This window comes from Mytilus californianus, unplaced genomic scaffold (assembly GCF_021869535.1).
Source record: "Mytilus californianus isolate M0D057914Y unplaced genomic scaffold, xbMytCali1.0.p SCAF_75, whole genome shotgun sequence".
Classification (NCBI taxonomy): domain Eukaryota; kingdom Metazoa; phylum Mollusca; class Bivalvia; order Mytilida; family Mytilidae; genus Mytilus; species Mytilus californianus.
In genome coordinates this window covers 302896-591253 of record NW_026262729.1, presented here as the reverse complement: position 1 = coordinate 591253, position 288358 = coordinate 302896, and the positions used below count along the sequence as shown (strand labels likewise).

The 288358-nt window shown below is 31.4% G+C and overlaps 5 protein-coding genes across 40 annotated transcripts in view; 2 read left to right on the top strand and 3 right to left on the bottom strand.

The window, feature by feature from the left end:
- Nucleotides 1–12998: 12998 nt before the first annotated feature.
- Nucleotides 12999–58720, bottom strand: LOC127710373 (cellular tumor antigen p53-like). Of its 10 annotated transcripts, none has more exons than XM_052216193.1 (13): nt 58437–58716; nt 33683–33820; nt 33378–33498; nt 31054–31152; nt 30724–30794; nt 29666–29744; nt 29137–29323; nt 28155–28371; nt 27786–27901; nt 27279–27489; nt 21152–21355; nt 17367–17460; nt 12999–16882 (listed from the first exon to the last, which is right to left on the bottom strand). In XM_052216193.1, the coding sequence occupies exons 1-13, from the start codon at nt 58580–58582 to the stop codon at nt 16598–16600; spliced, it is 1968 nt and encodes a 655-aa protein (XP_052072153.1). In that variant the 5' UTR covers nt 58583–58716; the 3' UTR covers nt 12999–16597. The 10 variants fall into 10 exon arrangements, with proteins under 10 accessions (XP_052072153.1, XP_052072156.1, XP_052072159.1 ...); XM_052216196.1 differs by lacking the exon at nt 58437–58716 and adding an exon at nt 51078–51185; XM_052216199.1 differs by lacking the exon at nt 58437–58716 and adding an exon at nt 49314–49332.
- LOC127710376 (WD repeat-containing protein WRAP73-like) lies at nt 34782–92791 on the top strand. The gene is made up of 14 exons (XM_052216203.1): nt 34782–35307; nt 37804–37899; nt 38544–38600; nt 42598–42714; nt 44824–44896; nt 45557–45660; nt 46314–46400; nt 65108–65242; nt 85551–85628; nt 86351–86444; nt 87427–87552; nt 88541–88624; nt 90253–90360; nt 91200–92791. Exons 1-14 carry the CDS (start codon nt 35239–35241, stop codon nt 91316–91318), a joined length of 1347 nt encoding a protein of 448 aa, XP_052072163.1. The 5' UTR covers nt 34782–35238; the 3' UTR covers nt 91319–92791.
- Nucleotides 92792–109961: 17170 nt separating this feature from the next.
- LOC127710370 (activated Cdc42 kinase-like) lies at nt 109962–246560 on the bottom strand. Of its 25 annotated transcripts, none has more exons than XM_052216160.1 (26): nt 246418–246559; nt 225820–225874; nt 198001–198198; nt 185345–185505; nt 175356–175395; nt 158640–158882; nt 140891–141097; nt 139204–139356; nt 136318–136509; nt 135370–135467; nt 134436–134562; nt 132862–133011; nt 131437–131543; nt 130759–130898; nt 129815–129862; nt 129274–129330; nt 128525–128581; nt 128196–128249; nt 127680–127736; nt 126139–126180; nt 124341–124505; nt 123583–123806; nt 121577–121777; nt 119340–120702; nt 111436–111487; nt 109962–110109 (listed from the first exon to the last, which is right to left on the bottom strand). In XM_052216160.1, the coding sequence occupies exons 6-25, from the start codon at nt 158859–158861 to the stop codon at nt 111465–111467; spliced, it is 3687 nt and encodes a 1228-aa protein (XP_052072120.1). In that variant the 5' UTR covers nt 158862–158882; nt 175356–175395; nt 185345–185505; nt 198001–198198; nt 225820–225874; nt 246418–246559; the 3' UTR covers nt 109962–110109; nt 111436–111464. The 25 variants fall into 25 exon arrangements, with proteins under 25 accessions (XP_052072120.1, XP_052072119.1, XP_052072122.1 ...); XM_052216167.1 differs by lacking the exon at nt 198001–198198 and adding an exon at nt 117715–117746 and having other exon boundaries at nt 110091–110109; nt 246418–246560; XM_052216159.1 differs by lacking the exon at nt 198001–198198.
- LOC127710377 (uncharacterized) lies at nt 225344–259722 on the top strand. Of its 2 annotated transcripts, none has more exons than XM_052216204.1 (9): nt 225344–225734; nt 248619–248799; nt 249365–249493; nt 253490–253670; nt 253939–254021; nt 255819–255873; nt 256563–256645; nt 257643–257723; nt 259031–259722. In XM_052216204.1, exons 1-9 carry the CDS (start codon nt 225720–225722, stop codon nt 259426–259428), a joined length of 1206 nt encoding a protein of 401 aa, XP_052072164.1. In that variant the 5' UTR covers nt 225344–225719; the 3' UTR covers nt 259429–259722. The 2 variants fall into 2 exon arrangements, with proteins under 2 accessions (XP_052072164.1, XP_052072165.1); XM_052216205.1 differs by lacking the exon at nt 225344–225734 and adding an exon at nt 246607–246710.
- A 24028-nt stretch (nt 259723–283750) lies between these two features.
- LOC127710391 (uncharacterized) overlaps nt 283751–288358 on the bottom strand; it is an 8625-nt gene continuing 4017 nt past the window's right edge. For both annotated transcript variants that reach the window (XM_052216221.1, XM_052216222.1), the window contains 2 exons: nt 284904–288358; nt 283751–284404 (listed from right to left, as the gene is read on the bottom strand). The exon at nt 284904–288358 is cut by the window's right edge. In XM_052216221.1, the coding sequence (XP_052072181.1) occupies nt 284368–284404; nt 284904–288358 (3492 nt within the window). In that variant the 3' untranslated portion in view covers nt 283751–284367. The remainder of the gene's footprint in view (nt 284405–284903) is intronic.

Below are 288358 nucleotides of genomic sequence, written 5' to 3'. Positions count from 1 at the left end.
GGGGAGTAAATAATTGTGCTTGGAAATTATGCAAAAAAACAGATGTTAGCAGACAATTCTATAAAACTTTTAGTAAATTCATACATCAGACTGGTAACTTCATACATACAAATTTTGCAAATATGGCTTTGTTTAACACTTCTAGATCATTTATTAGCTAAATTATGTTATATCAGAATAGTTTCAAACAGGTTCTAGTCATTTCATGCCAGCAAACATGCACATAGGGTAAGCTGACAATAATTAAAGTATTGTTTTCAAATTCTTTAAAAATTGAAACAGGGGTGGGGGTATAAAATGTACTGTAAAAGAAAAGTTAGAATATATGCATTGATTTCTTTAAGGCTATAATTCTGATAAATAAGTATTGTTGTGAGAAAAAGTGTTTTTCAAGAGTTTTCTATTAAAATAAATGTTAGTGTAGGAAAATTTTAACTTGAATCTTAACCATGAAAATAACTTAAAGTTACTGTTTCAATCAATCATGTACACCATAGTTTATAACAAATCTATGGAACATACCCTAGAACCATTCTATAGACCAAATACAATGGGTAATTTATTCATGAACATTATATCCAACACCATTGAGATGGGCTTGCACAACTGAACAATGATACTTTTCCCTATAACCTATATTAAAACTGTTGACACAGTGCTATATCTCACTGGTATGTTATTTTGAAGGTAGAATGTAAATGTAAAAATTGAAATGGCAATACTTTAACATGTAAACCTTCCAAAACATTCAAAGTCAATAAACGATGACTTACTCTGAAGAATTGATATAATATGCCAATTCTAATACATCTACAAACCAAAATTAACACTGATTCATCATGAGTGGTTTCCCATAAACCATCATAGTACAAACTTTAACATGTAAACTTTGCCAAAATTTCAAAGTCAATAATGTATAATCTCAATGGAAATGTAATGGGCTAATGCTATTATAAGGGCATACCAAATGTACCAAATATCAGTGGTTCCCTTTAAACTGACCTCATCACAAACTAACTGTTGAGATTTCCTCTGACAGAAACAGTACTGCTAAGTCTCACCAAAGCAACTTCGTTCGAGCAGGATAAAAACTGACCTTTTCAATACTGAACTATAAAGGGGTTCAAGATTTCCTCTATCAGACAAGCATGTTTTATGCAAAGCTCACACCAAATCAATATTCCACATTTATGTAGCCTAGTGTTTTTAGAATTAAGGTTAATATTATCAAATCCACTTGACTCTAAAAATTAGTTCTTCCTGTAATAGCTACTTAAATCACAAACTTACAAAGTAACTTCCTATTCTGAATGCATTTTGTTTTGAATAAAAAGAAAAAAAGTACATGTATCTTATTTTTTATTTTTGGAGTACTTGTGTACATAAAAGTATATGTTGAGTATGAGATAAACTCAACATAGATACCAGGATTGAAATTTTGCTATTTGCGCCAGACGTACGTTTCGTCTACAAAAGACTCATCAGTGACACTCGAATAAAAAAAAGTTAAAAAGGCCAAATAAAGTACGAAGTTGAAGAGCATTGAGGACCAAAAATTCCTGAAAGTTTTGCCAAATACAACTAAGGTAATCTATTCCTGAGGTAGAAAAGCCTTAGTATTTCAAAAATTCAAAGATTTTTGTAAACAGATAATTTATAATTATGACCATATCAATGATAATTCATGTCAACACAGAAGTGCTGACTACTGCGCTGGTGATACCCTTGGGGAATAAAACTCCACCAGCAGTGGCATAGAAATTAATCTAATGACACAAATAACCAAAAAAGATGACCTAGGTCAATATAGTCTTCAACAAAAGACAATTGTCTATCAATTTGCTAGAGGTTTTTTTCACTATTAACAGGTATCGCAATAGAAATATATGGTTTCAGCCGTTTTAATGTCTAAAATCTATACATTATGTATAGACAAAAATTCCCATATCAACAGCTTCGTTGAATTTCAAGCATATTTTTTTAAGTTTTCAAAGTTAAAACAAGAGGCATATCAAAGCCAGTTTGCTAATTAGGACTTTTATATGCACATATTATAATTACTATTTGTATTGCTGATCATTTGCAATTTACATGTTTAACCTAGCTTTTAAAGTTTTTTAGATAACAGTCAAAACTGAAAAAAAAAGAGTAAAAATCAATATTTGAATTTCAGGGGCAATATCTCCAAAGCAGGTTGTCAGAAAATATCAGAGTGAATAGATTTTGTAAAGCTGATCACTTTTGCACCATTCAATTTTAATTTTAAATAGTTTTTAAAACAAAACACAAAATAAGATAATAGAAAAATGGGACAAATGGGACAAAAATATACTTCAAGGGAAATAACTCCAAAACTGGTAAATTTTTCTGAAATTATCAGAGTTTATAGATCTTGTGTTGATAATTTTGGCAATTACACACTTTTAACCTAGCTCCTATATTTTTCATGATAACAGCCAAAAATTGCAAAAAAATATTATTTCAGGGGTAGTTACTTCAAAAAAATTTAACAGATTTTTTCTTACTTTGTAGGGTAGATACATCTTATTGTGCTGAACCTTTTTTTTTGCTATTAAGACTTTTAACCTTGCTCCTATAGTTTCAAAATAACAGCCAACAATTGCTAAACATTGGGGGGGGGGGGGGGGGGGGGGTTCAATATTTCAGGGGAACTCCAAAACAAGTGGTTAGATTTTTATCCAATTTTCAGGGTAGATAGAAATTGTTGTGCACAACATTTTTGCCCTGTCAATTTTTCTCTGTTTGCTATTATTTTAGAGATATTAGCCAAACCTGTAGTTTTATTTTTAGACAATGCAGTCATGTAGGTTGATAAGCCTGAACGGAAATCACAAGCTGTATAGTTGACATTCTATAGATGAAGCAGACAAACTTCGGTTTCAATCCATTAAGAAGAGTAGATTTTAAAAGAAAAGTTTAGGGATGGCAGAAGACGAACAGACACAAAGTGATGACAAAAGCTTGCATGGTCATTTAGGCCTGATGATCTAATAAAACAAGGTAACAAGGAAATGTTGTTACTTGGAGAAAGGTGGATCTTGTAGTAGGTTTATATCATGTACATTTCTATTTTACAGTCTCCTACCTGTATTACATTTCTATGTTAGATTTTTTCCTGCAGTATGAACTCTCTTCAGTGTTGACTATAAAGTTGCTATAAACTATTCTTCCATATAAGTCAAAGATCTTTTGTCTTTAAGTGTTTTCCTCTGCCTACTGTTCACTCAACTTGGGTAACATACATACATACTTCTGCAAAAAAAAAGTGTGTTTTAATAAAAAATGTTTACATTTAAGGTCAAGTTTTAGTACGGAATAATGATGGATATCAAAAATCCTAAAATATCTTGTAAACTAATCACCTGAGCTTTCAAAAATCTGGTTGGTAGATATAAACAGGTGCAGATCAAGGATTTTGAAAAAGGGGGCCCCTGGCAAGCGAAAGTATGTAGTGATATTTGTAAAAAGTCTGCATTTATCACATATGAAACGCCATAAGGGGGCATATCCCCTTTCCCCCTCTAAATTCGCCTCTAATAACAATATATGAGATTCAAAATTATTAGCCAGAGAATAGCTAAATTAAAAAAATGATTTTGAAATTAAATCTTTTAACTCATTTCTGATGATGATATATAACCCACTAGTATAAAATAAAAAAAACAAGAGGCTGTCAGAGAGACCGCAAACTGGATTTTCCTGCAGAGGTCGAACCCTGAACAGCTCTGAATTTGGATTGTGAATATTTGATACATCATAGGTTTGTGACACAAAATAAATGTGGTCAAAGAATAGAAAAATTTTAAATTGGACATTTACCTATTATGGTCCAATATCCAAAATCTATGTACATTGCTAGAATCAGCATATCAAAGAACCCCAAGAATTAAATTTTTGATGAAATACTTCTTAGTTAACCATTTCTGTTCAAAGGGAAATAACTCAAACTTTATTTCCATGAACCAATAATGTAAATCTAAAATTAAATATGATTTAACTATAGTTCTCTAAAATTAGATATGATGTAATTAGATATGATGTTATATTTATTTTCAAATTATAATCTAATATAATTAATGGTTTTCAAATAAATCTGTCACAACAATTATAATTGGGAGATTGACAATAACCAGATGGTGTGTTATCTTGATAAAAGGTGAAAATCATTTAAAAACACTTAGCATGCTTAGTGTAATCAAACTTTATATATATAGTTAATAGTTCCTAATAATTTTTTTTTTCATTTGTAACAAACTAATATAGACCTGCAACTTATCTATGAATATTCTACAACTTTATCTACACAATGTAATGTAATGAAATATATCCTTTAATAAAGATAGATTATTATCTAATGAATTTGCAAATCTGGAACCCCAAACAGGATCAAGTAAAAATTAAAATTAACACACACAACAAATATAGCATTCAGAAAATTAGTTTATACAGAATAACAAACGGAAGGTACCAAGACCTTGTTGATAAATATTCCGTATCAACTTCACAAATAATACATGATGGTCTTGAAGTATAGATTCTGCATACTGACGTTGTTTATCATCTTAACAACGTGTAATATTGTTCTTTCATTTGTCTTTGTTCTATTATTAATATTACTTTTACTGTTTGGTTTGTTTTCTGTGATATCCATTTGACGTGGCTGGGTACTTATACATCCCGTCAATGTGTTTGTATTATCTTTCATTTTTACTGGTGTGTTTTGTATATGCGACTTTTTGTATTTCTGTGGTTCTTATAACGTGACTCTGTACTTTAAAAGATCCCGTCATTATGTTATTGTTCTGTTATATGTCATTATGTTATTGTTCTTTTATAAATTTGAAAATACTTTGAACGACAAACGACAAATTTATTTTACTCGCGTAGTGGTATTAACCATATGTGGATTCTTAAAAATTCTTAAGAACTTCTGGACAATTTTAAATCTCGGTCTATTTCTGAAATTAATTCTAACATAACTTTTGATTTTTTAACCCTGTATACCAACATTCCCCATGTGAAATTATAAAATTGTTTTGAATAAACATTGAATGACAAACTTTTTTCTTATGTGACGTTTACATTTTCTGACGTCAGACACGCGAAGCAATGAATGTGGTTTTTAATTTGATAGATGCTTTTGTGCTTTTTTGTAAATAATTGCTTGTTTTGATATTGTAACACAGTGATGACTGCTGTACCCATATTTTGACTATTTTATTTATAATGTCTGTTTTGTTCACGCATCGTTGTAAATATAACGGAATTTGATAATACTGTCGTACAAGTGAGAGGTTTAGCGCTATAAAACCAGGTTCAATCCACCATTTTCTACATTTGAAAATGCCTGTACCAAGTCAGGAATATGACAGTTGTTGTCCATTCGTTTGATGTGTTTTGTCATTTGATTTTGCCATATGATTAGGGACTTTCCGATTGAATTTTCCTCGGAGTTCAGTATTTTTGTGATTTTACTTTCTACCACAAAATTCTTCAACAATTTACCTAAGAAAAGAAAAAAAAAAAAGATCCAAAATGTCATTTATCATTAATACAATGTCTTTTAAAAATCTTTTAAAAAATGAGTTGTTTCCCTTCGTACAGAAATGAATTAATTCATCAAAAATTGAATTCTTGGAAAAGGGCTATAACTGACTAACGAGAAAAGCTATAATCGTGAAAATTGAACTTGGCCTTCATTTGGTCACAGGAAACAACATATCTAAATTTGAAAAAATTTCTTTAAAGCTTTTTCATGTAAATGAACTGACACTGTTTGGCAGCCGCCCGCCCACCCGCCGTACATCGCCAAATCAATAACCGATTTTTAATTCGAAAATCCGTTTAAAAAATTAAACGTCTATTTGCAAGTACCTGCAAAATTAAAAAAAAAAACCAGAAATATATTAAAGATCATTAAAATGAAGCAACATCTTCCAAGGTACTTACTTTGTTGAAAAAATAACCTAGCTGCTTCAAAATGTCAAAACGCACCATCTGAGCACCTCTCTCCAGTATGAAATATCAAATAATTTTGCCTACCTAAATGCAAATAATAAAAACAACTCAACAGTCTTTATTATACGACTGGAAAAAATTTTGCGGTCGTATATTGGTATAACGTTGGCGTCGTCCGGCGTCGGCGTCGGCGTCGTCGTCCGAAGACACGTTGGTTTTCGTACTCTAACTTTAGTTTAAGTGAATGGATCTCTATGAAATTTTACCATACGGTTCAATACTACAAAAGGAAGGTTGGGATTGATTTTGGGGGTTATGTTACCAACAGTTAAGGAATTAGGGGCCAAAAAGGGGCCAAAAACAAGCATTTTTGTAACTTCTAGACATAACTTGTGTGTTAGTGTATGGATCTCTCTGACATTGTACCACAAGGTTCCATATCACAAAGGGAATGCTGGGATTGATTTTTGGGGTAGTTGCCTCAAAATTTTAGGAATAAGGGGCCAAAAAAGGGGCAAAAAACAAGCATTTTTCTAGTTTCATGACAATAACTTGTGTGTAAGTGTATGGATCTTTATGAAATTGTACTACAAGGTTCCATATCACAAAGGAAAAGCTGGAATTGAGTTTGGGGGTAATTGCCCAAAACGTTTAGGAGAAGGGGCCAAAAAGGGGCCTAAAAACAAGTATTTTTCTAGTTTCCAGACAATAACTTGTGTTCAAGTATATGGATCTCTCTGAAATTGAACTGCAAGGTACCATACCACAAAGGGAAGGCTTGGATTGAGTTTGGGGGTGATGAATCATAAGGGGGTTCAAAAAATTTGGGGGAGGGATTTTTTTTTCCTTTTTTTTTTCTTTAAAACTTTCCATTTTAAATTGGTTATTTCTGATTTATATATAAAAGCAAATAATAATGATATGGTTAGAATAGGTAAACTAAAAATTTTTAAGTTCTTAGACCACATTCATTCTGTGTCAGAAACCTATGCTGTGTCAAATATTTAATCACAATCCAAATTCAGTGCTGTATCAAGCTTGAATGTTGTGTCCATACTTGCCCCAACTGTTCAGGGTTCGACCTCTGCGGTCGTATCAAGCTGCGCCCAGCGGAGCATTTTATTATAAAACTTGCAAACCATTACTATATTTGGTAAATCATGAATATTTGAATCATTGATCAAATAAAATAATTATAAAGTTATCTGCATTGTAGAATAGTTTTACATGCAGCATCAAATATAACTAACGGAGCAGAATGAAAGATTTGATTAAAATCAGATTGTACTTTTGAAACTAAAAATAACCCCACTAATATGGCAAGACTGTGATGATCAGTACAATTTTTTTTAAAAAGAGTGATAAACAAGTCATGCAGTCAACTGTCATTTGAAGATGTTTTTAAATTCAAATGTTTCTAGTAAGGTCAAAAGACATCCAAAAATAAAAAAATCGTATCTACTGGTCATCTGTATAACCCATCTAACTTCAAAGCTGCTATTGTAACATGAAATATCATCTTGATTTAGAAAAGTATAACTTTGGATAAAAGAGGGACGAAAGATACCAGAGAGACAGTCAAACTCATAGATCGAAATCAAACTGACAACGCCATGGCCAAAAATAAAAAGACAAACAGACAATTAATAGTACAGATGACACAACATAAAAAACTAAAGACTAAGCAACATGAACCCCACCAAAAACTGGGGGTGATCTCAGGTGCTCGGGAAGGGTAAGCAGATCCTGCTTCACATGTGGCACCCGTCGTGTTTCTTATGTTATTACAAATCCGGTAAATAGTCTAATTCGGTAAGTCACATTCGTGAAAAGGGAAGGGTATTGTAGTTACGATATAAGGAACATATCCGATATCATCTGTGAAACGGTTATTCCATAACGGTCAACCAACAAGTGATGGCGTCCGTAAAATTTACGAAGGGATGATTTCAACTTCACCATTTGGAACTCTTGGTTTAATAGCTTCCTTGTGAGCAGCAATCCTCTATCAAGGAAATCATGATAGGAAATACAAGCCCGGGAATATCGTATCAATTGGGAGATATATACTCCGTAAGCAGGCGCTGCTGGAATGTTGCTACATAGAAATGTAAAGTTCATAATTGGGAAGCTGAAATCATCTCTTTTGTCGTAAAGTTTTGTTTTCAACCGACCCTCATTGTCAATTTCTAGATGTAAGTCAAGATATGAGGCAGACTTAACTGTATCTGTAGTATCCTTTATCCCTAGTTCGATGGGATAGATTCGTTCAAACATAGTCACCACATTTTGTATTATTTAGTGAGAGCACATCATCTATATAGCAGAACGTAAAGTCAAAGGATATTGCTAGCTTCTTATCTTTCTTCCTAAGAAGTTCCGGTATGATTGATTGATTTTTGGTGTTTTAACGCCACTTTTAAGCACCGCTTTTGGGCTTTTTCGTGGCGGCCCCAGTTCCTGTATGAAGTCAGCCTCATAATAATAAAGAAACAAGTCGGCAAGAAGAGGGCACAATTGGTTCCCATTGGAATTCCAACAGTCTGTTGAAAAACACGTCCTCCAAACGTAACAAATATGTTGTCAATCAAGACATCAAGCATCTTGATAATGTCAGTTTCAGAGAATTTTTTGTTTGAATTCTTTACAAGGTAGGATTTATCCCTCCCCAAGACAAGATACTTGTATCTACGTTCGCCATTCTTTTTAATGAAACAAAGCAATACCAACTCGTTCAATTTGTCTTTTGGATAACCCCCCTTTAACAAGACAAAATCAATGAATGAAATATCTATATATATCGTCTAAACATGAGACAACTTTATGACAGACATATTCTCCATCCCATAACACGTGTCTACAGGGCTAACACCATATATATATAATTCGTCTCAAATTTAGCTCAAACATGTTAGATCTTCCCTCAGCGGGATTTTATATGTACACAAAATTTCATATGAAAAATTGTCGTTCTCTGGACATTATTTCATAGAAAGGGACAACATATAATGATAGATAATCATGAAATTCAGTTCTAGGGGACTCTATTTCACAGGACAATATTGTGCTTTACAGACGACAAATGTTATATTATCATCCTAAATCATAATTCTTTTAGGCGATCACAAACCGATTTTTCCCTACTTCAGTAGAATTTGGTCCTTTACAAAAGCAAGAATTGGCCAACTAACTTGGTATATTTATAGAATAAAATGCTCCGCTGGGCGCAGCTTGATACGACCGCAGAGGTCGAACCCTGAACAGTTGGGGCAAGTATGGACACAACATTCAAGCTTGATACAGCACTGAATTTGGATTGTGATTAAATATTTGACACAGCATAGGTTTCTGACACAGAATGAATGTGGTTTAAGGACTTTAAAATTTTTAATTTACCTATTCAAACCATATCATTATTATTTGCTTTTATATATAAATCAGAAATAACCAATTTAAAATGGAAAATTTTTAAGAAAAAAAAAGGAAAAAAAAGGGGGAAAAAAAATCCCCACCCCCAATTTTTTGAACCCCCTTATGATTCATCACCCCAAAACTCAATCCAAGTCTTCCCTTTGTGGTATGGTACCTTGCAGTACAATTTCAGAGAGATCCATACACTTGAACACAATTTATTGTCTGGAAACTAGAAAAATGCTTGTTTTTTGGCCCCTTTTTGGCCCCAAATTCCTAAACGTTTTGGGCAATTACCCCCAAACTCAATTCCAGCTTTCCCTTTGTGATATGGAACCTTGTAGTACAATTTCATAAAGATCCATACACTTACACACAAGTTATTGTCCTGAAACTAGAAAAATGCTTGTTTTTTTGCCCCTTTTTTGCCCCTAATTCCTAAAATTTTGAGGCAATTATCCCCAAAATCAATCCCAGCCTTCCCTTTGTGGTATGGTACCTTGCAGACCAATTTCAGAGAGATCCATACACTTGAACACAAGTTATTGTCTGGAAACTAGAAACATGCTTATTTTTGGCACCTTTATGGCCATTTATTCCTAAACGTTTTGGGCAATTACCCCCAAACTCAATTCCAGCTTTCCCTTTGTGATATGGAACCTTGTAGTACAATTTCATAAAGATCCATACACTTACAAACAAGTTATTGTCATGAAACTAGAAAATGCTTGTTTTTTTGCCCCTTTTTTGGCCCCTAATTCCTAAAATTTTGAGGCAATTACCCCCAAAATCAATCCCAGCATTCCCTTTGTGATATAGAACCTTGTGGTACAATGTCAGAGAGATCCATACACTAACACACAAGTTATGTCTGGAAGTTACAAAAATGCTTATTTTTGGCCCGTTTTGGCCATAAATTCCTTAACTGTTGGTACCATAACCCCCAAAATCAATCCCAACCTTCCTTTTCTGGTTTTGAAACTTATCATAAAATTTCATAGAGATCCATTCACTTAAACTAAAGTTAAAGTGCGAAAACCAATGTGTCTTCGGACGACGACGACGTCGACGCCAACGTCATACCAATATAAGACCGCAAAATTGTTTTGCGGTCGTATAAAAACAAAGAATATGGGGTATCCATCCATGACACAAAATCAGTACATGCACAGCAAATAGCACACAAAAAGCAAAGGAACAGCACTTTTATTGGAGTTCTCCATCTCAAGGTCACCTTGATATTAGTATCTTTAAGCATCCAATTCCTTGACAGAAGCTTTTAAAAGAATTTTGTTGCTGATATCACTCGTATTTTATTTCTGATAAAAACCTTGACCCTTGTCAGTCTGTCTGTCGAGTGGACCACGAAATATAGTTTCGAAGCAGACCCCACCCTCTTAAGGATTAAATAGGCCTAAGTTGGTCCCATCTAACTCATTGGTTTCAAACTGGGACTTATATATCTATTCTTTCCAGTTTCAAATGAGGATTTTTTAAAAAGACACTTAGTGATAGTAATGACTCTCATTAACCGTTTTTGGCAAGGTGAACTAAAAAGTAGAAAAGAAATTTTGTCAACAAAAACAATCGGATTTCAAATGAAGACAGCCTATCCAGAGACATATAATACTGTACTTATTTTTATACGACCGCAAACAAATTTTGCGGTCGTATATTGGTATGACGTTGGCGTCGTCATCGTCCGGCGTCGTCGTCGTCGTCGTCCGAATACACATTGGTTTTCGCACTCTAACTTTAGTTTAAGTGAATGGATCTTGGGGGTTATGGTACCAACAGTTAAGGAATTAGGGGCCAAAAAGGGGCCAAAAATAAGCATTTTTGTAACTTCCATACATAACTTGTGTGTTAGCGTATGGATCTCTCTGACATTGTACCACAAGGTTCCATATCACAAAGGGAATGCTGGGATTGATTTTGGGGGTAGTTGCCTTAAAATTTAAGGAATTAGGGGCCAAAAAAGGGGCAAAAAACAAGCATTTTTCTAGTTTCATGACAATAACTTGTGTGTAAGTGTATGGATCTTTCTGAAATTGTACTACAAGGTTCCATGTCACAAAGGGAAAGCTGGAATTGAGTTTGGGGTTAATTGCCCAAAACGTTTAGGAAAAAATGGCCAAAAAGGGGCCAAAAATAAGCGATTTTCTAGTTTCCAGACAATAACTTGTGTTCAAGTGTATGGATCTCTCTGAAATTGGTCTGCAAGGTACCATACCACAAAGGGAAGGCTGGGATTGATTTTGGGGGTAATTGCCTCAAAATTTTAGGAATTAGGGGCCAAAAATGGGGCAAAAAACAAGCATTTTTTCTAGTTTCATGACAATAACTTGTGTGTAAGTGTATGGATCTTTATGAAATTGTACTACAAGGTTCCATATCACAAAGGTAGCTGGGTTTGAGTTTGGGGGTAATTGCCCCAAAAGTCTAGGAATTTGGGGCCAAAAAGGGGCCTAATAACAAGCATTTTTCTAGTTTCCAGTCGTATGAAGCTGCGCCCAGCGGAGCATTTTATTTTAGTCTCTAGCTTATCCAAGACTTCCGAAGAATATCCAACACTTAATCTAAAACTACTGTTATACAATAATTATGTAATAGTAATCTCAGCCTCTATAAATAGTTTATATTGCTATTATACATAAGGTGTCACAATTTTAGAAAATTGGTAAGAGGCCAATATGCAGAACAGATGCAGATCTTTTGCAACTCAAGAGGTCAATATAAAGTGGAAACCTTGTCAATGTACAATAGCGATTGGAACTTTTCTATGTACAGAAGCAGTTGGATCTTTTTGATGTACAGTAGCAGTTGGATCTTATTTTTTAAGTAAAGAAGCAGTCAGATCAACTTCTTTTAAGTACAGAAGCAATTGGATCTTTTCTTGAAGTACAGTCGCTGTTTGAACCACTTTTTATGTATAGTAGCAGTTGGATGTTTTATTTATGAAGAGTAGCAGCTGGATAATTTTTCTAGTAAAGTAGCAGTTTGAACTTTTTAATGTATACAGTCTAAATTGGATAATTTTTAATGTACAATGACAGTTCATGTTTTTCATGTACAGTAAGTCATATTTATTTATGTACATTGGTAGTTGGATGTTTTTGTTTAATCTACAGTAGCAGTTGGACTTTTCTATGTACATTAGCCGCTAGATCTCTTTTAGGTGCAGTAGCAGTTGGATAATTTGTATGTTCAATAGCCGTTGGATGATTTTTATGTACAGTAGCAGTTTTAAATTCATTTGTTGTTGAGACATATTAATCCATGATCTTTTTTTTAAAGGAAGTAGTAGGAATTAAAGTTTTAAGAATTTTCAATCCTTCACTCATTTAACTTTTCTGAATACCACATCAGAATGGACAACCCCCACTTTGAATCAATGTTGTAGGCCAAAAACCTCAAAATGACACCAAAACCGTCAAATGATTGGACCAGCAAAGTAAGGGTTAAGAAACATCAAGTGGCTCAAAAAACTTTTTATGTAACAGACTTAAATATCAAGCAACTAAAATAACAGAAAAACCATTTTAAAATGTCCTGCAGTCATCTTCACTAGCATGTACAATTGATTGCCCAAATAAAACAGAAATTAATTGTATAAAAGATACTTTATTTGTATAATGCTTTTTCATAGCACAAATAACAAACTGATTTATATGAACATGGATTTCTGTAACAGAATGATATCTTGCACTCACCCTTTATATCAACAAATTAACACTGGTTATTCATACAAGTCACGGTTTAGTTCCTAACAATATAAAGCTTCATTTATTAGGTTTAACTAAAGAATAGAGTTCCTAAGAAAAAATAAGATTTTTTTAGTTACATTGTATTTTGGAATTTAGCAACTAAAATTTTTTTTACAAATATTTGCCAATAAAGATTTAAAAGTTAAAATGGATTTTTGATTAAATTTTCAAAATGTTTAGTGTGAATCTTCTGGAAATCCTAAAAGAAATTGAACCTTATTACCATAAACATAAATTACATGGAACTTTTTTTTTATTGAATGAAAAATCTTCCCCAATTAAAGATATCAAGATGCTATGAATAAGTGAGATCAGGATATAACAATGAGAAACCCTCCTACCCCCCAATAACCATTAAGACATCCAGGTTTACTAATTGTTTATATAAGAAATCACTAAGTTTAAGCAATTGTTGTGTGTTTCTAAAGTGAAAAATATGAATGACCAGTGTGATGAGGTCTAGTGATTTGGTTTCCAATGTTTAAGACATGATCAGTTTCATGAGGTCCCACAAATTCTATCTCCAGGATACCGTTTCATAAAACACATAAAAGAGTTACATGCATGTTAATTTTATGTCTCATGCTGTTCAACAGCCAATAAAACTATTCCAGTAAATTATAAATGTGAATGTTTTTTTCATAATATCATTATGAGAGCTCTTAGTGAAATGGTATACAGTATTGTTGAAACATCTTATAACAAGTATGTAATAAAAAAACCCAGAATTCAAAATAAGGAGAATATTCTCACCTACTCTGCTCTCCACATTGAAAAACGCATTTTTACTTTCTCTTTTGAAATTTCAACCAATTTTCTGTAGATGCCATTTTGAGAAATGCCATCACTTAATTTGGATTATAGATAAGCCATTAAATGATTTTTATAAGGTAACCAATAGAATAAAACCTCATGCTCACAAGAAACACTAGGAAAGTTTCAGTAAACATTTGACCTAACAAAGATAAAAAAAATTGAGCACACACGGTAGTACAACCACAATTATATGAGAATTTGCATGCAGACTTTCTTATTAAAAAAACAAAAAAATACCAACATATTACGGTATGTCAATAAGATATCTTGATTGTTTATACTGCACTCTAAATTCATGTCTTTTCCATAAATCATAGGAAAAACTGTTTAACAGAAATGAACACTGGAATAAAACCAAACAGAAAAATCTCTAATCTGATGTTACTGCCCCTGTAATCAGCATTCCATATATCTGACCAATGTATTATAGTCAATCTTATATTACAACTTATTAAAATGTTTCTTAAATATTGGTTAACACACATAAAATTTACATAGTCTTATACATCAACACTCTTCAAAACAGATATAAAACTGTACAAGGTATTAAAAAATGCATGATACTTATTTGACAAACAAAAAAACAAGTAAAATATTATCAATAACATTAAAAAAAAACAAGAACAAAGCTTTCAATAAATACAATTGCAAACTTAAATATGAACTACAATATTTTGCTTTTCCTTCTTATCTCCCTTGTAGATATAATTTCTAATTATCTCCCTTTGTAGTTATAATTGCTATTTTGTTCCTAGTAGTTTGCTATTTATCTGTTTCTATATGTCAGGAAACATCTGCATTTTTTTTCATAAAGAAATCCAAACTTGATGATGAACTCTTTAAAATAAATGTCCATATGTTTTAAAAAAAAATTAATAAAACTTAAGATACTATATTCATTTTTAAAATTAAAAGAATAAATTGAACATTTGATCTAATTAAACAAATACTGAGATGGGTAAATAAATAATCTGGAAGTGTTTAATTAAACAGATAAATAGCCACTCATTTGTAGTTGCATGAACAAAAGAACAATGTATTTGGACGGAAACAGAATGAATTACAATGGTAGAAAATGGAATGATAATGAAGTAAAATTTCCTTTGAAGAAACAAAATTCATCACTGGAATTTAAATTTTTTTTAAAAACAAATGGATGATTCAAATAAATCCATCTGTTTATGTTGTATTAATTGATTATTATATACAAAAAGTATTGGAGTAATTTCCCTTCTTCTTATAAAAGAATGTGTTTTGACAAATTTTGCCAATTTCGTTAACAGATGAAAAAAAATCTTTTTTGAATCAATTAATAAGCATCTTTAGTGGACAAAAGGTGGACAATACTAATTAATGAAATTATGAGGGAAATAATGAATCCCCATTTTGCAAAATATTTGATTCAATTTATAGCACTGTTGCAAAATCAGCAGTTAAAAACACTAAATGATATACATGAATGCAAATGAATCTAATGTTGAACACTTTTTAAAGTTCGATGTTTAAATGATTATTCTGAACACATAGTTTTATCATAAAATTTGAACACTATTATTGTTATAACTCACACTAGCTCAGAGTAGTTCTTCTGCAAAATGCTACATGGCAGTTATTAATGACAACAATCTTTGCAAATGACATACTGAGCCTCATATGAAATCCCTACTATGGAATTTTTGTGGGAATTTTGAAATGAATAATATGTTCTCAATACAATTGCAGAAATTCTACCCTGAACTTGATCTCAGCAGAACAACAAACAAAATGCATATAAATATATATATATAATCAACAACATTCAGAAAACGGCATTTCCTTTGTTTTCTCTATCAACAATAACAACCAGAATGGACACAAATTTAAAGGCCATTTTAATAACAATCTTAAGTGTTATGTCTAAGCACCTATTGTTAAATTTATTAGAAGCATAATTAGTGTTATAAATAGATTGTTAACAGTAAAAATAGTAAGACATCAAGGCTTTGAATGTTTGATTCAGTGGCCTTCAAAGATTATTTTATAAACATATATGTAGCTGTTTTGCATGAAGTAGTCCCACCATAATACCAGCTGAACAACTAAAGAAAGTCTACTTCATACAACCTGAATAAATTATAAGTTTTACTTAAAAAAGCTACCAGTTTTGAAAATAGCCCCTGTTGATACCTAAATAAAGCTGACCCTTAGTAAGAAAATCTGCGAAACACTTTGAAGATAAAGTGGTCTTGCTTTAACATTTTGTATGAAATTTAATCTTAAACTGTAATAGAAAAATTACAATATTTAAAGAAAAAGAAACATTTACACGCAAGTATCATCATCATCAGTTTAATAAATAACCATTTCAAATCAATAATTGGTCCATACTGGTCACACAACAAAAATCTTGATTTGTCTAAAAACAGTTGAAATCAATAATTGGTCCATACGGGTCACATGACAAAATCTTATATTTGTTCTAAAAACAGGCGGTCTAACAAAATATCAGATTAAAATGTCTACATTCAGACATTGATTAGTGCACCATATTGCATTTGATCTATATATCAGTCCAATACACAGTAATGGACTGACCAATAATCTTAAGCCTAGTTTGGTGATGGCATAAGTCTTCATATTGCATATCAGTCTACTTTAGCCCTTTTTGGACTTCTTTCATCCAATTTCGTATAGGAAACTGTATGTTTGAATGTATATCTGGTAACCTCATAATATCCCGGACAATACGTTGAATTTTGTGAATTCTGTGAGATACTGGCCTGTGATGTCATACTGATGGTGGATGCAGTGCTGACGTCCCTTTGCAGACTTTGTGAATCACTAATAGTAATAGACTCGCTATGAAATTCTACCAGAGCTTTCCAGATTTTATTTCTGTGGCTTGTTCCTATTCTCATCTTTTGCAAATCCTGTGAACAGAATTAAAGAAAATGGTGTATTTACTGCGTCTGGTTTTGGTATCATATAAATGTTCAACATTTGCAATTTGTCAATGAACAAAATGTAAGTGGTTTCTGTCACAAATTTTGATTACAAATGTTATCAGTTACAACAAATGATAGGCTGCAGTAAGGTTTTTGAAGAAATCATCACAAACACTATGGTTGTAGCCATACTATGTGGTTGGTCAGAAAATCATGAACACATGATTCTTGGCCTTATCAATGTTCAAGTCCTTCAATGCATTGCAGCCTTTTTCATCTTTATGTGCCTACCAAAAATCTATTCAAGAGGATCAATATATCCTTTTAAAAGGTAAAATTTCTTGCCGTATTAAACATTGTCCTCATTTTGAAGTGGTTAAAGTGTACTGTATATGCATGAAATACTTGCCACAGGATAATGAACAAACAACAATCAATTTAAGTTACAGTAAAAAGTAGAATTACTTACCTCAACAGTAAAATCATCGAGTTGCTCCATTGTAAATAGATTTTGCTGATGGAAGTTATCTATGTACGCTGATAAACCAAGGGTAGTCAACCAACTAGAAAACATCAAAACATATAAAATATAAAGTATGAATCAATAAATATATATTGGATAGATGGACAAAGTCAGCAGGAATACTTATATATTAATTATGGTTTTGAAAATGAAAGCTATGGCTTCAATCTCATAAAAGATTTCTATTTTTCTTGTGAACATGAATATTAAATATGCAACACTGTGGAGGTAATTTGTTATAAATTTCACAATAAGAAACAACTGCTATAAATAAATCCATATTATCATAAGCATTATCATTATTGTTTTTTTACTTATCATTATATGTAACATGCCTTTTATGGGCCAATAATTGGTTTAATAAAATATTCGTATTTTCGTAGAAGGGCTAGATTGAGATGCCCAAATTAAAAGACCATAGATACTTTTCTACGCAACATCAATGACATTAGCTTATGATAGACAAACAGTTTCAAAATAAAAGAAGAAGTCAAACCAATTTAAAATTTAAGATAGACTGCCCAATGGAAATAAACATTTTCTTAGTCATGCAGTATGATCTTTAGAACTAATTCAATTGTTTGGGTTTCCTTTTTTCTTTAAACAAAAGCAATGTCAGCACATTTCTTTTCCCTTTTCATAAATCCTACTTAAGAAATAATATTTCAGTGTAACAATAAGAGTCATGTTGTTTACTGTAAACCAACTTATTATCGCAAAAGATTTAAGGTGGTACCAAACACCTTGACTAAAATTAATTTGGCTCGTTTAATTTTCATAAAATTTTGACAAAATATTTACTTTGACCCTTTGACAAAAATATAATAAAATGCTTCGCTGGGGCGCAGCTTGATACGACCGCAGAGGTCGAACCCTGAACAGTTGGGGCAAGTATGGACACAACATTCAAGCTTGATACAGCTTTGGATTTGGATTGTGATTAAATATTTGACACAGCATAGGTTTCTAACACAGATTGAATGTGGTCTAAGAACTTAAAAATTTTAAATTGGACATTCACCTATTATGGTCCAATATCCAAAATCTAAATACATGGTTAGATTCAGCATATCAAAGAACCCCAAGAATTCAATTTTTGATGAAATCAAACAAAGTTTAATTTTGGACCCTTTTGACCTCAATGTGGACAAAGTTGATAACGGGGCCCAAAAATCAAAAATCTAAATACATGGTTAGATTCAGCATATCAAAGAACCCCATATATTCAATTTTTGTTGAAATCAAACAAAGTTTAATTTTGGACCCCGATTTGGACCAACTTGAAAACTGGGCCCATAATCAAAAATCTAAATACATGTTTAGATTCAGCATATCAAAGAACCCTAAGAATTCAATTTTTGTTAAAATCAAACTAAGTTTAATTTTGGACCCTTTAAACCTTAATGTAGACCAATTTGAAAACGGAACCAAAAATTAAGAATCTAAATACACTATTAGATTCGGCATATCAAAGAACCCCAATAATTCAATTTTTGATGAAATCAAACAAAGTTTAATTTTGGACCCTTTTGACCTCAATGTGGACAAAGTTGATAACGGGGCCTAAAAATAAAAAATCTAAATACATGGTTAGATTCAGCATATCAAAGAACCCCATATATTCAATTTTTGTTGAAATCAAACAAAGTTTAATTTTGGACCCCGATTTGGACCAACTTGAAAACTGGGCCCATAATCAAAAATCTAAATACATGTTTAGATTCAGCATATCAAAGAACCCTAAGAATTCAATTTTTGTTAAAATCAAACTAAGTTTAATTTTGGACCCTTTGGACCTTAATGTAGACCAATTTGAAAACGGAACCAAAATTTAAGAATCAAAATACACAGTTAGATTCGGCATATCAAAGAACCCCAATAATTCAATTTTTGATGAAATCAAACAAAGTTTAATTTTGGACCCTTTGGACCTCAATGTGGACCAATTTAAAAACGGGGCCCAAAATCCAAAAACTTAATACACGGTTAGATTCAGCATATTAAAGAACCCCATGAAATCAAGAATAAAACCCCATTGAAATTGGTCAAGAAATAAGCAATTTATAGGAAGTATCTTCTTTTGCACAATCCTGTGTTATTAAATATTTCTTGCTATTGCGCAATACTGTACAATTGACAATTTCTTGCTATTGCGCAATATTGTGCTATTGGATATTTCTTGCTATTGCGCAATACTGTGCAATTGAAGATTTCTTGCTATTGCGCAATACTGTGCAATTGAAGATTTCTTGCTATTGTGCAATACTGTGCAATTGAAAATTTCTTGCTATTGCACAATACTTATTATATAATAATTTACACATCCTGTTTGGTGTGTATCTCCTACCATATCATTATTATTTGATTTTAAATATAAATCAGAAATAACCAACTTAAAATGGAAAATTTTAAAAGAAACAAAAAAGGAAAAAAAGAAAAAAAAGGAAAAAAAAATAAAACCCCCCCCAAAATTTTTTGAACCCCCATTATGATTCATCACCCCCAAACTCAATCCCAGCCTTCCCTTTGTGGTATGGTACCTTGCAGTACAATTTCAGAGAGATCCATACATTTGAACACAAGTTATTGTCTGGAAACTAGAAAAAAATGTGTTTTTTGGCCCCTTTTTGGCCCCAAATTCCTAAACGTTTAGGGCAATTACCCCCAAACTCAAACCCAGCTTTCCCTTTGTGATATGGAACCTTGTAGTACAATTTCAGAAAGATCCATACACTTACACACAAGTTATTGTCATGAAACTAGAAAAATGCTTGTTTTTTGCCCCTTTTTTGGCCCCTAATTCCTAAAATTTGGAGGCAATTACCCCCAAAATCAATCCCAGCATTCCTTTAGTGATATGGAACCTTGTGGTACAATGTCAGAGAGATCCATACACTAACACACAAGTTATGTCTGGAAGTTACAAAAATGCTTATTTTTGGCCCCTTTTTGGCCCCTAATTCCTTTACTGTTATTACCATAACCCCCAAAATCAATCCCAACCTTCCTTTTGTGGTATTGAACCTTGTGGTAAAATTTCATAAAGATCCATTCACTTAAACTAAAGTTAGAGTGCGAAAACCAATGTGTCTTCGGACGACGCCGGACGACGACGACGCCAACGTCATACCAATATACGACCACAAAAATTTTTTTGCGGTCGTATAAAAATTTGAAAAAATTTGAACCACAAACTTTATCGAAAAAATTTCATAGGATATATAGCAGTTTGACAAACACTAACTTTGATCATTGAGAAGCTTAATATTTCCTTAACAATAAAACGTGATTAAAACGTTCAGCTGATTTTTACAGAGTTATCTCCCTGTAGTGTTATGTACCACCTTATGAGACTGGAAAAAAATAATGTGAAAAAAATTTGCTATGACCAGCTTGTAGTAAATTTGAATTTTGTTTTACACTTACATTATTGGTTAACCTTTCCCCATGAAATCCACCAAAATAAGTACCACATGGATATAAATAATGAACCCACAGTACTCTAAATTCAGAAATTTTTGCATGCATTTATTATTGCGATTGATGAAAATAGGTCATGGATGAGAGATTAATTATTGCGATGTCAGGAAATGCTGATGTGCAAAAATAATGGTATAAATAATCAAAATGTGAGTCTTTTATTTTTTTGAAACCGATCTCATTGCAATTTTAACAATAATAAAAACATCGCAAAAACTTCTGAATCTACAGTATATCTTTTTTGAACATACTTTGATATTGAATGATCTCCATTAGCCATCAGTTCTTCTTTAATATTTCCATGACTTTCCACTACACCATTTTGTGAACTTGTCACCTGACCATTTAAGTCTGCAGTGAATGGTAGTGTCGTCTGCCGATTGTCACTCTGTATAGTTATTGGGGTGTTGTCGTGAGTAGGAAGAGTAACCACCCTTGCTGTTGTTGGCGATGATCTGCAAAAGAAATTAAAATACTGTAAATGTCAACAGATGCTTAGCTGCTATTTAAAAACCCGCAATAATACTCAGTACTAGACATGGATGAAAAACTCCCATCACTCGGGGGTTCAAAAAAATAAAATTCTAAGGTCCCTGACTTTTTCGTTCCAAAGTAGGACCTTGAACTTTTGATTTGTAAATACATATACATGAAGTCTTTGAAACTTTTACCTCCAAAATCAATTTTGAAGCCCTGCAGACTGCAGATCTGAAAATGGTTTATAACATCGTACATGTACAACTCAACAATATAAGGTTCCAGATTAAACAGGAAATATTTCTGTAATACAGAAGCCGAGTAATATGTATTGAAAGTTATGGACAGACACACAGAGAGACTTACAAGGTCAATGTATATCAATAAAAGGAGATGTGGAGTTTATGTCAATGAGACAGCAACCCAATGACGTCAATAACCAAAAGGCATCATACAGTCAATAGACAGGTGTCTATACAATGTCACAACAGTCCCACCTTTGGCGATTTGTAAATTTAAAAATGATTACTAATCTAAAATTGTATAAACTTTTGTGAAATGCAAGCCAGCTGCAGGACTTTAGTAGAATAGAATATGTCTCAATTAAAACATTATCGATATTTTCTATGAATACAATTAAACGAACAATAATGTACACCATTAAAGATTCATCAATTACTCCTGTTCTAGGAAGCAATCTGATATTACAAAATTTGTGGTATTCATGTTCTGTATAGTTTATGACGGGAACAATGGAATATCGTGGCATACGAACTCCTTACTTATCAATGGTGTAAATATCTATAAATAAATCACCCTCTTCCTGGTCTGTGAATACAGAAGTATCATCCAAAACAAGAGAACCAGGAAGTCATAAGGAGAATAGAATATTTAATACAGTTCCATTTATAGCTCAATCCCCATTAAGATTCATCAATAATTAAATATATGGATTTCTTGGCAATTAGATCAATGTACAAGTAAAAAAAATAATTTACAGAATGTAATTAATTGGTCCTAAGCATACATGATCAATTCTGTCTGTGATCTAAAAAGGGTTCAAATTTTCAATAACTCGTCTAAGGCAGGTGCTTCACACAAGTTAAAGTAATTCACACAAGATGTATCCTGTACGCTTATTTCACTGACCAAAATCTGCACAAGTTTGGACTTATCTTGAAGGTTAATAATATGAAGAAGTAATTTGTTGGATATCTGTAAAATTATAACTAGATTTAAAATTATTTTTCTAGTATCTTTGATTGCAGAGAGAGAGAGAAAGAGAGTTACATGGCCTTGGCCTTGCCAAAGATTCTATCTACAAGTTTTGGGACTGAAGCATAGAAAATGGTTATCTGGAAATCTCGTGTGAACTGTACAAAGGATCTGTCCAGTTGGCTATGCATTTTCTATGAATACACACTCACAGCTAGAACATGGATGTTTATTCAATATACTGTGACAACTTCCTTTGCACAAATTTGTAAACACAAGGCGATTAAGTTGAAAATAACTCTTAATGGTTGTGTTTCACAATGAATGCTGCCGATTTTGGTTTATTTCCTCTGAAATGTGGTAGTATTTCAGTGAATATTGCTGATTGTGGTCGATTTCATCTGAAATGTGGTAGTATTTCAGTGAAAGCTGCCAATTGCTGTTAATTCCCTCTGAAATGTGGTAGTATTTCAGTGAAAGCTGCTGATTGCGGTTAATTCCCTCTGAAATGTGGTAGTATTTCAGTGAAAGCTGCCAATTGTGGTTGATTCTCTTTGAAATGTGGTATTTCACAGTGAATGCTGCCAATTGTGGTTAGTTCCCTCTGAAATGTGGTAGTATTTCACATTGAATGCTGCCAATTGTGGTTAGTTCCCTCTGAAATGTGGTAGTATTTCACATTGAATGTGGTCAATTGTGGTTAATTCCTCTGAAATCTCTATTGGATCAAATGAGTCATAAATGAGTGGGTATTCAACCATTTACTTGAATCACTCAAGGAGTAATTTTTAACAAGTACGTCATAAATCAAGTAAAAACAACTTTTGGTAGTTTTAACTCCCCCAACCTTTATCCTGGTTGACTTATTTTGCATATTTTTCATTACATACTGATATTCAAATAGTACAATTAACTTTGTGTTTGGTGTGATTTAGAACTCTCACATCATACAATAGTGTATCCTAAAAGGTGTTTCTAACCCAACTATGTCCGATGAAAAGTGCCTGTACCTAGTACTGAATATGATGGACTACTTTCATTTCCATTGATTTAAATGTTCATGTTTTAAAAGGTTTTTTTGAACATTTTTGTGCGAGAAGTTTTATTTGTAATTTCCCCCAACATACCATCGCAATTAGCTGTCGGCTAGTACCCTAACTTAACTCGGAAATGTCATTTAGTCAAGTAAAGCAACATTTATGAAATATAGCCATTTGGATCTTTTGACTTATTTCACAATTTTTCATATCGGGGCTTTTTAAAGCTTAATATATGGCATGGGTTTTGTTCATTGTTAAAGGCCATCAGAGACCTATAGCTCCTTACATCCACATCAATTAGACAATTTTCAATTGGCAATCAAAGTACATTTCCTTTTTCTTATATGAACAGGCTGTTCCTTAAACAATGACAAAAACTTGTGATCTAAAAATATTCACCGAGTAAAAGAGGGGAAAGGCACAAGATACCAAGGCAATATTCAAAACTCACAAGTCGAAAGGAAACTGACAAACTATGGACAAAATCAAAAAGACGATGAGAGATAAACAAGTCCATAAAAAACTATAGACTGAGCAACAGGAACACCAACACAAACTGGGGTTGATCTCCAACAAGCCAAATAGGAGTCCACCGGACTTCTGATCTACACTGCCGAACCATTATTAGAGTGAAGACTATTACTTTGTTGGTGTGAATGACCTAGACCATATATTATGAATAATATTAGTATCATTGAAGACCTTATTTTGCTCTCCAGATGTCTTAAGGTCATTTTTGTCATTGGGTTGCTGTCTCATTGACATATACCCTAAATCTTGTTTAACTCATGCTGCTGTATCATTGGTAATATCCCAAACCTCTTTTTTACATGCCCTATTATATTTTTCCCAAAGATTTGTCTCCATGTCTGGGCTAACTTGATGATGTCAAAACAGGTTTATCTATTAAATCTGACCAAATTGAAAGGCGAACCAAATCATCTTTTCATCTAGCAAGTTTTTTTTTTAGTTGTATGACCTCTAAGATATTTTTTGGTTATTTTTGTCATTGGGTTGCTGTCTCATTGATGTATACCCCAAATCTTGTTTAATTCATATTGCTGTCTCAAATCTCTCATTTCATGTTCTACTATATTTTCCCCCCAAGATCTGTCTCAATGGCTAATAAGTGAACTTTCAAATTGTTTTACATTAGCATTTTGCCTTTAATAGATGGCGGTATGGATTTTGCTCATGGCTAAAGGCTGTACAGTGACCTATAGTTGTTAACTTCTATGTCGTTTGGTCTCTGGTGGAGAGTAGTCACATACCACATCTTCTTATTTTTATATTAACTATTAAATCTGACCAATTATCTAGACAATAATGATATTACAAGATAAAGCTCCAAAAGAGAAGAAAAGTAATTGAACCCTCCTTCATATCATCCACTACATGTAAATGTACATGATTGATTGATTGATTGCTACTTGCTTTACATACAGTGGTACAAGAGAAACGGACTTTCCAGAACTTGTAAAACCCAATCTTGTCCAATTTCTTCCAACTTGGTAAACTGGTTCAACATATAGAGAACAATATCTTATTTCATCACTTTATTATTTTCTTGAATGACATTATACAAATGCTGCCATTTATAAGTTAATAAACTGAAACATCTTTTGCAATATTTCACAAATAACCCTTAAAATATTTACATCAATTAAATAAATATATCAAATAATTATTATATATTACACAAATAGCACATATCAAAGACATATCACATGACAGAAATAAAAAAAATTATTATATAGAAAATTATTTACAAATGTAAGCACTATTTAATAACTATGAAGAAAAGAAAATCTTCAAAAATGTCAAAAATTCTTTAAAAGATCTTTTTTTTTGTAAAACCATCTGGTTCTTAATCAACCTTTTGAGATGTAACTCGATAACACCATCATCATTCAATAAATATCAAATAGTTAGGCAAAAGATAAAAAGCTGATAGATTTTGCTTATATTTAGAAAAAAAACAAACAACCAAACAAACATGAGATTCAGAACGCTTGTCTTAAATTTCTTTCACATTGAAACAGATTCAAATACTTTTTACTAAAAGACATTCTATGTCATTCAAAAACAGGTAGCTAATATAAATTTATCCTCTAAAACTCTAAATACCAAATCTCTAAAAACATGCCCTATAAAATAAATATCTATGTCCTCAAAAACTTTTAACTAACAAACAAACAAAACAATATGAGACCTAACAACAACAAACAATGAAACGATAATGAGTTGAACACATTAGTTGCTGCCTTGGTCATCAGTGAAATGGCAGGAGGTGACGTGATAAGTTCAGTTTATGAAATATCAATTATCCTTCCTTTCAGGACCATGGAATCATCTGGATCTCACTGCAGTGTATTATCAAAAGATTTTGATAAATGTCAATTATTGTCCAAAATGAATGCACCACATTAAAGCAAGGTCCTTATATAACCTCAATGTTCCTTGACCAATTGGAAACTTCTCTCTTCAAGTTCTTGATTTTATTCCTGGTCGATGTTGAGGTCGTTTCACCTTCTTCATCAGTTTGTTTTTGTTCTCCCTGGCCAGTATCATCGACAGCCACCTGCAATTAGTCAGGTAGAATGGCTTAGCGATATGACGACTTCCATTAGGCGAAGAAGAATTATAAATCAATTCAAACTTCAGCCATATAGTAATCGTTTGTCGAGTACTGAAACTCGGCCTTAAAATTCAGGTGGCTGTCGGTGAAAAGTGAGGGAAAATTCTTGCCAAGATCCATGCTCGGATAAAAATCTTTCATGTCATACTCATATTTCTGCTCTTCACAAATTTTTGCTTTCTTGGGTGTTGACGTAAATGAAAGCCTGAAAAAAGTTCAATTACACCTTACGACATATTCAAAAGAAAATTCTGTCAAATTTGCTGTGAATCATAGATGCAAAAGATCTAAATTTATGCAATTGATATTCCAGTGTTTCCACTCAATCTTCAGTTACCCTTACATGTGCATGGTTTAAAAGGGAGACAATCCCTTCAGATTTTATCCAGGTTGTCTCCCCTAGCCCATGACTCCCTCAATTCACCCCTGCCACACATACATCATAAGAGTTAGATAAAGCAAACAGTACACAGTTGGGAAACATCTTCCATTTAAAATTAATTTTTTTTTAACATCTTTTTAAAAGACCTTTATGTTTTAATACAAAATTCTTTACAATGTTCATAAATGGAAGTTTTTTCCAGCATAGAAATTAAGTAAGCATTGAAAGGAACAAAGTGTATATATTGTTTTAAGGTTATACTATACTACACTGAGGTAAATGAATAGCCACTGAAAAGAGCAGTTTTCTTTCAAAACTAATACCCTCTTTAATAAAAGAATATTTGTTATGCTTAAATTTATCCAATTTCACATTAAACATGTTGGATCTGAATTCTACGATTAAACTGTCCAACTTTATTTCTTGGATTACAAAAAATGTAAAAATTGATTCTTGATTCCTTCTTATGACTGAAATTTCTTAATCTTAATTGCCAAGCAAAATTATGAAAGGTTGAGTTTCTCAGTAAAATCCTCATAGCTACTTGTTTCAATGGCTAACATATTTACATATTGGTGTGCTTGATTAACTAAGGTATACAGATGAGGGTGTGTTTGATTACTTACTGTCTATTTGTATCAAGTTGTTTCTGTTTATATACGTCTATTTGATTCTGGGGAACCATGGATGACAATTCCAAGGAATCTCTAAGTCGACACAGAATTTCATAGTTTTCTCGTCCTCGTACAGTTAATGTAAATGGTTCATCTTCTGCTTTCCTCTTTTTGCCACCTGGTGTTACTGTAGTGATTTCATTGATTATATTAACTTTGTTGCCTTAAATGAGAAAATAATGCATTTAAGATTTTGTTTCTCAATACACATTACAAAACAGTCAAGAATCTTCACAAAAAAAAAAAACCCTTCTTACTCCCTCTGATTTCAAGTAAAGGTTCCTTATAAACAACTATCATAAATTTAATGAATTTGTGTATAAACTCTTGGATGTAATCATTAATTCAATCAATACTAGAAGTTTTCAATTATAATTTCCTTAATATCAATATCTATTTTCATGCTTCAGGTAATTAAGCTTGATTTTTGTGAATTAAAGTTCAAGAAGTATTGTTTACCTTTTTTTGGGGACTGTTTTGATGGTGGGAGAGCTGCCTTTTCATCAGCCTTGCGATCTCTTCCGGGACAGGCACAAATTCTCACTTCTACTGCACGTCTTCCTAGCACTTGATTACTGCAAAATTCAAATTTGATTGTAAGAATTTGAATTTTTTAAAAGATTACTAATATAAAGACAAAATACACAAAAACTGACCACTATCTATTACATATGCTATTAGAAAAAGTTGAAAATGTTTTTGTTTTTTTTAATTATCTTTGATCAATGTAGTGGATTTCCTAATATTCAATTTATTATATTTCTTATAATAATACACTATCAAATTTTACTGAGTGATGTACAAATGAATGAATGACATTGAACTTACTCTTTTTCTAAAGTCAGCACAATCTGAATAGGCCTCCTGTTTGGTCCTCCTACACATGACCCCAGGCACATAAACTGGAACAAATTAGTGACCCATTCTGAGCCAGCTTGAGGTATCTCATGTGGAATTAGAACACTCTGGCGACTTGTGTATGGATCTTCAACAAATTTAGCAAGCTTGTGTTCACATCTGCATAAATGTGTTGGAGCTGGATGGTCTATAAGAAACGAATGCAAATTAAAATAACTGAAAGATTGGTAAAACTAATTTATCAAATACAAGATTACATTTGTTTGTAAATATTTGCATCTTCTTAATATGCCTCTCAGTATAAAAACAGTTGTGCAAGAGTTACGTCATAATACAGTTATAATTATATCAATTTATCACCTGACATCCAGACAAATCTGTCATTATCAAGAGAGATAACCTAGACACAAGATCAATTATCTCAATGAATACTTCTAATCCTCTTAAAGCAATAATGTAATTAAGTTCTTGCAGACTGCACGGTGATGGAAAGCATGGTTCTGTCTCCTGAACCCTTTGCTCCCTCCCCAGGCAACCAATTTTAATCTGGTTTCCTATAAATCCAGTTAAAGGATTAAGCTAGGTAATCCTTGAACAATATGATATGTCAGAAGTGATTTACCTATACAGGTAAACATTACCTAATTACCTGGGGCTTACTAATTATCTTATTAATCACTTGTTAACAACAAATATCAATATTGATCAAAAAGATTTTAATTTTTTCAAATTGTTTACAGATTAAAATGATGTTTTATTATCTAAGAACAAATCTTTTGTCACACATTTTTTTACAAATCAATTTATCTGTTATTCAGTTAGAGGCATTTTTTCAACTGTCTTCATTTTGTCAATAGTACATAAAAAAAAATTAAACTTAATAGCATCAAAGAGATAATGATAAAATTAGTTTTAAAGATATTTTCCCACAATTTACTATTTAACTACTTACTCTCGTTGTGCTCTTTAGATGTGGCATGATTTGGGCATCGCTTTACAGGTTCTTGGACATGTTCAGGTTTCATGAATATTGGCATAGCACGTATAACACATCCCTGTGGAGGCTGTCTCAAACATTTAAATCGGATTGGACAAGTTGTTGCCATTCTGACATATAATTTTTTAAGTGAGTCTGAGTACTGAAAATAAAGAGAATATAATATTATTACCATTCACTTGCATGTATGCAGGATTTTCATTGTAGTATCTAAAATAATACCCGTAGGAAGTTATATTATCTAAAATAATACCCGTAGGAAGTTATATTATCTAAAATAATACCCGTAGGAAGTTATATTATCTAAAATAATACCCGTAGGAAGTTATATTATCTAAAATAATACCCGTAGGAAGTTATATTAACATTCAAAGATACAGATCAAGATATTGGAAGTTTTTATTCTTATTTTTATGAAATATACTACAATCTAGTTTCACTTTATTGAATGAAATAAAGCTATAAATAGTTTTAAGATACTTACTGTCCATGTGGTAGACTTTGTCTCTTTTGATGGCTGAGAGAATGAAATTGTAAACCCATAATCTCCGGGATAGTCCGTGCTGTAAAATAAAACTTATATTGTACATCCTGTCGTTTGATCTCATCTATTAATTTTTTTTCTTTCTTAAAATATGCAGTTGACATATCTACCAATATATCCTTTCATTTATAGAGAAGAAAAAAAATTGGGTGGGGAATGTTGCCATTAGAAATTGGATAAAAGCAAGAAAAATTACTATGAATTATTTTCCTAAAGTGATCAAAATACTCAAACAGATCGTATTTTCTCTTTCAAAATGTAAATGGTCATTTCAGAAAAGTTTCAATTATCTATTTTTGGACAGTTTACTTTTGGATTATAAGATTGTGTAACAGCACAGATAATTGATTTTCAAATATTATGATAGTGTAATGACCTATTAAATTGGTAAAAGAATATTCTCAACATTGTTTACTTTCATTTGATCTATAGGAAGGGCTTTTGTTAGGTTCACAAAAAAAAAACTGTCCATTGTATGAACTTCCAAATCCTAAATATAACAATTCTATTGAATAGTTTGGCAAACAACCATAAAAATTCAATACTTTAAATATTTATATTATCCATGAGGTACTTTGAGGGCAATTTAATGAAATTTCTCTCACACTTTACTTATGATAAATAAATTTATGTAGTTTTCGTAACTGGTGATCTAAGAAAGTTTATGCCTTGTTCTTGAACAAAAAAATATCTTTTTCTTGGAAAATATTTAAAATTTTCAATGTCCCCTTTACTGACCCTTTCTAGATCTTTGTCACAAACCACTGATCACCTGTATTTACCTATATAAGATTTAAAATGTTTCAGGTTAAAGCTTGTTTCTACGGCTTATTCTTCTACACCAATAAATATAAATAAAAACACATGAATGCCTATTTTATTTTGTTGGTTTCGCACCACTGCGACCAGATGAATAACGGTTTTATGTACTAGAATATCATACACAAATCTACCATTAAAGAATTTCAATATTTTAATTTGTTGACTAAATGACTTACTTTGATGGCACAGAAGGTATAGGTGACTGCATACTAGTGTGTGGTGAATATGGTGGGGGTGATGTGATTGTCTGAAAGAAAAAAATATTCATTAATAAATATAAGATATAAGAAAATATTTCAACAGCTGTGAACTTATTGATATGGTTTACATTTTGTCTCGCTTTTTTTGAAATAGTTTTATGATACTATAATGATGTTGATTGAAACATTTTTGGTTTGATTTCAATTTTCTGATAATCTTTTCACTATGGTTTAGTTCATTTCACGATCATATTCCCTACACTAAGAGTAAGTATTCAGATATATTCAAGGTATGACAATACTTACATCATTGTAAGGACTGGATGCTGAACTACCGATGATATTGGTCTGACTGTCAGGGCTCATAGAGCTTGCTGAAGTTGTTTGAGCAATTATTGGATTCAACTGAAAAGAAAAAAAACCTCATTATTTTTTTTTGTTATTGTAAATACATATTGTTTCATTACAAAGAAACTATTTTTGGTGCTTTACCTCAAATGGACATTCTGTATCATACAGCATGACTAGGTTTGAAGGGTGGACCTCGCCTATCGTGATTCATTAATTAAGTATCAGATTAATTCTAAAGATTGGTCATAAAGTTGGTTTAATCATTTTTACATTATCTGATTGTCATCATGCAAGTGAATATCTATTAATCACACTTCATGCTAATTTACTAACAGTTTCGGCAACTGATCAGCCGAAAGCATTTCTGATCTATAAATAATTTACCATTTTCTTGTTTCCATTTAGGAAATTCACTTAATATGCAAATGGTAAATTGATTATATTGATTAATCTATTATTAGATGGGTTGCTGATACTGATGCTGGCATTAGTTTCCCTGAATTATTTATGTTGACCAATCATTTAACAGCACACCTGGACAGAGATGCATAAAATTTCAATATTTTATCGTTTAATGATTAGGTGATAATGAGAAATCTTTTTACCTTTGTACCTGTCTTATAGATCAGGGTATATAATAGGGTGTCCTTAATCTAGGTTATTTTTAGGAATGATGTTTCAAGAAAATTTCAAAGGGGAATTTAATATTTATTTACTTCAATTGAATCTGTAAACTTAAAAGTTATATATAAATTTGTGATCATTAAAATAAATTTATAAATTACCCTATAAATTAATAAAAATTAGAAAAAAAGCTGGGTACTTTTACAGAGTTATTTTATGTGATCAGCATACTAACTGACCTACCCACAGAGCCATGTGTTTTCATGAAAAATTCCTTCAAAAAAATTAAGACCTGTTAATTTACAAAAAAAAATTTCACTTAGTGCTAAACAGTAATTAGTATAGTTTTCAATCCTCACTATCAAAATAAAAACTGAAAATAATAAAAAAAAATATTTAAGGCTTGAATGCAATTTACTATTGGAATTAAACATGTACAGAAGATCTTACCCGGTAGGTTGTAAATCCAGTTCTCTCAAATTTGATCATATTTGGACGGAATAGAATAATAAATATATCACAGACAAGAAAATAAATACCACACAAAAGTTTCTGTCACTACTGATTCATTTCTCTGATATAAACTGACTTATACTTTAGTAAATGAAGTAAATATAGACAAGTCAAGTCTTGTTTTTCACAATTGTCATTAGCAACTTGTTCAAACCTGTCATACACGTTAATCAGTTGTTATATATATGTGAATACATTAAAGGTTTACCTGAGCTCACCTGTAAAAATTTATTCAGGTGAAGAAAAGAAAATCATTATTATAATTTAGGAATTAATATTAATAAGGGTAAATGAGAATACCAATAATCTATATTTGTTGCAGAGGCATTCTCAATACTTTGATAAAACCAATGGCTTGACATTGTCATGGTTACCAGGTAAAAATGCCTGTGGCTATTTATAGCAAAACAGCATGGCAATGTTGACAGTTTATTTACAATATATGAAGATCAATTTTTAAATTTCTTTTCTACTTTAAAGTCTTTATATCCAAATTTTATCATAAAAGGCTGGTTTTTAAACAATTTTTAGCTTTCATCAATATTCTGTTATAAGATAGGACAAACTGAGATATGCTGATGTCTGACAATGATAAACTGTTCTTCCAATACAAACAAATTTATTAAGTGAGAAACACTAAACATAACTGTAAACAAACAATTACAGAGTTCTGTTGTGTATATCTTCATACAAGCTGAGAATGTCATGTTTTAAATCAAACAAAGGAAAACTTTAAGATGTTTGTACTGTTAATCACTGTGTTGATTTTAATTCTGTCATTTTTTTATTATAAGACATCAAATGACATGTTAAAAATACACTTTTGCTTTTAACCAATTAAGTTTTTAAGACTAAAAAGTGACATCTCAGGTAATCTTTTAACAATTCTGAAATCATTTTTCTATTGCAAAAACTAAGTTCCTAATACAAAATTGACAACATGGGTAATATTCTAAAAATTAAAAGCTCTTATCACAACAAACAGTTGATTTTTGACATATTACCAAAATTCTTTTTTCTATCTTAAACAGAAATTTTGCTTTTAATATGATAACAAAAGATGGGCCATATATTTAAATTTAAGGTCTACAAGTAGAATATTTTAGAGATTGGATTAATTAAAGAAATACAAAATATCTTACCAAATCTGAAATGGAATCATTGGATGTAATCCTGTATTTTTCAACAGATATACTGGTTTCATCTTCAGCTTCACTGAATGCATAGTCAATTGATTCTTTAGATGTTATGTTTGTATATCCCCTATAAATAAAAATCTAAATTATTAATCACTTTCAAAATATATTTTTTAACAATTATTAGTACTATTAACATTGTTTTTTAGAAAAATTCTACATAATTACACATGATGTTTACTGTATTACTGATTCTGTTATCAAACTCTAAGAATAATTCCTGCAAGAAATTTAATGGTCCATTTACTCACCCTTCTTGTGTGACCTCTCCCAGAGTATTCCAAAGGTATTCAAATGTTTCCTGGCTCATTGGAGGGCCTGATGGTGTGCATGTAGTAGAAACTGAAGCTTGTGACATTATGGGGTGATGATGAGTGAACTTTCCAAATCTGCAATGAAAAAAAAAATAATAATATAAACATAAATCTCAACTGTTGACTTTCTAAGAAGTCTTGAACTTAAATATGTGAGTTGTCAAATATAACATTCACCCTTATTGTTATCTTCATTCGCTGTGTTTACCCTCAACTATTCAATTCATTATCATTATGGATCATCTCAGGTAAAACTTTCAAAGAATATTTTTGAATGACTCCACACACTAAATAGTAAATGGCTGAAAGTATGAAAGACCAATGGTACTGCTCTGTATAACCACCCAAGTGTGACAACAATGTCATACAGGTACCGTTATACTGTCTAATATCCATCTTATATTGGCTGACTCCTTCGTGAATGAAGCTTCATAAAAATTCATCAATACACTTTTTAATTTTAAATTAAAAATTAATAAATTTTAAACTACAAACTTTAGCCTACAGAAATTCTAGAGAAAAAATAAACCCAAAAAACCCTCCTCAGCAAAATACAATATCTAATAAATGTAGATATAAGCTTTATGCCGCCTTTGTTTCCTCAAATGGCAGCAACTTAATAAGTTACAGATTTTAAAAACAAAATTATATAGAAGGCTTCCACTTTCTAAAAACTCATATATATAGATATTAAAATTTGATGACAGGCATTTTTGAGAACTATAAAAAATATAATTTGATAAAAACTTCATTAATAAATAGTGGTATTTTTTCAATTTGAAGTTTATATGAATAATAAATTATTACTGTATCGACAACAATTCTTTACTTACGATTATGAACATGAAAAGATAATGATAAAACACTCAAACCATACTAGATATAAACAAACACTCCGAATGAAGGAAGCCTCCATGTAACCACGTGGTATGTAAATAAAATAATGGCCGGTTGCAACCGCGGGAAAACACGTCACAACATATAGCACTCTTCAATACACAAAATAAAATCCATTGATTAAAACTATCCAAGGTAGGATCTGTCTTACCTGTTCTAATTAATGTGTTGAGATGAGAATGACAAATGATAATTTTTCTCGGTGACCGTTCATTTTTTATTCAACTGAAAGGATTAACGGGTTAATTGGTTGACCAATCAAAATTCAGCCGGTGCGATGAAAAAGATTACCTAAGATTACCGTTTTGTGAGTAGAAGTTCCTTGTAAAAACAAATTGATGACCTATTGTGTTTGCTCCACGTGGGTTATGGACTTGCGAAAACAATAACAGTGAGGAATCGCTTGTTTGAAGAAGCTTTTCAGCGCAGGAAAACTCTTTGCATGTGTGCATTGATGCTGTTTTGGTCGGATGAATATTTTTGGCGGTGTATTCAAAATGGCGGAAATCACATGTTGACACTTGTCTGTGTATTGGTTTTACTTCAACATCTTTAAATCTCCAATGACATTTAATAAAAAATAAACTTTTTCAAATATGAACTTTTCTGAACTGTTCCGTCAGACAAGTCAGCTCTGCAAATTCTCTCCTGATGGAAAATATTTGGTAAGATTCACATGTATACAAGCTTGTTTACAATAATATGTGTCAGAATCTAGGACGTTGAAACAAATGAAGGAGGGTATATTTTCTAATAAGTTAACCTCCTTAGTAAGACTAAAATGGCATAGTGTGTGCAATACATGTAAATTTCACAAAAAATTCTTATGGAACCGGCTGTTTGCCAATGTATTAAAAGTTATATTATTTTTCTTGACTTTGAAAAATAAATAATATGGTTCTAGCTGCAGTTATGTGGGTTAACTGAATCACATTTTTACAAAATATGTTTACATATTCCTAGTTTGAATGTGAATAAAAGGAAATGGGATCGACATTGAAACAATATTTGTATTCATATTCTAAGGGTTATTCAATGTTTGTCAATGAGACAGCAATCTAAAACATACTGATAGCATAAAAGTGATAGTGACTTTTTTTTTTTATCTTTTTTCAAAAATATTTTGAATTTTTGTATTCCCTATTAGCTGTGTATTGCAATATATACTTCAAAGAAAGAATATCATTTGCATCCAGCAAGGCTCAGAACTATAACTCACTTCATCAAGCTAATTAAATTGTGTCTTTTATTTTCTAATCATAGTAATTAGTTTGTTTTGCTTTTAAGTAATTGGCTTGTGTTCTAATTAATTCAATGGGCTTGTGTGATCTTAGCAATAAATGGAAAAAGATTTTCTAATCCAATAAAAAAGGAGTGGAAATTATAGTGTAGAATGTATTACCTTTGTATTGTGCATAATTTCAATTTTGTGGTTTAAAATATAGCTTTTATGAAGCAATAGGTTATGAAAATATTTTGAATTTTTTTTTATAAAATTTTCATACACAACTAGCATAGTATTATGAAAACAATGTGTTCAACTGTTTATATTAAGAATTAATATTATAAAGGGTTAAAAATGTCAGTCATTTAAAAAAAAAATTAATGCAAGAAAAACAAAGTAATTTTATTGAGATTAGTCTAAGAAAAACATAAATTAATAGATAATTATAGTCTTAAAGAAATTAAACAAAAAGGTCTTAAAAATTCATATTGTTGACACATATTATTTAAATGTCTACACAACTGGAGAACAAATATTTTGTCTGACACTGTTTTTGTTAAATAAAATGATAATTATGACATTATTATATCTAAATTATTAATTATCGTGCTGCTTGCTGCTTTTTTAAATTGCTGCACTATAGGCATTGAGATTTTTTATGTTTCAAAAATCTCTCAGTACTGGTGTCAGACACATACATTTGGCACAAATATAAATCTTTTTTTCATTAAATGCAGATTTGTTGAAGTTCAGGTGATAAAACATGTATAATTTATTATAAATTAACTTCTGAATAAATACAACAGAAGAAAAGGATATGGGGTATCCATTCATGACACAAAATCAGTACATACACAGCCATAGCATAAAACATATCAAAGGAACAGCCCTTTTATTGCCTTCAACACTGAGCCAAAAAACTCTTGCCTCACTGCAAGTTTTAAGATAGTCCCTCACACTGCTTTGAGCGGAATTCTTTTCAAACTGACTATCATGCCATAAATGTTTTTAAAAACATGAATGTCATGCAGTAACATTATCCCTGTGCAAGGGACAAACATCTTGCTGGAAGGTGTCCAATAATAAACTATAAGAAATACTGACCAATTGCAATGGACTTTTCTGCTTGAGTCTCAGTTTTTATATGCTATTACTCATAACAATATGGATGTTGTGGACAAGTTGTAATTTGAAGTTTTTTGTACAAGTAGTCAGTATTTTGACTAACAGTATATTGATTGTTTGTTTCCTCAACATATGTACCTTTGTATTATTGTATAATGACTATGTTCTTCTGTGTACCTTTGTATCTTCAGCGGTTTATCAGAATAAAGTATACATACTTGCACCTTCCTTTTACAGGTGATTCAAGTTTATTTTCAATACTTTACCAGATTAATTTTTTTTCTGCAAATTTATAAACTTCAGCATCTAACATTAGCACTTTATGTTTTGTCCTTTCTTGCATAACGCTGCAAATGAGGACAACAGATTGGCTAGATTCTATTGATATTTTTTAACTAATACCGCATTTTAAGTCCCTATATTATCTAGAGTCCTTATATAAAGTTTGAATCAGTGTTATGTTTAAGACTGTATCATGTTGTCATTTTATTATAGTAATAAGCTTAATCAAAGGCTGAGTTTGCTTTATCAAATTATGTAAAAGAGGTTTGCAAATTACAGATTAACATGTTAAAAAATTCTGTGCATTATATAATTTGAACTCAACATGCATAAAGTTAAACCTGTTATGAACAAAACTGTAATGACTAAATGACATGGATGTAAGCATACTGCCTTTAATAATGAACAAACCCCATACCATATAATAAGCTATAGAAAGACCCAGCATGAAAAAAAGCAAAATAATTGAAAATGAGAAAACCAATGGCCTATTTTACGCTAAAATAATAATGGTTGCCCTCTTTTTCAGGCTGCAGTTGTAGAATTTCGTCTGATTGTCAGAGATGTAGATACATTCCAAATACAGAATCTTTACAGTTGCCTTGATACCATACAATGCATAGAGGTTTGTTATGAAACAGGGCAGGATTGCAGCAAACTAAAAATAGACTTTTAAAAATAGATCACTTAAACCCAAAAAATATGAATAAATGCTGTACCATATGTTTCTATAGCAGATACTTAATAAAGAGGATATATACAATTTTTTGCAAAATGTACACAGTATGTGATGGATTAACAAGGAAAAAAAAAAACAAAAGTATTTCCTAGGCAATAAAAATTTGGCCAAAAAAAATTGATATGAACTTTGATATAATGTTTTTAAAGTTTCAGCAATTACTCTGAAAATCTTATACACAAACTTATGAAATTATCTTTTTAATCCTAAATTTGACTCTTAAACTATTAAATCCCCCTTTTAAAGAGCTAGTACTAGTTTGCAGCAATGCTGAGCCAAGGTTAGACGTAAAGGATAGATTATAAGTTACCTTATAAACAACTATTTCCAGCTTCATATTCAAGCTGTACTTGAAGTTAGTTATCACATTTACACAATCCAAAATGAACATGCAAATAAAGGGGGAATAATCTAAACATTGTTGGATTCAAGAATGAATTTTTAGAGAATTTATTTTATATAAAAAGAGCATAATGAAGAGAAGTAAAGTTTTGTTATAGATAGAATAATTATATTTTTGATATTTTCAGTGGTCATCAGATTCCCAGTTTATTCTGTGTGGTTTATACAAGAGAGGTGTAGTACAGGTCAGTGTTGGACATCTTCTAATGGTCACAGCCTAACTCATTGTTTGTAAATTTATACTGTAAATTCAGAAATTAATGTGTGGATTTATTATTGAAAATAACTAATTGCTGGTAAAATGCGATTTCAAATATTTTGTGAAGGAAAATCAGTTCTTAAATTATGAATGCATGTTTTTATTATTGCAAACCTGATACTGTTGCATTTTATCGCATTAATATGAACATCATAATAATTTTCTGAATAAACAGTATATATGAGTGTTACTACATCAATGGGGATGTGCCGCCTTGAAATAGCCCAAAAGCGGTGCTTAAAAGTGGCGTTAAAACACCAAAAATCAAATCAAATCCAATCAATGGGGATGTTTAATAATCTTGACTAAACTTGAGGGTCTCCAAGGATCGGTATATGTGTGTTTGATGTAATGTAGAAGTGCATGACTAGTTTATATGCATAATACCTAGAAACTAATTTGAAAAAGATATGGGTACACATGTATTTGATATAATTAAAGGAAATGCAGGGTATGAATCAGTGACGCAACTACCCAACAATACAATAAAACAATAAAAAAAAAAGATATATCCAAACCTTGTAAGCATTGTCGGCCATTTTATCATTTTTCACTTTGGATTTTTACCTATACAAAAGAGGAGCCACAAGACTGCTTTTGCCACCTCTGCTCTAAGTTTCCTTCTTTATTTAAATCAAGATATGCTTGTCCAATATTATATAAAATTGCATAAAACTTCGTTCAGAGCAATGAATAAGATATTAAAATGTCTTATCTTATGGGATTTAAATAGCATTGCATCATTAGCTTTTACAGTTCATAATGAAAAGTGATAGAAAAAAGATTTAGTATACAATTGGTAATTGTAATGTATTCATCTAAACTGTAATCTCAACACTTTGTACCAGTGACATATGCACTGAAAGCCCTTAAATCTTAACATATTAAAAAGATTATTGTTCAGAAGTTTGACATTATTAAATTGTTTTCTGTTATGAATTCTTATATTCTGACCTTCTTTTGTGTCAAACCAAATCGATTTAAATAGACACTTTTATGGTATTTGTTCAAAAGTAGAGCTTATTGTACTTTGTAAAAATAGTACAGCTTATTTGAAGAAAAATGAAAATTGATATGATTGAAAAGCCAAGATTTTTACTTGTTTAAATTGTTAATTAGAGTTATCTCCTCTTATCTGAACTGTGCTTTTTGTTAGTTTTGATAAGAGTCTAAAATGATTTTTAAAAATAAAGGGATATGGTAGATATGGGACATATATACAGTATATGGGACAAAGTTGTACTGTCTAATGTTAAACCAAGGATTTTAATAGTAAGAAAGTACTATAAAAATACTTGGTTAAGAACAAAGCTGATGAATTCAATTGAATTTCGTTTCTAAACTTAGCTTTCCTCTCAATTCAACAAAGGAAAGCTAAGTATACACAGGTTTTAAAAAACGTATTATTAAACTTGTACTTATTTAATCTTTCATATTTAGATTATGATAAGAAAATATGAAATTAATGTTTGTCAATTAGTTCATTTAAGACCAAAATCATTGTTAATATATAGTACTTATAGCTACTTAAGTTTTTTATTTAAATGACAGCATAAGAACTAATTGACATCTTGTATATTTAATTCTGAATTCAATGTAAAAACATGGATTATATATTTGCAATGTAAACAAAATGCAGTGTTTGTTTATTTTTCTAATTTTTTTCAATTTTTGACACCTATTATGATCATTTACAATTTATAAATGTTTATTATTTAAAAATATTTTGCAACTTCAAAAGAAAACTAATATGTTATTTCTTTATATTTTATTCACTGATTAATTTTGATTTTTTTAAGTAAAAATCCTGATAATCTTTGTAATTGTTAATCTTGATAAAAAGATAAAAGAACATATATGTAAAAAATAAATAAGGATCAATATGAAATATTTTTCACCTGAAAAATACAATGCCTCTTTCATGTAAAAAGGAACAACCCTTTGATGTTTTGTAATTTTAATTAGCAACTATGTATTGCTAATCAGATTAGAATCAGATTTGTAAGTAATTTTCCAAAATCTCTTAACCTATCAACAGGGAGGTGGTAGATTTTGATAAACACCTTAACACCAGTTCACCTGATTCCCCTCCTTTGAAGTTTGCTATACAGTAATTACACACCTGAGGAATACCTGTATAACTGTCCCCCCTGTTGTGTGATCAGCATGGTGTGTGTATTTTCACTTTCTCTCTCACGGCAGGTGCTATTTTTATCATATGTAAACAAATGAGAAAACTATTCACTTAATTTTATACCCTAAATAAGAGATGAAAGAGATAAAGACCCACATTGGATTTAACTAATGTTTAATATCTTCACAGCCTAATTTTAATTTTAATATCTTATTTGAAAATCAGCAGGGTACAACAATTTAACTTTGAAATAGATCAAATGCATATTTTTAAGTTTTCTATAGAGGATATTTATATATGATTTTTTGTGCAGTAAATGATTGGTTATATGTGTTTTAAAATGTAACTAAGTTATATTAACTGTAATTTGAAGATTAAAAGCACCCAAAATTGTAATGTTATTAAAAGAAAGATTTATAATGAACACACCAAGCCCTGAAGATAAATAATCTACACTAGGCCAAAAATGATTTCCTGACATTATTCACTCATCAGATTGCTTCACAGACATGGTCTATTTTTAAGTGACAGTCTTGTCTTGTCCATGAACAAAAACTTTCTTTGAATAGAAAAAAAGATATATTGCAAATTTCCAAGTTAACTCCATGTCATTGAGACATTCTCCATTTTTGTGTTAGTTGATGAAATATATTTAGTCTGTTGTTGAATATACACGGTTAAATTCATTATTATTTAAACAATTTAAAGTTACCTTTTCTTGCCTATTATTTAAGAATTTTATTTTATCTCTAGCTGTTATTTGTCTTATTTTTGCTAGGTTGAGTTGTTGTCTCATTGATATACTGTTTTTCTCATATTCAAGAAAATGAAATATCCTTCAGTAAAACTAAAAGTTATTTCATTTTGAACCTTTGAACTAAACAATGAACTCCATCGACCCATTTAATGAGAGACCAAATAACATATGCAATAATTTATATATTTTTTTTATTCCAATGTTGTTATTGATCCCTATTAGAGTTCTAAATTGATGGAATGAACTCCCAATCAAATATTAGGGGAGATAACTCTATCATTACTTAAACAAACTCAGTTAAAGCATGCAAAAATAAGTAGAACTGACAAAAGTTAGACTTTCTTTAAAATTTAGGTCCATCTAAAGTTCCTATGCATGTAGTTTTTTTAAGGGTCTAAAATTTTGAAAAAAAATAATGAAACCAACCTGGATATCTGTGGATGTTCTAACAAAAAATTTTGACACTGTTTTTGAATGGTTGTGCATGAAATATTTTTCAAAGATATATAAGTATGGGAAAATAACATAATATATGAAGGGAAGAGCACTTATATTGCTGTTATTCATCTTGACTGTTACTGAAATGCATTCAATGACAAACTGAAGAACTTGCACTTTACAGCCAGATCAAGATGCATTCTTTTATGTTGTAAAATTGTTAGATTACAATTACATATAATTAAAAAGTATTAAGCCAAAAAATGGAACTCTAAATTAAATTGAAGCAGTTGGTAAATGGTTACTCTCATCCAACTTATTGAAATTTTAATTTCACTTATTCTCTTGCTTGAAGCTCATAAATATACAGTGCTTCATGCAAATTGGAAAGAAAGCAACCTGTAATGTATTTTATTAATTTATTTTTATTGTGAAAATGGCAATTTTATATTCCGTTCGTCCCTGCACAAACCCCCTTTTTAACCTTCATTGGAAAGATTATAGGTTAAGAAAAGGCTTTCTGATACATGTATATGCTTTATACAGTCATAAATGCACTGGTACAAATTGTATATATATATATATCCTATGTAGGTATGGTCAATAGAACAGCCTGACTGGAACTGTAAAATAGATGAAGGTTCTGCTGGATTATGTGGTGTCCATTGGAGTCCAGATGGCAGACATATTTTGACTACAGCTGATTTTAATGTAAGTGTTCATTTATGAAGCTATATTTATTTGAATCAGGATAGGTTTTACTGTTAGTGTTGGTATTATAGAAAAGAAAGTAGCTTTACCATTACTTCATGATATTAATACATTGCTTTAAAAGTGCATGCAATCAGTTTTTTCTTTTCTAACATATATCTCTGGAAGTTAATTACCTTTAACATGAAAGGCAAAAACAAGATGAATGCACATAAATATAAATAAATTTTGCAAACAGTCATAAACATGTCAGGTGAGATGGTTAGGTAATCTTTGCATATAATTCTGCACACATACAGTTTTGTATTATTGAATTTAATCAATCGTTGTTTCCTATTTAAACTAAAGATATAGGGAGATTCACATGCAACAAAGACAGGGTTACTTTTTAATTGAAAATTCTTTTCAAAGCTGAATTTGTGGTTTCTTACCGTAGTTATTTAACTTAATAGTTATAAAAAAAAAATGTAAAATAAGTGATCCATAGTCCAGAGGCTCTTGTAGGAAAATAAAATTCTCTTACCTGACATCCTCTTTAATCACGCTTAGCATTTTTTTTTTAACATTCAACCTGTAAGCTATAGATTCCAATGCAATCAATTGATAGATTTTATAATACTGACTTTTAAATAATTTTACAACTCTGTTGTATACAACCTGAAGGGTCACATTATAGAAAACTGAACCCACAAATTATGTTTGTATGTTGACAATTGGGGACAATTATTTCACTTTTATCATCGGAACATCATGTAATTTTATGACGGGGAGAACAATAACGATATTGATGGTAGATTTTAACACCCATAGAAAATTACAGTCCCACCTTAGAAAATTGGAATTGAAGTTTTTGTTGTCGGTTATTTACTCCATTAGTAGCCCATATTGATTACGATGACATGTCACCGTGATCCAAATTTTAGAATATTTTTTAGACCACAATGTAAATAATTGATAGGTTATTTTTAAAAACATGAAAATAAATATTTTTTGATAAGTTTGATGGGTCAGTAGACACTGAGTGACTGACCAAATTGATCTGTCTGATATAAGAATTATTCAAAATTTACATGACTGACCAAATTGATCTGTCTGATATAAGAATTATTCAAAATTTACGCAAGTTAAAATGATTTGAGTTTACTTCAGAGCTGTTTAAAGGAGATTTTTTTGGATATTAAACTGATTTTATATCATTTTGTCAACTTAGCTGGACAAATTACCCTTCAACATTTTTTTTAAGGGAGGGGGATGGGGGGGGGGGGGGGGGGATGTCCAGCATGAAAATATTGTTTTTGAAGACTTATTGATCATGTTGATATTGTACACAAAAGAACTTTTAGATGGTTTTTTTATTTTTATCAGGACTACAAGAAACTAAAATAATCAGTAAACAAATGAAAACAACACTTTTAAGTTTTGTGCGTCCGAAATGTTTTTCTGAATTTACCGTCATCCAAGAAGGCTCAGACCTAAGCTAGGGATATTTTTTCCTCCTAAATATAAAAGTGTGAAATATTTCCAAACTACTTCCTTGTGACTAGAATAGCTTAAATCATCATACATTTATTATACCTTATGTAAGTCTTGGAGTTTTAATGAATTAGAGTACATATGTGTAAAATTGGAACACTTTATTTAAATTTGTCTCAACACAAGTAAATAGATTTTTGATAATGACATTTAGTAGTAAATGAAGTGAAATGAGTTGACATGTAAATTAAAAAAATCCATGAAAATGAACAATTATTCCACCATAAGTGACCATGATAAGACTATTAAACATTATTTTTAGCAGTTATGGAAAATCAGGAACTTCACTATTTTTTTTTATCCAACTTAAAGGTCTTCCAATCTCTTTACAGTTCACTTTTAATTCCTTTAACTGGAGGATGTATTGATATATGATTCTTCATGCTCTTAACTATCAAATTACTGTACTGAAGAAAAAAAATCTTGAAGCCGCTTTTGTAGTGTGTACCATATTATATATCTTATGTTGTTAAATTGGCATTGACACTTGCTTAATTTATCACATGAATGCACACGTATACTGAAATCAGTGACAACTTGAAGTAAAATTTATTGATAAAAATGTTTATTTTACAGTTAAGAGTGACAGTATGGTCCTTGATAACAAAGTCAGTATCCTACATACGGTACCCAAAACAGTGTCAAAAAGGTAGGCTGCAGTAGCATAGGTTGATCAAAAATGAGAGGATGCATGTGAGGGCTGTTCCATGACAAAATACAAAGGGGCCAAGGGAAGGGACTTTGAAATCACAACTATGGGTGGGTGTCAAGTACAGTGAAAACTCCTTTCAACAAGTTTGACATTTGGTTTTACTGTTCCTTTAAGATTTTTTTTTTTAATATATTTTATCATGTATTTATTCCCCTTTAGCCACCTCATTTTCTTGGGTACTGTTAGAGTTTATTCACTGAAGGTGAGTATTAAAAACCTGTATATTAACCTCAAAACAGTCAAAAGAATCAACTTGAGTGTTCTTATTTTATATTTTCCAATTAATAGTATAAAAATAAGGAGATGTGGTATGATTACCAATGGACAGTTATCTACCAGAGACCAAATGATGTAGGTGTACATAACTGTAGATCACAGTGTGGCCTTCAACAATAAACAAAATCCAGCTGTATTTGCTATGAAATCAACATACACAGAAACACAGAAAATGAGATTACTAAAGATAACACCCATTTGTCAGAGAGATAATGAACAAGCTACAATCATTGAAACAAGCTGGAATATAAAACCCAAAGTTTATCTGTATATTTGTGCATTATGATGCCACATTAATGCCACATTTATTTTTGCCTTTAGCGATAGATTTTAGTAGTGAAGGAAAGTACATGGCTTTGGCAGAGAGACGGGATTGCAAAGATTTTGTCAGCATTTTTGCCTGTAGTAACTGGGAGCTTGTCAAAGTAAGTATGAGCATTTTTGCCTATAGTAATTGGGAGCTTGTCAAAGTAAGTTAGACAGTCTGCATGCAAATCAACAATTCACATTAATATTTTGGTTTAAAACAGTTACAAATAGTGGAGGCATTCATGTAATGATAACGAGATGTGGTATGATTATCTATGAGAGAACTATCCACCAGAGACCACAGGGCGAGGAAGTAAATAACTATTAGGGCACTTTATTGCCTTCAACAATGGGCAGAACTCATACTTTATAGCAAGCTTTAAAAAACCCCAACATGACAAAATGTGGTACAATTCAATAGGGAAAACCAACAGTCTGATTTATGTAGAAATTAAATGAAAACAAAGAAGGCATACAGCACACAAAGACAACCATATTCATTCAATTTTTGTGGATTTTGTTTTTCTCAACTTTAAAAGTTTGTTAGTACTACATTATTTTTAAGTATGAATAAAAGTAGATACATGTACAAGGTCATTGACAGACGACAGCTTTACAACAATTGTTTACCATGAACAGACGTGAGTCCATAAGGCCATCAGATAAAATGAGATGACATATTTCCTAAAAATGAAAGACATAGATTAAAAGTTTGAAAGTTCCAACTAATTAGCTAATAATAGAGTGTGATTTTATGTTTACTTTATAGCATTTTCAGACAGATACAGACGATTTAGCTGGAATTGAATGGTCACCTGATGGACGTGTACTTGGAGTCTGGGAGTCACCCTTGTGTGTAAGTAGTTAGTAGTCTTAGAATATATTGTCTTTCAGCATATTAAAGGCATTACAGAACATTGTACAATCATTTCATTGAACTGAAAAAATTCAAAAGATGGATTTATAAATGTTTCATCAACCAGGATTTACTTGATCAGTGGCCTGCTAACCAATAGATATTTCCATTTTGATTTGGGCCAATTTAATTGACCAATTTGAAAATATTTAGGTGCCATTGTTTTAATTTTTTTTTGGGGGGGGGGGGGGGGGGGGAGTTTACTTAAACCAGCATAAAAATTTGCTTGCCACTGGCAAAGAGAGATTTTTTTCACCTCTGAATATTAAAATGGTTTTCCTCAACCTTTTAACCAACTAAGATTGAGGATGCACTTTTCTAAGTGAAATGACTTTAATAGATTTTAATTTCATATCCTGTAATACTGCCCCCACCCAGGAGGTATGATATACACTTACAATTCAATATGATTTACAGAAATCTATATCTATAGTTATGGCTTCTTCCCTGTATATAAATATACAACATGCAATCTCACAATACAGTGGCATGTTACTAGTAATAATTATACTATTACATCTGGCTTAATACATAGGTGATACATGACATATGCACGAACACCAAAATAAATGAAATATTAGCATATTGAGGCCTTGTCTGATATTTGATTTACGATATCTAAAAATTTTATCTTCTCTTTAGATTATAGATAAACCAATTGAAATGCTTAATTCCAAGAAAATTGACAAGATATAGAATTTAACGAATTTATCTAAGTTTTGGCAGACATTTGGGATTTCCAGATTTCAATTGTTATTTAGGATTATTATTTTTTTTACATTAATCTAAGCCATCTACTGTTTAATAATCTACGGTAATAAAATTTCAGGATATACAATTGTTTGATATAGTTGAAATTCTATACATGGTTTTCATAACTGGAAGATAATTACCAAAATTTGCATTCCTTGCTATTATATACATGTATTAAATTAATGTAAGTTTTGAAAAATTTAACCCATATAGATTTTGATTTGAAATCATTCAAAATTTCCACACAGAGATTTGTGTGTGTGGATAGTTAAAAGTTAATCATTGATAATATCAGAAATCTTTTTGTTACGTTTTCAAACTTGTTTCTTTTAAAGATGTGTGAAATATTCGCAACAGTATGTTAAGCAACAAACCATAATATATAATGTTAACTGAGTATCTCTAATACCAAATTTAAGATTTTTAAATTTAATAGCTGAAAAAAGCAACTATTTTAGATTTGATGTACTCTTAATAATACTATTAATGTTTTTATCATTTACTATAGAAGTTAAATTTTCAACATTTTATTATTTATTTGCACTGTTGTAAAGTCATTCACACCCAGTTAGATGCACCATAAAAGTACATATAGATCTCAATTATAGTTTTATTTAGAGAAAAGGACCCCTTGGAATATATCTTTCTTTTTTTGAAAGCTGTGCAACATTGTTGTACCTAGTTCATCAATGATTCCACAATCTATATCAGGATTCAGGAAACATGTACATAGATACCGAACTACAAATTTGAATGCTCAATAAAGTGTGAATTTTCTATAGACTAGTATGCAAACTTTGGCAAATCCATGAAATTAAATATCCAAAGAAAAAAAAAAATCTCCATCAACCAAAATTAGTACATGCACCCACAAAAAAAATTATTTCAGAGGTGCTGAAATGTTGAATATTACATCTGACAGTGATGTATTTTTCATGACAATTTTCATGCATGGTTCTTTAGTCTCTCTCATGATTTCATAAATATTGTAAATTCTTTTGAATACTTGGTCTGAATGCCCTTGTTTTCTACTAGCCTTCTAAGAATTTGATCTGACAATGCTTTCAATAGCTCTAATACATTTATTCAATGTATGATCAGAGTTGTCAAAAAAAATTTCAAAACATCAGATCAGAGTTCTCCTATCTAGAATAACAACCTTATTTTCACCAATAACCTCTTGATGTTGTTGAAAACTAATCATTAGATTGATAGGTATAAAAAAACATGTTCTAGTTAACACTCTATTGAATTCAAACACTAATGCAGCATAAGTACATATTAGTCTTTTATTACTGTTAGCAGATTATGTTCTAGGTATGGTTTTACAGACCAACTCATTTTTCCCCAGTATGGTAAGAAGGTATATCTTGTTATTCATTGATGAAACCGACGGATGACCCCGGCAATATAAACCATTTTAAACAATGTGAATATATTCAGCAATTCATTTATATTACGTCACATAATACCAGCTTAAGATCCTCTGTCCAAATTTTAAATTCAAATTTCAGAATAAGATGCTGAAAAAGTATATCAGATGTATCAAATTAAGCTTTAAGTTTAGAATATCAACTAACGGTATTTATAAGATATGAAAAATTAACTGTAAAAATTGATATGAAAATTTGATATTTGACATAATAGCATTTAATGGGGATACATTGTAATATAATCAGAAAACTATGACACCACATTTATAATGTGAATTGAGGAATGCTTAGAATTGAATGAAATTTTACCATGATTTATTTTGGCACCACCATCAATTTTTTTTTTAATCATTTAAAAAAACATAGTTGACTTGTTTTAAAAGATGAAAATAAACCAGAATAAGTTCTTCTAGAAAACCCCCATTTCCCAAGTGATGCACATGGATGCAGAATGTATTAGAATAGAACATTCTTACTGGTATCAAATACGTAAATTTTTCATGAAATACCAATAAAACTGTGTTCAAGTATAAGTTTAAAAGGGGAAATATAAATAAATTGTGTCTTTTTCAGTCTTTCTTTAAAATATCCCAAAACAGACTTTCAATTGGAACTAGGAATGTAAGCTCATAAAAAATTCAAAATTAAAAGATTTACAATACTTTACCTTATTTATGACGGAAGATGATGTGTGCGTCTTTTTCAGTATTTACATAAAATATGAATGACTCTTTGTACAAATTTTTTTAACCAAAGGTTGGGTTATATGGTGCAATCATAAATGAAAATCATTTTGTTTACAGAGAAATCAGTATTCAATTAACCGTTATAACTTTACTTGCTTCATTTCACTCCATAATTTTAAGGTGAAAAGTATATTTCAATAACAAATATGAAATCAATCTTTAAAATCATTGATGTGTTTAGGTTTATATGAGTTTTGTATATAGCAATAAGCGCTTTGGTCATTCTGATTGTGTCTCACAGTCATGATTAAGCTTTTTAAAATGTTTTTAGTATCCATTGTACACCCAAGACATAAAATTAGATGGACTAAAGTGCTGAAACTGATACTAGAAAAACTTCATTGTTTATCGTTACACTGCACTTATAAACCCGTCATACAAAAACCAATGTCAGGGTTATCTCAGTTTCCTAGCTTTTGTTTTTTCTTTCATTCACAGATTATATCAGCTAAATTTTACTGTGCACTTTTGTTTCTGTTAATGTAAGTTAGTCCTTTGTGGTATTTATTCAGATCACTGATTTTCAATTTAGTATGTGTAAAGTTAGAGGCTATGGAGGGGTTAACATGATGACCCAGCTTAAAGTTTATTTTTAGTGAAAATTATCACTTTGAAAGTGCAATGAATTGAATTGAAATATAGACTAAATATTGAAGTCATGCACTCATGCTCCTTTTAATCAAAACACTCTCTTCACCCATATGTACTTAAAACTGAAAACAAAAACGTCCTATTGAAAGCAAATATCCATTACAATTTTTCTTTTTTTAATTCAAATGGGCTCCTAGAAGATTAAGGATTGGCCCTGTATTTAACCTCTTTTTTGTGTAACTTTATGGCGTCCATCTAAAATTATTTTCACTGATTATTGGCAGATGCTTTACCCTTCAGAATTGTTCAGTATTTAAAATATGCCAATTATTTTTTGGGGGTAAATGGGAACCTTGAAAAATACATTTGTAGTTGAACCTATTTTTTTCTGGCAGGTACAAGTTGTTTATCAATTTGTGGAACAACAACTTTTCCAATTTGAAGGATCAAGGAAGCGGTTTCATACCTATTGAAATAATTATTTGAATGTTGTTGACATAGGTAGAATTTCACTATCACTCTATAATTTTACTACCCCTGGCAATGTTCCATAAATTGTAGCCGGGTATATTTATTTAGTGGCTTTGTCAACATGGTCTATCAACTTGATCTAATGTTGTAAGAGTATTTGTTTATACTGTTTTCACCCACATAATGAATGTTTACATTAAGGATAAGGCCTATCAAAATTTTGAATTTTCTCTGGTTATGTGTGATTTTGAAAATAGGTCATTTAAAGGGGTTTATTTTTGAACTTTTCATCAGATAAATAGCAATTTGAATACTTTCTACTATTCTTACAAATTTTACCAACAAAATACCTGTAAAAACATTAGTAAATACCCTGCCAAAACATTAGACAACAATATTTTACACCTAAATTTTTGACTGACCTTGATATCAACCTTTTGGATCCAAATTTACCTACGGTTGTTTTTGAAATACTGCCATTAATTTTAGTTCAGAAGACTTAATCTTTATATCTTTTCTGCATTATTTTATTCGTAAACGAAGACCCTTTAACAGTGCAAAGTGAAACCTATTTTAATTTAAATTTAAGTTTTAAAAGTGAAATATCGAGTATACAAACTTACCTCTAAATGCTGCGTCATTCAAAAGACGAAAACTGAAGAAATCAAACACTTGCTGAAAACTTTTTGAGTTGTCTTTGACGGTTAGATAATTTGACCTTTTTGTTGTTCGATAATTACGAAAATCTTGACCCTTATCATGTTCCTCTTGTAAAGAGGTAAACACACAATATATTGATACCCGATCGGGTATAATTCAAGCACATATGACCTTTGACCTTGATCAATCAATAATGTTATGAATGATTATGTTTATTTGATCTTTATGAATGGAATAGTATGATAAAAGTTTAAATATCATCATACCTATTCAGTTATAAAGTTATTAGTAGTTTTGTTATATTTTTAATATATCATTAAGCAAAGAGTATTGACATCAATATTTTATTTTAAGATATGTAATTTAATTTAGACATTTGTAATATTTATGAAGTTGAGGGAAAAGGGAAGCTAATGAGTTCAGAAGAAGTTCATGTCAACCCAGAAATTGAATAGGAACCCTTTTTCCAATGATTTTTTTTACTTAATTGGATTTTTAGCTGTACTTAATATTTTTTTATCTTTATATTTTTTTGGTAAAAATGACTGCAGTACTTTTTTTTCTGTTCTTTATATTGCTGTATGTAGTCAAATTTAATGGTTCAATTTTATTATGTTTAAAGCTTCCATTAAATTGCTTATATAAACTGGAATTCACAAATTTACTAAACTCTAAGCTAATTACTCATATTGAAAGTTATACTTTCACAATTGAAATAAATTGCAGGTTTTTTTTTGGATATGGGACATGGGACATGCCCTAGGAGAACTATGGCACATAAACAAGGAAACTTTGTTTGAACAGTAAAGCACATTTGAACATTCTTTGATCACTGTAAAGATCTGAATATTTAATGGCATCACTGCTAAATGATTTGTAAAATAACATTTCAAGAAAAGGTAGTCCTGAAGATTTTAAAATTAAAAATATAATTGACTTGTACATAAAAAGGATATAAGAACTACCAGAAATATTGAAATGTACAACAGACCACAACATTCTCCAAAATAAAAAAAAATGATGTTCAAATAAAGACACACAACTACTGACTATCTTAATATTTGATCAAATTTAATACAAAACATAGTAATTATAAGAAATAAGCATATAATTGGTTTTAAAATGACTCAAACATTTTCAAAAAGGTACAATAGTATATACCTGTAAGGTGTACTTGTTCAGGTGTTAAATTTTTCACCTGTAATTAGTAAACAACGTAGATCAACAGAGATAGGCTTCTGTTTATAAATATTACATTCATTGTTGGGTTGTTTTGTTTTGATGTAGATAATCATCTAACTTCCTAAGAATCCAGTTAGGTGTCACATTGTCATGTTTGTTGTCATAGTTTTACACGCTGTTTTCTTTTATCTTGGGATATGTTGCCAACATGATATACTCACTTTTGAGGAATTTTAAATTGTTATTTGTGATTTAATTCTGTGCTAGTCCTTTGTAAACCTTTTGTTTTTGTTTTGTTTACATATAAACCGTATAAAATTTTATAGTTCAAACACCTAACATTTCTTGAATATTGTTTTAATTGATACAAATGTTAAAATTTATCTTTTGAAATGCCATTCTTAACTTGATAATTATAATAACCTCAAATTTTGTAATGCATGATAGAGATAACACTGAATTCAGGAAGTATGAGAGTCTTTTGCTATCTTTGATTGCAAAATAGCACTAAAGGATCGGTCTGTATTTTTAATGAAAGAAGCAATTTTTGAGGCAGGAATGCAATTCAATTGTAAGAATCTATAAAAATTCAGAAAAGTGTGTGATTTTCACTGATCATTTTTATATATATTTTTTTATACAATACATTTTTTTATTGATTGAAACTTAGCCTTATAAGGGGAGATAACTCAGATAATTCAATGTTATGGAGGAATGTATAATACATTTTTTCTATTTGTATTTTAGCACATAAAAAAGTTCTTTACCCCATTTTTTCTTTTATTTTTCTAAAAGCATTTTTATAAAAGCTATCTTTTCATAACTTATGTAAAAATTTTGTCATTTATTTTTCTTACTATTGACATGAATTAAGTCTGAACAAGCATTGGTGTATTGTTGCAAGCATTTAGTTGTAGATAGACATAATTTCTATTGACCTTTTTTCTTTACAAATTTTAAAGTCGGTGAAGCAGATTTTGCTAGCATATATCTTAAGTGAATCACAGATTTAATCCTCTATATTTGGCATTAATTCGATAATTTTCTCTTTGATCTGTGCTAAATTTTCAATGTAGTAACATTTTATGAATTCATAAATAAAAACGATTTTGTCGTAAATATTTATTATTGAAACGTGACAAATGCTCTTAATTGTATATGCATGCTTGCTCGTCATGATTCTGATTTCGATCATTAGTTGCTATACTTAATTACCGTGACTTTGACCAATAAAAAAATATTTTCATGAAATTTCATTGATAATATTTATTAATATGAAGAGATAAAGAATGATATTTTGGACTCGATAACATCAGCATGTTTAAGTGTTTTAAAAGCACAACTCACAAGATCGATTGACCAATCAAAACAGTCAAAGAAATTATCCCATAGCATAATACTACAGATTTCATTCTGCGTAAAATGAAATTATTAGATATGAAAGTTGGATTTTTATCCCCTTTTTACTTTTCCATGAATGTTTTTATCCCGGCTTAGATAACGATTGCATTATTGATGAATCATGCTCATAAGAAAGTGCTGATCTAGATGTGTACATGGTATTGCTATACCTAAAGGTTTACAATTAATTTTACTGTTTAATTGACATGAACTTATTAGTTCGAAACAGGAATATTGAACTACATCCAGCTTGCCAAGCAGGCAGTGTCTCTCAGAAAAATAACTTGCCCTAAATGATGTTTGCTTGCTTTTTGATTAAATGTCATTTTGACAAAAACTCAAAATTCACCTAGATTTGGTTGAAAGGATTCTTATCGCAAAAAAGTACTGATAGGTATCACCAAATATTTATCCTTTTGAACTTAAAGTTTTAGATTGCATGCCCAGTTATTAAATGAAGCTTTTTTGGTAAAGGTATGTATTGAAGAAAAACTACTATTTTACTGAATTTAGACACATTGATTCATTGTACTCCTATAAATCCTCTTTCCTCTAACTTGAGATCCAGAACCTCAAAAGAAAGTGTGCTCACCATTACTGTAAATTCAGAAATTATTGTGTGCATTTATTATTGCGATTTTGTCATTTTAGACTAAAATGCGATTTTTATCATTGCGATATTGAGAAAATTCACATAAAAAATTTCAAAATGCGAGTTTAAATTATTGCGATTATAACCCTGTCGCATTTTTCGCAATAATAAAAACATCGCAATAATTTCTGAATTTACAGTATTTAGGTGGAGTCTCTCTCACTTTGTATTTATTATATAGCCATATAGTAAGTACATGTAGTTAGTTTGACTGTTTGGGCTTATGGCCGATCATTCGGCTCTTCAGACAGTAACTACCTTGAAACAAATGTGCTGATCATTCACTCGATAGACAATAACTACTTTTAAACAAACTATTTCATTCTATAGACAATAACTACATTGAAACAAATGTGCGACTAAAAGTGCAAGCATTTATATTAACCATGTGATTGTACGTGTTATTTTGTTTTGAACTTTTGAATATTGTAATTCAATGAAAAAATATGATCAAAAGAACACCTGTGATTAATAAAAGCATTAAATTCGTTAAAAGTATTAAAAGATGACAGTAGTTAATCGTGCAACGTGACATCCTGGTCACCTTTTGACCTTTTTATGAGAGTTTGAATCTAGACATAGATGGTTAATCAAGAGGTTCACCTTATTTCTGTCTAATGTACATATATACATATATTTATAAAATGTGAATTTCACGTAGTTCAGAAATCGGACTGCCTACAGTTTTTTTGTTGATCATGAATATGATAAAACTATTTGGGTTTTTGGACAATACTTTAGTCAGATAACATTTTCAATTACAGAATATTAAGTTAATATGTGTGGGAATAATTTTATTTTAATCATTTATAAGTTGAAATAATGATATTGAATATTAGATACATGTAATAGCAATGATCAAGGGCATTATTTTTCGTATCAGTCATAAAATACATTTGTAGTAATGCAGTGAAGTTTAAATTATACTTGTATTAAATGTAATTTGTGAAATAGATTTTTGTCAGCTTGTTTCCATGAGCAAAAATAATTTTTCGAACGATATCTTCTGCTGTCACAATGTAAAGAAGGGACTTTTAAATTTTTAAGTATTAAGTGTTTTCATTCACTTAAAATTAGATGTAAATGTTGCACATTTTGACAAAATCAAGCAGAAAATATGACTCCTTAGCATGATTTGCACATTAGAAAATAAGATTTTTCGCTACTAATGTTACACACTTAACATCATATTTGGTACTTTGTAATAACTTTGTAACTTCTACCATCTCAGTTGCCTCATATTCCCACAATTTTATACAAACTTAGATAGGAGAAATACAATGGTTTTGAATATTATTCATTTTCAAAAATTTATTACCACTTTAGTTTTATATTAAATAAAATCACTTTCTGCACGCATGAATACCAACGGCTTTCTTTTACAATATAAAAAAAAACCCAGCTATCATAACATTGCATTTTAAAGATTAAACTGTACTGTTGAGACATTTTATTTTCATTGGTATCAATTTTCGTGTTTAGAGAAAAGTCTTCAACTTCGAGGGTACTTTTAATTTTGGGTTTTCATCATTTACTGCTTTCCAAAGAACTTAAAAATCATGTCACATAGTGTATTGAATAATTAGCTTGTTGAGCCCTGTACTCTATGTTTCCTAGGCCTTAATGTGGTTGAATCAAGAATAGATTTTATCAATTTTTACCGTTGGTCTTTTTTGGTTGTAAATGTCAATGTAAATGTCAATATAAGTTGTCCTATTCTACTTTCTGGCATCAAATGGATAAACATTTCATTTTTGAATAATGGACTTGATATTAGTAGGCCACAGGGACCCTTTCTGCACCTACTTGATATTTTTGGTATATGTAGTGTGCATTTGTAACTGGTTTCGTATCTGAACCGACCTTGAATAATTGTCATAAAATTATTTGAAGTACGATCTTATACATTTGTAGTACAAATGTATGTACTTATTTTGACATAAAAAGCAAAGGGATTTTAATTCATTTATAAACTGTATCAAAAGGAATTTAGAATCTATGATGTCTGAAAGATTTATATTGACATAAAATAAGATTTCATGCAAGATTACTGTAAAAGTTGGATGAAATTGCCAAATTAAAAAAAAAGTTTGTTGTTGCATAAGCATAGTATATACAGAATTAAATAGGTTGGAAAATGGTCATGAACTATTAAAATATTATGGGAGTTTGATCATGATTGCATTACTTTTCAGCAGTGTGCTTAATTTCCATTTAAAATGCCTCCGAAAATACGTGGCTATATCTAGGCTAACACTCTAAACTAAACATGTCTTAGCCATTCTGTCACATCAGTACCGTCAGAGCAAATATTTTGGTCTGCAAGACTGTAATTTACAAAGTTGCAAAACCGACTGTCCCTAATGATAGTTGACAAAAAAATGTTTCCAAACAAAATTAATTCGTTGCATCTTCTGGTGACCCTCAGTAAATAATTAAACTTCGAATCCTTATGCCTTATGTGTTTTCTTAAAGATTACCAAATACTATTGTTTGATAAGGTATTTCCTTGTTATAATTGTTAGATAGGTGTTCATTAAATTATATTGATTAGATTACTGTTTTTTTTTTACTAAATTAGTACTTGTAGGTAATGAGCTGTTAATTATGGTGTGTTATTCCTTGTCCCAGATACTTACGTAGATGGTTTTTCGTCCATTGAACAACAAACCACAGATTGTAAAATACATATTTTTGTGTTTCCGTGTTGTAGATATATTCCTGAGCGAGTACTCGAGTATTGCACGATAAAACCAACGAGTACTCGATTAGTAATTGTTCACTAAGTTGACATCCCTACTTTAAAGCTGTAAATAGTCAGTCTTTTGATATAGTAAATGTAGCCCAGGGCTTCGTGATACAATAGCACTAAAACAAGCCTCTATATCATGGGCCAAGCTCTTAAATGGAATATAGATGTAGTCCATGGAATTCAATTTTTTTGTCGAAATTTTTACTACAGTGTAGTTGTACATTTATTTATCGTTTCAATGATTTCAACCTACACATTTGAAATTTCATGAAAATAGAGAAGCAAAAAAAAATCAATGTGTTCATGCTTAAAATTTGTAAATAGTCAGTTTATTGAAATAGTAAAATTAGACCATGGTTCTACAGTCCTCATCACTAGACATGTGTATATATCATATGACAAGCTCTCAAGTGGTCCCATGTCTTCAAAAATCTATAAAGACTGCAGCAAAAGAATTCTATATTTTTAAGTGGACAATTGGTCAAGCATAAGATGAACTCATTCTAGACACCAAAGATTTAGGCCCACTATTGATTTTGCAAAATTTGCTTGACCTCAAGAATTTTTTTCCTAAGTGACTGACATGTGTGTTAGATATGTTAATGCTGAGAGAACAAAATCAATAAGCAGGTCATTTGATATATAGAATGTCCTTGTTGTAATGACCAGTGATTTTGTAAAGAATGATGTCTAAGCACCTTTGTTCTTGCATTGGAATCTTAACAGATTTCTAAATCCCATTCAACCTACATAGATGACTTAAAAGACTTAAATGGTATTAGAGAATTATAACTTTAAAATGAAAGGTTAACTTCTTGTACTCTTCTTAAAATGACAAAGTAACTTAGTATGATTATGTTTAGGAAATCTGGTATTATCTCATATATTATTCATGATGTTGGTATTTAAAGTAGTCAGTACTGTCTTTCCAAAGTCTAAATGTTGGAAATCAAAAATTAGAAATGCAAATTTGAAACATCAGTTAGGAATATAGTTCTTTCTCTTATCTTTTCACATGATTTTTGCAGAGCTTTCTTTTTTGTTAATTTACTTAAGAAAGAAGTCAAATTGACAATTCTTTGGTAAGACTAAATGAAAAAAACCCACTTGAAACATTAAAGAATTATCTTACTCATATATGTTGCAAATAATTGCATCAATTTGAATTAAGTTTTAAATGCAGTAAAAAAAAGTGAAAGTAATTTTAGTTGCAAGAAAAGTTAATTTTGTTTAATTCTGCTTTTGAAATAAAATGCATTGGATGATAAAAAAAGAATGAAAAGCAGCTGAAAGAGAAAAATGAAAGTAGATAGTGAAAGTAAGATGTAAACAAACCTGCATCCTGGATTATAATTATGTGATGGCATGTTGTAATTATTGTATCCTTGCGAACGCAGATAGTTCAGTCTTGGATCTGGACGGGAGTTCCATATTGGCACTTGAGAGGTATTGTGTAAATCCCCATTCATTTGAGACGGCATCGTAGGGTTTATGGACGGACGGTACTTCCTACTTGGACGGAAGAGGGTGATAAATCCACCTAAATGTTGCGGTCTATCCTTTTCTCACTTCATTTAGTTAACTGTGAAAAAAGAGAATAGGTACTCTGGTTAATACAGATCAGTAGGATATTGTCACGGATGAGTGATTCTTTTCTAATCGCAACATCTTTTTAAATTTTGACGGGTGTAATTTTTCCCCTATGGCAAATGAAACGGGAGATTAGAAGCATCGCTTCAACAATTTTTAATACATTTTAAAAGATTTGTGTATTTATTGTTTAGATGGGATATTGTTATCGTCAATGTATATTATTCATTATATTTTTTTGTGAGAATGTTTTTATTTTTACAAAAGAGAACAATAAAAGGCATTTTTTTGTTGTTTAAAGTGATGGAGATTTGGTCTTTTGAAAGGAGGAAGATATAGTATTACTTTGTTGTTGTAGTTCTGTTTCCATGACGATGATGCATTATTGGGTAGATTTAATTGAACAAAAGAATTTAACAACAGATTATTTACTTTTATTTTGGTAGAAAACTTTGCCTGAGTTTTACAAAAAACATTTGATGAGAAAATTTGTTTATTTATCATTTGTATTGTTGTTGAATGAAACTGGTGTTTTGGTTTTATACTATGACGTAGATTGGTTGATTGTTACGTTTACCCCAGACACTATCACTTTTCAGCTGATTCATCCTGCTTACTTTGATTGATTTCAGATCCTCTGGTTGTATAGTGGTCTTCATATAAATTTAAAGACAATTTTGATTAGAGATATCTTAGGCTATTTAAAGTGGGAGGAGAGTTAAAGTTTTGCTTCAAATACCAGTATTAGTGTTACTTACATTCATAATGTTTCATGAGATTATGTGTATGATTTTGATAAGCTGTATATATATATATATATATATTCCTGCAGTAATTTAAACTATAAAAGGCATCTTTCAAAGTCTATCCAAATTACTTTTGCAAACAATTCCGCTCAAGCTGGTGCTAGGGGCCGGCCGTCTTAAACTTGCAGTGCGGTGAGAGTTTTTTTGCTCTGTGTTGAAGGACTCACTGTGACTTAATGATGAAGAACAGCAATAAAAGCACTGTTCCTTTGCTTGTTGTGTGTTTTTTGCTGTGCACATACTAATTTTGTGTCATGGATGGATACCCCATATCCTTTGTTTTTCTATTAAAGGATTAAACACATTTTTTCTAGAGGTAATTGATGTGTAAACCGGGGAGATTAACTCGCAAACTGAATAAAAGTCCAATACACATCAATAACCTCTAGAAAAAATGTGTTTAATCCTTATAATTCTTAAGCCAAATATTCACGATTTTTAATTAACATTTTTTGGTGTAAAGGCTACTATAATTACCATCAAATGCACAATTGGCGATCGTAACTAAGGTGTTGGCCGCCATATTGACTTTCTAAAATCCATAAATGTTCGATAAATGCAGCGGAATCTAAAATGAAATAGCACCTTCCTCCAAAAGTTCATTTTATTTAGATATTATCCGAATTGAAAGCGTACAAGTAACAAATAATCTTTCAAAAGTTTTCATTTGTATGAAGTCGTGTTTTGCCATAACGTAAGTTAGCCAAATCATTCATGAAATTTCGCGGAATTTTATTTAAATTTTAATTTTATACATTTTCAAAGCTTTAGTGCATTTATTTTATTCATTTCTTGTTATAAATACATTAGAATAGAAACAACTGTTATGCATTTGTTTTTTAATCTCAATTTGCTTAAATTCCCGGGATCCCTGCAAGCATGTGTATCGCGCATGAATAGATTACGAAAGTAGTTTTGGAAACATGGTTTATCAAAGTGTAAACCAACAGAAAAATTCTAATTGGCCAATCCAATTCAAGTATTTGTAGATATGCAAATCATATAAGAATTATTTTCTTGTAAACCAATTTTCGAAAAATTTAGAATAGAATAACAGCTTATGTAAGGATCCTCTGCTTCCTTAAACTTTTGGTTTTGAGAGTATCTAATGAAGTTACCCGAATAATTCAGTCCCTCCCCGTGATCGCCTCTCCCACTCGCGAGGGCCTGAATTCTTTATACAATAAAAACACGTCACGAATCCAGGATTTTCATTGGTGCTCTCTGTGAGAGAGAGCCAATCAGCTAATAGCTCAATGTTATCGAGATTGGTAAATCCCGAGCTAATTCCGAATGATTATTTGACGATTTTTTATTGACAAGGCCTTCAGGCGTTAATGTAGCCATCGTAGAGCAGTGGAATAAAACGACTGAATTATTCGGGTTACTGATGAAGGTAATATTTCAAAAATGTATGTTGTGCACCCTGAATTCTGTATTAAATGTTTATATATTGTTAATATTGTCTATGTTATATGGCATCAGTTAGTATGCAAATGATTACATAATATTTACTCGAAAGAAGAGACAGAAGATACTATAATAACAATAAAACATCATAAGTCGTAAAAAAACGAAGATACATGGAAAAAACAAACAGCTGCCTATAAAACACTACATTTAAAACTAAAGACTGAGAAAAAAAACATGAGCCGATCAAAAACCAATGGCAATGTCAGTTGTTCTGGAAGGCTGCTTGTGGCACCTAAAGCTGTTTTAAAACACCCAACTGATTAAGTCCATCAGTTTTTGCCTTGCCTGTAAGGAATGCCTTAAAGCAAGACATAGATGTTACAGATTGCTTTGCATTTTCGTTGATTTAGAGGGTTAAGGTGAAACAACGAAGTTCAAATTTACTATAGGCTTGCGTGCACACTTTGGTGAACCCACGAAATCAAATTTCCAAGAAAATACAATTTTTCCACAATCCACACAAATTGGTACCAAAGAAAATAACTGAATCCACAGTAACTGTTCTTGACAAAAATTGTCTTTTTATTTTATCTTTAACTTGTGTTAAACTTTGTTTTTCTCACTTGAGAAGTTCCATGTGTAAAAATTTAAGAAAAAGAAAAAAAAATTCAAGATCTCATTTGGAACTTTTTAATGCATATTTTTTATTGTGAAGTACATTTTCTATTATTAATAAATTTCTGGAAAATTTTGCCTTATGTTTATATACTTACCTTGTGGCGTCCTGTAAAGTCTTTGAAACTTTTTGTTGCTATCTACAGCTATTTAAAACCCTTTTGATACCAATTTCGCAGAAGTGGACAGAAGATAAAAATAGAAGTAACACATCCTGTTTTCTATGATATGAACCCTATTAAACGTTATTTGGTAATGAAAATTAACTACTTTTCATAGATATTAAATTTTTCTCAATTACGAAAGTTTAAAAGTCAAGCTTACAATGCAAATGAACTTTTATAAGCTATTAAAAGTGGTATAGATATGTATATCTATAAACCAATTAGTTACAGCAGTTAGTATACTTATCATGTGATGTTTATGCATTTTTATAGTTATTTTATAAGGTTGAATAGCCTCACTTGGGGGGCTTTTCTGCATCTCATGGGGCTATTTAACTATCTCTCATATTTCATGCATCTTTTAGTATGAAGTGTTAAATTTTTTTTGAAATACATCCAAATAAAACAAGCTTAGTATTTCCTTATTCCAGAGGCAAAATGCATACGATGGCTTAAGAAAATCATTTTTTATCAATTTGAGACTTACGGACAAACAAGGTGTTAAATAGATATGTTGATTTAAAGTGACACCATGTATTTTAATTATGATAAGATTATTTATTGAGTTGCACCTGATAATGCAATGAAAGTACATTGAATTTAAAAATTAAACAAATGTGTCAAATTTGTAATCGATAAAGGCATGCTATCTTGTGGAAAGGTTTTGAAAATGTCACAGTTTGAAAAGTTTACTGCATAAATCAAACATTTTGTACGTAAATGGGTTTAGTTTGAATTTGAATTTTCAACAGTTGAAATTCTTTTGTAACTTTAATGATAAGTTTGTTTGGTCTTGTGCAGTTCCAAGAAGAAACACTGCCTCCTTTTCAGGTTTTGAAACTATACCATTTGGCAAATAACAATCATAAAAATCCAAAGTTTGTAAAAAAGAAGAAAAAGTTTTTTAAAGTACTTGAAAATTTTTGACTATGAAATTATTTTGTTAAAAGACAAGTGTCAGAGAAGTCTTCTTAATTCAGTAAAGTTGATTTCAACAACATATTGCTGAATTTTTCAAAAATAAAATTTTGAATATCTTTTATGGTAAAACTTACAAAGGTAAACTTTGAGTTCATTCAAACTCATCACAATAAACAATTAAAGCCTCTGAAATAAATTTTCTGATAATTTGATAGAAAACATGGCAATTAAAATTTTTCAGCTTGACTTGATATAAATCAAATTCAATTGAATTTAAATTTACATGATGTAATGTGTCCTAAGGCGTAGGTCAATATTATGATATCAGCCCAGTGTACAATACAGAAATAAATATAGTCCCATGTAGGGTCAAAAAGTGTTGTGATGATTGGTATGATTATAAACAAATAATTAAGAATAATTAATCCTTTGATCCTATTGAAATCAGATATACCAATTTTCTAATGCTGTTTAAAAAAGTGGTCCATTTTAATAATTGATGGGAAAAGATATAGTGTTAAAGTTCATTTTGGACTAGGACATGGGAAAGTTGATTCAAATTAAGTTTATTGCAAAAAATGCAAATTTGTACAAATATTTAGTGGAGTACAACCACATTAATGCTAAAATATTAGGAAAACAAAAAATAGACCAAAGTCTTTTACACTAGGATGATGTATACATTTTACATAACATCCAATTTTCTGCCTTTTTAATGAAGATATATATCAAAGTTATGGGTGTTTCAAATAATTAAACTTGATATTCTGTAAACTTTTAAATTTCTTAAAGTAAATTATTCAGGTTTGATATGCATTTTCTGAAAATTGACTTATGTTGTATCTGAATGTAACACACAGATGGTATTTTAGTCCATATTCATCAGAGAACTACTTCTACTAGGAAAACTTCCAAAGGCATGTTTTCCAAATAGTCTGATTCTGATCTCAAAAGTTCTTTGTGATACTTTAACTGTGTGAGTGTGTATGTTTAGCAATGAAATTGCACATAAAATTTAAATTCCTTTAGCCTGATCAAATACAAGAGCACCATAATTAAAATGTGCACTACTCTCTGTCTTAAGGTGAACATGCAGGGTAAAGCTAACCTCTGGTGATATAATGTCTATGTGCAAATTGCTGCATTTTCACAATAAGATGAAGATATAGTGTGTTTTAGTATTTTTTACATCAGTTGGTTCATTATTTGTTGCGATCAATCTGTAATTTGATTGCTGTAAATTTCATACATCCAGAAGTGTTGCTGAGTATGTTCTTGTTACTAATTTGTATTATAGAAGATTTGTGATATGAAATTTGTTTTATGAGGCATCATTCTTTTTTTCCTCTATTACACGCCTGTTTACGGGACGTATTATGGTATACCGTTGTCTGTCCGTCCGTCATCAACATGTCATACACTAACTCAAAAATGCTTCAACCAATTTGCATGCAACTTTGGTGAATTGTTTATATTTATTGACGTGAGCTCCCTTTTGATTTTTATAAATGTTAGATTTGAAGTTTCCGAAATAAGGGGTTTTATTCATTAAAAAAAATGGATTTTCCAGTTTTCGGACAATAACTCAAAAATTCTTTGAGTGGTTTTTGTGAAACTTTGGTGAATTGTTTATATCTATTGATGTAAGCTCCCTTTCGATTTTTATAAATTTAGGTTTTACGTTTCCGAGTTATGGGATTTTATTCATAAAAAAGGGGGGATTTTCAAGTTTGCGGACAATAACTCAAAAGTGCTTTGAACAGCTTTCATTAAACTTTGGTGGCTGTTTTATAGATATAAGAATATGTGGTATGAGTGCCAATGAGACAACTCTCCATCCAAGTCAAAATTTATAAAAGTAAACCATTATAGGTCAAAGTACGGTCTTCAACACGGAGGCTTGGCTCACATCAATCAGTAAGCTATAAAGGGCCCCAAAAATTACTAGTGTAAAACCATTCAAATGGGAAAACCAACAGTCTAATCTATATACAAAACAAGAAACACTTATGAACCACATCAACAAACGACAACTACTGAACATTAGATTCCTGACTTAGGACAGGTGCAAACAATTGCAGCAGGTTTGAATGTTTTAATGGTACCAAACCTTCACCCTTATATCTATTAAAATAACCTCCCTTTAGTTTTTTTTATAAATTTCTGATATGACATTGAGGAGTTATGAAACTTTATTTTTTGAAAAAAGCAAAGGCGTATCATGGCGTAGCTCTTCATTTATTTAAGTTTTAGGGCAATATTTTTCCTTTGATGGAAGATGTATATCAATTCTTTATATTTTAGCACTCAAATATTCTCTTCTCTTTTTTTCCCATTATTCTCTATTCTTTATTTTTTCAACAATTGTTCTCTATTTTGTAATCCCCATCTGCACCCTCTTTTATTGACATTATATTTTGCTTATTTACATTTACAGTACAAGATACTGGTGTATTCAGTTGATGGCAGATGTATATCAAAGTACAGTGCCTATGAGAATGCTCTTGGTGTGAAAAGTATAGCCTGGTCTCCTACTAGCCAGTTCTTAGCCATAGGGAGCTATGATGAAAAGGTAAATAAGATGGTGTCCTTTCTAGCCAATTCTAAGCCATATTGAGCTATGATGAAAAGGTAAATAAGCTGGTATTCTTACTAGCCAATTCTAAGCAATATTGAGCTATGATGAAAAGGTAAATAAGCTGGTATCCTGACTAGCCAATTCTAAGCCATATTGAGCTGTGATGAAAAGGTAAATAAGCTGGTATCCTTACTAGCCAAGTCTAAGCCACCAGAGAGTTAGATGGTTTTTCTAATACAACTTGCTTTTGACTTGTATAACTAAATATATTTTAACTAATGTGTTTTGAAGTAAAAATTGAAACTTTTTTCTTTATTTTACCCAAGGATTTGTATAGTGTATACAAATCCTTGTTTTACCTTTGACCCCCCTCCCCCCAAAAAGAAAAGAACAACTTACAAAAACACAAAAAACAAACAAAAATGAAACAAAAGAACATATTGTAAACCCTAACCCCAAAAGCATCTTTGTATCTTGAGTGTGTATTAACAAAAAATCCCATTTCTTTGTATTTCAGTTTCATATCTGATGAAAAAATGACCTCTATGTGGATGTACTTAAAAGGAAGTACTTTGATAGAGCAATTAAATTACTTTAAATTAAATGTTCAATGACTGTTAAAATTGTTGAGTATTACCATGGCTTATTGAAATGCCCTAAAGTAGTTAAGAAGATTCATTGTAACAATTGATCAGTCAATATGGTCTTACAATTATAGTGTCTAATCGTTAGTAAAGTCAGGCTGTTTATAGATAAATAGTCTCACTTCGTTTCTCACAAATAAATGATAAAAATTTAATGTTTAAAATGATTAAATCAGTAAAGATGAAAGATATAGGTGATAAAACTTAAGATAAATAGTGGTCAAGAAATAAGGTGACCAAGTTAGATAGATTTCCTGAAATCCATGTTTATTTGTGTTATATTTGGTTGCGATAGTTTTGTTTGTTCAATGATTATTATTGCAGTGTGACCCACCAGAGGTGATACTGGTAATTTGGAAAGATGTAAAGTAATCTGATGAAAATCTATTCAGATATCTTTTGGTCTCTTTCATAGTCTTTAAAATGTTTGAAATAACATAAATTGCCACCTAGGTGTTAAGATTGAATCTGACAGATTCCTATATTCACCTGCTTAAATATTTTGAATACGAATTTAAAAATTGATGGGCGTATTTTGTTTGACACCTAGATAGAATAGCCTGGACATTTGATTTTATATATGTATTGTTTGGTAGATTACAAAAAGATTTTGAGTTGACATGGTTCAGATAACGGTAGAAAGAAGCATCATGGCGTTATTTTGACAAGGTGTCCCCAGGATTGTATGAATAATAAGTAACTCCAGGATCAAGTTCTGTGTTAATGACCTGAATGAATTAATAAAGGGATAAAATTTTACTGTTTTGCTATCATTAAATTTATATTAAATTTTTTCAAAAGAGACATTGAGTCTCTGTTTGTCCTAATGTTCTTAACACACTGAGCCTTTTTGTCATGTATCCAGGAGTCATTTTGACCCTGTCAATAATTGTTGTTGGTGGTTCGGTTTGTTATTTGATCCAGTTTATTGGTACAGTATTGTAATAAGAATGATATTTCTTAAGAAAAATGGTAATGTCTATCAATTAATCCTGCATGTAACTGTCACCAAAGACAATAAGATTAGATATATAACATTCCCCTAGACATAGTTAAGTCTTTACAGGAGGTTGATATCTGAATCTGAGGATGCAAATTTCTATAAATGCTGGTATATGAATATATGAGTTCTAAAATGACACTGGAATTCCTTCTTAAATGGTCTTTTAATTTACATTTGACATCTTAATAATGAGAAACTTGTCTGGCTTTATCAAAATAGGCCTTGATCTAGTCTGACTGTATAGGTTGCAAAATACAATGCTCTTCCTCATAGATGACACAAGTAGTATTTTAAGAGATGCAGACTTTTGAAAGTTAAATATCAGAAACCTGATGAGAAATAAAGAAAATGTATTGCAATAATATTTTAGTCTTAAAATTATGGGAACTCCTTGCTTTTCTTTACACAAGTCTTAGTTATCTCCCTTGCCTATCAATTCTGCACTCACAAATACATGTCTCATCACAATTTAGGTAAGATTTCTTTGAAATCATTTCGGACAAAAATACATATATTAGTTTGATGTCAGTATATGAAAAAGTCCACTAGGTGTCTTGTAATAAATAAATAATATGTTTTCTGGTTCCCATGTTACTCAATGGTTTATTGTAACCTATAGACAGTAGTAAATTTGTGTTTCTGGTTCCCATGTTACTCAATGGTTTATTGTAACCTATAGACAGTAGTAAATTTGTGTTTCTGGTTCCCTGTCAGTCAAGCAAAGAAAGGTATCAACTTGAAGACTGTTTATCAGACAGACATTTTTGCACCTTTCCCAAGTCAGGAACCTCTGGCCTTTGTTAGTCTTGCATGTTTTTTTTTTATTTTGGTTCATTTATATGTTTCCATTCTCAATTTTATTGGACATGCAGGAAAGCATTTATTTTAAATGAATGAAGACCAGTTTTTTTTATCCATTTGACAAATGCTCACTGGCCCAAAATTGCTATTATTTTGTTTATCTAACAAACATTTTTTAATTCCTATTATTTTGTTTATCTAACAAACATTTTATAGGCATCATCAGTATGTTGGCAGAGGAGATGCAAAGTTTGCTATAATTATTCCATTTTCATATGCCTTTACTGAATTTCACTTTTCCTTCATCTTGTCATTTTAAAGACCTTTTTGTTTTGTTTTAGAGGAATACTTAGTCATTTTTGAGGTTTTTATTGTAAGTTAGAAGGGGTCATGCTTATTTTTTTTAAGGTCATGTGGTGATCTTTGGAATTCCTTGCCTTGTTTAGTGAACCATGTGGCGACCTCTTAATAGGGGTGAACACTAATTTTTGGAGACCTTGTGCTGACCTCTAACGGTTCATTTTTATATTCTTCTTGTAGCTAGGTGATTTGCTCGATGACCACATCATGACTTCATGTTGAATTCTTAAAAACAATTTAACATTACATTTAAGAAAAAATGAATAGTAAATAAACTTACCATGCAAAGGTAGAAAATCACCTTATTTTTACAGGTGCAAAGTAACGACATCACATCCAGGTATAACTTTTATCACATCTTCATATAAGTGGCAAGGAAATCAGCAGAAATTGACAGGCCAACCTTAAACTTTGTTGATACTGATAATTGTTACCGTTATATTTGTAATTTTGGTCAAGTAGATTTTATCTTTGATGACTCTGGACTGTGATCTGTAGGAATAGATAAATTAAGATGCTTCAAATCGGGTAATTTGTAATTCATATTTTGTAAGTGCACTAGTACAAAATTTTATAGAGAGAAACAGTTGGAAGCAAACATGAGTGATGAATTGGTTGATAGTGTTAAAATTAAGATAGCTCTGCATGAAATGACTGCGCATATACTGCACTTACATAGAACCTCATTATGATTTAATGATTATTCATTCCAAAAAGAGTCATAGGCCTGAATGATCTTTTACTATCAATTAAAACTAAAATGAAAGCAAACAGCAAACTAATTTATTGCTTATAAAAAAAAACTGAGGACAGTTGTGGTTTTCCACAAATGGAAGATCTAACAAATGTGTAAAAATAAACTAACACTGACGGTTTCATTGGCTGAAATTTCACAAACAGCAAGTTTCTTGATAAAATATTAAATCCTTAAATTAGGAGGAGACTGATACATTGTGATACTAAAACTGATTTCAAGTTTAAATAGCGGTAAATGTCCGATTTTAATACATGTATGACATTTAGTTAACATAAAAATGAGGGTGCAATGAAGTCTGCGGTTTTATTTAAAGTGCCTTTTAATATTAAACAATTATTTTTGCATCTCATTCCGAGAATCATAAATACAAACAAGTACATGATAAAGTACAACAAGGTTATAAAAGTGATATCAACATATACATTGATAACGCTAACTGTTTTGATAGATAAAAGGACTGTGGGAAAAATTATGTTTATGTTAAAATGGTCTAAACTTTATCACTGGAAAGTCCTCACTATCTAACTATATAAAAATAAAACCATATGGTATGATTGCCAATGAGACAACTCTCCACCAGAGACCAAATGACATAGATGTTTACAACTACACGTCACTGTGCAGCTTTCAACAATGAACAAAATCTGTATGGCATTGTATGCTATAAAGGCCTTGAAATGACAAACAAAACATCAAAACAAGAAAACTAACGGCCTGATTTATGTACAAAGCAATAAAAGAAAAACAAATAGGATATATAGCAACCAACAACAACCACTGAATTACAGGCTCCTGACTGGGGACAGGAACATATAGAATGTGGCGGGGTTAAACATGATTGCCGGGGCCAAACCCTCCCCCCAACCCCTAAAAAGTTAACATATTTATGTTTAGGTGAATTCTATTCAAAAGCTTTTAAAATTGAACTTAAAGAGAGTAGTTTCTAATTTTCTAATAATCTGGTCTTAGGGACAAAATTGTTAGTCTTTCTAATTTTTTGCATCGGTTCCCATTTGACCTACTGTTGTATAGTCCTTTCATCAGTCCCCTTCTGGCCTTCTGTTATCTGGTCTATTCAATATGGTTTTTATCAGTCCCCATTTGACCTTCAGTTGTATGGTCCTTTGATTGGTCCCCATCTGACCTTCTGTTATATGGACCTTTCATCAGTCCCCATCTGACCTTCTGTGATATGGTCCTTTCATCAGTCCCCATCTGACCTTCTGTTATATGGACCTTTCATCAGTCCCCATCTGACCTTCTGTTATATGGTCCTTTCATCTGTCCCCATCAGACTTCTGTTATATGTTCCTTTCATCAGTCCCAATCTGACCTTCTTTTGTATGGTCCTTTCATCAGTCCCCATCTGACCTTCTGTTATATGGTCCTTTCATCAGTCCCCATCTGACCTTCTGTTATATGGTCCTTTCATCAGTCCCCATCTGACCATCTGTTATATGGTCCTTTCATCAGTCCCCATCTGACCATCTGTTATATGGTCCTTTCATCAGTCCCAATCTGACCTTCTGTCATATGGTCCTTTCATCAGTCCCAATCTGACCTTCTGTTATATGGTCCTTTCATCAGTCCCAATCTGACCTTCTGTTATATGGTCCTTTCATCAGTCCCCATCTAACCTTCTGTTATATGGTCATTTCATCAGTCCCCATCTGACCATCTGTTATATGGTCCTTTCATCAGTCCCAATCTAGACTTCTGTTATATGGTCCTTTCATCTGTCCCCATCTAACCTTCTGTTATATGGTCATTTCATCAGTCCCAATCTGACCATCTGTTATATGGTCCTTTCATCAGTCCCAATCTAGACTTCTGTTATATGGTCCTTTCATCTGTCCCCATCTAACCTTCTTTTATATGGTCATTTCATCAGTCCCCATTTGACCATCTGTTATATGATCCTTTCATCAGTCCCAATCTGACCTTCTGTCATATGGTCCTTTCATCAGTCCCAATCTGACCTTCTGTCATATGGTCCTTTCATCAGTCCCAATTAGTCCTTCTGTTATATGGTCCTTTTATTGGTCCCCATCAGACCTTCTGTAATGTGGTCCTTTTATTGGTCCCCATAAGACCTTCTGTAATATGGTTCTTTCACCAGTCCCCAACTCCTCATCATACATTCAGTTATATGGTCCTTTCATCAGAGATGACCTCCTCCCCTGAACAGTCTAGGACTGAATTACTTCTATTGCCATAGGTTACCTCTTATATGAAGTGGATAAGTATTACCCTTGAAAAGGAGACTACTGTGTCATAAACATAAAGACTTTTAGACCAGATGACCATGATTTTCATGTGAAAGGAACTGAATGTTAAAAGTTGTAGACATATTGACTCTTGCTTGTTCTGTAGATATTGTTCTTGTAAAAACATCTTGAACATTATACATTCCAAAGATGAAAAGTTTTAGTTGCTTTAGTTTATGAAATGGTCATAAATAATTGCAAAAGGATAGACTGAAGATTTCCTGGTTTATAGGATTGTACCATACAATAGATGGTACATTAGGAAATGTATGATGGGTAGATTATTCTCCATAGATATATGTATAGGTAGGTTCAACTACAGTTATACCTATTTATACAGGTGATAAACATACCTAAATCAACACAAATCAATGTCTGTATCTCAGGGGGTCATTTTTGCGTTGTTGTGTATCACTTGAAAAACCTTTGACTTTTAATTGTCATGTTTTGTCTGCTGAATTGTTTTATTTGTGAAATGACTTCTTATCAATTTGAATATTAGTAAATAATATTGAAAAAAAAACCTTTGATAAGAATAAAAAACAAAAAAATTAAATTTTGTAAAGAAAAATTACACCATGAAAATACAAACAGCTACCTTGAAAGCATAATCAGTCCTTTAGTTATTGGTTTTTGATGGTTTTATTAACATTTTGAATCCCTGAAATTTAACACCAAATGAAATAAATAGATTCTCTTGAATTTTTCTACAACAAATATTTCAGTACAAAGTAAAAACTTGGGTCTACATTTGTTTTATGTCAACTAAAAATACTAATTTTATGGATTAGCATTTGTATGTTTGAAATACAACAAATACTTGTAATAAACAGTGTTCAGCAATAGAAAAAAAAAATTGTTTTCGACATGCATTTGTACTTGGATTCATCATTAAATATACTGGTACTATATTTAAAAAGTCTAGGATATCTCTACAACTAAGACTAAGGGAGATTTGGGGTATAAATCAATGAAACAGCAACCTTACAACAGCAATACCCAAAGATATCTGATGTACAGTACATGTTAACAATGAGACAGGTGTCTGTACTATTTGTTAAGCTCTACTGGTCATAGAGTTTATAAAAGTGTCTTTTACATTTCTTAGCCAAATATGAAATAGTTTAGGCATACAGGCTAGCTGTACCGTATGGTAAATGACATCACATATTTTATTTTGGTGAATACCACAACTAAAAACAGATATTTTTAAAAAATAAATTTTTCATTATATGAAAAATGTGAGTTTTTTGTATGACTTATCTTCAGAAAAGTTTTTTTACAAAATATCAAGAAGCACCAAAGATTGATAGTATATATAAAACAGTATTGCATGATGTAGCAATGGTCAATTCAAGACTTCACTATAAAAGGGTTTATTCATTTTTGATAAAGTTAGTGCTGATATATTACCTTAAAATTCTGTTCCATATATAAACAAAAGTGTAAACACAGCACCTGTGTTTGCCACATGTTGAAATTTGTTAAATCTTGGTTTACATGTTTCACATTTAACATTTAATCAATCTATCAGTAGCAACAACATATTAAGGTAATCATTTGCCATAGGTACTAACTGGAGTCACTCAAATAAGATGGAAAAAAGTTCAAAATTTGATAGAAATAGTCTATTTGGGTATTGGTTTTGCTCATTGTTGAAGGCTGTACGATAACCTATAGTTGCTAACGTTCTACGTCATTTGGGCTCGGGTGGAGAGTTGTCACATCAATTGGCAATCATACCACATCTTATTTTTAAACTTTCCAATTCCTTAATTAACGCTGTAATTAGAGATTTATTTGTATGAGTTGTTTCCCTTTGGAGGAACGCAGAGGAGGGGCGACAGCATTAGGTGCTGTGTGCAAATTTTTGTAGGTCACGTGGTATGATTTTAGCGTCCCTCAACAATTTTGAATCTGGAAAAGATCGATTTGTTCATGTTTTTATATCAAATATACTCTCTCGCACTCGCAGAAAATATAGAAAGTTTTGAAACAAAAAGTTTAATCAATGATAGAAGATCAATTTATATGAAACATTTTCTTTATGTTTTTTATCTTTAAAGTAAATTCTATCAATGAAGAAATTCACTGTAATGGCAGGAAGTTTTATTCGATCTCTGCGAAATCAAGAGGCACAGATTTTTGTAAATTTTACAAATGTCGGCACATGAAAATCATTCAAATTTATGTCAATCAAAGAACACTATTCGAACATTCTAAATCTTCTTAAGTTTCCTTAAGTCTCCAGCCGTTGCTTCGTAATGAGTCGCTAAAATATGATTTCCGGTAAGTAAAATATCCAAAATATTTGTCAAATCCACGAGTAATTATGTTATTTTAGGCATATAAACTCTTATGTATTTTAATTATTTTGAAAACAAAATTAAAATTTTGTCTTAGGAATAACCATCATGAAAAAATATAGTTTTTTCATAATTAAATCGTGCATTATTTGTGTATTGGATTGCTAAATTGCCTTCTCTCTAGGCACGGTTATCTCTATTTTGTTTACTGACAAATGACGAAATAATGAAATATTTAAGATTTAGTATTTTACAAAACTTTGTCCCGATTAAAAACTTAAAACCGACTGAATAAATTGAGAATTCAGTGATTATCGATGTCGAAATTAGCCCTTGGTAATAAACAGTCAGTTTGGATATAAATATGTTTATTGCCAAGAAATAACTAACAAATTTGTTTATTATGTATGTACAAAGTATATGTATATTGCATAATCAGCCCTTCTGTATATTTCTTGTTTTTTTAACTGATTCAACAAATTTCGCTTGTCCAGGTATCATTATCGGTGGTGTCCACACCACGAGTAGTTTGATATAAATGACACAATACCACCGTGACCGATCGATAATATAAGACAAATCTGCGTGCCGTGTGCAGAGTGTCATCCCTCCTCTAGGAGGAACGCAAACGTAGAGCAAGAGGAAAGAGCAAATTTATATCTATGCATAATGTGTGTAATTTTTGAGTTTTTTCTAATTTTTTAAATGCATTTAATCTTTTGTTAAGCTAAAAAGTTGATATTGATAGTTATTTTTTCATTAAAAATTAGTTAAAAAAACATTTTAATCACTTTCAACTTATCTTGCTTTTCATGGGCAGCAGCTCATGTTGTCTGGTTTATAACCAGTCTAAGATTGGCTAAGGGGAAAAAATTTGTGAAATAACAGAATTAAATTGGTAATTTTCAAATAGACTATTAACTGGAGTTTCAAATTTACCATAATAAGGTTAAGTGTACTATTATTGAGCAGATTTTTTCGTAAATCTTGAATCATCATGTATGAGTGAAGTTTTATATTGCAGTCCACCCAGAATGACGATGTGCTTCTGTTGCGGTGAAATATGATTTTGAAAAAGCTTAAATTAATATATTGCATGAATACTTATCATTATCACGTAACAGTTACTTTTGTTACCAGCTGTATTTAATTATTAAATTTCTTGAATCTATAATCAGAAAAAAGTCAAAATATGAGATCGCCAAAAATAAATGATAATGAATTTATGAAGCAGAGGTGTTATGTAATAGGAATTATGGAAAATTTATAAGAAAAACGTAATATTTGAAAAAAAAGGTCTTAAAGAATTTTAGATTGTAGACATGATAACATGGTGGTTCTTTTCCTTTGGTTCATATTTCACTTTCTAAATCTTCCTTGGAGGAATGACTCATTGAGATTTATTCTTTTAATATTTGCCAAAGGACGCATATCATTTTGAAATTTGCTAACTCTTTGTTATATATGACCTCGAATATTGTTACAGAAACTGTCGTCACAAATTCTTGATAGTTCCAACTTATAGAAGTATCCAGCCATATAGTTAATGCAGGGAACTATTTCAGAAAGTAATAAGATACTTGCAGGTGTCTTAGCTTAGCTGTATTTATAAATTGCAAGGAAATTAACAGTATTCAAGTACTGTTCTGTCTTAGAACCTTTGCAAAACTGATGTCAGCAAATACATTGCCTTGAAAGCATTTTGTTAACATTACTTATTTTGCCAACAATTTTAGGCTTTTTATTTTGGTAAAATGGTATTTCTAAAGCCATATAAGTCTTTCAAAATTTGAAATATTTATGCATAGCATTTTGAAAATCTTCATTTAGATTAGTAAGATGGTTTATCGGTCTAGACTCATTAAAACAGGTTACTTTCAAAAGTAGGTATCAGTAATACATATTGTCAAAACCGGTCATGCTTTTCTCAGACTGCTTATTGCATCTTTATACTGAATTCATCGTAGTTGTAATGACTGACATTTTGGTCTGGGAGAACATTGTTTAGCTCAGTCTTTAGTTTTCTATGTTGTGTTATGTGTACTGTTGTTTGTCTGTTTGTCTTTTTCTTTTTTAGCCATGGCGTTGTCAGTTTATTTTTGACTTATGAGTTTGAATGTCCCTTTGGTATCTTTCGCCTCTCTTTTACTTATTAGTTGCTATTTGGCTTTGAAGTAACGTTCAGTAACTACTAGTGCTCTTTGATTGGTAATTTGTGTTGTGTATTTTTGTTATTAGCTATTAGCATTTCTGTTAAGTTTAGATCTGATGAGTCAAGCACTTTGCAACTGATTTTGATGGTTTGTTCTTATGGTGTGTAGTTACACAACATTCCCAGGTTAAAGGGGGTGTGTTGAATGCTTACAAGTATGTTAAACCCGTCACATTCTTTATGTGGGTATCCCAAGTTAGGAACCTGTAATCCAGTGATGGTTGATGCCTGCTGTATTTGTTTATTATTCATTCAATGTTGTATTATAAACCAGGCCTTTTTATGCCCCTGCCGTCACCGGAAGGGCTTTAAGTGTTATCCTTTTCTGTCCGTACATCTGTCCGTCCATATGTATGTCCTGAAACTGGTTTCCGTTCTTTAACTTTAGTTTGCCTCTACCAAATGTTAGGAAACTTATACACAATGCTTATTACCACAAAAAACAGATCAAGTTTTGAATTTTTACTTCACTTTTACTGTTCTGGAGTTATGCTCCTTTATAACGTGATATGCAAGCCGGGGCATCAGGTGTGTCCCATGGACACATTCACCATTTATTTTTCTTCTTTTCTTTGAATAGTTCTCATTTTGTCATACCTGGGCCTTTTATAGCTGACTATACTGTATGGGGTTTTGTCATTGTTGAACCTGCATAAATGTTCACATCTTTGTCCGTCTATGGGTTTACATTCATACCACATTGTCTTATCTTTATATTGAAGCGTCAGCTAAGGAACATAAGTTTACCTTTCTACTCTCAGCTGACTCAGTATTGTGCATATCAGAGCAGGTAGACAAAATATTGTTGACATTTGGATCCACAGCATGCATTTAGAAATCTTATATTACCGATTTTGTTACAATGATACTTTGATGGGGCTTAAAAGATATTTGTGATAAATATTCATGCAATCCATACTCAAAGGTTGGTACCACAATGGAATACAGTGTAATCATCATCAATGTGCATCTCATTTGAAATGTTTTGTTGAAAATATTTTTTCTGAAAATAATTGACTCTTCATTCTACAAATAGAATCCTTTGTTCATACAATCATACAGTTAGAGAAATTTGAATGTGCATCTTTAAATGCACTTGAAGCCATTTCATTATTTTATTTATGTACATGCTATTTTATTTCAAAGACTTAAAGGGAACTGATAAGGTGTCATACATTAATACAGATAATGTAAATGAGGCACTGGAATTAAAAAAAAGATTAGTACTACATAGAGCTTATGTTGCATCATACATGTTTGGCCAATTAGATAGGATCAGAATCGGTGATTTATAGAAATTATAAAAATCAAATTTCTCACTGGGAGGTTTAAGTTGATTGTTTCTTCGTTTGCTAAAATTTCCCTCAACTAAGAAAATATGAATAAATTGCAATTAATTTACATAAAAAGTATTATAATTTCTGTTGTATATTATTTATGATACTGATATGAATAACAAATGAACAATATAATACAGAGAATTCGTTTGAACGGAACATCAGATGGTGAATATGATCAGATGCTCGGCCAAAAGAAAGGCAACTGTATCTATTAATTGTCACCATATATTAATTCTTATTAAAAAGATATGATAATGAATATTATAGGGTACCATTTAAAGGCGTTTAAAGTTCAATACAAAATAAAGTTTTGGCAATAATTTATTAAGGAATGTTGTAAAATTTTAATTTGATGATAAGCGTACAATATGGTATTTAATTCTTCATCAAATTGGTTAGGATTAACATGGTACAATAATGTCTTCGATGCACATTAAAATTCATTAGGCGTTGTGATAAGTGTTTGTAAACTAAGACATTTGCTTCATAAAAGGTCTGATTGATGTCTTCGAATGTGACAGAATGCATTTATTGGATTGTTGATTGCAAATATTTGAATATAAATGTCTTTTTAAAGCTGAAGCATGCTTGATGTTACAGCAAGAGTATTAGAGTCGTTTGTCAAAACTAGGAATGGTACTGTAACACTCACGAGGACCATACAATATGTAGTAATTGGTTTATTTGTAAAATGATGAAATAATACTTTAATGATAGAATTACAAGGTCAAGGTCATGGAGCTGGTACAATAGAATATGAGTTTAGCAAACATGGTACAATCCATGTTAAGAATATAGAACCTTATGTGAAGGACATAGATACAAGGTCAGGGTCATGGTCATGGACTGTGGTTTAAGTTTCAGGTTAAAACAAGATAATTTTTTCAGTTCTGTAGAAGGCTTAGTTTTCTTACTGGTCTAACAACATTATCTACCTGAAAAAATCTGTTGCAAAAACTAAGTGATTTTTTAAATGATATATCTGGTACATTCCAGAATTACTTATAGCCGATGTCACATGAAGTTATCAAAAAAAAATAAAATGTTGGTATGCATTCTAATTATTAGGAATATGATACACTTGACTTTTAAAACTGCCATTGATATGTATAAGAAAAAAATTGCCTAAAAATTTCTTATAGTAATTATTCAATGTTTGATGGACCACACAGAATGAGTAATCACAGAGTTCACTACCCATTTCATAAAGCATAGCAAATTTATTTATAATTTTTATTTAATTTGTAAAGTGTGGAAATTCGATTTAGTTAATCAGTTAATTTGTATTTATGATAAATCCAACGTAATCTTCCATTGGAAGGACATAAACTTTTTTTGACCGATCTTTTTGAATTTTTTATGTGAACAGGTGGGTCAATTTGTATAATTTATGTTTGAGGAAGAAGAAATGTATTGATTTCATGGGAGTAGTCTTAATGGTATCGAAATTCCTTGATATGGAGTTTGATTTTATATGGTACAAATTTTTGAACTGATCATCTTTCCATTCATTAGAAATAATAGTTTGAACAGAAGTACAAATCAGTCAGTCCAACTAGTACAAATAAGTCCATTAGGATAGAAATATGACTATAAGTGGTAAAAGTATTTATTTTTGAGGTGTATTTATTTTCCAGCGACATTTATTCGTGATATAATGTACATAAAATATGTACAAATAAGGGCATGTAAAAGATTAAAAAAATTGTGCTCCTGAAAAGCTGATTTCATAAGCCCTTGTAAGTGGTAACTTGAGAGCATGTTCAGAGCAGGGCTTCCAAAATTATTTTTAGCCAGCCGGACATTTTATATACTATCCCGATTTTAATCTCTAAAGACTAAATAAACAAAAGGCAATTATGGTAATCAGTTGCCGAGTTGGCCATCCCAATGATTGACATTAAAAAAAACCGATATTATTTAATTTAAACTTTCTTTGATTCAAATTCGAAGTTCTGACGTAAACTGTTAAATTGGCAGTGCATCATTCGAAGTGTGCAACATTAGCGTACTTATATCTGCCTTAAACTCTTTATTTGTGCAAAATAACGTTGTCAAACACTTTACTTTCGTTTTTAAAAATACCGGATGTTGTCTTGACAATGGTAAAACACGGACCAGAGACGGATACGTAAATTCCGTGTACGTTTGCAAAGCATGAATGAGTGTAAGTAGCTCATTCTACGTTATTTCTTCAAGAAAATATTCGAAATAAACGTGAGATAAAGGCATCAATGACAATTTAAGTATTGTTTGAAGAAATTAGGATGCATAATTAAATTTCACACCTGCGCACATGCGCACACTTGTACTAGTTCAAACAGAGACATGTCTCTGGTTCAAACAACGTGGTTTTGACGATTTTTCATTTTCACCTTTTTAATTTTTTCATCAAATCATATTTGAAAATGTATTTCTGATAATTTAAATCTGTTTGACTAAATTAATTAGATGCAAACCGGTGAAATATAAGAAAATAACTTTGAATAGACCGATCAATGTCCGGTTCAAAATAGTTTACCTGTCAATTGAACAGGTAAATTGCAGCTGTTCGACAACTAATTAGCCTTGATTAAAATGAAAAGGTATTAAAGTAGGGGTTGTTTTGATAGTACTTTATGATCATGTCACTTTTATGACCGGAAATGTGTGGCTGTTAAAGGCAAAAGGTTGGGTCAAAAAGATCGCTAATTATGTTAAAATGACCGTCTCATAAGAAAGCCTTGAAAACTAAAAAGTAGATGACCGTTTCGTGCTTTGCCCAGCCGGACTTTTACCGGACATTATACAAATGTCCGGAATATATGACCGTTTTGGAAGCCTTGGTTCAGAGAGGACTTTCTATATCAATTCAAGTAATATGCATTCAAAATTATTTTATTTGAAAATGTTTAACAATTCCTTCCTCAACGCAAAATAAAAGATAAACAAAATCTTTAAAAAATGAAGAAAAAAAAAATCTGTTAAAGGTGCATTAGCTACCAGATATGAAAAAAAATTAGAATATGATTTAGTTTGGTTCAATCATTAATTTCCAAATAAGAAATAATTAATTTTCAAAAGTGAAATAATGAAATAATAATCAGCTTTTAGCAGCCAATTTGGTCCAATTTTGTCAAAGTAAGCAAAGAAACATTGCTGATGAATTATTCACTTGCAAGTGAATAATTCGACCTCATTGAATCCGTATTCATGTGACCTTCAATTTAACCCATTAGCTAGAGATTGGTTACACATGTTTTAGTCGTGTTTAGCCATTAAAAGGAAAAGAATGTCAACATTGAAAGTGAAACAAAGGTGAACCATTTCGTTGACTGATTCGAGCCACAAAAAATCATTCTTATACAGGTAAAAATGATGATTAACTTATTTTTTAAACCTATAACATGAAATCAAACAGACATAGAAAAATCTAATTGCACGAGGTCGCTATCTATTTATATTTGTGTTTATGTTTATATCAGGTAATGTGACCGTCGGCAACCTTCGGAGGTAATCTGGATAGTTAATTAGATGGCGTCTAGTCTAAAATACACACGAAATTCTGATAAATATTATCGAGTACATGCAATTTGGAAATAAGTTTTAGTATGTTATAAATCAAATATGAGAATTTGAGTCAAATCAGTGAACATGATTTTGACAGCTTATGCCTCTTTAAGATTTGAACAAAATATTAAGAAATCCAGAAAGAAGCTTAACTGATTTTACTATACTTAAAGTCCTTTTTGGTTTGATAGCTCTTCCAAGTTTGTAAAGGTTTTGGATTTCAAATATTTTTACCTCTAGCATCACTGAAGAGATATTGATTGTCAAAATGCACATCTGGTGCAGTAACATTGATACCATTCATGTTTTTAAATTGCTGGAATAGGGTCCAGGGATTAACTGATTGGAATAAAGAAAAAACAATGTTTTTTGGGAAAAAATGTAAAACTTGTTCCATCATGATCAGTCATTATTGGACCATTTAATGTGCCATTTAGGACAAGGTTTTCTACTGTTATAATCTTTTTGTTGGTCATATCGTGTAACAGCTGATACACACACTACGAGGATTCCATTACACTCGAGTGCATCAGTTTTCACAATTTTCAATGGGTATATAAAATGTCCTGTCTATATAAAATCAGAAGAATTCTTTCAAATTCATTGATGCAAATAAAGCATACACTCGCATTAAGTGTTTCCCTAGTTACTAACTTTTGTTTATTTTTGTTTTGAAGTGTCATCGCTGTCGTGTAGATATTTATGGGTTGTCATTGAATAAAAGATTTAACAGATTTTTGTGAAATGTAAATTTCAACCCAGTAATCAATTTAAAGGGGAATGATTATAAATAATGTTGAAAATTAAAATTATTCATGGATTTTTCTAGGTAACTGAAGAATGTGAATAAAAAGTCCTGTCAGCATAGACATTACTGTCAATATTTATAAAAGCTGACTTGTAAATTAACATAATCTGTATACTTAAACAGAAGTTAAATAGATGCAGCTCAGGCTATAAAAACAACTGTAAAATATAGCTGTAGATGTTGTGTCAAGGTCTGTGCAGACGGAATTTATAATGGGTGTGATATACTAATACAAGATCAAATTAAAGAGGGGGAAAAAAGTGCAGAGAAACTATCGCTAAATTTAAAAGAATGCAAAGATGATACATTCTGAAGTTTTAAAAAACACCATCCTTAACATTCTTAATGTTCTTCTTACAATTTATAAAGATACTCTTGCTCTGAGTGGGACGAGTATACGGCTTTATCTCTGTCCATCCATACATCTGTCTGTCTGCGTTTTCATTGCATTATTCTCAGGAACTACAAATCTAAGCTTTCTGAATTTGGTGTAAAACAACACGTGCACCGAGCATGCTTTACAGTGTGATGCTTTACAGTGTAATGCATTTATACATTCATTGGTCATCAACATCCTGTTTAACGAAAACTTATATATTCTTACACATAATGGCCAAGTATAAATTTTCATCACATTTTTTTCTCAGAAACTACAAATCAGAGCTTCCAGCAATTTGGTATGACACTTCTTGTTAGCATGCTATACTATGTGATGCATTGTCACAACTGTTGCTCATCAACTGTTTACCAAAAACTTATAGCAGGGGTATCATCTTGTTTTACAAGTTGTTTTTGTCATGATGTTCAATTTTTATTGAGATTAGGTCATAGTATTTAAGGTTGTCCTGCAAAATTAAGATTTTTGGCCTGCTGGTAGGATATGATCACAGACAATGCTGCTAACATAATTGAATCATTTTTTTAAAAAAGTAGCTAGGTGAGCAAACATCACCATGGAGCCTCTTGTCTTTTCACCGAGTTAATTGGCTTTCAGATTTTCATTGTTTATCATGTTTAGCTTTCAGTTCACTTCTAGTTGCCATTAAAAATCATTATTTCGACACTTTATCCTGATTTATCGTTATTCATATGCAATCAACTTGGACTAAATGTTGTTGGGGATTTTCCTGGAAAAAGAGTCCAAGGGGTCGGTACTTAAGTTTAAAAACAGGATACCACCTACATCGTTTTCTGTTGGTATTTCTGCAAATAGTATTCTAATATTTGACTTTAGATGAACCTACCTTGATTAAAAAAAAAGAAAAAACATAGAAAACAATTATGTTATGTACCTGTAATCTTGCATATTTTTACAATTTGATCAGAACTGCAATTTTAAAAGTGTTATGATCTACTGATACCATGAAAGGGCAAAGTTGCTTTGATAAACATAAATAAATATTCATCTTGTTTGGATTAATGTTTTTGATTTTATATTTATGGCGCAGTTTAATGCATTAGATTAGAAAGCATGTCTCGTGCCTTCTTTCAGTTTATAATGATAGTTGCTCTAAGATAATAAAATATGTTTGCCTTCCTGGTATTTTTAGTGCTTTGTAGTCTATATGTGTTCCAATGATTAAATATATGATTGATGAAACCCCCTATAGTAGGAATTAAAAGAGATGTGTGGTAATTTTCACTCAGTTGGAACATCATAGAATTACATTATTTGTGTAATATTGCATATTTCTTTGTTTTTTTTGTTTAATTAATGTAGGATCAAAGAAATTGGAAAGTAGTTAAAAAATTCCCTAATGTGATATTGCTTTTTGTTGAATTGCTGTTAGATCAAAAACTAGAAATCAGTAATTAATTTTGTTATGTTATACTATCCACTTGCCAAAAAGAATTATACCATTTCATTCATTCATTCCTCTGTCCATCCCAGTTAAGTTAGATGTTACTGTCCTGATATATCCAACTACAAAACAAATTGGATGATGAATCATGGACTGATGTTAAATGTCCAGTGGCAAATATTACATGCATAAAATGTAAATGTGATATGAATATGAACCCTGCATTGTATACTAGACTCAGTCTGCATGAACACATGTCACCCTACCCTGACACATTATATTACAAATTGATTCAGTCAAAACAGTGTCTTCTCACAAGAACATGTAAACAATTTGTGAAAAACACCTTTGAAAAAAGATGAAATGATATGAACTGGTAAATGTAAATATTATGTAATACAAAATAACAAACTTTTAGTCTTGATAAACAAATATATGACTGGGTCTTTTGATATAGCTAACATGCACAAATAGACTTCTTACAAAAGGGAAACAAAGTATTTGAATAAAGCAACATCAAATAATTGTTGAAGGCCATATTGTGACCTATAGTTGAGAAATTCTACGTCATTAGGTCTCTGGTGGAGGGTTGTCTCATTGACAATCATACCACATCTTCCTTTTTTATATTGAGTAATTATGCGTGCAGATAAAGATTTGACAATGCTAGTATGGTAATTAATACAGTATTGTGGGATATATTCTTTATTACATCGGGCGTCCGTCTGTCCGTCCTGTCTTGTGAGCTCTCTCACGTGTACAATTCTTGCCAGATTTTTATAATACTTATATCATAGGTTTATATCAGCAATGTCTTGGACAAGTTCGAAAATCAGTGCCGATCATTTATTTTTAAAAGAGTTATGCCCTTGGAAACATTAATTATATGGAAAATTGCATCGTTAGCGCTCTCATGTGTTCAATTCTTGCCAGATTTTTATGAAACTTATATCATAGGTTTATATCAGCAATGTCTTGGACGAGTTTGAAAATCAGTGCCGATCAATTATTTTTAAAACAGTTATGTCCCTTGGAAACATTAAATGTATGGAAAATTGCATTGTTAGCGCTCTCATGTGTACAATTCTTGTTCTTAGGTATTTACAGATCACAGAAGCCATTTGATAATTATTGATTCTTTTTTGTGAGAACAATTTTCTCTTGATAGAAATCTGAGACATGAAATAGTTAATTAATGTTAATTTATATTCTTTAGAAATGTGAAATTATCTTTTAAATACTTTTCTTGGAACTTCTAAAACTTAGTTATTCTGTTTTGAAATCAACTCTTTTTTTTGAAGCTTTTATAGTCAATCAGTAGTTTGTGATGCTTTGCAACTAATTCACTCAATTGTTAATTTAGTGAAATGATGTTTATAGAGGGGCAGTAGGAGGAGTGTCATCCTGAATTCCCGAAAAATTAAAGCACTCTTTCCTGGATCGGGAAAATATAATAATTCAATACAAGAGGCAAAAGTCTTAGTCCATGTTAGCAGACATATTTTTTCCAAAGTACATGTACACGAAAGCATACAAAGTTTTTAAACATAATTGGAGTTAGAGTTATTTCCCTTGGCCACCAAGTTGGGGGACATTTTAGCCATGGTTGGTTTTCTTATTTGACTAACAAAATTTAAACATGTTGTAAAAGCAAGTCTGATAAAAGATCCTTACTAGATTATAGTGATGAATTACACAAGGCCTAAACAAATATCAATTGTTCAGACAGAATCTTCTTTTTCCTTTTATTAGTTAAGCAGTCAGTATTTAAAGTTGAATTAAGTTGATTTATGACAGAATTTGTTCCTTGTTTTCAGATTCTGATTATTGTACAGAATACAAATAAAAAGAGATGTGGGTCGTCTGCCATGCAGATAGAAACACAAAAAAGTGTACAAACTCCCCGGGGGGAGTTACTTCCTATATTTTTTGGTGGTACGAGTGTGCCGCAAAAAAGGGTAACTTTTTCATGCCCTGCTGGTTAGAACAGGGTCCCTTTTTCATGTCCTGCTGGTTAGAACAGGGTCGCTTTTTCATGCCCTACTGGTGAGAAAGATTCTTTTTTTAAACAAAGTATTTGTCTACGGGAAATTGACACAAGTATGTTTTTTGCTTACATTAATGAATTGTCTGGTGACAGGGTGTATATTTCTGAACTAGTCTAGAACATATAGGTCTCTGTCTAGAACAAAGTATACATTTTCTGAGCGTGTCTAGAACAGGGTATACATTTTCTGAGCATGTCTAGAACAGGGTATGTTTTTCAATATTTCTGTTTAGAACAGGGTATGTTTTTCAATGTTTTCTGGTTAGAACAGGGTATGATTTGGCAAGTGCTGTCGGCACAGTTATACCCGAAAGGATAGTCAGTAACCCCCCCCCCCCCCCCCCCCCCCCCCGGGACAAACTCACAAGCAATGCCTTCTGTTAAATTATCCATTTTTGTGTTACAGGTGAGAATTTTGAACCACATTACATGGAAGACAGTAGCAGAACATAGTCACCCAGCAATACTGGATTGTAGTAATGTGGTATGTAGATAATGTCTGTTACTAGGCAAGAAATTTAAACAAAACAGTCATTCATCAACACTTAATGGTAGTAAAGTGGAAAAGTTAATATCTGTAACTAGGCAACAGTTTGAAATATAAGTCATCCAGTAGCACTTGTTCAAGTATTGTTGTGATCAGTTAATGTCTGTAACAGTTTAAAAAAAATAGTATCGAGTTATATTAGTCAGTGTTGTCAATTGTTCTAAAAAAAAGGGGGGGGGGGGGGAAGATACCAAAGGGACAATCAAAACTTATATATAAGTCTAAGAGAGACCAACAAAACCATGACAACAAATTGAAAAAACGAGGAAAAAACAAACAACAGTCCACAATGCACCACATAAAAAACTAAAATCTTAACAACATAAACCCCCACAACCACTGGGGGCAATTTCAGTTGCTCTGGAAGTGTAAATTGGTAATGTCTGTTACAAGGTATTTGGTATATGGTAGATTAAATTATTGCTTGCTTTATGTCCAATGAAAAATATTTCATTCATAATCAGGAAACAAATTGTTCCTATGTTGTTCTGTAACACCAATGTTACAGGTTAGGGGGAGGGTGGAGAATTCAGATCAGTTAAATAGGCTTATACATGGGTAGATAATAAGCTTAATCATGGTTCCATGTCATTTTCATTTAGTTTTTATTTCGTTGAGGAGACAGATTTAATTAGATGATTTTTTGAAAAATATTTCAGGTGGTATATAAAGAAGTAGAAACAAGGGCTCCCTTGCCCCCAGGAGACAATATTGATGCCCCTACAGCAACACTTTTCATTCCACAGAGCAAATGTAAGTATTTGTTGTATATGTTTATGTGTTTCTGTGAAACAAGTTCCTTTTTTTTTTGGATAGGAACCACCTAATCTGTTTGTCCATCTGTCTGTTTGTCTGTCTGCCTTGAAAGTGTAACTCCTCCTTAAGAACTAGAGGAATATTGATAAAACTGTACACAGTTGTGTTGAACACTTCCTGTGATGTACATCAAATAATGTATTTCTGGTAACGGTAGATAATCAAATTTACTTACTTCAATATTCTAATAGTATTTTGGGGCAGGTGTTTCCTTTTGTTAGTTCACTCATAGTTTGAGTTTGCATTGGCTTGATGTATTTTTAAATTTTATTTACTTGAATTAGACATTGCCTGAAGGGAGCAGTCTCTATGTTTTCCCATTGCTAAAACTATTGTTCTTTAGATACAACTAAGTATTGTCCAGCATGTCAGGTGTCTGGACACTGTAATGTCATGTATAGTTTTCAGTATTTTTCTTTATACACATGTTGCTATATGTTTACTTTTACAAATTTTGACTTGGTTGGAGAGTTGTCTCATTGGCACTCATACCACATCTTCTTATATCTATATAAACTGATTTTGTTTTCAATGTCTTTGCCATAGCTAGCAGCACTCATCATTATTGGTTTTCTTTAAGAACTCCTTTAATCTTCACTTTTAAAAATCAATTGGCTTAAAATATATAGAAATGTGTAAAAAGATTGTATGAAATTGATCCATATACCGATACATTTCATGAACATCAGTATCAGTCACAATTATTTGCTATATATATACAGTGTATTATATAAAAACATATATTTTTTTCTTTAAAAAAATTTGAAGACATAGATGGTTAGATTTAAACAAATCATGCGTTGAAAGATACAGAATTGTCTAAAGTTATATGTTTATTTTGTCATTATTTTGTCAATAATTTACATACTGCTTATTGTACTTTTATTTATATATCTAAGATTTTTGGTTTTCTTTTCAGTTGAAGTACAGCAAGGTGACATAAAACTACCCATCACCAAACCAGATATAAACAAAGCTAATCCAAAGATAGGAGTTGGGATGGTAGCTTTCAGTTGTGATTGTAAATACATGTATACTAGGAATGGTCAGTATAAAAGATTTTATAGATAAAATAGGAATTCGGACCTTTTTCTGTGACTAAATATAAATATAAGCTTAAATCCAGCCATTAGTCATAGCCCCTGCCAAGTTTTTGGGAGGCGTGTAGGAATTTGTCTGCTTGTCTAGCCATATGCCTTGTAAGCAATACTCTTCCTGAACAGATATTGAGACTTTACACAGTTGTAAAACACAAACAGAGGATGTGCATAAAGGAATATAAACCTGGTCGTATGTGGTAAAGGGAAGATAATAGAATTTACTTACTTCTATACTATACCGCTGGATTGACAACAACACTTTAGTGAACTGCAAGTTTTATTGTGTCGACTAGTTTCGCCGATTAGATCGGCGTCTTCAGGACAAATTATATAGAAATTACAATCCCTGAAGTATAAAAACAGGAACAACAAAGACAATGGAGTAAACACATTATGACGTTAAAATTTAGATACCATTTTTTTTATACTTCAGGGATTGTAATTTCTATATAATTTGTCCTGAAGACGCCGATCTAATCGGCGAAACTAGTCGACACAATAAAACTTGCAGTTCACTAAAGTGTTGTTGTCAATCCAGCGGTATTTTATTTATTTATTTTTATTGACAACCCTGCATATCTTCAGGTATCCTCTTTAGTGACTCTACCTTCACTTCACCACAAAGGCGTTGGTTCAGCAGCTTCTTATTACTTCTATATTGAAAAATGTGACAATATTCTCTTGAATATGCAACTCCTCCTAAACAGCTAGACAAGTATTGATGAATTTTACAAAGTTGCAGAACACTATATACATGTACAAAATTTTGCGAGAATGATCTTAAAATTATTCCCATCACTTTTACATTTAGTTAAAAATAAATGTAGCAATGACAGTAATTAAAATACGATTTTAACACATCTGAAATCATGCCCCCAGGGTAGCATTTTACATGTCGGAATTTTAAAAAGATGTTACATATTTAAATTTCAGATAATATGCCAGGTACATTATGGATATGGGACATCAGAAGATTAGCCCTTTGTACAGTAATGATTCTTAATTCAACAATCAAATGTAAGTTTGTAAGATCATAGGGCCTCTGGTTTATATTTTGACACTTTGTACAGTAATGATTCTTAATTCACCAATCAAATGTAAGTTTTGAAGATCATAGGGCCTCTGGTTTATATTTTGACACTTTGTACAGTAATGATTCTTAATTCACCAATCAAATGTAAGTTTGTAAGATCATAGGGCCTCTGGTTTATCTTCTGACACTTTGTACAGTAATGATTCTTAATTCACCAATCAAATGTAAGTTTGTAAGATCATAGGGCCTCTGGTTTATATTTTGACACTTTGTACAGTAATGATTCTTACTTCAACAATCAAATGTAAGTTTGTAAGATCATAGGGCCTCTGGTTTATATTTTGACACTTTGTACAGTAATGATTCTTAATTCACCAATCAAATGTAAGTTTTGAAGATCATAGGGCCTCTGGTTTATATTTTGACACTTTGTACAGTAATGATTCTTAATTCACCAATCAAATGTAAGTTTGTAAGATCATAGGGCCTCTGGTTTATATTTTGACACTTTGTACAGTAATGATTCTTACTTCAACAATCAAATGTAAGTTTGTAAGATCATAGGGCCTCTGGTTTATATTTTGACACTTTGTACAGTAATGATTCTTAATTCACCAATCAAATGTAAGTTTGTAAGATCATAGGGCCTCTGGTTTATCTTTTGACTCTTTGTACAGTAATGATTCTTAATTCACCAATCAAATGTAAGTTTGTAAGATCATAGGGCCTCTGGTTTATCTTTTGACACTTTGTACAATAATAATTCACCAATCACCAATCAAATGTAAGTTTGTAAGATCAGAGGGCCTCTTGTTTATCTTTTGACACTTTGTACAGTAATGATTCTTAATTCACCAATCAAATGTAAGTTTGTAAGATCATAGGGCCTCTGGTTTATCTTTTGACACTTTGTACAGTAATGATTCTTAATTCAGCAATCAAATGTAAGTTTGTAAGATCATAGGGCCTCTGGTTTATCTTTTGACACTTTGTACAGTAATGATTCTTAATTCAGCAATCAAATGTAAGTTTGTAAGATCATAGGGCCTCTGGTTTGTATTCTGACACTTTGTACAGTAATGATTCTTAATTCACCAATCAAATGTAAGTTTGTAAGATAATATGGTCTATGATTTGTCTTTCAATAATGTACCAGGAGCATTATGGATCTTTATTACAAAAGATAATCTATTAGTGCATAATTGATTATTATTCAACCAATCAAATTATATGCAATAGAACTGAGACTTCATGTGTCTTTGTTCTAATTTAAGATAAAATGGGAGTTCAGGGAAAAATCCCTGCTTTTGTCTTGCCTTGACAGAGTCATTAAGCGAGACTTGGGTATGCTGTTTCTAATGGCGACAGCATCCTGGCTTTAAACTACATCTTTGGTCTCTTGTTTATCAGACAATATTCAAGACTGTGGAAAATGCATCTCAGATAACTTACTATTTGTACAGCACATGATGGTAGTTTTAACAGAACAGAAATGTTTTCAAACTTGTTCATCTAGGCTACATTTTATATGTCAAAATTGTCCTTTTTATTAAGTTATTACTTTATGTGATGTTTAAAATTTTGTTAAATGATCTGTTTCTTATTGTTTTAGCTGTTAAGTGGGATCCTCATCAAGCACGTCTAGCTGTAGCTACTGGTACAAGCAAATTATATATGTGGTCTCCTGCAGGAAGTTTGTCAGTGGAGGTACCAGTTGAAGGTATAAAATTATTACAATTTTTTACGAAAGATTAACAAAAATGGAGAAACAAGTCTCACACTCAAGCACTGCTTTGGGTCCTTTTATTTCTTGGGTATAAATTTTTCTAGATATAAGAAGATTTGAGAAATAATAATGAATCGACAGTATCAGATGAAAAAACTAAAGATTTATTATTTTGTACCTATTCACTACCAGAAATGCCCAAAACAATAGTTTGAAGAAAGAGATGGTCTCAAAAAAAAAAACTGTTATAAGGTAGATAACTCTTATGATCACAAAAGTTATCATAGAAAACCACAAAAAAAAGAAGATGTTAGGCATATGTCAATGAGATATGAACCTAAACACAAAGAAAAAAAGACGTCTCCAGGTCAACATATAGTTCTTCAACATAGACAAAATTTCTTTACAAAATGTGAAGCTCTAAATTGCCTAAGAAATTTGTTTTTCCAGGCAACAAAAAATTTTCAGTTCACCAAATATAAACAGATAATTCTACATGTGAAAATACCTGATTATTTCACCACTCTTTTCTTGGATTTTTTTACTTTATTTCCATTAAAAAGTTCATGGTTTATTGATAAATAGATGAACTAATCCAAAAATTCAAATATAAAAAAAAATCGACTTGTGACCGATCAAAAGTGATAATTATCTTATGTGCTGCACACATTCGTGAATTAATGTATTGTTCAGTCACTAGTTGAATATTTTTCTATATTTATTCTTTAACAAATTATGTACACTAATTACATACTCAAATAGATCAGGTGCAGTATTTGTGAATTTCATTGGATAACCCTAAAATGACAAAATATGATATCTTACAATTGCAGGTTCATTCAATGTTCAGGGTTTATTATGGCATACAGAGGGTAATACCATTCTGCTGATGAGTAAGGATCAGATGTGTGTATGTTATCTTACTGATAACACAGCAGAGACAGCAGCATAAACCAATATAAAGACAGTACTAAAATGTGGATTGAATTGTGATGTCATACCGACGAGAGGTGTATAACCATCAAATGTAGACAGGGATACGTTCTATGTACATGAACGACAGTGTGTTTATAATTTATAAATGTAATATTAGGAGGGAAGTATTATTGTACTTGAAGTTTGAGCCTGTTATATCAAAAAATAAGCTGAGGAATTCTCAAAATGTTGCAGACTGTTTTCAGTAAGTTAGGTATGAGAATTCAACTTTAATATATGGATATGAAGAGAACAAAACAGCAAACTAAAATGGGGTTTTTGAAAAACAAAACCTAAACAGAAAGATATTATTATTGTACATATTTGACCTAAACAATCATAGAACTTTGTGTAAAACTTCTGACAATCTTGCTTTTTGGGGGGATTTTTTTTCAAAAGATTTATCCAAGATAAAAAAAAAACAAGTTAAAGATTTGAATTTGATTTTGTTGTTGGATTGTTTTCCATGTTTTAACTGTGTAAATTAAACTTAAAAAGAAAATAAGGCTTCATGCTGAAAAAATGAAATTGTCTGTAGGAGCTTGAGATTTATTCTTACCAAATTTGTTTAAGAATACTCAGATTTAACCAGTATATTGCTTCATACATATCCAATTTGTTGGTACATTCCATTTTGACAATTTTTCCGTCCAAGAACCAAAACCATTTATTTGTATAGTGCTATTTGATACACTGAAATCTGTTAAATCTAAACATATTTTGAATTAGGCCGATATCTGGTTTTTTGTGTTGTCGGGATGCTGCCTCATTGAAGTATACCCCACATCTTCTTTTATTCATATTTACTTTTACAAATTGAATTCTTGTACATCTTCTGAGTCTTTCCAACTTAAGCTTGTCTTTCTGTATGTACTAATTTTGTTTTCATAACATGTAATTTGAATTGGAATTCAGCCATTAAAAATTCTTAAGACATATTCAAAATCATTAATACATATTCAAAATCCTGAAGACATAGTGTACCTACCTCATGGGTAGTCAAGGTAAACACCCCCTAGCTAGTAGTAGTTAAGCCACAGTCCTTTTTCATAATACATAATTGCATTTTTCTTTTTTGGTGAAAAAAATGCATCGTAAACCAGGTGATATGATAAATTGGACAATGTTTAGACAAAATCTATTTTCTACTCAGATTGGACAAAAAATGTTCACCAAAAATTTAGATCAGAATTTTTGTTCCAAAATCCCATGTCCTGTCCAACTCATATTTTGGAAATATTTTTTTCTTACCAAGAAAGTGAATAGTGAATTAAATGATTAGAACAAATAGATTTTTGGAATTTTGACAGATTTCATTGTATGTAGTAATTTTATTGTGAATGTAATAATGTTATTATATATATTGAAAAATTGAAAGCATTTAGTTTTATTTAATCATTTACATTATATTATTATGTGACAATTACTAAAAATAAACCATTATAAAGATTGCTAGTCTATCTTTAAAGCCATCTTTAGATTTATTCTGTGTTAACATCAGCTAAGAAAGAAAGAAAATAAAAAATTTCTACAACATTTTCACCTTTGCTTGGGTGCTTTAAGCAACTGGTCTGTTTGATTGAAGAAAGCTTGAATTTGAGAAGAATATAATTATACCCCACGCAACGAGTTGCGGAGGGTATAATGTTTTTGACCTGTCCGTCCGTTAGTCCGTCCATCCGTCCATTAGTCCGTCCGTCAGTCCTGTTTCTTGTCATCGCAACTCCTCTCAAACCACACAACAGAATTTCACGAAACCTTTTTAATTAATAAGGACATACTATGTAGTTGTGCATATCGACAGGAAATTACGATTCAATTATTTTTCTAGGAGTTACGCCCCTTTGAACTTATTTACTTTAATGTACTACTGCAACAGTTTGTCATCACAACTCCTCTCAAACCACACAACAGAATTTTATGAAACCTTTTCAGATAATAAGGACATACTACGTAGATGTGCATATCGACAGGAAATTATGATTCAATTTTTTTTCCAGTAGTTACGCCCCTTTGAACTTATTTGCCCAATATACTACTGCAACCTTTTGTCATCGCAACTCCTCTCAAACCACACAACAGAATTCCATGAAACCTTTTCAGATAATAAGGACATACTACTTAGATGTGCATATCGACAGGAAATTACGATTCAATTTTTTTCCCAGGAGTTATGCCCCTTTGAACTTATTTGCCCAATATACTACTGCAACCTTTTGTCATCGCAATTCCTCTCAAACCACACAACAGAATTTCATGAAACCTTTTTCAGATAATAAGGACATACTACTTAGATGTGCATATCGACAGGAAATTAAGATTCAATTTTTTTTCCAGGAGTTACGCCCCTTTGAACTTATTGCCCAATATACCACTGCAACCTTTTGTCATCGCAATTCCTCTCAAACCACACAACAGAATTCCATGAAACCTTTTTCAGATAATAAGGACATACTACTTAGATGTGCATATCAACAGGAAATTAAGATTCAATTTTTTTTCCAGGAGTTATGCCCCTTTGAACTTATTTGCCCAATATACTACTGCAACCTTTTGTCATCGCAACTCCTCTCAAACCACCCAACAGAATTTCATGAAACCTTTTCAGATAATAAGGACATACTACGTAGATGTGCATATCGACAGGAAATTACGATTCAATATTTTTTCCAGGAGTTACGCCCCTTTGAACTTATTTGCCAAATATACTACTGCAACCTTTTGTCATCGCAACTCCTCTCAAACCACACAACAGAATTTCATGAAACCTTTTCAGATAATAAGGACATACTATGTAGATGTGCATATTGACAGGAAATTATGATTCAATTTTTTTTCTGATACAATTTTTTTTTCTTACACTTATATTATTTCTCCAATAACAATGTGGGGACGTGGGGTATGTGAGCGCGCTCACTAAGGTTCTTTAATTATTATTTGATATTTCATTTAACATTAAATTAAGTTTTCTCATTAAAAACCAAATCATATGTCTTGGTGTGAAAACAAATCAGGTGTTTGTCTTTGACTATTCATATATGGTGAACCAACACCTGAAGTAGTGATTTTGCAGTAGGTAAATAAACTATTCCTCAAAAAGGGCAAACCATGTGTGTTTTCTTTGTGCATCTCCTCGACATTAATCACTGAACAGAATTCCAGGTTCCACAAAAGAAGTACTTGGTATAGGCTATAGATATATGGTATTTTCTAGTTATGTTTTTCTCTGTATAGACCATTGTGATGTATTCATATAAGAACCATAAGAAGTACTTGGGATAGGCTATAAACATTTTGTTAACTGCAGTTGTGATAAAATTCTGTTCAAAGTTTTAGCCACACATAAGCTTTGTACAAAAGTTTGGTAAGATTTGGCTTTGTAGTTCCAGATAAGAAATTTAAAAATTGATCGATCAAAATCAATAACTGAATCTGGTGGCCATTTTTTCCCAAATCCAATTAGAATAGAGAAAAGAATTTATAATAAGACCCTACATTCATTATGCCAATGAGACAACTATCCACCATAGTTCAAATGAAGTGGATATAAGCAATTATGGGTCACCATATCACCATACAGCCTTCATCAATGACAACAACCCATACCATATAGTCAGCTATAAAAGGTCCTGTTAGGAAAAATGTGAAACAATTTAACCAAGACAACTAACAGCCACATTTAAAACAACACAACTTAAAATAAACTTATAAATGATATGAACCAACAACAATCCCTGGGTAACAGGTTCTTGACTTAGGACAGACACCTACAGAATGTGAGAGGTTTAACATGTTTGTGAGCGTTTAAACAACCACTAACCTGGAACAGTTGTGTAACAGCATAATATACAGATACAGGACAAATAGTAAAAATCAGTTACAAATGGATTAACTCAATATATCAGTAAGAAGCACAAAAAACAACTAGCACTAAAGCAATAGACACAAAGCACTAATATAAGAGTACAGTTACTGAAAGCTAGTTCAAAGCCAATTACAACTAAAAAATAAAATAAATCATGTTCTGCCAGGTAGTATCATTCAGTACACATCCAATGGATTTTGCTATGACAGTCTTAATAAATGCATGACCTTCTGCAATGCTAAAATATAAGTAAACAGTATCAAAGTATCAACAGGATCTAGGATCATGAGTACTCAGAGCTATACATATTTAGTTATACATTATTAGTTACATTTTAGTTTTTCAACAACAAAGGAAATGTAAGTACCGATAAAAATAATGTTAAATTAATTGATATCCTTTAAGAATTTCTTTTTTTAAAGTATCAATGAATTTACATAGATAGTATCTAAACTTATGGGCTATATAAACAACATCACTGAAAATAAGGATGTGACATTTTTTTTTAATATGAATTCTACAACCAAATCTTTGTATCAATGAAAGAATTTAGTAAAAGTTTTTATTAATTTGTGGTAACAAAATCCCTGACTTAATAGTTTACCAGAGATCTCACAAAAAATGTTAAACCCGGCCTGTCCCAAGTCAGGAGCCTCTGGCCTTTGCTAGTCTTGTTTTGTTTTTTTTAATTTTAGTTCATTTATATGTTTTGGAGTTTAGTATGATGTCCATTTTCACTGAACTAGTACACATTTTTGTTTAGGGGCCAGCTGAAGCCCGCCTCCGGGTGCAGGATTTTCTCGCTGTGTTGAAGACCCATTGGTGGCCTTCAGCTGTTATTTTGCTCTTTGGTGGGGTTGTTGTCTCTTTGACACATTCCCCATTTCCATTCTCAATTTTATACATAAATTACGGTCCTTAAAATCTAAAACTAGACTACAGACAATGGGTATAGCAAACAAGTTGTAAAATATACACATTGTAAGAAGAGGTCATAGAAAATAATCACTGTAAAACAAAGGGAAAATGAACAATATCTGTAACAGTAAGTGTTTTTAAATTCATTAATTAAATGTAATTTAGATTTATCTTTTCTGAGTTTGGCAAGAAACTGTGTTTCATATCAATACAGGATCAAGTCTGGCGCAATTGATGCCCATAAGAATGCCTACAACCTGTCTATAAACTATTGCCAAAACCTACATAGAACTTGTCAAGCAGAAATTTTACAGCTGTGATCATCTCTTTATGATAAATTTGGTTAAAAATTGACAGATGTCAATAGTTGCAATACTTAAGATAATGGAAGAGGCAGGAAATTATTGAGTTATCCCATAAAAAGATATTAAAGTAAAAAATATTCATTAAAAAATAGCAGACATCATACATTTTAACGTGTGCAGTGCTTGTTGTCATGAGAATAAACAGATTAACTCCATATGGCCTACATTGTTATACATGTATGAGAATATCATTCCATACAATCTACACATCCTCTTTTCAGAAATACACTGATCTAAACAAATTAAAGAAATTTCTTGAAATCTTTTCTGTTTATCAGATCATTTGTTTATGTAAATGATGATTTATCAAATTTTATCCTACAAAGGATATATTTTTGGTACCATTTTGGATGGGTTTTGTTGATTACATTTCTTTAATGCTATATACCAAAAATTTGCCACATGTAAAACAAATTGTAGACAGAGCAGATCTGAATAAGTTTGCTCAAAATGTAACTTTTAAAATTTGATTTTGGACATTTGCAATCAAGTTGCTGACCTAGGTTTGCTAAAACAGCATGATTTTTTAAATACACATTGCTTAGTTTACATGTACATAATGTATTAGTTTGTGATTAGATCTGAGTTTAAGATGAACTATAGTGATATATGGTATGCAAATGTATTGGCATTTGCAAGTCTCATTTCCATGGAGATTATAATTTTGGCCCCACCCCCTCATCATGGTTCATTGTCTTTGAAACTCTTACATAGTTTACATGTTAATGTTTGTTTAGGTTTGTTTAAAGGGAACGACTTATGATAAGTCAATGGTATTTGGTATGCAGTTGTATAAGCATTGGCACATCTCATTTCCTTGGAGATTGTTTGGCCCTGTACCTTCAGTCATAGTTCATTGACTTTGAATATTTTGCATAACTTACATGTTAAAGTATTGCTATTTTAATTTCAACATTTGAGTTATTTCGAAAAGGCGAGACATATCTCTGTGTTAACAGATTATTATTAAACTCACTAGGCCAAATAAACCACAAAATGTACTTGTCCTTTTGCATAGTTTACATGTCTTTTTTAAATTTGTCATTTAACCATATATATATATATGCAACCACTTATGGATAAGTCAGTAATATTTGGTATGCAGAACATCCAATTAAACATAGTTTGCCCTCCTCTTTAAGATGTGGTTCATTGATAATGTAATATTTACCTGGTATGACCTCTGGTATGTAGTAAGTACACAAGGAGATGTGGTAAAATTGTCAATGAAACAACCAAGGTCATCATATGACCTAAGCAATGAGAAGATCTGACACTGTACAAATAGAACATAAAATAATGCCCCCTAATGAAATATTGTCCTCTAGATAAAATTTCATACCAAAAAAAACTTTTTGTTTATATTGATATTGAAATATTGTGAAAACTGTCAAGGATGAAATAGTGTGGCTGTGGCATACTAGTACAGGGGAGGATCCAGCCATTTTCAAAAGGAGGGTTCCCAACCCAGGATAAAGGGGGGTTCCAACCATATGTCCCCATTCAAATGCATTGATCGTCAGAAAAAAAGGAGGGGTTCCAACCCCGGGAACCCTCCCCCTGGATCCGCCACTGCTAGTACCAGATTTAACAATTGAACAATTCATGCCACCATGACCTACTTTTCATGATTGACTGATGAATTATAACTGATATACACTACACAAAACTTGGTATATTTTGATATGACAGTAATCTTACCCAACACCACAATAACCCAACACAACAGTAAACAGTAGAAGACATTAAATATATAAAATATAGAAGATGTGGTATGATTGCCAATGAGACAACTATCCACCAGAGACCAAATGGAGTAGATGTAAGCAACTATAGGTCACTGTACGGCCTTCAACAATGATATGTCCTTTTTAAAATCCTTTACCAATCAACTGCAAAATACAGCTAGAAGTTGGAACATTTCTTAACAGAACTTTGATTATGAATGCTTGATTGTAGATTGTTTAACATTTAACATCCAGTTTACATTATATACACTTTCTTTTGTCTTTATTTTACAGCCAATTTGACAATTAAGCAGTTCTTGTGAACAAGAGATATCACGATGGAGACTAAAGATCTTTGCATTATTTGAAATGTAGTATTGGAACTGAAAAGCTGACAAGACACTCATCATAATTGAATTGTTATCTTGAAGGAATCATACTGGATAAACTTCGACTGATAATATTAATTCAATCTTGAACATAATCACTTGAATGACTTAAGGAACTAGACAAATAAAGATTTAATTACATGGATATTATTGTACATTTATGTACAGGAGGAATTCTAGCTGTATTGCTGTAACTAAAGTGATTTATTATGGATATTGAACTACAATTTACTGAATGATGAATTTTATTATGAAACGATTTATGAAATTATTTTCCTCCTAGAAATTAATAAAGCAACCTTAAAGGTGAGATGCATTTCTTTTGTTATGACATTCTGCAGTATTTCAAATATAATTTTTATTGCAAAATATGATCTTTTAAATTCCCAATGTGCCCTTCTCAGTTTTTGGTTTGATATTGCTGTGTTTATTGTTTGGTTGTATCATATTTGATTATGGAGAATAACTTAGCTGCATTATTGGGAAAATAGGCTGACAACTGCAGGTCTCTCATTTTCGTTAACAGCAAACTAATCTGTTGTCTTGGATATGCAGCAAAATAACGTCAACACAATACATGTCTAAGACAAACACACTGCTGTTGTGTCTTTGAAAAACAGATCTCAGCATTTTTGGTGAATAAGCTAGTTGTCTTTGGCTTAACATAAAGTAGACTAAAAGGTTTGGCGCCAAAAAACTAGTTCAACCCGCCACATTCTATATGTGCCTGTCCCAAGTCAGAAGCCTGTAATTCAGTGGTTGTTGTTTGTTGCTGTGTAACATATTTGTTTTTCATTCATTGTTTTGTACATAAATTAGGCCGTTAGTTTTCTCGTTTGAATTGTTTTACATTTGTCATTTCAGGGCCTTTTATAGCTGACTACGCGGTATGAGCTTTGCTCGTTGTTGAAGGCCGTAGGGAGATTATATAGTTGTTAATTTCTGTGTCATTTGGTCTCTTGTGGAGAGTTGTCTCATTGGCAATCATACCACATCTTCTTTTTTTATAAAAAAATGTGAGGTGTATGTCAATGAGACAGCAATGATAATTCCTCTGGAAAATTTCTAAATAAAACTTAAAAAACACTATAAATTTGTCTGTTGTTGAAGACTTTTTGTTAACCCAAACGTTTGTTTCTAATTGTATTGTCTTACCAGTGTCACTGAAGACCAGACATATGTATGCTAAACTGTTGGTAAGATGAACAAATTTTCATAAACGTTTTTTTTTCAGTAGATACAACAGATAAGTAATCATTATACACATTCATAATAATCTGAAGTAGTCCAGTTGTCCTTGACCTTCTTTTCTTGATTCAATTGCTAAATGATCAAATTGTAATACCAAGGTTTAGGTCTACTCTTTTAGTTTAAGGAATAATTCTGCTATATTTGGTTGATAGAAATACATGTATGTTTTACAGGGTTCAACTCATCTCATTTTGATTTTTAATATTGACAATTGACCAATTTAAGGTATACATGTCCGTCTGGCATGATTTACCTGATCCAAGGGGGGGGGCTGGGGAGCCCGGGCCCCCCCTTTTGTGGGAAAAATTTGGCTGATTATAAAAGGAATCACTGAAGCATGACTGGAGTGGGCCCCCCTTATGAAAAGTTCTGGATCCGCCACTGCTTGACCTCATTTTAATGGATCATTTACTTAGTATAGTTTTTAGGGGTGGACAGCTTTTGAGGGAGGTGGGAGGTGGGGGGGGGGGGGGGGGGGGAGTTGGGAGAAGGGGGCGGGAGGTGGGAGACAAAAAATAGATGGGAGAGAAAAAAAGATTCTAAAAGTGGGAGGTGGGAGATAGGTGGGCAGAAGGTGGGAGAAGGGTACCCCCCTGTCCACCCCCTCAGTTTTAGTGACATATGAAATCAGATTTCCATATCAAAGATCATGTGTGATAAATAACTAAGTTAAGGTGTTTTATCTGTTCATGTCACATCTGCTTTTATTGATATTAAAAGCTCAAAGAGAGAAAATAGAAAAAATGGCTACAAGTTTAAACTCTGTTACACAATATGTATACTTTATAGATGTCTAAAATATGACACAAGATGCAGCAGATAACTTGACTAACTGAAAATAAATTACACGAAGTAGTTGGATACTATTTATGATACGTATGGTGAAGTTAAGCCGGTCTCTGTGTTTAGGGTTCACAAGGGAATATTTTACTTTTTATAACAAAATTTTTAAATTGTACAGGAGATGTCTTAATCATTTTTTCAGTGAAATTTAAGCCCCGAAGTCAAATCGGAGACTTTAGAACTGGTACTCCGAAAGGAAAAGATAGGTGTCTAACTGTGGGCATTTGTCTTTGTGAACTAGCACCTTAAAGTCCAGCTAACTTACAGGCCGGCTGGCTAGTACAAGCAGACCATTTCAAGGACCAACACTCCAAATTAGGATAGCTGATTTTTCCAAAATTTTCAGGTAAAAAGATCTTTTTGTGTTGAACATTTTTGCAATGTATACTTTTAATCTACCTCCTCTAATTTTCATGAAAACAGCCAACAAGAGTGCACACGCTGAAATGTCTCGCCTTCTTTACTAATCATTGATATTATGTTGATAGTCCTAAATATAAAGCTTTATTACAACTGTCACATAAACTTAACATTAACCAAGAAAACTAAACATTGACCAATGAACCAGGAAAATGAGGTCAAGGTCAGATGAACCATGCTAGGCAGGCATGTACAGCTAACAATTCTTCCATACAACAAATATAGTTGACCTATTACTTATAGTTTAAGAAAAACAGACCAAAACACAAAACTTAAAACTGAGCAATGAACCTTGAAAATGAGGTCAAGGTAAAAAAAAAACCTGCGTGACTGACAAATAGATCATAAAATATTTCCATACACCAAATATAGTTGAACTATTGCATATAGTATTAGAAAAAAAGACCAAAACTCAAAAACTTAACTTCATCAGAAGGGATTGACAAATATGGCCATTTTTTTTTATTTCCTCTTGAGTACAGACAAACCTGTGCACAAGGAAAAGTTTTAAGGCATTGCAGAAACTGGATAAATATTTGTCAATTCCTTGAGATGAACCTGAAAGACCCCCCCAACCCAAAAAAAAACAAAAAAAAAACTAAAATTATCTTCAATCTTTGATCAAAATATTGTAAAAAGTCGTATTTTCATATTATCTATTTATCTATTTATGTTGCTATGCTAAAATATTTTTACTTAACTCAATACTTATCTTATTTCATATGTATCAAAAATCAGTAAATGTGATTCTGTTGTGCAAACAAAATTTCAAAAGTTCTTGAGTAATCCTGTAATTAGTCTATTGATATGTTTTGGCTGACTAGGTGTAGCTCATGTACGTAGTTTTGTAAATCTACTCACTAGTATCATTGTAAAATATTGAATCCAGAATGAAAAGATGGTAGCTGCTGGTGTAAGTATGTTTATTGACATAAAGCGGTGTTTTACTATTCATGTACTTCTTCACATGGTAAGATGACAAAATAAATTGACCAAAAGCAGGCAGTGGAAGATTTACATTCTTGAAAACATTTTTTTCAATTTCACCTAAAAACTAAAAACTATAATAAATTTTACACATATAGATAGTTTGCACTGGCGGATCCAAAAAGGGGGAGGGGGATGGAAAACGCCCTTTTTGTGATGATCAATGCTTTTGAATGAGGACATACAGTTGGACCCCCCTTTTATCTTGGGTTGGAACCCCTTTTAAAAATGACTGGATCTGCCCTGGTATGTACCCATAGGTAGTCTAGTGGATAGTTTACATGCATGAAATATTTGTCACTGGACATTAAGCAACCAATAATCAATCAATTCATGACGAAATATATCAAATTGCTGTAATTTTCCTTCACAAGGTTTCATGGTTCACTCTTTTTTGTGTACAAAGTAATTGCATGGAAGATAAATGATTACAATTTTCAGATGGCGTTGTACTCTAATCAAGGTATAAAAAAAACATATGTGTTACTCTTTATTTAAATGAAAGAAACTTTTAATCGTCAAAAACATTTTTAGATCCAAAGATTAAATAGTAGGATGTTTATAAATCAATTTGAAAACTAATTACACACTATTTAGTTTAATTTGGAACACAGCATTTATTTCAAAATAGCCAGTAGCAATTTTTGTTTTAATATCTTGATTACGATACAATGAAATCTTACCCTTGTGGTCATTCATGCGTAGTTACTTAGTACACGGAAAAAGTATGTACTATGAAAATTAGAAGGCAAATATAAGCAATTTGATTGGACGAGAAGTTGTAAGTATGTGCTAATTTTAACATTTTCACACCTTCCAATGTTTTTGTTAATCACGGTTTAATAATGATCCCTTAAAAGTTTTTATTATTTATTATCATTATTAATGTTATTTAAAGATTTTTATAAAATAATCTATTTCAATGTAAGTAATCAGCAGTTAAATAATAAAATACATTCCATACACCAAATATAGTTGACCTATTACTTATAGCATCTGAGAAGAAGACCAAACAACAGAAACTTAACATTGACCAATGAACCATGAAAATAAGCTCAAGGTCAGATGAAACCTGTCAGACAGACGTGCACACCTTACAATCATTCCATACACCACATATAGTTGACCTATAACTTATAGTATCTGAGAAGAGGACCAAACAAGAGCAACTTAACATTGACCAATGAACCATGAAAATGAGGTCAAGGACAAATGACACCTGCCAGTCAGACATGTACACCTTACAATCATTCCATACATCAAATATAGTTGACCTATTGCTTATAGTATTAGAAAAACAGACCAAAACACAAAAACTTAACATTGACCAATGAACCATGAAAATAGGTCAAGGACAAATGACACCTGCCAGACAGACATGTACACCTTACAATCATTCCATACACCAAATATAGTTGACCAATGGCTTATAGTATTAGAAAAACAGACCAAAACACAAAAACTTAACATTGACCAATGAACTGTGAAAATGAGGTCAAGGTCAGATGAAACCTTCCAGACTGACATGTATCCCTTATAATCATTCCATACACCACATATAGCTGACCTACTGCTTGTAGTATCTGAGAAACGGACCTAATCACGTAACTTTAACCTTGATCACTGATCCATGAAATGAGGCTGAGGTCAGGTGAACCCTGTCTGATGGACATGTAGACGTTGCAAGGAACCCATATACCAAATATAGTTATCCTATTACTCATAATAAGTGAGAAATTTACATAACAAAAAAACTAAACTTTTTTTTCAAGCAGTCGCTGAACCATGAAAATAAGGTCAAGGACATTGGACATATGACAGACGGAACGTTCGTAACATAAGGTATCTGCATACAAAGTATGAAGCATCCAGGTCTTCTACCTTCTGAAATATAAAGCTTTATACAAATAGTTTACGCCGCCGTCGCCGGATAGTAATACCTATGTCTCACTTTCTGCGACTTTCGTCGCAGGCGAGACAAAAACTGCAAAAAATCAAGGGGCAATAACTCAATAAAATGCCCTGCAAGGCACAGCTTGATAGGACCATAGAGGTCAGACCCGGAACAGTTGGGGCAAGTATGAACACAACATTGCAGCTTGATACAGCTCTGAATTTAGATTGTGATTAATATTTGACACAGCATTGGTTTCTGACACAGAATGAATGTGGTCTATGAACTTAAAATTTTAAAATTGGACATTTACCTAATATGATTCAATACCCAATATCTAAATACATGGTTAGATTCAGCATATAAAAGAACCCCAAAAATTCAATTTTTGATTTTAGACCCTTTGGACCTCAATGTGGACCAATTTGAATATGGGACCAAAATCCAAAATCTAAATCTAAAGATTCTGAATATCAAAAATCTAAATCTAAAGATTCTGAATATCAAAAATCTAAATACAGTTAGATTCAGCATATTAAAGAACTAAAAGACTAATTTAACTAATTAACTCCATTGTTTTTGGCCCCTTTTCTGCCCTTAATTCCCCCCCCCCCCCCCCCCCCAAAAAAAAAAAAATCAATCCCAACCTTCCAGTTTTGGCATGAAACCTTGTAGTAAAATTTCATACAGATCCATAGACTTATACTCTAGTTACTGTCCGGAAACCAGAAAATCCTTGTTTTTTGTCCTCTAATACGGTACCTATAGGGTTTGGGCCATTACCCTCAAAATCAATCATAAACTATTTCATAGAGATCCATAGTCTAAGTTATTGTTCTGAAACCAGAAAATCCTTGTTTTATGGTCCCCAATTCCTAAAGTTAGGACAACAACCCAAACAATCCTTTTCTAACCTCCCTTTTCTGGTATGGAATATTGTGGTACAATTTCATAGAGATCCATACACTTATTCTCAAGTTATTGTCTGGAAACCAAATGACATCGAACGACAACAATGCTGACAACATTGTAACATTAAACAATCGCAAAAATTTTGCAGCCATATAATAAACTGCAAATAATTATTACTTCAGTGTCAAAACAGGTCCACAGATTTTTCTCCAAATTTGAGGTTAGATAAAACTTGTTGTGCTGAACATTTTTAACATTGCCAGTTTTTCTCTTAATTGTTAAAATGTTATAGTTTGTAGTTTGACCCCTACAACTTAAGGTCTTGCAGGCTTGACCTTTAAACTATTGCTTTTCTGTATGTTCTATTTCAAGGCATGGTGGCTATGTTGGTTGATCAACCAGAACTAAAATCACAAACTTTATAGCTGAAATCCTTTATATACTGCAGACAAAATTTAGTTTCAATCCATTCAGTAGTTTCTGAGAAGATTTTTAAAGATGCAAAGTGATGATATTTTTACTAACAGTGACCTAAATCAACCTTTAAACCCAAAATCAATCAGTGTCTTCCCCTTCCTTATATCCTCCATCTGTATAAGTTTTATTCCAATCAAGCAAGGGAAACTCAAGCTACCATCTGGAAACCACTTCTTCAACAACAAAAATCAACTAGTTTTTCTCAGAAGGCTGTATGGTTGCCTATAATTGCTTACATCCACTTCATTTGTTCTTTGGATGGATAGTCGTCTCATTGGCAATCATACCACATCTCCTTATTTTTATAGTAACACTTCAAAGTCACCTTGCCCTATTGACCTCAAAATCAAGTGGATTCTTGTCCTTCTCTTTATCTTCCACCTTTAAAAGTTTCATTCCAATTAAGCAAGGCAAACTCAAGTTACCATCTGGAATCTATTCTCAGATTTCTTCCCCTATTTTAGTAACAGTGACCTTGATCTTTGACATTTTGACCTCAAATTCTTATCCTTGCATCTGTTTAAGTTTCATTCCAATCAAATAAATAAAGCTCATGTTACCATCTGCAAACTATTTTTAATTTTTTAGTAAGTGACCTTGACCTTTGACCTATTGACCATGAAAAGATTTCTTGCCCTTCCCTACATAACTTTTAATCCAATCAAGCAAGGGATTCTAAAGTTATCTGAAAACTATTTGTTTCTGACACCATGGACGGACAGACAAAGCAATTATTTATGCCCATATAATTTTTTTTCTGGGAGCATAATATCAACCAATCAATAAAAGATGTTCACTACTGAAAACATAGTATATCTCATTACAGTTTTTTAATCAATCAGGCCATTTGTTTTTTCTATTGAATTGCTTCACATTTTGACATGCCAGGGTTGTTTATAGCTGACTATATGGTCTGGATTTTAGTAATTGTTGAAGGATGTGCCCTATAGTTGTAAACATCCCTGTCTTTTGGTCTCTGGTGCATAGTTGTCTCTTTGACAAACATACCACATCTCCTTATTTATATATTATTTTAAAAAGCTATATAGAAATGTGCTGCAAGTGATCTTGACCTTTGATTTTGACCTTGAAATGTAAAATATAATTAAATTAACTAGATACATTTTATTTACTTTTTTTGTCTTTTTCCCTATGTCCAATTAAGCACATTCTACATCATTTGTTCTCTGTTAGAGAGTTGTCTCATTGGCAATCATACCACATCTTATTTTTATACATACAACAATGATATTTCACAGTTCCTGCTTGACCTTTTTTTACAGGCCACTTAAATATTGATAAAACACATTATATGTAGTAAATTTTTATCAATTTCAAAGGTTCAAATATTGAATGAATTCATAATAATTCTATCTAACAATATTAACTTTACAAAATAATATGGGCTCTACCTGTGCCCTGTGTTAAACTAAAAAGTTGACCAATATACAGGTATATGGCACAAAGGCTTGCATATATAATGTACAAAGACCAGCCTAAATTTGTTGTCTGCAGTGATACTAATCCTACACCACTAATTGAAGCAGAAGCAGGAAGCATGTCCTGTTTGCCTTGCGTTACATTTTTTACAGTGAAACCGGTGTGTTTGAGGACTTTTTTTCTGCCAAATTGGCAGAGTGTAAAAGAGGAAAGAATTGTCAAAAAATATTTGATATCACATGTAACAGATTTTAAAACTTTTAACAATTTTCATTTAGTGACATGCATATAAATTAAACCATAATAAGACAATGTGTCACCTTATGAGTAGCTTTAAAGGACAATGTGTTATACAAACAAAAACTAATTTGTGATTGTGCAAGAGAATTTCTACAACAAATTATAGCTGGTCTCTGTCACGGAGTCTAGATCTATAGCTGGTCTCTATCATCAAAGCTAGTCTCTGTCACAGAGGCAAGATCTATGCACCAGTCACTAACACGTAGGCTAGATCTGTAGCTGGTCTTTGTGACGGAGGCTAGATCTATGCACCAATGTCGATAATTCAGCATCAAATTTGGAAGCAGTTTAATGACTTAGATATCATAATAATTACATATTGATTTTTATTGCACATTGAAATTATCGGCAAAATGATGTGACATACAAAAGCATTACAATTACCTCCTCAATGATATTTACATGAACTTGGAACAAAAATACATTCTGAAAATATTTTTTCTTGCATTTTATGCTAATTCCATTAAAAGAGAAAGCTTCTTATATTTTAGTTTGCCACTTTAAATCAGTATCTATTTTTTTATATTTTTCTCAAATGATTGAAAAAAAATTTATAATATGCAAACAAATACTCTGACTTATTATATTACTTGAAGTAATACAGATGATCAAGTTTTCTTTAAATTGAAAAAAATGGAACCTTAAGGTGGTACCCAACACCTTGACTAATATTAATTTGGCTCGTTTAATTTTCCTAAAATTTTGACAAAATGTTTACTTTGACCCTTTGACAAAAATATAAAAATTTCGAATAATTTGAACCAACCACTTTATCAGAAAAATTTCGTTGGTTATATAGCAGTTTGACAAACACTAATTTTGATCATTGAGAAGCGTAATATTTCCTTAACAATACAACGTAATTAAAACGTTTAGCTGATTTTTACAGAGTTATCTCCCTGTAGTGTTAGGTACCACCTTAAGTGACAATAAATTTGTGATCAATTTTACAATATAAGTAGTGAAAAGAAGTTGATCAATAGTAAAATTTCATTATTGTCACAATTTTTGGCTCATTTAATTTTGACAATTCTACAGAAAAAAACTAATCTAAAAGTTGCTTAAAAAATTATCTGTTTCCATGCATTTCAAATTGTCACTATGAACCAAAAGAAAGAGGGTAACTTATGTAATCAACAATGTTATTCACAACCTTTTAAGTAAAATGCCCCGACTTATTTTTTACATGAGAGTCTAGATCAAGATCTACATACCTGTATTGTTTCAAATATTTAGGCTTTTTTTCTTTATTTTTCTGCCATTATTCTCTATTTTTGGCCCATTAGTTTCTATATTACTATAGAAACCCCACCCAGACCCTCTTACATGTTGTACATATTTTAATAAATTATGCTCTGTGTATGTATTATGCTGAAAACTCACATCAAAACAATAAATCTGCAAGCTCATATGCTAGATAAACATTGTCATGTCTTTTTTCTTCTTGGTGAAAACTACAAGTGTTTTCTGGAATTTTTCTGGTGACAACATTTTTTTCAAATATCCTAATCAATTAGCAGTCACATAAGGGTCAAATTAAGAAATAGTTAACTTGAATATTTTAGAAAGATTGAATTCCTTGAATAGAAATTAAATTGTAAGCTATGTATAGCTATCAAAAATTGACAGGTTACATCTAAGTTTGCATAGAAATGTTTTATTATTGACTTAAGTAACATGCATTGAGAGGTTAGCAAAAAATTTATGAAAAAATAGAAAAAAATAGACAATATGTTCCTTCATTTCATAAAACACAAGATTTCTTTAAAACTAAGGAAGAACTGACCCATCTTCAATGCAAACTTATTTCAGGTACAGAATAATAAAAAATACTGAGCAATTAAATATAACTAAACATATTGCACGAAAAATTAAGAAATAAAATTTTAAAAAACTTAATACAACTTAAATATTTTTTCCCTCATAAAAGAAAATGCATCTTTTTTCACTGCTTATCTGTACAATACCACACAAAATACAAACTATGATGGAACATAAAAAATTATAAAAAATGGACTGCAGAATATGTAAGTTTTGCATTTATCGGATGTAAAAAAAATATCAAGTTACAACAATGGTCCTGGCAGATGGAGAAAAAATTTCAATGAATCTGAGATCATATTTTTTTGTAAGTTGGACCAAATGATAAGTAAATGCTAGCTGATTTCAAAAGAATGGACCAATCCTGTTTTACAGGTGTAAAACATCATCTATTAACATCACATTACAAACTGGTTGTTAGAGTAATTTTTATCATCACCTTAAGCTACAGAAGCAGAAAATACTTGAACTATAGAGATTAAGCAGTTATAATGGAATCTGTAATACTGAACATTGTGGAGCAGTTTTGTTGATCTCGACTAAATTTAGGGAACATCTGCTGAACATATCATTCAAACTTCCATTAATTCATTTAAAGGTATGCAATTTTAGGAGAATAATCTATTATAACATATATCGGTCTTATTAATGCATAATTACTACATGTACATGGACTAATTTTTAACATTTTGATTGAAATAAATACATTCAACATTCAATATTAATTACATATAAATAATACTAAATGCATCAATATTTCTCCTTCCAAGATCAATCTGATAGTTTATTCCTTTAAAGCACCAATTTGTCAGTATCAAAAATTGCAAATACTTCATCACAAAAATCAATCTTTCTTTTCAAAACCATCTTCACACATATTCATGCCATTTAAAAATATCTTCTCATTCATTCCAATTCAGTCTATTAATAGACTACATCACTATGGCTACACATCAATTATTTCTGGACTAGATAAATTTGACAGAATATGATTGGCTGCTCTCTGGACGTCCCAGTCACATGCCATTAAGGCTTCTTTACAAAGGGTTATGTCCCCAAGTTGAGCACTTAATAATTGTTTGAGTTTGACATATTTTATTGCCATGGGAACATTCCATTTAGTCTCTGTTAGGGCCTGCTGGCAATCTTCAACACTAATCTGTAATATAATAATACTTGTAATTTTATTTTCATTCAAAAAGGGACCAAACATGATGTGTTGCATTTCTATGGGCACTCAGCATATAGGACCAAACATGATGTGCTGCATTTCTATTGGCGCTTAGCATATAGGACCAAACATGATGTGTTACATTTCTATTAGTGCCCAGCAAATAGGACCAAACATGATGTGCTGCATTTCTATGCTGAAGCCTGCAATGTTTTTGCTTTAAATTATAAGGTTATAATTATCTACAATCAAATAAACTCATTATTTTCCAGAATATAATTTAAGATGTCTTGAAAGTGATATTTGTTGCTTAAAGAGACATACAAACAATTACTATTTTGAGGGAGTAAATATGTTTCTAAATTAAAGAACCTTAGTGAGCGAGCCCACATACCCCACGTCCCCACATTGTCATTGGAGAAATAAATTAAGTGTAAGAAAAAAAAAATGAATCAAAATTTCCTGTCAATATGCACATCTACATAGTATGTCCTTATTATCTACAAAGTTTCATGACATTCTGTTGTGTGGTTTCAGAGGAGTTGCGATGACAAACTGTTGCAGAAGTACATTGAAGCAAATAAGTTCAAAGGGGCGTTACTCCTAGAAAAAAAAAATTGAATCGCAATTTCCTGTCGATATGCATATCTACATAGTATGTCCTTATTATCTACAAAGTTTCATGAAATTCTGTGGTGTAGTTTCAGAGGAGTTGCAATGACAAACTGTTGCAGTAGTACATTGAAGCAAATAAGTTCAAAGGGGCGTAACTCCTAGAAAAAAAATTGAATCGTAATTTCCTGTCGATATGCACATCTACATAGTACGTCCTTATTATCTACAAAGTTTTATGAAATTCTGTGGTGTGGTTTGAGAGGAGTTGCGATGACAAGAAACAGGACTGACGGACAGACGGACAGACAGACGGGTCAAAAACATTATACCCTTCGCAAAAAATTTGCGTGGGGTATAATTAATGAATGTTATATTGATAAATGTGTGCCTATTGATTATATATATTGATAAAGAAACCTGGTGTGCAGTGGTTGTTTGTTGATGTGGTTCATAAGTGTTTCTCGTTTCTCGTTTTTTATTTAGATTAGACCATTGGTTTTCCTGTTTGAATGGTTTTATACTAGTCAATTTTGGGGCCCTTTATAGCTTGCTGTTCGGTGTGAGCCAAGGCTCCGTGTTGAAGGCCGTACTTTGACCTATAATAGTTTACTTTTGCAAATTGTGACTTGGATGGAGAGTTGTCTCATTGGCACTCATACCACATCTTCTTATATCTATGAACTACAATACTTTTAGTACCTCATTTTTAAACACAGATCTCATCATCTCTACTTCCTGGCAGTTCTTCTCCCTGTGTAATGTATAAATATTCTGGTTATAAAAGCTTCCTTCACCAACAACATACATGCACAAGTTCACTTAAATTATCTCCCTTTCAGTTGTGTTTACAAATGAACTGTATCAGTCCAATGTCAATACTATTATCGTGACACCGTGCAATCTCTTTTTTTTATAACAGAAAAATTAATGAAAGTTCCTCAGTCAAATCTTTACCTTTACATCTCTACACTGAAATGGTTTAAAGTATTCAGCAAAAAATATAGTGAAACTTGGCACATATGCTTTTTATTTGAATATAGATATATTAATATAAAGATATATGTTTATAAGAGTAAAGCATTGATGATGATGATTCTATAGCCCGCTGATTGATGTAATTTTCTTACATGCAATTTACTGGTATCCTTATTGGGAGGTTTCTATATTACATATTTTGGACAATAATTTTAACCTGAAAACTTTAAAGATTTCAATTAGGATATAGATTTTGCAACAGTAATCTGCAAATACTTGGTATTTTTTTTATATATGTTGTAGTTATTTAATTTCAGCAAAAATTAAAATGTGAGATGTATTTGGTGTACTAGTCATCATTTAACTTTGTTCACATCTCTAAGAAAATTAATATTTAAATTTGCCGTATATGTAAAAATAATTCAGCTAGAGACAACATAGTACCCCCTGTTAAGAACTGATTGATTGTATCTTACTTTGCGTCCAGTAGCAAATTTTTAAGCATATTCAGGCCATGAACAAATTGGTTGACTAATGCTTGCTTAACCGCCAGTCACTTTACTGGCAAATATTTCAGGCATTCAGAAGGAGAACAAACCAACAGTTAATATAATAGGCAAAGTTGGTCGATCAGGATAGAGGGCAGGAAAGAAGAAGGTATAAACAATTAGGCAACATATTTATTAATTTTGTCTTTCATATTTGCATTAGGGCTATAAAATTCTTGCATTAAGTAAAAAATTGCAAAACTGCCATAAAAGCGTCATTTTAAGTTCTTCTTATTAATATTTTGATATGAGCCAAGGCCTTACCAAAAAGATACTTAACTACAAGATGTCTTATCCCAAGATTTTAAAGTGAGTAAAATATCTTTTTGGGTTAGGACTTTGCTTATATTAAATTTGTCCAAAGACTATGTGTAAAATGGATTGTTTAGGTAAAATTCAAGATGTTTATGATGTGGTAATGACATCACGTGACATTTCTGCACTAGAGAGTCAAGATTATATTGGCATATTCAATCATCAATCAAGTTAACAAGATTTTGAAAGGCTTAAAGAATTTTACTATTTCTGCAATTTCAGGGGCCAAATAATGTCTCCTTTCATATCTCCTCTTTGAACTGCAACTTTAAAATAAGGTTCATTGTATTTGATGAGCAGAATTTTGTCTACCAATATGCTGACTTTAGAGTACAGATCCCTAAGGAAGTTTGATGCAAGGTTTCTTTAATATATAGAAAGCATGGCACACTCCCTAAGCCAATCATCAGATTTAATGTCCCCATTCCAACATCTAGACATAGATGTGTATTCATGTCACGCACAGCCAAATGGACACCCAACTTTAGCAAGGCATTCACTTACCAATAGGAGGAGTTTCTATACCAAAGTCGAACCTTACTTTACAAGAACAAATCAACAATGACAAAGAATAGTAAGAAATAAAGGTTCCATCATAGGTTGCATCAAGTGTGTTACAATATTTCTCCACTCGAGACAGTTAAATTGTAAAATTTAAAACTCGAGGCTTGCTGAGCTTTTTAAATATTTTAAAATTTAACTGTTGAGAGTGGTTAAATATCATAATACACAAGATATAGTGGTGGAAACTGTTTCTCTGATGATTTTAAGACGATATCTAAACAAGTTTATCCTTCCTCTTCAAACATTTGCAGAAAGTTGTGTTCTTAATATGTGACTTCATCAGACATGGTCGCCTTTTTTTTTTATGACGTCACATTAGGAAATTCAGAAGAAATTAAGAAAATTTGACGTGATAATTGAAATTTCGACCAATCGTTTTCCAAGTACAAAGTTTTCAACAGAGAGGAGAAATATTTTTCTCACACCCATCGAGACATGAAAATAAGAGAAGGGTTCTTTAACATGCAGAGAGTATGACACTCTCCCTACACAGGTCCTGTTGCTTATGATATTACATGTTAGGGTGGATACAGGAGCTTATTCAAACAAAGAGAAATGGCCAAATTTCTACTGTATTTGTTTCATTCAGTGACAAAACCAAAAAGCTGAAGAATTTGGCTACTAAAAATTCTTAATGCAAAATACTTTGTTTAAAGAATTTTTTTTTACAATTTTATATGTACACTGTATTCAGAAAGTCATAAAATTTATTCAGAACTCTACATTCATGTTGAAAACACCTTTGATACATTGTATAATAAAATCAAATGTGCATTGAAATACATCCAGAACCAAATTTGAATTTTTAAATCCCAAAAGTATGGCCCTGGTGTGAAACTATTTTATTGGGAAATTGGCCATTCCTCTGTAACTCTGTTAAAAATAAATTCTAGAAAAAATTCTTTGCTGGTATGTCAAGGCAATGTTATACAGGTTAAATAAGCATTTCTATTTAATCTGTAAGATCATTCCATTAAAAGGACTGAATATATGATCTATAATATGTAGATTAGTATAAGTTTTACCACAATATTAATATTTAATAACTGTAATTAAATTTGCAAAACATTCATTTTACACATATAGTATTAACTTGTTAATTCAACAGAAAAAAACACATACAAAATTCTCACAATGACATAGAATGAAAATCGATTTCATATACAATACATGTTTCTCAAAATAAAATGACATTTATTCATAACAATCAATAATTTTCACTTGCATACAAAATATGTTGATTGAACCCAGTAACTGAAATATTGCAGGTATTTTAAGTTTTCAGCTTTTTGATGTCCTAAATATGCATGAAATATTGGCCACTGGAGATTAAGCAAGTCTCAATCAATCAATAAAAAAATGATGTAATTTCCAAAAAAATAAATTATTTACTTTGAAAAATCTATATAAAATAATTGTATCAATATTAGACATGTAATTTTTCTTTCCCAAGAGCATCTTTTTCAAAACATTCACCAAAATCTTGATAATGTTGTTTTTTGAAGGTCACTAAAGATGTTTCCCTCTGTACACCAGATACTGCAGTTGACTGGCTCCAAATGGACTGTTAACTGCATTCATAGAATTGTTAAGCAGGAATCCACTTAGCTGTCATATACTGGTTTTGGTGTATAGTTAGTTATTGAACCCTAACTGTGGGGTGAATAATCTATTGGGTGGAAACTGCAATATCTGTGGTACTAGGAAACATCATGACATATGTGCACTTATAACTCTGGTTAATTATTGTATTGTAATATTTATAATTGTATTCCAATATTTTTAATACTGTAAATTCAGATGTGATTGCATGCATTATTGTGATTTTTGAAGAATGAACAAAAATGTGATTTTAATTATTGCGATTTTACGAAAAGCAACATACAGATATATGTGTCAGATATCAGAATGTGACTTCTTAATATTGCGATACAAGGAAACGTATTATTTACATTCATTAAAACCTGGCAATAATTTCTGAATTTACAGTAATCAGTAAAACTTAATGATAATGGTAAATCTTGAGATCTCTATAAATCAACTTTACACAATAATAACAATTGATATCTACAACCTTTCTCGATCTATGCACCCCATGCTGTTAGTTATTGTGCTTAAAACAGTGAATTTCAAATCCTAACGGAAATTATAGAAATTAACTTTCAAGTTATCTGTTCTATTATCTAATGTCAGTGCATCCTCATCAGTCTATCACTCATATAACAAATTTTAAAATCCATCATATTTAAAGAATCTCCCTCCCAGTAGATTTAAAAAAAATCTTTCACAACAGTTTGACACAAAAATTCCAATATTAATGTGAGAGTGCAATTTCACAGCAGTGATTGGAATAAAAATTTACTTTGGACATTTCATTAAGTAACAAAGAGTTCCAAGTTTCAATGGTCCTATTTCTAAATAAATGGGGAATGTGTCCATGGGACACACATGATGCCCCCGCTTGCATATAACATTAAAAAGGGACATAACTCAAGAACTGTAAAAGTGATGCTATCCAAATTTGTACTTGATCTGAGTTTTGTGGTAATAAGCATTGTGTATACGTTTCATAACATTTAATTGAGGCAAACTTAAGTTAGAGAACAGAAACGAAAAATTCAGCATTTTTTCCATTTGTAAAGGGGCATAACTCTAGAACGATAAAAGTGACGCCACCAAAATTCAAACTTGATCTGTGTTTTGTAGTAATAAGCATTGTGTATAAGTTTCATAATATTTGGTTGAGGCAAACGTAAGTTAGAGAACGGAAACCAATTTTGGGACATACGGATGGACGGACGTACCTACTGACGGACAAGGGTAAAACTTAATGCCCCCTCCGCTACAGTGGGGGCATAAAAAATGTGTACTTCAGTTTCCATTTCTTCTAAATTTTTTCAATTCTAAGGGATATGCTTCTGGCCCAATCCCTTTGAAAATACTGATGGTTTATTTGTTTGGTATTCCAGGAATAGTAATTTCTGTGATCTAGTGAAAACATAACTATCTGAGCATGCCTTAGTGTCAAAAAACTTAATTCTTACATTAAGTCCAGAAATGAGTTTAAAGTATACACATTCTGGGACATTTTTTTGATAAGAGCTGATGAACATACTTATTTATAAGTTACCTACCGGTACATAAAAATCTATACAAGAATTGATAAAAAAAAAAAAGATTTCAACAATACAAAAATCATTAGAAAAAGCAAAATAGTTCTATAGTTACATGTCTTTGATTCTGCATATTTTAAAGTTTTGTACATAAAAAATTAACAGTTATGAAAAATTTATTGTATGGCATCATAGAATTAAAAGAGTAGAAAGGAAAAAAGAGAAGCTAGATTAAAATAAATTGAATAAATTAATAAATTATCAAGCTGCCTTAATTGTTAACAAAAAGTGCCAAATTAGTAATAAAGATTTACATTTCAACTAATGGTCTGATTACCTGATCAATGTCATTCTCAGAAAAGTAGAATAAAGACTAGAAACATTCCAATCACCTCTTTTTTTATTTGATTTGAAAAGGTGCATCACCTGAATTCCCCGAATAGGTAATTGTCCATTGACCTAATCTGAGGTCGAGTTATTTCCCTTTGCCACAAAGTTAGAGGGCAACATGCACAAATTCCTTTATAAATCTACCATATTAAACTTGTTATACTGACTGCTAGACTTAAAAAAATGTTTGGTTTCTAAAAAATCTTATTTGTTTAAGCCTTGCATAAATCATCATTATAATCTAGTAAGGATATTTTAATTATCATTTTTGCTTAAACCGTGTTTGAATTTGGCTAGTCAAATAAGAAAATCAACCAGTTTGCTCTCCACCATGACATCCAAGGGAAATAACTCCAACTCAAATTACATCAAAGGAAACTATTTATTGTATTAATTATTTCTGTACAAAAATGTTTTATGATGAGGGGATATAAGATTTCATCTGAAACTGTATACATGTTAGGGTTTAGTTCAGAGATGCAATCTTCTGATAATTAAAGAGTTCTCCTAATTATCATACTTAAACTTCTGATAAACTATCTTACTATTTCCAAAGAGAAACTATGAAATGATTACAATCCTCTGACATAAGGTCTATTCTCCTGATCAAAATTCCAAAATATAACGATTTTATTTTTTAGTATGGCAAATGTTAATATTAGCATCAGTCAGCCATGTTAACTTTTTTACTTACTTTATTTGATTGGCTATTTATTAAAATCATAAATAAGGACTAAATTAGTTAAATGACATAACAATGTAAAATTCATTTAATAAAATTTTAATGAGGGGAAATGTTTTGTCTGTCCATCCAAATGTTTCCAGCAACCCTGCCATGCATCTTTCTTTACACATCACCAGAAGCCTACTCCTTGGCACAGATTCACTATGCCCAACTATTTCCTACATTTGATTTTAAACTTACTGATTATGACTAGCGTCACACCCATCTATGATAAAAATATAACAAAATTATCATTCGTCTAATTTCTACATCTAAATAAATAGTTCTCATATAAAATTCTACATGGGATGAGTAAGAATGACATTGACCTTTAACCCAGATCTAATACCTATGAAGCAGCTTATAACTCCAGATAAAATGCTGAAATAGAATACACAACAATCAAGTGTCAGTGATTAAAAAGCAAAGATGAGGAGTGTGTACTGTTAACAGCAGGTCATTTGTCAACTGATTAAAAATATGTATCCGACTGATCTGCCTGCGACTCCATACATGTTACATGTATGTGACCATGGATAGGATACCAGTGTTTCTTTTAAAATCAGCAATGATACCATTGAATAGAACTACAACAATTGTTGTTCCAGTTTGGTATTTTTATAAGAATTACTCCTGACTCCTTATTTTGTAAAAATATTTAATTTTTAGGGGTAGGGATCAATCGTTATGATGATTTTGTGGAAACTAATACCGATTTATAACAAATCATTAAGTGTTGCTACACTGAACAACCTCATCCATACAGAAATTGAAGTAATTCTTGAATAAAATTTTCTACTGATTTGGTATATTTAATAAATCTCTTAAACAAATCTCCCCAAAATCCATGCCAATATAATCTCTAAAAATTTTCATCATAGTCATTTCTAACATAATCTCTAAAATTATTATAATTCTTGCCAATAAATTATAACAAAGCAATTGCATTGCAATTCTTGCAAAAATAGTCTCAAAAATTATCATTGTAGTCCCTGAATATATAATCTCAAAAAATCATCATTAAAATTATTGCAAATGTAGCCTCAAAAATATTATCATCAGAAACCTTGCCATTAAAAGCATTGATGAAATGATGTAATGAGTGAACCAAGCAAGCAATCAGTCAGATAATTACACGAGAATGCTCAAGCAGACAAAGACTCATGACCCACAGTTACAGTATATTATAATGAAGGCATCAAGACAGATGAAAGCTTCACACAGCAAAGATGCCATACCTATCAAATGCAAAATCAAGCAAGTCTTCATAGCTGACACCTTCCGAAGTTTTGTAGTTAGCTAGCATGAGTGGTGACACCTCCTCCGAGCTACCCCTATCTGAAATATTTCTACCAGCAAGAGTTAGTGTTTTGACCCAGAAAGGGTCTTTTCGGTTGTAAAATCCAAGCTGTTCTAAATTGCACTTGACTTTTTGAAACTGAAATTTGACTCTTGGAAATGTTGAAGATTTAGATGATGTGTCTATTTTTAAAGTAGTTGGCGGTGTTATATCATGTCCTTCAAAAACATCATCATCTTCATCTAAACCACTGTCAAATGGTTTGTCATCAATTTGGTGTTTTTTAAGGGGTGGGGGTGGAGCAGGAGGAAGAGTTCGCTCATGCTGCATCATTTTGGAGCTCTCCGACCATGCATAATTTCTAACCGATGACTGAGTAGTTGAATGCCCATCGATGCCGCTGTCGTCAATCTGAAGCGGAAACTTTCGTTCCCTCTTGGCACCAATGGGAGTTGAATGTCTTAATGGCATCCTGGGTGGTAATGGCAAGCTATTGCCATCTCCACTAATGCTGTTAGACCGGGGTGGTATAGCAGGGGCTCTAGTGGGACTTGGCAAGTTAGTAGCATCTCTTTCTTTAACATGCTGAATGGTCCCTGAATCAACGCTCATTGAGTGATGCAAAGTTGGTATCTTAACATGTAATTTAGAATTATAAGTTTTATGATTCATACCTTGACCAACACGACCTCCACGTATGGGGATAGCACCACCTCTTAACATTCTTAAAGGGTTAGTTTCCACATCTTCATCCCCACCGTTGGATGAGGACATAGCTCCTTTACCAGGAATACCTTGTGGTTCACGAATATTACGAGAAGGTCCTTCCTCACTACTGCCAATTACTCCTCTTTGATGATCAAGGGAGCGTCTAATTCTACTCTCCCTTGCAAGTTTGTTCATGATTTCACGAGGAGAAGGTTCAGAGAAATCCTCCCCAACAAAAAGACTGGTAGATTTATTGTAAGAATCATGACGAGAATCATCCTGACGATTCACTTCAGTAGCACTATTCACTGACTCAGTACCAGAATCAGTATGAACATTGTCTGAATCAGGTTCATCAATCCTTAACACTTCTACATTATTTTTAATGTCTTCAGAGTCACACTCTGATGTTTGTTCACTAGAAGTGTCTAAAATTTTAGGTCTATACTCATCCTCTGGCAGTTTTACTTTCAGATCATATTCCTGTGGAATTTCTGGCGGTGGTTTTTGTGGACGAGGCACAGGTTCTACTCTCTGTATTATTTCTGGTCTGGGTTTTGGTGCAGGAATTGGTATTTCAGATCGTTTGCTGTCAGGTCGTGGCTTTGGAACTGGCTTCTGATGATAACTCATCTCTGTAAATTGATTGAAACTCATTTCAGGTGGTTCTAAATCAAAGTCATCTATCATTGCAAGAGGCACTCCATATGTACTATCTTGATGTACAGGAGTAACCTCCCTTCTTTCTGGTGTAACTTCTCTTTTAATAGGAGTTATATCTCTTTTTGCAGGAGTTATTTCTCTTTTTGCAGGAGTTATTTCTCTTTTTGCAGGAATTATTTCTCTTTTAACTGAAGTTATCTCTCTTCTAACTGGAGTTAACTCCCTTTTAACAGGAGTAACCTCTCTTTTAGGTGGAGTAACTTCCCTTTCTTCAGGTGAGTATGAAGTACCAGATTTTTCCTTAACAGAACCTCTCATAACTAACTGGTTATAAGCTTCCATTGCTCCAGGAGGAACATTTTCTACTTGATCTGCTTTATTTTTTATCTCCTCAGAGAAAGTACGCTGACGATCAAATTTAGGACTACGTTTAAATGAGAATTTAAATCTTGATCCATTCTGTGGTGATCCTGAATCACTTTCTGAATCCGACTGATATTTATCAGGCGATGAAGGTTCTTGTGATGTTGACATATGAGAACGAGAGCTTAATTCATTTGCCATGGCAATGGCATCATCTATCATTTTTTCATCAGATGCTGACATCGGTTTGACCTTGGCTTGTTTCCGTGGTTCTGGTCTAGGAGGCTCCTTACTACGGGGTTCCTGCAAGGCAAAAATTGAACATGCATAGTGATATATAAATAGAAACATGCTGTCTATAATAAAGATATTTTCATATACCCCAGATTTGATTATACTGAGAAAAGCTGAAGATAATTCTATAAGACTATAATAATTACCCTATATCCCTTTTCTCCTAATGAGAATATACAATACTTATATGTGAATGTATGAGTAAATACAGGCCCATAGCCAGGAATTTTCAAGTGGGGTTACATCGACTCGCAAAGTCAATTTCAAAGAAAATCTAGACTTTGATAGTCAAAGTTCAAACAAAATCTCAACTTTAATAGTCACAGTTTCAACAGAACGTTGACTTTCATAGTGCTTATTTGCTATCAAAGGGGGGGTTTGTACGAACCCCTGGAACCCCCTGGCTACGGGCCTGAAACGCTAGGATATCTATTTCAAATTCCTTATTTTTTCAATCTGTCTAGGAAGTGAATAGAAATTATTTCTGTATACCGGTATTTTTACTGTAATTTTGTAGAAACAAATGTGTTTTAATGTCTCTGAAAAAACATTATTTGAAATACTTCAGTGATTAACACATGGTCTCCATTCATTGACTGTTTGTGTAGGTTGATTGTTCCTTCTATTTCATTGAAGGTTGTAATTCCTTAGTGAATGAAAAAGTTGCCCACAATGAATTGAGCAACTGCAACAATGCCATGCAGAGAGATCACAGTTGAATATTTTTTGTGCTTGTCTTTTTTAAAGTGTTTTTTTTTCTTGTATTATAGCAAATTAAAGAGAAATATATGTTTCATTCCATATAGTTCAACGAAACTTAGCAAAGAAGAAAGAATAAACAGTTATAGATAGGAACAGGAAGTAGAATTATAGACAGACATACTAGTCTAGGTGGCTGAACAGGAAGTGGTGGTGGTGGTGATTTTGATCCTCTTCCATTCATCATCAGTTTAGGAGGTGATTCATGTTGAGGTGTTGTAGTTGCAGATGAATCATTCGAAGATGAGTTTGCCAACTTTGCCTCTTTGTCATTTATTGCTTTTAATACTTCATCCATAAATGATGGTCCGAAATCAAAAGAACTCTGAAAAATGTCCAATTTTTTTATTATTACACATGAATATGAATTAAAAGAGATATGAGGTAAACATCAGTCAGACAGCAATCTAACAAAAAATTAAACCAAAAAACAAAAAGATGTGAAGGTCAGTGAAACTTCTTTAATGATAGACCATACCATAACTCTGCTTTAGCTGAACAAAGATAAATTTTGAGGGAATGTCTATTTATTTCATATTAAGCATTTTCTATAATCAAAATAGCGGTATTTTTCACAGCATCAAATATGTTGGTTTTTTTGTGTGTTTAAATTTATGATAGACAAATGGAAAGGTTTGTGCATATAACACTGGTTTAACCCCAGCATTTTTTGCCTGTTCCAAGTCGGCTATCTGGATTTTGTGTCTTTCATGGTTGCAAGTTTTTCTAGGAGTCTGTGCTGGTGGTTTGTGTGGTCTGTTATTTCATATTGTTTAAATTTTCCTCCCAGTTTTTCATTTGATCTTTAATGAATACAAAATTAATTACTTAATTATTCAGTTAAAATATTAAAATAAACTGTTAACACAGAGATATGTCTCGCCTATTTGTTATTTTGATAATGCAAATGTTGAAATTAAAATTACAATACTTTAACATGGAAGTTATGCAAAAATTCAAAGTCAATGAACCATGACTGAATGTACAGGGCTAAACAGTCTCCATGGAAATGAGATGTGCCAATGCTAATACAACTGCTAACCAAATACCATTGACTTTTCATAAGTCGTTCCCTTTAAAAAAAACCTAAACACAAACATTAACTTGTAAACTATGTAAAAGTTTCAAAGTCAATGAACCATAATTAGGGGGTGGGGTTATATAATCTCCATGGAAATGAAACTTGCAAATGCCAATACATTTGCATACCGAATATCATTGACTTAACATTAGTGGTTCATCTTAAACTGACCTAATCACAAACTAATACATGTAAACTAAGCAAAAGTTTCAAAGTCAATAGACCATGACTGAGAAGTAAGGACCAAATATTCTCCATGGAGATAAGATGTGCTAATGCTTCTACAACTGCATACCAATTATCATTGACCTACCACTAATGGTTCCCCTTAAACTGACCTAATCACAAACTAATACCTGTAAACTAAGCAAAAGTTTTAAAGTCAATAGACCATGACTGAGGGGGCGGGGCCAAATAATCTCCATGGAAATGAGATATGCCAATGCTTATACAACTGCATACCAAATATCATTGACCTACCACTAGTGGTTCCCCATAAATTGACCTAATCACAAACTAATACATGTAAACTAAGCAAAGTTTCAAAGTCAATAGACCTTGACTGAGGGGGTGGGGCCGAATTATCTCCATGGTAATGAGATGTGCCAATGCTAATACAACTGCATACCAAATATCATTGACCTACCACTAGTGGTTCCCCATAAACTGACCTTATCACAAACTAATACATGTAAACTAAGCAAAGTTTCAAAGTTAATAGACCTTGACTGAGGGGGTTGGGCCAAATAATCTCCATGGTAATGAGATGTGCCAATGCTAATACAACTGCATACCAAATATCATTGACCTACCACTAGTGGTTCACCATGAACTAGACCTAATCACAAACTAATACATTGTTGACGCAGCCGCCGCCGCTGACGCTGGAAACAGCATACCTATGTCTCGCTTTTTGACTCCGTCAAGGCGAGACAAAAATAATAAATTAAGTGAACAAATGAATAAAAGTTCATATGATTCCTGTAAGATTTTTATGACACATAGACTGTTAGACCAAAGGTATATATGTATGCCTTATTTTTTCATACCGAAATGTCAGGCATTTTGAAGTCAGCAAATATAGAATCGTCATCTATATCTTGATACTGGAAATCTCCACTGTCTACCTCATCTGTCCTGGTTACAAACTGACTATCTATAGATTCCTGACTTATCCATGAGTGACCATTTGTACCCAGAGATCCATTCATATTATGTCCATTTTCATCTCGATTTAGACTCACTGTTGATATACGACTTTCACCTTCTTTCCCTGCAAGATAGATTATAATCGTAATTACTTCCTATAATTGTAGTTACTTCTTTCCTTTGGAGTATGTATTCAGAATGTTTGTTCTTGATTTGAACATCCATAAACTTGACCCACCCAAGATTGACATTTATGCAATTTTTTTTTATAGCATTTTCAAATTGACATATTTTAACAGGGAGGTCTTGTTTTTCTAAACAATACATGAAAATCTTTTTTCCAGTAATCCTAAATTTCTCATCTACATTCTTCACAGTTCGATATTTATTTTGACCCCTACATTTTGTACAAAAAATCAAGAGAAAATGAGTAATTACTGTTTTAGGGCCCTCGTAAATCTGTTACACATTTTTTTAAATCTGTCATAAATCAGATGCAGACCTATTCCAAACAAAGACTATCATCATATACAGACACATTCTCAACAAGGACTTTCTCAGTAAAATATTTTAGTTTTTTCTGCACATTACAAATGTATAAAACAGTTTTAATGAAATAAATAGTTGTTATATAGTTTTGCCAAATCTTCATACAAACCTGTACTAGCTACTTTGACTGGCAATTTGTCGTAATTATCACCAATGAAACCAACATCACCGAAAATAGCACCATCATAACCAATATGTCCTGTGTGACGAAGATCATTCTGTGGACCACTGATCATCTCGGCATTGAACTTCCGTAATGACTTCCTGTTTGACTCTGCAATAAATAAATGGTCAATTATAATATGTTATGAAGGTTTTTTTCATTTAATTGCTAGAAATCAAGTTCCTGAAAAATAAAATGTGAACTAAAAAGAAAAATTGCTATATAAAGAAAGTAAAATTTTATTTGAAGAATATCCAATGACATGTTTTTAACAGAAATAGGATGAAACTGATTAAAATATCTTTGTGTTTATCAAAATTTCAATTTAAACAAAATGTGAACAAAAAAATCCTGTAATTGCTTTTAAAACTTATTAAACAATGTGTTAGCATGGATTGTGTAATTGCATATTTCTGTGTATTATTTAAGCAAGTGGCCATTCCTATACACTGGAAGCAATATTTGTGGTACAATACCTTTAAACCTGTGTCATATAATTATACATGTGTATCATATTTATGAAAATATCGAATAAATACATATGTGGTGTTTACAGCTTTTACAGTAGATATAAAACATATGACAATTTTCTATGAAAATATCAAAATGACTTGGTATAAAATGTAATCTGGTAGTATTTACAATTACAGGTCTAAGTACATAGAATTGTAATAGACTGTTTACAATGATACAAGTGTATCTGTAATGCTGACTGTCTGTGTAAACTATATCCCTTTTAGGGCCGAAGACTTTGCTTGGCCTAGACATGTGTCCAGATTACACAGGTTTAATTGCTACAGAATCTTCTTACTAAAAGAGATCAGTTTACACAGGGTTTAGATTAGCTGGGTTTCACTGTTTTTAAAAATACTTCTCTAAAAAAAGTCTTTAATACATGAACAATAGTTAAATAATTGACATGTTCAAATCTCTGAGTACAGGATAAATCTTGTATAAAACACTGAACCTGAAAGGAACCTGTTAGTTTGGAAAAGGTCAAGGGTCTAATATAGGGTTCACTCCATTCTAACGTAATTAGTAGAACAGCATGAAGCTTATTTTAGCTCACATAAATTTATTATAATCAGTTGCATTTAGCATAAAGCTCTTTTTTTTTATTGTAAGTGTACTTCCAACATGTTCCTAATTGGACATAAGTTCTGTCCCTTCTGTAAAATATTTGATATCCAATGACCTATAAATTTATTGTTAAAGGAATCTAAATAGTTTAAACCAAAACCAAACATGTACTAACCAATATTCTTGCAAGTATTTAATTATATCAAGAACTATTCAAACAAATTCAGGAAAATCTAATATAAAGTGAATGGAATCGAGCTGTTTCATAAAAGCAATTTCAACACCTTACAAATCTTTAATCAGCTCTTGATAAACCTGTAAAATTGAAATTACCAGTGGCAAGAAATTGGTAAAAAAGTCATTTGACCTCTTTGTAGGTTAATCTGCATTGAACCACATGCCTGCTGGTGATATAATTTCTATCTATTCGAGTGTAGGCCCTGCGAACTGAGGATCTATTAAAGAGCTGTGACCAAGCTCTCTTAATGGAGACATCTACAATCCAAGTATCTAATCAAGAGCTCAGGCTCTAACTTCTTTAGGATCTTATCTGGTTATCTTAAGTGATATTTGATTTTTTGGCGTTATGTGATAAGCCATAAGCTGTTGTCAATATATTGTTATAGCCACACTACACATCTATTTTTCCCTTCTCCCTTCTTACCTTTTTTACCCTTTTTGGGCGATTTTTCTTTCTTGTCCGATTCTATAAATAGCATAACCAATCAAATTGTAGAAACACAAAAAGATTTAGGCATAACTGGGGTCTATTGTATTAAATATGGGTTAAATTACAATAAGATTATTTACTACAAACTTTCTTGCAAATAAAATCTAAACAAAATAAGATAAAAGTAAAAATAATTTCAGGAATTATTGATTTCTTATTATAATATTTATTTCATATTTTGCGATCCTGTAAAATTTGCCACTTTTTTTACAGCTTTTTTTTTTCTTGTTTGCATTTTCAAAGATTGTAGTATATAACTGCATAATTTAACTCCTCTATCTAAAATATATTTAATGTTTAAATATGTAAAACACTAAACTACCTGTAGTATCTTTTTTAACAGAAATGTAAATTTAGGACTCTGCATGCTGGCATAGTTTTATCATATGTCTAGTTGTGGCTCTCTGCCAGCATGCAATATGTGCTCTTGTGCTGAAATAAATACTATTATAAAATGCATATACATCAAGCAATGATATGATTCTATTCTACAGTATAAATAGTAAGTCCCTAAATTCCCAGTTTATAAAAAGAAGAAAAGAAAACTTCTATGTACAATATAAGAAATTCAAAGCAGAGTAAAAATTGAAGGATATCTAGTAATATTCCTATTCATCTAACTTCCTTTTCTAAATACTTTAGAAATTTAGCTTGCAGTGAAACCAAAAACAAATTGGTAATAAATACAAGAAATAATAAAAAGCCAATATTAGTGTTATGAAAGAAACAATTGAATGTAAAAGAGTAAAAATTACTAATGTAAATAAAGATGATAGAAAGGCAAAAATATTCATAACAATTACAGATTATTATTTTTATAAAATCTTTTAAATGATTTTTTTCTGGGTATGAAAGCAAAAATAAGTTAACTCAAAGGACAGTTACATCTGATAAATTAATGGAGCGAACAATACCATTGGCTTAATGAAAGTAACCCGGACTGATATTTTTGACTCTCATGTCTGGCTTCAACTTAAGGATTTACTTAGGTGAAATTTTAAAAATCTAGAATTTAAAATTGATACTATAAGTCAGAAGAGCATTAGTTAAGGAACAAAATAAGCTAAAAATATTGATAGGTTATGGAGCTCCTTTTCGAGATATTTAATTTAAAAAAAATGGCGGGAAAAGGCTGACTCTGACTTTTACCTTATATTTGCATTGGTATTATTTGGGTCTCAAATTGAAGGAAAAGAAATCTAAAATCTGCTTAAATTTTGGTAAATGACCTTTTATGAGCTATTGAAGTCTTATATGAAAAGAAAAATGGGTGTTATTGGGCAAAATATTTTACCCTGGATCGTAGGAAAAAAACCAAGGAGTCCGAATATCTGACAAAAATTCCTAAACCTGACCTAAGTACATTCTTAAAGAAGATTCCTTTTTTATATCGGTATCTTTTTTAAAATCAGTTTTGTGATTAAAGCATGAATATGATTTGCAACATTATCTAGCATTTTGGTTTTTGTTCTTACCTTTTCTTACAAGTTTGACCATACGTTGGTCTGAATCAGCTTTTTCTTTTTTAGAGTCTACATGAAAAAATGACTATTTATTTAGGGTTTCTAAATGGAAATCTAACCAATTTCATGAAGATAATAAAAGAATATCAAATATGTTCTTTCAAAAATATATTAATCAGGAGTGAGACATCATAAATAAGAATGAAAAGGTCAATTAAAAAAATAAAATAAAAACAGTCATATCTATATATGACTTATGAACGATTTAAAGACTTAAAATTTTCTACTAAAAGAAGGATAACTCTAACATTAAAAGTGTCATCAAGTAACAAGTGCTCTGAATTTTTAGATCTCAAAAGTTTTTAATGTGTACTTTAATCCCCTTACTTTAAAGGAGCTTTTGGCCTCAAAAGATCTATATAATTTCAAAAATTTGGCCATTTTCATTTAAATTGTGTTTCCAGTATGGTAAGCTGGGGATAAAAGCAAGATGATGATTTGCAACATTTCCTAGCGGCTTTTTCTTACCTTTCCTTGAAAGTTTGACTTTAGGTGTGTCCAATTCTTTTTCCTTTTTAGAGTCTATATGAAATAAGGATATTTTGTTTTTCACTTTTGGACTGATTTTTTGATAACCATTCACACAAAAAAAAACATGTAACAATGAATTTACCAAATTTTAATTATCATTGAAAAGTAAAGTTAAGTTCTATATTCTTTCCCTGTTATACGAAATACATAATATCTGATTTCTGTTGATCAAAGTTCACTTCAAAAATGTTAAACTTAGAAAAAAGTGATATCAAAATTAAAGCTAATATGTATTACTTTGTGAAAAGTGGTGTGTGAGAGCTTACCTTTTCGACTGAGTTTAATTTTAGGTGTGTTTGATTCCTGGTTTTCTCTTTTAGAGTCTATGAAAACAAAGGAGTGCAAATTCACACAAAAGAAGCAATACTTTACAAACTAATAAATAATCTTGCTTATAAAAGCTCAAAACACTTCATTTTGATATTTAGTTCTCTTCTGATAATACATTAGATAAAGCAATATATAATATGGAATCACCTCCCTAATTTTAGGGAAATCCTCAAATATAGAAAAGTCTGTTTCACTGGTTATCTTTATTGTTAGATACATTTCATTTAAAGAGACATACAAAAATATTGAACAATATGGCAAAAAATGCTATTACAATGACCATAAAATTGGACATGTTTCCAGCCAATGATCAAAATCTGGTCAGATTATTTCATGAGCCAATAAAATATTAAAATCTATTGAATTCAAATTTGTACATATCCACCGACTTTACTCCAGTAAATTTGTTTAAAATTTCCTCTTACGATTTTGATTACAAACACTTTTTTTTTAATAGCTTGAATAACTATCCGACTAGATTTTATCAGTGGCATGTGAATTTTCTGTAGTGTACAAATCTTTCAAAAACATTATCCATGGCATCAAGTCTAATACTTTTCCTTAAAATTTTTAAAAACAAGCAAATTAACAAGCAGGAAGTAAATTAAAAGAGACGACAGAGGATATAATTAATGCTGAACCTGTTCTACCCATTAGCTTGTTAGGATAAGAGTGTGGATCTTACCTTTACGACTTAGTCGTATATTAGAGAAGAATGAACTTCCACTCTCTCTTTTAGATTCTAATAGAAATAATGGGAAATAATAAAGTTTATTTCATCTGATTTCAAAATCTAAATGAAAAGTTATTAAACTCATAAAAATAAAATTGTCAAAAATTCTTGTACATTAATTCTGAAAATCTTCTACTTGTATATTCTTATTCAAAACAAATAACAAAATTTGAAATAAACTGTACAATGTGTTACATAAAACTAATAAGAACATTTGTTGCATATAAGCATTGCTAAATTGTACTTCCTGGTTTAAGATAAGAAATTGAAAATCTAGAAATATTTTAGATTTAATATTAAAAGTAAAAATTTTAACTGACTAAAATCATCACTACTTATAAAAGAAAGAACAGAATTTAAGCAAAGAAAAGATCACCCCTATTTTTGACAATATTTTCCGAAGTGATTTTAAATTGCATTTAGTAGTTACATAAAAAGCTGACAAGGTCGATGACAAGCGAGAAAGAAAGATTTGTTAGACATAGAGGCTTACCTTTACGTGCTAGTTTTATTTTTGCATCACCATTTTCCCGTTTTGATTCTAACAAAAAGTTTATACATGTCAATTAAACTAACTACCCACACAAAATATTAATGGTTTAATCTACAACATATAAAAATAATCTTGTCGAAAACTGTATATTATTTTACAACAAAAATTCTATTAAATTCTGGAAACTACATGCTGCAGTTCTTTGATCTTGACCTAAATTGATAGTCCGACTAGGGCACACATAAACTAACCAGATGTATATATAAGTAAAGGTAATAGCTGAATCAACTATTTCTAGTGGAGATTTATCCCTATTTTTTTTTTTATAATTCAGACTTCCATAATGCATTCACCCATATCTGGATTATTTCAAAAATTTGGGAAATTGCGTTTTCATCAAGTTTTAGTCCCTGTCTGGTAGTAAATTTGGTACTGTCACTCCTGTTTCAGACCTAGTTGATCTATCCAATAAACTAATAAACAGAATAACAGTTCTAGTTCAAAATTATAAATTACAGAAAATACGAAACACACATGCAAAAATATCTACTCCTGGACTATGAGGACACCATGTACTAAAAAAAACTTCAAAATTTTTTATCAATTGATGTAAAGAAAACATTTTTAAGGCAAAAATGTATATATATTTTTCATTTCTGATTCTCTTTAACAAAAACACTATTTTTCAACATAATTATGTTTTTTTACAATAAATTTTTATAGGTTTTTTTTGGGAGCACTTCTTTTATTTTTAAGGTCTGTAGTACCAGCTAAAATTTCCCTTTTCAATGTTACCAAATTCATTTAATGATATAATAGACTTCCTTGTATCCATGACTACTGAAAACATGGAGATTAACAGGTCAAATGTTAACCACTGATGACAACATCAATGCCATGTTACTATAGAGATGCAGTCACCTCATCACACCTGTACAACTCACCTTTTCTGTTGATACTTTTTGACACACTAGGACTATTCTTGTGTTCAATTATTGGCATAGCATTAGCTGGATCAAAATATCCACATTTACCATTTCCAAGTACCCCCTTCCAGAATCCTGGCTTCGGACAATCTTCTGGGCTGAAAATGAACATCATCAAGTAAGTAAATGTTATTCCTTAAAACCCTTTCCACAAAACTGTCCTGGGAAAATATTCTAGATTGTGACAGGAAACCCTTTTAATATGTCACAATAATTTGCTCTATTAAAATTTGTACTTTTCAACTCAAGACGTTTCCGTACCACATGAAAGACAAGTTTCCAATTTTCTTCATGAATGAGCTGCCCTGGTTAAAGTGGAATCATTTATGGGTATCATTGTGTATGCACTCGTCCTCAGCCTACTAGCAAATGTTTGTCTACAGGAATGAAACTCCAACTCGATCTGTAAGTCATCATTATATGCTTATAAACACAAAAAAGCTTAAAATGAGAAGGCATTATCAAAAAAGCCTGGACAAATAAAATTATTTTCATGAAATTTTATACGTAAAACCCGAACAGAAGATTATCATATAGTAATATACCAAAAGTAAGATCCATATCTGTTTAAATTACATTCTTTTTAATATTCTACACATGTGAAAACTTCTAAAAATTCTTTATACTATAACTTACTTTTTATCTAAAACATATATGACATCATATGATTTATAATACAGGAAGTCCTTAGGTACAACGACTTCTGGGAAATCTTTCATAGCTTTAACTTGGACAGGTCTCATCTGTAAAATAATCAGAACAGGAACTCATAAATTATCTAACAATCTCACAATTTTTCCCGACACACATGTAATTTTTGAGTAACAATATGTAAATTTCATGTTTTTTTTTTATTTTCGCGAGACAATTTTCTTTTCTGCATTAAAGGTATGTCTGTGCTACACAAAAACTGTCATAGAGATCTAGGGTCTTTTGATGTAAGGTCCTTAGGTCATAATGAATAGGAAATTGAGTTCAAGGTCATAAATTTTGAATTTTAGAAAGTTATGACTTGAAGCAGCTGGAAATGCTCTGGTGACTTTTTAAAGAAGTTTTCTTCCCTTAAATATTAAATAAAAAACAGATAATTTCTTAATCATACATAATGGTCTTTTGGTTTGCAATCCTTGATCTTTGACCTTGGAATTTGAGGTCAAGGTCAAATTGGTGTTCTAGATTTTGACCTTTACTATATGTTCATATTGGTACTAATGTATTTTGTATTGTTTCTGACCTCATAAAAGAAAATAAATCCAAAGAAAATAATTTCAGTGGGTGTGTGGAGGGCCTACCTTTGATTGCCCAATAAATTATTATATCATGTTTTTTCACAATTTTTATTTTTTTTTTAACATAAAATTGTTCAAAATTTGTTTCTCCTTGTTTTGCTCGGCAGTATATACTCAGTTTTATGGAATTACGCCCCCCTTTCAAAATTTATGGATCCACCCCTGAATTTAATTGTTATTTCAATAACCTTGAAAAGTGTCATGTTAGTTATTTCAACAGCCTTGAGAAGTGTCATGTTGTTGTTTAACAAGAGAATCTGAAAGTCTGATGCATCTGTGCCTTCATGCTAACTCAGTTTTTGGACCTTTTAAAGGGGCATTAGCTGTCAAATTCATGTTCACCGATTTGATTCAGATTCTCATATTTGATTCATAACATACTAAAACATGTATCCAAATTACAAAAAGTCTAAAATAAACAACAGTGCAGCGACTCGATAATATGTATCAACATTTTGTGTGTATTTTTGTCTTGACGTCATCTAATTATCCATCAAGATGACCTCTGAGACTGCTGACAGTCATATCACCCGATATAATCAGAACTATAAATAAATAGCGACCACGTGCAATTGAATGTTTCTAGGTCTGTTTGATTTCATATTGTTGGTTATATTTCATTCTTTATATATCTAGTAGCTAATGCCGTTTAAAGTGTTTGTAACCTAAATTTTCTGTTTTTCATGCCCATTTGGGTTCTTTGCAATACATAATTATTAGACTTTCTTCAAACGAAAATGGCATTCCTCTAACAGCTGTTTGTTTGACCTACCTGAGGTAACATTACAAATAATTCACTGAATAATGGACGTCTCTCTGGATCATGTTCCCAACATTTGGTCATTATCTGGTAGTATTCTTTAGGACATAAATCTGGTCTCTCTAATCTTTGGCAGTTTGGTGCATCTATTGATTCTAATATCTATAAAGAAACATAAAATAAATAAAGAAATTTAATAGAAATGTGATCAAACTGATTTTTAGTTTGTTCTTATGTTGTACTGTTACACCACTGCCCCAGGTTGGGGGAGGGTTGGCACCTTTAAACTAGTTGAACCCCGACACATTCTATATGTGCCTGTCCACGGTCAGGAGCCTGTAATTCAGTGGTTGTTGTTTGTTGCTGTTTATCATATTTGTTTTTCGTTCATTATTTTGTACATATATCAGGCCATTAGTTTTCTAGTTTAAATTGTTTTACATCATTTCTGGGCCTTTTATAGCTGACTATGCGGTATGGGTTTTCCTCATTGTTGAAGGCAGTACGGTGACCTATAGTTGTTAATGTCTATGTCATTTGGTCTCTTGTGGAGAGTTGTCTCATTGGCAATCATACAAAATCTTCTTATTTTTATAAATCCTACAAATGCTGTAGATTCATTATCATTCGTGGGAAACCAACATTTATAGATTTCGTGGGTATAGGTTAACTATGAATACAAATGGTTAATATAGTAGAAATTTCCTTTTGGCTTGTATGCTCCAAAGTTGTTAATCTAGTGCAAAAAGTATCAATTTTGATGATTTTTTTGTCCTATTTCTTGACCTGGAAGACCAAGGGATGCTAATAGATGTATCTCATTGTAGTCTGCATGTAGAGTGGACCCTTGTGAGCACATTTACAACAAAAGTACTTAGGTCCTATTGAAACTTATTTTGGTATGGCATTCTAAATAAGGTCATTTCCATAAAAAAAAAAACAGGAATTTCGTTGGGTTTATTCTATTTTTGGATGTTTAGGCCTCTGTGCTGCTTGTGCCAGACACAGAAAGAAAGCCAACCCCTCCAAAAAAAAACAGTTTTATCCAATTTCAATTTTCGAAGTTTGTATCTGAGCTGAAACTGCACCTTTAATGTTAGAAATTTTACTATAAATAGCCCTAGGAAGAGGGAACATACATTGATTTCGAAAATACATATCATACAGTTGACCTGTAAAAGTTACAGAGCCATTGGAGCCAAAAACGCAGGGTAAGGGCTACTAGTACTAAGGATTTCAATTTCATTTCTCAAGAAAATGAACCTGATGATCAATGCCTCTGGGGCATACAAATCTTGTTATATACATTCTGAATTTTGTGTGTTTCTATTTTTATGGTAAATACTGTCTTTTGCAATCCCATTAAATCCATCCATTCTTGAAAATACTCCAGCAATAACTTTTTTAGTTAAAGAGCTAAATTCATCCTTAATAATGCTAAAAACTCTCTTATAAAAAATACAATTGATAAATTAGTGTTTTGCTTGTTGACACAATTTATGATCTTTATATGGAATCTTTTCATAGAATACTGTCCTAAACTATTATCTTGGGTTAAAAGCATAAAACTCTATGATGTCACTTACTTGTTGACCAGTTAATCCTGCCCATGGCTGGAACCCGTATGTAAATAATTCCCATAATGTAACACCAAATGCCCAAATATCACTGGCTGAGGTGAATTTTAAATAATTTATACACTCTGGTGCACACCTAAAATAGAAATCAGGTATTGTTCATGTTAAAAATTTTCTTTGAACATCTTACATAAGCAACTATCAAAATTGAATTTCTGTTTTAGTAATAATCTGTAAACAAACTAACTTTAATGATTTTGGCAAGTAGAAAAATATAAATATAAATACTTGCAATTATATCAGATTCGGCTTCAGGAGTAAACACGAAAAATAGGTATCTGTTAAAATTAGTTGGTTAAGAGTTGTCAATGGTCATCTTTTTTTTATACATTATGTGATTTTGTACTTTAAAATAATAAGATTTATTTTATGTATTTTAAAGAAATGCTGTACACATTTGTAAAACTAGTTATAACCAACTCATCAAATGCATTGTAGATTTATATTTCAAAAGTTTTGTAAACATTCCCATTTTGACAATTTTATTTTTGAAGTAAGAAAGCAAGAAAGTGATAAATGAATGGTAGATGTAATCAATGTTTCTACTTAATAGGGGTAGTTACACTTTTGGGTATTTAGCTATTTGTCTCTAAATTACCCTAGATCTGTCTCCGAATAACCTTCGGACGTCATGCAATAATCACTTTTAATTATTGCAATAACATTTTTAAAATTGTCATACAATAATTTGCTTGTCTCACATTTTTTTTCAAAGAATCTTAAAACATGATGACATCAAGGAGTTTTGATTTACTATTTCTGTTATGTCTGTTTTTAAATGGTCTTGACATTTCATGATATTATTTATTTTGTGTCTATAAAGCACAGAAAAGTTCATATTATCTCCCTTATACCAATGACTGTGGATATATATCTAACTTACCAAGCTATAGGCAATTTCAAGTTTAGACTAAAATTACTTTGATAGTAATCTTTACCAACACCTAAGGCTCGAGATAATCCAAAGTCACTTATTTTTACCTGAAAGAAATAGAAATGTCATACAGTACAAAGATGGCAAGTTCATCTGATTGAATATTTCTTCATATGATTTTAACAACATATATTTATGTATCTTTTCTCTCCAATCTAAATTGACTAGATTGCAAGTTTTCTTGCAGAAAAATTGGTGGTTCTCTGAGGGTACTCTGGCTTCCTCAGTCATTAAAAACTAGCTGTCATGAAACTGCCAAAAATGATGAAAGCAGCATTAAAACAAACAATCAATCAATGAATATATCTTTTTTGCATTATATATTTTGCGATTTCATGTATATATGAAATACCATCTGTTTTAATTGGACAATTGCTATGTTTAAGAAATCTCATTCCAATGCATGAAATAGTACATTTCTATAACAGCTTGCAGTTTTAAAGACTTCCATTTCAAATGACAAACATTGCTAGATATTTTATTGCTGGGACTGAAAACCACAGGATTTTACCGTGTCCATCAGTTGTTGACTCTAAATGATACTGGTAAGTTGTATGGAATGTTTGTGTAAATAACAAAATGAACTGTGACTATTTATCAGATTGGAATATGAAGCTTGTTGTTAATAGCTAATGCATAACTGTGCTGCTGTAAATCTTTTATTTTTCTGTCACAAATTGTTTTCTAGGGAATAATGTTGATTGTTCAAAAACATAACAAAACGATCAAAAAGTTATTTTTCTGTCACAAATTGTTTTCTAGGGAAACATATTGATTGTTCCCAAACATGTCAAAATTACCTTCATCACATTTCTTATCTTTAGTGGCAATAGTGAAATAAATTAGCAAACATAAAATCTAAGACTTAATGTTGGGGAAATAAAAGAGTTATCTTACCTTAGATTTACTAAAAACCAATATATTTCTTGCAGCTAAATCCCTATGAATTAAACGTTTACTTTCTAAATAACTCATTCCATCACAAATTTCTTGAGCAAAATCACAAAGTCTTGGTAAAGGAAAGTCAGTTCGTAATGATTGTTCTTTTAGGCACTCTAATAATGATCTCATTGGAGCTAATTCTGTTACCTGTAAGATATAAAATGAAAAAAATAACTTCAAGTCATTTGATGATTCCATTCTTGTTTAGTTGGATAAACAGATGTCTATGCTTAAGTTCTATGTTTGTTTTTACTTTCAGAAATCATAAGCCAATGCTTAACTGCAGGCCTCTACAATAACTTTTTTTTCAACTTGCCCAATAGGACAAGTACACATCAAAACTTACTTGTCCGAATGAAATTGTAACTTGTCCAAAAAAAAACTTAATATTAACCAAGGATTTGTATAGTGAGAACACTATACAAATCCTTGTATTAACCTTTTTTGCATTTTAAGTTGATTCAATGAACATAAGAATAGAATTTGATTTATATCTCTTGATATCTATTTCAAAAATATGAGTCGAGAACAACTGAATCAAGTCATGTCACAGGATTTAGGTTCTAGTTTTCATCAATGCCAAAGTCTCATCAGACTCTACACATGAGGCACAGTCTGGTAGGCCTGTCAGTCTACACTCATTTGGTTTGTATCCTGGTCTTTCATGTTGGTAAAATATTGATTATTATGATTAATGCCTTACAACAAACAGCTTTGTTTTTAATATATTAAAATGTTTATTCGAACACAATCAAGTATTGTTTTGTCTACATATGATCAAATACGATTCTGTGAATTTTATGGTCAATAATTTCTTCATTTTTTATTTTAAAAAATATTTTTGTTAAATAAAATTTATCATATTTATTATAAGCAACAGAAAAGGGTAGGGAAATGAGGTACTGGTTGGCTTGGTCCCGAAATGTCTCCTACGGTGCCATACTGTCTATTAAACATGGAAGGATTGGTCTCCGTGCCGGTGCCGAACTGTCTTGTTACCTTATCTACCAAGCGCATTCTTGATTTCATCTAAGACTGGTTTCCGAGAATATTACGCGTTTTATCTGTTATAAAGTATCTGTCAAAGAACCAGTTTTAAATTATCGATTGCAAGTAAACATGGTAAACATGTCAAATTAATATTTGTTTTTATCTTTTCTTGTTTTTTGCTTATTACTCAATACTTTGTTCATCAAAGTTGGATTTAATTTATTTTCTACAAAATGATTTTACTTGTCCTGTCGGACAACCTTGATCTAGCTTTTACTTGTCCGACCTTTTTTCCTCTGGTACCGGACAATCGGATAAGCGTTATTGTCGAGCCCTGAACTGGAATGTGATAATTGTTTCTTAATACTGTTTTTGATACTTTCATACAATATCAAAGTTACATTATCATTTGAAATAGATGGTGCTATATTTTTTATACTGCAATACTTTAACAGTTTGGTATGACAATTTAAAGCTTACTACTGGTTTTTATCAGTGTGGGTAATAAATAGAAATATCTAGCTTAAAACATTTGAATAAAGTGTAATATCTTTTATTTAACCTTGGCATTGCATAACAAAAGAGCTCCCTATTTTGGAAATTCCGCTTATCATCAAATATCCTATAATAATTAGTAGCACACACATACATTTTAGTATTTTTCTGTTTTACTTTAACTTTAGTTTTTTAGTATAAATATTTATCTTTATATGTTTCTGTCATCATTCTTCATTTAGAGAGAATGGCAATTTCCTGACATATAACTATATCCCAAAACAAACTGATTATGACTGCAAATCTAAACATTCTGCATACCGTAGAAAGGCTTGTATAGTCCGCGGTTTTATTCTCCAAAATTGGACCTTCCAGACGGGGTGCGGACTATAGAGTACAATAAGCAAGAAATAAGAGAAAAATTTCAATTTCGCGGTCGAGGTGGTTTGTTTACGTTCCGCCATCTTTGTTATTTCTATTGTAGAGGGCGCTCTTATCCTTTTTCAAACTAATAATTTTAACTCATCCATATTAATAAGTTATTTCTATTCAATATCAAATTAATACTGATAAATATAAAAACTAAACCTTTCATTACAAATTTCTCGTTTCTTTTCAATGCATTGGTTGAAATAAACTGGTATCTGCTTGATTGAAACGATACAAACATAGTGAAAAAGACAACCGTAAACCAGCTTAGAATTTGTAAACGACAAAACGTAATCGGTTATTGTTCGTTCCGTTTTGGTGTTTCATACTGATTAATATGGTTTGTATTAGCTTAAGACCCTTCAAACATTAATGTGATAGATATATTAAAGACTGTTTTACAAAAGGATGGAACAGTTTTACTTTCAAAGTCGTATTATAGTGATATCTGTTATGTACGGATTTCGACTCTCACCGGTTAATTTCTTCTTTTACACGTGCTTTTTAAACTTCCTGTTTAAACATACACAAGTTTCTAAATTGTTTTTTAAGTGAATTAAACTTATTTTTAACAATCATGAAGCGTTCTAGAATCATTTACAAGCAGTTTCAGCTTCTGTTTGATGATGGAAAACAGGTTTTTCCAAGAAAATACCGCAAACGACCGCACAGGATTTGAAATTACCGGAGTTTCATTAGACCTTTTCTAACAGTTACAAAAAGTTTTTTTACCTAAAATTTCGTGGGGAGAAGGGGGTGCGGACTATGTACCACTGCGAACTATACAAGCCTTTCTACGGTAGCCAAACAGAAACTTCCCAACCTTGGTTTAATCATTGGATGGTAATCAAGGTCGATACATTTCTATACCCACTCTACCCTCAGGTTTTACACTAGGGATAAGAAACACATCTTTGGTAAACCTACCAACATTAAGGAATCATCTTTATCTAATACAACACCATACATTCTAACAATATTTTCATGGTCTACATTCTGCATAATATTAGCCTCCTTTAAAAATTCTGTCGTTCCTGTGTGCATCTTTTCTTTTGTAAGGCATTTTATTGCAACTTGGACCTGAAATATCAAAAAAAATGTCTATATAGCGATTGCATTGTAAAAAACTCTTAATGTAATTGTACACATTTCCCTCAAAGCCAAGGGAAATATTTTATTTTGAGTTTCTTTCTTTTATTTGAATTGGTGCAATCATTTGCATTCCTATTACTGAGTGTGTTTACAGTTTTTTTTTGTGTCTAAAAAGACAGCGTAATGATCCTAGAACTGGATGGAAGGAAGGATGGATTGGTGTTTTACTTCCAGTGGCAAATATTACATGCATATCAGTACAAGAACAAGTTTATATTTCATTTCATTTAGTAACTGGGATATCAATTCAGGCTGTTAGTTTTCTCGTTTGAATTGTTTTACATTTGTCATTTCGAGGCCTTTTATAGCTGAATATGCAGTATGGGTTTTGCTCATTGTTGAAAGCCGTACAGTGACTTATAGTTATTAACTTCTATGTCATTTGGTCTCTGGTGGAGAGTTGGCAATTATACCCAATCTTCTTATTTTTATACAGTGTAATGTCATGTTGCCAATCAATACCGCTTAATAATAAAAATTCTTTATTCTTATTCTGTAGATGTGATATGACTATGAACCCTGCTTAGTACTAGACAGACATGGTATTTTAAACATGCTAATTCACACTTTAACAGTCCCCAGATAGTCCTCTTACTCAACCTGGACCAATATTATGACTCAGAGTCAGTCAACTAGTCTATGCTCTTAGGCCTTAATTCCACTCTTCACAAAGTAGCAGCAAATACCAACTTTCAAGTTTCTTGTTTGAACCAGCCTAGAATCACTCAAAATGAGTCTTCTACAAGGAGACTACTGAGTGCTGGTTATGAATGAGAGGGGGCAGTGTCCATCATTTAACAACGTCAAAGCTTTTTTTTCATTTTAAAGGGACAAACAATTATAAGCAATAATAATTATTTGCATGGCCTTATATAATATATTTATATGATCAGGTGACGTTTTAATGTTTGAATGAGGAAACACGAGATAACATATTGAATCATTCATTATTCTCTGATGGGATATGTGTGTTCCCAGCAAGTACAAATAACAAATGGCATTAAATATTTACTCATTCTACACAAATCCATGCACTTCATTTATATTTTCTAATGAAAAGTTTAAAAAAAACAGTAGTCAAAGTTCTATCAAAAGTAGAAAATAGGTATTTCCTGTCATTCATCTGTAAAATTAGTTTTTATCTACCAGTGAGAATTTACCATCATGATTATACAAAGGATGTCTTTGTTAGTAAGTTTATATTTCTTATCACATGTAACATGCAATCAAGATGATTCAACGGCAGTTGATACATTTTTTAAATAGAAAGACTGATTTTTTTATAGATGTTTTGATAGAATATCCTTTTTAGTACCTTAAGTGTATCTTCCAACAAGTTCTGCATGTCTGAAATTTTGTGGGGGTTTTAAAGCTTATCAATGTTTTAATTTTTATTCTACATAACTCTACTGAATCGTGTATTCTTTTTATAAATACCTCCCCCATTACCAATGCATCTTACTTTTTCTCCTGTCTCTGTAGTCCATAACCCTTGCTGTACAACACCAAACTCCCCTTCTCCAAGAGTTTTATTGATCTGGATTGAATTAGCAGGTATGATTTGTTTACAAGGAGGTCTGATGTAGGATGAAGGTCGAGGAGATCTTTGTTCTGGAGGTGATGGACTCAATGATCGTCCTATGTCTCCACCTGATCGAGTTAAAATTGCCTGGAAAATAAATAAAAAATTTGTAAAACATTGTCACCAGGATTTGAATGCTAGGCAAAGCCATATATATAAGTAGAGCCAGGGGTCTTAGGTCAGTAGTTAGGGCACAGAGTACTTGTGGCTGTATTCTTTGGAGTAACCACATCTGCCAGCTAACAACCTATGAAACTTTCTCCCAACCTACACTTTTTGGGTAGTTTTTCTTTGAAGAAAGACAAAAGCCATTGGTGGCCTTCGGCTGTTGTCTGCTCTATGGTCGGGTTGTTGTCTCTTTGACACATTCCCCATTTCCATTCTCAATTTTATTAATTCTGAGTATTTCAACATCTAAACAAATGGGAAGTACTATATTGTTAATATACATATACATATAGTTCAAATAGGTCAGTTATGTCTTTACATAAACATCCCAATACTACTGCATGGATCACTTTGGTTCATTAAGGGTGGTAAAGGGTTATTTTCATGCAACGTGTTTTGCCATTTTTATTTCACATGCAGCCTTGAAAAAGGTTTGTTATTCACCATGTTTCGTGAAATCGGTAAAAAGATCAACATGCAAGAAATTTTTAATTGTTCGTTCATTGTCCCCCCTTTACTCCCGTTTTAATTTATCCGCCATTTCTACTATTTACTAGGATAAACATTTATCTCTTCCCTTATTCACAAGTCAAACAAGACCAAAGAATAATAACAATTACCAGTCTATAAACAGTATCATTTTCTAGTGCTTATATAATTGGTCCAATTTACTGCTATTTTTATAGCTGCACAATAAATAAGATTATAGTTCTAGTCCAAAGTAGATGCCTACAGTATTTTAAGTACCTAATAACTTTATTTAACCTTTTTTAAATAGAATATGACCTGACAAGTCCACCTGTGTTGTGATAACAGGAAATAGTTGATTTTATAACTTATTAACTGTTATAACAAGATTGATCACTTAAACATCTTGATTTCATCAAAAGAATATTCTTCTTTGTGTGATGGAAAGGTCTTCAATGTTACTGACTAAAGTAAACTAGAAGAACAATGTTACTGACTAAAGTAAACTAGAGGAACATTGTTACTGACTAAAGTAAACTAGAAGAACAATGTTACTGACTCAAGTAAACTAGAAGAACAATGTTACTGACTAAAGTAAACTAGAGGAACAATGTTACTGACTGAAGTAAACTAGAGGAACAATGTTACTGACTAAAGTAAACTAGAGGAACAATGTTACTGACTGAAGTAAACTAGAGGAACAATGTTACTGACTAAAGTAAACTAGAAGAACAATGTTACTGACTCAAGTCAACTAGAAGAACAATGTTACTGACTAAAGTAAACTAGAGGAACAATGTTACTGACTAAAGTAAACTAGAAGAACAATGTTACTGACTCAAGTAAACTAGAAGAACAATGTTACTGACTAAAGTAAACTAGAGGAACAATGTTACTGACTCAAGTAAACTAGAGGAACAATGTTACTGACTCAAGTAAACTAGAGGAACAATGTTACTGACTAAAGTAAACTAGAGGAACAATGTTACTGACTAAAGTAAACTAGAGGAACAATGTTACTGACTAAAGTAAACTAGAAGAACATACTGTGGAGTCAGTATTACTTGTGGGATAGCAATTTTCATGGACTGCAGCACAGATTAAAATGTTCAATGAAGAACAAATTCTAAATAGGCTTGTATTCCGATTTTGTCAAAACCATGAAATGTAATATCAAAGACAATGCAATCTTAACTAAATCCACGAAAATTGGTATCCAATTAGAATAATTGAATCCAGAGTGGTTAAAATACCAAGGGTACAATCAAAAACTGTAAGTTGACAAAAGACTTAGAGAACACCACGGCCATAAAAAGATAGAAAGAAGAAGAAAATAAACAACTGTTTACAAAATGCGACATAGGGAATAAAAGATTAAGCAACACAAATACCACCAAAAACTGGAGGTGAATTCTGGTGCTCATGAAGGTCATCAGTTCCTGCTCCATCTATGGCACTCCTGGTGCTGCTCATGCCATGCAAAAATATGGTGCTGTCAAATTTAGTAAAAATGTAAACAAAAAAGGTAGATTAGGAAAAACGGCATCAAACTGGTTACATTTCAATGTTCCTTATCCAATTTACCTGACCTGTCCTTTGAATAACAATTATTATTATGTTGTCTAGGTCATAAATCAGATCATTCATTTTTTTAGGAAGCTTAATTAGTATGGCATCAAATTCTAACCATAGGTCAGTAAGGAAAATAGTTTGTATCCCTAAAATGGAATAAAAAAGTAGGAAAGTACAAAGTACAAACTTTCTAGAACTTGCTACAAGCTAAGTCTTGCGTTCTATGATTTATCTTGATGTGTTATAGAAGGTTCAAATGAATTAAGTAACATTTAACTACAGATTTGTACCACATGGTATGGAATAAAATACTATAAAATAACTTGTAGTGCATTGCACAAAACTACACTAAAAACTGAACATCTGCCGATTGTTGATTCATTCAATTGTTTACCCTGAAGCCAGAAAACTGAAAATAAACAAATAAAGCAAATATTTTGGTTTGTGTTTGATTTCTTTTACTCTTAAAATATCAAGGAGGGATATTCAAAGATCCAAAATGAAATTAGTAACAATGGTGCAACACTATTTTCATTTTGGCACACAAACGATGAGTTTTATTACCCCCCAGTTCTTTTAGTCTCCATTATTCATTAACAAAGCCATTCATTTTTCATGCAAAATCCATTGTCCTTATAACACTTCTGTTTTTGAATAAAATAATACATTTTAAATAGAAAAACAATGGGATGTATATATCTGTTTTTTGGGGTTTTTTTTTATAGGATGAAATGACCAAAAAAAATATCACACAATTATTTCCTAAATATAACAAATTACCTTGTTAAATACAAAATTAAACAAAGCAGGAAATTTAACATCCTGTCAATTTACAACTTATTGAAGAACAAAACATAATATACATACAGGGATACGAGTCTTTAATGACTGGAAATGCTTCTTCATTGTGTAAAATCCTCAAGAAAAATAATTCCTTAAGTTATTCATAAAATCACACAAAAATACATCTGTTCTGTGGGGTATCTTATCTTTTCAAAACATTCCCTAGTGGATATGTGTGTATATCTCAACAAGTTTTAAATTTAATCTACACATGAATCATCAAAAAAGTATAATTAAAGAGAAATCGCAAGGCTTAATTTCCATCATGCTATTTAATTTAAGAGATTTTTGTGCAGACATTTAAAATTTATTTGGTATATATTTAAAGGTATATTAAAACAGTTTGATGTCTATTTTGTCAACTGTATACTGCATTTGTAAAATATTTTCAATTCTTTATTAAGCCTCAGTTGTTAAAATTGTCCTACAGGATGGATTTGTTTCCTTTGTATATATATATAACAGGTAAGCACTGAGCTTACAAATAGCTATAAGCTTATTTTCTCTTTTTCCAGAGGGTTGGAACATGCTAAAGAAAGGGAGAAGGTATATAGAAGACAATAAAAAAGCATTGTTCTAACAAAGACAAACAAGACCATGTGTGACTAAAAACCAAAAGGTGAACAGAAAAAAAGCAGTCCACAAAAAACTAAAGTTTGAGCAACATGAACTCTCCCAAAAACCAGAATGCACTCAAATTTTTGTTAATTTTTGGGTGCCTCGGTTGGTCAAAGTTGCTCCCGACTTTGACCTGGAGTTCAATTTATTGATATCTCTCTAGTTTGTCTGTTTCCCTCGAGCATCCTGGTGGTTCTCTTGGAATACTTCAGCTTACTCCACCATAATAACAGATTTTCCCCAGTTTCCTAGCACTCCCTTTGTGTTGGGATGGGGATTGTTCTTGTAAATTCATATTAGTGACACATCTCCATTAATCCCGATAGGGATTGTACACAGATTCTGCTGTTCCCTCGCAGTCAAGGGGTGCTCTGAATCTACGTACATACATACATATTCATGTGCTCCAGAAGGGTAAGTAGTTCATAGTTGTCCAGTGGTGTTTCTCATGGTAAGAAAACATCTGTAGGACTAACGACTGTTGAATTTTGTTTGAGATTGTACTGAGCTTAAATCTAAAACCATACTAGGGTGTATATAAATTTTCGATTTAAAATCTCAAACTGAACTTGATCATCTATGTAAATAATGAATTTCACACTTCCACCTCTAATTTGATAAAAGATCAGAAACATCATAATCCAATTAGACGTTGGTACAATACAATATGCCAATTATCCACTTATTACTTGTTTAACAAGTACAAAATGTACTTACACTATACATCACGTCAATGACCTTGACTTTTAGCCATATTTTTAAGTTTGATAATAGGTGTCTGTAGGACAAGGTAATGGCATGCAGCTTAACCTCAGACACATGAATACTTTGTATATGTAAGTAGCTTCTGTATTAATTGTGATGAGGAGATGACCTGTATTTCAGCTCCTTTTTTTGGATTCATTATTATTTGTAGGATACCAACCTTCGTGGATTTCATGGGTACAGGTGGACCACTAATTTCTATATTCAATGATGTACAAATTTTGTAGGCTTGAAATCAAACTTTGGCAAAACCATGAAATCACACAGAGGCGGATTTAGAGGGGTTTTCAGGGGGCCCGGGCCCCCCCTTTTGTGGCAAAAATTTGGTTGATTATATAGGGAATCACTGAAGCATGACTGGAGCGGGCCCCCTCTTAGGCAGTCAGTGGGCCCCCACTTATGAAAATTTCTGGATCCGCCACTGTCACATATCCGTAAAAATTCATTTTTTCCATATAATCCACAATAATTGGTATTTACGAACATAAATGAATCCACAGTATATAACTTCAAAACTAATAATCATCTCTGTTGACCTTTACTTTGTCCTCAGATTGACCTTGAACTTTGACTGTTCCTCTTAACTTTAGAAGATCAAGGTACTAAATCTGAAATAAATAGTTCATTCATTCACAATTAACAGCAGGGTTTCAAACTCACAACTTTAAAGAGTTGACAGACCAGAGATTACTCTAGACTAACTACTTAGACCACTCAGCTACGAAGGCCTCATCAGTATAGGAATTGTTGTCAATGACAAGAGACAGCTTAATATAAAACACTCACAAAGTCTAGAAATACAGACAAAGTATGCACAACCTCTGTAAAACAGAAAACTATGACACTGATTGAGAAAGACATGTTCACTATTGTTAAGTGTTGTAAACAACATTGACTACAACAGTAAGCTGCCTACCAAATAATGTAGGTTCTAGGGTATCATTTTTCTTCAGGTTCTATTTCTATCACACTTAGATGCCATTTCGATATTGTCTATTGTCTAGACTGGGATACAGCTTTGAACAAGGTAACAGGTTCAAGATATTATTTGTAGTCAAGTCTTTAATCAAAAGATGTTTGAAGATACAAAGGGGGTCATAAATGTGTTAAAAGATTACAGGATCTCTTCAATAGTCATCTTGTCTGTGATGCATTGACTTCAAATGCTACCAATACCATGTGGAATGAACTTTAAGTATAACTGAGGTATTTGAAGGCAGGCTTAATCTGATAGTTAATCCCAACCACCTGAAAGGACTTTTATTTCCTTCTTAACAATACCCTGTACCAGTAATTTACTCACTGGTGTAAACTTCGTATCATTGTTTATCATTTGTCCTCCAAATTTGTTAAGGTTTTAACTGACCTTTCCTGTCATCTAGAGAAACATATGTATAACCTAAATTTTGACCCACACTTCATCAAAATGCTTAATCCTTAAGCCCTCTTATCTAGTACTTTTATTACAACAATGAAAATATCAGTAGATTTATTATTTTTATGTCAATATATTCCTAGAAGACAATTGTTTATCTAAAAATTTGAACTATTGTTTAACAGATTGCCATTCTAACTAAGCTGAATTCTACTTTCCCTTTACAATCATTTAACAAGATTATCAATAGTCTAAAAAATTATAAAATAATTCCTTACCAAAAATTTCATTTTCTTGTCACTACTTTTACTCATAACTATTCCAAAAGGATTGACACGCTGTTGATAATTTTATGATAATGCGATGACTTCATTCTCCCATAACAAATACTTCATACAAGGTGTGACATCATTTCCCTTGATTAGAGTTGTTAAAAAACGTAAATGAACGACCACAAAATGTGAAGAATTAAAGTGATAGTAGCATACATGTAGTATGTGGTCAGATATTGTCTTAAATGTAGGTACATGTGAAAGGTCATCATAGATTTTCTCATAATATAAATAGATCTAAAATATTAGTTTATTGATTTGGATTGTGAGTCATGTTCAACAAGTAATTTCTGATGATCTGCATTCTATCAATCTTATCAGGTTTTTTATCAGGTTTTATGCATTTAATCAAGTATTCTGCATGCCTCGTGCATCAGCTTGCAAAACTTCTAGTATGACAGGCTTTCTAAGGTGCAACTCAATTCATTTTTTTATTGAATTTCCATTTCAAGTATTGAAAGTAAGAACAGAATGAAAAGATGAAAAATTGTCCTTTTATTTTTGTCCATAAGAAAACTTCTGAGATTACCCCTTAAACTAATAGACAAGGTCAAAATCTATTTGAACAACTTTAAAGAAAGTGTAAAACGGAAATGAATTCCGAAAAATTAATTGATTTTAAAAATTACCCTTTAATTTTAATTGACAAAAAAGCCTTAGACCATAATTTTCTAATTTTTCAACACATCATGTTTTTAAATTTTGACTTAAATTACATTATTTTAATCATTTTTTAATCCATATAACATATAATTATAAAACTAGGTAAGAAAAATGTATGTTATTATTAGTGGATATAATTGATTGCTTTCAAGTGTAAGGTAGAGTTTTAAATGAAGTATTGCTTGAATTCCCTTTGATCTTCCTGATGAAATACCTACTAATAGAAAATATTTCTATGTTTTCAAACAACTGTAAAAACTTTTCAAATAATTTTGAATTTTAATGGTGTCTGAAGTCTTATTTTTTAAAGTTTCTTTTCCAGTGCACATTCTTTCAGTATATCCAGGGGGGTATGACAAACCGAATTTTGTCATACCAAATATTTATGTTGCTCAAGGGTCAAAGAGTACCATGTCTAGAGTCTCCAGAATTGTCCCCCTGAAGGGTTGAAATGGGTCAGATCTTAATTTTCAATCTTAAATATGCTAAAGGATTCAAACCACCAAGGTCTCAGGGATCATAAGTAATAAGCTGCCTGATCTAATATCTCAAGCATGCAACAGATCTAGGGTTTTATAGAATATGTTTGAGACATTAAACCTGGCACCTTGAACCATTAATCAAATTTATGACCTAGCAAATTTTGGAATTTTGATCATAAAAGTACTTTTGTATCTTGTTTAACATGAGCTCTGTCCAATTGTCAAGACCCCCAAGAGTGACTGGGGAATAGAAATATGGTCTCTTGGTCTTCTTCTAATCAGCAGTAAAACCCTTGGCTAAGTGGAGCTTCTGTTTGGTTGTCCTGGATGTTTGAATTTGCAGCCATGTCCAGTTAGAATGGGGATGTTAAATCCAATGACTGGTGTAGAGAGAATGCCACACCCTCTCTGCTCGTTAAGAACCTTGCAAAACTCTTTGACTGGTGGCCTGCTGTAGGCTCAATTTCTGTCCCTATCTGATTTACCCTCATTTTCCAGTGGCATTCCAAGTTTCCCATCCATGTATTTATTGTTAATTTGTTCACGTCCTGAACATGCATGAAATATTTGCCACTGGATGTTAAGCAACCAACGATCAATCAATCCACTTGTTAAGTTTGTGGTATTACATAATAAACAGGAGATAAACTATTTTTCTTTTACACCAAACTTAACTTCTGATGAACTTAATTTGCTTGCCTATTTTTAATTTTCAGTGGACACTTTTATAATACCAAAACATAGTTCATGTATATTCAAAATTCAGAAAACAACTAGTACCTTGAAAAAAAACTTAAAACAGCTTTCGACTTTTGAGATTATGAACTCCTTCTTATAACAATCACTCAATTCAAATAAAAAAGCTCACAGATTAAAGATTTTATATTTTTGGACCAAATTATATCAATAAATTTAATATCATAATATTTTTAGACTGAATGTATAATTTACAAGTCCTATTTTCAAGCAATGTCAATAATTTGTGTGATTAAATCTTAAATAGAACTGTCTCTGAAGATTTATAATAAAAACAAATATTTATGTATTTGCTTAATAGGAGTCTGCCTCACAGACTTTAAATAATTATACATCAGTAACTTAAACTAAACTAGATTAGTTCAAGAAAATCAATTCCCTTATGTTTGAAAACTGACACACAACATATGTGCACAACAATTCAAAAGTTTCAATCTGTTTGAATAATAATATTTGGAACTCTGCCTCTTCAAGGTTATTCAAGATGTTCATACTGTATTAACAAGAATACAGGCTTTGTGTGCTAATCATACCTCAAATCTTAATTCAAAGCATCAGAAAATAGGAAGTACGTCAAAAAGCAGACACATTACAACTCATCACTACTTAGTAGTGGACCAGATATGAAGAATAACATATTGAACTAGTATCTCAATTGTTTGTAAAACAATTGAAAGGTCTTTCCTGTTAAAGTGATGTTTTCGTAATGTACTTTGTACGACCTTTCATTTGATATACGACAAGCATACCTTCTGAAACTTTTCGCATTTTACACCTAATGACCCCATCCGCCTTAATTTTCTAGATCGGATGTATGATATATGTAATGTAGACTTGATGCTCTTTCATTTGATATGCGACAAGGCCATGTTCTAGAAAGTTTGATTTTAGCACTTAATAACCCCATCCAACTCATTTTTTGAGGACAGGAATCTGATATTTGAAATGTACACGTTACGACCTTTCATTTGATATACAACAACCTTACCTTAAAAGAAAATTTTATTTTTTGCACTCAATGACCCCACCCAACTCATTTTTTGGGGACGTCAATTTGATATTTGAAATGTACGCTTCATGGACTTTCATTTGATATGCGACAACCTAACCATCTGAGAAGTTTGAATTTTTTGCACTAAATGACCCTACCCTTATCACTGGAATGAAAAAGGGGTTTAGAATTTTCATTTTTGAGTAGAGCTTATTAAGACCTTCAATTTGATATATCAAATGACCCCATTTGGCAAATTGCCAAAAATGATGCAATATCAATTGTATAAATAGAACTTATGAAACTCACAAAGTGAATGCAAAACATGAAAATTTCAAATTGATTTTTTGGGGTTTTTTTTCGTTGAATGTTTTTGGTAATTTGTCAAACATATAACCATGTAAAACTCTTCACTTTCTGAAAATTTCAGGTGGTTACCTGTTGTTTATTCAGAAATACATGCCTCCGCTCGCAGAATTTCAAACTGCATTATCTCTTAAACGACAATAGATATCTCAAGTCTGTTAAATGATAAATCATCTGCAGTTGATGGGCAACATTGTATAAAAATTTGGGACAATTCCAAAGTTCATCAAGGTCACAAGGAATCATCAAATATATGATACAATACCAAACTTGAGAACCGGAAGTCGTAGAGACATAAGACTACCACCATTCAACGCAGGACTACTTGACCTTTCAAATATCACGAGATCAAGGTCATAGTACACTTTGAAGGTCAAGGTAAAATTTCATCATGACCTGACATTGACCTCAAATTGCAGGTTTTAAAATACTGATCATTTTTGCAATTTATAGTAGGTTGATATCTGTTACCTTTAAAAAGATATACACACAGTACTGTACTTTTAAGAATTATCTCGTCGTAACTTGTGAACAGACGGTCGGACAGTTTTGAGCTTAATGAATAAAATGTAGAGCTCGTCGAGAGGAACATTTTATACACAGTATGTATGCAGCAAACTCTTATTGTTTTCTTAATATGTAAGCTTGAAATTGCAGTGTAAATTTTTATTGCACTCAGTGACATTTGACCTTGGGTGGAAGTTAAAGGTCACATGAAATAAAGATTATTGGTGAAGGTCCCAAGTCTCTACGACTTCCGGTTCTCGAAATACAATTTTTAAAAAATTGAGTAAAAATTTTCAAGGGAAATAACTCCGTATAAGGGTTAATAACATACTAATTGTTTATGTTTATTAACATTGCCATTTGTTCTTGTAGATGCTGCAATTTTCAATTCGATTCTATCTCTTATACTTTTTAAGAAAAATGCAAATAAAAGAAATTGCTTCAAGGGGTTGCAACTCTCAAAGGAGTTGATGAAATCCTAAGCAGCCTCATATGGTAATACATCATGATGAGATCTTCCTTTAGTACAAATAAAATCATGATATCTTTAAAAACAACGAGGGGGGACCATGTTGAAAAAACCCAATAAAAGGGAGATAACTTCCAAAGGAGATGATAAAATCCTAAACAGGGTCATCTGGTAATACTTCATGATGAGGTCTATCGGTGGTTCAAATTTGGTCTTGTTAACTTTAATAGAAACGAGGGTAGGGCATGTCAAAAAAATGTTGGAAGAAAAAAAAGAAAAAAAAAAAAAAGAAAAAGAAAAAGAAAAAGAAACTAGTATCTCAATTGTTTGTAAAACAATTGAAAGGTCTTTCCTGCAAAAGTGATGTTTTTGTAATGTACTCTTTAAGAGCTTTCATTTGATATACGACAAGCATACTTTCTGAAAATTTTCACTTTTTACACTTAATGACCCCATCCGCCTACATTTTTGATATCGGAAGTATGATATATGTAATCTAGACTTGATTATCTTTCATTTGATATGCGACAACGCCATGTTCTAGAAAGTTTGATTTTTGCACTTAATAACCCCATCCAACTAATGTTTTGAGGACGGGAATCTGATATTTGAAATGTACACGGTAAGACCTTTCATTTGATATACAACAACCTTATCTGAAAAGAAAATTTATTTTTTTTGCACTCAATGACCCCAACCAACCCATTTTTTGGGGACGTCAATTTGATATTTGAAATGTACGCTTTATGGACTTTCATTTGATATGCGACAACCTAACCATCTGAGAAGTTTTAATTTTTTGCACTAAATGACCCCACCCTTCCCCCTGGGATGAAAAGGGGGTTTTACATTTTCATTTTTGAGTAGAGCTCGTTAAGACCTTCAATTTGATATATCAAATGACCCCATTTGGCAAAGTGCCATAAATGATGCAATATCAATTATATAAATAGAACTTATGAAACTTACAAAGTCAATGCAAAACATGAAAATTTCAAATTGATTTTTTGGTTTTTTTTTTCATTGAATGTTTTTGGTATTTGGTCAAACATATAACCATGTTAAACTCTTCAATTTCTTATAATTTCAGGTGGTTACCTGTTGTTGATTCAGAAATACATGCCTCCGCTCGCAAAATTTCAAAGTGCATTATCTCTTAAACGACAACAGGTATCTCAAATTTGTTAAAAGAAAAATGATCTACAGTAAAAGGACAACATTTTAGAAAAAAAATTGGACATTTCCAAAGTTCATCAAGGTCACAATGAATTATCAAATATATGATGCAATATCAAACTTGAGAACCGTAAGTCGTAGAGACATGGGACTACCACCATTCAACTCAAGACCACTTGACCTTTCAAATGTCACAAGGTCAAGGTCATAGTACACTCTGAAGGTCAAGGTTAAATTTCATCATGACCTGACATTGACCTCAAATTGAAGGCCTTGAATTTCTGATCATCTTTGCAGTTTATAGTAGGTTGATATCTGTTACCTTTTAAAAGATATACATATGTTACTATAGTTTTAAGAATTATGTTAATGTAACTTTTGAACAGACAGTCGGACATTTTTGAGCTTAATGTATAAAATGTAGAGCTCGTCGAGAGGAACATTTTATACACAGTATGTATGCAGCAAACTCTTATGGTTTTCTTAATATGCAAGCTTGAAATTGCAGCGTAAAGTTTTTTTGCACTCTGTGACCTTTGACCTTGGGTGCAAATTGAAGGTCACATGAACTTAAGATTATTGGTGTAGGTCCCAAGTCTCTACGACTTAGGGTTCTCGAAATACAATTTTTCAAAAATTGTGTATATTTTTTTAAGAGAAATAACTCCTTATAAGGGTCAATAACAAAATTATTTTATATGTTCATTAACATTGCCATCAGTTCCTGTATATGTTGCCGTTTTCAAATCGATTCTATCTCTAATACTTTTTGAGAAAAATGCAAAGGAAAGAAATCGCTTCAAGGGGATATAACTCGCATAGGGGATGATGAAATCCTATGCAGTCACATATAGTAGTACATCATGATGAGATCAACCTATTGTCAAAATAAGGTCATGATATCTTCAAAAACAACGAAGGGGGGCCATGTTGAAAAAATCCAATAAAAGGGGGATAACTTCTACAGGGGATGATGAAATCCTTAACAGGGTCATGTGGTAATACTTCATGATGATGTCTATCGATGGTCCATATTTGGTCTTGATAACTTGAACAGAAACGGGGGGAGGGCATTCCCAAAAAAATGTTGGAAGAAAAAAAAGAAAAAAAAAAAAAAAAAAAAAAAGAAAAAGAAAAAAAAAAAACATTAGAAAAACAATAAGGTCTTTCCTAACGGAGTGGAAAGACCTTAAAAACTAGTATCTCAATTGTTAGAAAAACAATTGAAAGGTCTTTCCTGCAAAAGGGATGTTTTTGTAATGTACTCTTTAAGACCTTTCATTTGATATACGACAAGCATACCTTCTAAAAATTTTCACTTTTACACTTAATGACCCCATCCGCCTACATTTTTGATATCGAAAGTATGATATATGTAATGTAGACTTGATTATCTTTCATTTGATATGCAACAACGCCATGTTCTAGAAAGTTTGATTTCTGCACTTAATAACCCCATCCAACTTATTTTTTGAGGACAGGAATCTGATATTTGAAATGTACACGTTACGACCTTTCATTTGAAATACAACAACCTTACCTTAAAAGAAAATTATATTTTTTGCACTCAATGACCCCAACCAACCCATTTTTTGGGGACGTCAATTTGATATTTGAAATGTACGCTTTATGGACTTTCATTTGATATGCGACAACCTAACCATCTGAGAAGTTTTAATTTTTTGCACTAAATGACCCCACCCTTCCCCCTGGGATGAAAAGGGGGTTTTACATTTTCATTTTTGAGTAGAGCTCGTTAAGACCTTCAATTTGATATATCAAATGACCCCATTTGGCAAAGTGCCAAAAATGATGCAATATCAATTATATAAATAGAACTTATGAAACTTACAAAGTCAATGCAAAACATGAAAATTTCAAATTGATTTTTTGGTTTTTTTTTTCATTGAATGTTTTTGGTATTTGGTCAAACATATAACCATGTTAAACTCTTCAATTTCTTATAATTTCAGGTGGTTACCTGTTGTTGATTCAGAAATACATGCCTCCCCTCGCAAAATTTCAAAGTGCATTATCTCTTAAACGACAACAGGTATCTCAAATTTGTTAAAAGAAAAATGATCTACAGTAAAAGGACAACATTTTAGAAAAAAAATTGGACAATTCCAAAGTTCATCAAGGTCACAATGAATTATCAAATATATGATGCAATATCAAACTTGAGAACCGGACGTCGTAGAGACATGGGACTACCACCATTCAACTCAAGACCACTTGACCTTTCAAATGTCACAAGGTCAAGGTCATAGTACACTCTGAAGGTCAAGGTTAAATTTCATCATGACCTGACATTGACCTCAAATTGAAGGCCTTGAATTACTGATCATCTTTGCAGTTTATAGTAGGTTGATATCTGTTACCTTTTAAAAGATATACATATGTTACTATAGTTTTAAGAATTATGTTAATGTAACTTTTGAACAGACGGTCGGACATTTTTGAGCTTAATGTATAAAATGTAGAGCTCGTCGAGAGGAACATTTTATACACAGTATGTATGCAGCAAACTCTTATCGTTTTCTTAATATGCAAGCTTGAAATTGCAGCGTAAATTTTTTTTGCACTCTGTGACCTTTGACCTTGGGTGCAAATTGAAGGTCACATGAACTTAAGATTATTGGTGTAGGTCCCAAGTCTCTACGACTTACGGTTCTCGAAATACAATTTTTCAAAAATTGTGTATATTTTTTTAAGAGAAATAACTCCTTATAAGGGTCAATAACAAAATTATTTTATATGTTCATTAACATTGCCATCAGTTCCTGTATATGTTGCCGTTTTCAAATCGATTCTATCTCTAATACTTTTTGAGAAAAATGCAAAGGAAAGAAATCGCTTCAAGGGGATATAACTCGCATAGGGGATGATGAAATCCTATGCAGCCTCATATGGTAGTACATCATGATGATATCAACCTATTGTCAAAATAAGGTCATGATATCTTCAAAAACAACGAAGGGGGGCCATGTTGAAAAAATCCAATAAAAGGGGGATAACTTCTACAGGGGATGATGAAATCCTTAACAGGGTCATGTGGTAATACTTCATGATGATGTCTATCGATGGTCCATATTTGGTCTTGATAACTTTAACAGAAACGGGGGGAGGGCATTCCCAAAAAAATGTTGGAAGAAAAAAAAGAAAAAAAAAAAAAAAAAAAAAAAAGAAAAAGAAAAAAAAAAAAAAAAAGAAAAAAAAAAAACATTAGAAAAACAATAAGGTCTTTCCTAACGGAGTGGAAAGACCTTAAAAACATTAGAAAAACAATAAGGTCTTTCCTAACGGAGTGGAAAGACCTTAATAATTCAAAGTATCAGCAAACAGGAAGTAGGTATCTGATTGATTTTGAAAAGTGTTAACATATTACATTTCTTCAATCAAGCTGGTGACTACATATGAAGTCATTCTGTTCTGTAGTTTCTGAGAAAAGTGTGATGAAAACATTTCGGACTGGCTAATGGATAAGGTGATTGGTAGAGTGGGGTTATAATTCTTCTAGTCCTATTATCTATGAAAGGACAGTTTATTTCCATAGCTTGAACTCAATAAGCACTCCAATAATATTTATAATTTATATCTTTGCTTTGGATCAGACACCTACACTCCATACATGGACTTGGGATACCTAAACAAATGGCTATATTCTAAAGTGAAAACTTAACATGTAACTATTATGACATTGTCTATGTTTTCATAGCAACAGTGACAAGACAACTGCTTGGCAATAAGCCAATACTCTTTCATTCTTTCACTACTGACTACATTATCACTTGCTATGAACCATGTGATTCAATGGCAGTTTTTATATGACTTTTAATGTCCAACCAAAACAAGTTATGCAAGAACTCTTTGAAGATTAGTTGTTTCCAACAATAGCATAGATGGAGATCAAATTAAATATTGATATAATTCATTTATAATAAATATAAAATAAGAATTTGCAATGAGACAAGCATCCATAAAGACTGAAGGACAAAGATGTGAGATTGTCTGTAATTTTCAATCCAGGTTTTCCAATGCAAATCTGATAAACTTCAGACATGAAAGAAAAAGTTATAAAAGATAAAAGCTTATTTTTTTTCCCATTTTCAACAAAAGACATGCTGGATTTGTAATGTCTGGCTGAAGTCTTATTTCAGACAAAAGACATCAAAGTACATAGAATGTATGAATAATATATACAAGTCTGATGAAATTTGATTACCAACAGATATGTCCACTTTACAGCAATCAGAACTAATTATACCCTAATGGTATTATCAATTAACATAATGGCTAGAAAATGACATTCGTTTATCTTATGATTCACTGTCATACAGTTTCACTTATTGTCAGATATCATGTGTTTTTATTTTGTTCAGCACTTAATCTTTTTTTTTATATATACTAGTAATAAATTTCTAGGAGACTATAAATAACAGCTGGATGTCAGCACTGCTATATTTGTACATCTTCCCATTGCAACTATCATGGTGGACACTATTTAGGTAGAGCAAGCCAGAATACCTGGAGAGAACCACCAACCTTCTGCTAAGGAAAACTGACAATCCTAAGGGTCAGAGTCAAACACACCTTGCCAGAAGCAGGGTTCAAACTCATAACCTTCAATGTTTACAGGCTAGTGATTACTGTAGACTAACTACTTAGACCACTTGACCACTTGGCCATGAACAATCATCTGAACAAGTTTTCTGTGAATATGCTATATTTGTGATAGCAATGAGCCCAAAGTGTTTTGGTCTGTGTGTCTATTTGTATATCCTTGTAATGTTTCCTGATAAACAAGTTAATTTGGTGTATAGATATTAGATTAATTAACTTGAGCTAATTTGGTCAGTGAGTCCATTTGTAAGTCCTTTTAGTTTTTGCTGATACATTTAGGTAATTTGATGTGTAGATGTCAGGTTATTTTAATAGCCTGAGCTTGCTTTCAGTAACTGGGAGCATATTTGATACATGACCATGACATTGTTTATTGTTTTACTTTTACCTATGTTTATATTGTCTATTAAATTGTATCATAGGTAAAAGGATGTTTTACTGAACAGATTTGTATTGTACATTCTTCTATGTACTAGATGTAAGAAGATGTGGTATGAGTGCCAATGAGACAACTCTCCATCCAAGTCACAATTTGTAAAAGTAAACCATTATAGGTCAAAGTACGCCTTCAACACGGAGCCTTGGCTCATACTGAACAGCAAGCTATAAAGGGCCCCAAAAATGACAAGTGTAAAACCATTCAAACAGGAGCAGGTTTGAGTGTTACAAAAACTAGTTTAACCTTGCCACCTATTCATGGCACCTCATAACTGTTTGTCTTCAGTCAAATTTAAAAGTATTTTACTGTTATGGAATTTGACTTTAATGGCATATCTTTTAATAGTCTCTGTTAAATTCATTCAAGACTTTTAGAGATTTAGTGCTTGACCCCTAAGTGTTTGATTATTTAAACAGCTGGGTTGCTGTCTCATTGATGTCATACACCATATCTCCTTTTATTCATATATCAACTTGCATCATCATCATCCATAAATATGATAATAAATCCCAGATGTGAAAAATACAAAATATGTAATTATAAAATTATAAAAAAAAAGAGGACACCTGCATTTTGTTGTACTGTGATAATAGCTAAACATTTGGTTAACATTGAGGTTAAATGTAATTTGATTTGAAACCCATGTGCTGTACTAGGAAACTTAATCCATGAATACACTAATATGGGGTGGTCTAACCTATTATTGGGGCATAACAAGTTGAATGTGGGGTCATTGGACCTAGATTTCTTGTTTCAAAGTTTTTCGTTATATTACACCTCTTTCTTGATTGATAGTTTGATTTCGTTATATTACACCTCTTTCTTGATTGATTTTGATTGATTGATTGATGTTTAACACCACTTTCAGCACACTCGGCTACATTGTGGCTGCTAGTTTTTATTGATTGGGGAAGCCAGAGTACCAAGAGAACCCATTTCATGAATGAACCTATTTTCCTCAAAGAAACATACATGCAAGTAGTTACAGAAACTTTTCTTTCCATTTTTCTGCTCACCTTTTTTAACTTTCCCAGAGCACCAGCAGGAAATTCTTTCTTGTACATTTTCTTCAGTCGTCTCATCTCTGGTTTTGTCATGCCTATGTCATTTAAGTCTTCTTCCTCCACATACTTTAATTGGTGAATGGCATTTATCTTCAGTTGGTCCTTCAGGGCTTGGTAGTAATGGTCCAACTCCGCCTCCTCCATAAACTCAAGGAGGCTCTTCTCTGTCGTCATGGTGATATGATATCACCTGACCTGAAATAAGATATTTATTTGTTACTTTTTTTTAATCTTGAGCAAGGAAACAAAAACAAAAAGATTTCATATCAAATTAAGTAGTGATTGACCCTTCAATGTATTTGATCATTGGATTGTAGCTTCTTCCGATGTTTCTTTTACTTTAGTAATGTTGTATTCTGTATTTTTCTTTTCTTAATCTATTATGTCCAGAATTTTCCTTTTTCCCATTATGTCCTTTCTTTTTCTTTGTAATTAATCTTTATTTTCAATTATTTTTGGGGAAAAGTCGATTATCCTAAAAATTTTAAATCCTAATTGGAATAATTTGCCACTTGGTGTATTTTTGGCATTCACCAATAGGTTAATAATCCTATTATCATTTTTGGACAAAAGAATATGTAAGAAAGAAGGTCTTTGAATACAGGAACTCCTAGGGTGTGAAACCCAGTCAGCTTGAGAGGGTAAACTGCTAAATGAAAAAGATGAATATTGTTTTAATACATCATGACTCCTCTTATCCACCTAAAACACTTAAATTTAGGGTTGTGGTCTTTTACTATCAGATTTTTGAAACTTTGATAACTTTTCTTTGAATTAAGTGATTGTTATTTTGACAAGAAAAATATTTGAAAACAGTTTTACACCCAATGCTAATATTAGATTAAACTTCATGGCAACATTTCAATTTGTTGCTGATCCTATCTACAAAGCTATTCCATGTTTTTCACAGATTGTAGTACAGACATCCTTCTGACAGAAGTTCTACAATCAGCATATGTGTACAGTCATCATTACATGAATTTCATTGGCTCTGAGTTAATATTCAAATTCCGACTTTTTCTGAAAATTATTAAACTGAAAATAATATTCAAACAAATCCAGACACAATAGTCGTTTGAAGAACACAGGTAAAATGTGATTCTCATCATACAAAATGACAACAAACTAGGACAGTTGTAACTATAACCAATAATCCATTCTCTAGGATGGCTACATCAACCTCTCCAGGACAAGGTCACAATAATCCAGTCACTTTACTCCCCTCACAAGAATGACTCCATTAACCTCACGAGGACAAAGTCGCAATAATCCACTCACTTAACTCGCCTCAAAAAGATGACTCCATTAACCTCTCAAGGACAAGGTCGCAATAATCCAGTCACTTTACTCCCCTCATAAAGATGACTGCATTAACCTCTCAAGGACAAGGTCACAACAATCCATTCATTTTACTCCCCTCACTAGGATGACTCCATTAACCTCTTGATGTCAAGGTCATAACTATCTAGTTACTATACTCCCTTCACTAAGATGACTCCATTAACCTCTCAAGGTCAAGGTCATAACAATGCAGTCACTATACTCCCCTCATTAGGATGGCTCCATTAACCTATCAAGGACAAGGTCATAACAATCCAGTCACTTTACCCTCCCTCACTAGGATGACTCTTTTAACCTCTTGATGTCAAGGTCATAACAATCCAAACACTATACTCCCATCATTAAGATGACCCCATTAACCTCCCAAGGTCAAAGTCATAACAATCCAGTCACTATACTCCCCTCACTAGGATGACTCCATTGACCTCTCAAGGACAAGGTGAACAAAGGGACTGACAATACTTAAGATCTGGTTACTAATGCAATCCTGTTTATATCAAAATAGCCTGAATTAAAGAAACTGTATCCCTGGTTCTATTTTGCTTTTTCTGTTTTTGTATAAACTGATTTTAATCAGATAGTTAATCCCAAATGAATGCTATGTTATCAGAAGGTTAAACTGGCAATCCACCTGTTGAACATTTCTATTTCTGATAAAAACAGGTGATACAAATAGTCAAAGAAATTTCTTATCTGTTATGTTTAGATTAATAGGAAACTTCTAATGTCTAGAAGTATCTACCCAAAAACTGTTTGTAAGACCACTTCCTCTTATTATAAATTTAACAAGCTGATGTGCCAAAAAAAATCCTTTTTATCTGAAATTGTTTCTTTTTACAAAAATAAAAAATTATTAGTGAGAACAGTTGTTGTATTGAAAATCATTATTTTAGGGTGCACTCTATTCATATTATCTTTCGTAATCTTCAAATTATTTTTTTTTAGTTAGCATCTATGACCTTTTATCTTCTATTTCTTATTAGTTCTTCAAAAGAAAAGTCAATAATAAATCAAATCTGAAGGTTTGGAAAGTGTGTAGACAGGGATGAACAGAGATTTCAGTGGACCATAATAGAAGGGGGAACAACCAGGCCCCTGCCCCTGCCCCCCCCCCCTTTCCCCCACTGAATTTTGACTTCCAATTTAAAGGTATTTTGGCTACAAATGAAATTTCAGCATTGCAATATGTCATCTCAGAACCCCTGTTTATGCTAAGCTTCTCTATGTACAGGGTGTCACGACTCTACCAAAATGAGGCATAACAACCTAACACGGCTATGTAATCATATATCTACTACGATAAAATAGACTTCACTTTAGCATGGGTCTAACTGCTGGATGAAGAAATACAGGTAAAGATATTTCTACACCCAAGTCAATACATGTATCACTCAAAACATCCCTTCAGGTTTTTACTTTAAAATAAGCAATATGAACTTCAAAGCCTAACTGTTTAAACCTTTAAAGTTACTGAGAAAATTAGCTGAATCTCCCAATATAACATACAAGTCTGACACAAAAAGCAGTTCGCATGTATTGATAGTTTATAAGCTACTACAAATTAAGGAATTGGCTCGTTCTAATCATCAACTAAGATCATCTATCATCATGTATACATTTTTTCTCTGGTCTTCTAATTAATATTTAGTTAATTACTAAGGGGAGGTTACTCTATATGTGTTGATAATTTATGCCATCTGCTTTGAATGTATGTAAGGATTATTTTTCGGCTTTTTGATGTAATTTGTTTTCTACATTTTTCTCTGTGTAGTAACTTATCACTTATGAGCAAGATGGGAGTTCAATCTGTCAAGATTATGATTCAGTTAATTCTTCATGCCAACATTTCATTTTGATTACATATTCCATATGTAAATTTTTATTTACAAAAGATCCCCATTCTATATCTGTTGCAACTAAAAACAAAGTACACTGTGGGACTCCTAGACGTAAGGATGGTAGCCTACAGGCTATGAAATTCAGAGAAATTCCCAATATTTCCAATTTATTCTTTCATTAAACACTTACAAAAACACTTTAAAAACCTCCATTACACACTTGAAATTGGAAAAATATTTGCTGAAGATGTTCTATAATCAATAATACGAGGAATTCCCATTCAAAATATATCACTCCTTTTTAACTTATTTTCAAACATGATTAAATCGATCAAACTTATTCAACTTTAATTGATTTTATTCATAGTTGACTTATTTTCAGTAAAAACAATAGACAGGTTATATAGATAGTACAAGAAATAAATTATCAATGGTAAAATTTGGTCCAAAAACTATTGTGATGACATATTTTTTACTGATATTACAGATATTTAACCAGTCAAATCTACAATATTTCATATTTAATATATATGTATATCATGCCTTGAATATTAATGAATTGTAAGTCATAGTGATTTTAACGATTGTGAATGAAAACTTGGCACTTGAGAATGTTATCCTACTTCCTCTCTCAGAAGCACTTCAACTTTTTAAGTACCCAAACTTCAGTAATCTCTCATTGATTTCAGCTTAACATTTCACACTATTGATACTTTAACCCAATTTTCTGTTCTATTTCCAAAGGGACATACTGTCTGTAACTTTATATCTTACAGTGTATATCTATTACATATATGGCAAGGCATAATAATCAAATCACACTTTATGTGCTGGTCATATATGGGGAATCTAGTTCATGGTTGTTACTGTCTATTGATGCTCTTTGTTTGTTACTATCAAGGGGGAATAAAAAAACATATTAATGCAGAGGAAAAATAAGTAATACCATTACCAAGGGTAAAAAGACAAAAAGAAGTCTGAAAAACCCACACTACTTCGTTGTTTAGACTGAGTTTTTAGACATTATGAGGTTCTTTTCAATAACTGAAGGTGGTATATTAGCTATAGTGTAGATGTAATTTTTTATTAACTTATGCTCTTGGGTACCTTACAATCCTTAAGCCAATCAACTTCTCCGTCCATATAAATAATTTACCTACATCTTCTCAAGCACTAGAATTAAAGTCGTAGTAGTCTCTTTACATCTATACAGTACGTTACTTTTTGTATTGTTTGATAAAACTTGACACCAACCACTTGACAAATGTAACTATACCCTATAATTTTGTCCCACTCCCATCCTCTCAAGTCAAAAATGATCATCATTACAAACTACAATAAGAAGATCAACTTTCAAACAGAATCCAACATGTTCTATAAAACTTAAATGTCCTTTTATGGGATTGATAGTTGACCACAAGGAATGGTGCACCAAAGATGCATGACTATTTTAATGTGTTTTGTCACAAAAATCAGACGTTCTGCATAAGTTGAACCATTTAACAGTATGTAAAACACCTAATTAATATTCATAAAAAAAACAGATTTGAACTGTTTGCACTTAATTTTAATTCATGTGCAACCTAATTTATATATCTTATATGATGAGAATAAAGAAGAAATTGTTTTGACACACCAGCTGAAAACATAGTATTTGTTAAAAAGAATCACTAAAACCTCAATCTAGTCATCTAAAGAGGAATCATCACAGGTATGTTGTACTAAACCAGTACACATCAGGAAACCAGCTTTTTTATTTATAGAAATCAGAATTTTGAGCATAAAAATTCAAATTAATTGGTACAAATTTAAATTCTTTTATTTCAAACCATAGGGTCCAAAATGGACCAATAGAATATAAGACAATAAAAAAAAGAATGTGTTCATAGAACACGGATGCCCCACTCGCACTATCATTTTTCTATGTTCAATGGACCGTGAAATTGGGGTCAAAACTCTAATTTGGCATTAAAATTAGAAAAATCATATCATAGGAAACATGTGTACTAAGTTTCAAGTTGATTGGACTTCAACTACATCAAAAACTACCTTGACCAAAAACTTTAACCTGAAGCGGGACAGACGGACGGATGGACGAACGGACTGACAAATGAATGGACGCACAGACCAGAAATCATAATGCCCCTGCTACAATCGTAGGTGGGGCATAAAAATAGGGAAGCTTTTAAACATTATCATCCAGAGCAGTTAAACCTAAAAAGACTGACAATCAACCTTCATTAAAATATTGTCTAGCAAGAATGTAGATCCATACATGTTTACAGATGACTCTCTTCTTATAAATTGCTTCCATGTGTGTTTTCCATAGATGGTAAACTCATTTATGCTGCAAATACAGACAAGTATAAACAAATCAAACCCAACAGGTTATCTTCATTAGACATACAAAGAGAGGGAGGAAATTTCATGTCTGGTTCCCCCAATTTTGTTGCCTATGGCTGAGGATTCTATCAATAAAAGTTTTATTAAACACAGTAAAGAAAACCACAGATGAGGTCCACAAGTATTGTAGTCAAGTCTAAAGGTGTGTTGTCCATACTATAGGCTGTAACTAATTCACAAGTATTGTAGTGAAGTAAAAGGTGTGTTTTCCATATTAGAGGCTGTAACTGATCCACAAGTACTGTAGTCAAGTCAAATGTGTGGTGTCCATACTAGAGGCTGTAACTGATCCACAAGTATTGTAGTCAAGTCAAAGGTGTGGTGTCCATACTATAGGCTGTAACTGATCCACAAGTACTGTAGTCAAGTCAAAGGTGTGGTGTCCATACTAGAGGCTGTAACTGATCCACAAGTATTGTAGTGAAGATAAAGGTGTGGTGTCCATACTGTAGGCTGTAACTGATCCACAAGTATTGTAGTCAAGTCAAAGGTGTGGTGTTCATACTAGAGGCTGTAACTGATCCACAAGTATCGTAGTCAAGTCAAAGGTGTGGTGTCCATACTATAGGCTGTAACTGATCCACAAGTATTGTAGTCGTCTAAAGGTGTGTTGTCCATACTATAGGCTGTAACTGATCCACAAGTATTGAAGTGTCTAAAGGTGTGTTGTCCATACTATAGGCTACTGTAACTGATAAGTCAACAATATTTACCAATTAAATGTAATTTTCATGTCATAAACCATTTATCTCCTAAATAAATGTTGACATTTATGTCTGATTGTCATTTAAATACTAGTTCAACAGGCCAAGGGAACAAAATAGAGACTTGTAAATAAATATGATATGCTTGTGGATAATCTAATATCATTTTCTATTTTTGTTTAACAAGATTTATGAAATACTATACTTAACAATGACCAACCAGGCTACCATTATTGATGAAGGGCTAACTATCGTCAAATCTGTGACCGAGAAAAAAGGAATATGGTCAATTGTGTAGTATAATCAACAGAAAATGGAGTACAATCTTACAAACCAATTCAATCTTTTTGGTGAAAAGATTTTTTGCAAGCATGTTGAATTATACATTTGGAGCATTTGATTAAGATCTTTGATATCTAAAACAATTAGTTCACATCATATAAGGTCAATTTAGAGCTAGACATTTTGTAAAGACATCTGTCTATAGTTGAAGACTGTTACGTTACCCTCTTAATGTTATTTTAGTCATTTGTGTCATTGGGTTGCTGCCACAAATTCTTTCCTTGATAAAAACTCACAGTTATATTAGTCAAAATAAATCGGGAACCATGGACACAGATGACGCCCCCGCTTGCATATCATATAAAGTTATAAAGGGACATAACTGAAGAACGGTAAAAGTGACATTACCCAAATTTATACTTGATCTGAGTTTTGTGGTAATAAGTATTGTGTATAAGTTTCATAACATTTGGTTGAGGCAAACTTAAGTTAGAGAGCAGAAACGAAAAATTCAGCAATTTTTCCATTTGTAAAGGGCATAACTCTAGAACAGTAAGAGTGACATCACCAAAATTCATACTTGATCTGTGTTTAGTGGTAATAAGCATTGTGTATAAGTTTCATAACATTTGGTTCAGGCAAACTAAAGTAAGAGAACGGAACGAAAAATTCAGCATTTTTTCCATTTGTAAAGGGGTATAACTCTAGAACAGTAAGAGTGACACCACCAAAATTCAATCTTGATATGTGGTTTGTGGTAATGAGCATTGTGTATAAGTTTCATAACATTTGGTTGAGGCAAACTTAAGTTAGAGAACAGAAACGAAAAATTCAGCAATTTTTCCATTTGTAAAGGGGCATAACTCTAGAATGGTTAAATTGTCGACACCTAAATTCAAACTTGATCTGTGTTTTGTGGTAATAAGCATTGTGTATAAGTTTCATAACATTTGGTTGTGGCAAACTAAAGTTAGAGAACGGAAACAAACTTTCGGACGTACGGACAGACAAGGGTAAAACTTAATGCCCCCATAAAAATGTTCTAATGATTAAATAATATGACTACAAGTCATATTAAGTTAATTTAAACATTAATATCATGGAAACTCAAAACACTTCAAATTTAACAGGAAGCTGATTAAAAAACTCCTGTATCAGATGTCTCTTTCCACTGCAGATTCTACTGCCCTATAAAATATTCTAATTTTATATGAAATTTTCTGATTTTTAAGTAATTTCTTTTTTTTTTATGACAATCCTTATGAATATTTTTTTTTTTACAAAACTGAAGAAGCTGATTTGGACCAGTATAAGTCTGCCTCCATCATCAATGAGTTTACCCTATTGGTTCCCCCTAGGTGCTTTGCAAACTTCCAGAAAATGCAAATAATCATGTAACTTATATAAATGTTAAAAAGAATTATGTAATGTTGCATTACACACAAAGAAGCTGATTGTATCCTGTTAACAGTTTAGTTAACTGGTTCCCTCCAACTGTTTACCCTGCTCAGGTTCCCTCCATTTGATCTACTGACCTCCTACACACAAGTTATATAAAATCATCATAAGATTTATGGCATAACATAACCTTGAGATAAAGATAAAGATAATTTTATTGGTTCAAAATCCAAAACTATAGGATTGTTACCAAGACAATACAAAAACATACAAACAAAATCTGACCACATTTATAAACATTATATATATATAACTGTGTATCCTTGAGAAGAAAACTTATTACATATAGGATTATATATATGCTTTTAAAAGGCTAAATTGGTTATAAACTTTAGATCTGAGCTGAATACCAAATGTTTGATACTTCACCATGGTTGATAGATTACACATTGACAGACGTACATTTCACACTCAATTTACACCAATAAACAGACACAAATATGTGTTTATGATTCTTACTTTGTAAGGCAAATTATCTTAAGAAAATTGTGAAGGAAAAATAATAGACAGAAGTCTATTTGTACCGACTGTGGGACACCAAGGGAAAAGATGTGTTCAAAACTAGAGAACTTGTGAAAACAGTCATAAATTTTCACTTCATTGGACCATGGTGACCTGTAGTTGCTAACTTCTACATAATTTGGTCTTTTTGGTGGAGAGCTTTCTCATTTGCAATCATACAACATCTTCTTATTTTCAAATAAAACACAATGATCTGAACTTTTAACTAATCTGAAGAGTAAGAGGAAAAGTCAATATGATATGACTGAACTGTTAACTCAAATAATCCTATTAGTCAGCAAATCATTATTCTAGAAAGTCTGAAGGACAGGTATTATGTTCAAAATCCAATAAAAATCAGTATTTTTCATCCTGAGATAGATTTTGTTCTCAGTAAGATCTTTTCTCTGTGCACATTGCTGTGGCCTTAACTGGTTACATTATAAGCTATTAAGGGTCTAATGTTTCATGTGTCAGTTTCACGCTCTCTGGCTTTTAAAATATAAACATGAAATTAAGTCCTGTATTTATAAAAAGACACAAGATTAAAATCTATATTTACATTTAAATTTTACAAGACAGCTGCAGCTGCTCTAATAAATAAAACAAACTCAAACATTTACTTAAAAAAAAATCAACCAAGAGTGCACATGCTGTCAGAAATGTCTTACCTGCTTTGCTAATCATGATTGAATTTATGTTGAAAGTATTCATATAAACTTAATCATGTTTCAGCATTTTATAGCCTTATAGGGTATGGATTTTGCTCATTGTTGACCTATAGTTGCTTACATGTCCTGTCATTTGGACTCGGGTGGACAGTTGTCTCATTGGCAGTCATACCACATCTCCTCATTTTTATATCAACATTATCAATGATCCATGTAATTGAGGTCAATGGTCAGATGAACACTACCAGACTGACATGTACATCTTATAATCATTTCATACACCAAATATTGTTGACCTATTGCTTATACATGAAGTAACTGAAAAATAGACCAAGAGGAAAAACCTTAACATTTGCCAATGAACCATAAAAATGTAGTCAAGGTCAGATGAAACTTGATAGATAACATGTACACCTTACAATCATTCAAAAAACCAAATTTCGTTGACCTATTGCTTACAGTATCTGAGAAATGGATTTAACCAAAAAAAACTTAACAATTTGATCAACGAAGCATGAAATTGAGGTCAAGGTAAGATGAAACCTGCAAGACAGAAATATACACCTCACAATCATTTCATACACCAAATATAGTTGACCTATTGCTTACAGTATCTGAGTTACGGACTTCTACAACCTTCATCACAGGCAATACAAAAACCAAACAAGGATCATTACAAAGAATCTGTTTGTAATATACATGTTGATTAAAAAACAATGTATAGTACATAAATCAACTATAAATAATTATAAGACTAATTCAAGTCTTATAATGATTAAGTACAAGAAATGACACTTCCCATAAACAACCAAATGGATCATGTACTAGATAGGTTTGTCAAGTCATGGTGAGATTCAATAATTCTAATAACTCAAGTTAATATTCTATGCACTTTATTCTTTTTCACTAAATATAGTAAGTGAATGACACTCCAGGTATAGCTGAACTGTTTTTTTCTTCTACCCCTCCATAAGTATGTGTGTTATTTAAGGTCACTTTAGTCCCACTTTCTTTGGTTCTGAGCTGGACAATCTTTGTATATTACATATTGAACTGTATTTGTAATAATTGTAGATTATTGTATTGTACATCCATATCATAACTCCCTGGACAAGAGTGCACACACTGAAATGTTTTGCCTACTTTACTGACCATTGATTTTATGTTGATAGTCCTAAATATATAGCTTTATTACAAGTATCACATAAACTTAACATGATCCAAGAAAATGAGGTCAAGGTCAGATAAAACAAACTGGAAATACATGTACACTTTACAATCATTCCATACACCAAATATAGTTGACCTATTGCTTATAGTTTCTAAGAAACAAACTTAACCAGGAAAACTTTACATTGACCAATGAACCATGAAAATGAGGTCAAGGTCAGATGAACCCTGCCAGACAGACATGTACACCTTACAATCAATCTATACACCAAATATAGTTGACCTATTGCTAATAGTTTAAGAAAAACAGACCGAAACACAAAAAAATAATATTGAAAATGAACCATGAAAATGAGGTCAAGGTCAGATAAAACCTGTCAGACTGACATGTACATCTTAAAATATTTCCATACACCAAATATAGTTGACCTATTGCATATAGTATAAGGAAATAAGACCAAAACACAAAAACATAACTTTAACCACTGAACCATGAGATATGGACTTGACCATGAAAACTTAACCTTGTTCACTGATCCTTGAAATGAGGTGGAGGGCAGGTGAAAACTGCCTGACAGGCATGAGAACCTTCCAAGGACGCACATACTAAATATAGTTATCCTATTACTCATAATAAGAGAGAAATTAACATTACAAAAATGTAGTCACTGACCCATGAAAATGAGGTCAAGGACAATGGACATAATGACAGACAGAAACTTCATAACATAAGGCGTCTATATACAAAGTATGAGGCATCCAAGTTTTCTACCTTCTGAAATATAAAGCTTGTAAGTAGCTCACCTAACGCCACCGCCACCACTGCTGCAGTATCATTATCCCTATGTCTTGCTTTCTGCAACAGAAGTGGCAGACTCAACAATAAATGGCATTGCTAAGAGTCTTCCTCAATAGGTGGAACTTATTAACGAAATCAAGGTGTTAAAAATTTAAGTTCGAGTAGAAAAATTAAGGGCAATGTTTAGAAATGCAATAGTTACAGGTAGACAACCAATATTCATATAGTCTTTGGCAATACCTATTTCATATTCTCATATTCAACTGAATTCTTTTTATGTTAATGCAACCATGGATGTTCAAAGGGTTTGACTTTCTAATAGAATACATACGTAATGCATAAATAAGTCATACATGTATTCTGTGATATTTTGTCTAAATGTTAAAAAATCATTGTGTTATCTAGTAAAAATTTTCAAAGCTTGCTATTTATAGTTGTACTTTCTTTAGCTCCAGACAAACCAAATATGGATAAGTTATTTTTTCCCCATTGAAATCATAAGTACATGTGCTTTTGGCAGATGCATATGGCTTTTCGTCATAAATCAATGGTTTTTTGAAAGGCTGTAAATAATGAAGCGATAAAAGCTATCCAGATTTGCTCAATTAATTCTTTCACTCAGCTGTGTTTTATACTACATGTATTGATATTTTACAACAGAGAACTTGGAATGTGAGGAATTTTACTGATTAAAATTGATATAAAAATCCATAAATATTGAAGATTTTCAACAGTTGGTTTGTATTGATTAAAGAAACTTTCTATAAATATCCCTTTCAAATTATGTGGATTTTTCTTTTTCAACATGGCTTTGTCTTTTAAAATTATATATGAAGTCTGTAAATCTACATCTATGAAGGGTAAAACATCAAAAGTCTGCATGTGCATTTAAAATGCACCATCCATTACAATTTCAGTTTACTCATCTTAAAGCCTTTGGATTGTCAAGCCATAAATCTAACCTACATGAACTTCTTAACTGGTGGTAAGCAGACAACATGTACCACAAACCTGCAAAGGCATATGAAAGTACCTGAATTGGGAAATACTGGTAAAGCATCAGTACAGATTCAATAAATAAACCAATTAAAGTACATTTCAGAGATACATCTGTAATTCAACTTATAGAACCCTCTTCTTTGAAGCAAAGTTTTCTTCAAACATGATAAAAGCAATTGAATTTAACCATTTTCACCTTTTAATAGTTCAAAGACCGAATACATGTAAACAACACATTTAATCAGGTTTTATATAATCTTTCTAAGTAGTTACATGGCCTCAGTTAGTTATTATAATACTTCACAAGTATAATAAACCAAGATAATCTTGACTAATTGGTTCTTCCTAAGAATTCCATATTAATGAATTGAAGCCACTGTGATATAAGCCTTTGTTTTGCTAATATAAATATAAGAAGATGTGGTATGATTGCACAACTATCCATCAGAGACCAAATGACATAGAAGTTAACAACTATAGATCAACCTACAGCCTTTAACAATGAGCAAAACCCATACTGCATATTAATTTATAAAGGCCCCAAAATGACAAATGTAAAACAATTCAAACTAGATTCCTAACGGCCTGATTTATAAGTACAAAACAATAAAAGAAAGTTTGCTTTAATAGTGGCTGTTTTTAAATAAATGATAAACCTGTTTTTTTTGTAATCTTTAAAGCTGTTACTTCTATATTTTGAATTTCTCTCCCCTCTTCAAAGCTGACTTTTCAATAGTCCTGTCAGACATTAGTTTCTGTCATACTTTTCAAGAGTCAAGATATAGCTGACTTTGTTAATGCACCATGATTTAACATGCTATTGAGGTTGCAGTGCAGCATTGCAGATGCTGCATATTGAAGTCAACAACCAAACAATTGAAAATTGTTTGTTATTTCTTTAGATAATTTCTACTAAAAATTATTTCTTGTGATCTTCAAGCAAACCATCTACTTTATATCTGTTCTTAGTCTCAATGCAGTTTTATCATGTATTAACTATGTAATAATTTCTCCATGCTTCAAAACCCTTACTTCAGGTCTGCTTTCATGTTAAATTGATCATAATTAAAAGAATAACTAAAAGGAAAAGGCAAAAACTTACAGATATGCTTCAATTGTTTTCAATTAAAATCTAATATGCCTATGATATGCAAGTATTAGTTGTCCAATTGGAGGTTTGATTTTATTTTTTTGTTACATTTTGTTGAAAATGTCATCTGTGTTGGTGGGGATCATAAATTTGGTATCAATATAAATGGATTGCAATCAAAAGAAAAGGACATCTTTGGCATTAAATAATATATGTATGCTCCCACCGGCACCAACCATGGTATCAAATTAAAGTTATTTGATTGATTGATTGTTGGTTGCTTAATGTCCAGTGGCAAATATTTCATGCATATTCAGGACGATAAGCTAGTATATTTGAAAAAAGAAATCTGTTACAGTTTCATTTTTTTAAATGTATGGCACATAAACTGATATAAGACTGCAATGACTAGTACTGACCTCTTTAACTTTAGAAATAGTAACATTGGCAGACAAATACTGTAAATTCAGAAATTATTGCATGCATTTATTATTGGGATTTTTGATGAATGAACAAAAATGCAAGATTAATTATAGCGATTTCTGGAAAAGCTGCATACAGATATATGTATCAGATATCAGAATGCAAGTTCTGATTATTGCGATACTCACCCAGTCGCATTATTAGCATTAATAAAAACCTCGCAATAATTTCTGAAATTTACAGTACTTAATTGATTGTTGTTTGTGTATCATCCAGAAGCAAATATTTCATGCATGTTCAGGAAGATAATTAATTACCTTGTGATGTGAGACTGAAAGACAGTGTTTTCCATGAAATCAAGCAGACTTATTGTTTTATACTTATAGAAATCTTATTCTTTCCTTTTAAATTAAAACAGGCTATTCATGGAAAACTGTTAAAACTGAGCTCAATATCAGGCACTGGGTAATTATACTGGCAAGGTGCTTTGGTAGCTTGCTTAAAATCCTATAAGAGATGCAGTTTTATACAGTTATATAGAAACCCAACCCAAACAAAGGCATTAACTTTATTTTTAACAATATCAATATTGGTTGGTCAACATTGAAAAGACCTGTTAAGTATACTTAATTGATAAAAGTATTTTTTACCTTTAAAGTGTAATCCCAAACAAATTAAATCCAAGAATTGTCAACATTCAGTATTTACACAATTCATTATACCTATTCCACATAATTAACTAATTTTATTATTTCCCAATAGATTAACACCACATTCCTGTTATATGGGACAGAAAAGGTAAACAAACTACACATAAAACAATCAACAAAAATAAAGATCAAAGTGAATATATCCAATTCACCAGGTAAGACTGTCCAGGTATAATCACTGTGCTATTTCTTAGTACATCTATTTACATATATTTTGACATTGATAAGTAGTCAAACATTCACATGATCCAGACAAAACATCTCAGACAGAAGCTTGGGGAGCATTTCAAAATCTACTTTAGTCCTGTAATTTTGAACTGTTCGATATTCTTTTCATTGAGAATTAGAATGCATGAAAACAAAATCTTGATAATTCATTTGCATATAATCGGAATACATTAAAAGTAAATTAACGGATTAATCTTTAAAATGGAGGAAAAATAACAATGTCTTCTCCAGAGCAAGGATATTAACTGACGATTGGATCTTTTAACTCATTTTAGCCTCCAATGACTTTAGTGATCATCTTATACATGGTCATCAAGACTGTCACATTTCAGTTCTCCTCTTTGAACCAAACATCAAAAACTTATCAATTACCAATGGGCTGTGTTCATTTGGTCTTATCATGATGATTTACCACTTTCCTAAGTAATAGTACTCTATTTCTAATGACCGTAGATTGACATCAGGACACCTTAGGTTAAACCTGTACATTTTACACCACTAATCTGTAGACAATTAATTTTTCTCAGGTAACACAATAAGATGATCCGTCACTCTCTGCCCCCAGGGAACTTATTGTTGCATTTTCTCGTTAAAATTGTCCACATTTTTTATATTGTTGATAGATATTTCACCCTGTTTTTCCAATATAAAGATGTGAAGGAAAAATTTGTGTTTTACCATGTGGGATACCTTCTAATTTTCAATAAAAAGAAGAACTAAATGTTACTTGATGACACAGACAAGTTTAAATACCACAGTGTCTGGATCTTCAATGATTTCACTATACTCATCAATAGTTTAATAAAACATGTCTGGTCTCTCCACTCAATGAACCTAGTAAACAAAATCAAGTTTACAAACCATGAGCTCATATTGGTTAAATCATTTTTTCCTTTAACTTTCTTCTATTACCAAGCAAAGATCTATCTAGTAAAAATAGATCATATTGACTTCTGTTTTAGCTCAACGACTTGAAGCTTACTATGCATTATGGTTTTGCTCATTGTTGAAGGCCATACAATACTGTGACCTATAGTTGTAATCTTCAAGTCATTTGGAGAGTTGTCTCATTGGCAATCAAACCACATCTTCTTATTTTTATATTGAACAGGATTTTCTTGACATTAAAACACACTATTAAGTTTACTTCTTCATAATGGCACCATCCATTTAATAAGTGAGGTGTTACGAGCCAGGGAACTTCATCTCAAATTTTGGTGAATTTTTTCAATCTGAACTAATATAAATTTTCATCCTATTCCATGCTGAATAAAATAAATGGGGAATGTGTCCATGGGACACAGATGAAGTCCCCGCTTGCATATAAAGTTATAAAGAAACATAACTCAAGAACAGTCAGAACAGTAAAAGTGACGCTACCCAAGTTCAAACTTGATCTGAGTTTTGTGGTAATAAGCATTGTGAATAAGTTTCATAACATTTGGTTGGGGCAAACTTAAGTTAGAGAACGGAAATGAAAAATTCAGCAATTTTTCCCTTTGTAAAGGGGCATATCTCTAGAATGGTAAAAGTGACGCCACCAAAATTCAAACTTGATCTGTGTTTTGTGGTAATAAGCATTGTGTATAAGCTTCAAAACATTTGGTTGAGACAAACTAAAATTAGAGAACGGAAACCAATTTTGGGACGTACGTACAGATGGACAAGGGTAAAACTTAATGCCCCCTCCGCTACGGCGGATTTCCTCCTCCTCAGTTAGGGGCTAAAACCTTTTTCTGATGGAAAAAGACAACTGAACTGAATATCTACAGTAGTAATATTAGGGAATTATTTTTACTATGCAACTAATTAATTCTAACACACAAGAAGCTATACATAAATAAAGCTGAAGGACAAATTCTTTCTGAACCTCATTTAAATCATTGAGTGACAACTGAATCCAACATTCTTATGTAAAACAATCAGTTCAATGATGTATTTAAATGCAGGTACATGTAAACAATGAATAAATTAATTATTATACAATCGACTGCATAAAATGTATTATTATAAATAGCATGATAAAGTTATATAAATTAATGGAGACTCACCTCAATTGCTTCTAGGTATACCAATTCTTACATATCCAATCTAAAATATCGAAATATTAATTTAATATGATTTATATCTATTGATCTGAGTGATCCCATTGTTTAACATATTGACTTATCTCGTTAGTATATCAAAGGCATGCCTAACACAGGTGTGAGAAGGTAAATCTTTGAGAATTTGTTAGATCTTTTTATCTGAGTAAAGAGAAAAACCATACCTAACACTAACATTAGTTCTTTACTTTGGTTTCCTACTCAAGTTTATGATTGTCATGAACATAGATACATTGGGCATGAAATAAAATGCAAAATCATGTAGCCATTTGGTATTTTTAAAATTCTAATGACACTTATGTATAACTGTGGTAATAGTCTGTGGATTCATCATTACTTATTGGATACAAATTTACATGTATTTCTTTGGTACAGAGGAACCACAAACGTAAATGTTCAACTAATTACAAATTTCTTTAAGGATATATGCACATTTAAGCATCACCATGAAATCAAGTATCCATGAAAATGCAAGTTTTCTTCAATCCACGAAACATAGGTACCTATGAGAATAAATGAATCCACAGTACTATTTAGTCTTAGTTTGAAAATGGAAGTTCTATAGTCCACATAGTACTAACATGGTTTCGAACAAGTTAAGAGAGTTTAAAGAAATTAATCCATTGTAATTTCATATTATAAATTAAAAGTAAATATATCAACATTCAAAGGCTTAATAATCCATACATCCATGTCAGCTTGTTGACACTTTCAATTCAACTTTAATGCTAAAATGCACATACAAATATTCTTTAATATGCATGTGAGGCTCATAAATTTAATGAGGACATCCATTAGTATGACAACTGAACCAACAGTGATCCCAAGACAACAGGAAAAAGCACAGATAGAAAGAAATAGCACTGTCTCATGACATCTACATATACAAAAGAGAGGCCAAAGATACCAGAGCCAAAGGAACATTCAAACTCATAAGTCAAAAATAAACTGACAACACCATGGCTAAAAAAGAAAAAGACAAACAGAGAAACAATAGTATACAAAACACAACATAGAAAACTAAAGACTGAGCAACACGAACCCCACCAAAAACTTTGGGTGATCTCAGGTGCTCCAGAAAGGTAAGCAGATCCTGCTCCACATGTGGCACCCGTCGTGTTGCTCATGTTAGTACAAACGTGGTGATAAGTCTAATTCAATACACATCCGGGAAAAGGGGATGGGATTGTAGTTACAACAATTGGAACAAGTAGTCTTGTGAGCACTTAACCTTACCCCTGTTACATCTCTCTCTGTCAGTGAAAGGAAGCATATGTCTTAAAATGCACCATTCAATTCATACCAGAAAAAATATATACATTATGTTTGTGATAAAGAATACCAGAACATAACAAATAACAAACAAGGACTATTGTACTTTAAAAATAACTTACACTCTATAAAAATGAAATTTAAACATTAAAATTTTATTGCTTCTATTTTCATCAGGTTGTCATGGTAATGTAACCACAACTAAAATCATATAAACTTTTATTTCTTCAGAATTGTATGGTGCAAACTTGAGATTCAATGAACAATTTACCACATCAAAAAGCTATCATTAGTTCCTAATTCTTTTTGGCAAACACTTTGAATTAAGCCTTTTTTATGTAATAGATCATAAGCTATGTTTCCTTGGCAGCTCATCTGTAAACAAAGTGAAGAAAGTTGTAAGAATGATCTACAACATGTTCAAAGATATCACATCAATTAACTGTTATCAAAATACAGTCAAACCTAAGAGTTGTATCTTTTTTCCATGGTGGTCCTTGAAAAAGATCTGCAGGTTCTAACTATCATTTCTACAGAAAAATACCCAAGTTGTGTCGGTCCTTTGCAAAATTTTGGTGGACAGGACCTTCTTAACCACCACTTATCAAGAACTCTGAAGCCTGTATAAAGTTCAACTTTGTGACCAGAGAAACTTGACCTGATAAGAAAGGAGACATTTAATAATGAATCTAAATTCAATATGAATAGGTATAACTACAGCGGAACAAGAAAAGGGTGACTGACACGGCAGGTGTTTGCTTAAAAGAGGTGACCTTTATAACAGGTTGGAAAATTAAAATTTTTGGTCAGCTGTCACTTTTATAAGGTATTTTTGGTATTTTTTTTTTTAAATTTGTACACATCTTAACAAATACACCATGTATCAAGCTAACCATTTTATTTGAAAATAAACTAGAAACACTGTGCTTATTAAATCACAAACTTGAAAAGCTGTAGCTGGACGCCCACACTGGAAACAGCAAGCTTAAACAACAAAGCCCCTGCAACATTTCAGGAAAGATAAAAACCAGAGAATATGCAAGTTCAAATGAGTGAGATCTGAAGACAGACAGAAGAGACTTGTTAATGCTAAGTATTTCTGACTGTAACATGGAAGTCTGAGTTTCATGACTGAGGTCAATAAAAGCATAACTAACATTTTAAAGAACATATATGTACCAGAGAATGTAGTAGGAAAACATGAAGTTGATGATGTTGCAAATTCATTATTGCCTTTTGAATGAAAGGACCAATTCAAAGCAAATATATGGTTTTGTAACATACATGTATAGGCATTCATCTCAAGTTAACTTGTATAGTTCAATTCAATTGTTTCATGACATTTTCCCCTTATCTCTTTTATTTAGATTTATATATATAAATAAATGTTTGCAGACAAATACATTTCTACTGGTATTCTAACCCAATTTAAAGAACCCATACCTAATCTTTAACACTCCATTTATTACCTTTTAACACCCATTTACCAACAAACAAACCACTCAGACACAATTATTTTAATCAGGTGTTAAGTTAATTGATGTTTTGTGAAAATGTAATGGTCAATTGATCAATCTGTTTTACCTGCTGATTATCTTATCAAAAATCTACACCAATATTTATGACCTATGGCTACTTTAAGACATGTATCTAATGGCTAAAATCAAACTGTCCCAGTGAAATAATAATGATAGTACATAAAGATAATAACAGGAATCACCAAAATATTTACATTAGTCATTTTGGGGCCTTTATAGCTTGCTATGAGGTATGGGTTTTGCTCATTGTTAAAGATCGTAAGGTGAATATTAAATAATAATATTTCTAGGTCACTTGGTCTCTGGTGGAGAGTTGTCTCATTGGCAATCATACCACATCTTCTTATTTCTATAATGAAAGAAATTAGGAACAGCATATATCAAGTATTCTTGTCACATGACCATCTGTGATTCTTATTTATTAGGATGGCATTGGAAATAAGCTTTTTGTGTTTATTGGCCATTTTTTTCACAGGTTTTAGACATAAAATCTACATGAAGTCACATCTATTACAATATATTAACGTTTTATTTACCTTTGTTTCCATTTCCATTTGTATATATCATAAATATATAGCTTTCAATTGAAATAAAGATTTTTATCAATATTATTTAATGAAAATCTTTTTTTTAAATACAGGTGTCGAAATGTTACACAATGAGCATTAACTGGAGTATCACATTTCTATTATTTAACATTTAAAATTCTCTCAAAAGCTTTTCTCTTTCTCTTTTTGTGACTTCCAATAATCAAGTATTTTCCTGTGATGAGTAAGCATGGGACAGATGTTTCTAATATGAATCTATGCTTGTATACAACATTGCCTTATCTTCAGGTACAGTATTCACCCTGAGTGACATATAATGGCTTGTAAAACCAATCAGATACCAATCAAAAAGTTCCCATCATCTAAACAATGTGATGCTTTAACATAAGAAAAGTGCAAATATTTAATGACTATTTTATCACTTAAATTAGGCAGGTCTTTACAAAAAAAAAAAAGCCAAGGACCAAAGGATTCTCAAAAGAGACTTGAACCAGAAAATTTATTAACTCTCCAGAACTGTTAACCTAGCACCCCCTAAAAAATAACCCAAAAAAAAACAAAAACATAAAAACAAACAAAAAATTATAAATAAATAAATGAAAAAAAAACCACCAAAAATAACCCAAAAAAACATATACCATCCCTAAAATGATATGAGCATGTGTTCTTTTTATTTCATTCCTGGATAACAAATTTGAACCTTTTACAAGACAGTAAAGTAAAAAGACAAAGGAAAGACTTGTGCATCTAAGAAATCTTCTTGATTCAACAATTGTCATTAATTCAATTAATGCACATTTTAAAATGATTTACATCTTTAAGACAACTTATAACCTTACCAACTATGCCAAATTAAACTCCTAAAGTTGCACAAAATCCTAACATGTAATTGTTTCACTACCACATTAATTAAAGACACTTTGATATATTTTACTTTCTCACACTAAATACCAAATGGACTTTCAATGACCAGAAAGATAACAACATTTATATATTACTACATTAATAGCATGCATATACATCAATAAAATAATTGTAATAAATTATTTATAACTGTTCAGTTTACAACCCCCTGGCTACTTGTTGGTCAAATAAGGTCAATAAAATATCACCAGCAGAGGTGTCAGAGATCAAACTTCATAACAGTTAACAATATTTTCTATGTAGCGTTTTGTGGACTTTCACCATTTTTTCGCCCATGCATTGTAAGTTTCTCTTATACCTATGATTTTTGGATGTCCCCTTGGCATCTTCCCCCTCTTTTTTAAGGTACAAATCATTTAAAAATTATAAATTTCTTATTTTCTTCACAATAAAAACAAGAAAGGTTCAGCAAAAATTTAAAATCTTTTCATTAAATAAATGCTAGATGCAAGACTTCACTAAAACATCTAACAGAATATTTTAGGTAGTATGATGATGATGAGGCTGCAACTTTCAATCTTTGTCCCTTAGAAACAATCATGCAAGAACCAGAAAAATCATAGAAACAAACTGTTTCTGCAATATTTGCTAGCCTCGTGATAGGTAAAAGTAATTAAATTACCTGACCTGACAAAAGTTAAAAGTAAGTCCAGCAAGGCAAACTATCATATAGTACTAGAGGACAAAAGTCAATCCAGCAAGGCAAACTACCATAAAGGACTAAAGTTAGTCCAGCAAGGCAAACTACCATATAGTACTAGAGGACAAAAGTTAGTCCAGCAAGGCAAACTATCATATAGTACTAGAGGACAAAAGTTAGTCCAGCAAGGCAAACTATCATATAGTACTAGAGGACAAAAGTTAGTCCAGCAAGGCAAACTATCATATAGTACTAGAGGACAAAAGTTAGTCCAGCAAGGCAAACTACCATATAGTACTAGAGGACAAAAGTTAGTCCAGCAAGGCAAACTATCATATAGTACTAGAGGACAAAAGTCAATCCAGCAAGGCAAACTACCATAAAGGACTAAAGTTAGTCCAGCAAGGCAAACTACCATATAGTACTAGAGGACAAAAGTTAGTCCAGCAAGGCAAACTACCATATAGTACTAGAGGACAAAAGTTAGTCCAGCAAGGCAAACTACCATATAGTACTAGAGGACAAAAGTCAATCCAGCAAGGCAAACTACCATAAAGGACTAAAGTTAGTCAAGCAAGGCAAACTACCATAAAGGACTAAAGTTAGTCCAGCAAGGCAAACTACCATAAAGGACTAAAGGACAAAAGTTAGTCCAGCAAGGCAAACTATCATAAAGGACTACAGGACAAAATTTAGTCCAGCAAGGCAAACTACCATAAAGGACTAGAGGACAAAAGTTAGTCCAGCAAGGCAAACTACCATAAAGGACTACAGGACAAAATTTAGTCCAGCAAGGCAAACTACCATAAAGGACTAGAGGACAAAAGTTAGTCCAGCAAGGCAAACTACCATAAAGGACTACAGGACAAAATTTAGTCCAGCAAGGCAAACTACCATAAGGACTACAGGACAAAATTTAGTCCAGCAAGGCAAACTACCATAAGGACTAGAGCCAGACAACAGTAAGTCCAGCAAGGCAAACTACCATAAAGGACTAGAGCCAGACAAAAGTTAGTCCAGCAAGGCAAATTACCATATAGTACTAGAGGACAAAAGGCAATCCAGCAAGGCAAACCACCATGACGAACAACAGGACAAAGTTTAGTCTAGCAAGGCAAACTACCACGACGGACAACTGGACAAATTTAGTCTAGCAAGGCAAACTACCATGAAGGACTACAGGACAAAAGTCAATCCAGCAAGGCAAACTACCATGACGGACAACCAGACAAAATTTAGTCTAGCAAGGCAAACTACCATGAAGGACTACAGGACAAAATTTAGTCTAGCAAGGCAAACTACCACGACGGACAACCAGACAAAATTTAGTCTAGCAAGGCAAACTACCATGAAGGACTACAGGACAAAATTTAGTCTAGCAAGGCAAACTACCATGACGGACAACAGGACAAAATTTAGTCTAGCAAGGTAAACTACCATGACGGACAACAGGACAAAATTTAGTCTAGCAAGTCAAACTACCATGAAGGACTTCAGGACAAAATTGAGTCTAGCATGGCAAACTACCATGAGGGACTGCAGGACAAAAGTTTGTCGAGCAAAGCCAGAATGCCAAAAGAGAACAAGGTCAAGTAAGGCAAAATAGCCTGAAGACCAACTAAATGTGGATCTAGTAAGATCATTCATTTGAAGGCAAACTACTGACAGCGCCCCCCAAAAAATATAGAACACGTTAGTCAGGTAATGTAATCTTCTTATACCTACCTAATATATGAAATAAGTTAGTTCAGCAACATAAACTACAGGTTTAGGTGAGTTGATCATAAAAACTGATAAACATCAATACAATTGTACTACAAATGAGCTTTCCATTGGAATTTTTATAGCCTGGAAAGGTGCAATTAATTGCTGTAATAATGCCAGTTGATATGGACAATTAAATAAAGCTTTAATAAATCATTAACACCAATTTTTGTCTGGTTCATATCAGTGTTTTATTTATCTGGGTGTGAATGGTAACAAAAGAGCACTTAAATAACACTGATTACTTGTGCAGACAAATTATTCAAACAAATTGTAACATGCATCAAGCTATTTTATATTGCAATTAATAAATATAGGAAGGCACTTAGAAAGTTTTCAGTTTGCTGTGAACATGTTGAAATGGATACAAATTTCTTTGAATTACTAATAATCCTGATGGTAACAGATAGTAAATGCTCTATAAAAATAAAAGATGTGGTATGATTGCCATTTAGATAACTGTATAATCCACCCGAGAACAAATAATGTAGAAGGTTAGCAACTATAGGTCACCGTACAGCCTTCGTTACAATGATCAAAACCCCTACTGAATAGCAAGCTATAAAAGGCCCAGAAATTGACAAATGCAAAACAATTCAAACAATTCTCCTTGTTTACAAATTAAGACCAAACTGCATCCCAACAAGACATGTTAATTTGATTGAGCACTGTTTTACATCATTTTCTTGCAAAAACTAAGTTGTTGATGTTTACCAGATATGACAGCATTGACATGTGCAGCATGCAGATAAACATATACTGATACATGGTGCACCTGGCTCATACCTGCATCATGGGTATTAATTATACCAGTTTTTAGGAATATTGTTATGCCCAATATTTAGTTTTGAGTGTTGTACCTGTGAATATGTCTTTGTATTTATGATTTTTTTTTTTTTGTGACTGTTTACATCTTTCCACATTCCTGCATTCTATGGATTTATACATATTATTTGTGGTGTTCTTACACATATGCAGACAAAGCCATTCATTTGTGCATGCCAATTACCACATTTTTTATATACCAAACTGCTTTATAAATTTGGCTTCCAAAATTTTTTCATTTGTGCACAGAATTTTCAAAAATGTGCCAGAATCTTGACATTTTGCCATTTACTCAACAGGATAATTGTAGTAGAATATAATTACTTCTAATCTTCATCAAAAACCGTAGTCTAGAAACAAACCATGCACACTAAAGTGGGTATAATTCATTATATCCATATTTGTTTTTGTAGAAGAATCAGAAAGAAATTTTTTGAAGCATTGCTGAACATTCAGTACACATTGTATTCAAAGTTACTTATCATGCTTATTATACAGTTCAAATTATCTTCAGAAGTAAATTCAACATTCTGTTAAAATCAAAGAAGTTATAGACCTTCTACTTAACACTGAGACATGTTTTCCCTGTATATTTCCTCCTTATTGTAAACCACATGGCCATATCTTTCAGACCAGAATGGTGATGATGATTTTGGTCTAATGTAAATATAATATATATCTGCAGCCTCATTAACCACTAATTACCATACATTGTTGATAGCAGGCCTGTTCAAAAATTATTCCTCTTACAAGCATTCTTATTTTTTATGACTTTACCGTTATAATTAACATGTAATAAGGTAGTGATATGGGCGGGTTTTTGCTTTATATAAAATCTGCTGTTTTATCTTTTCACAATTGTTTTCCCAACAGAATTTTCTCTACTCTTTTGATACAATGTGACATTCACATATTAAATCTGTAGTAGCTATTTCTGGTGGTGAAGTCTTCATGCATGGTACATTTAGCAAAAATAACATAAAACAGAATTATAACAATCATTCAAGTCATTGTTTGAATTCCATAACATTCCTCCACAGATATTTGGACATGACATTTAATTTCAAATGAAATGAATTTTAAGAGAAAGAAAGTTCAAAGCTAACTTATTAATATAATAATTTTGGACAATATCATAACTATGTTTTTGTTTTATGTTTATAATTCTTGATTCTTGTACATTGTATTAATACTGAGTTATATTTTATGTTTTTCCATGACCTATACAAGATTTATTTGCAAATAAAATTATTATTAAATATTCTATTTACCAAGATACAAATGGTAATTAAGACTGACAAAAAATTAACTCTTTACTGACTGCACTATTTGAAGTGATACATCTTCCTTCTCCCAATAACTTCCATCATCAAAGTTTGATAACACAGAAATAATGTCCTTGTGCTGTGTGCATGCACTTATTAACCCCATTTGAGCCTCTATTCCAATGAAGAACAGATGGTCCAGTGTTTAATAGATTACTCAACAGAAAATGAATTTGATTTTTTCATTAGAGGAACATTATCAGGATTATGGATTTTAACACATGATGGCAAAGTATCCTAACTCAGCAGCTGGGTCAAAGGTTATATGTTCATGGGTCATTATTTGGACATGATTATAGAATTCTGACACAGCTGGGTCAGAGATTTTATGTACATGGGTAATTATTTGGACATGATTATAGAATTCTGACACAGCTGAGAAGCATATTTGTACAAGATAACTCCACTGTTTGACACTTATGGTCAGTTCAAAGTGTAGGACAAATTTAAGTAAAATAGCTGAACTTACATACTGACCTCACTTATATCATTGTTTGAGGGGAAAAAAATGTTTTAATAATCATACATAAGGAGATGAGATATGATATATCCACCAGAGACCAAGAGATGAAGATGTAAAATAATTGCAATAATTGAGTGTTACAATCTTTATTAGTTTTCTGGTAAAGGTTGTAATATTCAATTATTGCAATTATTTTACATCTTCGTATTTTATTAATATGAAATAATATAATAAGAGAAAGAAATTCGGATGTTTTTTTCTCCAAAGCTTGAGATGTTGACTCCTTTTTAGTGGACTAATCTTCTAGGGTAAATTTCTAATTCTTTGAAAAAATAAGATGAAGGATGGAGATTTGTGTCACAAGACGCTTTATAAACAAGTTGATACTAGCCTTGGACTAGGCTTGTTCAGTCAATCTGCTTGCTATTTTCATTTCTGTTTGATGAATTACTGTTGCACATGTTTACATGTCTCCATAATGTTTTGCATTTTTAAATTGTTGTTATGCGTTCTATTAATTCATACAATTTTGCCCATCTGTTTAGTTAGTTAATTAGTTACTTAGACAACATTTTACATACTTAACTAACTTAAGTACTTCATATCATAAGAAAGCTAGAAATAATGTATACTTACATAGATATCAAAATAAAATGTAAGGCACCAATGAATAAATCCTTCTTTCTTAATTCAAATAATTCCCAGAATCAACATAGATAAATAACACATAAATCCATAGAATAAACAATTTCTTTATCTCTCACAAAACTTCTCTAATATTCCACAGGCAATTAATTCTGAAAATATATAGAAAAACAGTGTGTATAAATTCAATTTACATGCTACAGCATCCCAAAACTTGGTAACGTGATAACTCTCTACAACTTATCATCTAGATAGAGGCTCACAACAGGGGAACTCAGGATGTATCATTCATTCACAAACACTAATTGCTAATGGTGAGGTTCTCAATGGGGATGAATATAAATAATTGAATTACAGGGTGGAAAAATAACATTAATCTTTTATAAAACATTTAGGGAATGATGATTAACTTGTAAATACTGTTTGGTAGGTACAAAGAAGGGAAACTAAGATTAAAATTTCATGCAAAAAAAAAAATTAAAAAAAATCTGCTAGCTCCTCAGATTTTGTTTATCAATTATTAATCTAACTGGTAGATATATCATTCGGATAATATCATATTAAATGATGATGAATACATTCATTAATTCAAAAAAATGTATGTTATCTGACTAGATATAAATGTTTATCTACTTGTTAATCTATAATTATATGATTATAGGCTTGAGTTGAAGGGCTTACAAATTTTACATTTTTTTTTGTTTTTCCTGCTCTAATTCTTATCCATTCTTAAATTTTTTCAAAATTATTTCAAATTTCCTTTCTACCTTTTTCTATTTGTAAACCTCAAAAGTTCAAATAACTATTTAAAATAACAAAAGCTTTTAAAATATCTACAGCAAATGTTCCAGTCAGTCACTGAGAACTTATATTCCCAGTGTTCAAGGTTTTTCGACAAGTTTTGTCTATTAGTGTGTGACATTTAGTGCTTGATGTAAGGTACATCTTGTCACATTCCTGACTCACAGAAGCTTCAATGCTGTCATATTCAATCTTACAGTTTTTTTTTCTTTCTATTTTAAAAAGATTTTCCTTAAAAAACAAATAAATTCTTCATTTTTTCCTTTTCAAATACAAATACATCATAACATTCAACAGAAACTTATATACTACATGTCTGCATTCAAATATATCAAAAGATTTTCACAGCATTATCAGATATTGACTGCTGGCATTATCAATTATTTTGTGTCAATGAAAAAGCATAAAGTCACTGAATCATGTAGAAATATTGAATCTATAAAATATAACCATGAGTTATAATTCCAATGATCTCCTACTCATGTTATATGTCCCCACTATAAACTTGACAGCATCTGAACCAAGATTATTTCAAGTCAATAAAACATGACAAGTTAATGTTTAGATTATTGAGAAGGAAGTGCATCCTGCAACTGCAATTTAAAGTTTATGCCCAATTAATCCAGTTTTCTCCTTTGTTGTATGGATATTGATTTCAGGCTATAAATGAACAGGACCATCTGTTCTCATATTTATTCATCTGATTTTAGACATTTATTGGATTACTATCCAATTATCATCATTTCCTCTCAGGATTGAAATATTTTTAATTAAATGAATGAAATCTGAAATTAGATATAATCAGACCATATAAGTTAACTGAAATATTGAATCAACTAAGCTGTTTCTTATAAAGAGGTCACAAAACATCATCCATCTCAATAAAATTCTTGTGATACCGCATTTTAATTACAAACATTTAAATCATTACAATAGCTATTTCAATATTAAATTGTCTAATTTGGAAGAATAATTATACACATGTATTACTGTACAAAACAAACAAGAGTGCACATGCTGAAATGTCTCGCCTGCTTTACTGACCATTTATTTTATGTTAATAGTCCTAAATATAAAGTTTTACTACAAGTATCACATTGACATAAACAAGATCCAAGAAAATGAGGTCAAGGTCAGATAAACCAAGCTGGAAATACATGTACACCTCCTTAAAATCATTCCATACTGAATATAGTTGACCTATTGCTTATAGTATACAAGAAACAGACCAAACCATGAAAACTTTATATTGACCAATGAACCCTGAAAATGAGGTCAAGGTCAGATGAACCCTGCCAGACAGACATGTACACCTTAAAATCATTCCATGCATCAAACATAGTTGACCTATTGCTTAAAGTATCTAAGAAACAAACTTCACCAGGAAAACTTAACATTCACCAATGAACCATGAAAATGAGATCAAGGTCAGATGATACCTGCCAGACAGACATATACACCTTACAATCCTTCCATACACCAAATACAGTTGACCTATTGCTTATAGTTTAAGAAAAACAGACCAAAACACAAAACCTTAATATTGAGCTATGAATCGTGAAAATGAGGTCAAGGTTAAATAAAACCTGCAAGACTGACATGTACATCATAAAATATTTCCATACACCAAATATAGTTGACCTATTGCAAACGGTATAAGAAAAACAGACCAAAACACAAAAACTTAACTTTAACCACTGATCCATGAAAATGAGGTCAAGGTCAAATGACACATGCCAATTGGACACATACACCATACAATCCTTCCATACACCAAATATAGTAGACCTATTGCTTATAGTATCTGAGATATGGACTTAACCACAAAAAAAAAGTTGTTCACTGATCCATGAAATGAGGTCGAGGATAAGAGAAAACTGTCTGACAGACATGAGGACCTTGCAAGTTAGTCGCACATACCAAATACAGTTATCCTATTACTCATTATAAGAGAGAAATTAACATTACAAAAAATCTTAACTTTTTTTCTAGTAGCCACTGAACCATGAAAATGAGGTCAAGGACAATGGACATATGATGGATGGAAACTTCATCATATCATAAGGCATCTATATGCAAACTATGAAGCCTCCACTCTCCTCCTTTCTGAAATATCTAGCTTTTAAGTAGTTAGTTAACGCCGCCGAAGGATCACTATCCCTAAGTCTTGCTTTCTACAACAGAAGTCGCAGGCTCGACAAAAATGTGAGTTTTAATTTTTTAACCTGGAAAAGATGATGCAGTGTTTTCATCATTTTTTTGTGATTTCTTAACAAAATAAAAGGGATTAATCCGAACAAAAGACCCTTTCTCAATACAATCGATGCAGTGTATTACAATTTCATTTTATTATAGTAATAAGAATTCATCTCAATCAGCATTTCCTCAATGCAAATATCATAGAAGGAAATCATCACTCAAGAAATATTTTATCTCATTGTCAAATATCAAGCATAATTATAAAGGAGGAAATTACTTCAAATTTAAATTCAAACTAAATACAAAGAAGGAAGGGGAAGAGATTGCAAACATTTTTTAACAATGAGAATTAAAACACCTTTCAACACTTAAATATTTACTACCATTATAAACTATTGTGATGACAAGAATAATAACTTACAGTTCATAATATTTAATAAATCATAGTAAAAACTGTTTTATCTGCAGCTGAGTCCTATAAAACACATTTGGTATGAAGGTAGCTATTCTGACAATTTATAGCAAGTCCTCTGCAAATTCATCAAAGTTGACTTTGTCTAACATATCTTATTATTTGTGTGTTCTAGATGACTTATCAAAGACAAACTTGACCTTAACTAAGGTCATCATAACTGAAGTATTGACAAAGGAAAATCAAGTTCACTGCTCTTTTGATTAAATGATAATTGGTTAGAGATCTAGCCTAATACCATGTAAAGATGTAATTAATTCAACAACATCACTGCAAAATAGGTCTAGACAAGTACAATTCTTATAGTTCATTTAATGCTTTTAAGGTAATGAACCTGGTGCTGTTTCAATTACAGATTGAATTACATGCTAGAATGTCCCAAGGTGCAATTTAAAGGATGAAAATGTTGATAACAGCAACATAGAGCTATTTTTCTAAAACTAGATGCTCCAAGTAGCCTATATCCCTCACCTGGCTTTTTTCATAAAGTTGTCACAATGCATTAAAAAAATTCTGAGAGTTACTGCCTAAAAAGCAACAAATTGGTAAAAATTGTCATTCAAGGGAAATAACTCCTATAAAAAGTCTTCTGATATTGGCCATGTTGATTTAATACATGAATAGTTGATCTTTTTTTGCCATTTATAGTTTCACCTTATCAATCATAGTTTAAAAGATATTAGCCAAAATTGCAAATAGTTGGTGAAAATGGTCATTTTAGGGTCATAACTCCTTAATATGGAAATGTGTGGCAGTTTTGGAGAAATTGGGATTTACACTTCTGAATGAAATGATTCAATACAACCCTTGCTATTACTTGCAGATTTTTTTAATTAAGAATTCACTGACTATTGATCTTTCTTATACAATTAGTTCCTAAGAAAAAAGAGATAAAAATTTCAATGTGGATTGAGGACAATTTGTTTTTTCCTGGCTATTTCTTTTGTTGAGATTTGCAAAAGTCTGCATACAAGCGGATTGAAAAATTATATTGCAGTTAACTTCATGGTTTACATATTACCCACGGAAATTTATACCATACAAATGTACTGAATCCACAGTACCTTTCACAGGTTTCTGAATTATGATAGAATAAATTGACCATGACAAAAATGAATCAAAAATAAGCAATTTCTGCAAGATCAAAGGTTCACTAACATTACATTATAATGCATCTGATAAAATTTGACTCAACAAAAGATATCATTATGGAGTTATCTAATAAGTAATCAGACCAATAGATGGTGTGACATTTGCCAGTCAGATGTGAAATCTTTAATCTATCCTGACAGAATCTTCTTGTTATTCATCTCTTTTTAGAAAGGTGTAACAAAAGAAGGTTAAAGTAATCTGACTTATGTCAAATTATTTAAAATACATTTTCAAAAATATCTTTTTTATAAGGTATTTATGTCAAATCTCAGAATCTCCTTAATGGGTTTGGAATAAATGTATTTGTATTTTAGAAGTATTGTATAACATAAATACCTACAACATTTCAAAGGCAAATAAAATAAACAAGCTGAAACTGGAGCATAACTGGTCATTGACATTTACCCAATATCTCCTATCTTACATAACATCACAATGAGAGCAGATCATCATATCAGAAATAAATGGAGAATGTGTCCCCATGGACACAGATGAAGCCCCCGCTTGTATACAACATTATAAAGGGAACAATAAAAGTGACGCTACCCAAATTTGTACTTGATCTTAGTTTTATGGTAATAAGTATTGTGTATAGGTTTCATGTTTAATTGGGGCAAACTTAAGTTACAGTTAAAGATTTTGCAATTTTTTCGATTTATAAAGGGGCATAACTCAATAATGGTTAAAGTGACACTACCCAAATTCAACTTGATCTGTGTTTTATCAGTGGAAGGTAAAGTTAAACATTGCATTATATAAAGCAATGATTGTAGTTGATTCAACTATAATCATGGACAAAGGAAGACAACTCCAATTTTAAAAATTACTTGAACAATGACATCATTGATATTTTTAGAAAAAAAATGAAAAAATTGCTAAATTTTTCCATTTGTAAAGGGGCATAACTCTAGAACAGTAAAATTGACGCCACCAAAATTCAACATGATTTGTGTATTGTGGTAATAAGCATTGTGTATAAGTTTCATAACATTTGGTTGAGGCAAACTTACCAGTAAGTTAGAGAACGGAAATGAAAAATTTTGCAATGTTTCTATTTATAAAGGGGCATAACTCTAGAATGGTTAAAGTGACGCCACCAAAATTCAAACTTGATCTGTGTTTTGTGGTAATAAGCATTGTGTATAAGTTTGATAACATTTGGTTGAGGCAAACTTAAGTTAGAGAACGGAAACCAATTTTGGGACGTACGGACAGACGGACAAGGGTAAAACTTAATGCCCCCTCCCCATCGGCGGGGGTATAAAAATACAGACAAACAAAGAAAACAATTTTAAAACAAAAACAAAACATACCACCACATTATGTTTGTCGCCTGCAGCGATTATACTGTAGATGTATTGCACTGATTTTGACATTTTAACAGAATGTATTAATTATCTGTATGTAATTAACTTGAATATTATACAGGTCACAATAACATGTAATATAAACTATGTTAATAAGGTAAATAGTTTACATAAATAGGTAAAATTAAGTTACACTATAAAAAAAAAAAAACCAAGATAAGCCCAAAATATACCCTTCCCAAAAAAGAGAGAAAAATAACCTATGGGACAGAGAAGCTACTGTGCAAGCCTGAATATAAACAATTATTTTCCCTTGTCATAGGACCACAGCTGTTTTAATGTTAACCCAGAGACAAAAAAAAATTCTGTAGCTTGTCATGTTGATTGACTGATTGATTGTTGGTGTTTAAAGCCATTTCAGCCCGATGTCTTAAAATGTGGCAAGTTTTTATTGGTGTAGGAAGCCAGAGTGTCCAGTGAAAACCGCCATCTTTTCAGTAAGAAAACTTACAATCCTAGTCAATTAAGATCGGAGTCAAACCCACCCGCCACATGCAGGGTTCAATCTCACATCCTAATTATTGACAGGCTAGTGATACTATAGATGAACTATTTAGACTACTCTGCCATGGAGGCCTCCTTGTTGTGTTGAGGTCAAAGGGTCAAATAAAAAGATATATTGCCCTGATTTATATAATTATTTTGTTACATAATTTCCAACAATATTCACTTAAAAATGACTGAATAATTTTTCAGGCAGTAAAAAAGTCCAATATTTTATCTTATAATGTAATAAGAAAATAATATGCAGGCAGGTTGTCACTATAACAGTTTTCTTAGACCTCAGGTAAACTTGTAATATGTTGTCACTATCAAAAACTTGGTAAAAAAAAACCTGGCTTTTAAGGAACAATATCTGCAACTTTGTAATAGGCAGTCACTTCTATGTTAATTGGTCAGCTTGTTATTACTCTTGATAACTTTAAAATCAAAACTTTTTCAAGCATTAAAAGTGATGAATGAAAAGTGTTGTGAGCATCAATGAGACAGCAACCAAACAACAACCCATCAATATAAGTCACCGACATATACATATATATGTCAAGTTTTAAAAACTACTAATCCTGACATTAAAAAAAGATGAATAAAAACAGAACTAGGTCGTTACCACAGAACACAAGAAGCTTAATAAGGATCCATCTCCTTATCTAATAACAACTAAATTTATGAGGTAAAAGGTTTATTGCTGTTAGTCATGTTAACTAACAGCAAAATTATACAACGATTTTATAACAGATGGTTACATTATAAGGTGTTCATTTTCACAAGAGTCATTCAATATATAATTTTATTATGAAGGCAATACACATCCTAGTATTATCATTCCATGGGAGGTCATTCTACATCCTAACATGAGAAATTACACAACTTCTTGATAGATATTGCCTGTCTTACCCTTATAACTCAGTGGTTTAAGTCATGTTGTATAATTACCATCTGAAGTCTTTCAACGATATAGCATTGACAGTATAATAGTGCATTTATAGTTTTCACAATGTACTGTATTCTTTTCTTATATATTATCCCCCCTCAACTCACAAAAGCTTAAATAAGAGGCATAATCTGAGTACCGCAAAATAAGATTACTGAACTGCAAAATATGCGCTTAAAGTTATGCTTAGATTTAGGGAAGCAACTTTCCAGTGGCCATCTTTGATTGCCGTTAGTCAATCTAGTTTTTCTCTAATGTTAATAGTAAATCTCTCAGTTGTGTTTCACATTTTGTTATCCAGAAGAATAAATTAAATACCAAGCAACAAAGTAAAATTGACTTCTGTATTTATACACCCACTTATTTCAATGTTTCAGACAGACTGCTTCATAATGAGCTGAAGATTAAAAGATTGCATTAAACTTTTCTGTTAATAATTTTGTGAAGATATATATAACTGTTCATATTGACAAGAAACAGCTATTTATAACACAGAAAAAAAATCCTGTGATCATTAAAGTCATCATCTTATTTCACTTTCTTCTTTTTTCTATTTTCCACAAAAATCTACACAGATTTAATCAGATAAGTCTTCAAGGTAAAATAATGACAGTTTAACAGAATTCAGAAATATTCTAACTAATGCTAAATGGAAAGTATAATCACTTGTTCTTAAAAATGTCATTCCTATTAGAGAAAAAAAAATCTTTTTGGGATGTATAAATACACATCCACGTTCATCTTCTATATAGATATTACTCTAGCTATATATATTACATTATACATATTTATTAACAGGTTAACTCCTAACTATTCTACTGCCTGTTGATAATTTTATTTTGACATTGCACAAGTCATGTCTTCTTTACCTGTCCATGACGTTAAAACACTAAATCCCTGGGATGTGTTTTAGTTGATTTTAGTCTCTGATGCATGATTTTTTATTATTAATTGTTTTTGGCTTTTAACTAACTTTCAGTAACTGCGGGTACTCTCAAATCGTACTTTCGTGTGAATTTGACCTGTTGACACAATTTGAATGTATTTTTGTTATTTAATGTTTACTTATTCAGTGTTATATCTAGTCTCACTTTTTTTAATATATACCACCTTTTTTTTTAATTAGCGTTTAGATTGACCATAAATTTTCACTTTTGTTCTCGTACTTGGAACAACAAAATCCTTTATTTTGTAAAAATTATTTCCGTACTTCATGTATACCTTACAACAAAATTATTTTTATTTACCTGTGTACGTTATTTTATTTGGCGGCATTTTGTCCAAGGTTATGGTTGACTTTCTGATATTGTTAAACATCTTACCCCCTTGTTTTATTAATTTTGTATGTACATTGTGTCATAGATCAAATTTATTCGTTCAGTATATGTTCACTTGTTTTTGTTAATATGTCTTTTGATGAGTTAAGCCATTTCAATTGATATTTTATAGTGTGTCTTTCTATGTTGTGATGTTACACTATTGTTTCAGGTAGGGTGAAAGTTGGAGCCTATTAAAACGTTTAAACCCGCTGCATTTGTTTGCACCTGTCCTAAGTCAGGAACCTGATGTTCAGCGGTTGTCGTTTGTTGATGTGGTTCGTAAGTGTTTCTCGTTTTTTATATAGATTAGACCGTTGGTTTTCCTGTTTGAATGGTTTTACACTAGTAATTTTTGGGGCCCTTTAAAGCTTGCTGTTTGGTGTGAGCCAAAGCTCCGTGTTGAAAGGCCGTACTTTGACCTATAATGGTTTACTTTTACAAATTGTGACTTGGATGGAGAGTTTTCTCATTGGCACTCATACCACATCTTCTTATATCTAATTACTCATAATGACTATAAATTGAAACTATACATGAGAACCTTTGATATGGTTTAAAAAGCTCTTAAATTTAGTTATAACCCATTGAAAACTCATTAACTCATGGATTAAGCTTACTCATAATTGTTATCAATAAAATTTTGTTTGAAGTTCTCTAAAAAATAAATAAAACAGGAGGATATATATAAAGACAACCATGTTGACTCCTTAGCTCCTGGCTTAGGGATAGGCAAATAAAATATGTCCCAGCTCTTAAATGCTCTTCCCTTCTGATCAGTTATGGTACTGGAATATAATTAATTCAACAATCTATGAAAGTGAACGGAAATGGACTGAATTGTGAAAAGAGTCGCAGATCTGTATACCTAGGTCAACAGCATTTAAGTTACCAACTTGAAAGTATTCTAAACAAGTAAAGCAAGCTAAAATGCAAGCTCAAAGGATAGGAGAAAACAGAAATTAGTCAGAAGAGACGAAATCATTTTATTTGATTTAATTGATAATGAAAAGGTACTTACAATCAAAACTTGTGAATAAACAGGAAGTTAATGATAACCACAAATGTTTATCTATGACCAATTATCTCAGCTATCATTATTCTCAAGGGAGATAACTTGTTAAGCAGGTGCTTTAATATCATTTTTAAATTACATGCAGTGTTTTACTTTAGTATGGACATGGATAAAAATCTCATTGGGTATAATAAGTTAACATATTATAAGTAAACTCCTCTGCGCATGTGCAATGTATTCATTTCACTAATGTATTATAGACTAATATCTTATTATAATCTAATAAACTAATATTCACCTAAGCATCTGTTTTTTTAAAGGGTGTTACTGTATTAATGACATATGCACCCAACACTTCCTTTTATTCTTATTTATAGATTTAACGATGATCGATGCTTTTCCTGTTGGTAAAATGAGTGACCTGACCATTAACTTTATGGGGATACTTTTTTGTGTTTCAACCTTTCTATATTAGTTGATGTTATTCACTATTCACTACTCACATAAATAAGCAAAGATTCAAAATTGACATATTCTGACACATAAATAAGTTGCCCAATTAAAATTAGTTGGTTTAAAGTATAATTATATATATGTGGAATGACATTAATTAAAAAAAAATGTTTTCCCCTAAACAAAACACAAGGGGGAGATGTCTCCCTTAAAATTTCTATATGGCGGACAGATATGCTCCTAGTCATTCAAAATCTATTTACTTTTCAACCCTGAGAGTGGCCGAATCAAGGTGGAATTTCCATTCAAGAAAATGATATTACTATTGTATAATCCTCATATTAACAATCTAGAATTTCAATTTGGTGCCAAAAAAATAAACCTTTTCATCAACATTCAAGGTGTATGAATATTTCATTATAAATTTATGGATATTCTAGATCTTCTAATCAGAAATAACACTTGTAACATTTTCCACAAGGTTTTCCAAAATTGTGTAAGATTTCTGATTTCTATTATGATAAGACAGGTATTTGACACCAAAGAAACTTAAAAATATCAACAAAGAGAAGATATGTTTCAATGTTGCACATTATTCTGCCAGATTTGTAGATGTTTTGATAAAGAAAGGTAGGATAGAAACTGTCTATAGGATGTGTAGCTACGTAGGATAAGTACCATTTCTTTTTATATTGGAAAGTTTAATTCATGTACATGTATTGCAAGTCTTTAATAACAATCAATACTGAAAAATATTTTAATGCAATATCTTTGCATTTTGTGGTACAATGGTTATGCATCATAAAAAAAAAGGTGAAAATTCTAAGTATAACATGTTCATTCAGTCAGATTTTTAATAAATTAATGATTAAATGATTATTAATAGAATGAGTCATCCTCCTTTTGAAACTCCTGCTACATATTTACAAAGCTTTGGTAAAGGTTTCTTTACAAGTATTGCCACTTCAAACTTCGAAGATTTCCAATGTATTTGTAATCAAAAGTTAGGACTGCATGAGTTACAATAACTAAGCTAATATAACATAAATTAACCTATAAAAATTTACTTATTCTGCAATCTAAACTGCATTCTGGTACCCTTATTATATTATTTATAAAGAGATAGCAGTCATACCAGTCATAATTATATGATGTAGCTACAGATGTTCAATGCATTCTCAACTAATGATACAGATATTTCATGTAAAACATCCATCCTGACATTGCTTCCTTCCAATCTCTGGTAATAACTGCATCTTCACATGCAACGGAATGCATTCTAATTGTGCTTCAAATCAACATTCTTATTATTACTGTTCATTGATTCCAGACAGTCTATTTTAAACTTACTAAACAATAAGGGTTTCACTCATTGTTGAAGGCTGTACCGTGACATCAGAATGCTTACATCTACATCATTTGGTCTCTGGAGGACAGTTGTCTCATTGGCAATCATAAATCATCTCCTTACTTTTATCTTTAGACAGTCCCCACCCTCCAATTTACCTATTTCTGTCTCAAAAGACAGACTTATGATGAAGAGAGCCAATGATTTCAACACAACTGGTACTATTAGACATGGAAAGACATTCAATCACAACATCAGATAAATTAAGAATGAATCATTGGTTGCATTTTCAAGTAACACATAGAAAACCTTTGCTTCAACAGGACTCACAGTGGAGGGGGTAAACATAGGTTCACAAGGCACTGACTTGTAATAGTTCAATCTCTGTCTTTAATAGTATTTTTTTTTATAGACAAGACACCTCTAGTGAAACAAGAATATGCTTACAACTGACAGGAACCCATGATTTCATTACAGATTAATGGTTTTACACTAGTAATTTTTGGGGCCCTTTATAGCTTGCTGTTCGGTGTGAGCCAATGCTCCGTGTTGAAGGCCGTATCTTGACCTATAATGGTTTACTTTTATAATTGTGACTTGGATGGAGAGTTGTCTCATTAGCACTCATACCACATCTTCCTATATCTATTGGAATTGAATTCATGGCACTCAATCTTTGGTTTTCTGTGTTATGTTTTGTTTGTCTTTGTATGGCATTACCTATAAAAATAAGAAGATGTGGTATGATTGCCAATGATAATTATACTCTCCACCAGAGACCAAATGACATAGAAATTAACAACTGTCCATCTATGGTTTCTGATGTCCCCTTTTGTCTCTTCTCTCTTTTTAAATTTTAGCAATATAAATTTACCACATCATGTCTTTCTGCTGTGTATAACCACAAACCAATTTACATGAAATCTTGAAGTCATATTATAATTGAAAGATTTGGTTGGACAATGTTGAATATTTTCAATCATGTTAAGGGTTATTTAATTTTCTTTTTTAACATCTTTCATGAAAATGGAATAAACAACAAGTTATAATACAATCTAAATACAAAGACTCAAATACATAGATCATATTTACCTTGAAGAAGAAATCAGAAGTTATATGTCCAACAGCAAAAAAAATGCAATCAATCGAAAATAATGTCTTACAACAGACTATGCCCTTTCCATCAACCCAAAAATTCAAAGGAAGTCAACTGCCACAGAAAAATTTGAGAAAGCCTGTTAACATCTGGTGAAGGAATCCTCCTGTACCATCACACTCAATCTTGTACCTCTACAATGACATAAAACTTAACAATAGTATAGTATGTAGATGTCTGTGATGTTTGGTGATATACATATGTATATATAGTTGTAAGTTCAAGCTAAATAGTCACTAAGTAGGGGATAGGTATGTATATATAATGGTCAAGGGATCATTACATTACATTGTCCTCAATGCTGTCATTTATTTTAGTCATTTCAATCTTTCTTGTCACATTTGTCCTGTATAGACCCATATAGATGATTTAACCTTTAGTCTCATATTAGATACCAAATGAAAAGCTTAAGATGGGGATTAAGTCTGTTATAGTGATGAAATTAAACAAAAATGTATACCAAACAATTAGCACAGCATTGAGTTACTTTCATTTGAATCCTCAACCTTTACGAAAACCATAGAATAAAAACACCATGTATATTATGAAAACAATGGAATAAACACCCAAATTAACAGATATACCTACCCATATGGTAGAGGACGTTAAATAAAAGTAATCTCTGTATAAAGTATTACTAGACAGCAACACTCATGAACTAATTGTGGGAGTATTTGATATAGCATATGCATTAATTGGTATCCTTAATGATTCACCAAATTTTGATCTATGTTAATTAGTCTTTTCACAGGTCACTGCTTGAAATAAATAATGAAATCCAAGGACAGAAGACAATTTTTTGCCAGAAAATAATCAAAATAAAGTCTCTGTTAGAATACTCAAAGAGACAATTTTTTTGCCAGAAAATAATCAAAATAAAGTCTCTGTTAGAGTACTCAAAGAGTTTGAGAAAACAATTATCTGTCTGCTTTTTAATAGTGTTTAATCATCCCTTTTCTTTCCATTCATACAATTTAATATTGGTCAGACTAGGTATTGGAGAAAACATTTAGAGTGTCCATACTTTCACTCGATCACAAAAACTGTTAGATCAGTACATACTGCCATATTTTTTTTTAAGACCACAAGAGAAAGTCTCAAACAGGTAGGCTTAGGTTATCTGTTCAGGGAAATGTCCACTGATGACAAAGATAACTTGGCCATGTAGATCTCTTAATAAAAGTGATGAATTTACTCAAATGAAAAAGTACATGACCAGACAATGACCTTACCTAACCTTGTCCATGTACAGTATACCTATAACAGTTTGTTTGAAGAATCTTACAACTATCTTTAATGGTAGGATAGTAAACAATGACAAAAAGATTATAATTTACATATTGAAGACAGAATTTAAAGATAGGTGTTTTATTACCTATTTTATTGCCAAGATGACAAGATCAGATTTAACTCTTCCTAATTTATATACTCTGTGTCCTTATTTAAACACATTATAAAGTTAAAAACAAGTGGCTTGTAAAAAGTCAGTCACTTGTATAAACAAATGGAGGTGTATTATTGTATAGAATGTCAAATAATTTTAGGAAAAGCTGCATGCAAAGATTGTTGTTTATACTGCTTGACCTTGACTTCTGATATTGTTAACTTCCATGAGTTCATAATAATCATCAAAATTATTACTGGCATGCCATGATATTCTGCTAACTTAATTTTTTTTCTAGCATTCCCTATTTAACCCTGCTTTTTTATGACCTTGAAATTTGACCTTTATGATTCACACTTAAAAGTTTCCACTGACAAAATTTTTCAGTTGTGGTACCCTCAAAATGTTCTGGACCAGGAGACTTTATCTTGTTCACTGAACAACTAAAGTCCAAATTGAAGTATTTTAAAAAGGAAATCCATCAATCTTCTAGGTCTTAGGATTATATGATATGTGGTTGGTCAAAAATGAAAAAAAAATCCCATTTTGAAACAGAAATATGTATATGCTCTTTCATGTTTCAGAAATATTCCAAATAACTTAAACACTGTAATCATACTAATACTTGATGCAGAAAGATGTTTTATCTTAACAAATTCCACCACTCTCTATCTTTATGACATAATTAAAATGACTTAAATGTCACAAAAACTCCAGAAATGTAAAATATGCAGAATGTTATGACCCAACCTCACTTTAATTTACTAGTCAAATTTAGAAATGTTCATACTTCAAATTTTATGAGTATTTAAAGGGGCACTAGCTATGAGATACATCAAAAATATAAAATACGATTTGTTTTGTTCAATCATAAATGAAAGTGAAATAGTGAAATAATAATTCACTTTTAGCAGCCAGTATGGTTCAATTTTGTCAAAATAAGCTAAGAAACATTGATGATGAATTATTCACTTGCAAGTGAATAATTCAACCTCATTGAATCTGTATTCATGTGAACTTCAATTTAACCCCTTAGCTAGAGATAGATAACGCATGAATCGTGCATGCTCAGTTATTTAAAGGAAAAGAATGTCAACATTGAAAGTGAAACAAAGGTAAATCATTCGATTGACTGATTCGATCCACAAAAATCATACTTATACAGGTAAAAACGATGATTAACATATATTTTTAATCTATAATATGAAATTAAACAGACCTAGAATATTCCAATTGCACGATTTCGCTTTTTATTTATATCTATATTTATGTTTATATCGCTTATATGGCCATCGGAGGTCATCGGGGGTCAACCTGATAGTTAATTAGATGGCCAGGCTAAAATACACACGAAACGAAGCTACATTTTTTCGAGCCAATGCCCTGTAAATTGATTATTTTAGACTTTTCATAATTTGGATAAATGTTTTACATTGTAATAAATCAAATATGAGAATTTGAGTCAAATCGGTGAACATGAATTTGACAGCTAGTGTCCCTTTAAGAATGAAATTCCCAATATAGTTTTTTCACATCCAAAATTAATCATTGTCAATACAATAATAAGTGAAATATTTTTGTAAAATATGATTTGCTGTTGCATTCTTCCATTACAAAAATCATTATTATTAAAATACAATATATAAAGAACTATGGAATACTTCTTCAACAAATATTATTCTTCATTCAAACTTAAATGCTCTCGTAACTATTTGTTTACATATATTATGGCATTAGAATTTTTTTTCTAAATGAAGAACATTTTATTTTACCAACAATGATAGTTTCCTGATCTATACTAATCATAATATGTCATAATTATTATTTGATAAAAAATTAGCTTGGAAAAAGAAGTTAATTTTCTACAAGGTATTTCTAAAGATGTATAAATTTTTCTAATACAGTTAAAAAATTCAATGTAACAATATAACAGTACATATTGTAGACAGCATACACAATTTCTGAAAATTTGACATTTTTTTAAATAAAAGTAATTTTTACCAAATTTGCTAGTTTTAAAGTAGTTTTGGAGTTATCTGTCAGTAATAATGTGCTTAGCTGTGAAACCGTAACTCTAATCATGGAAGTATTATATTGACAGGGTTCTAATGGTTCTTAGGATATTTTGCTGATGTCAGCACAAATCAGAAATAAGTACAGAACAAAACACCAGATCTGGATAAAACATTACTATTGTCTGTCCATTTGTATATCAATTAATATACAAATGGACAGACAATCAATTGGAATTAAGATATTCTAGGGTTCAATGTTCAATTTCTCCTTCCTTTTAGAATTCATTATATTTTACCTTCATTTGTATCCTTTCAATGGATTTATGAGACTGGATATTTTTTGTCATGGTATTGTCAGTTTGTCTTCGGACTTTTGATTTTGAATATATAACCCTTTGATATTTTCGGTCTATCTTTTTTTGAACGCTTTTTTTTTCATAGTAATATTTTTAAATGCATGAGGGCCATGGTAGAACAAATTTACTGATATTTTTTGTTTATTATGCGTTCCTTTATATGATATTATACATTTAGCTCGTACAAAAATTCAAATGTTTGAGTTCAAAAATCAATTTATATCTTGGGTAAAGTTTTACAGTGACAAATTCTAGGTTTAATATCGGGAATGTGCATGGACTTAAGTGCTGATGTAGTTTCCCCGTACACTAATAGTACAAAGGACTAAAATTGGAACTAATTTTTATACCTGCTTACAGAATCAGTTCAGATCGCATTAATCTTACTCATCTTCACAATAAACATTAACATCAATAAAAGAGTTAACAGAAATCATCATTTACAAATTTTATGTCATAGAAATCTCATGTCAAACTGCTATTAAGATATCAAATTTATAAAATAAAATGTTTATATTTGGTTAAAACAATCATAGAATATCTTAATGTCAACCGAGTTGTTTTTGAAGCCATTTCAAAATTCTGTCAATAAACTTTGAAAAAAGATGCTTTCTGTAATTCTGTCATGTTTATGGGACTCTTGATTTAAAAAAGAATTATTAACAGGACGAATAGGTGTTCGTGAGATTGATGGTTTGAGAATTTTTTATTTTAGTACTCTGTGGTTGTGAGTATGAACTCTGCAGATGGAAGGTGCATTCAACTCCAATCATAATTACTAGGACTGACAGTTTTAGTATTGAAGGTCTTGGTTCTCTCAGCATTCCAGTTACCTCCAACAATAAAAAGTAGCCGCCACGACATAACCAACAGTGATGAAAGTGGCGTTAAATGCAAACAATCAATCATAATTTTTATTCAACCGCAAAAAATTTTTGCAGTCGTATATTGGTATGACGTTGGCGTCGTCGTCGTCCGAAGACGCATTGGTTTTCGCACAATAACTTTAATTTAAGTGAATGGATCTCTATGAAATTTTACCATATGGTTCAATACCACAAAAGAAAGGTAGGGATTGATTTTGGGGGTTATGGTACCAACAGTTAAGGAATTAGCCAAAAAGGGGCCAAAAATAAGCATTTCAATACAGCATAGTGCGTTGCACAAAAGCAAAAAAATTGAATATAAATTCAAATCATATAACCAATTCTAAGTTCTTTGACTACAGTTTTTCGGTGTCAGAAACCTATTATGAGTCAAATATTTAATTAGAATCCAAATTCAGGCCTGTATCAAGTGCGAATATTGTGTCCATTTTCGCCCCAACTGTTCAGAGTTGGACCTCTGCGGTCGTATCCAGCTGCGCTCAGCGAAGCATTTTATTTATATATCTTTTTAACTATTTTATCTTTAAATGAACATAACAATATTCAAATGTCATGGCATTGACCATTGTAACTTTCCTTACTACAATGACAATAGCTTTTTCTCTGTGCACATACAGCTCTTATAATAAAATGACATTGTTCTGCAGTAATAGTAGTGAATCATTGAGTGCTATAAGGTTGTCATGAACTTTTATTGCTAGTACAAGGGATATTTCCCACTTAAGGAAAGATAATCCAGTGTTAATTGACTCTGTCAATAATCAACTTTTACAAAATCAATACAACAAATCACATACTAAACTGTAAGGCTCCCAGTCATCTTGATTCAAATGGAAAAAAAATGCAGGACAGTGCCAGAAATAGGAATTTACACGATTTTTTACACAACAAAAACTTAAATAAAACTGTCAATTATAATTATGGTTAGCATTATTCAGTCAAATAAGAGAAAATAATAAGCATTCAAATAATGTACAATAAATTCTTGTTTCTCTACAACATAGTTTTTTCTCACTTACTCTCATTTTAGAAGTATTGACTCATTTACTTCAACCTGTATGAGTCTTATATAACTCTTTATTTAAACATGTCAGGCCGTGAAAGATGCTTCAAAATGGTGGTGAAATAGTCTTTATTCTTTATAAAGTTAAATCAAAAACTAAAAGGTTAATAAGTTAATATTATTTTATAACGTGGATTTCAGTGGATTTGAATGATTGATTGTTGGTGCTTCTCAGGGTCCTCATTGGATCCGAAAGGTCTATCTACTGTATTTTGAATTTTTAGACAGAAAAGTGGAAGAATTGCCTCCCCTGACCTCCCTTCAACCCCCTGTTCCAGTTCCTACCTTTTGATCATTCAACCTAGTTGCAGAATCATATCTTTTATGGTCTTCGTGATATTTTTTTTTTTTTTTCATATTTGTAAACCATAGATCTATGGTACGCAAATGTAAAATAAATATCCCAAGGAACATTAGAGCATGAAAAAAATCACTAGTACAATAAGAGCTACAGTTTATCAACTACATCCAACCCCAATCTGACCCCTACCAAACTCACATCCTGATCTTTATTGTAAAATCAATACAACAACATGTGTTATTGACATCACTCATTAACAAAAATCATGTTTGAACTGTAATGTATTTTCAACATATTCCTCATAATTATATTTCACTTCTACAGAAAGGAAATGGCCATTATATACTGCCAATCTATTGATTTAGAAATTTTAAAGCAATAATCAAATTTAAGAAATCATTGTCGATCTTCATACGAAAGTGGATTTTCCTAAAACTAAACAACAAAAAACCCACGATTTGGAATATTCCAGTAAAAAGACCTAAAGCCACAAATTTAGAAAATCAATTTGACTTGCTGCTGTGCTGCTGCACTGTGACCCAGATCTCGATGCAAAAAACAGTGAAATACTATATTTTAATTTACTCAACTTACTTCAAAAGATCAATCATTAATCTTCAAAATAGATTGGTAATATCAATCTGCTAAAATTAAACTGATTCAAGGATGCAATATATTTCCAATGTTTAGATAATTTTTTATCAAACTTTTTTTTCAACTGCATAACTTCCCTAGTCTAAAAAGAATTTAAAATAACTATTAACATGCTTTCTTTTACACAAAATGTCAAAGGTAATTAAAATATATAGTTGCCAATCATATTTTTTGTGTATTACTGTAAATTCAGAAATTACTGAGTGCATTTTTTATTGTGACTTTAAAAGAATGGGCAAAAAAGCAAAATTAAAGATTGTAATTTTAGGAAAATCTGCATTCAAATATATGTACCGATATCAGATATCTGAATGCGAGTTCTTATTATTGCAAATCTCACCCAGTAAAGCATTATACGCATTTATGAAAACCTCGAAATAATTTCTGAATTCATTGAGCCTTTACTGATTATTATAATTGGGTTTGTGCTAATAAATATTAAGATAAGAAGATGTGGTATGATTGCCAATGAGACAACTCTCCACAAGAGACCAAATGACACAGAAATTAACAACTATAGGTCACCATATGGCCTTCAACGATGAGTAAAACCCATACCGCATAGTCAGCTATAAAAGGCCCAGAAATGACAAATGTAAAACAATTCAAGCGAGAAAGCTAATGGCCTGATTTATGTACAAAATAATGAACGAAAAACAAATATGATATACAGCAACAAACGACAACCACTGAATTACAGGCTCCTGACTTGGGACAGGCACATATGGAATGTGGCAGGGCTAAACTAGTTCAGAGGCGCGCCAACCCTCCCCTAACCTGGAACAGGGGTGTAACAGTACAACATAAGAACAAACTATAAAAATCAGTTGAAAAGGACTTAACTCGTCAGATCAATACAAAGCAGAAATACATCTAACAAAAACACAGAGTGGACGTGGCAGGGTACTTATACATCCCCACGACAAAAAGACACTATGTACAGATCTGAGAGTACTCGCAGTTACTGACAGCTAAGTTCAAAGCCAATAACAACTAATAAAAAAAATCATGCATCTAAGACTAAAATATCAATCAGTACACATCCAACATCCAATGGATTTAGTGTAAAGACATCATTAACAGTCAGAGAAAAACATGACCTTGTGCAATGCCAAGATCATAATAATAAATATTGTCTATATATATGTGGTATGATTGCCAATGAGACAACTATTCAATAGAGTTAAAATGTAGTGATAGTAAGCAATTATAGGCCATCTTATAGCCTTCAACAAAGAGAAAAGCCCATACCGTATAGTCAGCTATAAAAGGCCCACCATGAAAAATGTGAAATGAGTAAAATCGTCATATCAAATTCTTATTCAAATTTCTGAAACACAAGGAAATAAACAAACAAAACAATAAAGAATAGATAAGAAATACATACCAAACAGTTAAATGAAAAAACCAACCAAACCAATAATTCCCTGAGTCACTATCTACCAAAAAAAGTTTCACAATGTAAATCAGTAATAAAGATGTCCACCTACTTAAAAATCATTAGATCTCTATGGGAAAGGACAAGGATTTTAATGATCAATAACTTTCTGTTCTCTTCATTCTGACCACCACTTCTCCACAATCAATGACTATTTATATATCTGGTCACTTCATTCTGACAGCCTGACCAATACAATAAATGTCAAATTAATTTGCTTCACACTGGAATACATTAACTAGCAATAATATTTTCTTTAAGTATGACAGTATGCCTATTGATGTACTGAAGCCACCAATTGAGTGCTATACAATTTATTTCTGTAGATTCAATTAGCTTATCTGAAGGTTTCCTCAATTTCCAAAGTTGCTTGTTACAAAGTTTCATTAGCCACTGGAATATAAAGCTTCATATTTTGAAGATGTCATTGCACACAGTTGGGGGTTGATTTCTATGTATAAGTATCACATTAAACTTTAATAAGTACACAGGTGCTTAGGTGATACAGAGGGGACATTTAATGAATTTGTTGAGAGACAAACTATTTGGTTCAGAACATTTCCCATAAACTAATTTACTTCCTGGTGTGACAGTAATGATATATCCAACAATTATCTGGGTCGCATGAGGATTTGAGCTCAGGATTTTGACTTGAAACTATAAATTACGAAATTTTTGCAATGTTTTGTTATTGCGAAAATGCAAAAATAAAAACTCGCATTCTATTTTAAATTTTGATAGCATTAACTTACCCTTCACCAACAGTTTCAAATAATTCAAACTTGAAATAAAAGGGTGCTCCTTTTTTTCACATCTGAAACTATGAAAATGCAGATAAGCAAACTTGAGTTCTTGCATCAGATATAGAAAGCTTTAACTAAAAACTATCATTTTTGAAAAAGCATGTCAACAATTCTATAAAAATCTGTTAAAATTAATTTAACTTAATTCATGAAATGGACAGTAATGAGTGACCAATGGACTAATAATTAATAACAGACACATGCAGAAAGTGGACCAGGACCAAAATTGGTCAATAAGTTACATTTTGATGATAAATTCCAATAAGTAATGCAGTTAAACATTTAATATGCATTCTGTCAATATCCTATTTTTTTGTAACAACAAAATTTGACTATCTGTCACTGATGTTGGCGTCAAACAAAAATGCCAGTTGTGTAGGTGTACATACAATTATGATATTCCATCTGGGAAGAAGATAACTGTTACTATATTAATTACATCCCAAATTCCATACATGGTATTTTAGGGTTATCCAATATCGAAACCTTTAACCTTGACACATGTATGTACATTTATGATCAATAATATGAATTATAAATGAAAAATTTCGTAATAATGTTATACAATAAATATCTAAATATAAATCTTTCAGGTATAACATTTCTCCAAAGAAAGGAGATACAAAAAAAGAATTGGAAACAGGAATTACCTGTCCAAAATCAATACATTAAGGGGTTAAATGTATATTTAATGGAACTGTTTCATTAAGATTGACCTGAAAAGAACTTTCTTGTCTCAAACTCACCGCTTCATCTTGATTTCGGGAAGCATAAGTGAGAGGAGTTGTCATTCCGACCGTGCGAGGGCTTAATAGCCAGTCAAGGTTGTTAAAAACCCAAAACATCATCATCCTGAATTCCCGGAAAATAAATGCTGCATCCTGAATTTCCCCCCAAAATAAATAATTTTTTCCCCTATCTCAAAAAATTTATAACTAATTCCTGAGTCCCAATAAGTGCGAATCTTGAATTCCAGCAAATATATTGATTGTTATTTGCTTAGCATCCAGTGGCAAATATTTCAATCATGTTCAGGATGATCCAACAAAAATAAATGTACAGTCTAGATATTCTGAAAAAGGTCCTTCCTCCCCTCATATCAAACCCTCAAAATGAGAAAAAACATTTAAAAAAGTTAGCAATATTTTAACTTTTTCATCTTATATTAAATTACGTCTATTTGGTTTATTTAAAATTTATAATATTCATTACAATATAACTTGTCAAAGTGTAAGAAGGTTGTGATTATAAGGCATGTACTGTCATTAGTATTAATATGGTAGTTACAATGAAAATGACAATCATTTCCTAATACTACAATCAGTTACACAAAAGATAAATAGTTTGTTTTCTATCAATAAACTTGTTATAACCCCAAACTTCCTGTTAGATATTCAGGGCTTATTAATAATGCTGTCAAATTATACTCAAGATCATCAGAGTGGACACTTTCCAATAAAAATAATCAGTAAAACACAGGAAATAGAAAACAAGATCAAAATTCATAATCTATAATTTGTTACAATAAAAAAAATATCTACTATTGGATTTTTCCCAGTCACCTTTTTGAATGCTACAATGTAAATACTGAAGAAGGAGCTTTAATCATTTTCTTGTGAAGAAATGGTCAAAGCAAATGCATTAACCTCAAATTACCCAATTTCTACATTTTCTTTTGAAACATTTCAAATACTTCCCATTTTAACAAGACAGGAATGAGCTTGTTTACTTTATCTTCAAAAAGATCAAATTGTCCTTGGTTTAAGCTGTGCAACTTGAAATTGATACTTAAGGACTTGAAGCTTCTCCAAGACCAATCTACTTTTCCATGCAGCACTTTGTGATATATGATCGACATCATCCAATTTCAAAATCCTCGGAAATTGAGTACTTGTTAGAGGAAGGACGACACTCTGCACACGGCACGCAGATTTGTCTTATATTATCCATCGGTCGCGGTGGTATTGTGTCATTTATATCAAACTACTCGTGGTGTGGACATCACCGTTTATGACACCTGGACAAGCGAAATTTGTTGAATCAATTAAAAAAAACAAGTAATATACAGAAGGGCTGATCATGCAATATACATATACTTTGTTCATACATAATAAACAAATTTGTTAGTTATCTTTCGGCAATAAACATATTTATACCCAAACTGACTGTTTATTACCAAGGGCTAATTTTGACATCGATAATCACTGAATTCTCAATTTATTTAGTCGGTTTTAAAATTTTAATCGGGACAAAGTTTTGTAATATTGTACTAAATTTTAAATATTGCATTATTTCGTCATTTGTCAGTAAACAAAACAGAGATAACATTAGAGATAAGGCAATTAAGCAATCCAATACACAAATAATGCACGATTCAATTATAAAGGTTATTCATAAGACAAAATTTTCATTTTGTTTTTAAGATGATTAAAATACATAAGAGTTTATATACCTAAAATAACATAATTACTCGCGGATTTGACAAATATTTTTGATATTTTACTTACCGGAAATCATATTTTAGCGACTTATTACGAAGCAAGGGCTGGAGACTTAAGAAGCTTTAGAATGTTCGAATAGTGTTCTTTGATTGACATAAATTTGAATGATTTTCACGTGCTGACATTTGTAAAATTTACAAAAATCTGTGCCTCGGGATTTCGCAGAGATCAAATAAAATTTCCCGCCATTACAGTGCATTTCTTTATTGATAGAATTTACTTTAAAGATAAAAAAAAAATAAAGAAAATATTTCATATAAAGTGATCTTCTATCATTGATTTAAATCTTTTTATTTCAAAACTTTCTATATTTTCTGCGAGTGCAAGAGAGTATATTTGATATAAAAACATGAACAAATTGATCTTTTCCAGATTCAAAATTGTCGAGGGACGCTTAAATCGTACCATGTGACCTACAAAAATTTGCCCACAGCACCTAAGGCTGTCGCCCCTCCTCTGAGTACTTGTTATATCAAATATCTGAAACATTTGGTCAAAATGCAAAGAATATAAAATCTGCAGTATATATCTTACAGAACTACATAGTACATATCATGGTTTTGTTTGAATACTATTTTGACTTGCTTTTTTCATTTCTCTTGTGAGTGATACTTAACTTTATTACAGCAATAAACCTTTAAAAGATTTGGCCACTGCCCATGTTTTCAAAATCTTTAAATGCTCTTTGTTAGGTATTTGTTAAACAGTCTCAATATTGCAAATAAACAGCTGCGCCATGAGCGCATGATATGCCCGTCGTCTTGTGTGTGAATTTTTATGCAATAATCATAAATCGTTTTTGAGATACGGCGCGACATGTGATAAACCCCTCCCCCTTTTTTTACAAAATACTCAATAACTCAAAAATTAAATTTTGAATCATTACCAAAAAATATACAGATCTTAAGATTAATATAACTAAGAAGTGTGTAAAGTTTTAAGCAATAATCATAAATTGTTTTTGAGATACGACGCAACATGTGAAAAAAAACACACACCTGTTTTAGTTACTAAGTCCCGTAACTCAAAAAGTTTTAATCTTATTTTCACCAAAAAGTATACAGATCGATTGACCATCATAAGAAACAACTATGTTAAGTTTCATGAAATATGGATAAGTCGTTCTCAAGTTACGGTGCAACATGTTTACACCGGACAGACAGACGGACAGATGGACAGATGATATACCATAATATGTCTCGTCAAAATTTTGATGAGCGTATAAAAATAGCTTACTTTTTCTATATTCAAATAAACAGTCTTACACATTAATTTTCCAATCTGTCCAAGATTCAAGCAAAGAACTAGACCAATTGTATACTGCTATTTTACAATCCATGATGAAGGTATACATATAATCTATAAACAATAAGGATTTCAATAAATAACAAAAAAAAAATCAGCTGCTGTTGATTAAATCTAAATTAAACTGACCTGATTTGAACCAAAAGTAGCCAAACCGGTTCAGAGATGACTGATTTATTGTGTTAAAATAATTAAATAATTATAAGGATTAGTGAAAAGATTCCCAGGCGAAATGATCGAACAGAATTATTACTATTGTGCTCTACTTCTTGTAAAAAAACCTCAAAGATACCAAGTTATAATTTGCTATGCAAGACAAAGGTTTTGTCTACATATTAGACTCAATACTGGCACTATAATCAAAACAATTAGAAGACCTAATCAAATACCAAGTTTAGGAGCACTATAAATAAACAGCTGCACCATGACCCCATGATATGCCCGTCGTCTTGTGTGTGAATTTTTATGCAATAAGCATAAATAGTTTCTGACATACGGCGTGACATGCAAACCCCCCCCCTTTTTTTTTACAAAAAACTCAATATCTCTAAAATAAAATTTTGAATCAAAACCAAAAAGTATACAGATCTTTAGATTAATATAACTAAGAAGTGTGTAAAATTTTAAGCAATAATCATAAATCGTTTTTGAGATACCGCGCGACATGTGAAAACCCCCCTTTAAAAAAAAAATCAATATCTCAAAAATATAATTTTGAATCAAAACCAAAAAGTATACAGATCTTTAGATTAATATAACTAAGAAGTGTGTAAAATTTTAAGCAATAACCATAAATCGTTTTTGAGATACGGCACGACATGTGAAAAACCCCTCCCCCTTTTTTTACAAAATACTCATTAACTCAAAAATAAAATTTTGAATCATCACCAAAAAGTATACAGATCTTAAGGTTAATATAACTAAGAAGTGTCTAAAGTTTTAAGCAATAATCATAAACTGTTTTTGAGATATGGCGCGACATGTGAAAAACCCCTCCCCCTTTTTTAACAAAATACTCAATATCTCTAAAATGAAATTTTGAATCATCACCAAAAAGTATACAGATCTTAAGATTAATATAACTAAGAAGTGTGTAAAGTTTTAAGTAATAATCATAAATTGTTTTTGAGATACTGCGCGACATGTGAAAAAAAACACACACCTGTTTTAGTTACTAAGTCCTGTAACTCAAAAAGTTTTAATCTTATTTTCACCAAAAAGTAAACAGATCGTTTGACCATCATAAGAAACAACTATGTTAAGTTTAATGAAATTTGGATAAGTCATTCTCAAGTTACGGTGCACATGTTTACGCCGGACAGACAGACGGACAGATGGACGGACAGAAACCAGACATTTGTATACCATAATATGTCCCATCAAAAATTGACAGGCGTATAAAAACTGAAAATTCTCAAAAGTTATTTCAAATACAGCTATGTGAATTTATGCCTGGGGTAAACAAACTTAAGGAGCTTTATGAATAGTTCAACGTTTTATATAAACAGTAAATTTTACAGAAATTGAACATATCAATGATATTTCATGTCAACACAAAAATGCTGACTACTGGACTTATAAAATGCTGAATTTAAATTGATTTTTATTTTAAAACTTTTGAGCTCTGAACTGCAGAACAGTTTTTTTTTTGGAATGCATTAAGTATAGCACTACAATTAAATGTGATACTTCTAATTTTTCCATTAACTCCCTGCAGCTATCATAAACACATAGTATATTATTAAAGGGATGCTTTATTGGATAACCATACCACATCCTCAAAGGTTAACCTCTTAATAGATCTGTTAAATAGTTAATCTGATACAATTCTGCACTCCAAAGTAGAAATTTGTTATTTCTAGTAAAGACTTGTGTTGTGCATAAGGCCAACAAGAAATATGAATTTGTTTTCCTCATTGCAGGAGGACATTTACAAACTTAAAGAGATCTGTTTCACTTATTCTGCTTACATGCAAAGGAGTAAATAATAGAAATAAGAAGATGTGGTATGAGTGCCAATGAGACAACTCTCCATCCAAGTTACAATATGTAAAAGTAAACAATTATAGGTCAAAGTACTGGCCTTCAACACGGAGCCTAGTATGCTTCCAATACCCATGTTAATTTTCATCAATAAATTTAAGGTCCCTAAGAGGCACATAAATTGCTTTGTATATAGCATCTGATTATCATGAAATGAGAACCATTTGTAGGACAATCTTTATCAATATAGACAACAGTGATGTTTTAGGATGTATTTTTAATGAAGTCTCCAACATATCATACAAGGACACTTTTGTTAAATATTTTGCCCTTTTGATTTCTAAAGATTTGGAAAAAGAAAAAAATTTGAATAAAGAATTGCAGGAAAACAATTTTTGTTTATGAAAAATGTCTTTACTTTTATGGTGATTACTTGAAATTGAACAAATGATACCGACCAGCATTTGTCACCATGGTCCACTCCCAGCATCACATTTCCATGCATGTTTAGTAAACCACATAATGTGCATCAAAACCCTAAATTAATTGACTGCTGTACCCCTATTTTTGACATTTTTACCTATCATATCTGTTTGTTTTGCTCACACATTGTTGTCAATATAATAGAATTCTATGCGACTGTCATACAAGTGAGACGTTAAGCTAGCTATAAAACCAGGTTTAATCCACCATTTTCTACATAGGGAAATGCCTGTACCTAGTCAGGAATCGTTTGTTTCCCATTCGTTTGATGTGTTTGAGCTCTTGATTTTGCCTTTTAATAAAGGACTTTCCATTTTGAATTTCCCTTGGAGTTTGGTATTTTTGTTATTTTACTCTTTGCATATATCTTTAAAAGTTCACAGCACAATATTTGTATTAAGTTTCAAGTTGATATTACTACAATGCAAGGTTGTCTACCCTAAATCAAATCCTTTTACCCAATAAGGGAGAGACTAATGTAGATACACAGACCAGAAAACATAATGCCCCCTACTAACAGAGGCAAGACATAAAAAAAAAGAAACACACATATTTATCTCTTTGGCCTAACTTATTCAACATGAATGCAATCAAATCATCTTAGAAACACTTCTTTGCAGGTGTGATACCACCATTGATTTTTCCCTATTAGTCTTTGTTAAATTTGCACTTTTCAAAAAATTATGCAGAATTTATCTTTGTTTCAAATAAAGAAATACTTGGCATGAGTAAAGTTTTATCCTGTCCAGTACTATAGACAACATTTCACATAACATTTCATTGCATATAAGAAAATAACCATCACTGGAAGTTAACCAATCAAATTTTTACCCCTTTTTTTCCTGTGTACATTTAGCTTTAGTAACCATGTAACCTCAAGTTTCCAAAATATTCCATAGAAACACCAAATAAAAAAATAATGGTGCTTTGAAACACCCGAGATATATGTTTATGACTCAGAAATTTTTTACTGCAATGAAATGTAGGATTTATTTTCTACAACTGTCAAAGTCAAGGGAATGTTGTTTTTTTTTACCCTTTTTCGTATGCAACCGGATGTGACGTACAATGATTTGGTGGTATTACACCTGCACTAGAAGGAAGAAAATTAGCTAATTTTCAAATCTTAAATACCCTGTTCACTTTTTCTTATTAAAAATAATTCTGAAATTAGTTAATTTTCTGTACTAAGAATACTAATAACTCTCCTGAGAATGCAGTTTGGTTTAAATATAGCTCTAGTGATGTTTTACAAAAAACAATCTTTGACTTTAAGTTTATATACCTATGGCTAAGGTAAAAATTATGTTCCACAGTAATGGTCATATTGGATGATGTGCAAGGTTTGACATTACAACAAAATCAACATTACTGCCAAAATAAGTACAAAGAGGACATTTGAATTGTCTTTTTTGAAAATAAACTTTATTTAAAACTTTGATTTAAAGTAATAGTTTGCATTTTATAGGACGAATGACATGATTTTCCATCATTACTCTAAAAGAGTACCAAAGGAGTAATTTCCTCATTTCAAATGAACCCAATGGGCATTATAATATCAATATTGGGAAAAAATACTTTATTTCTGAAAATATTCTAGAAACCAGTACAATAATATAAGACTTCAATTAACAATATATATTGGCAATAAAGTCATTGTTGAGCATAAAATCAGAAAAGGTATCAATTTTACTTGAAGTGTGTCTTAAAATCTGCAAAAATTTATGGAAATATTCATTTAAATAACCTAAGTCATAAAATGATTTCCACATGGCAGATAAAATCTAAGTTTAAATATGTTATACAAAAGAACAGTTGAATACTATGATTCTTAAACATATTATGTCATATATGTATGCAATTTAGTGGAAGTAATCCAAGAATTCCATCAGTTACATGTGCATATATACAATAGACTGTAAGAAAGCATCACATCTATGTCTACACTGATCAAGTTATTACAAGTTTGCTCTTTGTAATTGAAAGCAATTTTATATACAGTATCATCCAGATATTTTTTTATTTATCAACTGCAATAGCAATTTAAATAGGTGAAGTGCTGTTTCTAGATTAATATTCATTTGACATTGACACTTATGGTTTTTATTCGTACATATATCATGTATATATTTCTTATAAAACATGAATATGTCCATAGTACAGGGATGCCCCACTCGCACTATCATTTTCTATGTTCAGTGCACCGTGAAATTGGGGTCAAAACTCTAATTTGGCATTAAAATTAGAAAGATCATATCACAGGGAACATGTGTACTAAGTTTCAAGTTGATTGGACTTCAACTTCATCAAAAGCTACCTTGACCAAAAACTTTAACCTGAAGTGGGACAGATGGACGGAGGGACGAACGGACAGACGAACGAACGGACGCACAGACCAGAAAACATAATGCCCCTACTACTATTGTAGGTGGGGCATAAAAAAAAACTTTTTTTTTTCATTGAACTATTGTGGGGTCATTTCTGGTCAGATTTTAATCAATTAGGTACCACAAAAAGGTTTATTTGTTCATTTGGTTATAGTTTTCTCGTGATGTAAACACAAGTGTAGCAGTGCTTCTTTTGACCTATTAGATCTATATAACCACCCTCCATTTAGCTGTGATAGTGGAGTATAGACCTTAAGCTCAGTTGGTAGAGTGGTGGCTTACTGTGCCATGCATGGTCCCAGGTTCTGAGCTGGCTGTTTCAGTAATAATTTTGGGAGTCCAAGCATGCTCACTGGTTACAATTGGCCTCCAACTAAAAAACCAACATGGTTTAGTTTAGCTGGTCTTAATTTTGAATATCATCATTATGGTATCATGTCCCTTGATATGGGGGAAGTGAAGGCAGTGCTTCCCTTGACCTATTAGATATATTGACACCCTCCTTTAGCTGTGCTACTAGAATACACCTTTAGCTAAGTTGGCCGAGAATTGGCTTACTGTGCCAGGAGTCGCAGGTTTGAAACCTGGTGGAAAAATGGTAATTTTGGGAGTCAAATCATGCTCTCCAATAGACCACTTTCGAGTTTGTTGCATTTCTATTGTTTCAGGGAACTTCATTCTTGCGTTAAGGGGCATTGTCAATTTATCAAATTGAATTCTTATGACTGATAATCAGCACTGCTGTCATTAGGGAATTGTGATTAAGTACCTACGAAACAAACATTATTTTTAGTTTATCCTGCATAATGACGATCACGAAGACACTTGATGAACTTTAATAGTGCAGGGATACAGGTGAACCCCTCTATCTGGTAAATGATGTCATAAAGGTGTGCATAATTGACGAACTTTCCAAAGTGGTCTTTTACATGAATAAATCATGTGTGTCAGTAGTTGTAGTATGTCATATAGTCATGTTTTTTGTTACTTAGAGAATTTGGTGTTTTAATGGCAGATCTTTGATTGTTTCTGTTTTATCTAATCACAACTTTTATAGACTTGGACGGTTTAGAGCTTGACATAATGTTTTATAGACTTGGACGATTTAGAGCTTGACATAATGTTTTATAGACTTGGACGGTTTAGAGCTTTGACATAATGTTTAATAGACTTGGACGGTTTAGAGCTTGACATAATGTTTTAAAGACTTGGACGGTTTAGAGCTTGACATAATGTTTCATAGACTTGGACGATTTAGAGCTCGACATAATGTTTTATAGATTTAGAGCTTGACACAATGTTTTATAGACTTGGACGATTTAGAGCTTGACATAATGTTTTATAGACATGGACGAATTAGAGCTTGACATAATGTTTTATAGACTTGGACGATTTAGAGCTTGACATAATGTTTTATAGACTTGGACGATTTAGAGCTTGACATAATGTTTTATAGACTTGGACGATTTAGAGCTTGACATAATGTTTTAAAGACTTGGACAATTTAGAGCTCGACATAATGTTTTGTAGACTTGGACGATTTAGAGCTCGACATTATGTTTTATAGACTTGGACCATTTAGAGCTCGACATAATTTTTTATAGACTTGGACGATTTAGAGCTCGACATAATGTTTTATAGACTAGGACGACTTAGAGCTCGACATAATGTTTTATAGATTTAGAACTTGACACAATGTTATATAGACTTGGACGATTTAGAGCTTGACATAATGTTTTATAGACTTGGACGATTTAGAGCTTGACATAATGTTTTATAGACTTGGACCATTTAGAGCTTGACATAATGTTTTATAGACTTGGACGATTTAGAGCTTGACATAATGTTTTATAGACTTGGACAATTTAGAGCTCGACATAATGTTTTATAGACTTGGACGATTTAGAGCTCGACATTATGTTTTATAGACTTGGACGATTTAGAGCTCGACATAATTTTTTATAGACTTGGACGATTTAGAGCTTGACATAATGTTTTATAGACTAGGACGATTTAGAGCTCGACATAATGTTTTATAGATTTAGAGCTTGACACAATGTTTTATAGACTTGGACGATTTAGAGCTTGACATAATGTTTTATAGACTTGGGCGATTTAGAGCTTGACATAATGTTTTATAGACTTGGACGATTTAGAGCTTGACATAATGTTTTATAGACTTGGACGATTTAGAGCTTGACATAATGTTTTATAGACTTGGACGATTTAGAGCTTGACATGGACACCTATCTGTTGTTGAATTTTGTATGTTGCCCTCTAGATATCATTTTGGTTATGTTTGTTGTTTGGTTACTGTGTCATTGGTATATATATATATATCTCCTTTTTTCAATATAAGATATTTCTAACAGGAAATTTTATATATATATATTGATATTTCAACTAAATTAAATTGTAAATAATCATAATGTGTATACTTCCTAAGGAGGAAGCTAAACCTATGGGAAAACAAAATTATGGCCAAATAAACTTCAAGCAATTCTGAATCTTTCAATGAAAATCATTAGCCTTCTGAATGCAAATTGCTGCTTTGGGACAAACATACAATCATGCATGTCTGGAGGTTGGTGTTACAACAACATATACACCATGAGAAAGGAACCCAAACATTACAAACAAACATGCCATTGGGTCTCTGGTGGAGAGTTCTTCATTGGCAATCATCCCACATCTTCTTATTTTTATATAAAAACAAATTAACAAGAGACGTCTTTAAGCTTTGTATCTATATTCAAATATTTTTTCTTAGTACAATCTACAGCTTTCATATAAAATTTGTCGTGATTAATCACTGCCATTCAATGTATGGAATTACCAGACACTCCTTTCAAATTGTTTTTAAACATATTGATTGACTTTAAATTAAAACAAAGCTAAATGGCACATAAATAGAACTGAATCTTTAAAATAACCATCTTTTGTGTTATAAGTGGCTTCTCTTCTTCAAAGATACAAACGTCCTTGAAAATCATCTCCCTTCAAACCTACCTGCGATATTCTTTCATTTCACAAAAATCGATCGATAAGAAAAGAATTTATTGAATAGGTTACGTAACTGTAAATACTCTTTTGCTATTTTAAGTATCAACTGGTTTTTCTGTACTGTAGTTCAAAAAAAATGTTTAAAATTTATCACTGTTAAAAAAATCTAAATATAGGAATGACAAATTAAATTATGGACTTGTTTCTGAACAAGTAATTAGATAAACAACATCAGTGTCCAGTTTACCTTTTGGAATCATTTTTTACAAATTTGGACAAAAATAGAATACAAGTAGCACTGAATACTTCCTTAAGTTTCCACCCTTTAGTTTATGCAGTATTTTCGATTGGTACTTAAACCTACAAAAGTATCGAATTGTAAAAAAAATTGAGAATTCCTTACCTAGATGCAGTAAAATTCATGATAATAAAAATGTGAAAAAATTTGTACATCTTCCTTAATTATGATTTGCAGTCCTTTACAATCAGGAAATGTCAATTTCCCACTTCAAAATATCTGAAAGATGACTTCCTATTTGAAACCAGTATTAACCACTTCAGTAAAATTTTCTTTGATGATATAAATCTATATTTGTCATCTTATTAAAGAGCTAGGTTTTTCTGGGTTTTTCTTATCTTGAAGGGTATATGACAATGAGCCTGCAACACAACACAAATAGCCAAAAGACATATAAAGTGCAACATACAACAACCACCAGCAATAGACAAATTCTGTATACACTACTGTTATAAGAGAGACATAGGTATTCCATTTCCAGCAATGTGTATACATTTTACCTGGCAAATATGAAAAATAGACAAAGTGTTTTGATACCATTCCTGATTGAATTTTGAAATGAAATAAAAGTTGGTGCCAAGTTCCCAGCGGTCGACTATAAGCATCCAGAAATATTTCACATCACCAAAACTAACATCCCCAATAGTATTCGTCTTCACACTTAGCCACAGGCCAACCAGCCTAGGTTGGAAAAACTTACTAACAGGCAGGAAAAACTTCTACAGACCAAAATTTTCCAAAAATTAGTGTCCGTCTGTGGCTGTAACAGATAATCGTGTAGTATTAGCTATGCTTATTCTGTACTGATGTCGTTTTCCTTAAAATTTACCAATTAAAACCTTCCTATTAAATTCTTGTGCTCCAAATAATTAAACAATAAACGATAAGGAAAAGAGTAAGCATTTTTTCATTTTGTGAATTTCTCTTACCCTGATTATCTCAGTATTTCTCCACCTGTGGGTAATCCAAGTATAGAATCATATAAACTATCATAATATAAACTATGAACTATCTATTCTATTGTTATTCTTTACATCAGTGACATATAACCCAGCATACACCCTGTGGAGCAATAATTTACCAATACACCTATCCTACATGTCACATATCATTTTCAGGTCACCTTTACACCTCATGGAACTAAAAACAGTTAAACCACCTATAATCTATACAAGGACAAGGATGTTTATAGTTTTATCAATTTTTTACCTTGTGTTTTGGGGCTGGGAGCTATTTACTATATTTTGTAGTGTACTCAATAATTTATACTAACATTTACTACATTCCAAAGTATAATCAACCACACGATGATCCTTATCTAGTTATACTACATCTGTCTGGGGTGTAATATAAAGGTACATCAATCTTGGGTGAAATATAAAGGTATGAAGCTGATTTCCATACTACACATGCGTTTCTTCAGTATGCAACTGCCAAATTTTCGTGACATTTACAGAGGAAGCCATTGTTTGCCCAATGTCTAAATAAACAGGGTCAGATCCAGTGCTGAGGATGGTGTTGTAATTGTCAACATTGGTAAGAATATTGCTGAAGCATAGCAAGACAAATTTATACCAAATTTATTTCTGATCAAAAGGGGGAGGGACCTTTTGCTCTATAGACCCTCACCTGAATTAATCAATATATATTTGACTATCACTCTGAATGACATAAACAATTGATCTTTCATCCTTTTCACCATTCTCTAAACTGCCCCTCAAGAAAACCCAGCAGTTGAAGGGTTACCTCCTCAGTTGGTGCCAAACAACAATACAAGGCCCCTTAACCCAAAAATAAAACAAAACAAAAAAAATAATATAAATACTAATTTATCAATATAGATATCTTAATAACTAATAAAATTTAAGGAACAGGACTATTAAAGATCAAAGTTTTCATGATGACTGTTAAGTTTCAATAATATCTATCCAAGTACAAGACAATTCTAAATTATTTTATGCAAAAAAAAAATTCCCAAGAAGATTCTGACTCAGCAATTCTCTGTAACTAAAAAAAAAATGTCTTTTCCTCCATATATGTCTGATACATCTTATGTTTTGACACCGACCCTTGATGTCTGGCAGACTGTTTCTCTATCATAGATCTTAATATGTGATAACTTACCTCAGATACAGGTAAATATAAGTCAATCAAAATTATCGATACCACAAAACTATCCAATAAATCAGTAAAATTATAAAATCCCATAAAGTCCTGTTTAAACAGACAAAGATGGACTCAGACGAGGTTACGGTTCTTTCTAAAACTTAACGTTACAATAATCAATACATGACTAAGTCCTCAGAAGCATTAGATATTGTAGATCAATTGCTATTGTGCCTGATCTAAACAATGGGCAAGGAGATCCAATCTACTCTTGTTTTTTGTTTAACAACAAAATATCGGCATTATATGGATCAGGAAATATTATCTATCACTTCATAATATTTGATTTATATTGATCTTAGTAAGACTATTATATTCTTAAATTAAACTTCAATGATATCTTGTAATACTGTAATTCATAGAAAGTTCTTAAATCTAAAAGTTTTAGATTGCATTGAATGTGATAACACTACCTTATTAAATAAAGTTTTTTATAATTTCACAGATTTGCAGAAAATTTAGAAATGCAAAACAGATATAAGAAGATGTGGTATAAGTGCCAATGAGACAAGTCACAATTTGTAAAAGTAAACCATTATAGGTCAAAGTACTGCCTTCAACAAGGAGACCTGGCTCTCACCGAACAAAAAGCTATAAAAGGCCCCAAAATGACTAGTGTAAAACCATTCAAACAGGAAAACCAAAGGTCTAATCTATATAAAAAACGAGAAACACTTATGAACCACATCAAAAAACCACAACCATTGAACATCAGGTTCCTGACTTAGGACAGGTGCAAACAAATGCAGCAGTCTCAGGTAATGAGAGAAAAATGGCAAGTTGTCAGAAATACAATGAAAAAACAAAGTAATTTTCAAAACAATTTTATTATTATCTAAACTAAACACTAGCTGTTTGTATAAACCTTATTCTCATAAATCAGAAAGTTCAAAAGGTGAACAATTCATTTTTTGTATACATAGGTGCCTTATTCTCTTCATCTTCTGTGTTTAATTGCATCTTTTACTGATGCCTTCAGCTAAAATACTCACAAGAAGTTATCAAGTTCCCAATGAATTATGATATACATTCAATAAAATGTATATACATTTATCGTCTGAAAATTCAATGTTGTTTTGAATGTATACTTTCATAAACAGTGGCATCTTGTATCTAAAAAGTCATTCCCCATCATGATTTGATTTGATTTTTGGTGTTTTAACGCCACTTTGAAGCACCGCTTTTGGGCTATTTTGTGGTGGCCAGTTGTTATTGGTGGAGGAAGCCGGGGTGCCCGGAGAAAACCACTGACCTTCGATAGGAAAACTGACAATCCTAGTCAATTAAGATTGGAGTCGAGTGCACGCACACGAGCGGGGTTCGAACTCACAACCTCAGTGTTGACTGGCTAGGGATTTCAGTAGTAACTACTTAGACCACTCGGCCACCGAGGCCCCCTTCCCCATCATGTGTCATTATCTTATATATCCAGGGGTCTTGAAATGTGTCTGGTGAGCTCACTTTTCAGGCAAATTTGGGCTTCACCAGACAACTTTGGAAGATGTCTGATCAAATGTGTTACAGAAACTATCACAAAACTTCAAATAATTATCTCATTTAATAGGAAGGATGTCTTAGAGACATATATTCTTAACGACTTTTTTGCTAAATGTCAGACATACAGACTAGTTCCAGAAAAAATGCAATATTCCTTGGGCCTCAATTAAGAAAGATATGGGTAATAGATAATTAACTGTTTTCTGTTATCTATTTGCAAACTGTAGTGGGATCTAATTATAATCCTTTCTTTTTACTGGAGGAAATACAAAGGCAGGAGAAAAATCATTTTCGAAAAATCAATCGTATTCTCAATGAGCAGTGCTTCTTTGCACAGGATGCATAAATTTTCCACTAATTTTCAAAATTACAAAATCACCATGGGTGCATATGCTGAGTTGTGATCTTTGTGGATTTGTATTTTAAAAACAGATTTATTTTCAAGGACAATCAATTCAAATCCTGCTGTAACCTTGACATTATTCACCAAAAGTAGAAAAAAATCTGATTTAATGCTCAAAAGATATTGTCCTTAAGTAGAAATCAAAACAATTGTGTTCAAACCTTAAATAATGGTACTGTGACCTTGACCTTTAAAATAATGCCTAAAAAGTCAAAAGGGTCTTCTTCCTTCTAAGTGGTATTCTCCATCTAAGTTTGATGGATGTTGGATATATCGTTCCAAAGCTAACATTCTTTTACTTTTTGCCCAAATTCAGTATTTCATTTTAAAATGTACTTGATTCATTTGTTCTCTACATGAATCTGGCCTTGAGGTCATAAACATTTCGAGCACCATTATCCTACTCAGACTCAGAAATCCACCAATCAAAATATTGGATTTGGTGTGTCAAGCACAATTTGTGTACTCCTAGTACTGAAAAAAGTTTTATGACCAAGGGGCCCATATCTCAAAATGACTATGCTGAACACTCTTTAATAATAATAATAATAATTCTTTATTTCAAGAGGGTTACAGAGTTAGCTACAAAACTAATCCTCCCTGAGGCCCTCATTGAAATATAACAATCAAAGAATTACAAAATAATCAAACAAACACACACATAAGAAAAAATGAGAAATTGTTGTGAACTTTACAATTTTCAAAACATGTAAAAATAGTGAATTTATATAGTATTCAGGCATCATTCAAATTACCTCAACAATATTTAAAATTTAAGAAAGTGTGTGAAAAATTATTATGCATATAAAATTATACAGCTTCAATGTTCCAACATGTATCTTTTTAAATCTTTTTTGAATGCACTTGTACCTGCAGTTGATTTTTTTCAGGGATATTGGTCATTTAAGGGCAATAACTCCTATAAGGCTATCCAATGGTTTTGGTTGTAAAGCATTTTTTATACCTTTTATTGCTGATCATTTATGCTGGGTACATTTTCTACTTATCTATTATAATTTTTAATATAAAAGACAAAAATCAGTGATTTCCTAAAAAAAAAAACAAATATTCTAATGCTGATCTTGATTCATAATAAATACTGTTGTCAGTATCCACGACTTCAAATATGACTCGACACTTCTGATCATGTCAAAATCTCATTCTTGTCTGTGTCGTTTATGAAATTTTGTTTACATTCAAGATTCTTTGTGTTCCCTTGCTTCTATTTTATCTATCTTGAGTAATTTACAGCAGTTTGAACTTTCTGACCTAGAGGCTTTTATGGAAATCTAACGTTTTTTCTTTGTGTCATTGAATATGATTGGCTAACACTGTATTTTCTTTGTGTCATTGGATTTAATTGGCTAACATTCAGTAAAAATTTTCAATCTATTTATCTACTTGAATTGAATAACTATATATCAAACATATTTGTATCAACTGATACACAAAGTATATAGAAATCCTTCTTTTAAACTACTTTTTTGGAAAGTTAAATGGAATCAATGCTAGTTAAGACTCTAACAAATAAAAAACAAAAGAAAATATTTTTTGTTTTGCAATAGAATAGGGTTAGTAAATTCTATTGAAGCCATGTGGACATAAAAGTTTTTAATAAACATGTATTTATCAAATACATAAACTATGCATATCCGAATAAACTATGTAAAATTTTCTTTTCAACAATAAAAGTACTCTATGTTTATCTCAAAGTGATTCATCTCATTTTTCCATTTTTTCTATTATGTTTTTTTTTCTTACTAAAAATGAATAAACTCAATCTATTTTAAATATCTTGCATTATTGATCTGTAAAGTAAAACTATCTTTTATCACTATTATCCTTATGCAATAAACAAGTTATCATTATTAACATCTAAACTCTCAAGTAGTAATTTAATAATTTCTATTGTTTACAAGGTCATGTACCAAAGAGCATGAAGCAGCCTAAAGTTCTACTGACCTACAATAGGATACAATAAGTTCAAGGTCAAGAGTTCTATTGATTCCTTTAATATTTATGTTACTGTTTACTATGTGACTAATACAAATCACATTATCTGGAAATTTTCACAACATCTTTTTTACTTTACACCTGACTGCTTTCAGCATCAGAAAATTTTCAGCAGAATCTTTGTAATTTATTCATCAAATTCTTCTTTGTTCTTCTTCTATTTAGTTCTACATGGCCCCAGAAGTTAATCATTTCCGCATTTTGTGGGACCAAATCAACAAAATCAGATTTTATAACAATTAATTCATATGATTATCCATTTGCAAACAATTTTACCAGATGATTTTGTCGCAGACTAAAAAGATAATGATCTTTATATAATTGCAGCTCATTACCAGTTACTTGGATTTATCCTGTTATTGGATATTTAATGCACCGATTTCTGTTCCACGACATATGACTCAACTTTTGAATTGATTTGAATAAAAAAAGTGAGGTTCAACATTGGAAACCACGACAAAGAGTTCATTATTCTATTAATAGCGATGATGATATTGTTGTTACTATTGTAATTGTGCTGGTTTTTACACGATACTATAAAAATCAATCACTCAGTACAAATATTGGGGCAGCTGAGTTAGGGGAGATCACTCTGTCAATGCAAGCGATGACATAAGCTTCTGGTTTTAATTGTAAAGAGCTCTAGCATTGACTATTGGGAAAACCATTAGAATGGGGATTTCCAAGTTAGACTGAATAATCAAGGACTAGAACGATGCATCAAAAGAAGGTAGGTGGTAAAAAAAGATGTATTATTATGATTAAAAGGATAAAATGAAAGTACATGTTGTGAAAAAATGAAAGTAGAAACTTACCTTTTCTTTACTTTTCATAGATTTTTTTTCAGCATTGTTCCATTTGTGGTTTTATCTGAAAATTAAAAAAAACTGGTTTGTTTTGATTTTATATTATGCAGGTAATGTGCATTATAATTCATTATTACATGAAGCTGTGAAATAATGCAGTGTTATGTTATGGGAGTGATATAGCTATAAACAAATGAAGGTAATTTAAACTTTTTTTTTAATTATTTTTTTTTTTCTGTCAGGAATAATATATTTTGGATCCTGCAGATTGATTTTCTGTATAAGATAATTTAAAAAACAAACAAACAAGCAAAATAGCCTTAGGTACTGAAAACAAACAGTGAGTAGTAAAAAATTATTTTTTTGGCAAAGAAGGTAAAAATAATATACAAATCTACTTTAAACACTTCATATTGAACATTATTCCATTAATTCTTTTGTCTTGGTACCTTTACTTTTGTTAGAGCAATAATTTTGTTCTACATTTTTTATAATAAATGTAATATAACAATATTTTGTTATGGGATTAACAAATGAAGGCAATATGTAGTTTAACTTTTTGAAATTAGAAAGGTTTTTTTTTTCATAATTGGGATTAACAAATGAAGGCAATATGTAGTTTAACTTTTTGAAATTAGAAAGGTTTTTTTTTTTTTCATAATTGGGATTAACAAATGAAGGCAATATGTAGTATAACTTTTTGAAATTAGAAAGGTGTTTTTTTTCATAATTGGGATTAACAAATGAAGGCAATAAGTAGTTTAACTTTTTGAAATTAGAAAGGTGTTTTTTTTCATAATTGGGATTAACAAATGAAGGCAATATGTAGTTTAACTTTTTGAAATTAGAAAGGATTTTTTTTTCATAATTGGGATTAACAAATGAAGGCAATATGTAGTTTAACTTTTTGAAATTAGAAAGTTTTTTTTTTTTCATAATTGGGATTAACAAATGAAGGCAATATGTAGTTTAACTTTTTGAAATTAGAAAGGTTTTTTTTTTCATAATTGGGATTAACAAATGAAGGCAATATGTAGTTTAACTTTTTGAAATTAGAAAGGTTTTTTTTTCATAATTGGGATTAACAAATGAAGGCAATATGTAGTTTAACTTTTTGAAATTAGAAAGGTTTTTTTTCATAATTGGGATTAACAAATGAAGGCAATATGTAGTTTAACTTTTTGAAATTAGAAAGGTTTTTTTTTCATAATTGGGATTAACAAATGAAGGCAATATGTAGTTTAACTTTTTGAAATTAGAAAGGATTTTTTTTTCATAATTGATATATTGCAATCTGTAGAATTCTTTTCTTCAGAAGATGAATAATAAAACCTTATGATATAAGTACTGAAAACAAACAAGAATTTATCAAGAAGTCATTTTATTGGCAAAAAAATATCAAAATCTAAAATGTTTGCTGTTGTTGGTTCTTTTGTCTTACATCTCAATTATAATTCATACTACAACTAAACTATAAGGTTATGGTACCAACCCTAAGGAAAATATAATGGGAACAGTATGGTATCACCATCTTTTTGAAAATAATCATATATTTTTTTAAATAATCTTAATTTTTTTTAATTTCAAAAATAATCTTATATGAGTGCTTCATTTAAACACAAGCATAAAAAATACAACTTTACTACACTTTTAAGGGTGTAATATACCCATGCTAGATTTAACATTTTTATTTTTGTTCTTTCTGACAATGAACTTGCAACAAAGAAAAGGTCATCAACCTCCATTTTATTACATTAAAAGAGTGCTAATCGTTACAATGAGATATTACAATCATGTGGAAAAAGCAAATAATTACATTTATAAGTGGAAATAACTGATCAACAACTACAATAAATCTAAATCTATATTACAAAAGTGCAAATTGAAAATCAATTTACTTTTTTCTTCATTCATTTTGTTAAATTGAAAATACTTCATATTAAATGCCGATTTTGTGTGACAAATTTTCCTGAATGAAACATGTAACAAAATATTTCATTTTAAAAATTAGTTAGAAGAATTTAAAGATTAAACATACGTCGAGTCAATTTTTATGAAATTCAAATCTTATGAGATTCAAATTTAGTATTTATATTGTTATATGTTGATCTTTATTTGTCTATTCAGGTTTTATTGTGTATTACAATGTCACATCTGGTTTAATTGTGTATTAAGTTGCTTTCAAATTGGCATATACCTCACATATCTGTTTATCCATATATATATTTATATATCAGAATGAAATGTATACTCATGTTTATCCATATATATATTTATATATCAGAATGAAATGTATACTCATGAATTAAAACATTGTAAACTTTCTTATAAAACAAAACCTGATAAAAATTGAGCGACTATGGCCGCTTAACATCCAAATGGCAAATATTTTCTTTTTTCCTTTCTAAGCAAACAACAGATATATATCAATAATTAAGGACAAAAATATAGGACAGACAGCAAACAATTCTGAAATAATGAAAAGATTTATAATTCTTTTGCTATACTTGGATAAATCTAAAGTTAAGATTAGATATTTTTCAAATTTTATTTTTACTATACATGCAAAGGAAAATATATCTATACTTCAAAATTTTGTTGAATTTCATTTTGATGAAAATAATGAGCTACTGTTTATCCCATATTCAATTAGAATAATCTCCACAAACACATAATTATTGTTGAGTTTTCTTGATTTCATTTTTATTAAAAATTTATAAAAGCTAAGTGAAATATTTAAAATTCTTTGGTTCATGTAATGTATGTTTTTAAACATTGTAAGATTTTACTTGAAGACACCAACGATTTTGCTAAATAGTCTTTTCCTAACCTTTATTTCCTAACATATAAAGAATCCTCTTAGCTGTGTTTAGCTTTTACAGTTACTTCCTTAAAAAACATTTTTACAATTAATTAATTTTGCAGTTCTAAAACATAATATATTTAATCTGATATAATGCTAATTTAATATAATTTTCCTGTTTTGTCATGTTAAATTTTTTGAATATGAATAACCTTCAATTTAGACAAAAGTTCTTATACTGTAGTATTTTTTTTTTTTTTAAATCAATGGTAACAATTATATTTTATATACCTATGGCATAGAAATCAGCTATTTACACAAAATTAAAAAATTACACTATTTTCCAAATGAAGTATTTTGCTTGAAAGAAAGATTATTCTTACAAAAACCCAACAAAAGGGAAGCAACTTTTGAAGAATGACAATATAGGTTGTTGGAAAAAATCATGAAAGTAACTGAATGAAAACTTTTAAAATATTGCTCACTTGTAAAATAAAGGTAAAATGGCCAAAACCCCTTTTTTGTAAAATTGAAAGATAACACCATTATGAAATATCATTGGTTTATCATCATGGTTCTTGAGAAATGACACAAATACCAGAATTATTTAGTTAGAGGAGGGACGACAGCCCAGGTGCCGTGTGCAAAAACTTTTCAGGTCATGTGGTTCCATTTCGGCTTCAGTTTTACAATTTTCAATATTGTAAAAGATCAATTTGTTCATGTTTTAATTTCAGAAATATTCTAATGCAATCATGGAAAATATAGCAACTTTTAACATGGAAAGATTTATTGATGATCGAAAATCTCTTTTACATAAAAATTTTACTTCTTTTGTGTAAATTGTATCTATAAAGATTATGTTCCATAATGGCGGGAATTTTTTTTAGGGGTGTAAAAATACAAGGCACAAATTTCTGTTATTATTCATTCATTCGTAAGTAAAAATCATCGAAATTTATAACAGTTAAGAATATTGTTCAAACAGCCTAAAAAATTAAGTCTCCATCCGTTGCTGCATAGTAAGATGCTAAAAAAAGACGATTTTCGAATAGAATTTCCAAACAAATTGTCAAATCTGTTGGTAAATATGTAAACCTTAGCCACAAAAACCATTTATTGTGTATTTTAAATATATTCAAGATAAAATGAAAATGTTCACTCAAAAAACTTGTAAAAAAGCTAAATATTTTTTGTGTATTGGTCGGCTTCGTTCTATTGTATAGTCTTATTTTTTTTTCTAATGATGATTGAATAAAGAGTCCAATATTTATAATTTTGTATTAAATTAAAGTTTTGACTCGAATAAAAGCTCAATATCAGTTAAATGACTTTAATAAACAAGTATTTAATTAATGTCCATGTCGTACGGAAAAGGCCCCAGAAAATAGCAGTAAAATAAGGGGATACATTTGTATATTCTCAGAAAATAATGACAAATACCAAATTCGATAATTATGTATACATGTATGTTAATTGTATAATCATAATAACTGTATATTACTGCTTATGTTTATAATCTCATTCGACAAATTTCAACTGTCCAGGTGATGAACAAGTCGATTTTTTACAATATTCTGAAATTGTAAAATGGAAACCAAAATTGAACCATGTGACCTGAAAAGTTTTTGCACATGGCGCCTGGGCTGTCATCCCTCCTCTACCCGCTGATCAATAATATAAATCCAATATGCGTGCGGTGTGCAGAGTGTCGTCCCTCCTCTGGTTATGAAATGTTGACCATGGTAATTACACAATTGTTTACCATACAAACATACTTATAACTCAATATAACATATATGCTTTAATCATAATATATCAAAATTAAAAATTGAAAAGATTCATATTTATCATTCAATGTACTGTATAAATATTCCTTTTTACATAAATTGCAATTGCTATCTTTTTTTTCTCTTTTAAAACATTCATTCTTAATGACAAACAATGATTTAATAGTACATCAATGAAACAAGCTTATCTTCTGTATCACTCTGTGCAAAGCGTTTGCTTCCGTTTCATCAAGAAATTACGCAACATAATTATCCTTTAATATAGTAAACCAATCATGCATTTCAATAAAATAAATATTTAAATATTTCGGTCAATAGATCTTGCTACATAGACAAATAAATCTAACAGTTTATACCTGGATTTTTTCGGTCACTAGTTTGAAATTTGAGTTACATTGTACATCTAACTTTTCATTCATTGATACGATATCAACGGTACTGAAATAAGTTTCCATTGATTAAAATGTCAATACTACTAAATAAAGAGAAATTCATTTTGAGTTCATTAAATATAGAGGGTGTTAAAGGGTTATTTTCGTGCAACATGTTTTGTCATTCGTGCAACTGTGAAAAAGGTTCGTTATTCACCGTGTTTCATGAAATTGTTAAAAAAATCAACGTGCAAGAAAATTTTAATTGTTCGTTCATCGTGAAATGGCAATTTTATTTCGCGTTCTTCCGTGCAGATACCCCCCTTTACGCCCCTCAATATAATACTAGGTGTTAAATTCAATGCTGAGTATCCATTCATTTTTTATGAATAAAATATTGAATTTTTCTACCTGGTATAATGTCATTTGTCTAGAAAAAATGTCTTAAATATTTAAGTAAAATAAAGTTTCAATGCTTGCTTATAGAAATCATAAATTAAAGTCTGTGAATACACACTGCTTTCCCGAAAAATATTAACAAATATTTTATCAAATCTTGGATTCAGGTTTACATAGTAAAAAGTAAAACAAACCTATAAATGATTTTCATATAGAAATAGGATGTGGAATGATTTCCAATGAGACAACTCTCCACCAGAGAATAAATGACATAGAAATGTAAGTTTAACCAAATTGCTGTGTTTCTACTTTGATCACATAATGAAAAACTTAAATTAAAGAATGTAATTGAGAATAAAACTTGAAATGTGTATTGAAGATATGGACAATTCAAACTACATGTAGATACAGTATGGTCTGAAGTTTCTGTGTTTAATTTGGGAATGTAGGTCACAGTGACTTAATTGATATTGAAATATATTGTATGGTGTTAGAAAATTGAGTCACTATGACCTACATTCCCTTATTTAACACAGAAGCTTCAGACCATACTGTATCTTTACATGCAATTTGAATTTTCCACTGAATTATCACTGATATGTTATAATGAATTTTTGAAATATGACCTTATAAATGGAATTACAAATTAATCCATCCTTAAAATACAGGTCAAAGTGATACAGTTTTTGTTAAACTGTGTTCTGCACAAATGGACTGCAATGGTAAAAAAAATTAAAATATAAGGAGATGTAGTATAATTGTTCACCAAAGACAAGAACAAAAGAACTAAAAAGTGAACATATACAAAAAGTGACTCAAATTCATAAAAAAAACTTACAGTAATCCACACATACAGATGTCAGTAAGCACACAAAGAAAAGAAAAGTAAATTATGGCACACTATGATAATAAATAAAATCACTAATATATTTTGTTCAAGCCCTGTTCATTATTTAAAAAAAACAACATTTTCAGTCCTAAATAAAATGGCAGCTCATTATCGAACTATTCTAGTCACTTTGTTGATTTTTTTTAACTTCATTATGTATTGAAAAGAAAGTAGCATATAAAAAGTTATTATTATACAAATGCATCTGTTTTTAAACTGGTTCAACTATCATTGACAAAGAATGTGAAGGAATTGTATAATTTAGGAAATGATTAGAATACCCCACAGATGAGATTTTCTTTACAATCCTCTAAATTGCTATATTATGTAAATTTTGTAGTTTTTGCTATGATTGTATTGAATATAATTGCAATAGTTTTTATATACATTTTGATAAACCTATAAGCTGTATTGTGGGTCTCATTGGGGTCTATGCGTGACACGGGATTGGCCGATTTTTTGTAAGCGTGACTCGTGGAAGTCAAATTATTGTAGTGAAACCGGGAAACGAAGTCATGTGGGACACATGAAATTACAAGCATTATTATTTCAATGATAAGTGGGATACAGGAATCTGACAAAACAATAAGTGGGATCCGGGATCAGACCTCCCAATGAGACCCTGTGTATTGCTTTTGGTTTAAAATAAACTGTTAATCAATATATTAATTTTCTACATCTTGTCTCAATGAATAATCCTAAGTTTCACTGAGTTTGAATATCATTTATCAATAACAAATTTCATAATTATACATAAAATGTTACTTCCTATCTTTGCTAAATACTTTCAGAAACTGATATTTCAATTTTCATCCTTATTTTTTAATTCATTCACAACTTTAACAATAAAATTCAATTTTAGGTATTGCAAGCAAAGCTCGTAAAATGATACCCTCTGCCACTTGCAAAAATCCTTGATTTTCTTAGGGAAACACAGAAATAATGAAGTTCAAAATACAAAATAGGTGGCACACAATGGCATTATATGGTTAAGATTCTGAGAAGGTTTCAATAATTATGGTTAGTAGTTTAGGAGTAGCAGATACAAATGTGTACTATATTGAGCAGATATGATCAGTGGAGGATCCAGAAACTTTCATAAGTGGGGGCCCACTGACTGCCTAAGAGGGGGCCCACTCCAGTCATGCTTCAGTAATTCCCTATATAATCAACCAAATTTTTCCCAAAAAAGGGGGGGCCTAGGCCCCCGTAAATCCGCCTCTGATGATAACGTACATGTCATCAAAAAGGAAACACCAAAAACATTTACATGACGAAATAAAATAGGAGATTTAAGAGCATATGATATGAGTAAGATTCTGTCAATGACACTAACAGTACCAATTTTACTGCACCAGATTGGTATTTTGACGGTTAAGTTTCACCAAATTCTGTCAAGCAGTTCAAGAGCAGTTGCAGATACAACTAGGGGCTCTAAAGAGCCTGTGTTACTCACCTGCATCTTCAATGATAGCCATTTTTTGGTAAAAATCATCATGAAAGGGCAATAACTCTGTAAAGTGTTAACCGACAATTTCAGACATGTTGACATATTTCCACATCTTGTCCTGCTGATCATTTTTGATTTTTGAAGTTTCTATCTACATTTGTATCTATTACACTTTTCAGGATAATAGGCAAAAAACTAAAAAAAAAAGGCAAGAGAAATAACCCAAATGACAGGTCGAATAAAGATTTCCGCAATGATGGCTTATATGTAGATCTTGTCTTGCTGATCATTTTTGCTATATAAAGTTTATATCTATCTATAAAAGTTTTCAAAATAAAAAAAACAAAAATGCAAAAAATTAGAAGAATCATTATTAAAGGGCAATAACTTCAATAAGGATTCGACTTACGAGTTATTTGTAGAACTTGACTTGTTAATCATTTTGGCTTTAAAGTTTCTTTCTACCTATTTTAATTTTTAAGACATAAGGCTACAAAGCAACAAAAAAAAGCAAAAAAAATGGGTAAAATCGTTATTAATGAGTAATAACTCCAATAAGGAGTCTTCTGAGGATTCAGCCATATTGACATTTATGTAGATCTTGTCTTGCTTATCATTTTTCCTAAAACAATTTCTATGTATCTATTAAAGTTTTCAAAATAATAGACAAAAATGAAAAAAATGATAAAATTTTACATTTTAAGGGCAATAACTCCTATAAGAATTAGTCGAACAGCTTTGACTTAAATGGACATTCTCAACATTTCTGCAACTGTCAGATTTTCTCTTTTCATAGCAGTTTTCAAGTTAATAGACAAAACTTGCATTTTACCTGTATGTTCTTTTTTAAGCCATGTAGGCCATCTTGGTCAACTGGCGGGGGGCACTTTTTAAAACTGGATACCCCAATAATGATTGTGGCCATGTTAGGATAAATATGGCTCAGTAGTTTCAGAGGAGAAGATTTTTGTAAAAGTTAATGGAACGATGACAACGGACGATGGATGCCAAGAGATGAGAAAAGCTCACTTGGCCTTTCATCCAGGTGAGCTAAAATGGGACAGAAGGAAGGACGAATTAATGAACAATCAAACAAAAAAAAGGATTCCTTCATCATAGTTAAGTAAAGACAGTAACTTATTTCATTTTCAAAAATTTTAGCTTTGAAAAATAAACAATAAATTTAAAGGATGACACAAGTATAAAATTACTGGATTCCTACACTAAGCTTAATTCTCAAAAGAGCCGGATAAGTCAAGCTATTTACAACTAATTTCTACAGTTTACTCTTATATTGTGCTGTTACACCAGGTGAGGGTCCAGGTTGAGCACTCATAAACATGTATAATCCCACTACAGTTCTTGTCCAAAGTCAGGAGCCTGTCAATGACAGATGAGACACTTGTCTATTGATTGAGATTGTATGTTGACCAAGTAGATGTATTTTGGTTATTTGTGCTGTTTGGTTGCTGTCTTATTGGTGTATAACTCACATCTCTTTTTATTTATGAAGTAATTCGCATCATCTGCATCTGAGTAATAGACTTCACAAAGAACTAAAAACACCAAATCTTAGATATAAATAGAAGACCAAAACTGGTTTTTGCATCACTCAAAAATCAAAATTTAATAACACAAAGAAACATCATTTTTGGGCCTAACTCTTTTAGAAATATACTTTGAAGACAAAATTTGCATGCATGTTTGAACAATATGATTCCCTATTGACAAATCTGAAGGTTAAAATTGTACTCATCCTCAGGTCACTTTAATTTTTCTTTTACTAATTACAGTATAAAGTTCAAGATTAGATGCAATTATTACAATTTAGTTTTCTGTACCAATTTTGCAGCAGGTTTGAAATAATTTCAAATTCAATATTTAAGGCTAAAATAAAGTATGACTTACATAAGTTGCTAAATATAGCTTCATAAAAAATGCATGAAATAAATGACGCATTTTAATATGGACCATTATTATCACAGGAAGTATGTTCTTATGCAACATATGTACATAATGTATTCAATCAATAAACATCTTTAGCAACCTGTGTATTGAAGAAATGGTCCAAATGTGAGTCATCTTATACTTTTCTGATAATTTAAGTACTAGTTCACTCACTTAGAAGTTTGCAGATTTTTGGTAATATTTTTAAATGCTATAATTTTTTTTATATTGGCATCTAATCTAGGAGGTCCTAAACACTTGTCAAAGATATTGATTGATTTATCGTTGCATCAGCCGAAAACAGCTATATCAAAGATACAATAATCTAGTACAGATGCTGACAAAAAGATCATGCAGTCATACATGTCATAGTCATGCATACAGCCATTCAGCATTCTTTTTCTTTAGGAAAATCAAAGGTCCATCTTCTCTATTTAAATATAAGGAGATGTGGTATGATTGCTAATGAGACAACTATCCATTAGAGACTAAAATGTCTTTGATGAAAGCAAAACTAGTTAACTGCATGGTAATTGTATGGCCTTCAACAATGAGCAAAACCCATACTGTATACATGTAGTAAGCCATAAAAGGCCCTGACATGACAAAATGTAAAACAAGAAAACCAATTTTATGTACAAAACAAAAATTATGAAAATTAAATATGATATACAGCAAAGAACGATAATCACTGAATTGCTGGTTACTAAGGACAGGCAGATAGGGAATGTGGTGTTTGTGAGTGCTGGGACAGTGGTGTAACAGACTAACTGTAAAAATAAGTTGAAAATGGCTTAACTCATTTGATCAGCACATAGAAAAGAAAACCAACTATTGAACTAAAATACAATAACCATAAAGTACAAATCTAAGAGTACGTACTGGCAGTTACTGAAAGATAGTTCAAAGTCTGTAATCCTATTCACTTTTCTCTTTAAATATGCATAGTGCAGATGCAGCTTCAATCATAAAATGTAAGATGCTGACATGGAACATGAGTATTATGTTTCAGTCAGGTGTATCTCTCTTTAAGTCAGAGATTTTTTTCAAACTGTTTCAAGCTATTTCAAGCTATTACAATCATTTACATGACGGGTGCCACATGTGGAGCAGGATCTGCTTACCCTTCCATAGCACCTGAGATCACCCCCAGTGTTGGTGGGGTTCATGTTGCTCAGTCTTTAGTTTTCTATTATGTGTTTTGTGTACAATTGTTTGTTTATTGGTCTTTTTCTTTTTTATAGCCATGGCGTTGTCAGTTTATTTTCGACTGAGTTTGAATGTCCCTTTGGTATCTTTCGCCTCTCTTTTAATCTCTTTCTATCAGACAATTTTCAGAGTATTCTAGCAACTTTCAATATAAAAAAAGAATTTGCATTAAAATAAAGTTTACATTTTACAGTTATATATTAATCCATTATTCACAAGTATAAGGTACCATGCTGTACTAACGTTGATATCTTTAATGAAAAAATTGATCGCTTCCCATTTTTTTTTTCTACCTTAGTTATTTTTTTAGATTACGATTATTCATGTCTGACAAATTCACAGTATGAAAAGCTAGAAAAATATAAAGAAGTCATAAAAATACTAATGTTTCTTCCCATATTACACAAGCTGCTAAAAGTTGAGTATAAAAATCACAAGTTTTCTGCTAATTTAAAAAAATCTATCATTTCTACATAGAAGATCAAGTGCATGCTCTGTTAATTACATTTAATCTGTGTCCCAAGCCTAATGCCTTTGACCGATGTACCATTACCATCTTAATCTCCATTAATGCACCTTATCAACATTGTCAACACTGATGTGATAAAAATTGATGAGATCTATGTGTCCTAGAGCCATCAAAATCAAACAGCTAGTAATGCCATATCATAATTCCAATACTAATAAATTTCTATTAATTTATAAACTGTCAATATCTTCATTAACTTCATCAATTTGAAATGGACATCATCCGAGTATTAGATCAAATACCTTTTCCCCGAAATTATTTTGCACTAGAAATAAGGGTCATTTCAATTAACAGTCTAGATAATCATAAAGGAAACATAATGGATACACGTTGATTTATTAAAAAGATACCAAGAGCTCAAAGGGTATCCATTGTGTCTCTCATTTTATCTGCTGTTGAGAATACTTTTCTTAATTAGACTCTATTATAGGTAAACCCAAATAACCACCAAATTCTCTTAAATTTTGCCTCAACAAAATCCATAAATTAGTATAATACATAAAGCAGATTTAAATCATGAAAGTTATTAAAACAAAATCATACACACTTGCACACATTATTAGTATACTGTACTTAAATTTCTATGCTAATTTCTAATTTACAAGACAAGGCATATTCCAACAATTTTCAAGTAAATATTAATGTTCATACTAAAGTCTAAATTTCTTAAAGGGGCATTAGCCATCAAGTTCATGTTCACCGATTTGACTCAAACTCTCATATTTGATTTATAACATACTTAGACATATATCCAAATTCTAAAAAGTCTAAAATAAACAATTTACGATGCATGGACTCAATAATATGTATCAGCATTTCACATGTATTTTAGTCAAGACGCCATCTAATTAACCATTGAGGTGACCTCCAAAGACTGTAGATGGTCATATAACCCGATATAAACATAACTAGAGATAGAAACATGTGCAATTGGATTTTTCTAGGTCTGTTTGATTTCATACTATAGGTTAAACAAATATGTTAATCATCTTTTTCCCTGTATAAGAATGAGTTTTTGTGGATCGAATCAGTCAATAGATTAGTTGTCCCCCGTGCAATGCGTTGCAGGCGACATAGAAATACCGGGCATATGTCCATCTGGTCTTGTTACCACTCTCACATGTACAATTCTTGCCACATTTTTATGAAACTTATATCAATGGTTTATATCAGCAATGTCTTGGACAAGTTTGAAAATCAGTTCCTATCAATTATTTTTGAAAGAGTTATGCCCTTTGGAAACATTAATTATATGGAAAATTGCATCATTAGTGCTCTCATTTGTACAATTCTTGCCAGATTTTTATAAAACTTTTATCATAGGTTTATATTAGCAATGTCTTGGTTGAGTTCGAAAATCAGTGCCGATCAATTATTTTAAAAGAGTTAATGCCCCTAGGAAACATTAAATATATGGAAAACTGCATTGTTAGCGCTCGCATTTGTACAATTCTTGCCAGATTTTTATGAAATGTATATTATAGGTTTATATCATCATTGTCTTTGATGAGTTCAAAAATCACAGCCTATCAATTATTTGTAAAAGAGTTATGACCCTTGGAAATATTGATTATATGAATAATTGCATTGTCAGCACTCTCATGTGTACAATTATTGCCCGAATTTCATGAAACTTATATCATATGTTTATATCACCAATGTCTTTGACACTTTTTAGAATAACTGCTGATCAAATATTTTTAACGAGTTATGCCCCTTGGAAATATTAATTATAATGGAAATCACATTGCATTTGCTCTGAAGCCCTCAATTCTCTAAGATATTAATAAAAAGTTTTATAGAACAAAAAAAGTGCTTTTTTTAGTTATTGCCCTTGTACCTTGGATAGATAAAATATGTGAAACACGGGGACATTGGAACTCTGTTCTTTATTTACCCTTGGCCTTGTTTCACTTTCAATGTTGACATTCTTTTTCTTTTTAATAGCTGAACACGCCTAGTTTATGCGTAACCCATCTTTTGCTAAGCAGTTAAATAGAAGGTCACATGAATACGGATTCAATGAGGTTGAATTATTCACTTCCAAGTAAATAATTCATCAGCAATGTTTCTTAGATTATTTTGACAAAACTGAAACAAACTGGCTGCAAAAAGCCAATTATTATTTCACTAATTCACTTTCATAAATTAATGATTGAACAAAAAAAATTTTTTTTTAATTCTTTTTATATACATGTATATACATCTCATAGCTTATGCCACAAAAAAGAAAAGAAAAATAGGGAAAAATAGAATCTGACTGAAATCTACCCATTTTACTTCCAAAGATAACTTTTAAAATTGCTCTCAACGTTGTGGATACAAACTTAGAGTTTATGAACCCCTCTTTACATATATTCATATAAAGTTTTTTGTACTGTTCCTTGTACACTTCTTATCTCTTAAAATAAAGAATTTATTATTATTATTATTATTATTATTATTATTATTATTATTATTATTATTATTATTATTATATCCATTTATAAATAAATTTCTGTTGAAAAAATGTTGGATGATCATGTAAATATATATTCTTATTTCATTTTATTGTTTTTATCTTTCCCTTTGTTGTAAAATTACACAGAATTAGTTAAATAGTAAAAGCTGACAAAAAAGCTTTTTAAAAATTTGAATTTGAGGAATTCTCTGAACCACACTTGAATATAAAATATTTACAAAACACAAAATTGATTTTTTCCTGTCATCCTTTTGGTAAAAAATTTGGAAAAACCACAAGATTAACGCTTGTTCATTAAGAGAAGATTTTCTAATATTGACAAGCAAATGTTCTGTGAAGAGCATCAATCTCTTTGTTTCCAATAGCTTAGATTTGTACAGTAACAAATCGGTTTTATCTGATATATGAAAATCGCCTCCACAAAAAATAATATACATTGAACAAGTTCATTCTGAAACCTGCGCATTTTGGAAACTTGTTTTAATAATTAAAACCATGCATCAGAGCATACAAATAATATCCTTTTCAACCTGCATTGTACATAAACTAACCACTTGTGTGCATCAAAATAAAATCAGTGTCCCTTAGGATTTGTTTATCAACCAAGTTTCATTGCACAAGTATCAGATTACAATAGTCATTTTCATATGCAAGCATGCTCATAAGGTAAATCAGGGGATGACAAAACTCACTCAGTAGCATTTTGTTGTAAAAATTGAGAGTTTCAAATGTTGATTTCAAATATTTTCTGGGAAATTGTAGCACTTTGTCATTAATGTCATTTTCTGAGCATGCTTGTCTGTTATATTGAAAGGATTGATTATATCTTTTGTATAATTAATGGAAAAGACAGGGTAAAAAGATATTTTTTGTTAAACAATCTTTTGATATTTACAAAGTAGCTACAAGACAAGGTACATGAACTAAAAACAAAAATGAACCTTTGATAAAATTAGTTTGGTAATGTCCAGTAAAATATAGTGCAAGCCTGGATAACAGTCCTTATTACTTGAACAAATGGCCATGAAGAATCGTTGACCTTAATAATATCACACAAAAAGCCTGTAAAGAATGGTTCAATAAAATTTAGGCTGTTTCTTACCATGTTTACTGGGAGTTCTAAATGACTTTCGAAATCATGCCTACAAAAGGATATACGTTTCTGCTATCCTGAATGATTCACACTTGTTCTGAATAGTGAATACCATCATAGTTTTTTGGCATCTTTTTCTTTATAAAGATATTTATTTAAAATTTCACCACCTATGCATGATCCATGCCAGACCACATAAACCAGACCTGCCAACTATCCCGATTTTGGCGGTATTATCCCGATTTTCATGCCTCAACCCGAATCCCGATATCGGGTTCCTAAAACAAGCAAAAAACCCGATTTTCATAAATTCTACCCGAGAAAATTTTATTCTTACCGATTTCCGGTAATGGAGGACAACATAGAGATATTATCCAATCAAATTCATCGTAGTATCTGATATTCGGGTCATGTTGATTTACCTGAGGATTATCGATCTGTTTTGACACTAAGTATTATGTAAACATATACACGTGCCTCAATAAAATCAATGATTTGTCAAAGTTTTATGGGTCTTAATTGGTAATAAAATTATTGATCTTTGTTATTTATACCGATCAGCTTGGGAGTTACATAATTAACTGTTTTAATTTTTTTACTTATCATTTAATTGAGATTAATTATATTATAATCAAGTTAACTAGTTAAAAAAATTCTTTAATCAGGTGAACATAGTTAATAATTATCTTAATTATAACTGATCAAAGGAATTTTGCAAATTAAACGTAAAGGCTTGGATGCTGTTTGCACATTGAGACAATTGTTATAAAAGGATATGAAAAATGGAATTGAATCATAACAGTTCAAACTATCACAATGGTTGTTACTCCACCCAGCAAGAAGAAACGTTTGCCATGCCGTTTTCTTGAAAAATGGCAGAATGACCTGAATCAATTTATTTTAAATAGATACAGTGAAAATACAAATAAAACACTGAAATAAAACAAATATAACACTGAAATAAAACAAATAAAACAAATGAACCAAATGAAAGAAACATCTTTACACAGAATGATACACACAGCATCAAAACAATCAAGAGTTCAAGAAACAAACCAAAACTGATCCTAAATATACATGAAATACTTTCTACTGGACATTATAAAAAAAAAAAACAGTCACAAGATGAAGCGATACATTTGAATTTTTTTCCCCGGGGAAAATCCCCCATGGAGGTTTTCAAAAGTTGGCAGGTCTGCATAAACAGGTTTTCATCTTTTGTCCTCACACTAAAAAAATGTAAAGAGCAATTTCGAAAAAAAAAAATCAAAGATAAAAAGGCAAGAGAAACAATAAACCATTGATACATTTCACTTTATGAAAACCAGTTTTAATTCATCTGATCTCTTTTTTTCAGATGACAAAAATAGTTCAGAAAAAAATGTAAATATATATTCACATTAATAAGCTTTTCCTTAATTTTTTTCGCATGTCAGACATAAAATATTTTCGCTGGCTTATGGCTTATATCATATCAAGCTCAATCTAAAACCTCTAGTTTTTACTCAAATGTCTTGTAACTGAGGGCACCATGAAGTTGTAAAAAAATCTACATATTTAGAAAAAAATTATATTCCTCAGGGAAAATTTTTTGTCATGTTTCAATAAAATATCAGGATACTCAACTGCTATATCATTTTATGATTGATTGATAGTTGGTTGCTTAACGTCCAATGACAAATATTTCATGCATAATCAGGATCATTTTATGTAATAGTACAATGTATATAGATTATTGACAATGATTGAATTAATTAACCCAGAAACTATAATGTTAATCCCTTGACAGACCTTCAAGAAATGATTAAAACAATCAAATTAACCTAACTTTCAATTCTGAGATAAAATCTACAGGGAGAGGGAGTATATCATATTGCCACAGCATTCTCAACATTAGTCTTCACAAAATAATGATAGCAAGTTTTATTTTTGGAATACTTATTTATTATTTTTTACATATATATCTCAACTTTTTTCATATGTTATATAACATTATATAATATTTATAAATCACTTCCTAAGTAGCAACAAAAAAAATATCTGTTAAATGTATTTTACTTTTGACAATCCAATGAAATATATAACATAGGATCTGATAATATAGGCAGTTAAAGCTATACTAATAATTACATTATGTATATGCTGTTTGATTCCATTTTCATTAGAAATGGTACAATTTTTTTTTGCAATCATTTAATCTTATAGATTTACTCTTCCATGGAAGAAAAGCTAAGATCCATATAACAAGAGGCTCTCAAGAGCCTGAATCGCTCACCTGTAATTTTTTGCTTAAATCTTTCATCAATGATTATTTTTGCTTTTCAATATATATTAATGAATGGCTTAAAACTTCCCTTGAAATGTTCTTTGTATCTCATATTTTCTTCAAAATCAAAGAAATGCATTTTACCCCTATGTTTCGTTTTAGCCATAGTGGCTATGTTTCTTGATGTACAAGAAAATAAAATACAAAATTTATACTAGATACTCTGAAACTCATTCAGCCCAAGTTTGGCTGAAATTGATTCAGCAGTTTCAAAGGAGAAGATTTTTTAAAGTAAGCAAACTAAATGAACAAATTGTGAAAAATTGATTTTAAAGGGCAATAACTCCTTGAGGGGACAATTGACAATTTTGGTCATACGAACTTATTTGTAGATCTTACTTTGCTCAACTTTTTTGCTGTTTACAGTCTATCTTTATCATTAATAATATTCAAGATAATAACCAAAATCTGCAAAATTTCCTTAAAATTACCAATTAAGTGGCAGCAATCCAACAATGGGTTGTTAGATTCATCTGAAAATTTCAGGGCTGACAGAGCTTGGCCTAATAAACATTTTTGTCTCTCATCAGATTAGCTCTAAATGCTTTGGTTTTTGAGATATACATGTAAGCATAAAATTGCATTTTACCCCTATGTTCTATTTTTAGCCATGGCGGCCATGTTTTTTTACGAAAACAGAAAATAAATCAAAAACTTTATTCTAGATACCCTTAGGTACCGTACATGTAGCACTCCACAGTTAGAAAATAAAATCAAAAATGAACCACAAAATATTTTATCATCTCCTATTCCTGGATTTCTAATACATTAACCTAACTGTTTGTGTTGTACATGTGCATATGTATGTAATCAGTATCTTCCATAGATTTGATTTTCAAAAGTTAAAAGGGTGAAATATAATTCCTTCTATGTGTATCCATGGCAACATTCTGCATTTATTTACCATAAAATATTGCAAAAAGGGGGTGAAAATGTCACATATCCCCCCAAAATTTGGATCAAACTAGAATTTCAATGCCAATGAGTGATACCTTTTTAGAAACTGTTGACATTAATCTTCCTAATAATCAAATAAAAAATGGGTATCTTTTGCCTCATTTTTTCGTAAAATTTAATTACAAAGTTCGTGCGACAAAAAGTTGGAAAAAAACATTACAATAATCCCCGGACCAATGTATGGTATGGATATGCAAATACGGACTGTCATACAGAAAACAGCCTATATTACATACATTACATAATCTTGATGTTCATATAAACCCAATAGGAAGGCTATTTTAATCCTCAGCTATCCAAAAATGAATTTTATTGCACACTAGCTCTCATATTTGAAAAATCCACAGGGGCCAAAATGCGAAACTACACACCTAACTGTGGAGTGCTACCTTAGAATCATTTAGCTTAAGTTTGGTTGGAATTGGTTCAGTAGTTTCAGAGAAGAAGATTTTTTAAAGTTAGAAAACATAATAAACAAATTGTGTAAAATTGTCCTTAAAGGGCAATAACTCCTTAAGGGGTCAATTGACAATTTTGATCATATGAACTTATTTGTAGATCTTACCTTGCTGAACATTTTTGCTGATCACAGTTTATCTTTATCATTAATAATATTCGAGATAATAACCAAAAACTGCAAAATTTCCTTAAAATTACCAATTTAGTGGCGGCAACCCAACAATGGGTTGTCAGATTCAACTGAAAATTTCAGAGCTGATAGAACTTCACCTAATGAACACGTTAACCCTTTGTCAGATTTGCTCTAAATGCTTTGGTTTTTGAGATATAAGCCAAAAACTGCATTTTACCCCTATGTTCTATTTTAAGTTATAGGCGGCCATGTTATTTGACGAAACAGTAAATAAAACAAAAACTTTATTCTAGATACCCTAATCATCATTCAGCGTAAGTTTGGTTGGTACTGGTTCAGTAGTTTCAGAGGAGAAGATGTTTGAAATAGTTTAAGACCAGACGGACGACGTCGGACGCCAAGTGATGGCAAAAGCTCACAGTTCCTTCTGAACGGTGAGCTAAAAATGAGATGTAGTATGATTGCCAATGAGACAACTCTCTATCCAAAAATCAAATGAAAAGTTTACAACTATAGGTCACTGTATGGCCTTCATCAGTAGCCAATACTTTGAAAATATAATTTAAGGATATATATATATTCAAAATTTCAAAATATAAAAAGATAAACATTTGTATTAATTCATTGTCAGGAAAACATTAAATTTTGCGCATGGGAATCTTTGGTACATAAATATAGTTTAGATTTTGTCCACTTCTAAATTCAATGCCTAATTTTACATGTACTGAAAAAAAATCAGTTTCACAGCAGTTACCTCAATGCCATAAAAGGCAGTGTTTATGTCTGCAAAAATAATGCTGTAAATCCATCATTTTTCCATATCAAGCTTATAAATGTACAGAAAACAAAAAATTGTATCCAAATACACATCATATTTCATTTCTGTTTACACAAATGTTAAAATACAAAAAAAAATTAACAGTATTGCTTAACTTTATCTTGATATTTTCTTCTTCTAAAAGTTCTACATTTTACTCCTGTCATATTCAAAGTAAAAAAAAAGTAACTTGACATTTTCTGTGGGAACTACCTATCTTTGATTTAATCTATGTTTCTGAAAAAAATTAATGTAAACTGGTTTTTATTTGAACTCTTGTCAAAACTTTACTAAAACTGTAACATATCTTTTTTTATGCTATGTCTTTGTGAAAAAAATAAGTGATCATGACCTTCTTTAATATAAGATAAGATTATCTTTATTTAAGTCTTAAAAGGTCAATATATATATACATGAAACAAGATATTCTATATATAAATATTTAATATACATGTAGTATCAATTTACATCTTTCAATTTTGTTAATGAAATGAAAAAAAAAGATTTACACATTTAAACTCATCCCCAACATTTACCCAATAATCACTTTTTAATCATAAAACATCTTCAGGTATGCTTTAACCAGAGACATATATACACATATATATGTCTCTGCTTTAACTTAGGAGGCAATATGCACATAACATGAAATAGCATAAAACAAATAAAGTGACATGGGAAGTGCAACCTGTCCTAATTATCCATCAGAATTCAGAGGAAAGTATTGACTAGTATTGTTACAAATTTTCCACATCAACTGGCAGTTTATTAAACATCCCTACTTACAATGTATCATAATGGGATTATCAAAGCTCAGCTATTTCATACATATTTTATGCTCTGCTAAGACAATGCATTGTAAACTGCTCTGCTGTGAGAAGTTTACAAATAAAAAGTTCAAAGATGTTTGTTTGATGTGATGACGATGTTCATGTGTTACAACTTATAGTGTTTTAGTGTAATGTGAAGCTCACCTTGAAAAAAATCTTTTTGCAATGTATACAATCTTATCAAATGTCCAACATTATGATTAACTGATTTTTTCTTCTGGTTTTTTTTTTTTTGCCGTCAACTTTTTCGTTGCCGCCTGTGAACAAAGGTGAGCAACTGCTTCAGGATGCTGGAAAAGTTGCTTCCCCTTGTGCATTTCCGGCTGCTGCAGACCATGACTCATTTGCAATCTCATTTTTGGAGTTAATTTTTAGGATTTTTTCACCTCATTGCCTTAGATTTATCTGTTAAAGTTTAGAAACCAATGTATATAAAGGTAAATAACATTTCTATTTTAATTGATATAAATTAAAGTAATTAGATAACAGTCATTGTTACTGTAGTGATGGGATGCTGAGTTAGAGGTTTTCATTCATAAATTTACACACAGGCAGATCAATACTCCTATCATGTCCACCCAAACAAAGGAGTTAGAAGTGTAAAAATCAATACAATAATTGATGAAAATATGAAATAAAAGGATATCTGTTTTGTCATGGTATGTTTTTCGAATTTTATAAAATTTAATGTTAATTTAAAAGAAATATAGTATTTAGATATTTTCTGAAAACACCCTAAAGAGTATACCAGTATTTCTCATTTGCCATATGTTCTTTGTTCATTTTTTTAATTGTAATTGGACTGTGTGTTGGTGTAGTGTGTATTATATTCTTGCTAATATCAGATATATTAACAATGTATTGTACTTCTATATGAATTGAGAAAAATTATAATAATTATCATGATTATATATACTTTGATATCTCCTTAACAACCATGACTACTGACCATAGAGTATCTACCTTGGTTAACTGTGGTACATACTGTGCGCTACTGAATAGTCTTGTTTTAATTATGTGGAGGGCACATACATACTAATATATACATGAACTCTAAGCTAGGGATATATATGATATAGGTCACTGTTGAAACCCCTTTATGTGTCATTTCTAGACACAATTCACAGGTATGTTCTGATGTCATTATTCCTTAATCAATCATCTTTATATATTGAATCATGACTGTAATCTGCTGTATGCCCTTTGTGGGCCATTGATTAAACAAATAAATAATTATTCCATTCTTTTTATATCAAATACAAAGTCAGTCACTCTATACTATGCACATTTATCCTTATTTCACAGATCGTTTACAGAAATTTTACTGTTTTACAAATGTCCAGGTCAAAATCTGTTTTTCTCTCTCTGTCATTCTTCATGACTTTTGAGGTTTTTTCCTTGGTTTTGGGTTGCCAGTAATGTATAACCCATCTACCTTTCTAAAAGTAAAATACATTTTGTACATGGACCTTTTTATTTTGGTATGAAGTTTCCAAGATTCTACTCATACATGTCAACTTTATTACAACCAGTAGCATCATTTGACCTGAAACAAATTTTTCAGATAACCTTGACTTTCTATAATGGTCATATAAATATATACATACCCCGGTATTTCTTTCTCCTGGCAGAAAAAAATAATGGAGGTAAAATGATTTTTTCTTTTGAGATATTTTACTTTAAATATATAGGAAAATGTTCTGTGCTTTGTCAGTGCTAAACCAAAAGTGTCTGTACTTAAAGGGTGCTGAACATGCTAAACCGAAAATACCCATAACATATGCTAGGGTAGGCATGAAAATTTAGTGAACATGTAGGTAGGGAGGCAAAAAACAACTTTATATTTTTGGCCTTACAATGTTCTATGGGAAAAACCAATACTTTATTCTGTTAGTTTTTTCAGAGTGTTTCTTTTTTTTTTTGTCTCATGTAGATTCATCTATCTTTTTGTTTCATAGTTTTTTACCAATATTTTATAATCAGGGGAAATTTTGGATTTTTTATGATTTACAAAATTGTTAGATGTTGCCTACCTACCTACCTTAATAGCAACCTACTCGAAAAATTTTATAACACAAATCGTTTCAACTTTTTTTAAAAGTTTTTTTTGCTCTAAAGTAGTTTTCTTGTCTTAAACATGAAACTTATGTTGTTGGCCAAAAAAAAAAAAAACCCACCCACCCACCCTACCTACCTACCTACCCAACCCTACAAGGCATGGGTAGGCAACATCAAACAAAGAATTTGTTGTAGAATTGATGAACAAGAATGTAGTACATCAACAGGAATAGGTTAGGATATATATTTTTGTGTAAATTGTACATTTAACTTTTATTTTATTTCAGACTTTAGCTACAGTGAACTGGTTACTACAGTTGTTATCATTACAATTGATGTTCACACAGTTTTCTGCAGCAGCCGTAGCAAAAATAAATAGGTGTCCTGACGGATATACACGTCGTTTATTGTGGATAAGAGGAAAACAGGCTCGAGAAGTGTGCTGTAGATTTGTAGAATGTAATCCAGGTATCAATTCTTTTTTCTTATGTTTCTTTTACTATTGTAAGCTAATAAGATGACTAAACACATTTACAAATGTATAAATAAAATGTACACATATTTGAGTCTACATGTATTTGCAAATGGGCTCTAAATTGATTCAATATACTGTGGACTCATTTATTATGGTGGGAACCAATTTTCGTGGATTGAAGAAAAACTATACTTTTGTGGATGTTTTTCAATTATCATGATTATTAACCATATGCTAACAGGGAAAAAAAAGGTATATTGATTCATTTAAAAGCCACTTTCAGCCCTCTCGGCTAGATAGTGGCGACCAGTTTATAGTGGTGGAGGAAGCCAAAGAGAACCTCTGACTTTCGACGGGAAAACAAATCAATAAAGATAGGAGTCAAACTCACAATCTCAGTGTTGACAAGACCACTCAACCACGGAGCCCCCCCCCCCCCCCCAAAAAAAGAGCGTTTAATCATATTCAAAGTGAATTGACTAAAGTACAGGTAAATCAATTAATGAGAATCGAACATTTTTAATATTATAAACAAAAATTATGTGTTTTTTTTTTAAGGTTATTATGTGAGAACTTGTGATGAAGAATTTGGGAGGGATAGATGTGAAAAATGTCCAGAGAAAACATTTATCTTCGATAAAACTAATTCTACAAATACACATCCATGTCCTAAGTTTGAATGCCCACGTAAGTATTCATTTCAATGAAATGTAGGAAATGTTATAATATTGAATGAGATGAGTTTTATATTTCCCATGGGACAAGTTTTAAATTATACTTGGATATTCTTCTTGTCAAGCTCTGTGATTTTGGTTGTTTTTTTGATAATTATCATAAGGCCAAACAAAATCAGTAATATGAATTAATGAAATGATTCTAGTTTCAAGTATTGTGGTAAGAAATTTTGTAATCTAATATTTTAATTGCATGTTTGTCTGCAATTTATACAAGACCTGTCTTGTGACAATATTTAGATGATAACAATTACAATGCCATAATAAAACTTCATTGTAACTAAATCTTAAAGCAATTGATGGATGGATTGCTGTTTAACATGCAGTGGCAAGTATTACATGCATATTTAGGATGAAATGTACTAGACAAACGCACTAAGCTGGATTTTTAACATGCTAGTTCACAAAGTAACAACAAACAGGAAGACATGTCATCTTACCTTGACAATTAATTCTCGAAACTGTTTTTAGTGTCTTATGATTTGACCAAGTACCCAATTTTGCAACAATGTATAGCAATGACCTTTTATGTCGGTAAAATACACTGGCCCAAAACATTTTGCGGTCAGGACCGACAGGTTCAAAGGTTTTTGCGAACTCTGCAAATTATTTTGACTTTAAGCTAACCAGTCTTTGTTTCATGGAATAAAAGTTCCTTTATAGTATAATTACCAAAATGGGAGAAATATTCCAGAATACTATTTTTACTGGAAGAAGTATTACAGTATTTGTTCTAAATGAAATAAAGGGTATATAAAATTATACGAGGGAGACAATTTACTCTATCCTATGGTAAATACTCTATTACCCTTCACTGAGACGCTTGATCAAGTGTGCGCTTTATTAAATACGGATGGTTGTTATGTACAAGACGTCATAGTTTGTTACTTTGAATTTGAAATTTAATAGTCAGTAATAACAGAACATTCAGTATGATAAATTAGATATAGCACATATTTGAGAGGGTGATAGAACAGATTGTTACCCCTCGAAAAGACATTGTCAACCTTGGCTTCACCTCAGTTGACAATGTTTTCTCAGGGTAACAATCTGCTCTATCACACTCTCAGCTATGTGTTATTTATATAGTAACTTTATAAAACATAATAAGACTCTTTCATAACAAATTTTATGTTGACTTTATATGACCTAAGGTAACTAGACACTAGCAATAATCACAAAATTATAAACCCAGACAAACTGAGTCATCGTTTAATATTTCATATTTATGAATGCAGAGAAGTTTATGGTATTGTTCATTAAAAATAGATGAATTCTAACAAATATAGATATTAATGGCTATAAAATTATTCAAAGTTTATGAAACTTGATATTCCTATTAGTCATAATATGATTATGTACGTTACTCTGTAAATGTAACAGTTCTTGTGATTGATGGTTTAAAAAAAGCATGTGGTTTAATTGTTAATTGAAGATATAGGCAAGAGCCGTGCACCCACGCTTGAAAAGAGTCACTTTAATATAGTATTGATCATTTTAACTGAACAGTCAAAAAAGTTCATTCATTACTATGATAACAGACAGTTACTAGAATAATTAGCACACATGTATGACTCAATGTTTAAAGTATAGGAAATTTTTTCTTTATCTGGTTTATTGAATTTGCTATATTGGTTTTAATTTGAATAATAAAGAGTGAATGTGTTTGCTCAGTATATAGAGTTGATTTGTAGTGGGAGGTTCCGTGAGACTTGATCCCGTGTCGATATATGACATTGATTATATTATTGCTGTGAAGATAAAATTAAATATCCTCTGGCTTCAAAAAAATGTATATCATTAATAATATGTTATATCATTTCTGTACATAGCTTTGAATCGTTAATAAAATGTTATATTATTACTTTACATGGCTGTGAATCATTAATAAAATGTCAGAATGTCCTGTAAATGGAATTGCTGATCAAAGGACTATAGATAATTTCATGAACACCGAGTTTGATTCTGGCAATTACAATTTTAGGGATTTCTATTGTTTTCTCTAGGGGCTAAAATGCCATGGCTCATTGAAGAGCAAAGGGAAAATGGTATAAAATGTCCTCTGGTTACAAACAAAATGTATATATCATTCAAAAAAGAATAAAATGTTACATCATGAACTTTACATAGCTGAGAAGATTAAATTAAAATCTCCAACAATCATTTATAAAATGTCAAACCGTTCTGTAAATGGTATTACTGATCAGAGATAGGTACAGAAATAGTGATATATTTCTCATGCCTTAAATGGATTAACATTTGTGACTAAATAGTGATATCTATAAAAACCCTCTCACGAAAGGGAAAGGTACAATTATTCCTAAAAAAGAAACCTGTAAAATCAGATAAACCAAAAAAAAAATCATGTGAAACAAACTACAGTGAGAAAATATTCATCATTTAAAAGATTTTAAAAGGTGTAAAATGCTTATATGCGCTCAATCATCAAATATAAGCTGAACTCCTGTAGTGATTAAGCACAAGACTCACCACATAATTCAAAGTTCATATGATTATATGGTATTAAATATGATGATTTATCACATATTTGTTACGAATACGTTGGGTTTTGCATATGTAATAACCTCAAAATTGCCCGGGACAAAAAAGAGGTTTTTGGTTATTGTGCCCCGATTCCAAATGATGTGACGTCATTGCGTCCTTAACGACAATGGCGAACAATGACGGTGCTCGTTTCATCGCAGTGGAGGAAAGCGATACGGCAGACTTTGTAGAGCAAATGAAAAACGCTAACACAAGGAGGTTCTAACGTTGAAGCTACCCAGATAATGCAGTTGAATGGACACCGTAATGTTCAATCTATAAACCAATATAGCTCTGCTTCTCTAGAGCAGCAAGAAAAAAGGTCAAACATTTTGAGTGACATCTCTTCTGGTAACCGAGGATCTATAACTAATAAACATGAAAATATCTCTAATCAGCAAGGTACACCCACTCACAATATTGTACAATTAACAGATCATGATTTAACAAATGGAGATGTCAATGCAATGGTTGCTTGTATTGAAAGTTATGAGGAGAATTCTGCTACTATGGCAACTAGTAACAATGCACAACCAACAGTTATAGATTTTGCCCCAATTATGCAAAATTCTCGCGTTTGTGTATTGCTATATTCCAAAATAAGTGGAAAGGTGACAATAAATTTCTATGGAGTAAATGATAAAAACTAAATTTGAAAATGTGATAAAACTTTTGTGATAAAATTTTTAAGATTTTACCTGTTATATTTCATTAAATTGTCATAATTGAACTTTTTTCTCTTTTCTGCAGAACTTAGATATGTGATAAATAGATTATAACATGTCTTTTCCATATTGGCCCTGGTATCATCCCTTGACCCATATCGGCCCTCGGCTAAAGCCTCGAGGCCGATATGGGAGTCACGGGATGATACCAGGGCCAATATGGAAAAGGGCATGTTATAATTTATACATATTGGTGAGTGCTACTTTAAAGTTACACATTCACAAACAAATTTTTTTTTGGGGGAGGGGATGTATATGAATCAGCCTGTCTGTTTATCTGTCCATCTGTCAGTCGTCTGTCTGTCTGTTTGTCTATCTGCACCAACTTCTTTATCCTTTCAAATTTGTTAAATAATTGTTCATGATATGCAAACATCACCATGTGAAGGATTTTTTTATTCTATTTAGTTTATACAGAATTATGCCCCTTTCACCTTAGAAATTTGTGTCCTTTCCAGAACCGACATTGCCATTGTAACTGCTTTATGACAAACAACAAATGAAAAACATATATGACAAACAACAAATGAAAAAAATATAAGACAAACAGCGTCCAATGACAACGTCTGAAATGCATCTCATAAGACAGTTTTAGACAGGCTCCTTATAAGATTGTATAACTGTAATCTTTTTTAATTACATGTCATGATGTGTATACATTTGTGTATATTTTTTTTCAGCTCACATGAGACAAGTTAATTATTTTCCTCTGGGTAGCTGTCATCAGCCATGTTTATGTGACACATCTAAAATGTATTACTTAAAGAATGATCAGCGAGACCATTGTAATTGTTTACTGTTTGAAGGTTCTTGTCCAGCCTGGCAAGTTCTATCACTTCTCGGAAAATGTGTTTCACCAAGGTAAGGCTTACATTAAGATTCATGTTTGCATAATAATTTAAAATTTATTTTAAAATTAAAGGAATCAATTTGAAATGCATCTTCTGGACTGCATAACAATACTGTAAATTCCTTTTTTGTGCCTTAATATTGAGATTGTTAAAAAATGGCCAAATAAATGAAATTAATTATTTTGATATAAGAAATTGCTTCCCACAAATTGAGCTCACAAATTTAAAAAGTTTTTTTTTTGTTAAAGTACTGGTAACTAAATGTGATTCTATTTCAGAGATGCAGAGTTAATAGAAGAGAAAACTAAACCTAAGAATCCTGTCACATTTCCTCCATCGTTTGTCAATCCTGGGGCAGCAGGTACTTGTTTCTGTAAAAATAAGGATGTGATGGGATTGCCAATGAGACAATTATCAACCAGAACAAATGATGTAGATGTAAGCAACTTAAGGTCACCATACAGCCTTCAACAATAAGCAAAATTCATACCATATAGAAAGCTATAAAAGGCCTTGACATAAAAATTGTGAAACAATTCAAATGAGTAAACCAATGGCCTGATTTATGTACAAAGCAATAAACAAAAACAAAAATATGATAGACAGCAACAAATGACAACCACCAATTACATGTACAGGCTCCTGACACCTACGTCTTACATCAACTACAACATTCAAATCTTTGTTTTTAATTTACACATGTATTCATATTGAATTGAGATTTTTTATCATTGCAATACGATCATTTTGCTATGGCGTCATATTTGAGATCATCTCTTGTAACAAAAAAAATGAAAATAGACTAAAATTTATTTTTATGTTGTGCCAAAATGTTCATAATTAAATAGTTTATTAGGTAGTATTTTTCTTATCAGACATTTTGTGAAAAGTGCTTTAGATCATTCTATTATTCCGCTTTTCTTTAAATTCACTGTTTTACTCATTTGTATTCATACTATGTAAATTCCAAAAAGAAAATTCTTTAAAAATATTTTTTGTAATCACAAATTACTTGTACTTTCATGGAAAAGAAATTCCTTAATAATAGTAGTGAAACTGTGTAACATAAAATATTGTCCGTCCTTGTCCATGAAATTTTGTCAACTCCTTCTGGACAATATTTCACTATGAAATTCTGTCCATGACAATATTTCACTATGGAATTCTGTCCATGACAATATTTCACTATGAAATATGGTCTATTATGACATTATTTCCTTGTGAAATTCTGTCCATGACAATATTTGTGAAATACTGTCCATGAAAATATTTCTTAATCAAACTATTACAAAAAATTAAAAACAGTACACAAGCGCAGCATGCACATTTTTAGATTTATAACTGAAATTATTTTGCAAAGTAAGTATTTTATATATATCAAACTAATATTTATTTTAACATAAGATAGTTTCAAATTTGCATAGATACTTTATAAATGGTTAATTATAGATTAAAGAATTGTCTAACGTATGTTCCATTGTACGACATTATACTGTATAAATATAAGTAATGTACTGACAATCACTTATTCATGTTCAAAATTGAATGTACTAATAATATTCGTAAATACTAGATTGACGAATCTTTTTGTGACAGCGTTTTGGATGTAAAGTAGTACAATGTAACTGGAATATTAATTTGTGTTTATTTGTTATTATCAGTCAAATAAAACACTTCAATGATATCATTATCCAACATGATATATGTTGATAACCTCCCCTTCATGAGACAAAATTTCATGACAATCTGTCTATGAAATATTGTCTCAATACGCACAAAATATAACCTCCCTTTAACAGGACAAAACTTCATAGTATTCATCTGTGAAATATTGTCTATATACAGACAAAATTTCACTATGGAAACTTGTCCTACCCTGGACATTTTTTCATAGATGAGGACAATATTTCACGATACATAGTCATGAAATATTGTCTTGGAGGACAATATTTCACGATACATAGTCATGAAATATTGTCTTGGAGGACAATATTTTGCTTTACAACTGTTCCAACAGGAAGAAATATTAAGGAACATTATTTCAACTGGAAGAAATATTATAATATTTGTGTCCAAAAGAATAAAACAGAATAAAGGCTATACAATATTTGTTCCAACTTGAATTTTGGCGTTAATTTTCTAACTTATATTTTTTCAGAGAACACGAAAAGTAAAAATACAGATTCCAAGAGTAGTCTGTCGACTACTAGTTGGTAAGATACAGATTTATATATCATACAAAAATATTTTCTTTATTATCATAAAACTTGGTGTTCTTTCTGTTTTCTGACAGTAGCTCGTACATTTATATGAGCTCAGTTTACTAACATCAATACTTTTAAAGCACAGATTGTAGAGGGACTTAAAAAAAAAATAAAGATACCAGGCTTATGATTTTGTATGCCAGACATATGTTTTGTTTACAAAAGACTTATCAGGGACGCTTGAATAAAAAAAGTTAAAATGCCTAATAAAGTATGGAGTTGAATAGCATTGAGGACAAAAAATTCTGAAAGGTTTTGCCAAATACAGCTAAGGTCATCTATTCTTGGGGTAGAAATTCTTTAATTTTTCGAAAAATTAAGTTTTTTTTTTTAAAGTTAATATATTTTTATAACCATATCAATGATAATTCATGTCAACACAGAAGTTCTGACTACATGGCTTGTGCTATAAAATTGAGAATGGAAATGGGGAATGTGTCAAAGAGACAACAACCCGACCATAGAGCAGACAACAGCTGAAGGCCACCAATGGGTGTACTCTTTTTTAATGCAATAATAGCCCAATCACATTCAAGAATACTCAGATGTGCAAATCATATAAAACTATTGAATGGTGTTACAACGGTTGTTTGATAATAATTTCATTGTTTAAAAATATTGTTTTTTATGTATTTTAGCATTTTAATATCCATAGTGTTAGTGGCAGCATTCATTGCATTAGTAGCTGTTGTATATCTCAAGATTTATAGACAGAAAAATCGTAAGTTTTCTTAAAGAAAATATAACAATCTTTTGAATGTTTTAACCCTTACCATGCTGAGCCTGTCATATGACGGGATGACCCAGACCATCGTTATTTGGCTCGAATGGCTCTCCATACTTTTAGAGGTCAACTTTATGATACTTATTTCGAAATTGATGCATGTTCCCCCAACCTGAGGCTATCTATTGTCATGTTTCTCATGTTTAAGTTGCATTTTGAGCTCAAATACGAACTTGGAAAATTGAAATCGGATAAAACTGGTTTTTCTGGAGGGGTGGGCTTCCCTTCTGTGTCTTACACAGGAAGTTCAGAGGCCTAAAACTTTCAAAAATAGTGTAAACCCGCAGGCATATATCTACTGATCATAATTATTATTGAAATACGCAGAGGAAACGACTACTTCCGGTTTCAGGTCCAATTGAAGTCCAAAATCGTAAACATCGTGAAATTCCGTATTTTTTGTCCAAATGACCTTATTTAGGCTGGTGTTCCCAGATCAGTTTCACTCCAACCTAAGAACTGTTTAGGTAAATGTGTTTACTGGAGTCCACTGTACATGCAGACTACAGCTGGATACCTATATCAGCATCCCTTGGTCTTTGGGGTCAAGAAATAGGACGAAAAATCGTCAAAAATGACGATTTTTGTACCTGATGACCAACTTTGGGGCAAATTCCTGCTGAATGTTGATGGTTCTTTCCGGGAACTTTGGTTTACTCCACCATTAAAAACTGGCTGCCATGAAAAAGACAAGAGTACTGAAAGTGGATACCCTATCTTGTGCTCGGTTAACAGTGCACACTATTTTGTTCTTGATTAAAACATCATCAGAACTGTAGATTTGAACAATGTTACCTATTTTAATAAAATTTCATACACTTTTTGTGTTCTCCAAAGGATTGATGTAGTCTTGGGATGAAATTTTTAGTATGAGGGATCTTTGTGTAAATGGTTGAGAATTGTAAATGACTCAAACTTTGTATTTATTTTCCAGATAATAATCATGGTACTGAAAGGGTAATTTTACCAGCTGTCAACAGACCAGTGGCTAATGTCCATCCTCATGCAAGAAATGGTAAGTTTTCTTAATCATGACATCTAGGACTTGACATTATTTTTTTAAGTCCCCTACCGACAGAGTAGTAGGTACCTTTAGGTTTGCACTCCGTCTGTCTGTCTGTCTGTCTGACTGTCTGTCTGTCCGGCAAATCAGTTGTCCACACTTTTTTTCTTCGTGCTTGAAGATATTGATTTGATATTTGGTATATTGTTTTATCATGACAAGTTACAGATCAAGTTCGAATTTTGTTCTGGTCTGATAATTTTGTGCAGAGTTATGGTCCTTGGACTTAGAAAATTCACTCAAATATTCAGTTTTCCACACTTTTTTTCGTCATGCTTGAAGATATTGATTTAATAATTGGTACATTGTTTTATCATGACAAGATACAGATCTAATTCGAATTTTGTTCCGGTCTGATGATTTTGTGCAGAGTCATGGTCCTTGGACTTAGAAAATTCACTCAAATAATCAGTTTTCCACACTTTTTTTCGTCATGCTTGAAGATATTGATTTGATAATTGGTATATAGTTTTATCATGACAAGTTACAGACCAAGTTAGAATTTTGTTTCGGTCTGATGATTTTGTGCAGAGTTATGGTCCTTGGACTTAGAAAATTCACTTTATTAATCAGTTTTCCTCACTTTTTGTCATCATGCTTGAAGATATTGACTTGATATTTGTTATATAGTTTACACCATGACAAGTTATAGATCAAGTTAGCATATTGTTCCAGTACAATTAATTTTTAACCGGTAGGGGACTATGTATTGCCATGCAATACTTTCAGAATGCGTAAAAGTTGGTATCCTACGAAATGTTAAAATTCCAATTTTTTTTTAAATTGGAAAACAAGAGAATTACCTAATTAATTTACCTTTAAAATGCCAACACTGACATTACGCTATAAACTCTCAAAATTGATTGTTTTCTCATGTTTCATATAGAATGATATATAAGAAAATGGCTGAAACAGCTGTTATATAATGTGTTTGTACAGGTATAAGACTAGCCTCTACTATTAGAACAAGAAGCTCCTTTAATTAATTACAATTATTTGATCAGAGGCATCTTTAGGTGCTACATATATGGTTAATGCAAAGACTTTTTGCAAATCCCCATGGAGCTAAATATATGGTTGATGCATGGACTTTTTACAAGTTCCACTCCTAATAAAAGCTTAGAATGTATAAACTCCTGAATTAGTGTGGAGTCAATGAAGATTTTCAGAAGTACAAAACGATATTAACATAAGAGAATAATAGTTTACAAAACACTAACGAATAAGGTATTAATCAATATTTTTTTCCATGATTTCAGAAAACAAAGTGACAGCTACAGTGACAATAAGTGCTCAGCCTGTCAATGTTAATCATTATCTGACAGCACCAGCCAGTCTGGTCACATCTCATGCAACCAGTCATGTAGAAACAGAAGCATCACCATCGGTACCGAACAATCCCGGCACGTGGCCGTCACCCGATACAGAACAGCCATTAAATTATGTTGACCTTTCACCTTGTCATTTGTACCAATCAATACGGAGACAGCAACCTATTGATGGGTCACCTGACAGAGCAGCATCGCAGCCTTTATTACACAATGTAGAACATTTATATCCAAGTTTACCACCGTCAACAAATTTGTTGTTTTCACGAGGATCTTCACAAGACTCAGAAATCGATGATGATAATACAAATGTGAAATCAACGAGCTGATTTGTGTATATTTAATGTTAAACAATATATGAAAAAGCATTTAAAATAAATAACCTCTTTTTACTGGAGTTTACATTTCACTGAGGATATTACTGAATTATTGTTCTAAAACTTAGATATTGGATCTGTTATGAAAGCTGGACTTTTTTTTCTTTTTTTTTTCGTATTGGTTTTCTATGTCACTTCTGTGCCTTTAAAAAATTGATAACATAATGAATTTTCTAACTTTCATTCATTAGATTTCAATATAGAATAATTGATTTGAGTTAGATTCTCATTAATTATTTAGTTAGTTTTTTTCCATTCATTAAGATATTTGTTTATCCATAATATGTATTTTTTTTTTGATGTGAATAATTTTTTCAGTGATTTGTAAACGTCCAGGAAGAATTTTAAATATACATAGATCTTTTTTTACATGTACAGAGATTTTGAATCAATTTGAATAATGATATATGCTAATGTGTCAAACTTTTTGTAGATATAGTTTTGTTTATGTATGTACTTGTAGAGAAGTGATTTTTAAATTGCTCACTTGTAGAATTAGAATTTTGTAGTATACATAAAGGAGTACTCTGATAGCTAAAATAATCATGTGTTTGACTGAATGATTAAGTTTTTAAAAACTCATCTTTCCTACATTTCCTCGTATTTCATACTAAGAAGGGCTGTATAAACCAGAAGGGGAGTTGCAATAAATTCAATTGCTTCTTCTTTTTAAGGGAAAAAAACTTATTTTACAAATGTTTTTCATAAAACCTGATCATTTTTATAGATCAGAAGAAAAGACAGATTAAAACATACTGTGTGTATAATACCATTTAAGGGTTAATGAGTTTTGAGGATTTCAGGGGGTTAGGAGCAAATGTAATCAGATGTTCACCAATATGGTACATTTACAATTTCTTTAATGATGAAAAATGACATGAAGTTATGATAAAAAGCATCAGAATTTTCTGAGACCATGAAACAAACAACTGTTTTTCTCAAAATGAACTTAATTTTCAGTCTCAAATGGATTTTGGTTTCAGCATGTTTTAATATAGATATAGAGAAATTTAGGTCACATAAAATAATTAGTAATGATATCACATTATGGGATGTTAAGAGTTGAATTGCGAAAGAAAGTTGAATGACTGGGAAGTCTTATATAGAATGTTAAGGAATTGTTTTGGACTGAAGTTTGGAAAGGTTCAAGGTCAAAATTAACAATACAATCTTCTCTAGAATAAATACATTTAATGAAGAGTTAAATAATTTTAATGTGTTTGTATTTTTCATATTGTTGAGGGCAGCATTGTACAATATTCAACGACAATATCACAATTTGGGGTTTTTATGAAAATTTGAATGATACATCTTCATATCATTAAAACTGATATTCTTTTTCGATTCCCGAAAACTATATTTTTGTTAATCATAATGATAAAAAAAGAATACACTCAAAATGCAATTCAGTAAACAAAATTATTCTTACAGGTGTGTAATTATGCATGCTGATGGTGAATTTGTATTAAAGTTTCTACCATATTTGTTAAAAAAAAATTTTTTTAATCGAGATATTTGAACAAGGAAAAAAACATGTAAATATTTCAAAATCCCCTTTGCAAGTTTTCATTGAAACTTATTCTATATATGAATGCCAAAAATCATCCAAAGCTGCTTTAAGAAAAACAGGAGATAATTAATTCTTCAGTAACTCATGTATTTATTTCTAGAAAAAATAATTTGAAAGTCATTTGAAATTATATGCCTTTTAAACAATGCAAGACCATCTTGGCCAGCATTTTTATTTAATCTGTTTCCATCCGTCCTTCAGTCCTATTTATAATTAACAATGGCTCACAAGGCAGCATCGTAAGATATAAATATGTATGTGGTGTCCTTATTGTTGTCATAGAAACACATCCAGACGTTTGTTGTCGTACTAATTATTTATGTGCATATCAGTTGTGTGTTTATGGAAACCTTGTTCATTTCACGAACCTTTTACATATCTTAACATCGTATGTCTTTCCGTTTTGAACTGAAAAGTTTGGGTCCTTTTACCACTTTTTTGTCAATCTGTATAAATATTTTATACCAGGAAAATTGAGGACTGTTTGGATGGAAGAAACTTTTATTGTAAATTTTATTTTGGTGGTGAAATAATTTGGTAAATTTGATTAATGTAAGACACTGATTCTATCCCACAATGCATTGTTTTGATAGTCAATAAACAATGTGATACTCCTGTTATTGACCTTCTAAAATAAAACATTTCATTCCCATTACATTAATATGTGGAAAGGCAAATTGATTTAGAAATAAAGCATGTGAAAATTTCCCAAACATTTTTGTTTTCATAATGGATTTTAATAAATCGTGGAGTTGTGTAAAACATCATTTAATTTATATGACAATTTTATGCAAATAATTGTACAAATTGTTGATTATGATAATGCATTTTTAAATATTTTACATTCTAGTATACACATATTACAAAAATACACTAAGACATAACAGATCTGTTTAGGAATTTTTGAAAACTTCAGATGAAAATGCAATCCTATCAGTTTTAACAAAAAATTGGGTTAAAAAATCAAAATACCTTATAAGATAAACTTATAGTTTGTTTAAATGATATCATAAGTCCATTAATTTCTAAGCAGTAAACCATCAGATATTCTGTGCCAACTTGCCATGTACATATTCTGAGTGTCATCTGCCATGCTTTACATTTACTAATATATGCATGTTGCTGTTATTACTATAGTTGATGGACTAATTTCAATTACTTGAAGATGTCCCAACAACTATAGTATTTGTACAAAGAAGAATAGAACTTAGGATCCTTTAATCCTAAAAAAAAATATAGAAGGTGCTTCAAAAACAGCTGATCTGGAAAAAAGATAATTTTTATGATGTCAGCTCATTATGTGAGTAAAAAAGTATATTGACATTTTACAACTCATATTTAATCTAGTCAGTTCAGTACATTACAATGTGTGTTCACTACAGATCTCAAGTTCATGGAAATAGTGTTCTAAATATAATTTTTTCATTGTTAAACAAACATTATATATCACAGTGATTTTTTTTCTCATCAATATTTTTCTCAGGTGTTAAAACAAGAAAATGGCAAATTTATCCATCTTTTCTAAAATATTAAATAGTCATAATTCATTTCTGCCAAAGTATGATAATATATAGCTATTAAACAATACCCAGACACTTTGTGACAACATAGAAAATCAGAAAAAAAGACTGGGGTTTTTCCCTATACATGTTTAGAATTTCGTCATTCCATGTATTCTCAAATGCCAGTCTATCAAAAATCATCTTCTCCATAGTCAGTTCCAGAAAACAAATGTCTGTTTGTCAATTATTAAGTTTTAAAAACTCACTTGATTTAATTTTGTTTAGCAATTTGCATAGGTCTGTTCCCAGGTATGAACAGTTAGTTTGTCCTACAGTAATTGTTGTTTATTTATTTTGTATTTTTTCAGTGTATATTTATCAGTATTACTCTAAGATTTATTTTACTTTACTCTCCTTTTGATCTTGCTCTTGTGTTTGTTATTGTATTTTTTGTAAATGCGATTTTTCATTCTTACGATTCTGTTTTACACAGATGTATGTGTATATACAGTAGATATTTTATTTTATGTATGGAAGCGTGAACCTTAGTTGTATGTAATGCTTGATTTTTATGTCTGTGCAGCCTCTTTTCCAATATGTTACTCATTTTTTCAAATATCCATGATAGAATCCACCAGAACTATATGAGTTAGAGCACATGTTGACTCTCCTTATATCTCCCAATTCTGAAAGAACCTTTGTGAAGTTACATGTATGTAACATCTATTTTGATTGGACAGACCTAAAAGTTTAAACCGTAAATATATGAATATTCTTGTAAGGAGCAGGGAAAAAAACAGATTAGAATAGCAAATATGAATACTAAAACCAGTCAAATATTTAACATTACCAGTTTCCTATAGTGCCATTAGTGGGCTTTGGAAAAAGGTCACAGAGGTCAATTATTCCTCTGGAAAACACAACTTCTTCATACTTTTGATTTCTCATTTCATTTAAAATTGAATTTTTAAAAGAGTTTGAGATACAGAGAGTCAACTGAATTACTGTGATACTGTTATTTATACTTAGTAAAACAATTGGATGATCTAGATTGCTTAACCTTGTCAAGGTCACATATTTTAGGTCAAAGTAAGTGATTTTATTCAAAAGATTTTAGAGACCATACTTTGAATGTGGCAGCTAATATTGTAGTATTTAGTTATATTTGATATAATATCTATTTATGGTAAAAAGGCTGACTTATGTTTACTTTGATAGAAAAGACCAAATTTTCTTTCAAAAGGTCAATTTTATTCAAATTGTGACATGAGCTATTTAGACAAAATTCTGGTTAGTCTTTAAAAGTAAAGTAGCTGAAATCACCAAGTTTCACCAAATGCTATCTCTAATAGTCTGAAGAGATTTAACTACATAAAAGAAAATTGGTTAAAAGATAAATATCTTTGTTGTAAAGAATTTCCATAGTATTTAGGCTTTTATAAACATTCCAGGAGATCAAGTTAGTAGTAAAACTTGTAATAGTCTTTGAATTTAAAAATCTATGTTCTTATTAATAAATTAAAAAACATGTGGGACTATTTGCAATCTGAGACATTTTACTTATGGGGGTTTTTAACGACCTTGACTGGCTATAAAGCCCTCACACGGTCAGCCCTGGCTTGCGTCTTTTTGGGCTTTTAAATAATTTATTTTTACCATAAGGTAGTGTTATTCTACATTTTCTTTATTGTTTTAACCTTTTATACTAAATTAAAAATGTCCAGTGACACAGGACATGGAACATGGACCAATGAAATTCCAGGATTGATGTTTTTTTGTTCAGGATGAAAAGTCCCCAAAATCACCATCTTGTCACATGTCTAAATTCCATTTTGAATTTTGTACATTTTTTTTAAAATGAAGTTAAAACTTGTTATCCAATGCTGTTATAAATGAATATTAAATTAGTTATGTAAATATACTTTGTATGCAAATTTTACATTAGACATTCCAACTTTGGTCTGATTATGGTGTAAGAAATTGGACGTTAGTTAGAATTTTCATGGGTTTGTCGTACAAATGGAAATATTTCTCAAGTTTGTATATTCATGGATGTTTGTCTGGTAAAGCCCCAAGACTAATTCTGATGAGTATTTTGATCAATTCAAAGAATTGCAATAAATAAGATTTAATCGTTAAAAATAATTACTGAGTTTATAAGAAATTACTATTTTTTCTAATTTCACTTAAAACAGAATTCAGATTAACCCTTATGAGAATGTTGCATTTGTATGACAGATTCTGGTTGGAGACTTTGGAAACAATAGAGCAGCATGTTTAGGAGAATACTATTGAAAAAAAAATGGCTATATATGTGAAAATTTATATAAAACAAATATATCTTTACATAATATATCATGGAGGATGTCACTTGTGTTTAGAACTTTTACAGACCATTTTTACAGAGAATGTTCTTCTTTATTATGTGATAATAAATATTACAAATTGTGTGCATGCTCAAAATGTTAACCAGGAATTCATTTTAAAATTTTTTGTTAAAAGACCCAAACAATTATTTGGATCAGCAAAACTTATCAGATTGGTTTTCTGAATTTCAATAATTAAATGGGAGAAAAAAATAAAGAATTTAAAACTCTTAGCAGTTTCTTAACCTCTCTAAATTGAAGACCTGTTTGAGCACAAAAATTTTAAAAATATTTAACACATGTGTACAGTTGGTATCAAAGGGGACATAACTCTGTAAAAATGGTTATGAAGTGACACTAAAAGATTTGTTGATTTTTCAGTGGTTTGACCGCTTTGTTATAGAATCTTTGCCTTGCTTTAAGTGGATTGTACACACTATAAAATTTGTGATTTTTTTATACATATATTGTTTGTTGTTGTAGACATTGTGACACTTCTAAAGTATAACAGTAGAAACTGTTTCTAAACTTTGATGTATATTTGTAATAAGGGTTGTCGTTTACATTTACAAACTTTATGACAATATGATCTAAGTTTCTTGAACTGACGAAAATGGTATAATTGATATTTAGTATTGGATCGTGAAAATGGTATAATTGATATTAAGTATTGGATCGTGAAAATGGTATAATTGATATTTAGTATTGGATCCTGAATTCATGTAAAGATCGTGAAAGTTTGGTCTCACGTTGGTTGTATTTTACATATTTCATCAGGAGACATGAATATGGGTTAAAAAAATAAAAATACTAATAAATAAGGTTGAATTAAGTCATTAAAGTGATAAAGAAATAGTTCGATAATTAATTTATTCATTTATAATTATTATTTTTACTGAAGTTTCTTTTTGTTAAGAGTCTGTAAGCAGGGTAATTAGTTGCAACACTATTTATTGTGGCTTTTTCAGTTGCTTATTTGCTTTTTTAAAAGCAATACTAGTATTAAAGTAATCCAGTGCTTGTAATTTAGGTTGCAATGGTGAAAATATTGCTAACAAGCTAATGTTAGATGGTTATTCTTGCTTTGTTTTCGTTTTGCAAGATAAGAATGTAAAAGGGTTATATAACTTAAGAATTCACAACCACAGGAAATGTGTGCAGTTAAATTTTAATTTTTTAATAACTAAAGACATGATATAGAGGTTGTTGGCCATATTGGCTGAAGGGAGTAAACACTGGTATATCATTTTAGAGGTTATGAAAAATTATAGTGAGGTTTTAAAATCTAAAATTTAAAAAAAATATAAAATCTGTACTGATCTGTGAATACCATGTTTTCATTTGCATGAAAAAGTTTAAAACTTCTTTATTTGTTCATTATAAAATCATTTCTATGTTCAGTGCTGGTACAACTGTATTATATTGTCTTGCTTTTTATTTTATATTTATAACCTTTTTTGTGCCATATTTTGATATACACTTTTTCTAGGACTGTTCCAATGAATGATTATTTTTATTTAAAAAAAATGTAGATTTGAGGGAGGGGGAGGGGAAGTAAAAACAGACAACACCATGTGCAAATGGAAAAAAAAGACAAAAATCAGATTACAAAACAGTACACAAAAAACAGTTTGACACAAAAAGGATAATAGGACTGCTGCACAAGAAATTTTAATCTTCTTTGTTGCAAAGCCTTAGTTGTTTTGTTGGAACAGCCCTTTTATGATATTTTTATTTTAAAAGTGCTTAAATGTAAATGTTTTTATTTATAAAAAGTGCAATATATTTTACTCTTTTTATTTTATATATAATTTAATGATTTTATTATATGGTTCAGTTTTATTTGTTGTTTACTTTTTGGATAACTGTTTCAAATATATTTTTATAAAACAAAAACAATTATTTTATTCAGATATTGTTTTGAGTTCAATTTTTTCCAATATATAGTAATCATTAAACAAGTGTAGCTTGACAAGCATATACATGATTTTCTTATATTATAACAATTCTGTAAATTATTCCATATGAAATCAGAAATATTCAAAAAAAAAAGTTTATAGTTGAATAAAAAAAAAATGAACTATAAAATGTAAGGAAAGTTTATTTCGGATAAAATGTTATTATTTCAGCTTATTTTGATTTAATGTATGTAATTTTTACATAATTCTTACAAGCCTTTTACTCATTAAAGTTGCCTAAAATCATCACCAATTGTTAGCATCACGTCAATGGTACATGTACTCACAATGGTATAAAGCTTACAATGATTTTTGCTTCATGGTGATGTATTTATATATTTTCTGAGCTTGCACATGAAATTTTTTCAGAAGGAATTGGTTTTGTATATAATTTCAGTGCATAATTGGCAGCAGGTCTTGAGGCCACATTGATGATCATACCAAGTTCTTCCTTATTCTGTTATATAATGGTATTTTTATTCAGTTATGACTTTTCAGGCTCAAAGGCTACTTTTGTTTACAGAAAAGTAATACATTGTATGTAACAAAATGATTTCATAACAGAACTTTTAACAGTTTAATAATGGCCTCCAGGGTATCAATTTCTAGTCATATTTATTGGATTATTTCTTAAAATGCTGTTCTTTATTAATTTATTAATTATTTTGAGATTATTATTTATATTAACCAAAGAAATATTGAAGATGATGTATGTTTACTTTGAACTTGTAATGATATATTTTCTTTCATAAAATGAACAATAAATTTGCAGAAACAGTAGAGTTTATTTGCCTGATTGCCTTTTACTACTACACATTATATTACTGTGGATTCATTATTATTCTTGGGATACAAGTATTTGCGGATTTTGCCGAGTGAGCCATGAATTTTTATATGTTTAACTAACAACAAATTTTCTATAGGCTTGTATACAGACTTTGGCAAATCCATGAAATGAAATATTCATGAAAATACAATTTTTCCTCAATCCACCAAAATGAATTCACAGTAAATGAATCATCTGTAAAAATGCCATGGAATATGGAGGGAGAAATGATAAACTTTGTGGGATAAAATTTTTAACAAATTGTGCCAAGAAAATTTCAGTATCGACATGAATAAAAGGAGTTATGGGATATGTCATGAGGCTGCAACCTGATGACACAACATAACTAACATCTTTATGGTCTTTAACAACAGACAGGTGTCTATACAATACTGTAAATTAAGAAATATTTGTATGTTTTTATTCTTGCGAAAAACTGTGACAGGATGGGTTTCGCAAATATAAAACCTTGCAATTTAAATTTTATAACATTATTTGTTGGCATTATTTCCTGAAATCTCAACAATGAATTGCACAATATTTTCTGTTTGAAGAAGGAAGGGTCTTTTTTTTTTGGCAAGTCAGGTTTTGGCCTTTTTTTTTTCAGAACTGTGGGATTAATGATTATTAGTCGAAGGGGACTTTAGGTTTGCACTCCGTCTGTCTGTCTGTCTGTCCATCCGTCAGGACGGCAAATCAGTTTTCCACACTTTTTTTCTTCGTCCTTGAAGATATTGGTTTGATATTTGGTGTATTGTTTATCATGACAAGTTACAGATCAAGTTCGAATTTTGTTCCGGTCTGATGATTTTATGCAGATTTATTATGAAATTCACAGTTTTCGGCATTTTTTTTCGTCATGCTTGAAGATATTGATTTGATAATTGGTGTATAGTTTTTTTAATGACAGGTTACAGATCAAGTTCGAATTTTGTTCCGGTCTGATGGTTTTGTGCAGTGTTATGGTCCTTGGACTTAGAAAATTCACTCAAATAATCAGGTTTCCTTACTTTTGTTTCGTCATGCTTGAAAATATTGATTTGATAATTGGTATATAGTTTTATCATGACAAGTTACAGATCAAGTTCGAATTTTGTACCGGTCTGATGATTTTGTTCAGAGTTATGGTCCTTGGACATAGCAAATTCACTTAAATAATCAGTTTTCCACACTTTTTTTCTTCATCCTTGAAGATATTGGTGTGATATTTGGTGTATTGTTTTATCATGACAAGTCATAGATCAAATTAGCATTTTTTGCCAGTACAATGAATTTTTAACCGGTAGGGGACTACGTATTGCCATGCAATACTCTCAGAATGCTTGTTTTTTCAGGATCTGGGAAAGAATACTCAATTTTTTCCGGAATTTGGGATTTAGCGTTTATTTTCTTGGAATTAGGGATGACACCCACTCCTGGAATCTTAACACTTAATTGTTAAAAAACAGACTTTTCTTCAACTGCACAAGTTATTACAACTCTGGCTGTACCTAAATATTTGGTATACCCGAGTTCAAACAGGTCAGTGGTATGCATGAAGTAGTCTCTTAAGAAATACAAATACACATGTCCAAAAACAATGGTAGTTATAGCAAAGGGATGATTGATTTATAATGTAACAGCGCTGTGGAATAGTTCCAATTTTTATCTTGCCTACAGGAAGTCGCAGATACAGGACTATGACATGCTGTTTCCAGCATTGACAACAATTGTTAGTTTATGATATGGTCAATTTAAAGGAAACCACTACTTTAAATCAATATTTGGTTGACAGTTGTATTCCATTGACATATCTGATTTTGATGGAGATCATTTGGCCATGCACCCTTAGTCAATGTTACCAAATTTCATGGTGCTCTAATCATAGTTCCTGAGGAAAATGTGACAAAAATTTCATAAATGGTCAATATATGCAAGAATATTTGGTAAATAGGAAGTTGATGAGCAATTAATGAGAATACATCACACATTATATTACGCTCACGGACGGAAAGATATGGGTTAAACAGTATACTCCCATTCCTTTTGGGAGTATGATCAAACATGTCCTTTTATGGCTAATTTTTAGCTATCACTTTGCGTTCTTCATCTGTCTGTCTGTCGGCTGTAAACTTTTCTTTTAACATTTCCTCTGAAAATAGATTGAAACCTAAATTTTTCTGCTATAGGATGTCAACTACAAAGTTTGTTATTGTTGTCCTGGTTGACATCTGACAAGGGCAAAAATGGTCAGTGCAACAAGTTCCATCTACCCTGATAATTTGGGGAAAATCTGCCCACCTGTATTGAAGTCATAAATTGCCCCTGAAATATTCATTTTTTGCAGTTTTGGCTGTTATCATTAAAAATATAGGAGCTAGGTACAAAGTGTAAATTGCAAAAATAATAAACTCAAGATATTTTTTTCCTGAAAATTTCACAAAATCTGTCGTCCTGTTTTGGAGTTAATGAAATTTGGAAATAGTTCCATTGGCCCTGGTCAACCCACCAATTGGGGCAAATAATTTTGTTAAAAATAAAAATTTCATTTTGAGGAAACCAACTTTTTCCAAAAAGATGCTAGTTTTAGTAAAAGTGACCTTGAACCTCGTCTTTTTTTTTGCTATAAAATATATAGGCGCCTTCCCCTTCCCTACATCTTCCATTTGTACAAGTATCCTTCTATTCATATTAAGGAAACTCAGATTAAATACATTCTGGATCTAAATTTTGTTCAAAAACTGAAAAGTTTCCAATTTGTCATTATTAAGTGACCGTGGTGGTGGTATGACATAAATACTTCACGGAAGTCCTTAAGAATGAAATTATACATTCAATTACATTCAAGGCTGTATGTTCCACAGAGAGTCATATAGTAAATAATCATGTCACTACCACAGCTCAGCTTAAGGCCTCCTCTGAACATTTGAAGGTCCCAACTATGTATTGGTTACCTAAACTACACAAAAAACCCGTAAAATATCGTTTCATCTCGGCCTCTAGTAATTGTTCTACAACTAATCTTTTGGTGCTTTTAACAAGTTCCTTTTAAACTACTATCAAAGAACTTATCATTAATTTTTGTAAAAAAAACATATGAAAATAGTAGAATTAACTATTTTTGGAGCTGAAATTTACCCAAAGGAACTTACTTTAGATAAATCAAATATTAATAACAGCAATAACTGTCCTTTCCTAGATTTAGATATTTCAGTATCACACCAGAAACTCTACACAAAAATTTACCACAAAAAGGCTGATTTTTCTTTCCCTATTGTTAATTTTCCTTTTTTGGACTATGATGTTCCTTTGGCACCGTCCTATAGTGTTTACCGTCCTACAGTGTTTACCATCCTACAGTGTTTACAGTCCTACGGTGTTTATATATCCCAACTTGTTTGCTATGCTTGTGTCTGTTGTGACGTTTTGGATTTCAATGAGCAGGGGATGAAAAGGGAGGTATAGCATCTGTGAACCCTAAACACAGAGACCGGCTTAACTTCGCCATATGTATCATGAATAGTATCCAACTACTGTGTGTACTTACTCAAATTTCTTTTCAGTCAGTCAAGATTATCAGTATTATCTTATAGACAAATATAAAATATACATATTATGTAACAGAGTTTAACCTTGTAGCCATTTTTTTTCTATTTTCTCTCTTTACAATAAAAGAATATGCAACATAAACGAATAGAACACTTCTGCTTATTCATTTACCACAGACAATCTTTCATATGGAAGTCTGTAAAACATGCGTGTATTTCTTTCAACCAAATATACGCAATTTATTCCTTATATTAAACAAGTAGTAGACCTCAAACCTTATTGATAATACAATTTGTTCATTAATCTTTTAATCAAGGTCAAGAACAATAGGACTACTTCAGATCATTAGGGAGCTACCATTTGATTTTTATGGGGGGGGCTAGGATGAAATTTGAAAAAAATAGGCAGGACAGGAGTTTTGAGTAAAAAAAAAAGGCAGGATGATATCGAGACACTTTGCAAAAAAAAGGCAGGATGACATTTATGTAAAAAAAGTCTGGATAAACTAAAAAAAAAAGGCCGGACCGAATAGAGTGAAAAATAAAAACAAAATACCAAATGGTAGCTCCCTTAGGCATATGCATACTGATAACTTATTCGTTCCATCTTCTGAAAAAAAACTTTATGAAATTTTAGCATATATCCTAGCTGTTATCAAATTTGTACATAATCATGCATGATCAGCCTGAAAATGATTAAGAGAAACATAACAGCTAAATATGCAATTCCAATCAGATTATGGAAAGATAACAAAATTTCTCGATATTCAAAGAAAAAAACTTTGGAGTATCACAACCTGGTCATCCTGGTGTCATTCCAAAATAGACAGGATACATATATTTAGCTGCTGCTAAAACTGATGAAAAGCTACAACTCTATCTAGTCACTGAGAAGTGCTACAATGTTTATATATAAGCAGCACATAAACAGTAACAAGAAAGGCTGTTAACCTGTGAAATTTAAGACAGCAGAACTTATCATAAGTGGTTGCACTGTTAAATCACAAAAATAAAAAATCCGTAAGGGTTCCACGGAACACAGTGTCTCGTCTACTTTTGCTGTTAGTCGCAGGCTCAACTAAAATGGGGAAAAAATTATTAAAAATTTTCCTCTAGATACTATCTTTTGATTGTAAGAAGTTCTGTTCAAGTTTGGTAAAAATCCAAGAAGGTTTATAATCTAATAAATGTTTTAAAAACTTTAACTACAGACTGTATGTAATGTTAACTGGAATAAAAAAAAAGTCCATTCATAAGCAATATACGGAAAAACAGGAAATAAATTTTTACAAATTTCCTTCTAGATACTAGCTTTTGATCATAAACAAGCTTATATTTATAAGTAAAATAAAGATAAACAGGATTTTTTTTAACAAAATTTACTTTTGAATACTATCTTATGATCACAAACAAGCTTCTGTTCAAGTGTAGTACAAATCCAGGATAGTTTAAGAAAGTTATTAAAATTTGAAAAACTTTAACCACAGAGTGAATGTTATGTTAACAGGCAGAAAAACTAAGTCCATATATGAGTAAAATACGGATAAACAGGATTTTTTTTTACAAAATTTTCTTCTGGATATCATCTTATGATTATAAACAAGCTTCTGTCCAAGTTTGGTACAAATCTAGGATAGTTTAAGAAAGTTATAAAAATTTAAAAACTTAAACCACAGAGTGAATGTAATGTTAACTGGCAGAAAAACTAAGTCCATTTATAAGTAAAATACGGATAAACAGGATTTTATTTTTTTTTACAAAATTTACTTCTGGATACTATCTTATGATCATAAATAAGCTTCTGTCCAAGTTTGGTTGAAATGCAGGATAGTTTAAGAAAGTTATTAAAATTTGAAAAACTTTAACCACAGAGTGAATATTTATGGACGCCGCCGCCGCCAATGCTGACAGAATGTAGGATTGCTATGTCTCGCTTTTGCGACAAAAGTCGCAGGCTCGACAAAAAACAAACATGTAAACTAAAAATTTACAAAGGACAATTTACAATTAGTGGTTTATTTGGCCCTGTGAATTCACCAAAAATAAAATTGGTCTCTAAGTAGCCGGTTTGTCCTAAATTTGCATGAAATACTTGCTACTGGACATAGATCAAACAGCAATCAATTAATAAATGATTAATCTATAAGTTGTTAACCAGTATTTTACTCATAACAGGTAATGGAAACATCTGGTTTCAGCTGTTTTCATTTACAATATGAACAAAAAATCCTTATCAAAAGCCTTTTTTAATTTAAAGCATATATTTTCATATTTTGGAATTTGAAAATACAAAAAAGTATCATGGAAATGATATTACTGGAGTAAGATGGATCTTGTATTGTGTTAGGAGTAAATACATTTCTACTGTATAGTCTCCTACCTGTAAGATAGATCTTGTATTGTGTTAGGAGTAAATACATTTCTACTGTATAGTCTCCTACCTGTAAGATAGATCTTGTATTGTGTTAGGAGTAAATACATTTCTACTGTATAGTCTCCTACCTGTAAGATAGATCTTGTATTGTGTTAGGAGTAAATACATTTCTACTGTATAGTCTCCTACCTGTAAGATAGATCTTGTATTGTGTTAGGAGTAAATACATTTCTACTGTATAGTCTCCTACCTGTAAGATAGATCTTGTATTGTGTTAGGAGTAAATACATTTCTATTGTATAGTCTCCTACCTGTAAGATAGATCTTGTATTGTGTTAGGAGTAAATACATTTCTACTGTATAGTCTCCTACCTGTAAGATAGATCTTGTATTGTGATAGGAGTAAATACATTTCTATTGTATAGTCTCCTACCTGTAAGATAGATCTTGTATTGTGTTAGGAGTAAATACATTTCTACTGTATAGTCTCCTACCTGTAAGATAGATCTTGTATTGTGTTAGGAGTAAATACATTTCTACTGTATAGTCTCCTACCTGTAAGATAGATCTTGTATTGTGTTAGGAGTAAATACATTTCTACTGTATAGTCTCCTACCTGTAAGATAGATCTTGTATTGTGTTGAGAGTAAAAAACATTTCTATTGTATAGTCTCCTACCTGTAAGATAGATCTTGTATTGTGTTAGGAGTAAATACATTTCTACTGTATAGTCTCCTACCTGTAAGATAGATCTTGTATTGTGATAGGAGTAAATACATTTCTATTGTATAGTCTCCTACCTGTAAGATAGATCTTGTATTGTGTTAGGAGTAAATACATTTCTACTGTATAGTCTCCTACCTGTAAGATAGATCTTGTATTGTGTTAGGAGTAAATACATTTCTACTGTATAGTCTCCTACCTGTAAGATAGATCTTGTATTGTGTTAGGAGTAAATACATTTCTACTGTATAGTCTCCTACCTGTAAGATAGATCTTGTATTGTGTTGAGAGTAAAAAACATTTCTATTGTATAGTCTCCTACCTGTAAGATAGATCTTGTATTGTGTTAGGAGTAAATACATTTCTATTGTATAGTCTCCTACCTGTAAGATAGATCTTGTATTGTGTTAGGAGTAAATACATTTCTACTGTATAGTCTCCTACCTGTAAGATAGATCTTGTATTGTGTTAGGAGTAAATACATTTCTACTGTATAGTCTCCTACCTGTAAGATAGATCTTGTATTGTGTTAGGAGTAAATACATTTCTACTGTATAGTCTCCTACCTGTAAGATAGATCTTGTATTGTGTTAGGAGTAAATACATTTCTACTGTATAGTCTCCTACCTGTAAGACAGATCTTGTATTGTGTTAGGAGTAAATACATTTCTACTGTATAGTCTCCTACCTGTAAGATAGATCTTGTATTGTGTTAGGAGTAAATACATTTCAATTGTATAGTCTCCTACCTGTAAGATAGATCTTGTATTGTGTTAGGAGTAAATACATTTCTACTGTATAGTCTCCTACCTGTAAGATAGATCTTGTATTGTGATAGGAGTAAATACATTTCTATTGTATAGTCTCCTACCTGTAAGATAGATCTTGTATTGTGTTAGGAGTAAATACATTTCTACTGTATAGTCTCCTACCTGTAAGATAGATCTTGTATTGTGTTAGGAGTAAATACATTTCTACTGTATAGTCTCCTACCTGTAAGATAGATCTTGTATTGTGTTAGGAGTAAATACATTTCTACTGTATAGTCTCCTACCTGTAAGATAGATCTTGTATTGTGTTGAGAGTAAAAAACATTTCTATTGTATAGTCTCCTACCTGTAAGATAGATCTTGTATTGTGTTAGGAGTAAATACATTTCTACTGTATAGTCTCCTACCTGTAAGATAGATCTTATATTGTGTTAGGAGTAAATACATTTCTACTGTATAGTCTCCTACCTGTATATGTTTTGGATTTTTTTCAGCAGTAATAGCTCTTCTCAGAACAGACTCAAATTTCCAAACTGCTTCTCCATACAAGTCCGACATCTTCCGTCATCTGTCATTTCAAAATGTTTTACTTTGTCTCTTGTACACCTAACTTGAGTAACCATTATATACTTTCTGCAAAGATAAAAAAAAATCTTGTTATAATCATGTGAAAACTGATGGATAACAAAAATCAAATAAACTTCTTCGCTGTAAGCGCAGCTGGATACGCCTGCAGAGGTCCAACCCTGAACAGTTGGGGCAAAAATGGACACAATATTCAAGCTTGATACAGGTCTGAATTTGGATTGTAATTAAATATTTGATATACTATAGGTTTCTGAATAAATGTAGTCAAAGAACTTGAAATTGGTAATATAAAAGATTTCTTGCTGTTGTGCAATACACTGTGCTGTTGTGCAATACTTAGTAAATCTGTTGTCAGACTATAAACAAATAAAATCTTATAACTCTGAAATGTAAAATCGAAAATTTATAAAAATCAAAAGGGAGCTTACAAAAATAGATATAAACAATTTACCAAAGTCTCATAAAAAATGCTGAAAGCATTTTTGAGTTATTGTCCGAAAACTGGAAAATCCCCTTTTTGTAATGAATAAAACCCCATAAATATATATTCTGAAATTTATAAAAATCAAAAGGGAGCTCATGTCGATAGAAATAAACAATTCACCAAAGTTTCTAGCAAATTGGTGAAATTGTTTTTGAGTTATAGTCTGAAAACTGGAAAATCCCCCCTTTTTTAATGAATAAAACCCCAAAACTTGGAAACAGTAAATCCGAAATTTATATAAAACAAAAGGGAGCTCACGTCAATAGATATGAACAATTCACAAAAGTTTCATGCAAATTGGTTTAAATTGTTTTTGAGTTATTGTCCGAAAACTGGAAAATCCCCCCTTTTTTAATGAATAAAACCCCAAAACTCGGAAATGGTAAATCTGAAATTTATAAAAAAACAAAAGGGAGCTCATGTCAATAGATATAAACAATTCACCAAAGTTTCATGCATATTGGTTAAAGCATTTTTGAATTAATGTCCGACATGTTGACGACAGACGGACGGACAGACAGACAGTCAGACGGACGGATGGATGGATGGACAGACAGACGGACGGACAGACGGACTGATAGACGGATGGACAGAAGGTCAGCCGTATACCATAATACGTCCCGTAAACGGGCGTATAAAAATTATATAGGTAAATATTATAAATAACTTGAAAAATCTGATCGGTAGATATAAAAATATAACCAAAATTATAATTAAGCCATAAAAAAGCTAAATTCAAATAATGATATTGAAATGAACTGACACAGAGGCTACCTATTTTCCAATCTTTTTGATTAATTTTTTAAGTTGTGTCTGGTCATTGCAATTATACCTTCTTGATTGACAAAGATGGAAGGATTGAATGCACATAAATCTGGTTTATCCCTGACACAGTTTGTTCTTGTTGTTAGTTGTCACTATTTGCTCATCTTTTTTTTTTTTTGAGTAGTTGGAACATTTCCGATATGGCAGGTTGTCCCCAATATGCTTAACGTAAACATGAATCTTAATGAATTATGCAGTTTCTTCGTTTGAATTGTTTCACATTTGTCATGTTGGGGCCTTCTAGAGACTATATGGTAGCTTTTTCTCATTGTTGACGGCTGTATAGAGGCCTATAATTGCTAATCTCCACTTCATCTGAACTCTGGTGGATAGTTCGTCTCATTGGCAATGATCAACCACTTCTCCTTAATTATTTTTATAATAGTCAGATACAGACCAAAATATGTTATCTTATAAATATTATATGAATAAATGCAATAAAATTGAGAATGGAAATGGGGAATGTGTCAAAGAGACAACAACCCCACCAAAGAGCAGAAAACAGCCGAAGGCCACCAGTGGGTATTCAACACAGCAAGAAAATCCTGCACCCAGAGGCGGGCTTCAGCTGGAACCTAAATAAAAATGTGTACTAGTTCAGTGAAAACGGACGTCACACTAAACTCCAAAACATATAAATGAACTAAAAAATATACAAGCCTAACAAAGGCCAGAGGATCCTGACTTGGGACAGGCGCAAAATGCGGCGGGGTTAAACATGTTTTGTGAGATCTCAACCCTACCCCTATACCTCTAGCCAATGCAGAATAACAAACACACAGCCATACGCAAAGTACAACTTAGTTTCAAAGAAGTCCGAGTCCGATGTCAGAATAGGTAACAATTAAAAGAAACTAAGCAAAATGACAATGATACATAAATTAACAAAGGACTACTAGCAGTTACTGACATGCCAGCTCCAGGCAAGCAGGGAATAAACATACAATTATAACAATGCATACTTTTAACACATATCAATATTGGAGGATATAAAAGTTAGGCAAAAAAGAGGAGCAGGAATTACCAAAATATTGCAGACTGACTAATGGTGATTAATTGAATGAATATACAACCCAGTATAAAAAAAAACAAAAGAGTTATTAGTCTCTCCAAGTATTTGCAAAATGGAAAACAGAAGTACACGTATGTCACAGATCATTCAAATGATCCTAAATACAAGATAATAAATCTAGATCTTGAGTGAGAACAACTTAACAGTCTTTATTTAAAAGAACTTGTTAAACATGACCATATTTGATAAATCATGAATATTTATGAAGTCTAAAATATGTAGACCTCACAACATCTTAGTAATACATTTGGTTTAGTGGATCATGAAAATACAGTCAAAAGAGTGGTAGACCTCACAACACCTTAGTAATACAATTTGTGCATTGAACCATGAAAATAAGGTCAAGTGCAATGGAACTACTTCAGATCATTAGGCATCTGCAAATACAAAATGGATCACCTATATCTTATCTTCTGAAAATAAATCTTTAGACAAAATTGTTAACAGTCCACCAAAGATTATTCATGTTGCATCGATCTTCAGTGACTTGAAAGAACTGAAAGAGAGAGTTCACAGCAATCTTGATATAATCAATATATGAGTATACTGTTACATGATATACCGAGATTGAAAAGACTAAATGAGAGAGTTCACAATGATCTGAATATAACCCGCTTGAAAAAGACTCAATGAGAAACTAACAGCTGAATCATGAGTAATTACTAGTTCAGTTGATAGAAAGATAAGATATTTTTCTCAACTTGAAAGAAAAGCACAGAAGAATCAGGCTATCAGCACTTGGCATCATTCTAAGATAGACTGTAAAGAAGCTGCTGCTTAATTTGATGAAAAGCTACAACTCTATCTAGCTACTGAGAAGTGCTACAATGTTTATATATAAGCAGCACATAAACAGTAACAAGAAAGGCTGTTAACCTGTGAACTTTTAGATGGCAGCAATTTCATATTTAAAGTTATCAGATGATGAAGAAAACAGAAACTACATGAGACAAAACAGAAAACTGCACTTCCATTAGACCAGTACATCCTGTCCTTACTATGAAATCACATTCTCTCACACCTTCTCTCCCTCTCTACATTCCACTCACAATCATTTACCCTCACCCTCTCCATCTTTCTATTTTTCTCCCTCCCTTTCTCACCCTTTCACCCTATCATAACACCCTTAACCACCTACCACCTATACCCCCTTCTGCTTGGTGTTAAGTCCCTATGAGAAAATTGGGTTAGTAAATGAATACGATATTATAAGATGTACCAGATATGGAAGAACTTACATTTCAGAAATATGAAGAAAATTCAGAACTATTTGACATTAAACATAAATATATGATACTGAGCCACTTTTAGAAATGTAGTCTTATTTTCTACACATAATGGTCATCATAGCATTCGTACAAAAGATTAACAGCCAAAGTTACAGAAAGCCAAATTGTGTAATGTCAATTTGAAAATAGAATGCTATTTTGATTGATAAACATTATGAATGCCAAAAGTGTATATTTAACTTTTAATTTTGAAGTGTTTTGGGTGTGTTGATGAAAAAAATATGTTGCAAAAAATGAAAAAAAAACAAATAAAAAATGCCAAATGGTACAAAAATCCAAATAGTTAAAAACATATAAAGCAAAAAGCCAAATGAAAAAATGCCAAAGTTTAAAAATGCCAAATGGTATTGAAAATACCTGTCTGCTTGCACTAGCCAGCCGGCCTGTGGGTAAGCTGGACTTTAAGGTGCTAGTTCACCAAGACAAATGCCCACAGTAAGACACCTATCTTTTTCCTTTTGGAGTACCAGTTTTTAAGTCTCTGATTTGACTTGGGGGGCTTAAAATTAACTGAGATAAAATTGAAAAATATATAAAAACAGTCATATGTACAATTTAAAAAATTTGGTCATAAAAAAAGTAAAATATCCCCTCTGACCCCCATTCCCAAATGGATAAAAAATAGATAAAATATCCCTTTATTCCCAATTAAAATGAAGGAAATATTTTTTTGACCTAGCCACTGCGCTTGAACAGAGCTTCCAAGCTAGGCTAAGTCTGATGAGCCACCAAGCTTAGGCTAAGACTGATGAGCCACCAAGCTTAGGCTCAGTCAGACTAAGCTTTCTCACTCAGTTTGTACAAGTAGTAGCAGATACTTGATACGTATGCTAGGGGACGTTACTATACCTAAAAGGGAGGTATAGTATCTGTGAACCCTAAACACAGAGAGCGGCTTAACTTCGCCATACGTATCATGAATAGTATCCAACTACTTCTTGTACTTGACTTTTAAGTCAATAGTTTATCTTGTGCACTATGTGTCATATTGCATACAACTTTAAAATATACAGATTGTACTTACATAGTTTACACTTGTATCTTATCCTACCACATACTCTTCAATCTTCTTTCTTTAAGCAAATCAATGAGACATAAACAAATAGATCTTCTCTGCATAGTCATTTACCACAGACAATCTTTGATATCAAAATCTTATTACATGTGTCACAAAATCTATGTTTAATAAAGGAACAGTTAATATGGGGTTAAGGTCAGGTAATTTCTATTTGATAGACATGGTTTAAATATCAACCATTGATATAGCTGACCTATTCCCTGAATGAAGAGTGGTAGACCTCACAACAATTAATAACTTAGTAATACATTTGGTTTAGTGGATCATGAAAATACAGTCAAAAGAGTGGTAGACCTCACCTTAGTAATACAATTTGTGCATTGAACCATGAAAATAAGGTCAAGTGCAATGGAACTACTTCAGATCATTAGGCATCTGCAAATACAAAATGGATCACCTATATCTTATCTTCTGAAAATAAATCTTTAGACAAAATTGTTAACAGTCCACCAAAGATTATTCATGTTGTATCTTCGGTGACTTGAAAGAACTGAAAGAGAGAGTTCACAGCAATCTTGATATAATCAATAGATTAGTATACTATTACATGATATAACGAGATTGAAAAGACTAAATGTCTTGTTTGAGAGAGTTCACAAAGATCTGAATATAACCCGCTTGAAAAAGACTCAATGAGAAACTAACAGCTTAATCATGCGTAATTACTAGTTCAGTTCAGAGGAATTTAAGTTTTTTTTTCAACTTGAAAGAAAAGCACAGAAGAATCAGGCTATCAGCACTTGGCATCATTCTAAAATAGACTGTAAAGAAGCTGCTGCTTAATTTGATGAAAAGCTACAACTCTATCTAGCTACTGAGAAGTGCTACAATGTTTATATATAAGCAGCACATAAACAGTAACAAGAAAGGCTGTTAACCTGTGAACTTTTAGACAGCAGCAATTTCATATTTAAAGTTATCAGATGATGAAGAAAACAGAAACTACATGAGACAAAACAGAAAACTGCACTTCCATTAGACCAGTACATCCTAAAGTTATCAGATTGATGAAGATCACATCCTCTTAGAGGGGCCTGATGGGTTATTTTCGTTCTTTGTGATCGGCGCATTTTCGCTATCGTGATCCGTTTTTCTACAGATTTTTTTTTTTTTTTATATTTTCGTGATCCATTATCATGGAAATTTATTTTCTGTGAATCGTGATTGACAAAAAAAAAACAACTCGTGAATCGTGATGAGACCACCCCCACCCCCCCTCACAATTGTAGAAACTAGCATACTCTACCGTTTTTGTTTACCTCATTTTAGAAGGCCCTATATGTGACCTTTAGTTTCTTATGCTGATATTTATCTGCTATATTTTCAGGTTTTCAAAGTTTAAATAAAACAGAATATTATGGAAATGATATTACTGGGTGATATAAAGGTGGATATTTTTGAATTTCTATTTTATATTCACCTACCTGTACAGATTTTCTCAACTACTTCTCCATACAAGTTATTCATTTGCTGTCTTCAAATTTCTGATAATTGTTCACCTAACGTAAGTAGCAATTTCCCTTAAATACTTTCTGCAAAAGATAAAAAAAAAATGTTGTGAAAAATGTAATGGTCAAGTAGAACTCCTTAAAAGTTGAAGGATTACGAAAAATTTCAAAATTTGGTAAATGGAATTTGGACCCAACTATTTTCCCTATGACTTCAATGCAATTTTATCATAATTGAAAGGCAGATTTTTAGCCCATATATTAGACTGTCAAATTTTAATTACTTACTCATACTAGTAGCCCCCTTCATGGTATCATGATGAATTTTTGAAGGGCCATGACTGGCATTTAAGAGCTCAATACTGTTTTGAGTATTAAAAGGGTCATTTAATCAACTTCAAGGTTAAAATTGAAAATAAAATTTGAACCAATTACTCCATCATCCACCCTTTACATTTCAGAATCACTGAAAATTAAACTGAAGTTGAAAGTTTGATGAATATCCATACATAATTTTCTAATATTAACAATATCCCATTTAAAAGATGTTAGATTTATTACGGGACTTCATTCGTGGGTACTGGACTTGCATCCTGTAACTAGGATCCTATTCCTGCTATTCACTTGAGCTTAGAAATATCTGGCTGGTAGATATAATGATAGTTGATCCAAAATTAAAGTCATTCAAATGTTAAATTTAAATAAATTTTTTTTTTTAAATGAAATAACAGCTTCTTATATAAGGCTAGCAATTTTTAAATCTTGATTCATTTCTCAAGTTGGTAATAGTCCCTGAATTAAACAGATAATCAGTTGAAGGTGATCCGAGGACACAGTTACCATCCTTAAGATTTTCGTTGTCTATTTTCGTTGTCTACAAATATAGTCCCTAGTGTGGTCAGTGTATAACTTGCAAATTTTTTTCATACACTTTGCAAATTTATTTCTTTATATTTTATGCATGAAATATTAAGTAAGGGGATGAAATTACGTTAAAAAAATTTGGGCGCAGAATCTTTATGTTAAGTAGTAATTTGGTCCAGTTAAAAAAGGTAAAAAACTAGTATGTCTGAAGCTGTCAAAGTGAATTTTAGACCCCCTTAACATAGAATTGTCAATATTTTGAGTTAGAGCGAGTAGACTTTTCTATAATTTTGATATTATTTGTCCCAATAGAAGTACACTACACTGTAAAAATCTTTTTGAGATAGAGCAGGTGGATTTTTTTAATTTGACTTTATTGTCTATAAGAAATGCTTTACGAAATAACTGTTCTCGGCCAGGTTTGTGTGGATATTTTTTTCATAAACCCCACTAAGGTTGTCTTGGCTACCTTTTTGCTGAAACTGTTTCTTTTAGAATAATTTTCTTATGCATGTCTTATGCATGTCTGTATATCTGCAGTTTTGATTTAATATATCTGTATTTTGCTATATATAGGTCATTTGGGGGATAACAAATGATTTTTTATTTAAAATGAAATTTAAGTTCGTCGCTTATTACATTTGTGTATTTATAAATCTAATAACAAAGAAGCTACTGAAAATAAATACCTCCACCCCACCCCCCAAATCATTATAAAATACAAGTTATGTACACAGAAATGATTGAAATATGAATGCTGAAACTGAAAAATAATTTGAAAAGTGTCAAATGGAGATAATTTTTTATAACAACATCATGCTATATATACTCAAACTGTAGATCTATATACTGAGTCTGATCAAGCATAATAGGTTATATTATAGCTCATTTAAATGTAGCAAACTTCTGCAAATGTATATTGTACTTACTTTAATTACTCTAGCGACAAACTATATCTGAACAACTCAGATTGAGCATAACAAACCATTAAATTTGATTGACCACAGAATTCTCAGTGAAAGTTCATATCATGTAATCTGATCTTCATCAGCTGCGATTGGAATTTGTGTGCACGCTTAAAAGTCATCAACCTGATGAGATACATATGGTTTCAATATTCAAGCAAAATAACATGTCCAGAGTATTTATATACAGGTTTTATTGTTTTTTTAATTATTTCTATCATAAATTGATTTAAATTAAAAGTTCAAAAATAGTTACTTGTGTATAGTAAAGTGTTTTGAAGAAGTTTTCACTTTTTAAAATATTTTGATAAAAACTATGGTCTTAAGCATTTTAAACTAAATACATAGGAGACAGTGGAGATATAAACTGTCTGAATTAATCAAATGAAAAAGTTCAATCCTCTCTATTTTGATTTTATATGTATGATGATTTGTGTGATTTATACTTGAAAATAAACCATATCCTTAATTTTTAAAATGCACAAATTCTATCATATACAAAAAGCACAAAGGTATTGACATCCTCTCGTCGTCTCGGAAAGTCATTGAATTATTGCAAAGTGTATCATAGGTAAAAAGTTATTTAAATTTGTACACATGTACACAGACTGTTCATATAATAATGTTCCCAAATGGACAGTTCACATCAACATCACAAAGGTTTAGGAATCAGGAAGCCTTCTGCGGGCTTGGATTTTCCTGAAATAAGAAAAAGGATAAATCATGTGCATAAATGTCTTTTGAGTATGTACCTTAATCATATTTCTCTCATATGTATTTATTATTATGTATTTATTTATATAGCTGTTTTGTCTTACACTCGTGAGACCCCTTTCTTTAATTGTAGTATGATTTTGTATCCTTCCAGGGGGACCTGAGATCACCCCAATTTTTGAGCCGTTAATGTTAATTATCTGTCTTTATTTTGAAGTGCTAAGCGTCTCGCCGTTTTGTTGTTTCTGTCCTGGGTTTTTTAAGTCCATTTATACAATTTCTGCTTTATTTGTGCTACGTTTGTCTACCCTTATTTGTTTATTATAGTATTTGTGCTGGGTGTTTTATATGTAACTTGGTTGCCTGTTTGTCTCTGACCATGTATTTCATTTGTATTTTGGGGATTTATAAATTCAGTTACCATAAGTTTTTTTTATTAATATTAATATTGAATCATTGTTTGGTTATGTTGTACTAAACTTACCTTGGTGTCGACATTTTAGGTTGTCTCTTGCCACTTTTTCCTTTTTGTGGTGTGTCTTCAGAGATTCTCTTAACAGTTTTTCGTTTTAACGGTATGGCGTATTCCTTCAGCTTTTTGCCAATAACTTCCTCTGGAACTGTCAACAGGTCGTTCTTGTTACTGGTGTGACATTCAGGTCCTAAGTTAAATATGGTTGTTCCATCTTGTCTTAAATTTAAACATCCTGAACCCACAAAATTCGGAAGGTTTGCCTCGTGATTAAAAGTTGTTAAGAGATAATCTATTTGGCATTGTACTAACTTCCCAAGTTGTCGAAGAGCACTTTCTGGTGGCATCCATGTCTGAGGGTGTCTGAACTCTGACTTTCCAGGGTGTTTAACTGATAGTTGACGGACTTCTGTAGTTGATAACTTTCCATATTCAATGTTTTTGGGGTAATAAAGTTTGGTGTACAGTTGAACATACTGCTCCATATCCAAGGTGCAAACAAATACATTTCTAGGGTCGGTTTTTTGTACAAATTTGAGAAGCGAACTCAATATTACTGGTTCTGACAATGCAGTTGTCAATAGTTTCTCATGCGAAATTCCATGATAATTTGGCAAATAGTCATTGCCTCCCATTGACAATAACACTGCAAGTGTGGCACCTATATACTTGTTTCCAAATCGTTTTTCGAGTACAGTTATTATTCCTGTTATATCATAGATCTCTGGCTTCTGTTTTTGTAGCCATACGTAAACAGGGAACTTAAACGTGTTGTCTACATTTCTTGGCCAGTATAAGCTTACAGTGAAGAGTTGTATTACGATGGTATCAATGTCTGCTGATGTAACATAGTTCACCACACATTCACCATCATGGAGGTCATGTTGGACATCACGTAACCAATCAGCTTGTGACATCTCCGCTTCTCCTTTTCGCTGCCTGATTGCATCCAACTTTCGTATACCAGATACCCCAGCATGTTTTGTAAATACTGCCCGAACTGGTATGGTAAATAGGGAACAGCTACAGTTGTTAGAGTCCTCACATTCACACTGTCCATAGACTGCCTCACTATCTACATCTACAGTTACATTAGCTTGGATATCCAATTCATGTAAATGTTTGCCTAGGTAGTTGCTGACTGTTTTCTTTCCCAGCCCAGTTGATATTGCTGCTTTTTTACTGAATTTGCCCTTGCTAATAATTTCATCCTTCTCTTTTAAATGTGCTATTGTAATTGGATCTTTTGATTGGCGTTTTTGTCTTGTTGCAGCCTTAAATATATCAGGGGTGAAAGAATATTTTTCCTCGCAAATAATGATTCTTTGGACGCTTGGTAAATCTTTGAGGAGCTTCTTGATGATGCCACAGGATACATATTTTAAATAATTCTCTCCTGTGTTTGCAAAAGTTTTGAATTTTGCTCCTGCAAATTCAACAACAACTATTTTGGCAGTGAGTGATATATATTTTGGAATATCCTTAAAATTGAACATTAGTAAATTGTTGAGTGTTGGAAAATTTTCGTCCGTATTTGATGGTTCTGAAGCTAGATCTGTCAGGCATTTCTTCAATATTGTATTCAAAGCTTTCTTTACTCCTAGTGATTTGTTTGTGGTAGATTTGGAACAGTCAGGTTTGACAACTGCTTGACAAGTATTTTGAATTGAACTGAAGCATTCGATTTCCTTTGTCATTTTCTTCACTTTTTGTTGCCTTTTCTCTTCTAATTTGACATGTTCTGGTTTAATATTAGTTTTCTTTTGACATCTTCCCCTATTGATGGTGACACTTTTCATAGCTTTTGCACGGTTTATTAATACTTTTGGACCTTCAATATCAGTAATCTGTGGTATGTCTTCCTCACTCAACCCTAATATACCATTGGTGCAGAGGTACCTTCTGATCAAAAAGTTGCCAAGGGCATATGTTGTCTTGTCCAATAAAGTTTCGGAAATATCCGGTTTAGATGGATGGTAGATGTTTTTTGGAATTTTCTGTTCAGCATGTGACAACGCATTCATCTTAATAATCAATTTGGCAGTACGCATAATATGTTCCATGTCATTAGATGATAACTGTTTTTGGATGAATTTTGAAGCACATGATTTAGCAGATTTGTTGTCCTGTGCAGATGTGTCATCAACTTCTTTAAGTCCTGTGAGGAGAGACATTCTCATTATATGTATTTGACGTTGGTCATCAACTGTAGACATCTTAGGCAAAACTGAGTTTATGGTGGAAGTAGGTCTTATACATTTCTTTGCAGTTCTATGGTCTATTTCCCGGCTGGTGTCCAAGCCAAAATTAACCTTGCTGTCATTGTGTGGAGATGTGTACAAAGAATGCTTCAACTTCTGATGAAATGGACTGCAACTGTAATGTGACAACAAAAGCCTGATACAAAATCCAGCATAGCTAGATGCATTATTCAGAAATGAGAATGGAAGTGAGGATTTAACATTTGCCAACAACAGACTGTAACCATTTTCTCCGCCAATCCTCTCGGATACAGCAATAGCAACAATTTCATCGCAGTGTCTCATTAGTTCTAAATGTAGACAGAATGTTGCATTCTGGTTTTGTCCTTTCTGCAAAAACCTTTCAAAGTTGTCGCCACATATATTTTTTAGTTGGTCAGGTGTCTCTTCCATAACTTCAATAACCTTACCGGCTTCTTCTTCTGTGAGTGTAGAGACATAACACACAAAGAATGAAAGATGCAGAGCAACTGATAACCTCCAAATGTTTCTTGTGGCCGTTTCAATGTTCTCGATGGTAAGTAGTTTTGTCCAATCCTTTTCGTTTTCTTCATCTTTCATGTACCTCAGAATGTGAAGTAGTCCAGTTGTTTTATATGCGGATATCAGATTGGTTATTTTGGATTTACGGAGATGGAGAATAGGAAACTCTGGAATGAAAACTTTGTATTTTTCTGTGCTGTCAATAAGTTTCAGCAAGTTTTTTGCAATTTTATAATCTGGAGCAAAGATGATTTTATCTTCTTTAACATTGACATCTGTTTTGATAAGAATGTCATCAAGAACCTTCTTTAATACCAAAATGTCGTCATCCCTAGCAGAGGCTGGTGGAGGGTGTCTACAAAGCAAAGGTGGTGGGGCAGCTACAGGAAGCACTGGTTGACACTCTGTTCTTGACTGGTCATTGACAGGTACTGTAATACTGTCATTATCAGTTGACATCATTGTGTAGATAAGCTCCTCGATATTTCCTTCTTCTTCGTCATGCATAAGTTCAAACTCTGCATTTTCCAGACTTAAAGTAGATATGTTACTTTGAATTTCAGAAAGATCTAAAGAGAGTTGTTCATCCCAAAAGCTATTCATATCTGTTGACTCGTCTAAATCCTCTAATCTGCTCTGCATAGATCCAGAAAATGAAATGTCACCAAAAGGTTCTGGTTCTGATGCTGTCCCGATATCAGTTTCTACTGTCCCGATATCTGT

Excerpts from the sequence above, each read along its gene's own strand:
- LOC127710376 (XM_052216203.1), top strand. The coding sequence starts at position 35,239 with ATGAACTTTTCTGAACTGTTCCGTCAGACAAGTCAGCTCTGCAAATTC. Across the intron at positions 45,661-46,313 it reads GTAACTGGGAGCTTGTCAAA|CATTTTCAGACAGATACAGA; the intron begins GTAAGTATGAGC and ends TTTACTTTATAG. Across the intron at positions 87,553-88,540 it reads ATACATGTATACTAGGAATG|ATAATATGCCAGGTACATTA; the intron begins GTCAGTATAAAA and ends TTTAAATTTCAG.
- LOC127710373 (XM_052216193.1), bottom strand. The coding sequence starts at position 58,582 with ATGCCGTCTCAAATGAATGGGGATTTACACAATACCTCTCAAGTGCCA. Across the intron at positions 29,324-29,665 it reads CAAAGTCTACCACATGGACA|TACTCAGACTCACTTAAAAA; the intron begins GTAAGTATCTTA and ends CTTTATTTTCAG. Across the intron at positions 28,372-29,136 it reads ATCTAAAGAGCACAACGAGA|ACCATCCAGCTCCAACACAT; the intron begins GTAAGTAGTTAA and ends CGTTTCTTATAG.
- LOC127710370 (XM_052216160.1), bottom strand. The coding sequence starts at position 158,861 with ATGACGACAGAGAAGAGCCTCCTTGAGTTTATGGAGGAGGCGGAGTTG. Across the intron at positions 134,563-135,369 it reads TTGAAATTGCCTATAGCTTG|GTGTGCACCAGAGTGTATAA; the intron begins GTAAGTTAGATA and ends TTTCTATTTTAG. Across the intron at positions 129,863-130,758 it reads AAAAAGTATCAACAGAAAAG|AATCAAAACGGGAAAATGGT; the intron begins GTGAGTTGTACA and ends ACTTTTTGTTAG.
- LOC127710377 (XM_052216204.1), top strand. Across the intron at positions 248,800-249,364 it reads ATTTGTAGAATGTAATCCAG|GTTATTATGTGAGAACTTGT; the intron begins GTATCAATTCTT and ends TTTTTTTTTAAG. Across the intron at positions 256,646-257,642 it reads GATTTATAGACAGAAAAATC|ATAATAATCATGGTACTGAA; the intron begins GTAAGTTTTCTT and ends TTTATTTTCCAG.